This window comes from Gnatocerus cornutus, chromosome 6, assembly GCF_029298725.1.
Source record: "Gnatocerus cornutus isolate USDA-ARS CGAHR chromosome 6, icGnaCorn1.1, whole genome shotgun sequence".
Lineage (NCBI taxonomy): Eukaryota > Metazoa > Arthropoda > Insecta > Coleoptera > Tenebrionidae > Gnatocerus > Gnatocerus cornutus.
Genome location: NC_142238.1, coordinates 10,239,762 through 10,519,369, shown reverse-complemented (window position 1 = coordinate 10,519,369; position 279,608 = coordinate 10,239,762). Strand labels below are relative to the sequence as shown.

At 35.2% G+C, this 279,608-nt stretch overlaps 37 protein-coding genes, 2 long non-coding RNA genes, 1 other non-coding gene and 1 pseudogene across 51 annotated transcripts in view; 21 read left to right on the top strand and 20 right to left on the bottom strand.

Annotated features, from left to right (window-relative positions):
* Eip74EF (Ecdysone-induced protein E74) overlaps positions 1-55,166 on the bottom strand; it is a 120,876-nt gene extending 65,710 nt beyond the window's left edge. The window contains exons 1-5 of one of the 4 annotated variants that reach the window (XM_088038430.1): positions 55,148-55,166; positions 14,745-14,806; positions 12,928-13,168; positions 12,679-12,879; positions 11,866-12,100 (exon numbers count right to left, since the gene is read on the bottom strand). In XM_088038430.1, coding sequence (XP_087894556.1) covers positions 11,866-12,100; positions 12,679-12,879; positions 12,928-13,017 — 526 coding nt within the window. In that variant the 5' untranslated portion in view covers positions 13,018-13,168; positions 14,745-14,806; positions 55,148-55,166. Of the gene's footprint in view, positions 1-11,865; positions 12,101-12,678; positions 12,880-12,927; positions 13,169-14,744; positions 14,807-30,273; positions 30,362-30,906; positions 31,017-33,888; positions 33,954-55,147 lie in introns of those variants that run through there. The other 3 variants (XM_088038428.1, XM_088038429.1, XM_088038427.1) reach the window with 3 other exon arrangements.
* On the top strand, positions 17,086-28,173 carry Lsm11 (U6 snRNA-associated Sm-like protein LSm11). Its single transcript, XM_088039536.1, has 4 exons — positions 17,086-17,418; positions 25,168-25,283; positions 27,809-27,947; positions 27,992-28,173. Exons 1-4 carry the CDS (start codon positions 17,142-17,144, stop codon positions 28,168-28,170), a joined length of 711 nt encoding a protein of 236 aa, XP_087895662.1. The 5' UTR covers positions 17,086-17,141; the 3' UTR covers positions 28,171-28,173.
* Positions 39,058-39,406, top strand: LOC148172796 (uncharacterized). Its single transcript, XR_015770302.1, has 3 exons — positions 39,058-39,088; positions 39,139-39,336; positions 39,384-39,406. It is a non-coding gene; the product is annotated as an uncharacterized LOC148172796 (long non-coding RNA).
* Positions 55,167-60,679: 5,513 nt separating the features above from the next.
* LOC148172794 (organic cation transporter protein-like) lies at positions 60,680-63,169 on the top strand. Its single transcript, XM_088038197.1, has 8 exons — positions 60,680-60,847; positions 61,171-61,400; positions 61,448-61,628; positions 61,676-62,030; positions 62,078-62,299; positions 62,346-62,622; positions 62,672-62,940; positions 62,988-63,169. The coding sequence occupies exons 1-8, from the start codon at positions 60,835-60,837 to the stop codon at positions 63,067-63,069; spliced, it is 1,629 nt and encodes a 542-aa protein (XP_087894323.1). The 5' UTR covers positions 60,680-60,834; the 3' UTR covers positions 63,070-63,169.
* Positions 63,170-63,205: 36 nt separating this feature from the next.
* Positions 63,206-66,022, bottom strand: LOC148172793 (uncharacterized). The gene is made up of 6 exons (XM_088038194.1): positions 65,810-66,022; positions 64,213-65,762; positions 63,981-64,164; positions 63,791-63,933; positions 63,533-63,742; positions 63,206-63,482 (listed from the first exon to the last, which is right to left on the bottom strand). Exons 1-6 carry the CDS (start codon positions 65,901-65,903, stop codon positions 63,228-63,230), a joined length of 2,436 nt encoding a protein of 811 aa, XP_087894320.1. The 5' UTR covers positions 65,904-66,022; the 3' UTR covers positions 63,206-63,227.
* A 101-nt stretch (positions 66,023-66,123) lies between these two features.
* On the top strand, positions 66,124-67,336 carry LOC148172792 (non-homologous end-joining factor 1-like). Its single transcript, XM_088038198.1, has 4 exons — positions 66,124-66,410; positions 66,464-66,655; positions 66,699-66,979; positions 67,026-67,336. Exons 1-4 carry the CDS (start codon positions 66,270-66,272, stop codon positions 67,129-67,131), a joined length of 720 nt encoding a protein of 239 aa, XP_087894324.1. The 5' UTR covers positions 66,124-66,269; the 3' UTR covers positions 67,132-67,336.
* On the bottom strand, positions 67,119-70,020 carry niki (nimA-like kinase). 2 transcript variants are annotated; one of them, XM_088038196.1, is made up of 13 exons: positions 69,903-70,020; positions 69,702-69,858; positions 69,456-69,647; positions 69,273-69,411; positions 69,100-69,228; positions 68,862-69,052; positions 68,682-68,818; positions 68,521-68,638; positions 68,348-68,475; positions 67,821-68,302; positions 67,528-67,775; positions 67,331-67,481; positions 67,119-67,283 (listed from the first exon to the last, which is right to left on the bottom strand). In XM_088038196.1, exons 1-13 carry the CDS (start codon positions 69,997-69,999, stop codon positions 67,218-67,220), a joined length of 2,235 nt encoding a protein of 744 aa, XP_087894322.1. In that variant the 5' UTR covers positions 70,000-70,020; the 3' UTR covers positions 67,119-67,217. The 2 variants fall into 2 exon arrangements, with proteins under 2 accessions (XP_087894322.1, XP_087894321.1); XM_088038195.1 differs by having other exon boundaries at positions 67,821-68,475.
* Positions 70,021-70,046: 26 nt separating this feature from the next.
* On the bottom strand, positions 70,047-72,404 carry RabX4 (RAS oncogene family member RabX4). The gene is made up of 5 exons (XM_088038199.1): positions 72,187-72,404; positions 71,933-72,132; positions 71,801-71,887; positions 71,630-71,743; positions 70,047-71,587 (listed from the first exon to the last, which is right to left on the bottom strand). The coding sequence occupies exons 1-5, from the start codon at positions 72,308-72,310 to the stop codon at positions 71,495-71,497; spliced, it is 618 nt and encodes a 205-aa protein (XP_087894325.1). The 5' UTR covers positions 72,311-72,404; the 3' UTR covers positions 70,047-71,494.
* Positions 72,405-72,655: 251 nt separating this feature from the next.
* Positions 72,656-92,586, bottom strand: qless (decaprenyl diphosphate synthase subunit 1 qless). Its single transcript, XM_088038611.1, has 8 exons — positions 92,437-92,586; positions 80,291-80,503; positions 80,002-80,141; positions 78,950-79,091; positions 74,014-74,103; positions 73,829-73,960; positions 73,588-73,782; positions 72,656-73,541 (listed from the first exon to the last, which is right to left on the bottom strand). The coding sequence occupies exons 1-8, from the start codon at positions 92,584-92,586 to the stop codon at positions 73,320-73,322; spliced, it is 1,284 nt and encodes a 427-aa protein (XP_087894737.1). The 3' UTR covers positions 72,656-73,319.
* Positions 92,587-92,689: 103 nt separating this feature from the next.
* mRpL32 (mitochondrial ribosomal protein L32) lies at positions 92,690-93,828 on the top strand. The gene is made up of 3 exons (XM_088038613.1): positions 92,690-92,777; positions 92,847-93,092; positions 93,451-93,828. Exons 1-3 carry the CDS (start codon positions 92,690-92,692, stop codon positions 93,711-93,713), a joined length of 597 nt encoding a protein of 198 aa, XP_087894739.1. The 3' UTR covers positions 93,714-93,828.
* Positions 93,714-94,976, bottom strand: spn-F (C2H2-type zinc binding domain-containing protein spindle-F). Its single transcript, XM_088038612.1, has 2 exons — positions 94,165-94,976; positions 93,714-94,115 (listed from the first exon to the last, which is right to left on the bottom strand). The coding sequence occupies exons 1-2, from the start codon at positions 94,886-94,888 to the stop codon at positions 93,847-93,849; spliced, it is 993 nt and encodes a 330-aa protein (XP_087894738.1). The 5' UTR covers positions 94,889-94,976; the 3' UTR covers positions 93,714-93,846.
* An 8,129-nt stretch (positions 94,977-103,105) lies between these two features.
* On the top strand, positions 103,106-108,397 carry LOC148172786 (uncharacterized). Its single transcript, XM_088039264.1, has 7 exons — positions 103,106-103,333; positions 103,379-103,492; positions 103,543-103,750; positions 107,466-107,539; positions 107,754-108,025; positions 108,079-108,163; positions 108,206-108,397. Exons 1-7 carry the CDS (start codon positions 103,208-103,210, stop codon positions 108,362-108,364), a joined length of 1,038 nt encoding a protein of 345 aa, XP_087895390.1. The 5' UTR covers positions 103,106-103,207; the 3' UTR covers positions 108,365-108,397.
* A 3,029-nt stretch (positions 108,398-111,426) lies between these two features.
* On the top strand, positions 111,427-117,991 carry LOC148172785 (uncharacterized). The gene is made up of 2 exons (XM_088039263.1): positions 111,427-111,508; positions 116,306-117,991. The coding sequence occupies exons 1-2, from the start codon at positions 111,500-111,502 to the stop codon at positions 117,851-117,853; spliced, it is 1,557 nt and encodes a 518-aa protein (XP_087895389.1). The 5' UTR covers positions 111,427-111,499; the 3' UTR covers positions 117,854-117,991.
* A 54-nt stretch (positions 117,992-118,045) lies between these two features.
* On the bottom strand, positions 118,046-120,024 carry LOC148172784 (putative cytochrome P450 304a1). Its single transcript, XM_088039262.1, has 8 exons — positions 119,888-120,024; positions 119,591-119,842; positions 119,376-119,545; positions 119,064-119,330; positions 118,910-119,012; positions 118,680-118,860; positions 118,374-118,633; positions 118,046-118,327 (listed from the first exon to the last, which is right to left on the bottom strand). The coding sequence occupies exons 1-8, from the start codon at positions 119,982-119,984 to the stop codon at positions 118,149-118,151; spliced, it is 1,509 nt and encodes a 502-aa protein (XP_087895388.1). The 5' UTR covers positions 119,985-120,024; the 3' UTR covers positions 118,046-118,148.
* Positions 120,025-120,668: 644 nt separating this feature from the next.
* Positions 120,669-122,681, bottom strand: LOC148172783 (putative cytochrome P450 304a1). Its single transcript, XM_088038852.1, has 8 exons — positions 122,532-122,681; positions 122,237-122,485; positions 122,022-122,191; positions 121,708-121,974; positions 121,557-121,659; positions 121,329-121,509; positions 121,022-121,281; positions 120,669-120,975 (listed from the first exon to the last, which is right to left on the bottom strand). Exons 1-8 carry the CDS (start codon positions 122,626-122,628, stop codon positions 120,794-120,796), a joined length of 1,509 nt encoding a protein of 502 aa, XP_087894978.1. The 5' UTR covers positions 122,629-122,681; the 3' UTR covers positions 120,669-120,793.
* A 436-nt stretch (positions 122,682-123,117) lies between these two features.
* Positions 123,118-125,027, bottom strand: LOC148172782 (putative cytochrome P450 304a1). The gene is made up of 8 exons (XM_088039192.1): positions 124,926-125,027; positions 124,624-124,872; positions 124,407-124,576; positions 124,089-124,355; positions 123,941-124,043; positions 123,711-123,891; positions 123,404-123,663; positions 123,118-123,347 (listed from the first exon to the last, which is right to left on the bottom strand). The coding sequence occupies exons 1-8, from the start codon at positions 125,020-125,022 to the stop codon at positions 123,169-123,171; spliced, it is 1,506 nt and encodes a 501-aa protein (XP_087895318.1). The 5' UTR covers positions 125,023-125,027; the 3' UTR covers positions 123,118-123,168.
* Positions 125,028-126,477: 1,450 nt separating this feature from the next.
* Abi (tyrosine kinase Abl) lies at positions 126,478-128,604 on the top strand. The gene is made up of 6 exons (XM_088039299.1): positions 126,478-126,714; positions 126,767-127,243; positions 127,305-127,481; positions 127,530-127,856; positions 127,909-128,214; positions 128,260-128,604. Exons 1-6 carry the CDS (start codon positions 126,690-126,692, stop codon positions 128,421-128,423), a joined length of 1,476 nt encoding a protein of 491 aa, XP_087895425.1. The 5' UTR covers positions 126,478-126,689; the 3' UTR covers positions 128,424-128,604.
* A 1,875-nt stretch (positions 128,605-130,479) lies between these two features.
* On the top strand, positions 130,480-197,923 carry Kul (Kuzbanian-like). Its single transcript, XM_088039298.1, has 12 exons — positions 130,480-130,637; positions 143,587-143,731; positions 156,164-156,282; positions 170,455-171,039; positions 172,375-172,515; positions 190,466-190,590; positions 192,470-192,598; positions 194,274-194,442; positions 194,570-194,739; positions 195,315-195,482; positions 195,529-195,906; positions 196,093-197,923. The coding sequence occupies exons 1-12, from the start codon at positions 130,541-130,543 to the stop codon at positions 197,098-197,100; spliced, it is 3,234 nt and encodes a 1,077-aa protein (XP_087895424.1). The 5' UTR covers positions 130,480-130,540; the 3' UTR covers positions 197,101-197,923.
* On the bottom strand, positions 182,482-200,795 carry LOC148172778 (uncharacterized). The gene is made up of 8 exons (XM_088039303.1): positions 200,697-200,795; positions 184,701-184,898; positions 184,561-184,655; positions 184,376-184,513; positions 183,635-183,855; positions 183,304-183,530; positions 182,987-183,249; positions 182,482-182,932 (listed from the first exon to the last, which is right to left on the bottom strand). The coding sequence occupies exons 1-8, from the start codon at positions 200,712-200,714 to the stop codon at positions 182,704-182,706; spliced, it is 1,389 nt and encodes a 462-aa protein (XP_087895429.1). The 5' UTR covers positions 200,715-200,795; the 3' UTR covers positions 182,482-182,703.
* Positions 198,821-200,431, top strand: LOC148172779 (sorbitol dehydrogenase-like). The gene is made up of 9 exons (XM_088039300.1): positions 198,821-198,926; positions 198,975-199,008; positions 199,058-199,162; positions 199,209-199,268; positions 199,314-199,473; positions 199,521-199,705; positions 199,746-199,924; positions 199,975-200,096; positions 200,142-200,431. The coding sequence occupies exons 1-9, from the start codon at positions 198,870-198,872 to the stop codon at positions 200,317-200,319; spliced, it is 1,080 nt and encodes a 359-aa protein (XP_087895426.1). The 5' UTR covers positions 198,821-198,869; the 3' UTR covers positions 200,320-200,431.
* Positions 200,796-200,996: 201 nt separating the features above from the next.
* LOC148172777 (sorbitol dehydrogenase-like) lies at positions 200,997-202,941 on the top strand. 2 transcript variants are annotated; one of them, XM_088039301.1, is made up of 8 exons: positions 200,997-201,209; positions 201,254-201,287; positions 201,337-201,441; positions 201,493-201,552; positions 201,599-201,758; positions 202,001-202,364; positions 202,410-202,531; positions 202,583-202,941. In XM_088039301.1, the coding sequence occupies exons 1-8, from the start codon at positions 201,153-201,155 to the stop codon at positions 202,749-202,751; spliced, it is 1,071 nt and encodes a 356-aa protein (XP_087895427.1). In that variant the 5' UTR covers positions 200,997-201,152; the 3' UTR covers positions 202,752-202,941. The 2 variants fall into 2 exon arrangements, with proteins under 2 accessions (XP_087895427.1, XP_087895428.1); XM_088039302.1 differs by having other exon boundaries at positions 201,000-201,204.
* A 1,624-nt stretch (positions 202,942-204,565) lies between these two features.
* On the top strand, positions 204,566-206,147 carry LOC148172776 (sorbitol dehydrogenase-like). Its single transcript, XM_088038447.1, has 7 exons — positions 204,566-204,684; positions 204,734-204,767; positions 204,823-204,927; positions 204,974-205,033; positions 205,086-205,245; positions 205,379-205,864; positions 205,922-206,147. The coding sequence occupies exons 1-7, from the start codon at positions 204,628-204,630 to the stop codon at positions 206,088-206,090; spliced, it is 1,071 nt and encodes a 356-aa protein (XP_087894573.1). The 5' UTR covers positions 204,566-204,627; the 3' UTR covers positions 206,091-206,147.
* Positions 206,148-206,997: 850 nt separating this feature from the next.
* Positions 206,998-209,212, top strand: LOC148172775 (sorbitol dehydrogenase-like). The gene is made up of 15 exons (XM_088039797.1): positions 206,998-207,044; positions 207,163-207,229; positions 207,275-207,308; positions 207,357-207,461; positions 207,510-207,569; positions 207,616-207,775; positions 207,822-208,006; positions 208,057-208,235; positions 208,280-208,401; positions 208,448-208,614; positions 208,685-208,773; positions 208,825-208,868; positions 208,956-209,012; positions 209,055-209,109; positions 209,162-209,212. Exons 1-15 carry the CDS (start codon positions 206,998-207,000, stop codon positions 209,210-209,212), a joined length of 1,422 nt encoding a protein of 473 aa, XP_087895923.1.
* A 1,074-nt stretch (positions 209,213-210,286) lies between these two features.
* Positions 210,287-210,368, bottom strand: TRNAL-AAG (transfer RNA leucine (anticodon AAG)). The gene has a single exon. It is a non-coding gene; the product is annotated as a tRNA-Leu (tRNA).
* Positions 210,369-212,501: 2,133 nt separating this feature from the next.
* On the top strand, positions 212,502-220,822 carry LOC148172771 (muscle-specific protein 20-like). Its single transcript, XM_088040015.1, has 3 exons — positions 212,502-212,656; positions 218,208-218,419; positions 220,419-220,822. Exons 1-3 carry the CDS (start codon positions 212,627-212,629, stop codon positions 220,729-220,731), a joined length of 555 nt encoding a protein of 184 aa, XP_087896141.1. The 5' UTR covers positions 212,502-212,626; the 3' UTR covers positions 220,732-220,822.
* LOC148172773 (protein takeout-like) lies at positions 212,709-214,621 on the bottom strand. Its single transcript, XM_088040014.1, has 5 exons — positions 214,394-214,621; positions 214,197-214,345; positions 213,429-213,657; positions 213,163-213,312; positions 212,709-213,115 (listed from the first exon to the last, which is right to left on the bottom strand). Exons 1-5 carry the CDS (start codon positions 214,452-214,454, stop codon positions 212,955-212,957), a joined length of 750 nt encoding a protein of 249 aa, XP_087896140.1. The 5' UTR covers positions 214,455-214,621; the 3' UTR covers positions 212,709-212,954.
* LOC148172772 (myophilin) lies at positions 216,185-217,358 on the bottom strand. Its single transcript, XM_088040016.1, has 3 exons — positions 217,268-217,358; positions 216,731-217,018; positions 216,185-216,681 (listed from the first exon to the last, which is right to left on the bottom strand). Exons 1-3 carry the CDS (start codon positions 217,271-217,273, stop codon positions 216,466-216,468), a joined length of 510 nt encoding a protein of 169 aa, XP_087896142.1. The 5' UTR covers positions 217,274-217,358; the 3' UTR covers positions 216,185-216,465.
* A 380-nt stretch (positions 220,823-221,202) lies between the features above and the next one.
* On the bottom strand, positions 221,203-227,557 carry Ask1 (apoptotic signal-regulating kinase 1). 2 transcript variants are annotated; one of them, XM_088040012.1, is made up of 12 exons: positions 227,270-227,556; positions 226,990-227,201; positions 226,746-226,940; positions 226,186-226,325; positions 225,802-226,138; positions 225,599-225,749; positions 225,073-225,542; positions 223,960-225,019; positions 223,397-223,529; positions 223,022-223,084; positions 221,989-222,391; positions 221,203-221,938 (listed from the first exon to the last, which is right to left on the bottom strand). In XM_088040012.1, the coding sequence occupies exons 1-12, from the start codon at positions 227,310-227,312 to the stop codon at positions 221,321-221,323; spliced, it is 3,825 nt and encodes a 1,274-aa protein (XP_087896138.1). In that variant the 5' UTR covers positions 227,313-227,556; the 3' UTR covers positions 221,203-221,320. The 2 variants fall into 2 exon arrangements, with proteins under 2 accessions (XP_087896138.1, XP_087896139.1); XM_088040013.1 differs by lacking the exon at positions 223,022-223,084 and having other exon boundaries at positions 227,270-227,557.
* Positions 227,558-228,972: 1,415 nt separating this feature from the next.
* Positions 228,973-231,522, bottom strand: LOC148172769 (uncharacterized). The gene is made up of 4 exons (XM_088039796.1): positions 231,468-231,522; positions 231,280-231,348; positions 230,685-230,891; positions 228,973-230,630 (listed from the first exon to the last, which is right to left on the bottom strand). The coding sequence occupies exons 1-4, from the start codon at positions 231,520-231,522 to the stop codon at positions 228,973-228,975; spliced, it is 1,989 nt and encodes a 662-aa protein (XP_087895922.1).
* Position 231,523: 1 nt separating this feature from the next.
* Positions 231,524-234,046, bottom strand: LOC148172768 (heat shock 70 kDa protein-like). The gene is made up of 3 exons (XM_088039232.1): positions 233,987-234,046; positions 233,219-233,450; positions 231,524-233,168 (listed from the first exon to the last, which is right to left on the bottom strand). The coding sequence occupies exons 2-3, from the start codon at positions 233,421-233,423 to the stop codon at positions 231,544-231,546; spliced, it is 1,830 nt and encodes a 609-aa protein (XP_087895358.1). The 5' UTR covers positions 233,424-233,450; positions 233,987-234,046; the 3' UTR covers positions 231,524-231,543.
* Positions 234,047-234,194: 148 nt separating this feature from the next.
* Positions 234,195-236,226, bottom strand: LOC148172767 (heat shock 70 kDa protein cognate 4-like). The gene is made up of 3 exons (XM_088039305.1): positions 236,198-236,226; positions 235,921-236,134; positions 234,195-235,869 (listed from the first exon to the last, which is right to left on the bottom strand). The coding sequence occupies exons 2-3, from the start codon at positions 236,120-236,122 to the stop codon at positions 234,218-234,220; spliced, it is 1,854 nt and encodes a 617-aa protein (XP_087895431.1). The 5' UTR covers positions 236,123-236,134; positions 236,198-236,226; the 3' UTR covers positions 234,195-234,217.
* Positions 236,227-241,218: 4,992 nt separating this feature from the next.
* Positions 241,219-243,254, bottom strand: LOC148172766 (heat shock 70 kDa protein cognate 4-like). Its single transcript, XM_088039795.1, has 3 exons — positions 243,171-243,254; positions 242,912-243,123; positions 241,219-242,858 (listed from the first exon to the last, which is right to left on the bottom strand). Exons 2-3 carry the CDS (start codon positions 243,117-243,119, stop codon positions 241,219-241,221), a joined length of 1,848 nt encoding a protein of 615 aa, XP_087895921.1. The 5' UTR covers positions 243,120-243,123; positions 243,171-243,254.
* Positions 243,255-247,433: 4,179 nt separating this feature from the next.
* Positions 247,434-247,682, top strand: LOC148172765 (cytochrome c oxidase subunit FA4 pseudogene; annotated as a pseudogene).
* A 567-nt stretch (positions 247,683-248,249) lies between these two features.
* On the top strand, positions 248,250-255,255 carry LOC148172764 (uncharacterized). Of its 3 annotated transcripts, XM_088039037.1 has the most exons (4): positions 248,250-248,418; positions 253,838-254,069; positions 254,425-254,467; positions 255,027-255,255. In XM_088039037.1, exons 1-3 carry the CDS (start codon positions 248,260-248,262, stop codon positions 254,448-254,450), a joined length of 417 nt encoding a protein of 138 aa, XP_087895163.1. In that variant the 5' UTR covers positions 248,250-248,259; the 3' UTR covers positions 254,451-254,467; positions 255,027-255,255. The 3 variants fall into 3 exon arrangements, with proteins under 3 accessions (XP_087895163.1, XP_087895162.1, XP_087895161.1); XM_088039036.1 differs by lacking the exon at positions 254,425-254,467; XM_088039035.1 differs by lacking the exons at positions 254,425-254,467; positions 255,027-255,255 and having other exon boundaries at positions 253,838-254,418.
* Positions 255,256-259,165: 3,910 nt separating this feature from the next.
* Positions 259,166-262,985, top strand: Rcd1 (Reduction in Cnn dots 1). Of its 4 annotated transcripts, none has more exons than XM_088038960.1 (11): positions 259,166-259,348; positions 259,399-259,835; positions 259,897-260,158; positions 260,207-260,486; positions 260,543-260,831; positions 260,883-261,030; positions 261,077-261,269; positions 261,508-261,780; positions 261,842-261,949; positions 261,993-262,148; positions 262,194-262,985. In XM_088038960.1, exons 1-11 carry the CDS (start codon positions 259,277-259,279, stop codon positions 262,904-262,906), a joined length of 2,931 nt encoding a protein of 976 aa, XP_087895086.1. In that variant the 5' UTR covers positions 259,166-259,276; the 3' UTR covers positions 262,907-262,985. The 4 variants fall into 4 exon arrangements, with proteins under 4 accessions (XP_087895086.1, XP_087895084.1, XP_087895085.1 ...); XM_088038958.1 differs by having other exon boundaries at positions 261,077-261,290; XM_088038959.1 differs by having other exon boundaries at positions 260,534-260,831.
* Positions 262,933-264,742, bottom strand: mms4 (Methyl methanesulfonate sensitivity 4). Its single transcript, XM_088038961.1, has 6 exons — positions 264,307-264,742; positions 264,059-264,246; positions 263,842-264,012; positions 263,422-263,789; positions 263,184-263,379; positions 262,933-263,139 (listed from the first exon to the last, which is right to left on the bottom strand). Exons 1-6 carry the CDS (start codon positions 264,641-264,643, stop codon positions 262,975-262,977), a joined length of 1,425 nt encoding a protein of 474 aa, XP_087895087.1. The 5' UTR covers positions 264,644-264,742; the 3' UTR covers positions 262,933-262,974.
* A 1,117-nt stretch (positions 264,743-265,859) lies between these two features.
* On the top strand, positions 265,860-266,361 carry LOC148172761 (uncharacterized). Its single transcript, XR_015770282.1, has 3 exons — positions 265,860-265,967; positions 266,015-266,156; positions 266,208-266,361. It is a non-coding gene; the product is annotated as an uncharacterized LOC148172761 (long non-coding RNA).
* A 218-nt stretch (positions 266,362-266,579) lies between these two features.
* Positions 266,580-273,059, top strand: LOC148172760 (venom allergen 3-like). Its single transcript, XM_088039414.1, has 5 exons — positions 266,580-267,004; positions 270,274-270,423; positions 271,541-271,670; positions 271,722-271,811; positions 271,940-273,059. Exons 1-5 carry the CDS (start codon positions 266,678-266,680, stop codon positions 272,188-272,190), a joined length of 948 nt encoding a protein of 315 aa, XP_087895540.1. The 5' UTR covers positions 266,580-266,677; the 3' UTR covers positions 272,191-273,059.
* Positions 273,060-274,722: 1,663 nt separating this feature from the next.
* mRpL46 (mitochondrial ribosomal protein L46) lies at positions 274,723-275,791 on the top strand. The gene is made up of 4 exons (XM_088038968.1): positions 274,723-274,887; positions 274,938-275,124; positions 275,172-275,574; positions 275,620-275,791. The coding sequence occupies exons 1-4, from the start codon at positions 274,833-274,835 to the stop codon at positions 275,764-275,766; spliced, it is 792 nt and encodes a 263-aa protein (XP_087895094.1). The 5' UTR covers positions 274,723-274,832; the 3' UTR covers positions 275,767-275,791.
* Positions 275,792-275,989: 198 nt separating this feature from the next.
* On the top strand, positions 275,990-277,179 carry LOC148172758 (serine/threonine-protein kinase mos-like). The gene is given in 5 exon segments (XM_088040166.1): positions 275,990-276,081; positions 276,154-276,368; positions 276,414-276,799; positions 276,846-276,995; positions 277,042-277,179. Coding segments are annotated over 5 exon segments (981 nt in total).
* A 168-nt stretch (positions 277,180-277,347) lies between these two features.
* Positions 277,348-279,359, bottom strand: LOC148172757 (uncharacterized). The gene is made up of 9 exons (XM_088039794.1): positions 279,179-279,359; positions 279,076-279,118; positions 279,002-279,030; positions 278,903-278,954; positions 278,752-278,855; positions 278,083-278,140; positions 277,964-278,029; positions 277,632-277,844; positions 277,348-277,580 (listed from the first exon to the last, which is right to left on the bottom strand). Exons 1-9 carry the CDS (start codon positions 279,221-279,223, stop codon positions 277,348-277,350), a joined length of 843 nt encoding a protein of 280 aa, XP_087895920.1. The 5' UTR covers positions 279,224-279,359.
* Between the last annotated feature and the right edge of the window lie 249 nt (positions 279,360-279,608).

The window sequence follows — 279,608 nt, the reverse complement described above, 5'->3', positions numbered from 1 at the left end:
TTTGTCTCCACCAGCAGTCAGAGGGTTGTAATCTCGCCCCGTTTAAATTCACCCTGTAAAAATGTAAAAAATCGAAAATGTACCCCAACGGCATTAGACCCAAAAAATAGAGAAAAATTCACTGATAAATCTCCCATATCAAGTTTGTTTCCACCAGCCGTCAGAGGGTTGTAATCTCGCCCCATTTTAATTCACCCTCTAAAAATGTGAAAAGTCGAAAATGTACCCCAATGGCATTAGACCCAAAAAATAGAGAAAAATTCACTGATAAATCTCCCATATCAAGTTTGTCTCCACCAGCCGTCAGAGGGTTGTAATCTCGCCCCATTTATATTCACCCTCTAAAAATGTGAAAAGTCGAAAATGTACCCCAATGGCATTAGACCCAAAAAATAGAGAAAAATTCACTGATAAATCTCCCATATCAAGTTTGTCTCCACCAGCCGTCAGAGGGTTGTAATCTCGCCCCGTTTTAATTCACCCTCTAAAAATTTGAAAAGTCGAAAATGTACCCCAATGGCATTAGACCCAAAAAATAGAGAAAAATTCACTGATAAATCTCCCATATCAAGTTTGTCTCCACCAGCAGTCAGAGGGTTGTAATCTCGCCCCGTTTAAATTCACCCTGTAAAAATGTAAAAAATCGAAAATGTACCCCAACGGCATTAGACCCAAAAAATAGAGAAAAATTCACTGATAAATCTCCCATATCAAGTTTGTCTCCACCAGCCGTCAGAGGGTTGTAATCTCGCCCCGTTTTAATTCACCCTCTAAAAATTTGAAAAGTCGAAAATGTTCCCCAATGGCATTAGACCCAAAAAATAGAGAAAAATTCACTGATAAATCTCCCATATCAAGTTTGTCTCCACCAGCAGTCAGAGGGTTGTAATCTCGCCCCGTTTAAATTCACCCTGTAAAAATGTAAAAAATCGAAAATGTACCCCAACGGCATTAGACCCAAAAAATAGAGAAAAATTCACTGATAAATCTCCCATATCAAGTTTGTTTCCACCAGCCGTCAGAGGGTTGTAATCTCGCCCCATTTTAATTCACCCTCTAAAAATGTGAAAAGTCGAAAATGTACCCCAATGGCATTAGACCCAAAAAATAGAGAAAAATTCACTGATAAATCTCCCATATCAAGTTTGTCTCCACCAGCCGTCAGAGGGTTGTAATCTCGCCCCATTTATATTCACCCTCTAAAAATGTGAAAAGTCGAAAATGTACCCCAACGGCATTAGACCCAAAAAATAGAGAAAAATTCACTGATAAATCTCCCATATCAAGTTTGTCCCCACCAGCCGTCAGAGGGTTGTAATCTCGCCCCATTTATATTCACCCTCTAAAAATTTGAAAAGTCGAAAATGTACCCCAATGGCATTAGACCCAAAAAATAGAGAAAAATTCACTGATAAATCCCCCATATCAAGTTTGTCTCCACCAGCCGTCAGAGGGTTGTAATCTCGCCCCATTTATATTCACCCTCTAAAAATGTAAAAAGTCGAAAATGTACCCCAACGGCATTAGACCCAAAAAATAGAGAAAAATTCACTGATAAATCCCCCATATCAAGTTTGTCTCCACCAGCCGTCAGAGGGTTGTAATCTCGCCCCATTTATATTCACCCTCTAAAAATGTGAAAAGTCGAAAATGTACCCCAACGGCATTAGACCCAAAAAATAGAGAAAAATTCACTGATAAATCTCCCATATCAAGATTGTCTCCACCAGCCGTCAGAGGGTTGTAATCTCGCCCCATTTATATTCACCCTCTAAAAATGTGAAAAGTCGAAAATGTACCCCAATGGCATTAGACCCAAAAAATAGAGAAAAATTCACTGATAAATCTCCCATATCAAGTTTGTCCCCACCAGCCGTCAGAGGGTTGTAATCTCGCCCCATTTATATTCACCCTCTAAAAATGTGAAAGGTCGAAAATGTACCCCAACGGCATTAGACCCAAAAAATAGAGAAAAATTCACTGATAAATCTCCCATATCAAGTTTGTCTCCACCAGCCGTCAGAGGGTTGTATTCTCGCCCCGTTTAAATTCACCCTGTAAAAATGTAAAAAATCGAAAATGTACCCCAACGGCATTAGACCCAAAAAATAGAGAAAAATTCACTGATAAATCTCCCATATCAAGTTTGTCTCCACCAGCCGTCAGAGGGTTGTAATCTCGCCCCATTTTAATTCACCCTCTAAAAATGTGAAAAGTCGAAAATGTACCCCAATGGCATTAGACCCAAAAAATAGAGAAAAATTCACTGATAAAGCTCCCATATCAAGTTTCCCTCCACCAGCCGTCAGAGGATTGTAATTTCGCCCCATTTTAATTCACCCTCTAAAATTGTAAAAAATCGAAAATGTTCCCCAATGGAATTAATGTTAGAAAATAGAAAAAAAAAATCCTAATTAATTCCATTAATCACATTTGCTTCCAAAAACTATCAGATTGTAATGTTTAATTATTTTACCTTTAAAACAAAAGAGAGAGTGTTTTTCTGGCAACCCAGAATACACCTTTCTTTGTAATAAGTTGCAGTGTCATTTTTTTTAAGTTTGAATTTACCGGCAAATTGTTTTTTCTTCAGGATAGAGTAACACCAATTTATCAGAAAAATTACATATTTGGTTAAAAACTTTAAAAAAAAATCACAAATGAGGGGTTTAAAACTGAGATGAACCAAATTTATTTTAGGTGAGTCCAGTTCGAGGATCGCAAAATAAGTTTAAACTTCATAATTTTGTGTAAATTTGAGCTACAATTTCCAATTTCTGTTCAGTTTTTATTTTCAAAAAATGTATTTCAAAAATTAAATACAAAATTACGCCAGGTATGAGTTTCATGCATCACAAAACACAATCAATTAGTGATAAGTGATAAGCCATAATTTTATGCTAATGTTGTACTGGGTTTTACTGTATATTCTAAATTTTGTGTTTTTTACGTTTTCCAGTTATTTTAAAAAACACAGAGCTAAGATGACTGAAACGGCCTCCTCCGAGAAAAAAACAGAATATGTACACATTTTACTGATTCTGAATTAAAAAAAATATGCTCAGATGCCTAACTTTATCTACTTGTGAGATAATTTAAAAATTCTAAATTTAATTAATAGAAAATAACGATGTGCCGGTAAATTCAAAATTCCGAAAATCTAAATAAGCACTATACAATACACAGATAGTGTATTATGGGTTGCCAAAAAAAAAATAATTTATTTAATAAGCCTGACAACCCCCTAACGGCTGATGGAAACAAATATGATATAGGAGATTATTCGATAAATTGTTCTCTATTTTTTGGGTCTAATGCCATTAGAGTACATTTTCGATTTTTTACATTTTTACAGGGTGAATTTAAACGGGGCGAGATTACAACTCTCTCACGGTTGGTGAAAACAAACTTGATATGGGAGCTTTATCAGTGAATTTTTCTCTAATTTTTGGGTCTAATGCCATTGGGGTACATTTTCAAATTTTCACATTTTGAGAGGGTGAATTAAAATGGGGCGAGATTACAACCCTCTGACGGCTGGTGGAGACAAACTTGATATGGGAGCCTTATCAGTGAATTTTTCTCTATTTTTTGGGTCTAATGCCGTTGGGGTACATTTTCGATTTTTTACATTTTTACAGGGTGAATTTAAACGGGGCGAGATTACAACCCTCTGACTGCTGGTGGAGACAAACTTGATATGGGAGATTTATCAGTGAATTTTTCTCTATTTTTTGGGTCTAATGCCATTGGGGTACATTTTCGACTTTTCACATTTTTAGAGGGTGAATTAAAATGGGGCGAGATTACAACCCTCTGACGGCTGGTGGAGACAAACTTGATATGGGAGATTTATCAGTGAATTTTTCTCTATTTTTTGGGTCTAATGCCATTGGGGTACATTTTCGACTTTTCACATTTTTAGAGGGTGAATATAAATGGGGCGAGATTACAACCCTCTGACGGCTGGTGGGGACAAACTTGATATGGGAGATTTATCAGTGAATTTTTCTCTATTTTTTGGGTCTAATGCCATTGGGGTACATTTTCGACTTTTCACATTTTTAGAGGGTGAATATAAATGGGGCGAGATTACAACCCTCTGACGGCTGGTGGAGACAAACTTGATATGGGAGATTTATCAGTGAATTTTTCTCTATTTTTTGGGTCTAATGCCGTTGGGGTACATTTTCGACTTTTCACATTTTTAGAGGGTGAATATAAATGGGGCGAGATTACAACCCTCTGACGGCTGGTGGAGACAAACTTGATATGGGAGATTTATCAGTGAATTTTTCTCTATTTTTTGGGTCTAATGCCGTTGGGGTACATTTTCGATTTTTTACATTTTTACAGGGTGAATTTAAACGGGGCGAGAATACAACCCTCTGACGGCTGGTGGAGACAAACTTGATATGGGAGATTTATCAGTGAATTTTTCTCTATTTTTTGGGTCTAATGCCGTTGGGGTACATTTTCGATTTTTTACATTTTTACAGGGTGAATTTAAACGGGGCGAGATTACAACCCTCTGACGGCTGGTGGAGACAAACTTGATATGGGAGATTTATCAGTGAATTTTTCTCTATTTTTTGGGTCTAATGCCATTGGGGTACATTTTCGACTTTTTACATTTTTAGAGGGTGAATTAAAATGGGGCGAGATTACAACCCTCTGACGGCTGGTGGAGACAAACTTGATATGGGAGATTTATCAGTGAATTTTTCTCTATTTTTTGGGTCTAATGCCGTTGGGGTACATTTTCGACTTTTCACATTTTTAGAGGGTGAATATAAATGGGGCGAGATTACAACCCTCTGACGGCTGGTGGAGACAAACTTGATATGGGAGATTTATCAGTGAATTTTTCTCTATTTTTTGGGTCTAATGCCGTTGGGGTACATTTTCGATTTTTTACATTTTTACAGGGTGAATTTAAACGGGGCGAGATTACAACCCTCTGACGGCTGGTGGAGACAAACTTGATATGGGAGATTTATCAGTGAATTTTTCTCTATTTTTTGGGTCTAATGCCATTGGGGTACATTTTCGACTTTTTACATTTTTAGAGGGTGAATTAAAATGGGGCGAGATTACAACCCTCTGACGGCTGGTGGAGACAAACTTGATATGGGAGATTTATCAGTGAATTTTTCTCTATTTTTTGGGTCTAATGCCGTTGGGGTACATTTTCGATTTTTTACATTTTTACAGGGTGAATTTAAACGGGGCGAGATTACAACCCTCTGACGGCTGGTGGAGACAAACTTGATATGGGAGATTTATCAGTGAATTTTTCTCTATTTTTTGGGTCTAATGCCATTGGGGTACATTTTCGACTTTTCACATTTTTAGAGGGTGAATTAAAATGGGGCGAGATTACAACCCTCTGACGGCTGGTGGAGACAAACTTGATATGGGAGATTTATCAGTGAATTTTTCTCTATTTTTTGGGTCTAATGCCATTGGGGTACATTTTCGACTTTTCACATTTTTAGAGGGTGAATATAAATGGGGCGAGATTACAACCCTCTGACGGCTGGTGGAGACAAACTTGATATGGGAGATTTATCAGTGAATTTTTCTCTATTTTTTGGGTCTAATGCCATTGGGGTACATTTTCGACTTTTCACATTTTTAGAGGGTGAATATAAATGGGGCGAGATTACAACCCTCTGACGGCTGGTGGGGACAATCTTGATATGGGAGATTTATCAGTGAATTTTTCTCTATTTTTTGGGTCTAATGCCGTTGGGGTACATTTTCGACTTTTCACATTTTTAGAGGGTGAATATAAATGGGGCGAGATTACAACCCTCTGACGGCTGGTGGAGACAAACTTGATATGGGGGATTTATCAGTGAATTTTTCTCTATTTTTTGGGTCTAATGCCGTTGGGGTACATTTTCGACTTTTTACATTTTTAGAGGGTGAATATAAATGGGGCGAGATTACAACCCTCTGACGGCTGGTGGGGACAAACTTGATATGGGAGATTTATCAGTGAATTTTTCTCTATTTTTTGGGTCTAATGGCATTGGGGTACATTTTCGACTTTTCACATTTTTAGAGGGTGAATTAAAATGGGGCGAGATTACAACCCTCTGACGGCTGGTGGAGACAAACTTGATATGGGAGCCTTATCAGTGAATTTTTCTCTATTTTTTGGGTCTAATGCCGTTGGGGTACATTTTCGATATTTTACATTTTTACAGGGTGAATTTAAACGGGGCGAGATTACAACCCTCTGACGGCTGGTGGAGACAAACTTGATATGGGAGATTTATCAGTGAATTTTTCTCTATTTTTTGGGTCTAATGCCATTGGGGTACATTTTCGACTTTTCACATTTTTAGAGGGTGAATATAAATGGGGCGAGATTACAACCCTCTGACGGCTGGTGGAGACAAACTTGATATGGGAGATTTATCAGTGAATTTTTCTCTATTTTTTGGGTCTAATGCCATTGGGGTACATTTTCGACTTTTCACATTTTTAGAGGGTGAATATAAATGGGGCGAGATTACAACCCTCTGACGGCTGGTGGAGACAAACTTGATATGGGAGATTTATCAGTGAATTTTTCTCTATTTTTTGGGTCCAATGCCATTGGGGTACATTTTCGACTTTTTACATTTTTAGAGGGTGAATTAAAATGGGCCGAGATTACAACCCTCTGACGGCTGGTGGAGACAAACTTGATATGGGAGATTTATCAGTGAATTTTTCTCTATTTTTTGGGTCTAATGCCGTTGGGGTACATTTTCGACTTTTCACATTTTTAGAGGGTGAATATAAATGGGGCGAGATTACAACCCTCTGACGGCTGGTGGAGACAAACTTGATATGGGAGATTTATCAGTGAATTTTTCTCTATTTTTTGGGTCTAATGGCATTGGGGTACATTTTCGACTTTTCACATTTTTAGAGGGTGAATTAAAATGGGGCGAGATTACAACCCTCTGACGGCTGGTGGAGACAAACTTGATATGGGAGCCTTATCAGTGAATTTTTCTCTATTTTTTGGGTCTAATGCCGTTGGGGTACATTTTCGATTTTTTACATTTTTACAGGGTGAATTTAAACGGGGCGAGATTACAACCCTCTGACGGCTGGTGGAGACAAACTTGATATGGGAGATTTATCAGTGAATTTTTCTCTATTTTTTGGGTCTAATGCCATTGGGGTACATTTTCGACTTTTCACATTTTTAGAGGGTGAATTAAAATGGGGCGAGATTACAACCCTCTGACGGCTGGTGGAGACAAACTTGATATGGGAGATTTATCAGTGAATTTTTCTCTATTTTTTGGGTCTAATGCCATTGGGGTACATTTTCGACTTTTTACATTTTTAGAGGGTGAATATAAATGGGGCGAGATTACAACCCTCTGACGGCTGGTGGAGACAAACTTGATATGGGAGATTTATCAGTGAATTTTTCTCTATTTTTTGGGTCTAATGCCATTGGGGTACATTTTCGACTTTTCACATTTTTAGAGGGTGAATATAAATGGGGCGAGATTACAACCCTCTGACGGCTGGTGGGGACAATCTTGATATGGGAGATTTATCAGTGAATTTTTCTCTATTTTTTGGGTCTAATGCCGTTGGGGTACATTTTCGACTTTTCACATTTTTAGAGGGTGAATATAAATGGGGCGAGATTACAACCCTCTGACGGCTGGTGGAGACAAACTTGATATGGGGGATTTATCAGTGAATTTTTCTCTATTTTTTGGGTCTAATGCCGTTGGGGTACATTTTCGACTTTTTACATTTTTAGAGGGTGAATATAAATGGGGCGAGATTACAACCCTCTGACGGCTGGTGGGGACAAACTTGATATGGGAGATTTATCAGTGAATTTTTCTCTATTTTTTGGGATCACTGCGACCGGGGTAGATGCTGGATTTTTACGATAACGGTGATGAAAAAGGCGGCAGCACAACCCCCTTTGATTATCCCTTTTCTGTATATTTTACACCAAAGTATTAATTGTTACAATGGGAGGTTATTATTCCAAAGTCAAATTGCCATAAATTTGAAAGAAAAGTAGCGAAAACATGAAAATACCCACGAAATTCCAGAATTTGTCTGGTCTACTGTAAAAAAAGCCGAGTGCTCGTTGTGTTGCCTATGTTACGGCGCAACCAAAAAGCCAATCCCAAGCTAACTTCAACGACATAAGTATTGTGAGATTAAATTTGAGATGCTCGATTCCAATGAATGCTAATTTTATTTTTGTTTACAATTTTGAATACTCTTACGTACATATTTAGAAAATTTTAATTATAAATCTCCAAATGTTTCGGGGAATATTTCGTACTGATTTTTTTACAATTTGGGCCTTATTTCGTGCAATATAAATATCAACATTAATTAGGCTTTGTCGCAGTACAATTTTCGAAAAAAATACATTTATGTAACAAATGACCTTTGAAGTAGCAACGGTCTGAAACGCATGAATCAAAAAATTGGTCTGTCTTAAATTCGGGAAATCGTCGAACGTTCAGTACATATTAAAGCAATCTTCAAAAGGTAAGATAATCGGAATTGAATTATAATGAGTCTAATGAGAAACAAACTTGAGGATTTAGATCGTTCTAGAACAGTAGCTATACAAACCAAAGTCTTTGAAAATGTATTTTGGGTTGCATTTTCAAATTAAGCTGATATGCTTACATATGCTTTATAAATTTACATGGTAAATTTGACAAAAAATAGAAATTTTAATTGAATCGTTTATTTCAAAAACCGCATAAATCAAAATAGTTGATTTTTCAGTAAAGTTTTGAATAAAAACAGTTTTTTAAACCAAAATCATACCTAATAATTGTTTATTATAAACTATGTAATAGTTGCGACTACAACTAGTGTCAACAAAATTAATTTAAAAAATGTAATAGTTTTTTGATAAAAAACATGGTTTGACAATGACTCACGTGATTTTTGCACAGGATGAAACTTTTTTGTATTAAGAGTACATTTTAATTGGCACAAAAATCTACAATTGGAGAATTAATAAAACTAAATTATGGAACATAATCAAACTCTTTATCGTCTTTCTCGATATTTCGACCGTCACTTTTCTCTCCAGTTGGGCATTAGAAAAGGTCTTCATAAATTGAAACATGTTCTAGGACGATACTATTTTTCACCTGTTTTATATTTTCTTTTTGGCGTTTAATGGAAACATTGCCAGCTGAAAAGGCAAATTTTGTTAGTGCAACAATAGTAGAAGGTTGTTTCTTGGTCAAGTCATATGTATGTTTGGCTAAACATTATTTATCAACTCTTCAACAACCCTAATTCCTTTTCTCTAAATTTCATATTGGAAGGACATGTAGCGCGATTGTGAGAATGACTGCTGTAGTTCTTTTGGAACGTCCTTACCAAAACTTTCATCCTACATTTAGTCCGCCTTAAAATCCGCGCCGAAACAACGACTGATAAGCATAAAAATAAAAAAATGCTTTTGCTTAAATTTTTTTAGTATATACCGACTTGGGTTCATATGCATCAGTAAATACTTACTAAACAAGTATTATAGGTATGCTTACTTGGGTAGCAGTTACTTAAAAAGAATAAAGTATTTACTTAAACTACGTTTCAATTGATGTTGTTTTTCAAAGACAACTAAATGTTAAATTTTTTGAATTATATGGTACATCAATTTCTCCAATACCATGAATTATCTCAAAAATCGCCTATTTTAACCGTGTAGAAGTTGAGACAAAAAATGATGGGAATATAAAACTGAATTCATTACACTAAAAATGTACATAGTGTTCCATTTAAAAAAAAGTTTTGGCCATTTGTAAATCCTGAAAATTGAAATCGTCTATTTTTTACATTTAAGCATAAAATTAATTTAAAAGTAATTTCTGGTCAAATCAAGAAAAAAAGCATACTTTAGTTATTGAACGTGTCAAGTTTTATCTTCATATCTTGAAAGGCAATGGTGCTGTCAATTTTTAAATAAGACACTGCAAATTCAAGAATTTTCGAAAAAAATTGCTTAGTTACCGCGCCTGCTATATCAACAGTAAGTTGAGTTTACTGGTTACCAAGATAAACAAAACGGTAAGTGAAAATTGAAAAATAGTCATTTAAAAAAAAGGATTTATACAGGTGTCCCAGAACTTGTGACCCAGAAAAAAAAGGCTTATGGAGGCAGCAATTCTGAACCAAAATTTCTAATCAAAAATTTTTTAGTTGAAAAAATAATCAAGATAAGACGAAAAAACTGTAGCCAATCCTGAAGCAGAACAGAATTTGAAAATCGGTAACGATGGACACAAACTATCATTCATTGGTCAGATGAACATTACACTCTTGTTACCTAGGAAATTTTGATGGCAGTTTACTCCATCTCTAGAATTTAGCTTACGGGATTGGTTGACAATTGTTTATCCTTTCTTAAATACTATTTAAACTTAAGCAATCTTTGTTTTGAAATTTACCATCGGTATTGCTGTCGGCACCCTCCCTTGCTCTATGGGTCATGAGTTCTGGGACACCCTGTATACATTCTCATGCCGAAATTTTGACTTTTCAGGAATTATTGAAGAAATTTTTGATTTTATAAAAATAAACGAAATTTGTCTATCGTGTAAAAAATATTATAAGCATCACGAACGTCGCTTTGCTCCTCCTCCAAACAATTGTCTTCGCACGGTAAAGTGTCCTTATCGTTCTTATTACTTAATATACTATTAAGATATGCATTTTATTCATACATATACATTCATCTTTTCAAAAATATAAAGTAATTATTTATAAAAACGTCACAGAAGAAGTACGTAAGCTTGACTCACCCTGTATACATACTTAAAATTTTCAAGCAAAAGCATTTACGCATTTTTATGTGATTCTTGATTCAGCCATTGACTTATGTGGTTTTTACAGTGAATACAGAAATTACCACCGAAGTTAGAAGGTAACGAGCTACAAGGTGTTTATAAATGTTTCTAGCATCAAGGGTGGCTATGAAATGTCAAAGAAATTTGCCGCTCATTACAAATGTGGGTTTCGATTTTTCAACTGACATTTGTAGTTAACCTCAAACATGGAACACAGTAAGTTTTGAGAAATAAACTGTTCTAGTTGTGGTTTAAAACCTGAAAATCATAAACTTGGGCACAAAACTGTAACTGAAACGTCATGGACATAAGTAACGTTATAAATAATTTTCAAGATAGTTAGTTATATTCACTATGAAAACAAAGCGGCAAAATAGTGCACAGCAAGAATTCCAGAGCTACCCTTGATGCTAGAAACATTTATAAACACCTTGTATAAGACTTATATGATTTTGACAAGAAGATGTAACTACCCTTGCAGAGGCGGTTCATGAAAAAATCAGAAATTTGCAAAAAAATTACTTAAGTGGTTTTTGCAATGAACGATCAATTGTATTTTCTGTATTTTTGACTTACCGTTGAATTTAAAAACAATTTAGCAACTCTAAAAAAAGTGAAGTAACTGGAGGCTGTAAAAACGACAAAAATTAAGAATGAAAATTAAAAAAAAATACAGATATTTCATTTCTTTATTTAAATATTGTTATTAGGTTTAAAGCTATCAAAAAAGTTGTCAATCATTTAGATTGAAAAAACCTCTTTATTCAATTATCTACTTATCACAACCACAACGTTTAAAGTCATTGTGACTACAGATTAAGTTTATTAAAACCATTGTTTTATTTTAAGGCTTAACGGATATTTGAAAAATCACGCTTGTCGTTCTTAGGGGGGTATCTTGAAACATTTAGATCAAAAACTAGTATTAAAAAAAACAAATCCAAAAATATATTTAAAAAAAACAGACTTGCATCAAGATCTGCGCATGCAACCAACCTACCTTTCTCCACTTTCGGTGTCAGTGGCGCCAGCTGTGGCCTGCTTCCATTATTATTTAGTTGTGTATTAGCTTCACTAGGTGTCGCAAGTTTCTCGGCAAGAATCGGATTTGCTGCGGCGATAGTAAACTTCAAAGATCGCATTTCCAACATAACTTGCGCGCTCTTGTGGTGAGCAAGCGAGTTACCTGAAGAATCATCACCGGCACAATTTGGGATATTGTTGTTCTCTTCCTGCTGTAAAAAGTTCTGTGGTTAGATGGCGCCACATCGAGAATGAAAAAACGAATGGTCGTGCAGGTTCGATATTCTCTATGGTACGGATGACTATTTTATCATATTTTTAAAATTCTATTTTTAATTTTTGTGGAAATTGATAAAATCTCTACAAATGTATGTTTTTAGTTTTTGCTGCTATTTTAAAAAAGGAACTGAATCACTCTTTATAATCGAAATAATTTTTGCGGATAAATTCATCTAATATAAATTTAATGTTTTTATTCGAAAATAACATCTTTCCCTTGAGAATTAAACTGAAAACGTTCCACTCAATTTGAATGGTGTTTTATACTTCAATCGATTATAAAATATCGCAATTTTATAATTCAATTGATTATAAAATATCGCATCGTAAGTGACGCGTGCTTTTTTAATTAATTGCATCTTCCTACCACTGTTGTTTATTCTTCTGGGAACACCAAAATGTAAAATGGATATTTTACTGTGTTACAAGATTGTCGATTTTTTCAGTCCTCACTCTCCACCAGTATTAAAAATAGAATTTTGAAAATACAACACCCTTACTGTTTACATACTTTTATAAAAGAGGTAGAGTTAAATTCGTTGAGAAGAGTGTCTATCTCAATTGGAGTAGTATCAGATAAATGTTTAAAAATTTCATCGTCAGCAATACTAGCTTCTGGCAATGGAGGAACGAGAGAACTTAAATCAGACTGGGATAATTCTCCTAAACTCATTCCATTTGTATTTTGTTGGTTGGCAGGTACGGAGGCATCCTACAAAAAAGTTATAGTCATAAACAAATTCAAAATGTTGATACATACTTGAAGGCAAGAAGAGATATCGACCATTTTACCGTCATGATCTGAACTCCATAGCAGATCGTTGTCGATAAAGGGCATCGCCAGCGACATAGGCGACTGGGCCCCCAGTATGTGAGTCCCCGCCACGATGTGGCTGGAGGACTCCTTCTTCCCCCGATTTTTAAGTTCCTGTACTTTTTTTTGGTTTCCCAATGAGAGTTACCACTACCCTACTTGGAGGTGAAACCGTATCAAAAGAGATCTGAAACAAAGTAGAATTAATAACTGCTCCAATAACTACAGAATGTCCCAGAACTCGCGCCCTAGGGAGCTAGAAAGGGTGCCGATACCAATACAGACGATAAATTTCAAAACAAAAATTGATTAAGTTTAATAGTATTCGAGAAAAAATAAAAAAAATTCTCTCCGGGTCACGAGTTCTGGGATCCTGTATGTAATAATTTTTGATAAGTTTCGGATTTTTATTAATACTTTATTTACTACCACATTGTAGTTCATGTTTAGATTGTTATGTAAGTTAATTACATATAAAGTATATCATGATAAAAATCTACTTCTTATACTGGTTTTATGATTTTTTCTTTCATCTTTTACGTGACTGCATCTTTTGTTTTTTCATTGTGCTAATTTTTTCTGGTATCATCGTTTATTGCTTTCTCTTTAGCTTTTCTTTAATACATAATTTTTGTTTTTTCTTGAATTCGTCTCTATTTTTTTAAAGAATTTTATTTCCTTTGGTGATTTATTGTTTAATAAATACATTCTTCTTGTATATTAAAAAGAAAAAAGAGAAAACATCAGAAAATATTTAAGAATGACAGGCAAAGAGAACATCTAAAGAAGTCAAAGAAAATAAAGCAAGTTTGGTTTAAAAAATAAAGGCTGCATGCAGCAACAATAAATGTGTAAATTTTTAGAGTAGGTAAATATCACAGAGTTCAAAGTAAGAAGTGAAAATGAATAGAATTGAATAGCACTATAAACATATGGTAACACCAGAACAACAAAAATAATTTTATTTGACAATTTAAATTTTATCCCAAATCAACGTAAGTGGCAATAGAACAGAAATGGACCCAAAAAGCTACAAAAACAACAAAAGTTCAACGAGCTAATATAAACGAACTTCTGCCTCCTTTCAGTCCATTTCTTTTACCAAAAAGACCAATAAATAAAAAAGAACGTGATCAGATGTGAGAAACGGAGCAAAAAAAGCGACCTCCACTCATAATAATAAACGTTTTAGAATAATACAAGGTGTTTATAAATGTTTCTAGCATAAAGAGGGGCTCTGGAATTCCTGTCATGCACTATTTTGCCGCTTTGTTTTCATAGTGAATGTTCACAATGTGAATGTTCACAATTATTTCAATGTCACTTACGTCAACGACTTTTTTTCAGTTACGGTTTTATGTCAAAATTTTAGATTTTTAGCATTCAAACCACAACTTGAACAGTTTATTTTAAAAAATTAACTTTGTTCAATGATTGATAGGTTAACTATAAATGTCAGTTGAAAAATCTAAACCTACATTTGTAACGAGCAGCAAATTTATTTGACATTTCATACCCGCACCCTTGATGGTAAAAACATTTATAAACTCCTTGTATAAATAAATTATGAACGTTAAAAATAAAAATAAATTTAAATGAACATTTTTGTAAAAACCGATAAATTATATTATAATTAATAAATAATGATAATTATATTATAATTATTACAAAGCTGTAGTGAAGAGTGCAATTGAAGCTTCATTTGAACTGATTTGATAATAAATTAGTTTTTATAATTACTGCATTTTGTTGTTTATTATTACCTTGAAATATCACGATGAATGTCGAACCGTCTCCAACACATGAACGCTGAATTTCTTTAGATCTGAAATCAGAAATAAAATGTAATATATGTAGAAATATGTGTAATTAAATGGTAAGAAAAATGAATATAATATGTAGTTCACATCAAAACTGCAAATAATTTTGATCTGATCATTGTAAAAACAAATTAATTATAAAATATAATTTCTTATTATAGTAATTTTGTATAGGTATTGTTAATGGTGGTAGGCGTAACACCATTAAACAATGATCAAATCTCTCTTTAAAATTTAATTTAAACTGAAATAAAAAAAGGCGTTTATTTTGAGTGAGACTAATATTCCCAATAGAAACGGTATTAAAAATTCTCGTGTTTATAAATACCAAAACGAAGATTGGTTAATCCTTACCGCGAACTTTCACCAAGAGAAATGAACTTTTAATTAATCAAACAGTGAAAGTGATGTAAATCAGTGACTACTTAATTTCATTAATTGTTTTTCCCACTTTTTTATACCCAAGTCAAAAAACAAAAACTGTTTCACAAGGGGACTGACAAAATTCAAATCTTAAATGTAATTATAATTAGATCCAAAACATTGTTTCATAGAAAGTGTAGCTACATTCCGTAAAGATGAAAATTGCATCAATTTCTTTTTGTGAAAGTGAACCGGAGTGAATAACAGCGTAATGCCTACATCCACTTTTGCTTTTATTCGTTGCGCAATGTTTGCAGTATTCACAGTCGTAATTATTATAACTTTGCCGAGACGTTCATTTACCTGAAGCAGGTGAATTTAGGTGAAAAAATACGGTTATTTTTAGTTGCTTGTTCTTTCGTGTTGGAGCATTCATTTGTGGGTAGAAAATAAATTAATCAAAACCAGTTAGAAAGAAAGGCATATTCACTTTATTTTAAAAATTGAACAAAAAGTGTCTCCTCCGGATATTTCGCCCGGATTGTAAATATTCTTCTAAAAGGAAATGTTACCACAGGGTCACCTCTATGGTACGCTGTTTTTACACGTCAATCGTTTCTGATTAGAATAAAACGCGTCAAACTCTTAGTGAGCTTAAAAAGAGTCCTTATGGTATTATCTTGACTTATTCTATAACAAATCTCAATCTTATTGATGACCACTTTAATGGTTAACTTATTGACTCGATTAGTTTTATTTGCGTCTTTAATGAGTTTATCCCATAAAATGTTAAGTACGATTATAACGTAGATAACTCAACTCTTCTTTCACATCTGTATCTAATTTTTAGCTTTATAATATTCCATCGTGAGGAATTTTAATCCTTCGAACTGTTAGACTACTTCCTCGATACAAACGAACGCTCAATTATTGTCAGTTTGAATCATTATTTAGTTTTCATGAGTGTTACGCTATTTTTCACAACGGTAAGCCAGAGATCAGAGATCAGCATCCTTAGCTTACAACTTATAACTATAACATCCTGTGATTAAAAAGAACAGATACTTCAAGTACTTATTTGAAAATTCTTTTTGCCATAATGAGATTGAGGTTGAGATGAGTATTGCATCTATTATCATCTCTGAAAAATTTAAAAACATAAGAAAATTAGAAAAGTGTCAAAAGGTGGAAGAAAACTTGAATGAGAAAAATGAACAAATTTCTGAACTAAATAAATAATAAAAAACGTTGAAGAGTAGAAATTGATTCAATAAAAAATTGATAATTCTTGTAAAACAGTTATTTGCCAGAGTCATCTCAAGTAGAAATTGAGACAATTCTTGGAAGTAAAACACTTTAATAAGTTCTAAAGTGTTCTGGAGCGTTCTGGGTCAGATTTTAGTTTAGAGTCTTCAGAGCGGTACAGTTTGTCTGATTCGTTTTGTTAGTTTCACTACCAAAAAGCAGTAAAGTTTAAACATTGCTATTTTTATCCAAAACCACAAACCCTAACTTTGAATAGTCCGCAGCCGCAAATTACTTTTTGCCCCACCGAGAACATGAATTCATTCGCCCTTTTTATACTTTTTTTTTGATAGTTTTATACATTAATTTATATAGGTATAAACACATTGTAAAACTACGGTATTGAAAATAAAAGTAAAATTATTATTGTTAATTTTAAATTTCAACAATTTTCCTCTGAAATGATTAATAAACGAAATTTTGTTTGATTCTTCTTTATGTTTATCTGTACAAAAGTAAAATTTTTAAAGCATTAATTTAATTGAAACAAATTTATTTACATTTCGGCTATTCCTGCTTTCCTGCTGAAAATTATATCTCGCGATACAATGCGCATAGGGTCAAATACGACGCTCTACCGCCTTACAGATTCCTGTTCGATCGGCATGTCAATTAAATTAAACACGTACCGCTAGAGTGCCAGTTCCTCGTGCTGTCTGTTTTTGTTTCACAATGGCTGATAAAACGTCAAAAGTGGGTGATAAAGACAAACAGCTGGTTAAAACCGAAGATTATAATCCAAAATTGGACTTCTTTAGTGAACAATTTGATCCATTGTTGGCTTTACGAACTCCTAACTTAGTTACACCTGTTGCAAATGCGAGAATCTATGACAACATTCACAAATACAAAGTGGTGGTTGAAGAAAACCAGCCAGAAAAAAGGCCGAAAAAAGTGGAAGTTCCGAAAAGCACACAAGTTATAGAACGGCGGTGGTTACCTCATCAGTGTAAGTGTAATCAGCGATGAGAATCTTATTCAAATCTTTGAAAGCAAGAATGTGAGGTTAGGTACCTCCTTTGTTGACACATGTGTGCCAAGTGCATTTTAGTGCCATTATAATTGCATTTCTAAATTTATTATTTAATCGTTAGATTAGAGGTCGATGTAGAGGATGTCAAGTCGAATAGTTGAGGTTATCTTATCTAAAGGATAATTTTAGAAATTTCATAAATTACACAAATTAGCTGGTATCGCAAATGTGAAATTTAGAGCACAAGGATGTGACTATCATATAAAAAAAATAAAATTGTTTGTTTGCTTCAGATGGAAGTTATATCAGAAGATCACAGGAAGTGCAAAATTAAGAGTAAACATGTCTTAAGTTTTGCTACAACATTAAGAGTTTGTTGCAACATTTTTACGCGTAAACTTTGGGGGCAATAAACTTTTGAATAAAAATAGATAATGCAAGTGAAAGCTGTTGATTGTGTGGAGATTAGATACACATTTGCTCTAACGTGTACATAAAAAAGGGAAGGGGATGCTCCATTTCTGTGTTTTTAATGACAAAATTTCTTCAAATAGCTGACATTCGTTCATTTATTGAGTCGCGATAGTTGTAGTCATTTCAGGTCTAATAACATAAGAAGAATCAAATCTTTTTTAATGATTCATTTCTAAGGCTCGTAAGTGAAAATGAAAACATTTTATCGGTACTGCTTAACGTTTATTATAACTTATTTATTCCAACGATTTTTAAGATTCGTTTTTACTGAACATGGATTACGTCATGAAGAAATAATTATTCCACATCATAAAGTTTACAGGATATACATATTGCAGCAAACGCCCAGAGCGGTAGTTCCGTTATTTTTAATTCGATTTTAATGATTTAAAAAACCAGTTACGTATTCGTCCAGTTATTTTAATTCTACAATTTCCAAGTTTCTGGTTTAAAGGAAATGTGTTCGGAAAATTATGTAGATTGCCGACAGTGCAAAGTCAAGTTAATGGAAGATCTAAAGCAAGAAAGTTGGCAAAGTGCTAGAAATTTACGTAATTTGATATAATAAAAGAATATTTATCTTGTTATTTGTCTAGTTTTATATAAAATGAAATTTGTTGCTAATTTATTCGAAATGTCGCACGGAACTCAAAGCGACAAAAATAATTTTGATAATTATGTGGGTCAAGCATTTATACGACATTTTAAAACAGTAAATTAAATTGGATTTTAAAAATATTGAAACCTACAAGTTTGGGATATGAAATATGAAAGACAATGTAAACATTACTCGTTTGTAATCTATAAAAACTTTACTTTGCAAGGATTATTATTTTAGAGAATTTGGCGCATCCACCAATTTTGTAGACGTTTTTAAAAACACATTTTTCTTACTAATATGCATATTATATGTAAAAGTTTTTTGGTTTCACGTTTATACGTGCAAAGCTACGAGGTAATCACGACACGCATAACGGGCTAGGATTATAGACAGTTTATTTGAAATCATGAGAATTTGTCATTGTATTTTTGTTGATTCTCTGGAAGTTTAATTTTATTTTGTGTATTTAAATAACATAGTCAAAAACTAGATAAAGAATTTAACTCCAAACTGAATCATTTTGTTTTTTGGATGTCCCTTGTCCAGTTTACGCTCTGTGGCTGCTTTATATTTCTTTTGTATCTGTATTCTTTAGATTGTTTGCACATTTCCTATCTTTTCTACATTCTATAGATTTCAGATCGCTTTAATTAAAGTTTTAACTTTTTTATTCTGGGCATATTGTTTGAATTTCGTAATATGTATTTCTATATTTTTGGAAAGAAAAATCTAATTTATTTATATTTTATATTAATTTAATATTTTAAATTTTTATACATATTTGCACAAATTTGCCTAATAACATTTTTACATTTAGTAGTAGTAATTTACTTAGTCTTTTCATACTTCGAAATATTCAATGTTTCATAACGCAGAATATGTTACATATCCCGAATTTCGAAATTTCAAATTTTTCGAAAGAAATATGTTTCTAAATCTAATTCGGTCGATATTTCGCTTATTTACGAAGCAAACTTTTCACGCAGAATCCAAAACTAAATAAAGGAATTCGAAGTGATTACACTTTCGGATAATGAATTTTAGTTCCGAAATGTATAAACCTCGTTATCTACGAAGCTAAAACAGATAGAAAGATGCCGTCTTTGCATCGTTTTTGATTTGCCTAAGAATTCGGTCTTACATATCCCGAATTTGTTTTTTTTCAATTTACTCGTGTCACATTTCTCTATTTCGAAATTAAATTTTTCAAAAATTGTTGTTCTAAATCTAATTCCATCGAGATTTCTATCTTTATATTGGATACAGGTTTTTAACACTTCGGAATATTAAATTTTTCGGTCTTTTATTGATTATTAGATTTCTCCCACTTTTTATATTCACTGTTTCTTGTTCCTTCAGATTGTTTATATTTAAAAAAATATGTTGTGGGTTTCCAACTTTTTTGTAACATTTTTGCATATTATGTAATACACCGTGTTTCAAAATTATTTTCATCTAGTTGCCTTTGGAATGAAATCGAAACGTTTTAAAATCGCCAATACGGAAAGAATTTAAACAACAAACAGCAAAATTAAGCAAAGGTTGAGTCAGTTTTACCCCTCAGCGATCCAGTCGTCCTAGACCACTGTCTACCTAATAATTTTTAAAAAGTATTATAAAGTAATGTAACCAACATTTCAGTCATTATCTTCGTAAAGCGGCATTTTTTAATTTTTACGGAAAATTAAAGGTGACTAGATGAAAGTCTTTTTGAAACACGGTGTACTCGTATATTTATTGCACAACTTGTACCTGATAAATATGATTTTAATAAAAAAATGACCGCTTTACTTTCCGAAAGTCTTAAATACGATCCTTTGCACCGACGTGCGTCGATTTGTTTACGTTTAGTTTTTTGGAGGTTTGTATGTGTTGATATTTTTACTATCATTTTTGTATTACATTTGTTCATTCATGAGTCCATAACGGAAGTGGTTGTAAATTATCGTCCATTTGTATGAAGTATAAAAAACTTGTTAAATTTCATTGCCATTACGTTCCAAGTAAAAATTCTGAAATTTCTGGAGCCAATGGTGTTGTATTCTGAGAGTCTGTGAATCATTTACTACAGGGATTTATTTCCTATAAAATATAAATGTAAATTACTTTGGATAAGAATTGCGTGGTTTTAGCACCTACTGGTTCAGTCCACGAGTGTATGAACTGATCAATCTATAAAGCAACTAAATTTGTATTTAAGTGGGACATCGAGAATATGACGAAGTATTTGGAGTCATTGACAGTTTAAGTATTTATATTTAGACTTTTGTTCCCGAGTAATCCCTTGGTTTATGTAGAGAGCAATGTCCTACGCCTGACAGACTTGGCAGTCGCAAGCTATTTATTATTGTTTCTTACGTAATTAAACTATTTTTAATTGCATTCCTAAAAGTCATCAAATTAAATGTTTGAATTTTCAGATTTTATAGACCATGTGTAGAATGCCGATTGAGATCTCAATCGATATGGTCGGCTCCGGCGTTCTATCGATTGAGATCCAGGATTACAAATTAATAGGAGTTTTATTTCAAAATAGGAAGGAGTCAAGTCCCCTGCCAAGACGTCAAAACACGTCTTTTTCATTTGAAAATACGTGCAAAGCAGGAGCAATTTCTCGATCAGCTTTTAATACAGAAAATTACATAATTTGAGGTCGCAACGTCCGTATGTGGTAAGACTGATGTAACATTGACCTTCCTGGTTGGTCGGTCATGGCGGGTTACTTGGTGCAGAAGTGCTGGTGTTCAACACCCGTGAAATTGTCTACAAGCACTAACGGGTTATGGTTATCCTCGTCAATTCATGAGTTTTCTACATTTATGCCAACTCGCAGAACATTTGGTACAAAATAATATCAGATTTCGGTAATTGGGGTAACTTGGGAGTTGGGGACCGAACAGACCTAAAGAAGCTACCCTAACCCCAGTCCTGACTCTCATTACTTTTTAATTTCAAGCAGAGTTCCCACATTAAGTTTTTATCGGAACAAAATGTAATAATAGTTCATGATGAAAATTGCTGAGTAATTAAACCTGCAAAGTCGCATGCTGTGTGACGTAATAAGAAAGCAGCATTGGTCCTCCAGGAAAAAGCGCCGCCGACGTGATTGATGACTTCATCGAGTAGCAGCGTTCACTCTGCGGTGACTCCGTGCTACACTGGCATCGCACACCATCGCGTACGCGAACCTACGTCGGGTTCGTTCACCTCCTGCAGTCAATGTTGCTGTTTTATGTTTTGTTGGGTGTTGTGCAGAGAGATGGCCTTAAGTAATTATGTTACACCATCGCCGACTTTTTTCACAGTCGCTCGTACTCGCAGGAAAAATTATCGAGCGAAAAAGGCACAATGTTAGTTGAGTTTACGTTCATTCATAACGGGAGTCAAGTCGAAGAGCAAATATTTGTAACACATGGAGAGATTAATTAACAGGTGGGGGAACGTAACTGTGAAAACTACGGCGTTGCAGTACTGAATGGAAAAAGGATAAAAGAATGGAAAGTCCGGGAAATAAAAGCTAGCACAATGGAGAGGAATTCATATCTGGAAGCTTTAGTTTAGTGCTTTATTGTTTAGAAATCTGTAGCGTTTTCCTACAATAGAGTCCCTTTATGGCGAACACGCTTCTGGAAAATATTCAGTACTCTTACAATTTTAATAAAGTCGTAATATCGTAATTTCAGCTTGGCAAGTAAAATTAAATGGGAAATTAAATTCACCTAATTCTCAACTAAACGAAGTTTTCTTTTATTTTCAGTTTAAGGAAAGCTTTCTTCTTTATTGTTTAATTTTCAATAAGCTTAAGAAATGATAGGATACGTTTATCCACTTCTAAGTGTCTTTCTTTAGTTTGCAACAGGAAAATGACACCTAATTGACGAGTAATTTAAGTACTGTAAAACTGGTGGATACTAATAGCTTGTTTAGAATTAGTTCGGATTTAATGGGAAAAGTCGGAAAACTAGCTCGTCGGAAAATCCCTGCCGACAATTCATTTGTGCTCGTTTCGTAATGTGCTACCCCCTGTGTAAAAATAAGTGATTATCATGAAGATTATAAGAAAAGTGTACAAGTTTGCGTTAGATCGTTAATGCGAATTTTAGCTCTAGAAGGGTTGCAGAATAGTGGTGCATCACTTTAATTCACATTTCTGTAATTTCCTATAACAATGCTCTATTGTGTTAAAAGTTCGGTTATAGTATATTATGAAACGCGTTTCATAATGAACATTTTGCCGCACGCACGTTTTTAGGGCACGACGAGCGCAGCGAGGAGTGTCATAAAGTAGTAAGTGCGGCAAAATGCATTATGAACAAGTATCATACGCTATTTTTTCGATTTCGCCTTATTTTAAACGAAAAAACTTGATTTCGAAATCTAGGGAATTTTAGGGTGGTTGGCATTTGCAAAATATTCGGGAAAAAAAATCGAAGTAGCCAAAGCCAATTTCAGTCAGTTTGACAGGTGTGACGTTTTGAGGTTATCGGAACGCAAGGGAGCCAAGAGAGCGAAGATGTTGATCATGATCATGGTGGTTCTCTTGCATCCAAAGAGTTTTTCTCCGATGAATTATTAAGCCAAGTACAACAAGAGATAATAGTGTATTGATCGATTTATCATGGTTTATCAAAACCAAAATCTAAGTTGTCAACGTTGACGGCAGGTTGACGGTTTGTCTGCTGCAAACCTAAGAAAAATAAATGCTCCTGGAAATATTGGCACGGGATTGGTCCATTACGATACCGAAATACGCTCAAACGCGTATCGAAATATCTTCATTATGAACGCGAAAGAGAAAAAGTTTGTATCAATCGTCAATAATTTTTTAAACGCCTTTTAAAAAATTAGTAAATCGTTTTTGCGGTAATTTTGCAGGCCAGTGTATATTTATGTTTTAGGTCAATTCTTTCATTGTGCATGTAACAATTCACTGTTTAGAATGACATAAACTAGCCTATAATTCATTTATTAGTTACGGATTATTATATTATAACTAAGTAAATAAGACTATAAGCGAAATTGGAGAGATCTTCTCAGTCTAATCAAATTACTACAAACTTTCGAAGAATCCGGCTCTCAGAAAAGACTGTGGATAAAACTTTGTATCCATTTTATAGGATAAGCAATAAACAAGAGTCTGTCTTGTTATCTGAAATCCAAAAATTTCGATGGTGGACAATGAATAATAAAACCCTCAAAAGATACTTTTTGCTTTAATCCGAACTTTTTTAATCGGACGTACAATATGATCAAATAAAAACGAATCACGTTGGTGTCAGCTTATTAAAATGCCGTGTTGTTCAATTATCTGTTGTAAATTTACTTTGCCAGTAAATTAGTAATAAATTTCAATTTGCACATAAAAATTACTTAACTAGATTACTATTATACTATTGAAACATAAATTTTGATTTAATCCTGTCATTTTTGACCAGCTTTTCTAAACTTACTTTATCTTGTGCTGGGATGCTGTAACCGTGTTGACTTTCACTAGCGATACAAGATACCAACAAATATTTATACTGATAACTTAAATTGAAAATTGTGGAATTGCATTTCTTGTTTATAAAAAATGACATCGAAAGAAGTACAAAATAGAAATAACTATTATAATATAACTATGTACATCACGAGAAAATGAGCCTACGTCATCAAATTAAGAATTAAGAAAAGACATAAATGATTGCTTTGACATATACTCGACGTTGTGAATTGGAAAAGGACATTTGAAAAAAGTATGTCTAAACGTCATGAACCAGATCATTTTGATTGATGACGTGGGCGCATTCTCTCATGATTTAGAGTTTAGTTATAATTTATTATTGTATTAAATAATTTAATAATTTAACACTTTCATAACTGTATCTGCAATAATATCCAGCGAACAAGAGTACGAATTGCAAATAAAAATTATGACTTGACACGGGTTTAAAAATTCCACATTTAAATGTTTGTTTAACTATAGTAAAAAAGTCTCAGGACAATAAAGAAATTTCATTGTGGAAAATTAAAATTAATTTTTTTATTCTGTATAAAATGTATCGATCTTTGCTAATTAATTATTGTGTACTAAAATTTTTTCCCGGCGCATCGGATAAAAAACACTCATCGAGGATTGCCATCTTTAAAGATATGAAAAACCGGAAAATAAGGACTATCCTTTTAACTTATAGGACGAACAAGGAACATTTTTCTTGCAGCGGATTTGCCAATTTATTGGAGGATTGAGTTAGATCCTTGTTTATGATGCATGTCAAACATTTTAATAGATAACTGCACAAGCAACTACCATAGGATTTCAGGATTATTTAAATAAAAACCAACATTATGTAAATCGTACTGCTCACTATAATCAATCCTGCATTTTACGTTTTTTTCGTCCTTGATTCCGATCATTTGCCAACTAAACATTTCTTTTATTTTATTACATTCATAATAGTAATGATCTTATTTTCGAAAGGTGTGTTCTATCCAGAGTTGAACCTGTTTTTCAATAAATGGCTCATGGTCAACAAGTTTTTGCAATGAAAATTTGGTAACATTATGCATGGAACCAGATGGAAATTTTTAATTTGTGATAATCTAATAATGTTTCTCTCAACGTTATTTATAACACATTTAGTTTAATATAAGAGTAATTTTTGTTTTAGTGCCCATTCAAACAAAAAGAAAAACGATCGATAAAAATGTTTTCACACAAATGGAGCGCATGGTGGGTCCTTTAAAACTTCTAACGACATGTAGGGACAATCGGCGAAGGATCAAGGTACGTAGGCTAGTAATTCAATTTAGTTTTGCAATTGTTTAGGAATTAATATATTCGTTACAAATGTAATTACAACTATGCATATTAATCCTGTCGTTTCTGCGTTATTTATGTTCGGGCATTTGTGCAATCTCTCTAGTTCTGGAGTCAGAAGTAATCTATTTTAAATTCTTCTTTCTACACTTCCTATTTGAAAACCCACTTCCGATTTGATGACCCTACTATTTTGTGGCAAAAACCGCATTTGTCCCAGGCATTTAATTAGAAAGGATAACATAACACGGAATAAATTACAACGAACAAGTTGTTGGATTGAATTTGGCCATGGCGTTGACCATGGTAGCCAACCGACCAGCAGTGCGACATTCCATTACCACCAAAGCTCTCTGGTTGCTGTTTTATCTGGTCTACTATCTCATTTACTTGCAAGAAAATCTACTAACCTTCTGCCATGGTTTTCCTTGTTGAGCAATACTAATGATATACAAGAGGCCATCTATGATTTTTATTGACAGTTGTTGCCATTGACGCGGCTCTATTTGGTCATAGCTGTAATAATGCACACTTGACTTGCTACCGGAGTAGCGAAACGGCGGATTTTTGATGCCTCGAGTGTTTGAAGGAAGTGATGGTTTTTGTTTGTTTGTACGTCTTAAGATGCGATAAATGCATTCGATGCGCTCAAAATGAAATGACGGAAATGTCTAATTTATTTACTTTGCAGACATTTTGAAGTTTTCTTCTTTGGAATTATAAATGAAAGTAATTAACTAATTAACTAGATCTAATTTAGAGAAGTATTTATTGTCGGGAGAATACTAGAAAGAAAACAAAAGATAAATACCACATAATTAAGTTACATTTATAATAACATGTTATTCATTGAAAAAAATATTATATATATATGTATTTATGTTTTTACTATTGTCTTTGGCTGTTTTTTTTTTTAAATAAAAGATTCATAAACACTTTATACCGTCATTGTGTAAATTGAACTTTAAAAATACCTCGACATTATTGCACACTTAGATACTTATTAAACGTTTAAAGGTGAGAGGTGACGGTTTATTTTTCGCGGAAATTTATTAGTGTCGGACAGCTAATTTTAGTTTAGTACTGAAAATATAATTCTGTAATCTACTGCCTCATTAATTTTGTATATTTTACAATTAGTAGTTAATTTACAATTATTTTTGGCCGAAAACATTTAAAGGAAAATTCTTCTCACGTTGATCCGAAGCGTGTAGAAGCAAAATCATTGTCTATAGTAATTATGATTATCAAAGCCCTCGATCGATTTGCTTGCGGACAAGTGTCAACTAAAAATGACAGAAATACAGCTACGTAAAGTGATTAAATAAGTATGCATTATGCAAATTTTCCATATTACAGCACGAGATAATTTCTTTACCAAGTTTTTTTTTTAAAACATCTCACGCAACTTCTTGTCGTTACTACCGAGAATTCCATGAAAACTCAGTTAGGATCACAACTCCTATCTCATTTTACTTCAATAACTGATCTTTTTTGTCATTTTGTCGTAACCACGCCGCGTTAACAGTTTCAGTCACGAGGAGTGTAGTAGACTGCAATTACCCCCATGATAAATTTTTTCTCTCAATCTCGAATTAATTCGAACAATAAGCATTGCTTGTTTTCGCATCAGCATACAATTTCGTTTGATTTATAGCCCACTCATGGCTAAACATAAAATAATGATAATTGCAGCACGAATGCGGGCTCCGATATCTGCAGATGGCGGGATCACCTTTAAAACAATTACCCTACATTGCGGAATTCAGTTTTTCCAACATGGACGTTACCGGTACGACCTCTGATAATCGGCTCCGAATCTGGGCCAAGTTTATACTTTCTTTAATATTCACCTAAATGCCTACCAAATTTTGCAATCAATATTGACATTGGCACTACATTTGTTGTTTAGTGGTAAGCTCGCGAGCTTTGGATGTTTGGCGGGTTGTTTGTTAGAAATGACGCTGGGACTTTGATTGCTTGCATATTTCCGTCTTAATGCGAATTCGCAATGGAACTTCAGCATCCTTGTCGTGGCACACCTGATGACCGCGGTGTTGGTTAGGCGTGGTAACCTTGCAGTTCGGCCTCGTAGGGACCTCGTACCAAGGTCCGCGAAAGTAGCGGTTTGCGATTGCTTTGTACCTTCAGTGTTAGACCATGATTTGGTGGACAAAAAATCGCGGTATCTATCCACGCAATTTTGGTAATAGTCTAGGAATGTAAGCGCAAACATCGTGATTTTTTCTAGTTCCGTTGCGCTGTTATTATCTATTAAATCATAAGTAGCAACCAGGAAAAACAATAACTGTTATGATTGAATAATTACACAGTTCTTTAGACGCGGCAGATGTTGCTACTTTACGGTGTTGACTTGCATTTTATACGTTAAATGGTGACTTTCTCTACAGAAAGTGAATGTGTAATCAATTTTCTAATATCCGAGCAAAAAGTTTCTTCGATTCACTTTCGCTTAATGATTTTCTTCGCAGATTTGGACACGAGATTACCACAACATCCGAGGTTACTGTTTAGCGTTTGTGGTGGCGTTTGATAAGCACTGGAATCTCGCCCTCGAAGATGTCGAGGAAGTCTGGACTAGACCCAAGAAAAGAAAAGTGCCGGCCCTTGGTAAAGTTCATTTTTTTGGTGGCAAAAATTTAATGTTTTTTTAGAGGGTGCAGCAACGGTCACAGCACTGAACTCTAGCTTGCGACCACCCCCTATTACTATAGTTAAATCGACGAAAAAAACCGAGACCTGCTCCAGACGTGTCAGCCAGCTTTTACTACGAGGGGAGCACGTAGCGTATATTGTGGTTTTGTCGGAAGAAAAACAAATGGAAGTTGTATAAATGCGTGTTTGTGTTATTTTGCGTACCCTCAACTGTGTCTCCTAATCTTTATGTTACACCTCATTTTGGTGTGCTTTTATAGAAAATGACCAATTCTTACAAAGAGGTTCAGAATGTTAGCCTCACCTTTTATTTCAGCTGCATTCTGGCAGGTTCTCCATTAAGTGATTACTTTTTTATCTCTTATTTACATTTTGCCTCTCCATTTAGAAAACAAACATAGAATTATTTGCCAATAATATTTTAAATAAACAAAAATTTATACACAACTGAAGTGAACTCGCGTGGATCAGATATAGTTTTAAAAAATGGGCACTTGGATTTCCACGTGATGTGTAAAACTAAAGTATTGGCAATGATAAATATGATAATAATTATAACTGCTGGTAAGCCATCATAAAAAATGCAAATGTAGATAAAAAACAATCCACTGGACGCATAAAATAATACTAAAAACAAAATAAATTTACATTCGTTCTGCTAAACTTTGTACTTGAAAAGTGCACAATCAGAAACATCTTAGTAAAAATATTGTGAAATTGATTGTGCGTAAATTTTGCTGAAGTAAATATTTAACTGATATTTTTATAATTATGAAGCATTGTGAAAGTATCTAGTGAAAAATACGTGTGGTAAAACAAACCTTGTGTTGCCCTAATTATAATTACCCAACAGTATGTAACAAATTGCATCATCCCCACTTTGCAGACTTGCAAACTAGCTTAGTCATATTAATCGACTCTTTACCACTCAACACCTTTGAAAAACATGTGTTTTATTATATTCACCAAGTTTAATTAACTAGATATCCGATGGAGCAATATCTAAAACAAGAACTATTTTTTTCGGATTGTTTTATCGAGCGCTTCGCTATTTTTTACGTCGAGAGGTCAACGTCTCAAAATCAAAAGCCAGCGCTTGGCGATATATTTATATTTGGGAATCATCGTCGATTAATCGACGAACTGCTCTATTAAATTCTTCAACCATTCGCTTGGAAGGTGTTCTACGATTCTTACAGTTTCGAACAGTAGCGTTTAGACAGTTCAATGATCTGTGGATAATTAGCCGTTTAACGCTGTCTCCTTTTAAAATTTCACATTCGTGCAGGAGAAAAAATATAATATGTACCTACAATCAACGCTACGGTACTTCTTGGATAAAATTCTACAGCAGCAGAATAACGGGACCAGTTGAAACCGAACTGAAAACGTTTCAAGGCGAAGTCGTAAAGTCACAGTGGGATCGAATAAACCAAAAATAATTTGTTCGCTAGCATTGATTTTTGAGTCTTACGCCTCGAGCGCGAAAAGTGCCTTGAAGTTATGACGCATCTAACCCGGAGTTAATGGACGTCAAGGTCCAGAGATGAGAATACACGAGATCAACAACGAATGCATAAATAGGTATTTATTAATGCCTTGCAGATAGATCTTTGGGTGAGAAAAGGCGGAAGTGCATTGGGGAATTTAAACAGGTAATAAATCAATTAATTCTTAAGGACGTACTGATATCTTGGTTTTTATCTAAGCAAACATGGGTTTGAAGAGTTTTTCCCCCGAAATGGGTTGCTGGTTGCCGACTTGATGAATCAAAATTTTGTTTTGAAAGTAATGAATTTACTCGTAATTTACAAGCTTGAGGATTGCTATTTCAGCCGGATCTCTCGGTAATCAATTTCCATTGAACTGATAACCCCTGAAAAACCTTAACTTCTAATTTATTTATCCACCCACAAGTCCTCTGATAATCACGTTCAGCATTCCGCATCAAAAATGATAAAATGGCCACAAGGCCGGTTTGTGCTCCGTTTTTCCTCTCAACTTTCTCACAAAGAATAATTTAAATGTACCACTTTTTAATGAATCGTTTGATACCTGGTAACGAGACGTAAAAATACTCATCCAAGCATAAAATACCAGAATAAAAGAGTGGGAAATTTCGGCAATTTCTCAACTTTCGCTTGTGCGTGACTTAGAGAAAGTCTTCGAAATAAAAAATGTATTCTTGTCTGACGCTTCTTATGAGAAAAAAATCGTCGTAATTGTAATTAAATGGTTTAGATAGTTTTCGGGGTTTGAAAATCCGACCCGTGGAGCTCACCTAAAATCCATGCAAGATAGTATCCAAAAAATAATCCGATAAAAGGGACACTGAAAGAAAAGCACTTCACCGCACACCATGCACAAAGTATCAAGTTATAATGAAAATAATTCCAGGCACAAATAGGTCAGGTCATCTAATTTTAAAAGTGGTCTCCCAGCACTGGTCAAGTCAAAAGCGACTTAAGTCAGGTCACTTTTCACTCAGTTACATTATCCGAAAACACACACTCGCATATCATCAGAAACCGCACTTTGTCAAAACCGAACCGAAAGCGCGAGTCGCAAGTCGATAATACAATTTGTTTGTTTGGGTTAACGGTGAAATTCGAGTTTGGAACTGGCGCTCACCGTCAAAGAGCGTGCGCGAGTTAAAGTCGAACGCGCGCTCGCAACCTAAACACTAAGTACCCGCGATATTCGCATTGCTTAGCTAAGTCAATCTAAGCTAAGCAGTCCGAGGAATGGCGAATCGGTCCGAATGCAAGGTTGTATGCAGGCGAAACTCTTTGTTTAGAGGTTGTTGATGTTGTTAACATTTCTAATTTGACCATCGAACTGAGGTAAAGACCTTACATCAGGGTTCAATTTCGGCGATTCGCCAATCTCAACGCGGCTTAACTTAAGTGCTTACCCTTGATGGCCTGCAGGGTTACCTTCGAAGTTTCGCTGATTTTTTTTTTTTTGAAAAGGGACCACACGTGGGACTACTGTTAGACCATCGGCCCTGATTAGCGAACTGCATCAACTGAATTCGTGTTGCACTGTGGGGAGACCACTTATCAGTTAAACAGTTTTATCTTTCCTCAATATGGTTGTTACAATAATTCGTCTGTTGTATTATCAAAATTAAATTTGCTAAAATTTTGACACAAGTATAGATGGAATTAAATATTCGTAAATTCAAAGTAAATGTCCAACTTCGAATTTACGCGTTTTCTTTTTAATTTAGTTTATTTAAAGTTGTGGTAATCACTTTTTTTTATTTGTGCGATGTAATGGTTTTATTTTTTTCATTTGATATTAACTTGACGGGCAACATAGAAAGTGTCTGACACCATGATAATCGATTAGGTATCTTTCACTTCTTGATTGATATTCATCATTCTCATCAGTGGCAATAATTTTTGGTACTGTAAATTTGAAAGGATTTCTTTGTTAGAATTTTATCGTTCCAATAAACTAGAACTTGCAGTAACTACATTTTTCAAATTAATTATATTATTATTTATTCGTCTACATTTCAAGCTCAAATTTGATAACCTCAATAAATGCCTAGTAATTATTGATAATAATTGTTAATTAAGCGAAGATTCTTGTAAAAAATGTCAATTTAACGAGTGAAGTAGGAGGTTTCTTGCACAAAGTAGATACATAGTTGCAATTAAAACTAAGATTATGAAAATTGCAGTCGTTTCAAGAGAATTTTTTTTGGCAACAAAAAAGAATTTAAGGCCTTAAGGGAACTAGAAAAAAAAGCATGTAGAATTGTACGAATCTTACAAGGAAATTTGGGAAAATCCAAAAGACGTGAAAGTGCTGTTGCATATTTCTTTTAACTTGTCGCTCATTTTGCATAATTTGATGCATACATGATCTTGATCATATTACGAGACTTCGATTGTTTTTGTTTTACTGACACTGACTGAAGACATTCATTTGGCAGGCAAACTTCAACGTGGTCATCCTATTACGTGCGCCTTTTTTGTTTTATTTTTTGCGCTTGTTTGTTCCCATTCCGATAAAATCTATACCGCAACATGGAAGTTTTGAACTCTCATAAAAATCGTTTTTCTAAAGTTCACACTTTACACGCAGCACAATGTGCATGTCGCTGAAAAACCAAATCATGAAGCGTTACCACGATAGTGTCAACACACAGAAAAACGACTGTCCACAATGAAACGCAATTCTTATCTATTCCTAAACTAAAGAACCGAGACAATAAACTTCCAATTGGCTCGAACTCAGCGTGTAAGTTGTTTGTTACATATTTAAGAAGTTTCATGGTCGGTCAGATTCCTTGATCTATAATTAAATAAACAGCCAATATTCGTTTTATCTAGTCTGTGAAGTTGATTTATTATTTTTAAGTGGAGTAAAACTCATAAGAACATCACCAAAAATAATGTTGTCACTTGACTATTTTATGGAAAGACGAAATAAAAGTGCGACCTTTACATTTACTAAAATAACAACTTCCTTGCAGTGTAACCCTGAACGAGTGATTTGCAATGAAATTTTGAGAGCTATGAGTGGTTTGCAATTGGATGATTCAAAACGTGATGTCATGCTAACAAGCATTTTTTTCTTCTCAAAGCTTTTGTGGCATTATAACAACGTAGAAAGTGGACTTGTTAGTTAGATTTTTCAATTCTCTCTCTATTGAAATTGGAATTTTCAATGGATCGAAGGTGTTGACTGAGTGTAATTCACCTTCGACACGAAAATATCCAGATAATGCGGAGTAAACCATTTAGAAAGTATTTGTGATAATTCGCAATCAGAGATAACACACAATTTGTTGATTGATTGAGTGTTTATAACTTCATTTTATATTTTTCCTGTTGAGAAAGGTCGGGAGGTAAATCATATTAAATCTCATTCATAATCCAAGTTCCAGATAATAAGAATTATGACACCACAAATAGAATTTATTCCGACTGCAGTCTGTTTACACTGTAAACGCATTGTTGTATTCACATTAAATTGCAGTTGGTTTTATGCATTTTGCGTCATTTCACAAATACAATTCGTCTCAATATTTACGTTCTAGGTGAAGTTTCGTGAATTTCCGCAATGTAGACTACTGTTACAGATAAAATTGATTAATTTGACTGCATTTTTATCGAAGTGCAAAAAAATGCAACTGATAAGACTTGTTTATATTGACTGAACTTGATCTCTGATTACGTGGAATTTATTGACGTTTCGGCACTCATGCCTGATAATTGTGTTTAACTTAGGTTAGTGCCACGTTATTTTCGCTTTGAGATCACAAAAGCGATAATCGCGCAGTACGTTCAATTTCGACATTACTGGACTTTTAAACTGAAAAAATTTCGGGTCAAAGCCTTAAACCCTCTTTTGAAAAATATTGAAAATCTATCAATATAGCAATGCATTGATTTGAAAGCGGTATCTGTAAGGTCATCGCTAAGGTTATTCTATAAATATTTAATACGAAGTTTTCAGACATAACTAATAAAAGCTTGGATTTCCATTGCTCTTCAGATCGGTACAAGGAAAGTTTAATTCTGATTTGTATTGTCATATCGAATACTAACCTAGGTCACATTGAACTGTTTGTGCACTTTTTCCTCGAAATGCACATTTCCGCGTTGATTAAATGATAAACGGGTTCCCGAAATAAATTTTGCGCAACGGCGAGATTTTCCGTTTTAGATAATGTTAATTTCGACCCGACAATCTTCTTCCTTCAAGTATAAATATAATTTTGTGCCCCACCTGTTGATTCATGCAACCGAATTGAAATTTGCTCCAATTTCCGCTCCTAAATTTGTAACTAATTATGTCGGGGGCTCTAGACATTATTATTAACACAGTGACAACTGGAAGGATAATGCGAGACAGGCTTCAATGACTCAGTACTTACTATTAGACGTGTGTATAAAGTCCGGCCTGTTCCAGTGTGGGTGAATATTAATGTTTTCCGTTAATATTATGCCTACAACAAAAATAAAATTAAAGTGACAATAAAATATTGCTCGTGCTTTGAACATAATGTTTGTGGTGATTTAGTAGTTGCTTGTAATTACTATTAAAGAGACAAGTACAATAGAAGTTGCTTGAGTTGTACGTCTTAGAATTTTTTTTCTTAATTTTGAAACTTAACTTGTTTTATAAATAACTTTTCCATAATTTTTAAAGGAGTGTGTTCGTTTGTATAAATTTACTAAAAAGGTTTTACTGAATTTTATACCCTATTCTAGAAATCATTACAAAATAAAAGTGAATTTATTGGCTCATTTGAGCATGAAGCCTCCTCTAGTTTCTATTTTCTCTGCTTTCCATTGTTGGCAATCCCATGCCTTTCTTGTCCCCCGTTTTTACTTTTTCATTCCAGAAACCAACAATTTGTATTTTGTCCACTTCGTGTTTGTTGAAAGTTCTTTTAAATTTGTAAGCTCTCTGTCACTATTTCGTCCTTGATTTTAATCCCGTTTTTCTACTTTATTACTTTTTATTTTACTTTAATCCGAAGCTGGATCTTTGCCCTTTATGACTCATTACTAACTCAAAAATACGTGTGTGCTTGCAGAGATATCTGCTTATCCTCTGAGCATAGGTCTAGAAAATCAAGAAGTTTGACCTTTCAGACTTGATCCTTGAATTGACTTTTTCTACGTCCACGAGAGGTGTAATATTCGTTTTTTTGAAAGCCACAGACAACGATTTCAGATTTTGTCCATCCATTCGTTGCGTTCCCTGCGGCCCATCGAAAACTTTTTAAAACATGACCATGACAATTTATCATCGAACGAGTAGAGTCTGAACGACCTCCGTCACTCAGTAGAGCTAAGGCCGAGCAATTCCGTGCTGCTGACCGCCAAATCAGGGCCATTCCGAACGATTCTCACTATCCTTTATTCGGAATACACTCACGAAACTATAAGTTTCGATCTGATAACGATTTTTTCTGTTCAACTTTGAGATGACAAACCGGAAAAGGCGGAGAGGCACTGGTGTTAATAAATCGGTTTTTGCGAGATGCTTTACTGGATTGTAATGTACAAAGGCGCCGCCGAAGAGGAGATATGCGTTTTCTAGATTAGCAGAAAGTTCTGTGAGAGCGATTACCGACTTAGCGAGGTGTGGAAAATTAGCTGCAGTAATAATTGCGTCACAAGCAGTCAACGTCATTAGCTTGGAAGACGAGAAATAGTGACGACGAATGCACCGAGGTCGGAGCCTTGGATTTGAAGATTCTTTGTAAAAATTGACATTTGAGTTGAACGCGTAGTTACTATTTAATTTGAATTGAGAATCTCCAGTCAAACGTGAAAGTTTAAGTTACCGATGGATGATTAAAACGTGTAATGAGTTTTTGTGCGACCACCTACACGTATGAAACTGTCGTAACGTCGCCACTTTGGATGACCGAGAGGTGAAGAACCTGTGTGGTCACGTTGGCACCACTGCATTCGTTATGAAATAGGTCAACAGCAATAAACTGGATGTATTTGCAAGACTTAATTAGACAAATCAGTAGCTTATGATTTTATTGCCGCCTTTAAAGCAGAATGACTATTGTTCAGGTGCTAAAATTTTTTGACAAACGTTCAAATGTGTCCATAACCCTTACCTAATAGACTATATTTTACACGAAGCACTTTTAAATTAGTTTCAATACATAGTTATCAATTCAATTCAATGCGTGATTTCGTATTCAATCATTCATACATAATAATTAATAAAACACTGGAACCTTCCAGATCTATCTACCGAGAAATGTCAAATAAGTTTTGTCTGATTTTAAGTTTTAAACTCTCGACAATTTATATTCACACCACACATTCACAAAACCAGAAACATTCAATTAATTTCTCCTTTGTTTTTCTTTGCAAAAACGAGGAAACCGTTCAAACCATCCACCAACGGCTCATTTACCGCTCAATTAAAAACAAAATCATAATAACTGGCCAGTGTTTTAATTAAGCTTGCACTCAGACTAATTGTTTTCCACGTCAGGAGTCTATTCACCCCTGGAGAAAGTAACTAAGTCGATCACGTGGTCGCTTTTACTTTCTATGGATAATTTCATGTTATCCAATGCGCTGTTCATTAGAAATTACAACTTTTATTACAAATTCACAAAGTTACGTGTGCAAGAAGCATTTAATTGTTAATAACAGCAGAGTATTATGAGAAAGCTTGTAATATTTTTATTCAACGACGAACATTGTGCGTCAACATAACAATAAGTGTATCTATTCTGGAGGATAATGATTTAATAGGCTGAGAATGATTTGCAGTAAAAGAAAAAGAACAATCGACATTCTACATATTTATGTTTCGTCGGATGTAATTAAAATTGTACATAGTTGATATAGTTCCGGAGCAACAAAAGTGAAAAGATCGTCCAGACAATTCAAAAATGGGTCATTCCACCTTTTTGAACTTTTCAGCGTTCAATTTATTTTGACATCCTACATTACATTTGCATATTTCTTTTTTTCCCGTCTTGGAATGACTTATCTTCTGTAGAAATGTGAAATATGCCATCACCCGCTAAGAACAACTGAATGCACATTGTTATTCAGATGGCCATCATTTTTAAATTCCTCTCTCATAAATTCCGCCTCTAAATTCTTGTTCTTCGCTTTTTCTGTTATTAGTTCCTGTAGAAATGAGTATACTAGGCCCTTTTTTTGTCAACGCTTCAATTCCGCCTTTCCTCTTTTGGCGCCACTAATTGGAATCCGATATATCATGATTTTTTTTTTTAATTTCTCACCGTTTTGTTGGTTTTTACCACAATACGGAAATGCAACAGGAAACAATTTCTCTATTTACATAATTGACATTGCATGTTTCAGATCGTTGAAGCTTTTCCCCCGATAGGATTTTCCATTTTGTTCCGTATTGAGATTCGGTCCTGTCTCCAGCATCTTTGAAAGCATGTCCAATAAGTGGTGACATGAGATATTTTTTGCAACCCTCGGCGGAAAATTTCTGCTTAAAAATCGTGATGGAAAAAGGTTCAAAAATGAACGTGTAAGTTCGCAACCTCTGTGAGATTTATTAAAGGTTCGATAGCGACGTATTTGTTTTAAATTACCCGAGTTAATGAAGCAAGCAGGCATTATGATAAAGTAGGTAAATAACACCGTGATAAAATAATTATTAATTAAACTTTCGCGTCGTGCGCTTATTTATTTGCTTCACACCCACCGAACACGATAGGTTGGCTACACCTTGACAATGGTATCAATTCTCCATACAAGTTATTGTAAATTGAATACAATATTTCAAAGAGTAGAGTTCGATCTCTGAGAAAACTTGCGAGATCGAAAAACACCACGCAAAAATATCAGTTTACATTGAAATAGCGGTGTGATAATAATAGCCCAAAGTACAACGAACTTAAAGTTCCAGTTCTGCTTTAGGAGCTTTCGATAGATCGGCTTTAGCCCGTGCTGAGGGTTGCTAAGCGGCGGAAGGTCATTGGACCTCCCGGACCTTTCTCAACACCAGTTCATGCTCTAATGGACGCGGACTCTAAAGCCAGGAAAATCGTTCACTTTGCTCAAATTCGAAATCCAGTCAAGTGCAACAGGCATTCAAAGTCTATTTTTTAGATTTAGTCTAGTTTTTGTTACGGGATATCGCGTGCACGTCACTTCAAGTTCTTAAAAGCTGAAAGAGAAGCTTTGATGAGAGCTTCAAAAGATACTTTTTTACAAAGCTTTGTCAGATATATTGGTCGCAAGCGTTGTCTCCAAGGAACACTATCGTAGGTTAACTTTGCTTCATAAAATACTTCTTGCATTATTTATCAGTGATAACCTGAATAGAATAGCACAAATATTTGCTATTTGTTAGCTCCAACAACTAATATCAACTCGCAAGAATTATGCTAACTCACACATAATTCACGGGAGGTGGTCCTGTCAGATTTATTTTGCATTAATGGGTCGTAAATGTAAAATAAATTTTACAACTTTAAGGTTGCGCTTTACGTTCATTTATTTAATTTTTTGTTAATAATAAACACTGACATCTATGCATATCAAACTTAAAGTTTTCTTTGGTTTTAAAATCAAACAAGAAGAGAATTCTAAAATGGTACAAAAGAAAAAAAAAGGATTCCGAATACTGAATGGACCAAATCGTCATGAATTTTGCAGTAGATATCAATATTTATAAAGCTTCTACATTCATGACCCAGAAATGTAATATTTGATGCCAAGTTTATTATTAAAATGCAGATCTAGACCAACTTGAATTTGCTTACAGTTGTAATGGAGGCCTCCCCTGCCAAATTAATACTTCTAGACAATAGCGACCCAAACATTGCTCCCTGTGGAAGCCAGTAATAAATTATTGTAAAACCAAGTTTCTGATTTATTCAAAAACTACTTCTCCTGTTGTGTTGACTAAATAGAGCATTCAGTTGATTACGGAATCGTGCATAGAATTACGCGAAATTTTTCTAATTTAACCGATTTGAATCGCTTGTTTCGAGCTACCAACGGTGAAAATTGAAAAACGCGTCCCATGTGTAACTTTTCGGATCATTTGGTGTTCACACAGGAGCATTGTCACACTTTAACACCTCTTTACTACATCGTTGAGTTTTTATGGTCGTTTTGAAGATAGTCGCTTTACAACCGAAACGAGAAATGGTATTTTTGTTGTTTTAAAATCCAAATTAACCAAGGATTCAACGCGTTGTTAAAAAGTAGGTCAAGTCCTTGTCAATTTCGCACAATTTGGCGGATTTTCATCGGAGCTTTTCGCGCTATAGTAAAAAGACCTCATCTGGCTCGTTCGCTTCGTTTTAATACCCATTTTTAGCCCTTTTTGCGTAAATCCTCGTCTGTTTGTCGAAAGATGCGTGGGTGGAACACGCGTCAAGTTCAATGACTTCGTGGCATCGCCATCGATCCACCCCGTCAACCCACAAACCTGGCCAAGCCTTCTTATGTTCTAACCCGTACTTACATTGAGGAAAAATGAAGACCGCCCCCGCCATCGCACTCTAGGGACCTCGTAAATCAAATACAATGACTCTTTTCTATGATACGATTATACACCAGATATGACATCGATTATTTATTGTTGTAAATCGAGCAAAGACCAGATGCAACCCATGATAATGTTTATTAGATTTTTTCCCCAGAGAGTCCACCATACACCCTAGAAATAGATCCACGTAGTTCATCGAGCCTTGGAGGAGAATTTCCTCGCCGCAAATTTCTGCCCCACCTCGGTTCATGTTATTTTGGAACCACCGCCCCCGCACCATGTGCGCGTACTATGGAAATGACGCAACACTTGTGGCAGATTCTGATTTTGGATCTAGGTCAAGTCGTCAAATGTGAGATGCAAGATGTACCTACACAGGTCTAGACTATTTAATTTCAGAGCTTCGAGGAGTTCACTGCCCGGTCTGTTATTGTTTCAGGCTGAGCTAACCATTTTCTGTTTTAAATAAACTGTTTTCGCTTTGATATTTATTTTCTCGTGTCGTACACTGGTATTGATGGGCTGGTTTGTGTCCAGTTCGCATACTTTGGCAGATTGCGTAACGACAGCTTCCTTATTGCCATTCTTCGCGAAAAGCCCCACCCATCTTTTCCAAAAATATCGCACAGATTCAATTTGGACAAATACAAATAAATTTAGCAATTTTTTCCAGTGCAAAATTCTTGTGTTGATACTCGTGGATGGTCCAGTGGTGCCGTGGCAAAAGAAAATTGCGTGTTTATTTAAAAATATAGAGTATTTGCAGGAACTATTTATTTGAAGATAAAACAACAATTAATTTTTTAAGACATAATGTGTTTGCAAATGTAAACTATCGTTTCCAAAACCATTCATGACATCATTCGCTGTTACGGCCACCAGGGTAAAAATAAAAATCCGTGCACCCGCTAGAAAAGCCATCGACCTTTTTGCGCTTGTTAGAAAACAAATTTGTTAAACGTGTATTCGATATTTTCGAGCACCATCTTTTTCGTGTAAATTCTCTCCCAGCATCATCGTTCTTGTCTATTATCGGAGGAGAAAATTATATATAACATGGAGTCCACCCAGACTATTTATTTCCACATCAAAAAAATTACGCCTATTAGCGGCAAGATTAATACTTCTGACCTCTGCAGAGCGAAACAGCATAACTTAATCTGCAACATGAAAAATGCATCGTGCAAGTTCTTAGATCAAGCGCTATGTGGACTGCGAACACGTCCTGCTGGCAGAAATGTCTTTTCTGGGATTCCTGCACTAACGTAATTAAAACTCGCTGATTGATGATAAGCGCAGAACCAAGTATGGTTTATTGTGTTTCCAAAGCCAATAGTTCACCATTAAGTCATTTAAGTTACGGATTAGCCCTGTTACTTTCTCAAAGTTCTAGCAGTTCGTGCCATCTATCTCCATGCGTCAACTTTCTAATTCCTGCAGAGCTCATTCAGCAAAAGAGTGTCTTTAACTGATCAGACAACAACACGAGCTCCAGTTTTGATCACGATTTTCAAGACTTTCTCAAGAAGATGAAAAATTGCAAGCATTATCAGTCGAAAAATTAAAGGAAATCAATCATTTTTGACTTTAGTTAGTGTTGATGTTATTTTGGCACTGTAAAGTTTTGTTCGGTTACATCTCAAAGCCGATTAAAAATAAATGGGGCAACGACCTAAAATCACAACATTTTTTCATCGTTGCCAAATTTACATCCTCTCACCTCTCACCTGTTACATTTTTCCTGTATTTTTAGTTTTCCACCTCCAAAACCCGTGGATACAAAAAAAGGTTAACGACTTGAAACGCCTAAACAAATTACGTAGGAATTTTTAAATATTGGATAAGCGTTTAACGACCTTTTGGCTAAAATTTTGATCGCACAAAAGAATTGAATCTAAACGAACTGGTAATTGTATCGTGCAAATGATACGCGTCGATGCTATTATTATATTTCTTTGTTCTCAAAGATTCAATCATAGTTATTATCCATAATAATATAACAAATAAATCTAAGAGTGGAATGATCGCAAATATCTGCAAGGACTTTTTCCTGAAATTTTTATACCGTTTTGAGATTAAAACAGTCTGAAAGTCGTACAAACTGTTAGAATTGCAAATTACTAACCGTATTTTAAATTTATGAAAAAATAAGTAACACGGAAACTATTACTTATTGTCATCTAAACTCGTAAAACCCGTGGAATTAAATCATGAATAATGGATTAGACTGAAATTTCAGCATAATGTAGTTCAAAAGAAACAAATTTTCACCACAGGTCATTTACTTGCATGAGTAATGCGAAAAAGTAAAATTAGAACATAGGTACCTACGTAAGTAAATTTTGTGTATACTTTTATACGAACATTACTTTTTATCACTCGCTTGTTTATTTTGATCTTGCATAAAATTTAATGAGCAAAACTAAAAAATCAATGTTTAAGGTTTATGACCTCTCTTTTCGTTGCTATGATAGATCTAAACATTTTTCAGATGGAAACTAATTCTTTTTTAGTTTTTAACGATATTTCGCAATCTAGAAAGTTTCCTCAAACATGACATTAAAATTTGCAATTCCTTCGAATATTTTGTTTGGAACGCAAGTTCATCGAACTAATATCAATTTTTGATTAGGCGAAGTCGTTCAACTTTCCTAAAATACTTTATCATCGTACTAATTTTGTTGTTGAAGTGGACGGAGTACAGTGAGCCGTTGAAATGTTGGATATTGTTTGCACAAATTTCCAATTTGGAAAAAATATAAACAAACTGTGGGTTTAGTAATCGATAAAATTATGATAATTACCGCATAAATATTTACACTGCTAGTACTAATTGGTAGAAAAGTCAGGTTAAAATTTGAACGAGTTATGTGACATCCTTGCAAATTCCTGATTAAATGTTAAGTGCCCAGAAATCGCTTGTTCGTCCTTTGAATTATTTTTATTAAATAACATTCAACTAAACTCTTCAAGGAAACTTGCTTTGGCAGATTCAATGATCATCGATAAAAATTTAATAATAACTGTCGTAATTAGCCCAGTGAAAAATACGGATATCTCTACACGTGGCTATCAGTATCAGTTTATTGTCCTTTGTCGAGCAAAGTCTGGCAATCGCTTCCTGCCGCTCCGGAGATTCCCGCAAATGCCTGGAATATGTTCCTTACATGCTACATCCCATTGGATTTTCGTCGATTTTCAACATTGACCCGCAATGGGTCGGTTTAGTGTGTCAGAATGTAGGTGACCCACATTTGAAGTGTTTCATTGTCAAGTACCGCGATCGAATTCAGCTGGCCATGGCCATAGCCTGCTGGATTCAGAGACGTTGGCTAACATTGACTCACCCAAATTCGCAACCTTATGCAACGTAAAAACTTTCTTCGAGACGAGCGATGTTTCCCCGTAAAATGCGGAAATTTTCAAATTGTTTAGGCAGAACAATAAAAATAGGAAAAACACCAAGCGAAAGTTTTATCTTTACAAGTTCAGAAGACATTCAACCTTTGGTTTGGATTTTTACTGAAGAGAATGGATGGAAATGTCGTGGTGGTAAAAGTACCGTTGATTGGATTTCAGAAATGTTGACAAATAAAGTCATAATTAATCGAAAATAGATAAGATTTAATAAGGAAGTGTTCTCAAGGAGAACAGATTAGAGCTGCAATTTGTGCATAATAAGTAGACAAATTTGCTCATTCGCAGCAAGTTTAAAATGGCAGTGGAACCTTGATCAAAACGCTACCGAAACAAATGTTTGTGAACATTTTTTGAAGAAAAAAAACTCTCAAACTGTACAGTCAAATTTTATGCAAATTTTTTTGGCCATGACGGATCCACTTCTATTAAATTATCTCACTTAAAAAGCTACAATGCCTGTGAACGAATTTATGCAGACACTTTCCTTTTTTAATTAGAAATTAGAAACTTGTTTTTGAGTTTTTGCGAAGTATGATTTGAATAAAATGAAATTTCATAAACCTGATTTTTTAAGGCTGCTCGAATGAACTTATTTCCTTTCGCAAAGGTGCAAGTTGAATCTGACGAGCGCAGGTACTTTGTTCTGAAAATGAAACTCTCACTCATGCAATTTTCCTTGAGTATCTGCAACAGCGGCCAATTTTACTAACCTTGTAAGCAAATAAATTATCATCTATCATCTTCCAGGATAACGTGAATTCAGAATTTTACAATATGGTTATTTATTATTGTAAGCAGTCCTACTTAAGCGTAGAAAGTGAAGAAAGTACGAGGTATGGTAAAGTGTTATTAGACTTTCGCTTTCGCCGATAAACACAAAAATCAGCTACTCGAGATTGCTTAATAATTTCTTGCAGTCGCAGCTTTATAATAATGACTTATAACCGATGCAAATTGATGTATTAAATAAGATCGTTATAAAACTGCACTTTCTACTACTAGATCTACAAACTTAAAAGATTTGTATGACATGTGTGTTGATACCAATATTAGAAGTAAAATAAAATACCTAGAAAATTACTCCAACTCTATTAATTAACCTTATGAGGCGATTTCACTACGAGGTAAAATTTTCCTAATTTAGTATTGAACTCCCAAAATATGCAAAGATTTTCCCTTGAATTTTACAAAGTGGGTGCAGGCTGATAATAATTAAGTACGTGGTATTAAAGGTACAGAGATCATTTAAATAAAAGTGGTGGGTGATTTCCTTGGAATTTTTAATTAAATGCGGAATATATTAAAAGCGACGCTGTTCACGGACAGTTTTCTCAAATGAAATTGTTCGATATAAATTGAATTTTGCAATAGAAAACTACGTATTTAATGGCTCAAAAGTAAAAATAATTTTCAATAATGAGATGAACTCAGTTAATAGTCGTCCCTGAATACTAATCAACATTAAAACAGCCATAACTGCTATTGTTAAAAATTTAAATTGTATATTGCGAAACATTTATTTTAGCAATAGACTAACTGTGGTCTGTTATTGTAAATTGATTGAAACTGTCATACTGCAGCATTTGCTAGAGTTACCGAGGATTAAGACATAACTGCTCCAGTGTAGAGCCATTGATGATTAAAATTTGTTTGCGATTTGATTTATAACACAGCAGTTTGATTATATTTATGATTACAGATTCAGTGATTATTAGTTATAAAATGAAATATTCTCTGGAATATGTATGCAGTTGGCGGCAGTAATTTCTCGTAACGGAAATAGTTGCTCAAGATTCTTGTTCAAGGAAAAATACATTCGTCGTATTCACGCTCGTCGTAAAATTGATTACATGGTATGATCTAGGGATCAAAAATATCTGCAGGAGAAAAATTAATAAATTTATTTTGGGAAAGCGTGAAATGCGTTGCAGTAAAATCTATTTTCTTGATTTTCCCAAAAAAAAAAAAAAATTAAAACTCCGGACTATTTTGTGCACGATATCTCCGGAACTACGACAGGCAGAAGGATACGGTCTTCGTCATGTCATCAATTTTCTTGCGCATTTGTTGCTTTTTAATTTAAATCCACTCTCGGATGTCCAAAAAAATTTCGACTTAATAAACGATGGAAAAATTGAATTGTTGGTATTTTGACCGCCTGGTAAACTATTTGAACAAGCGATCTCAGATTTAAATTAGCCTGTTGATAGAGTTCAAGCTGCTCTTTCCATTGATGTATAACTCAAAAGTATTAAACGTCGTTTTCGCTTCGAAAAAGCTCTTTAAAAGTGACGCCTCTGGAAATCTAATTCTCGTTTATTTGTAAAGTAAATTCAAGTTACTGATGAGGCTTAACACAGAATTTCTTGCAGAATCCAAAACTGTGCGAATTTTTAACGTACGTCAAGAAATATCCAAATAAGAAGCGTTTAAAACTATGGGTCGTCACCAGGAGAAGGCAAAAATTTTGAAGCATCAGCAGATTATTTACCGTTTGATATCTACGGAACTACGACAGTTTGAAAGATGCGGTTTGCCCCATTGTTTTTTTCGTGCTTTTTATTTTCCGATGTTCCATATCGTGGATTCAAAAATTAATTTTTTTACGCTGAATCTTCACATTTTGTTATTTTTCCATATTTTTTCTTGTGTTTACCCTTTCTTTGTGCTCTGTTATCTCCAATTATTCCTTTTTTTTGATGCGAGGAACTTTAAGACAATTCAATATGTCAGATTAATTTACAATTTGATTTAATTATCTTTTTAGCTTCCTCTCTGTTTTTTCTGCAACGATCCATTCAGCATGTCATCGACCTTCCCATTTCTTCAAACTTTTTCTTATAATTGTTTATTCCAACTTCCTCTCGACTACTTTCGTTTTGAGTTGTTTTTCTTGAATTCATTTTTCGTTTTCTCCCTCCTCACCTTATAATCAATTCGATTTTAAATTTTCCCTTTGCACTTTCTGCTTTATCTTTGAAATTTTATCCTTTCCAGTTCGTTCTTTCCTAACATAAGAAGCTGTTCTTCCGTGTCGATTAATTGTTTATTTTTGCATTTATTTTACCTTTTGGATCTTTCCCGACGGCCATAGACTTATTATTATCTAATTAGTTATGAAAGTGAAATGACCATACAAAGTTACCTTAATTACTTTATGAATATTTTATTTGCAAACTTGACATTAAATGTGTGACCGTGTAAAAAGGCCACATTGTAAAAGTTTGGTACAATTCTTTCTTAAACATTTTATTTAATCTGAAAATAGCTGTACAGGCAACCAAACGGATATTTGAACCTCCTAATTGCAAACCATCTGTTTTTCTCATGAGCTTTCTAACGTCTAACTGTGGTTGATAATTGCTTGTAATGTAAATCGAAAAAGACAATGATTTTGTAGCATTCGCATGATTCATAACGGTCGTCATAGTATAAAAATACAACGGCAAGTGTCTAAAAATAAAAACATTGACAAAGCGATCGATTTAATGGACACCTGTACGTAGAGGTGCATGTCCTAGGGTGAAGAACCTAGTGAAAGTAACAAAAAGGCAACTACTGACTATTCATATTTATCTGTTTCGCAGCCAGAGGCCGATGGTTACATTAGAAATTATTATCATTAAGTTTTCAAAACAGTTTCAACTTTGCAGATGAATTGCAATCTTAATAGTTACCTAGCTCGAAGCGCTTGTTAAAGCGGGAGATAATAAACCACCCATGTATACGCCACATTTGCGTGTAAGCATTAATTTTCTCCCTAACGAAATTTTTCGCGTCAGAAATAATAAAATCCGCGCTCATTACGGCGATGTTCATTATAGAAAAAAATCTTACAACGAAGAATCTAAAACGAAAACTTTAATCTGATTTACCCGTGGTTAGCGTAAGCTTGGGAAAGTTCAACGACCGACGCCGCTGCTTCGCCGCTGCAGAAAGTTATAGTGAGATTTCCACGACACGCGGAAACTTTCACTTGCATTCTGTTTTGCCGACTCGGAAGTGCATTCACTCGATCATGCCATCGCTTTTCCGACCGCTGGTTCTAAAGGTGAGTACGCCGAAAAATTGCCAAAAGGAGTTCAGAGACACTGAACTATGGCTATTTTTATGACTTCCTTTTTTTTCAAGTTGTTGAACCTTGCTAATCTACTTTTATAGAAAATGTGTCTAATAATAAACGAAATCAAAATGATTCAGTCAAATGAATTCGGCAAGTCATCGAATCTTATAACGGAATGAATTCCACTGGTGCGAACTAGGTCGAGAGACCTCTAAAATCATTTTTAGGAACCGTACGGTGACCAGTGGCTTAATGAAAGTTTGGAACTTTCTTCGGTAAAAAGCACTTTCGCTTCTTGCTGTAGAATCACAGACACGCAATTATTAGGCTATTTTTTTAGAAACGTGGACATTAGTGTAATGATAATGGGGTCCGAAAACATATGCCACCATGGAAAAAAACGAAGAAATTTAGAGAGGACAAAAATTAATACTATTATGACGATTACAGACCGTTTTTGTCACAAGCTTTCTTTCTACAACGGGAAATACCCCACCGCCGTAGAAAAATAATTGTTCTAAAAAACATCTCAATTTTAGGACAGATGGGCTTAAAGAAAAAGAAGACATTTATTTAATTATCATTAATCATCTCTGGTATTACCAAACAAAACACATCTCAGGGTCTAATCCTTCGATATCGCCCGAAATCCGTGAATGTTTATTGAAGTTTTTTGAACTGTAAAGACGTTTGCGAAGAGAAAATATGAAAACTCATTAGTTCCAACCCGGAAGAAATAATCGGGCTGTTAAACTAATGTGTAGAAGAAAGTGTTACCAAAGAAAGATAGGCCTACAAACAAAGTAATTAATTATTTCTTCCTCTTTATTGAAAAAAAATTAAATTTATTCAAGAACGATAGAGATTTTAGTAAATTTCAAAATTAATTGGAAGTAATCACTATTTTTATGCAAGCTCTAACAGAAAATGTAAAAAAAAACTTTATAATTTTGTAATTTAGTACAGTTAATTAGCAAATTAAAGAATATATGTATAACAACACTCCTAAATTTCATTGCGATGGCATTAAATTATTAATATTAGAATTATAGATCAAACAATCAAAGTTTACAACATTTGTTTCTTCTATTTTTAAAGTTTTTATGTCTTATTTTGGAAACTTTGCACCTGTTGCATGTTTAGAACCTTGGAAACTTTGGGATGCTTGAATTAAAATTATGGATATTCCAATGTAAAGTTGCTTGTGAAATATCGAGAATTTCTACACTCTTTTATCATCTCTAGATTTTTTAAATTGCCTAGAATCTTTATAATCCTCGAAATTTTTGATTCCTCTGCTTCAGTTTTTTGAATTGGTTTCTTACTTATTGGACTTATTCATATTCTTTAAAGTGGTCAGTCCCCAGATATTCACCAAACTTTCTAAATTCGTTGGAATGTCATTTTTGCTTTAATTTTTTATAGTAACAGATGTTTTAGCAAACAGCTGAAAGTTTTAATTATAAACTAAATCACTTTGCTAATAGATAATTCTCCATTATAAAATAGGCCGTATTATAAACATGAGAAAATTTCTCCAGCCAATAGTTTTCTGTACTTTGCTTGTGAAATTTCTTGACGTCGCTGAAAACTTGCATATCGTGAACACTAAATAAAAACTCCGGCATTCTATGCAAATATTTATTCCTCTCCACTCAGGCCTCGTAACACGTAACACCCGCTCCTAGATTGATTCAGTTCATTCATTCGATAAGTTTACACTTTCCATTACAAGTTCATTGAGAACAAACTAATTTTCCATCCAACCGTTTATACCTTTAAATCATAATCTCTCGCTCCATTACCTCAGAAAACTTTTCTGTTTAGTTTCCCACAAATGCACACAAGTGCTCTCATTCCATTACATCATTCGATCAGAATCAATTCAAATCATATTCATTTATCCATTCTCAATCGTAAAAAACGTGCTTTGAATACACAGCACCGAGTTCGGAATTTATTCTTGTAAAAATATGAGCCGCCTGGAATGCCGCAACCAGCATTACTTTACCTGTTCTTTGCATAGACCGAGTGTGACGGTAACCGTAACGAAAATAATGTTGAGGCCGTGACCGATAAGGGTGGCGGTATCAGTGACGACACTAGGTCGGCCAGTGACGTTGAGAGGTCAACGTCTCCCTAGTTTACGCCACACCGCACCAACTTCGATCCGTTGGAGAAACAACGATGTGAAGAAAACTGGAATCTGAAGAGGTCGAAGATAAATTCTGAAATACTCTTGCATCTTTTTGTTTGCAGATCTGTGGTAGCAATGCAATGAAGAAGAAGTGTGAAAGGCAAAATAAATGTTGTGATCAAATGATATCACAACAAGTTCAAGCGCAAAAGTTTTTGTGGCGTACCATGACGCGAAGATTTAATAAATTCTGTCGATGTAAATTGGATCAACCGTCGTTACATGCAGAAATAATCACGAAGGAAAAAACGTAACAAGTTGATTGGTGAAATTACTTAACAACAAATAAAATCTTATTTAATCTATCAAAAGGTTTTCTTCATATACCGATCACTCAAAAAAAACTGAACATGTTGACGATAGAAATTAATAATGAAACTCTTATTTACTCTTCTCTCAAACGATAGTGACTAGCAATTTAAGCGTCTAAGCAAGATAATAACATCAAATATTGTTTACTTTATCGTACCTTTCTCACAAACAACAATTAGTCCTTCCCAGTCAATTTAAATATTCATGGTCGTTGGCAAATTTATACAACGCTCTCTAAAAAGATTTAATAACATCCAACCAAACGTATAAATATTGTTTCAAGTTATAATAGCCCAAACAGAGGAGCCAATAGTAAAACATTTTAGTAAGTTGGTATCAAGGAAATTCTAACGGAGGATCTTGCGGTGGTAACCTTAAAGTGTCGCCGCAAACATTCATCATTTGGAGGTCCTTTAATGAGTCAGTGTGAAATTAAAGGTTAAATAAAACTGGCTTGCAAAATTAAAACGAACATTAATACAGAGTGTTCAAAAAATAGCGGACCAACTGATAAGAACGTCAACCTCTAAGACGCTGTGAATTGGAAATGCTGTTTAAAATTTTTATTTGAAGCTTTGTACGGGAGCAAAATAACTTTAAATATTGCGAAAAACGGCAACAGTGTTCAATTCTTTCGGTAATTATTAGGAGTATAATTTTGAGACCAGAGCAACACTTTGGTAGTTACAATTATTAATAAATCATGTAATTAGTTACTATGGTTTGCAATTAATTCTGATAACACCTGACCAGTAAGTCACAAAGTAGATCAAGAACCATTTGTTCTCTTCTTGGTGGTGCGAATAGTCTTGGGTCCTCCATGATCCTGATAAATTTGGTTCCAATCGGCTCGTCTCACGTACCTGTTGATAAACTCGTTGAAAAGAATTCTTGAAGGGAATTTGCCAGTTAGGAAATTCACAAGCCTTACTGCCCCTTACTGCTTCTCGACTGTTTCCTTCAGGTGTCGGTATATTCAGCAAAATTATACATCTTTAGAAAAATAAACTCCTCTAGTTTGTGACACCTAAAAAATGTTTGACTTTTCTAAAAAAATGGTCATTGTCAGGCACTAGGCAACAATTAATTACTGAATTCTTGAAGTGAAATGTTGCCAGATTAATTTTGCGCTTTTGAGCTTAATTTTAAAAGTGCAAAATAACGTTTTGCATCAACATTTAAGGCATTTGAAGACTGTAAGTATGTGAATGTCACCCAAAACATGAACTCCAGCTGAATTTTGTAAACCTTGAGTTCATTATAAGGAAAAATTTGTGCCATAATTAGCGCCCCTTTAAGTGGCTGTAGATTTCCAACGAAGCACTCAATAATTGAAAAAACTTAATTTAGCTACTAGTTATCATCTGAAGATTCACGTAGTGATAGTTGGTCCGCCATTTTTTGAACACCCTGTATACAAAATCTTGTTAAAATCAATATAATAATGAACGGGGGTGCTACAACAAAAGTTGGGTCTTTAACCATGTCCAAGACTTCTTAAGGTGAGCGAGTGCTCTTATAAGTAATGAATAATTGTCCCATCTATTTTTAACTCGAGGTAATTCTGTTTGCGATGTTTGTTATCAAGTGGCTTTTTTTAAAAGGTAGAAAATCTAACATAGTTGAACTTGGTTGAACATGATTTACAGGCCACTGGATATTGCTCACGAAGCAACTATGCCCGCTTGGTTAAAAATAAATGTATCAAAGAAAAAAAAATTAACAAAAACAACCAAAACGCCTCTTTATCTGAGTCATAAGTTTTAATCGATTAAGTCATTGCATTACTAATTAGAATGAACAGGGTAAAAATGAAGAAGAATGGGCAATTAGGAGCTGATTTATTACCGCATGTGGGTGGAGATTTGATCGTATCTAGAGCCACCCTGTATGTCCAAGACTAAGACTGTGACTAATCGTTTGCACTTAGCTGCAATTAATTTCATTCGATACAATTATTAATCTTTTACATACCGTTGGTGTCATGTTATAATCGTAGTTTTAGCATCTGTTTTTTCTTTTTCCAGTCTACGGGATATCCATATTCGCGCGTAAGATTTTCCCAGCTGTTAAAAACAGCCTCGAGACGACTACTGAGGACATAATGGACAGATAAATAGCATTAAAAGTAATCCGTCTCCATCATGAAAATTTCCGTTGCTGTAAGCTGAATCTGTCGATTGTACCAGTCTTTCAATCCTTCATCAGGAAAACAAAACTACCAGTTTACACAAAAATGCTAAAATTTTATTCGCTTGTAAGCCTTCACCGTCGGCATTTTCGCGCTTTGCTTCTCCATCAAGTTGTCATCGTCGAGCAGGGATGCAATGCAGGACGACCTACCAGAGCGCGGTAGCGTAAGAAACGGAATAAGAAGTGAGTCTGGATGGCGAGGTCGAGGGAATCCTGCGAAGCTGTGTCCGGTCATTGGCCGCATTGGCGTGCATTGTGCAGGCCGTGCGGGGCCGCCATCACCTGCACAATTACTCATTATATTCAGAAGCATCGCCGTAAGCTCGCCTGCTGCATGTGCAGCAGGATCTTAAAGGCCGAGGTGATCTCATCGCTGGCCGCGCCCAGCATTTCTGGGGGACGGGCCAGAATGCATCCGATGCAAAAGTAGCAGGAGTGCAGGATGGGAAGCAGCGCGCTGTTGCATCTTGACCACTATAGTTTTTCCAAATTAGTCATATCGCAGATGCACGCCGACTTTGGGCGGTGATCGCCGTGAAAATTTCGGGCGCCAGTTACGCACTTTTTGTGCGAAGAATGGAGCACCAGCTGCACGTTTCCTCGACTTTTTATTAATACCAAATTAGAGAAAAAACGGCGACTGAAATGATAATTGTAAATAATTTGAGGACACATGTTTCAAATGATTGAACGACGTTTCTGCCCACATTTCTCAGGATTTGACGAAACTGTAACAAATGCTACGCGAAGAACACTATAAATTAATGCCCACATTACATGTTAAGCGTAAATCTAAAACTAAAATAACTAGAATTGTATATTTCACAGTGGCGTCTAACCTATTTAAAATAGGAATTGCATTCCTCTCTCAGACACGCTTTTTTCCTTTCCAGCTCCGATGGTTAAAGGGGCAAAATCAACCAAGCACCTACTTTTAGACGAGGGATTTACCCATTTAAATCTTCCAAAACGGAAATAAAGAGCGAATTGCAAATCCCACGAGACCTACCGCTTTGCATAGTTAATATTCCAAGAAATTCAAACCTCCGCATCTATTAAATACCCATTTTAGTTGTTTATATTTCACGGATATTAAATATTGTTGAGTGTTATATCGTGCATTTTATACAACTGATACTTTACAATGTTATATTAACATCTGGGAGGTTTATGGATATGTTTTTGATACGGTCTGATGGTCTCTCATATTAGGTGCGTGTATGGAAGAAAGTCTTTAAATGTTGTCATTAATTTAATTTTAATTATTAACGCAAAATTATTTTTTTAAAGTGGAAAGGATTAATACTGTTAAAAAGGTTTTAGCATCGCAGAATGTTCAACTGTACCAATTTAAATTAGTGTCCTCTGCGGTCAGCGTCTGTGTTTAGTTAAATTTAAAGTTATTTAATGCCGTAAACACAATTTACTTTTTATTTATAAAGCATGTGATGAAACAAAGATATGAAAAATAACATTGAGGGTCCAACAACAACAAAAAATTCTGATATAAAAGTTCTTGAAATGTTATAACTTGTGAATTCTTTCCACATCGCTCCCACACTTGATGTTATCATCCTCAATTCTCCTATTCATCTCCTTACATCATGTTCTTGCGTTTTAGCATAAAAGCTTGTAAGCACGCAATCCAGCAAAATGCCAATCCTTACAATGTGATGGCCACCATTATCGAGTATTAGGTTAATTAAATCGAGACCTGAAGCATAGGAAACAACAGGTTTTAGTACCTCTGGTAACGATACTTAATTTCCACCGACACTAATTCCAGTACAGCTTTGCTTCAAACTACCTATCGATAAATTTTCGCATGCCTTTCGTTGGCTAGCAGGGATTCACCTTTGGTTATGGATAATGTTTCCATCTAATAATTATTATTATCATTACTGTGGTTTAACGACCACTTTTATTTTCAATTTATTATTGGCGGTTCGCTTTATAGTGCTGTAAACCTCGATAGATAGTAGCAAAGTGCACTGATAATTAATATTCTTGCTGCTTACACTTTGGTTAATGGAATGGGTGTTGCACCAAGAAGGGCGAGAACGATTTTTCAGTTTCGTCCCTTTTTTTTTCTCCTTTCATCGTGCAACATCATCTAATAACTTCGTACTGTTTCATATTCATAAACCACTTACTAGCTAAGCAATTCCAGGTAAGCCTATTCATTTATCTTCGGTTCATTCTGATATCGTTATGCGCTTTACCCTCCGCACAGGTGCTTCAAGAAACATCGCCGTTTTCTACACTTTTATGAAGCGATAACTTCAGGGCTAATTACGTAAAGATAAAATTATAGAGCGAGTGTGTGAAATGCTTACTTTGAAAGGTGTGTGTGCATATAGCATCGCTTCTATTGAATACCGCGTGTGCAATGAAAAGAAAACTTTGATAAAAATAGGGAGAAGCGTACCAACAGAAAAACTTAATTGGATTATATCTGCGTGAGCGGTGAGCATGAACGACGACGAACCTGTAAAGGCGGCACGACGGACGTATATCTGCTCATCGGAAATTTAATTAAGATGCTTAATTAAACTGAATTTCATTAATTTAACAATTAGACATGTTGATTTTGTTGATAAAGTGGACAGGTGATTTTTGCGGTACGAAGAAAATTGTTGCAAGTCATCAAGAGTTGTCTTGTTTGTGGGTCATGGAATAATTCTCTGGTGCCAAATTGTGCAATATTTTAGATTTTCGTGGAGAGTGGGAAGTGTTCACAAAGTTCTGCCCCTCTTTGCAAACTTGCTGGAAGTTTGTATGCTCTGAAGCCCCAGATAACTCACTTTCAGAACATAGTGCTGTCTTGTTTTGGACATATAAAAAGTTGCTCGGTTATTCATTATCTTTACATTCCATTTACCCGTTATGAATTTTGTCATTAAATTTTGTTTTTATCAATGTTCGTTGGCAGGTCATCAAAACTTGAAAAAAAATTTAGTTGTAAGCTGTAAATACCATCACATGCTTAAGATCTTCTTCGTCAAAACGATCTCATTGGCAATATTTGCTAACATTGGTGCTGTTTCTTGACGACCATGTCCACAAGGTGAGATGCCAAGGTTCAGCAGATTTTTTGTGAAAGTATAATACGATACTTTCTATTTCACCTTGATATTCAAGATAAAAGAAAATGTGGAAGGTAAGATTACAGACAATATTGCAAAAATTGTGGTGAAATCTAAAAAAAACAATTGGCAAATATGAAAAAAAAAATCAGCTAAGACAATTTATGGCATCAGATAACATTTTGCGCTGAATTAGTGTATGACCAAGGGAGGGAGAATGATTGATTTTAGTACCTACTGCTGGTTTTGGAGACAAAAATTTTTTTTTTTATTTTTAAATAGAAAATGGTAAATGACAAAAACAGATTACAGTGAATTTCCGTGACTGCGGGACTGTAAACTCTGCCAACTTTTCAAACTACATCATAAATATCTTTGTCTTGAAGACAAAGCATAAAAATAAGAGAAATGAAGAAGTCAACATATATTATGTAAACTGTTAACACAAAAGGAGCAATTGTGTCAAATTCTTTTTTAATTAATAATAATAGAAGAATAAAAAAAAGCCCAAAAAACAGGGGAGAAAACGGATAAGGGCTTAGGGATAGGAACAGGCATCTCGGGACGCAACATGAAAAGAAACATGTAGTCAACAACAACAAACTTAAGTTCGCTGGTCTTATTAGAGCTAACGATTTTTTGAAACGTTTTCCAGGGTAAATACGAAGTTCAGTGTTGAAGATTTTACGATAATTATTAAAATGTGCGCATATTTTTGTTGTTGATTTCGGAATAACCGCATAAAACCGTTACTTTATTATCACGATCAGATTTAATATCAAATTTTCTAATTAAAATTGATGAGAACCGGTATCACATTACACGAGTTCTTCTTATCAGCTATGAAATTCCACGCGCTTTACGATTATCTAAAACCATGCCAAAGACCCACCTTAATCCTCCCACAACCTCTTTCTCTCTTCAGCCACCTCCAACACTTCCAAACAATTCGAATCCAAGTAAAAATTCCACAAAACCACCTCACCCGAGTAGCACGTGCCTCCGATCCCGAAAGCTCGTAAATTTCCCGTCGAATCCGAAAGAGTTGAATCGATAAAACGTTATTAAACTTCTATGCTGTTGAGGAAGGTTAGTTAAGTCGCGCAATCCGGGCAAAGCACTCAGATCCACGTGCTTCTATAGACGAAGGAGCACTGGCCTTAAGCGTGGTAAACCAAACACGGCGCAACATCATCGCGACGCACTTACATGCGGCTTCTGATAACGACGTAAGGTATCTTTCAGTTTTGTTGCTCAGGAGGTGTAAACAATGAGAGGGTGTTTATTGAGATTATAGGGAAAGCTTTCATGAAAATGTTTGGAGGCAGGAGATGACAACAACCTTTTTTGGGAGCTTCGAATTTCGAGATGAATGGGTTTCATTGATGAATGCTAGAAATGACTTGTTAAAAGCGACCACAAAACCGCAAGAGTACTGTTTGGAATTATTGTTGATATTGTTGATACTTTTTTTGTTACGGGAAAATTGCTTTTCGGTTTTTGTAATTTTACTCACATGCGATTTTTAATTAGAGCAAACCACAATTTTCGAAACTCTATTTACTTGCAACAAAAGGATTTTTAACACTTCAAAAACACGAAATTCTTACCTTTGATTTTATAAATAGTCTGAAACAAATAAAATTAATGTAAAATTTCATACAACACCTTTAACTAATATTGAAAACTGAAAAGGACTCTCGACCATTTTCCCCTTAAAACGAAATACCTTTGTTCTAATATTAATTGCAACAATAGCAGCTCATTTTCTTCCATAAATTGAAGTAGAAAATGTGATGAGATGTATAACAAGCAATATGAATAGGACAATGCACTTCTACATACAATTCTACAAAGCGACAATTACTATTCAAAATATCATTTCACCGATAAAACTTTCTATAAGTTATTTTTTTACAAATTTGTGACGTAAACCAACAATTTATAAAAATTTATTTGAAATTGGGGACTTTAAATAATTAAAAAAAGTGAATTTTAAATGCCAATGTCAGTGAAAATTGCGAAAAAGTTGGGAATAAAAACAAATGAACAAATGAACAAAAAAAAATTTTTCTTGGCGGAGTTTCCTTCAATTTAACAATTGGTAGAGAGAAATGTCGAAATTAATATTATTTTTTTATTATCTGTCAGTAGTTTCTTGAAAGGTTTTTATAAAGTTATAAAAAGTGTATTGTTCAAAGTATAGTGATATTGTGGGTTGTCTAATAAAAGGTCAATATTTGATCATTTTTTGTAATAATTTTAGGTAACTTTTTGATTTATTCGTTTTTAATTAAAATCTGGTCTGGTGGTGCAAATTGGCTCAGGGTCTTGCTTAAACGCACTAATACGAATAAGACAAGTTAAAAATGTACGATAAGAGTGTGTAATAATATAGAAAACTTTTTTGTTCAAACTGTTTTTACAATTTTTTGGGAAAGAGTAATTTTAGGCAATTTCGCCCCATGAGAATTTTGTTAATTGTTTTGCCAATTCATTATGTGCAATACGAGCTGATGCTGTGGTTAAGAGCTTTGTATTTGATTGGAACCTTGTGGAACAAATATTTTACTATTTTTTAGCGTAATATAGTGCACAGTTTTATTACATGCGTGCTGAACAGCAACACATTATATTATTAACTAGTTTGCTCAAAAAAGACTGAATCCAGTTTGAAGCTACTTTTTACTATCACTACAAGTACTTTGAATTAATATTTTGTGACTTGAACTTCAAGCACATGGTGAGTATAACTCGTTAACTTGCTAATTTCATTCTGATTTTTTTTATTGGAGGTAGCGAAATCTTATTTTTTCATATTTGTCGTCTCTGATATGTATTGCTGAAGTTTATTATTATCACTTAATTATGAATTAATGTAATCAACTTTCTGTTTTAAATCTTAAGTCCATTTAAGTTTAGTTTCCTGTCGTATAAATAGATTGAGTTACTAAACTGACTCTATTTAGTTAAGTTGAGTCTAGCTCTATTTAGTTTACTTGGTTACATTTAGACAAGTTGAAGACGATTGAGTTGGATTTAGATCGATTTATTTTACTATAACAAAGTCTAACTTTTCCTATAGATCATTTAAAACGAATTCCAATTTGATTTGATCGTCGGAATTTCATTTTATTATTTAACCATTTCGGCTAATTTTGCTGTCTTCTTTTAGTGTAAATCGTCTTTAGATCTATTTTGAACCGAAGATGTTTACTACCATCATCGATTAACTGATATGACTACTTTTAAGACAACGTCGACATTACGTTACTTCCAAATGTTATCAGCACATTTTGGTAATGAAATGACTAATGACACTAATGATAACTGAAATGAGCATAAAATTATACATCTGACCCAAAACATTTAAGCTAAATTAGAGAGCACATGAACCACAATTTCGAAACATACGAGTACCTAGGCATGTTTAGTAAGCTTTCCAGATGTCACAACGACGAACAAAAAATTCAAGAAATTTATTCAAACTTATAATTAAGTGTATACATAGTATGCACATGTTCTCTTTATCCATTTAGCATAGTTTAAATTTATTATGACAGTAAAATATGTCCAGAACCGTTGAATAAATACTTGTCCACATTTCAAATTACAGGGCATAAAATTAAAGAGACAAATTGTGATCAAGAGAGTTTTTAGTGAATGCACTTTATTACGTGTATTTGCATTGAAATGGTAATCAAAAACCACAAAGTAACTAGGTGTATCCGCACCATATCAAACTAAAATTCTATTAAAATTAAATTGGAAATAATCCGGCGCAGAAGAGCGGCGTTATAAAACGAAGTGTGTACGGTTGGCAATATACCATGATCGAAGTTTGTTTCTGAACAGCTGAGCATTGCGGACTTCAACCTTATGGGGTGAATGACTCGGAGTTTGTTCTCTCTTATATAAGCTCTTTCGCTGATTTTGTTGCGAATGCGTATCAAAAAAGAATCTGAGAAGAGATGGTTATTTTTATGAAAGTAGCGGTACACTTAACAGCGCTTGAAAAGGGATTATATTGATTGCAATTTTTTAAAAGAAAATTCAATTGACCGAGCTTTTATGGTGTTTAAGTTTTTGTAGGTTTCCTGAATTTTGCGGCAACTATATTGAACATTTCTATTATTGATATATCGATCTGTTATGAACTTATACAAATGTTATATTAAAACAAATAAAATGCATCAAAGCATTTCAAAGCAAAATAAAAACTATATCTGATTTGAGCTTAACTATTTTAGGTTTGTATACTTTATTGAGGTTACATATTTGTTTTAAAACTAAATAGAATTTGGTCGGAACGATTTTTGATTTGCTGAAAATTGCAATAACAACATTCACAGTTAAATATCAATTTATGAAAATCGAAAATCAAAATCCGTACCAATATTCTACAATGTTTTTATTACGCATTTATTAAAGCTAGTCACATTTTCTAACACAATTTTTATCCACTTTATAACTATTTTTTTTCTAATCCTAATCCCGAGATTCTTCATTGATGAATAAATAATAATACTACAGTTTTTTTTTTATTTACTACCCGAAAACTATTTTAGTTTGATAACAATCAATAAATACGAAAAAACGTTTTATTTACCGAAGACACTAGAGGGAATCAAACTAAAACTTTTTATACGGCCTGCACGATTATCTCTTGAGGCAAAATTGAGATTTTGCAAAATGAGAATTTGAGATTTATCGATTGATACATTTTTGATGCCTAAAAATAAATCATTCTTTACGTTTCGAAACTAAAATTCTTTCCTTTCCTTCACTAAAAAATAGAGCAAAGAACGTTGCAAAAGGCGGAATGTAAAATTCTTCTTATCTGTATACTTACACTGTACATCTGTAAGATTTTTCTTAAATTTTACACGTCTTTCCCGACCTTGCCTGCTGCTTTTCCATAAATATTTTTATGCATCTTTGTTGTTCATGCACATTTTTGTTATCTTTCGTTTTAGAAGTGTGATGGTTTTACGATCAGAATGCATAATGTATGGGCAAGTTCTTTTATTTTATTAGAGTAGAGGTCACAGAAGTTTGTAAATACAAATTCAGGCGTAGATAATACTTATATTAAATATTTATCTTGATATTAAATTTTAATCAGAAAGAAGGGAACATGGGTATTTATCGAATTTAAAATGATCTAAAAATATTTTTGAATAGCTTTAAATATTGTAGGCAGCCCAATATACGCAGCTGTGTCTGCAGTCAACTACAAACAATAAAACTTATAATAAATATTTCAGTTTAATTCTTGAATCCGATTTTGTTGGACAAATTTGAAAGAGCACCTTGAAATATTGATTTGATATTTTCAATAAAAAATGTATTTCACTGAATTTCCTGATATTGAATTAAAGCGCTCTGGAAGCATTCTTAAATTGAAAGTGCCTAGTATATACGTTCTTATTAATATTTTTTGACAAATTATTATTTATACTAAAAATTTATTTAATTACACAACGTAATAATCAAGTGTTTGTTTTTACATTAAAATAATTTTGACCTATGCATCGATATCAGCATATGTAGATTCGATTGCATTTTCTCTAGATAATTTATTTTGTACTTTTATTCTTTTGACTTAATTATAGATCCATTGGTATTTGAACGCTTCGGATTTTTTATTTCAATTCAACTACAAAATGCGTACAAAACTTGTTCATAATTGTGGCATTCTATAAATTAGCACATTTTCTGCGCTCATGAGTCAATTATTCGTATTTATGCTCCATCTCTTGCATTTAAAACTGGTTCCATAATATACGTACGTACTAAAATGGTTAATTATCCAGATATTTTAAATTTTATTGTAAATCAAGTTTGGTTACCTTTTACGTTAGTTACAGGATCTACCTTTTTACAAGATTGACTATTTGAATCATTTTAAATAATGACGCAATGATCATTTTATGCTAACTTAGGTACTTGAAGACTAACTAGTTTTTTTTTGAACAGCAATTTACATCATTTCTGTTCTCCTTTCGTTTTGTTTTTTCCGGCTCCACATTATTTTATAACTACTAAAGAAACTACTGCCGTTATTCCCTCGTAAAGTCGTGTGGGTGATTCTGAACAGTTAGAATTTCATCGTACTATTTTAATTCGAGTAAACCGCTACGCTCTATATGCCATTTCAAGCAAAAATTACTTCGCGCTGCACCCATATTACAACTCAAAAATTTAAGACGAAATAAAATAAGTCCGCGAATGAGTAAGGTCAGGATGTGTGCAATTTTAACTTTGTTGCCTTGACACTGGCATGAATCGATAATTTATTTAGTTCAATAATATTTATAATGATAAATTGGTAATAACACGAGCTCTAGTTCATCTCAAGAAGGTTAAAATCTAGGATTACTCCTTCCATATCCAACCACAAAAAACCAACATAAATGAATTTCAAATCTGTTTAATAACACTTAAATTTATTGCTGATCCGCACGCTGCCTGACTTTCACTTCACCGTAGAATTTCTCTTCGCTTTAATTTAAAACAGTTGATTTCCGAGTTCTTTGTATCACGTGTGTTTTTAGTTTTTGTGTTCTATTTCGAAAAATGTCTCAATTAGGTGAGTAAAAAAATCATTAATTGTTTGTTTTCACTTTTTGATTTGCGGATATCTTCATAATGGCAAAGTTTAGATATGCCACTCTCTATTTACATACGCGAAGTGTTTTCACCTGTTATAACCTCCCATTATAGTTCCTGGAGAGGATTATAATGGAATTACGTAACAATTATGGAAAAATGATTAGCACTTGACAAAGAAAAGCCCAAGAAAAAGTGCGCTTCTTTGTAAAACAACGCGCGATTTAATTATGTGAAATTATACAAATGTGAGAAACATGTAATAATGAAAGCAAAAGATTGTTACGTGTATTTATCTTTCAGAAAGATGCTCGGGCACTCCAAACAAACAAACAGATGTTATTCAATCCACAATTGGGAATTTTGGACGATGGCAGTTCCAGATTTCTGTATTAATGGCGTTACTTAAATTCCCAATAGCTTGGTTTCAACTTAGCATTGTTTTTCTTGCACCGCCGACCCAGTTTTGGTGCAAATCGGATTTGCTACCCAACACAAGTACAACTTGGACCAATCATTCTCTTCTCAAACACGTAATATTCAGATTATTTTTTGACAAAGAACTGAAAGAAAATTCCAGGAAGGACTGAACTCGGGATTTTGTCACAGCATAAGCGACAACGCCACTCTTTGTAGCAAAGGGTTCGAGTACAATCGAACTGTTTTTCATTCTAGCATCATCACAGAATGGGATTTGGTTTGCGACAAGAAGAGATTAGTGGATGTGTCTCAAATAACTCTAATGTTGGGAGTTCTCATAGGTTGAATTTGTTAATTTGTGGTCTTGTTTTGATCTGAGATCTTGTAGGGAATATATTGTTTGGAATCCTTGGTGATAAGTGGGGTAGAAAAAAAACTCTCATCATTTGTATCGTCTTTCAAACCATTTTCGGGATCGCAGCGTCAAGAATCCCGTGGTATTGGGCTTTCATAGCAACCAGATTTCTGCTGGCTATAGCAAACGGTGGTACCATCGTCATTTCTTTCGTGATGTGCATGGAAGTGGTTGGAGGCCCTTGGAGAAGTATTGTCCCAATTCTCTCTCAAATCCCATACGGTTTTGGTAATTCGATAATGGCTGGTTTAGCCTACTACTTTAGAGACTGGCGAGATCTACACTTAGCACTCTCGCTCTTATCTTCATTCTACATTCTTTATCTATGGTAGATCTTTTTTTACGCTTACCGAAAATACGTTTCATCCGTTCTAGGCTAATTCCCGAATCACCTCGCTGGTTGTTGGCCACCGGAAATAAATCAGCAGCGACCGAAATCCTCCAAAAAGCAGCAAAGTACAATAAAACCGACACGGAAAAAGTCCAAGCAGCAATCAATGAGATCTCCTCAATCAAGCCTGAAACTAAACCTTCAATTTCGGCGTTGTTTGCAACCACGGAACTCGCGAAACGAAACGTGTTATTATGTACCAACTGGTGAGCTAATTAATTCTAACTTTACTGCTCTAATTATTTCTTTTAGGTTAATTGCGGGAGTAACGTTCTATGCTTTCACCCAATACGCAGGAAAAGTAGGCAGCAATCTTTACTTCACCGCGGCTATCAGCGGCTTTGTGGCCTTCCCTGGGACTCTTCTCTGCGTCTTCGTTGTAAGACGCTTCGGAAGACGTTTAACGATAGCTTCAGCACATATTCTTACAGCTGTTTGTTTTTTCAGTATTCTTGCCGTTCCTGCTGGTGTTTACCCGCAGGACTGGCCTAGAGTGGTGATCGCAGGAGTGGGCATTGTTGGACTTTCAGTAAAAACACTCACTTGCAATCTATCGATTTCTATTGATTTTTTTACAGATTTCTATGCCGGCTCTTTATCTTTTTACCGGTGAGCTCTTTCCGACAACTGTAAGAAACGCAGGTGTTGGGACGTCTGTGATGTTTTCAAGAATGGGATCTATGGTTGCCCCACTGGTTATTTCCATGCAAGATTTAGCGCCGTGTTTGCCCTTGATAGTTTTAGGTGTCGGTGCTGTTTTAGAAACGATTCTGATTTTGTTCTTGCCCGAAACCAAGGGGGTGCCACTCCCGGAGACCATAGAAGATTTAGACTTCAAGACCAATAAGTAATGTTTTGTCGTGATTAGAGCTGAGAATAACACTCATTTTACAGAATGGAGAAGGATGAGAATCGCTGCTATATATCTTTGCCCACCATTTTGAAAGACACATCGTTGGAAATAACAAAAGTGTAGAAGTAAAATGTATTTATTTTTTTGGGATAATTTTAAGAAATAAATTTAATAAGTTTTGTTAAAGAAGAAAGGCAAATGAAGCTATGAAAGGTGTACTTTAATTCGTCGGGACCTTGAAAAGAGTTGAAAGAAAAAATTTCAACAAACTCTTTTATTATTTAATCAACACTCAAGCTTAATATTTTCTGAGTCAACATTTTACAAATATGAGACTCATGAATAGAAGCTACAAGACAAGCAAACTTTTTATCAGCTCGTAATGACTTTAGCGAAGCATCGGACAACAGGCTAGCCAAAGAAAGTCCTTCTTCACTCTTCAACTTTCCTTTTGGAATGTCTCGAAGTAGCCTACAAACGTGTTTGGTGATGGCAATATCCTCGTTTGGGTTACCAATCCGTGGCTGAAGACACTCCTAAAAGAATCCGGTAAAGAATGTTAGATGTTGCTTTAAAAAAACCTCACTTTGATGACAACTCCTAGATTCTGCAAGTAATACGCTAATCCTTGAAACATACATTTAACTTCTTCTGTTTTGGTTTCTTGACTGTTTACCACTTCGCACAGCAAAATCATAAAGTCGCACAGTAGTTCGACGGTTTTTTCAAAACCGCAATTATCGGCCAGATTTGATGAAATTAAAATCCACTCTGGGGTAACACAGAGAGGTAATATCTGGAAGTGAATATAACAAAAAAACACAAAACGAACACTCCCACTTACCTTAATTAAATGAGAGACTGTCTCAGCGTGGTTTTCAAAATTAATAGGGAAGAAGTGTGCCAAAACGTTGTTTTCAAGTTTTCGATTAAAAAGTCTACGTTTGTAAAACGAGACAAAGAAATCATCAGATTTGATTCCGTGACCTAAAACAAGCAATGAGTGTAATAAAACAACGATTTTTTCTACAAACTCTGATGAAGCGGGCTCATGTTCATCGTGGAATACTTCTCAAAGATATCCACACACAATTTGACAATTTCTTGTTTAAGTCCATCAAAGTTCATGAAATTGCAACGATGCGTCTTCATTAGATCCAACAGGAAGTTGAAGAAGCGTTCAGTGTTGTCTCTTAAATAAACAGGTCTCTGCAAATCCTACAAAATTGTCATTTATACGAAGTCAGAAAGAATTTATAGAATTACATTAAAAATCTCTAAGCAGTTCTTCACGAGATTGTCATCATGACCACTAACTCCGTTTTCAAGAAGAGGTAGGATAATCTGGAGAGTTATATTTTCTGGGGAAAATACTTCATTTCGTATGAGGGCGTTAAATAAGTGAACGTAGTTCTGGTAGTTTTGCTCGCAAGGTTTGTTTTCCGTGACATGTTCCTTCAGGATATTAATTCCCAGTTCATTGATTGTTATAATCTCTTTAACAGAAGACCAAAACATGCTCAGATTGCTAAAATAGAACGGATTCTTTGAACATTCGCTGATGGTATACGTTAATGTCTGTTTTGGGTTTTGCAACAATAATAAGTACAATTCTTTACAGTACTCCACCCCGTGTGGGGAATCTTTCATTCCATTGAACAACAGTATCAACTTTTGATTCACATTATCATTCAAATTTCTTGTTACACCATTGTGATGAAAGTGCCTCGTTCCTACCAAAACCAGTTGATCAAACGTTAATGTTGCAGCGCATTTAAGAACTACACTTCTAGCGGTAACATCAGTGATATCAACACTCATATTAAGAAGACGAGTAACATCTTCAACTGTACACAAATGTGCCCAATTTTTCACGCATTCGGTGCTCTCTTTGTTCATCAAAACTTGTGTGTTTAAAAGAGCAACGAACCAATTTTTCTGATGAGTATCAGCTTTGTTTATCATTTTTATCATCGTGGCAGCGTCAGCGGAGTGAATCTGTTCATTGACTGACTTCGGTTTTTGAGCAATACTTCCGAGCATGCTAATCAAATACTTCGCGTGAGGGTGCTTCTGGAACTTTTCTATGAAGGAGTAACTTCTCTGGGCAATGAGCCCTTGTAGGACTTCACCATCTTGCTCTAGTTCCGCCCAGGTACAAAAAACGTCGATGGTAACCGCTGTCATGATTGAGCAACACGTTTTAATGAGTTTTTCCATGAGTCTTTCTAAATTCTTATTTTTTTCGTTAATTATCAAAAGGAGATCTAATAAATTTAATAGAGAGCGTCCCATACATTCGTAAACTGAGTCAATTCGAACGTTTTCAATTTGGTCCCCATGTACACCTGTTAGGTTTAACAACATCTGTGACGCGTGGTCTGACAGTTTTTCATTTCCTGAAGAATCTGAAGATGTTGAGATTTTCACGACAACTAACTTTATGAATTCGTGGGCATTCACGACGTGAACTTTCGGTTTACATTTTTTTAAACATGGTACCACTTCTAATAAGATCTGCTCAATTACAGTGGCATCAAATTGATACAATGATTCACAAAAATATTTGCTCAGTTCTAAGCCGAGAATTACGTTCGCCAATAAACAGGTTGAAAGTTGCGGAGTTATATTAATAAGATGTTGTAAGTTTGGCTCATCTAGGGCTTCTTTAAACTGAGTGTTTAACACAAGAAACAAACAAATTTCTTTCAATTTCTGATTACATGCATCGTTGATAACGTTCTTGATAATGTATTTTTGTTGAGAGAGAAATTTGTGAAGTTCCGTTACGAGATTCACAATCACCGATTCGTTTCCTACAAGTTTTTGTTGACAGAACTGAATTTTAATAATTGGGACTTACCTCCTCTGTACTTAATTTTGTTTAGAGGGCCCGCGCGTTTTTCAGTACCGATCAGAATACCTTGTATGGCTATAAAATCTTCGTTGAGGTTCATGACTTGAAATTGTGGGCACAAAATTTGAAAAAAAAGAGACCGCTTAAAACGCACTTAACCTATAAAAACGATTGGCAAATGACAAGTAGGCAAGTCAACATATGAACAAGTTGAACTACACTTTTTCGCTGTTTTTCCAAGAAAAAGATATTATTTACAATTATGAAGTTGTTTTGTTGGTAATTAATTAGGAAATTGCAGCAAATCAGTAATTTACCCACACAAATCAACAAAATTCTTTATTATAAAATAATAGTAGTAGCTCCAGAGCGCTTACGTAGTAGGTCTAAAACCGATGTAAACACCAGTGACAGCCGCCGTCCAAGATAACCTAAGTTTGGCAGTTTGTATAATTTTTCTTTAACAATGTGGAAGACTTTTCAGCACGAAGACTCGCTTTTCATGATAAAATTAGTGCAAGATGATGATCTACACTTTTACTTAACCGACCTGCAACTTATTTGGGTCCAGACAATTTCACCAGACGCACTACTCCAACATTTTCAAGTAAGCCCCTTTGTTAGTGTATAAGCTCATTAAATTTTTACAGTGTTTTTTAGACAGCCAATCCTTTATTTGATATTAAAGCCGATGATGCTGTCAATGAGATAATCAACTTGATGAATCAAATTGCAGATGCAGAGATAACCTTAGTCAAGGGTGAAAATGGAGTAACTTTAAGCTTGAGAGGGGTGAAGTCGGAGTTTTCCATACAATACGAATTCAAGTTCAGCAAATCCAGCTCGGACGTGGTATGTTTAAAAAAGTATCATTTCTGAGTGATTTTTGGGGTAGTTTTTAAGGGAAGTCACTGTGCCTTTAGTTCAAACAGTTAAACATTTGGAGGAATGTCAGAATGTGCTTTCTAATCTCATTCAAAAAAAAGACAGGGAGTTGGAGGAGTACAAATTGGAGAAAGGATCAATTTCTAGACAAGATTTGATGACAGAAAAATTTGAAGAATCTATATTAGGCACTATTGATGATAAGTCAATGATGAACGTATTTGGACGTTCTCCAAAGTTTTGGGAGGCTTTTTCTCAAAAATACGGCCACATTAAACCGACACTGGAAGAGTGAGTTTTAATTATGAATTACACATTTTCTTAAATTCACTTTTAGTGTTACTGTGGACCCTTGGAACCACCTCAAACGCAAAAGAAAAGTGTATTCTTCCAAAACAGCACTCAAGAAGGGTAAAGGTATCAATTATAGTAAAAGTGAATGATGTTTTTATTGATTTTATATGTACATAAAACTAAACGTAAAGTACGAAATAATTACATTTTATTCTACAGTCGGTCTTGTTTCAACTTAAATCATGTTAGGTAAATGAGTCAAAGTATTTGGAGCTCTAGTAGTACCATCTATTTGTGACATCTACATTGTGATTTTTAGAAAAAGAAGTAATAAAACTGAATACTTACAAAGTCTTCATGTATCGCTTGATCTGTAAATTGTTTGATTGGTGGAGGAGCAGTGGTGTGTGCCAACAGAAACAAATTATTTCCTCTTATTTTGATACCCACGGCATAGATAATATTCCCTGATTTAACATTAGCGGGGGAGGCATACAAACTGCAAAAACCGCTCCTGAAGGAGTCAAACTTTCTTTACAACTTACGCCAAAATCGGGCGGGGAACTTTCACACTCTCTGCCTCAACTTCTTCAATATTGTCCTCAAAACCAAAATCTTTAATAACGAGAGTGTCGTCGTGAAAGTTTTTTAGTGGTAGCACCGAATTACTTCTCGTATTTTTTTGTGTGTTAGCAACACTGATGTTTTTACACGTTTTGAAAGACGATCCCCAAAACCAGACGAGGTTTTTGTTATCGACAACTACCGTGAAATTCAAACCACACGCAACCATCTAAAATATTAAATAAATTCATGGTGGATACAACTCGACTCCAACCGTTATTTTGTTCCTGAGTTTCATCGTTTGGGGGCTATTATAATTAATATAGTTTCCTTTTCCCAACTGGCCCTCTGAATTTCGTCCCATCGTAACAACGGTCCCATTTTCTGTCAACATAATCGTGTGATTGGCACCGACTGAAACTGACTTAATTTTGTCTTTTAAAAGCACTGGAGTGAACATCAAAATCTTGTCTTTATCGTGGATTCCCAGTTTCCCGTGATTATTATTACCAGTCACTAGAATTTGACCAGTGGCTGTTAGTAAAACCGTTTCTTTGTCTCCACAGAAAATTGCTTTTATTTTCGTTAAATTCAAAAGTTTGATAGCCAGAGGTGTACACCGGTGTTGTGTATGTCCTTGTCCGAGTTGACCTTGCTTGGAGGAGCCCCAAGTGAAGACTTTTCCGTCGGATGTTAACGAGACGACATGTTCGTCACCGCAGGAAACTTGAACGACTCTTGCGGTTTTTAATGAGGCTGAGTAACAGTTTTTATAGCCGTACATGTTTTGGTGGTTCTTACCAATAATTTTGGGAGTTGGGGTGGATTTCCAGTCACCGTGGCCTAGACAGCCTTGTTGTCCTTCCCCACAACTATAAACTAACCCGTCTTTGCTTAGGAAAAAACTGAAATTTCGACCAGCGGCACATCTAAAATCACTTTTTTTTATTCGATCTTGACTGAGTTGGTCTTACTTGACGATTTTTTTTCCTTCTAATGAGGAGACTAAAGTGGCGAAGGATCTGCTTCGAGAGGTATCACTGAGAGCTAGTTGTGAATGAGTGTTTTCGCCCCAAGCATATACACAGTGATCTACAAAATAACGAAATTATCAATTCGAACTCGCGTCTTCTACCTGAGGTAACGACAAGATAATGCGTCGAACTGATCGAAATATCTAAAATCGTTTTGTGGGGTAGTTCTTGTGGTACGACTCTTTGATCAACCCCAAAATCGGAAATCTTGAATACAATCGAGCGTTCTCTTGGGAGCCTAAATGATCATTACGACAAGTCCAAGTTTCCTATCGACTTACTCTATTTTAAGAGACTTTGTTGACGCCATTGAAGTCGAGGTAAAAGCTTCATTTCTCTTTATAACTTTTGGAAGTATAGAATCGTGGATATACTTTGCTCCAGGCCGTTTCGCCGGATTTCTTTGAAGAATTGAATGAACTAACTGTGATAACTCCTCTGAGTATGTATCTGGGATTTCTTTGTACTCGCACTGAAACATTAAGTTCACGGTTTGAGTTACATAACAACAGTTTTTACGTTTGTAATCTTCTGAACCAGTACTGGTAATGTCATCGCTTCAAATGGTTTTCTCAGACATGCGAGTTCGTACAAAATGCAGCCCATAGCCCAAATGTCAGACTTTTCGTTATAATCGTAGCCTTCGCACTAAAATCAGTGTTAAGACTACGTCGTGGTTTTGTCGGGTTTACCATTTCAGGACTGAGATAGTAAGGAGTCCCGACAACTGTTTGCGCCTGGGATCGTGTATTCAACATTTTAGAAATTCCAAAGTCTCCGACCTGTACGATGCCGTTCATATTCAGGAAAATGTTCGCTGATTTCAAGTCTCTTAAACTGTTATTTCAACTAACATAACAACTGAAAGAACCCACCTGTGGAGAATTTTATTCGTATGCATGTAACTGAGAGCCGCACTGATTTGTGAAATGATATTCAAGATGCTTTTTTCGGTGAAAGTCTCGTTCTTATTCCGTTTCGCGTTGACAAGTTGAGTTAGATTTCCACCGTCGGCGTATTCCATGATGATTATTAAAGATCCTTCTTTCTGGAAGCTGCCGAGGTATCTGGAACAATTTTGGTGGATGCGCCGGTTCTGCGTGTTTTTTGTTTCGTTTTACTTAATTATGTTGGGATGATTGAGTGTTGACAGAATTTCGACTTCGTTTAAGGCTGCTCTTTTCTCGTTGTTGTCCATGTCCATGAGAAAAACGTCTTTCATTACCACCTGCTTTCCGTCTTGGATGCGGCGGTATAGAGTCGCGGTACCGAACGCTCCTAATATTTATAATTAATAAGAATGTTTGGGAAGAGGATCGTACCTTGGCCAACGGTTTTGAGTTTTTCATATTCTTCATAAAACTTGTTGCTGTTCATCTTCGAGTATTTACACTTTTTGTGTACACTAGTGCGTACCATGGAAACCTAATTATAGCGATAAGGTCATGAATAATATACAACTAGTATTGACTTTTACATTTATTCTCATACATTAACTTGCTCTTGCTATACATTTATTTGTATCACAATATTTTTAAGATGCTAATTGCGCAATTCAATATGGTCCCAGCAAGCAATATTAGTAAACAAATTCCATAAATTCGATGTGCCTAACTCATAATGCACCGATAGAATTTTGTGAATATTGTATAGATTTGTATAAAGCACTTTGGAGATCAACTATAAGAAACACGCTTCATACATTTTCAGCAAGACGCATAGCTAGAAAAGCTATAAAATAGCTTCACAGCTATGCATATAACTGCACGAATTTTAGAACTACATAACAACTAATTCAATTAGCATTGCTGTAAAGTTAAGCAATATATCAGTCTTACTAAAGAAGAAACATTGATGTGAGTATCTTCATCCGTTTTACAGTTTTTGTAAAACGCGCGATTATACCCAGTGATACAGTTGCGTGATATTTTGTGCGTTTTTCTATGACGATGATTCATTACACTGTGAATATTTGTATTACGATTGGTAAAAAACGGGAAATTAAAATGGTAAAAGTCAGTTTATTGCTGAGTTCGAATGATGGAAGAAGAGGCAGTAGTGACCGACTGACTTAAATGAACGGTTTAACATAAATCCGGTCACTCTAGCGCCATTATCCGGAGATAATAAATATGTACTGTAAACTGTCATGAAAAACTGAGTTTCGAACATTGTCATGTAGGAACATTTTATAAAAAGATACATATTTAGGTTTCCAATAAAAACATCCAACACCTATTTATCTAATTCACGTAAAAGGAACCGAAGTTCCTCTAGAATAACAATAACAATGAATACCGATGATAAGCTTTACCAATTTGACATATACAGGGTGTTTAGGATATGGCTGCTAAATTTAAAATGTCCTGATATAGTGAGTCAAAATTTTTATAGGATTTTTGGTTTTGAATAGTCGTAATAAAACTAGAGGACTTTAAATTTTTGACCGCATCGCTTGTGGATTGTTTACAGTATTTAACAAATTATTCATAAATTGGTAGAGTTAAAAAAAAACGTAGTATTTTCTTGCAAAAAAAGGTCCGATTTGTTTACGTTCGGATAAGTTTTTTGCGCTTTGGGTTTGGAATTTATGTAACTACCAATAAATTCTTTGGTTAATTGCCGTATTTTCGCCGATTTCCGTGGTTTGCCTGTAGCCAAATTGCACATAAAATCGATGTTATTTATGGTGAAATGCAAGACGTGTGAGTAGACTTGTTCGCTTTGCTACTTCATTAAAGTTTGGCAGCCGAAACTCCAAACGCCATGTATTTAATCTCATATAAAATATTTTAACATTTTGAGCGGTGTATTGTTACGTACATTTTCTAAAGCTTGGCTTACAGTTTACACCACATACTTACTTATAGCTCAATAAAAAACTATTGACAGAAATATGATCGCAGTCTTTAATTTAACATGCTGAACATGCCCGAATTTGAAGCTCCGTTTTTGGTTTGAGAAGATCTGAGTTCTCCTCTTTGCTTGGTTCGTTCAGAGCATACCCCTAAAACACGTTTAAGGGAAAGAATTTTGCTTTTAAACTTACTTTTTGTTCCCGTTTTTCTCGAATTTTTCTAGCTAAGTTCATGAAAGACGCTTCGATGTTGACATTGTCCTTGCAGGAAACCTCGAAATGACTGAGATCGAAATGTTCAGCAATCTAAAATGAGTTATAATAGTAAGTTTCTGGCGCATCCACCGGTTTTATTGTATTCACCTTTTGTCCGCTATCGGAATCGACAATCCTGTCGGGAGATTCGCACTTATTTCCGGCAAGAACCGTGATGACATGTGGAGAAGCGTTCTGGAATTTAAAGATGTTAACTGGAATTTTAATAAATTTTAGTACCTCTTCTATATTTTGAAGCCAGTACGTAATGTGGTTAAACGACTCTAAATTAGTGACGTCATAGAGAAGCAGAATTCCCATCGCGCCTCTGTAATAAGCCGTGGTCAGGGTTCTAAACCGTTCTTGCCCTGCCGTGTCCCAAATTTGTAATTTAATCGGGACTCCATCGAGATTTACAATTTTTTGTTTAAAATCTATTCCTACAATTGTCATTTATTATGCAAACAGATAAAGGGGTCCGTTTTCAATCTTACCTATTGTAGATATGTAAGTGTCATAATATCTTTCATCACAGAAACGATGCACGATGCACGTTTTACCAACATTCGAATCACCTAAAACTAAGATTTTATAAGTAGCCGCGAAATCTAGCGCCATTTTTTATTATCGATTTCATATTGCTATATCTACACCTGATGCGCAACAATTGATTTTTAATCAGAGGGTACGCAAGCGCAGAGAGGGCATTTGTTCTCTTTTTTGTCTTGTAATCGATGGGGGCAGCCTACCCCAACAAATTCGGGTGGCGTGCTTGGAAACAAGGGACTTTCTAACAAGCCTTTGTTTATGCTATAATCGGATCAATTTTTGATGTTTTACTCTTAAAATGTTTGAGCGGCGTCATTTCTTTCAATTCAATTAAATGTTTTGGGGATTTCGTGAAAGTAGAAAAATGGTGGAGGCGCCAGGTCAAAAAAAAAAAAAGAAATAAAAGACAATATTAAACCCACCAGATGTACACTTTATTAATACTTTTTACATGCGAATAAATCAAAATATACATATATTTTACATAATATTTTAACAAAATTATTTACATGACCATGCTACTTTCGCAATTATTACTCCATCCAAATATAGATAATATTTGTTAAAAATCAACTTATATACATCAGAATCATCAACAACAAAATTAAAGAAACTAAATAATGTATTTAATAGCATATTTTATTATAAATATTTTTAATACTTTTATAACTATATACATCTAGTAACGTATTTAAATCTATTGAGCTCACCTACTTGTCGCTTGACTTGCTGATAGTGTACATAGAACCCGATTCATTTAATGAAATAAATAAATCACTCGTAGGTACGCTAAATAAATAGAAATAAACCTGGCATTAATTGTAAGCGTTACATATTGTCAAACTCCTATCCTACACATGACTGGGTAATTACTGACTTTCAGTACTTTTCTCATCCAGAAATCACACATACGCATACAATAACAAACTGAAAGAATAAAAAAAAGATAATATCAAAGACACTGGTCCGAAAACCGAAATTGTGTGACCAATACAAAACTATACAACCATAATTAACATAACTAGTGTCACCTAAAGTCATTTCCATAACTACAGTAGCTAATCTGAGCACTTTTCTGCTATTTCATGCGATTCAAGACATAATCGGCCGCAACAATCAGCGCTTTTTGGTAGGGACTTTCGTGTAGAAGATTAGCGAGTCGCACGGCTTCTTGACAGTGCTGTTTGGCCAAATATTGAGTTTGCTCAAGTCCTCTCGATTTGTGGACGAGGTCGAAGGCTGTTTCCACGTCCCCGGGCTCTTGGAACCGCCTCATGATCATCGGATTCAATTCCGGATACTAAAAAATAACCATAATTTTTTGTCGTCTTCACATTTCCACTCACTTTTTCGCAAGCAAATAAGACAGGCGCTGTGGCCAACCCCAGTTTCAGATCCGCCGCTGTTGGTTTTCCCATTGCTGCCGAACTCGACACGAAGTCAAGAAGATCGTCGACGAGTTGAAAGGCCAAACCCAAGTTTCGCCCGTATTGGTACGAAATGTCAGCGAGTTGTTCATCGGCACCAGCCAACATTGTCACCTTTAATGAGGTTTTTTAAACACGTTGATTCTGTAGGAGTACTTACTGATTTGACGGAGTTGGCTATCAGAGAGGCTGTCTTTCTATACGTCTTTGTTAAATAATGAGCAAATCTTTCGTTTTCTGTTTCTTTCGAGCCAAGTTGCATGAACTCTCCCTGAACTAAGTCGGTGACGACCTGAGAAAACATGCGAATGCATTTTCAAATGCAAATTAGGGTGAACAACTTACTTGACTAAGTACTAGAGTGACGTCGTTGTTTCTTAACCTGGCGATCATTATAGAAGCCACTGCTAAGATGAAGTCACCTGCCATGGTTACCTGAAAAGTTATAAAAAAGAGGTTTTACTTTGTGACATTTAAACGGATTATTGAAAACAATTCCAAGCAAAATTCCACTTTTCACAACGGCGTTGCTTTCTCCTGAGTGAGATAGATTTATCCGGTTTTTACAGCGCTGATACAAGCAACTGTATGTAAAATTATCGAAATAAAGTTTGAGCGTAGTAGAAAATGTCTGTAATAAATCTTTAAGTACGCTAATGTTAGATTTATACATATTACAATAATTTGAAATACAGTTAATATAAATAAAGGGCAACTAGGTTTACTAATGTGACAAGCTGACAACAGATCGCTGTGTGATATAAAGTTTACAGTCACTTTTAACTCTATTATCAACTTTCTCTCCACAAATATTTTACAAGTAATAAAGAGTAGCAATTTGTGTATTAAGAGTGTAAAGTTATGGATTTCTAGACGGTAGAGAAACGCAAGCGAGATTTTTAATTAAAGTTCAAATGCCAAAGGTAAAACTAGACATGGGACAGTTCAACAGGTGGGAATATGAAGTAAATGACCGTCTGCACGCCACTCAACGCAATGTCAATGTGAGCGACGAGTATTTAGTGAAAATAAAATCTGAAAACTTTCATTCTAAAAAGCATCCAGCTTCCAGGGAAAACAATTAAAGTTAATACCACACACTGACAATAGAATTAAATACTTTCAACTCGAAGGAGATCACGATTAAAGTTACGTCAGACATTTTGCGGTTTTCTCAACGTAAATCGGATTGTTACGTGAAGTATCAATGATTTATTAAGGATTCGCACGTTACGTTGTACGTTGAGAAGATCGTAAATTGTTCATTAACTCTTCCTTTTCTTGGATTCCTGAATCACCGCTTCCTGGATCAATATTTTTACTTATAAAAAAATACGTTTTTATGTCAGGAAAAAGAGCACATCTGTTGCTGTTTTACGATTTATTCGTAATTGATTAATTAAAATACCACTACCCATAACAAAACGATCCATTTTGCGGCCGTTAAAATCATTGTGCTTTCAAAGCATTATACTGTTCTAAGAGCGGCAGTTAAAACTTGTATTGGCGGTTTAGTTCCGGTAATTTGCTCCCACACATTATGTTCAACGATTTCTCTTTAAAACTTCTTGGGTTTGGGGTAGTTTGCCTCGATGTGTGAATCTGGCGCAAAGTTTAACTTTACCACGTTGCCCAATCTCTTATTCCCTTTAGCTTTATTTTTAATACTAGAGTTCACGCCGTTGCATCATTTTCGTAATCCCACTTCTTCGTATATCTGTTTACACGCTCTCAGCGATAAAAGTCCGTGTCCTCTAAAGGCATTTCAAACGTTTAATCCGATCTTTCGTCATGAAATTGATATTTACGTGTCCAGTATTGAAATTTACATTGCTCAATGCACATTTTCACGTTTCTTTGTGTCATCGCAATTAATTACTAATCGTACGATAATTATATTGTGAGAAGTGCAGAAAGTTTAGTTTCAGGGTGCGCGACAGGAAAGTTCCGAAGCCGGATATGATCTGATCAGAGTGACCGTTGTAATTAATCTGTGATTACGTTTCTCTTACATAACGGCTTCTACTTCCAGTGAAAGTATCGAGAACGACTAAAATTTTTCGAAAACTGCGCGAAAATGCGATCATTTGGCAATGGTGGTGTAGAAACATAAATACTTTTTCTCATTAACATCAAATAACCTTTCTGTGATATTAGCACGTGTGGTTCTACAAATAAGCCTCATTGACATCCATATGGGCGTGTGATAGTGATTTCTTGGTTGGTCAATGTGAGGGCATCAATGAAAGAGGCACGGCTTTTATATGCAGCCGCTAAGATTCGAAAGTGGTCTTAATAGATCCGGTTTTACTCTGATCTTCTGCAGTCCGAGACGATTTACTCCCGAATTCGAAGTGAAAACGGTTTTTCCGAATAACTTTCACTGAGCAAAAATGAAATCCACCGATAAGATACGAAATTTGAGCCGTTTTTTGCTTGCTTATGATTCATAAATATGTATAATAATTAGCTTCTAAGAAAGTTCGAAGACTGGTTTGAACCGTCTTGATAAGTTAACCTCAGGTTAGACGGTGCGGACTTCTGCGCGGAGAAAAATTGGAGTTGGCCGCCCGCTCCCAAAAAAATTTCCGACGATTTCTGAGCCTAAATTGAAGATTAACTACCAATTATCGTGTTAAGCCGCGATTCCACTTGCTTGCTCTAGCCCAGACCAGACCAGACATCCAAGATTTGAGTGACGTTTTTATAATTTCTCAGCCCCTTTCTGCGGTTGGACCGTAATAAAACATTAAGATGCAATTGCACCCCAAGTTACTGGTGGTCTGTCCGGGCTACGCCACACAGACCAAGTTGATTCAGTTCCGTGAAACAGCAAACATAAATATGATCCACTTGATTATGACTGATATTCTATTAATTACACAGAAATAATATAAATTTTGTAATGATAAACGCAAGGTGTATTAATTTTTTTGCTGGTTCTGAATTTCAACAGAACGCTCTCCGAACCAAACCAACCATGGTTGTCCGGGAATTCGCCAGACAGGGCAAGTTGGTTCGGTTCTGTGGAACAGGATGATGAATGCTATTCTATTAATTACACAAAAATCATCTAAATCAGCTTTGCCTCTGTAATAAATACCAGTCAAAATTGTTGAAAAGAAGTAAATTATTTGTAGCAATTTGATAATTGAGATTTGATTTGAACTCAACGAGACGTTGATAAATCTGACATCCAAAATTTGCAAAGTAGTTGGTATTTTTGAGAAACTGGCATCTGTGGAGTTAATTAAATTTTATTTAATGAGGGCATGATGAAAGTTTATACATATGTTATTTCACAAAATAATGTCATTTACAAATCATACTTAAGAAACGCAGTCAACAAAATATGATTGTGAAAAAATTTGCATTAAAATGTGATTTTTGTCCAATTAATAAAATACCAGTCCTCATCACCGTTCTACAAAACTCAACCAACTTCCACATGTCTGGCGAGTTCCCGGACAACCCCGGTTGGTGCGGTTCGGCGGCCGTTGTACTAAAATTCAAAACCAGCAAAAAATTAAATACACCCTTTTTTTTCCTTACAAAATTTACTGTGTAATTAATCGAATATCAGTCAATATCAGTTATCACCAAGTGCACCATATTTATGTCCGTCCTGTTCCATGAAACCGAACCAACTTGGCCTGTCTGGCGTAGCACAGACAAGCCATCAGCAATCAGGGGTGCAATTGCATCTTAATGTTTTATTACGGCCCAACCGCAGAAAGGGGCTGAAGAATTATAAAAACGTCACTCAAATCTTGGATGTCTGGTCTGGTCTGGGCTAGAGCAAGCAAGTGGAATCGCGGCTTTAGAGTTCCTGTGGCTATTCAAATATGTAATAGTAGTTTACAAAGTGAAATTGTACAGAATTGTGGCGTCCTCGAAGAAACAGGAAATCAAACTTTGAATATTGTATCGAATCAATAAATTGACCTTAAAGTGCACAAATATTGACTTTAATAAAATATAAATAAACAAATGTGCAAGGTTTTCTGTTTTAACCTTACAGTTCAGTTATTTATTTATTTAATTTGAACGTAACACAACTAACTAAATACTTATGCAGAATATCCGTGTTCCGCCCAGTGCCAAAATTTCTCTTGACATTTCTCCGCGCCTTTACACAATTGCCTCTTATCAATATTCGTAAAAAATTCGCAATCCATAAGGTCAACATTGTTAGTCGATTCCTAATCACATAAAATAATAGACGCTAAGTGTTGAGCAATCGCAAAACATTTCAGGGCTGAAATCATCGTAAAATCATAAAAAAAGGTGAAAGTAATATTTATCGGAAAATTGCGGAATTTGACAATCACGTGAAGAAGTCATGTATGCTACGCGAGCGAAACTGAAACTCATGCGTCTATAAAGACAATTCACGTGAAAAATAACCAAAATCTGTTCCACATTATAAGACTTAGCAGACTAGTGTAGAGTAGTAGGTCAGTTACTTCCGAAAGTCTTGATTCACTTCGGTTAAGAAGTAGCTCAAAACGGAGCATTTAACAAATTGTTTTCGCAATTCATAATTGGTTGCACAAGAGTGAAAAACAACGAAAAACGCCTTCGTCTCTCTCAAAACTAAATTAGTTCAAATTAGCAGTTAATTATTAATCGAACGTATTTGATTTAGAACATGGCTACTCGAAAAAGTTCGAGTCAGTAAAAGCAAAAACGTGTCGGTATTCGGCTTCGTTGGGAAACTGTGCCCGCCGTTCGTAGAAAGCGAAAGAATGAATAATTGAATACATTCAGTATTTGATATGGATGCGCATATTTTTAATAGAAAAAAAATTAAAACAAATGGTTAAAGACAGTTGCATAATCGCAGCCGTTATATACCTCACTGTTATTGCTATAAAAAAGAAGTAAATCGTGTTAGGTAAGGAGAATGCACCGCAAAAACTAAAAGCTCTAAAAAATTTCGTTTTGTATTCAATTCCCACTCATAAATAAGTGATTAACATTTGCACTACAGCACCAATTAACACTCATAAGTTATCCAATTCAATTAAAGTAGCGCTCAATTACAAGTTGAAATTGTCTTCGACCCACAAACGACTTCCATTGCTCAACACAAAGCATTTAAATTTAATTAAATTGTGCATCGCTCGGTGCATCGTGTTACTTAGATTTCTATTCTTAAATTAAACACAACGCGATAATATCTTGTGGAAGCGACAAACATTTGCGTCAAAGACGAACAATACCGACTACTAATTCAACCACGATTACTGAACTTGCATAACAATAAAGGGAGTTTTACCTTTTTGTGGTTCCACATTACGTTGACGCTTGGTTTACCACGGCGGAAATCTGATTGATCGATGACGTCGTCGTGGACAAGAGAAGCTGTGTGGATCATTTCAGAAATCATCGCTACCTCCCTTTGCGACGAGAGAAGACCACTGGAAAAGAAAATATATTAATTCTGAAGACGTGTTTATTTATGTTACCGATTTTTTTCTGTTAAATCTATGATCACATTGAAGCCACTTATTCATTTTTCGGTTCAAATTCAGTGTCTCAAACCCTTTTAAACAATTTGAATGTGTCATAAGAACAATTTTATAATAATGAATAAAACAATTTTTTTTAAATTACCACTTTTGAGACGCAAAAGATTTTTCGAAATTGAACGAAAATTGCATTCTTTAAATCTTTTGTAACATGTCATGGTGCCTCATTGTTATTACGTTGCTAAAATAATTTATTGGGTAATAAAATTAATCATAATTTTAATTTATAGTTAGTTAATTTACACTATATTATAAATAATAACGCGAAAAACAAAAAGGAAATTCAAATTGTACACAGCGATGTGTAAGTTATAATTATGATTAATTTTAAACATTAAATAAAAAGAAATTGAGAAAAAATTATTCACGTTAAAGATTTATGTCAACATTTTCCAATAATAGCAACGATAATTTTATTGAAATCCATGCTCAGTATTGAAAATAGTTTCACTTTATTGTGTGACGCAACGCTCTATTTATTATATCCTACTTCAAAAAAGGTAAACAAATTAAAACTCTTATCTCGTCTAATCATAAGGTCTGATTAGATCCACGTGAAAATGATGCACGCATCCGCTCTTAATTAGAACCTTGAACGAGAAGGATTCAAGGTCAGGCAAGATGCACCGAAGAACACCGTCCTCAAAACAAAGCCCGAAATTGTTCTTCGGCATTTCATATTTCTTGCCTAACTGCACTAATCACCCAGTTCGACCAATGCCGAAACGTTTAGAAGTAACTTTCTCAATTCTCATTGCTTAAGCCGAAAAATGGTGGCCACACACGAAGATGCGCTCACCTTTTTTCTTTATATATGTGGTAGTTTATCGCCCTGGCCATCAGAATGGCCACCATAGGTCGTATGGCTTTCCCATGTCCATCGAAATAGTACGTAGCTATCTCGTAGAGGTCGTCCTGGTAAGTACTTCTGCGTAAAGCCTGTAAAGACAAAAGACTTCAACGATAGCTCAGACAACGAACTCACACAGATATTTAACCGAGTTGGTCATCTACCTTGACTTGTTAACTACACATTTTTCAAATTTACACGGTACTTTAAATTGAGCAACATCCGATTAACTACTTACATCTCGGATGTAAACATATACGTCCTTGAGATCGTCTTCTAACAGGTGGTACGGGTCGACTTGATACTCCGGGAGAGATCCGGGTTGCTGTGTCCTCATCGTACTGAAACTACGAGTAGTACCCGCTATTTCTGGTCTACTACAAGGATGCCAACATCCTGCTGAAGCCGCACTGGCTGCTGTTGCCGCCAGAGTCTGCGATTGTCGTTCATTCTGAAAGCGAAAATAAGATCTAATTGATGATCAGTTAAAAAACGGCCTAGATACGCCGAGAAATACGAAGAAAGCGTAACCGCCAATTACGAGTTCGTTCACCGAACCAAATTCGCATATTTTGTTTGAAAATTATGGAGGATGATTGATGGGAGTTGAAGGCTAGGTGTGAGGATGATTTAGGCAATTGTGACCTTTGGAAATGCTGCGCAATGACGCTTGCGGCATCCTTTCAGTGACTTAATTCACGAGACCAAACCTTAAATTTTAATAGAAAAGACTTAACACAGAAGATTGCGTGGCTAACTGTCATAAAATAAAAAGACTTTTGGAAAAATTAGAATCGAATTTTATAGCATAATATTATGTATCTAATTGCATATACATAGTTAATTCAGTCCAGGAGAAAATATTTTTTTAAATTGTAGGAATATAGGAAAAATTGATAAAAAATATCAAATTGTACGTCAAAAAGCTTTGTACGTAATTATCTATTTTTTTTTAATTACAGTGATAGTTTTAACGTTATCATTTTATTACTTCATTTAAGTGGAGGATCGTAAAGTCCAAACATTTATTATCATTAGAGTAACAAAAAGTGACAATTATTTTAATTTTTCACATGCTCTTTTTACTTCACATGCAATTATTTTTATTGTCCAAGAAAAAGAAACTCGTCACACTAAATTATTGTTTAGAACATTACAAAAAAAATTTCTGTTATTATTAATCAAGAAACTACTAAAAATGTATTTATTATCAGACCTATTCGACAATTTTGGATTTTGCACATTTTTAATTCTATGTATAATATTCAAAAATTTTTGAAGGTCCTTTGTTTTTTTAAATAGAATTTTCCTGCCCCTACTACCATTTTCTTTTCCTCGTTTCTGTGACTATTGATAATGATTACTAAAGACATGCTATTTGCTCAGAATGAAAGTCAACAAAGTCAAAGTCAAATTAAAAGTAATTTAAATGTTTTCAATTAATTCGTAAGCACAAATTAAAAGTTTTCTGATGTCACAAAATAATGGTGGCGTATTTAGTTTTTATTTGATTTTTTTAAATCTATAATTTTGCTTGATACTATGAAATAAATTATATATCTTCCTATTTATTCTTAGATTTTTTTTTAATCGTGAGATCATTTTGTTTAACGTCATTTAATGCGTATTACCTGCACTTGCTCGTATTTTTCCTTTAATAACGTCAAAGAAGACGATTTTAAACTACAAAACTGGACTTTAATAATTTTCGAAGCAATTTTTCCTTTTAGGCAAACCCAACGAATTGAGATCCCCTTCAATTTTAACACAATTTGTCTGAAAAAAAAGAGCTCCCACCATCCACCATGCTCCACTCCAAAGATAAAGACATTTAAGTCGCCTCGTACATTTCACAACAAATCTTGCAATATTTCGCGTATCAACTAAAATTAAGATTTTGCAACGAAGAACAAGTTCTCGCCGTATGACCTCGGACCGAACATTCCATTAATCACACAACACAATCATTATTACCAAATTTAGATTAGAGGGGCTTCTCAGTCAGAAATTTCCCTAATATTCTCGTTGTGAAATGATTGCTCCACGGTTTTTTAAATATCGATTGCTTGAGATTCGTTTAATTTTCCAATATTGCGAATTTCCATGTGGAAACAACATGTCACCTGCTGTTGAAGACTTCTAACCCACATTTGGTTGGCTACCAGTGGAATGTGAAAGTGAACAGGGTTTAACTAGCTCTCTACAAGAACTGATCGTCGATTTATACGCAATATGTGTAAACAATCGAATTTTACGCGCCGGTGCGTGTTTGAACTTAAAGAGAACGTAAGTAAGAGCAGTAAATATTTGATCTTTGTCTGAGACGACACATCCTGTGTGTTAACAAAAATCGAAAATCGAGATTTCACGCACAAATAAAAAATTGGGACAGAAATAAAAATTGTCGGCGATCACGTAAGAGAGACAAATCATGTTCAAACTGACGGTCAATGTCAATGCCGTTCTTTCTATTCGCAGACAGATGAGATAATGGTGCGATCAGAATACACGGTTTCGTAATTTTTACACGGTCAATTTTAAAACATTTTTCGCGCTAGTTTTCAATGGAAGTGTTTTGGAAAAATGACACAATTTGTATAATTAATGTTTCTCAACATTGAAGGTCGTTCACTCACAAATTTCAGTGGGTATATGGTTTAAGTATTTATTTGAAAGGTGGTAAAGTTCCCACAAAAGTGGGTTAAGTTACAAAATTTAATAGGTGTAGGCTATTTTTGGAATTGTTCTAATTGGTTGCTAAGTGCGTTCTCTAATGCAACAGGAAAACAATGAAGAATAAAAATTTATATCTGCGTTGGTTATCTTTCGAATATGTTTAATTTATTGTCGTTGGTTTTAACCAGCCACTTTAATCACTTAATAGTTAATGCTGCTACAGTTTTCAGGAACAGTCTATATTTTAGAATCTATTTTATATCCTATATTGTATACCTACTATTTATCATGTTTATACAAATTACAATTTTAATTCTGCGGTAATAAAACCGCGACGCAAATATTTCCATTTCTAGCTTTGATATCTTATTGTACCTATTTGTGTATATGCCAAAATGCATTGTGCTCGAATTTTCCGCAGAGTGAACGCTCTTCGTGACTAAAACAAGCGCTCAGACTGCGACTACGATACTCAACAAAAAAAAAACTTTCTGGAAAATTTTAATATGTACGTACTTACTAATAATTTCTTTTTTATTATTTTATATGCAGGTTTTCAGGACGCTCATCTTTGAAAAAATGGCATTAAGTAGATCAAACTGGACTTAGTCCATGTAAAAACAATCTATTTCAATTATTTTCGCATTAAATGCTTACGACTTTTTTTAATAAGTGTGCCGACGATAACCAAATCAATATCATAATTTACTTTTTTAGGCTACTCATTTATTAATTTATTATACAGGTTGTTTCGAAAATAGACAGCAATCCGTTAACTGGACACTTAATGGGACAAGGAATTTTTATTCTAACGTCGTTTAAAAATTAGAAGACCCTTAAGTTGATCAATAAGCGTAGCGTACCAGTTAAAAAATAATGAATAAGTTACTTTGAATAAGCAGTTTTTCTAAAACATCAAAAGACACAGTGAAACCAGTGCAGTTCGTTGAATTTTTTTCAGCAAATAGTATCCAAGTCGCATCAAGGCTTTTACCATTAATTGGTAAATTACACATTTGCCGATATGCTTTTAATTTATGGTAAAGTGCACGAAACTTTTTTAGCAGCAAGCGATTCCAGGATATCATGAAAAAGTTCTAAATAGAGGCAAACCGCAAACATTTTGGGACAGTTTGAGGACACATTGCGAACTTGTAATGTACACATGTTGTAAGTTATTAGTTTATTACACTTTTTTACACTGTCGTTAGTTTCTTTCTTGTGCACCTACTGGCGACACTGATCCAATCCTTCAAATTTAATGTAAGTTGATAAATGTGTTTTCTAATTTGTTTTTCAAACGCATCTTCTTGGTCACCTTGCGGAAGTTTTATTTGCTTCAGGACAAAAAACTCTCTTTAGGAAGTCCAAAGACTTACCAGTTCACGGATTGGTGTCTTTATACGAAACATCCTGTATATTGAAAAGTTATTTTGAAATAATATTCGTACTCCATTTTAAGTTGACTTTATTCAAATTTTTACAATCAATGCATAAATCGACAGTCGTTATTGATGAAGTAATTTTTTGTGATCTTGACATGATGAACACGAGTAAAATGGCAATCTTTTCGATAATCACGAGTTGACAAGTAATAAGAGACTAACATCTCACTTAGAAAATATAATTCATTTACATAACACTCTAACGCAGCTACTTGACAAATACCATCTATTTGCATAATTTTATCGCTTGCAAATAAGCAACTGTGAAGAATAAAACAAAAACTTTACACTTACCGCATCGTCATTCAAAATTTCGCAAGACAAAGTGCATTGAACACCGAAATTCAAACGATTTTAGTGTTAAAACAATACAATTTTGCTTTGTTAAGATGTAAGCAAATCGAAGTTAACACTCAACAACTCGAACAAATTAATTTCTTGACGGAAAAGATAGTTACGTGAGGCTTTAAGACTTCCTTGTAGCATAATATCAAACAATGTGACGTTTCATAATAATTTCTGTTACCGAATTATGGGAAAGTCGACTGATTTGTAAGTTCACTGAGTAATTAGATTTGTTTTGGGGAGTTGACGACAAAAATTGTTGACACTGACACGGTTATGGATTGCACAGAATGTACCTAAGTGTAAAGGGTCATTACTAACGTGTCTAATATAATAATAATTACACGCCAATTTAAGTGTGGCATCATTGTTGGAAGTACTCCTGACCTTAGAACAGTAAAAATATTCTTGCACGAGAAGAGTTAACATTTTCACCTGAGCCTTGAAAATGCAGATTTATGTGGGAAATTTTCTGACTTCGAAAACTTATTGATACAACATGGCCCACTTCTGCGACAAAGAAAACTCCTTCCACTCTGCCCTTTTCACATTTTCGTGATTATACACATTTTGCTTAATTCGAAACGCAAACAAAGCTATCGCACCAAACAAGCGTTAAGCACCAAGATGCGTGAGGTAACTCTTTTCCAATCAAATTATCACTTTTGGCATTGTGCGTTATGTAAGTCAACTTGACACAGAAAGTGTGCTTTTACACAAGATTGCGTGTTTAGACAGCAAACGCACCAGAAAAAAGGACATGAAACGATGATTCAGACATAGCATTGTAATTAAAAATAGGTACACACGTGTGAGAAGTCAAAAAAGTTATTTGGGAGGTGTTAACCCTTCGCGTTCAACACCTACAATCAAAAGTCCAAAGAACAAAGAATTCGAAATATCTAATCTACCTACATAATGGATCTAAACAATTATAAAAATAGGAAGGTTTTTTTACATTACTTCTAGAAAATAGATATTTACATAACAAGTATGGAAAGTGACCAATTTCGCACGAGTGTAAAAGTAGATGCACAAGGCGCCAGCCGAGTGCAGATATTACACGAGTGCAAGAAAGATACTTTCCGACGAGTTATGGACACTATTTTTCCTACGACCTTTCATCATCAGGAAGAAACCACAAGTTTCGACAATAGCTCATTTCTTATCTATTCTAAATATCATTTTTCTACAACCTCATAAAAAAGTGACGTATTCCACGTATTTAGATGGTTCATGTTTTTGTACATCCATTTCCGAAAGTAAAAGTGTGATATGAATATATCCGCACATATTTTATATGTATATACATATATTTCATTTATATATTCATATAAACATATTTTCCTACGACCCCATATGAAAGTGACATTTTCCACATGGTTAAATGACTCCGAAAGTTGATGTTTTCGTACATCCATTTCCGAAAGTAAAAGTCACTAGTGTGATATGAATATATCCGCACAGACCTGACAAAATTGACAGTTATTTTGAAATACAAATGTAATTCTTAAATTTTTGTCTTAAATATCTAGACGATTCACTGTAAAACAACATGCATAATGGTAAAAATGAATTGGTTAGGTCGTTTCTGACAAGACAATTTTGACAGGTCTGTGCGGATATATTCATATCACACTAGTGACTTTTACTTTCGTAAATTGATGTACGTAAACATCAACCATCTAACTATGTGGAATACGTCACTTTTATTCATATAAAACCTCATGGTCGTAAAAAATGATAATTAGAATAGATAAGAAATGAACTATTGTCAAGACTTATGGTTTCTTCCTGATGATGGAAGGTCGTAGGAAAAATAGTGTACACAACTCGTCGGAAAGTGTCTTTCTTGCACTCGTGTAACATCTGCACTCGGCTGGCACCTCGTGCATCTACATTTACACTCGTGCGAAATTGATCACTTTCCGCACTTGTTATGTAAATATCTATTTTACTAAAAATGCAATTTATTGTTTTAGATCTTTGATTGTTCAAATCTCTCAGGTTATTGCTTTTTTATTTTATTACTCCTTTTTTTTTTAATTGTTTCTTGACTTTTAATGTTTTGGATTCTCTACATTATTACATATTTGAATTCTAAAAATTTTCTTCACATTTTCTGCTAACGTTCCAGATTGGCGAGTATTTCTGTTACGTAATTATTGTGTTTCCCAAAAGATTTTGAACAATTCCTTTTAAAGTTTTCTACACCCAATTTTTTTAATCCATAAGCAAGAGGAACTTAGAACTCTTCATCATAAAATTTTTTTCTAAAATATGTTATTCTGAGCTGCATTAGCTAGCATTCAAGTCATTTCAAAATATAATAAGTGCCTAGAAATTTTGTAAGCAATGCCATTGATTTTTTAATGAAAATGAATTTAAAGTCCATAAATAACAAAGTGTTAATTTTTTTAAGAACTTCTTAATGTTTTCCTCAAACCTCTTTTTTTAGAACATGAGATCAGTTTTTAAAAAATATATGTACCTAAGTACTAGAATTTCGACTTCATCATTACATTTTGATTGGGAAAAGATGTTATAAAAATAAACAGTAATTTATTAGAAAAAGAAGAATTTATTACCACACATTTGTAATTTACTTAATAATTTCTTCGCAGTACTTAATTTTTGCAAATTACTAGCAAGCTGTTCAACTGACCCTGAAGTCATTGCTGTAGATGAACAAAAGATTCTTGTATTAGCATTTAGTATTCAACTTTGTTCAATTCCTAAAGCCAGTATAAAACACAATCAGAAATGTCCTTCTGCTGTATATTGAAAGATGTCAAATCGTAACTTGGAAAGCGTAAACCTCGCTTTTAATAAGCCTCAGTAATCTTATCCCTCCTTGAAAACATGATTTTGCATATGGCGAAATCTCTACATGAAATAAAGTCACCTAACAATATAATTAAGCAATGCAAGAGTAGTAAATGAACATCATTTCTATTGTTACCGACTCCGTATCTCATTAAATCTATTTAATGGGCAATACTAGCAGATTGAAATCACGATTCTTTGAAAAGTTTTCTCCACTAATTAGATCCCACAACAATAGAATTATTTGCTTTTTATGCAATCAGAAGAACCTTTACTTCACCTCAAAGTGCAGTTTTGGTAATCTCGATTTCGTGTGTGAACTTGACTCGAAATTATGAACAATGGTGGTTTTGCAAGTGCATTTAAATCCATCCGTTGACATATAAAAGCAATAAAATTATTGCCATGATTCTGACGTATTTGTTCCGTTTACGTTTGTAATACAATTACAATGATGCAAGAAATTTTGCGCTAGATAAACTTGTCCGTAAATAACGTTTGGATTGTATTTTCTGGACTTTCGACATGCTTGATAATAATTACATATTTACCAACAACATATGTTTTATTAGCGATCTTTAGCACAAAAACATAAATAATAATAAATGCAAATTAAAATCAATAAAAGAAACAAAACTGCTGTGATTGTGAAGAAACCTCACAGTCCAATAATTTCAGAGAAAATACTTGTTGCTTGGAGATATACCCACCTCTTCGTATTTATAATTTATTGCTACATTTCAATCTATAAAAATAACTATGAATTATGAAACAGCTAATTACTTTAACCGACCCGATTATTAGACTGTGATGCTTTCTGCTCTTTAATTTACCCAAAATAATTCCTTAATTGGTCGCGACTTGACTTCAAAATTAGCTCAAATACTGGCAACATAATAGGAGAAAATCAACAATCAAAAACCAGTGCCACAACCAGTGATATAATAAATTATTTCTAAGAAACTCGGCCAACAATAAAATAAAATTTTAGCGTTTTCTGAAGAAAAATAGGTATGTTAACTATGTTGGTAGTAATTAAATGATTAGTCTAATGACCGTCAATTTAATTAACCAGCTAAATTCGATCAAAAGGATCCAACTGTCCCATTCATCTTTGTCCGTAATTAATGCATCACTCGGTTGATAACATATGCCATAGATTACCACTACTTTCTCCACTCCTTCAAACCATTCATTAAAAACATCTCATCAGTAAATCGAAAAAGAATGCAATAATATAATTCAGGTACACCGCCTGAATTAATTAACTCACCACGCAAATACTTCATAATTTATTAAAAATTCAACTCGGTGAAAGTCTTCAATTTACAATTACACACCAAATTACCAAAAATTCAATAATTCAATCGGATTGAATCCCAGACGCTCCACCTCTGTCCACGTGTATGTCGAAAGACTACAACAGGTGTTGGACGCACCTATACTTTCTCTCACCTAACGTATTGTTAACAATTAATTTATGTATAACAGATTCTAATTACTCAAAGAGGAAATCCCACGACATTGACCATCAAATCCTTTGAAAGAAAGCATCAAGACTAAAACAATACCGCTTACGAAAGTGTATTAACCTCGAGAATAACTTTCGCTGTAATTTCTGGCAAATATGAATTTTGACATCGATAATAGTCAATCGTCCTGATGAGCTCTTCTCAGCGGTCAGCGGCTGAAGAAAGCAACAACTGACCCACTTTGAAAGGAGCAAGGCCACTCTCACTTCTGCGGAGGCATTGGCCCAAGAAGACGGCATTCCGCGTTTACGACGCAATGCCAACCAAACATCAGACGAAGAGACCACGAATGTTTCCACTGATTTTGTCCCAGATCGAAAAGCCCCGCCTTTGGAATTTTGTAATTAATTTTCTAACAATAAAAACTTCTCACTTCGGGTTTTAAGGTAATAGAGGATAGACGCTCTGGTTTGATGGAGCATCACATTTTTTTCGTTTGTGGAATGATGTAACTAAATGAAAGCTTCATGCTTCTTCCATTTATAGATTCTACAAGGACGTTTTGTTCATCTTGCTAAGAAAAAATCTATTACGGTGTATAATATCTAGATTCTGGGTGGTGAAAGTAACGATGAAGAATATTAAATTAAATCGTCGGATAGCAGTTTTTTGTTACATTATAATTACGGAGTGGTTACAAAAAAAATTAATTAATCTGCACGCAGAACAAGGTAGTACTGTTTTAGTTGGTAATGACATGACTTTTTTATTTTTTTTGTTTCCTCGGAAATTTTCGGAATTTTGTAAAATTAATAAGCCGGCAAATGTCATAACTTGGTGTTACAAAACCAATTCTCTTATATTTTGGTGTAATGAGCATGAAAATAATTGGGAATTTTGACGTTTCGTTAAGTTCCACGATTTATATAACATTTATCGTTTTACTTATCATTATCATTGGATTGGAAACGAAAAATAAGTATCCCTCATTATCCAGTGTCAACGTAACTACAAAATGCCTTCGTTGATAAAAGAAAAATTCTTGAATACATATTTACCCTTCAAAGGTCCAAATTTTTGGAATTATTTGCAAAATTTTAGAATGAAAGTCATTTGGAGCATTATAGATTCATTTTGCTCCACATGAGTGGTAGCTTGGAACTATAATAATTGACCGCTAAAAAGAAATATTTCAACATACTGCTACAATTACTAAAACACCAGCAACTTAATAGTTCTTTGGATTTCTAAGCTGCGCAATAGAATTGAATGATGCCAAAGAACTATTTGTATAAAACAGAAAAAATGTATCAAAACTAATTCTCTCAAAACATAAAGCGCTCTGCCAGAAAAAAAATGCGATTTAGTCCTTTAATTAATTACAAACTATTCCAACATCATAATTGTTTATTAGAGAGAAAACCAATATGTACATTTTCATTTGAAGTTTAATTCATTACTTTCGAACGTTATAGCTGATTTCACAGTCACTTTTAAAAAACCACGTGGTATCCTTCAATAGACTCATTCAAATTCATGCAAACTTTGCAACTAGCAAGTTCACATCATTTTTAGTATGAATGAAGGTAACTAACTAATTAATAATAATAATTAAATGGCATTAAAAGCCACGGTAACTTTTAATATATTTTTATTAGCTTTCGTGAATGTGGGCGGAGTAACACTTATCGTTAGTAAACAGAACGGAACCAAAACCATGCTTTGCTTTTCAACATTAGAATTCAGAGTTCACTTAACAACAAATGTAGCTAAATCAAATACGATGCGATATCAAGAGCAAATACACTCCCAAAGTACATTTCCATAGCATTGCACGAACAGAAATAATCTTTAGATTGTCCAGAAACTGAATAAATTTTGCATCGTAGCAGACTTTAAAATTTGAAGTAAGTTGGTAGACCTGTTGCTATTTCAAATTGTCAATCATGGCAATTATGTCAATGTTATGTTTTCATATTACTCAAAGGGCACCATAATAAGCGGAGCTGCCAACGCAATTAATTTTAACATTTTAAAACATTATTAGAGATGTGCCACTAAAAAGCAAAGCCGCGAAATTTAAACCTGTGATTGATTGTGTTGTAAACCTGGAACAGCGGTACAAGGTGAAATGAAAAAAAAAAACAGGAAACTTTCAGGACTTTGTGCAATAATTAAGTATAGCAAATTAATAATAATTGAATTGCTAATTATTATCAGTACTTTCATAGCAAAAACGTACAATTTTCATTACTTTAAAATGTACACGTTCATTCTCGAAATCGTAACTTTGGCAACACACTGTAAGTTATGTCATAATCATAATGAATCAGCCTTGTCATCGAATGCGACCAATATTATGTTTATTTTGTTCAAGTGATAATAATTGATAAAACAATAGATCAAAAATAAAACATTGTTCCGAAAATATAGATCCAGTTGAAAACGTCCTGTATCATCCTGTATAACAAAATAATTATCGTTGATTACATATCCCCTGTTTTTACTTTCAAGTAGGTACATTGATTCGATTCGATTGATTTGATTAGATTTGTTTGATTAGGATTAGTAAAAAATTAGTTCAGCCATTCAATGTCAGTGTACAATCGTTATGTAGTTAAAAGTTTTTGATATAAATAGTTTCTAATATTTAATTTTGATTATCATTTATAATTTATTTTGCTCTAACGAATTAGCATCATGACAATTTTGCTATTTCAACTCTGTATGACAATTTCAAGTTAGCGACGCAACTTGCGTCGACGCGGTTTCTGGGGTGACATCAATTTGATTTGGCGAAACATTTATTTGCAGTGTCGCAATTTGTCTTGTAACCAAGTAGTAAGAGCCCTGGAAAAATAAAATTTTGCATTTTTCTCATGTTTGGAGTTTCACAGTTGATTAGCGATTTACAACACACAGTATAATATACATTTGTATAATAAATGAACATGCTTTGAGGGCGCTGGTACACATCAACTTGTAGTGGATCTTTGAAGTTCTTTAGAGGAGATTGAATATTCAAACACATGGTATAACCCTTGAATTAATACTTGACAAAAGGTCCAAAAAATTGCTAATCAGCCCTTTTAGTAATCTGAAATTTTTGGTATCGCACCGTGCCAGACACTAATAAAATGTAAAACAGGCTATTTATATTTTCTTACACCCTGTAAATAGCAAATGAATGCATACAAGTTAAAAGAAAGTTATTACAAAGATAGGAATTGAGAAAGTTGTACGAATTATACTCGCATAGAATTTTTCACGAACACGAGCTGCAGATCCGTTTAGTAGCCTACTTTTTTCACTATCAAAAATCAGCAATTTTTGAAAAAATGTTTAATTCAAAGAGATCATGGCTACCAACTTTACGTTACTTGAATTAATTGGAAAAAATCGATTATCTTATATCGAACAAATCTAGGCCGTCGTCACTATCACTAATTCGAGAGATTTAACACAACAGGCGGCTATTAACCGGAACTTTCGAATGGAGAAGCGCGCGTAAAAGTAAAAGTTATTTTCTTCGATACAAGTTGTGGAAAAAAATGTGAAAATATGAAAAGCAGACCCCGAAATTTCTGACGGGTGCTTAAATAAATTAAAAAAAATCTAACCTGTCGGTGTAGTCCTTTCCTGAAGGGTGAATCCGCCCCTATTTTCGCCCGCACACATAATCCTCTCCCGAATCGGCTATACTGTCCCCACTGACACAGTTTTTCCTGCACCCGAGCACAGAGTCTACCAGAGCCCATAGAAGCCATCATCAAGACTGTTCTGGTGAGTCGGTAGTCCCCAATCGCAAAGACTCTCCAACGCGCCTTTCCACCACTTCGTCCCACTACAGCTGATCGGAAAACGCGCTACACCATGGTCGGCTCGCTTCTAACTCGTGTTAACATCGCAATACAAAGATTTGAACTGGTCATCGCCAACATCTTCAGACGGTTTCCTCCAGGTAATTCGAGAGTTATATAACACGAGCTAGCACACACGGTTTCGATTTCATAACCTCACTTTTTGACAGATGGATACTGTCTTGCCGGTGTGGGGGTCCAGGAAACGACAGCAAAGGCAGAATCGAAGTTCTCACTCAAGGATATTATTGGGGATGGCTTTCTTTGGGGGGTTCCGACCTGCAGAAGGTCTATTGAGAAAAGAATGAAAAGGAGATTTGGAGATCCATATTACAGTTTGAAGATTCTTAGACCAAAAAGTTTTATTAAGACATGCACGGTCTGTGGAGACGACCACTTACAAGGAGTTTTGTGTCGTAAGTACAAAATTTAAAGGAAATAAGAGTGAGGTTATATGTCAAGGGCTGAACTTTGGTTGAATGGCAAGGGTCATTTAAATCAGTGTTTATAGGCCACTGTGGTCACGTGTAGCAAACTGATCGCTCGTGGAGATAATTGTTTGTTATAAGATGCCCTCATCAAACAAAAATTAATTAATTAATGGAATTGTTTTCTGGTGTTGTTATATAGGCAACCAATTTTACACGCGAATTAAAGAAATTGTAAAAAAAAAATTTAGGGTAGTAAAATGAAAATTACTAAATTTGACATTATATTACCAAGAGCGGTAATTTTAAATTGGACCAATAATTATTATTATTTCATTAATTTTAGCTACATGCTACAAGAAAGTAATGGATGAAACTAAAGAAATGCAAGATGCCATTCAACAAGAGCTCCAGTTATCACCCGTTGAAAAAGAAGTGGTAGTTTTATATCAAGGTGAAAAAGACGGCAAATCCGAAGAATTCTTCGAGGGTAAACGCATCGTGGAAGTTCCAAAAGCAAGACCTTCGTGGTTTAGTAAAAATCTTCTTCAACAAACGACCCAACAGCCGGCTACAACCACCGATGTAAAACCATCAGATCTCGGCTAATCTTCGTAAACAAGTACATTTAATTTAATAAAAATAGTTGATATATTTTATAATTATAACCTTTGCTTAAATACTTGTTAACTTAAATAAGGAATACAGAAACAATAATGGACAATGGACATTTCTCCTACTATCACAACAGTTCAAAGTTTTCGTCGGTAAAATGCTTCTCTACATGGTCGTGGAAAAGTTGGAAATCCATACTACTGCTAAACTTCTTGCAACAAACGGGACAAATCATCTCCAGAGCATCGGGAGGTTCATCACTGTTGTCATCTAGAAGAACATGGGGCGGCGTACTGACCGGAGATTCTTGTGGTAACGGAGTTGTGCATGTGGCTTTGTCCACGAGTTCGTTCTTCTTGGGCGTTTTGATATCACAGATTTTCTTGGTTTTCAGTTCTGAAAAAATTATTAATTTTCCTTGAAACGTCTTAACCAAATTAGTTACCTTGTAAATGACTGATTTTCTGTATAGTCAGTTGTAGTGTTAGCTTCTGCTTAATAACAATCTCCTTGGAAGCCTTCAGCTCCTCCAACACTGCATTGACATCGTCAATCACATTATCATAGTCCTCATAATAAAATCCACAAGATTCTGTTATAATATTATCACCCCAATGCGTGTCTCGGATCTCAGAATAGAGCGACTCCAACTCGTTTTTTTCCTGAGCAAAAGTATTGATGATCTTCAGGGAAATCTCTTCCAACTCATTAGAAATCTTGCCATTTTCTTCAATGTTCTTCTGTAACACCTTTGTGTGGGGCTCGTCCTGCGTAAAAGTCTTTGATCTGATCAAAGGCATATGCGGTTCTTTATTTTTAGCCGAATATTGCACCAACGAATCGTTAATTTTGCTCAACTGAGTCCCTAGATTATGATTCACTTGACTTAACCTACTTAATTTACTCCAAAGTTCTTGGTTTTCAGTCGTCACCATTTTTACTTTATTCAATAATTGCAATTTATTTTCAGTCAGCTCAGCCACTTGTGCTTTTAATTTGTCAAAATCTGACAATGAAACACTGTTATGTTCACCTTGGCTAAGTTTGACAGTCAAACGAAGATTTTCTTCTTCCAGTTGGCGCACTCGAGTTTCGAAAGTCTTGCAGCGGTCCTTTAGAGTGTCCAGAGCGATCTGGACTGCCACTTGAGCTCCCATAGGCTCTTCCATCTTGTATAAAGACACAATCAATCACATAACCATAAAGTAGACCAACTTTACAGTACGGAAAAGTACGATTTAGTAAGAGTTTGCTTGTGGAATAAAATCGGGGGAACACCCTAAGCAGAACAACTAATGTTTTTACAAGGCTGCAGGAGACAAAAACACCAAGATGCGATTTGACGTTTTCATTTTTGGTTGTCTTGTCAAAACTGACATTTCAGTTTCCACTAGACCTGTGAACTGTTTTTATAGTGAATTTTGTTATTGGTAGCACTGAAAGTGAGCGCGCTTTTAAAATGTGTTTTGCAAGTAAAAGTTTAATTTTTGCAACAAACAGTTCGCAGTACATTTAATATTTTTCAAAAGAGGTGAAATTCTAAAGTCAAGATTACTTAAACATTTTATTTGTTTATAAACGTTACAATTTATTTTCCATTTATACAAATATGATGACCAGACAAAATTTCGTTTGTGATCAAAAGAATACTTCTAAAGAATCAACTTGTAATAGATCCTTAAATTTGAATGTGAATACAGAAAATAATTGCAATAAAATACAAAATAATTAAAATTTACCTTTCAATGAAAACATTACTTTACTAGCTAAAAATTTACATTATCTCGCGCTCTTAAAGTACTTCGGCACTGTTTTGCGAAACTCGACTTTGAATTTTAACACTCGCGGACGAGGCGGTTTCAGAATTTACGAAGATGTATATACAAGAGAGGAAATTTTACAGTGGCGAACGACGATGAACAATTTCGGAAAACGCCCAACAATCCCACATTCTACTTTGATGGTTTCTACGACGTCGTCTTTTTCACAGAAGGATCTACTGTAATTAAAGAAATACATATTAGCATTTCGCGACACCTAAGAACTATAAGGTTCTAACTAACATTTGCATTAAATTGTTCAGTGTTCACGTTATCAGTGATATCTCTTTAATTTATTAAGCATTTATTTAAAAAAAACAGGATCTATTAAAATCATTTTAGCTTGTTAAAATATTTACTCACTTCTTTTTTATACATGATAGGAATTGCTTAAAAAAAATCGCAAAATAGACTATTTAAATTTTCACAAAAAAGCACTTAGAACCTTATAATTCTCACGTCGCGATTTATAAATTTTAGAGGAAATGAAATAACTTACCTTTTAATCCTGTCCATGCGCTGCATCGTCAGACTCGTACCTCTGCATCTTCCTCTAGGAACCATGAACCACTCACTCACATTGTTTCAAAAACGATTTTAATTTTATTACACACTACTGAAACTGAATTGACTATCTCGCGTACTAAAAATTTCGACACTCGATGGTGAATCAATCAATGGTGAAATTAAAATAAGAGATATAATAAGAAAATTAAGAGAAAAATAAGGTAGATAAAATGACTAAATTAGGACCGTTATAAAATGGTAGAATGGAAGATAACTCAACCTAACTTGACAAACTAATGTGCAGGTTACACATTGACTTTAACTAAATAACCTAGATGGTGCAAAGTACCCGCCATGATGTTCCTACTCACTAGCCCACGACCTGCTGTATATGTATTTCCCCGTATCAAGAATGATTCTATACTAGATATACTAGATTCTACTATACTAGATCTACTTATCAGTATATCTACTAGATTCTTTTTCAGGGTTTGTCTAGGAGTTTTTAATGTTCTGAATGTTACAGTACAGAGAGTAGTCAATATTGAGGTGGAGGACAGGAGTTCAACTTCCAGGTCCATCTTCAAGAGTGAGAGGATTCAACGCCCCGGCCAGAAAGCAAGTTTCATTTTATTTATACTAGATTCCTTTTCAGGGCTAACCTAGAAGTTTTTAATGTTCTGAATGTTACAGAGAGAAGCCAACATCGAGGTGGACGACAGGACTTCGACTCCAGGACCGGCTTCATGAGACTTTGTTTTCGTCAACAATTTTCTTGTCATTAATGTATTTTGTTCTTCATTTCAGAGCTCTAGTATAGTTAGTTTAAGTTAGCAAATAAGTTTAGAAAGTAAATTATGCAATAAAGTTTTAGAATAAGTTATGGTGTAAGCTAGAATGCATGTAACAAAACGGGATAAAAAGTAAACATAAATAACATTGGGTTCTTAACAAGATCTAACTGAACTATTTAACTGAGAAACTAACGGGACTAACGCCAATATGTGATTTAATACGTTTCAGATTTTACAATCCACCAATTCGGGCTGTCAGCGTAGAAGATATCGGTTTGAAAATGTTGAGTGCTAGCCCCGGTTTGTATCTTTTTTTTTAATTATTGTTGTTTTGTGTTGTGTTTTTTGTTTCAGATAGCAGAGTTCTGCAGAGTTCCCTTGGTCACTTGTGGAGCGCTTGCGCCCACTACACCAGGGCCGGCCGGTCGAAAGGTCGGCCGGTCTTACTAAAAGAAGCTGTTTTCAGAGCAGAAACTGCAGGAGTCCGAGGATCTCTCAGGCGGTTCTTGGATTCGGAAGTTGCCGGAGATGTTTCCACAAAAGCGATGAGTTTCTAACTTTTTTCTCTTTTAGGAAAATGTTGAGTGCGAGCATCCATTGGGTAACTTTTGTTTATTTTGTTCTTTTGCATTTGCTTTTGTTTGTGTTTGTCTCCTATTTTCCAGATATCTAGGGTTCTCGAGGTCACCAGACCAGAAGATGGGAATTGAAAGACGTCTCCAAAAGGTTAACAGATGACAACAGTGCGAGCCCTCATCGTCTACAACTAGGGGGTGGATCCAATTCTGGAAGACCCAATCAGGCGGATTAGACGATCCTTCTTCTTACTCTTATATTCGAAATTTGGTTCAAGGGCGACAGTGTTTAACATTTAAACTGTAGATTGTAAAATGTATTAGGAGTATCTTAATTAAGTAATTTTTGAATTATATTATGAATGTATTCTGTTCGAGTTAATAAAATGTGAACGCAAATTTATAAATTTTGATTTATTTCCCTGAAGTTAAAATTAAAATTAATTTTAAATTTAAATATTTTTTATCGAAACATGAACATTAAGATGTATCTAATACCTTTGTATGCTTACGTGTAAAGTACATCATAATAGTGATGATACAAATAATTCATAATAACATAGTTACTGTTTCATAATAGCATAGTTACCGTCTCATAATAGCACAGTTGCCATTAATCCATAATATTTAACGTTTTTAAGCAAACGAAAGCAACTCCAAAGACCAAAATTAAAAAGATTCTGAAGATCTGCATTTATTTATATTAATTCTAACATAAAATATCTTGGAAAATGCTTTTCTCGCTATTTCATCGCGTTCAAAACTTCCGTCAAAAATTGGAAATTTGCAGAACTGTTGAGTGGTAACATTGCCACCTTCGTACATGTTTCGATAAAGCTTTGTATTTACTACGGATATTAAGTAATTCATAAAAAACTCGGACGTTAACAAGTAACGTCCTCGTTCATTATGAATTACTTAATATCCTTCTCAAATAAATAGCTATAATTATAAAAATAATTTTTTAAACTTCATACTTTTTTTCGCGCTTTTTTACATAAGCTGCTGAAAAATTGTGATGTGTGTATTCCTGAAAAATTGCTTTGGCGACAAAATTGCCTAATAACAAACTATTTCTACAATTTTGTTTGAGAGGTAAATTGTATTATTACTTATGAAAAATGGTGAATGCGCCGGTGATCAATCTTACGTATTTAATTATTTTTATCGAACATGAACATTAAGATGTATCTAATACCTTTGTATGCTTACGTGTAAAGTACATCATTATAGTGATGATACAAATAATTCATAATAACATAGTTACTGTTTCATAACAGCATAGTTACCCTCTCATAATAGCACAGTTGCCATTAATCCATAATATTCAACGTTTTTATGCAAACGAAAGCAACTCCAAAGACCAAAATTAAAAAGATTCTGAAGATCTGCATTTATTTATATTAATTCTAACATAAAATATCTTGGAAAATGCTTTTCTCGCTGTTTCATCGCGTTCAAAAATTGGAAATTTGCAGAACTGTTGAGTGGTAACATTGCCACCTTCGTACATGTTTCGATAAAGCTTTGTATTTACTACGGATATTAAGTTTTTCATAAAAAACTCGGACGTTAACAAGTAACGTCCTCGTTCATTATGAATTACTTAATATCCTTCTCAAATAAATAGCTATTATACATTATAAAAACTACAGACCATTTAGCATTTACACTTATTATTATTGCATTACGATAAAGTAGGAACTAGTTTATCAAAAATCACTGAGAATTCTACGACAGCAAAGAAAAGAAAACAGACTACCATTGACTTCTTCCAAATACATACATTTTTATTACCATTATTTTAATAAATAACGATGCATGTCAACTTGTTTTAATGACATCGTTTGAAAAACATCTTAGAAAAATTATAATAACATCTTTTTTGTCTTTCAAAATGTAAAACGGATTTTGCAAAACAGGCAACATTTGATACGCCGGTGCAACAGATTTATGTCATTGCATACACAAATGCTATTTCCAAGATAGCCCATGCTAGGAACACAGATTTCTACTCCCACCACCAGCTTTTCACCGTCTAGATCTTAGATGAAAAAATATATAGATAGCCCACTCTACAGTAAATGTTCGGAAATCCGCCTACCTCAACATAAGGTAGCGACCTCTATAAAAATGTCACACAAGCTTTGCACAAAAGTTTAGACCCAAACCAGCGCTTTAGTGAAGACACATACCGTTATAGGCATTTTTTTTACTGGTTTATAAATTTGAATTTTAATAAAAACAATTTTCGTTAAAACATTTTTATTAAGACATGTTCCATACATGTAACAAAAATAGTCAAAGAATAAAAGAAATTGCATACTTTTTTAGAATGCGGATGTTCATTTTTGACGATTGCAGACGCAAAATTAACTTCTTCACTTGGAAAGAACTGACTTTTGACTCTCCTCACTGTAATCGTGTAGTAAATTCTTTCAGAAGTTTAAATTGTGTTTAAATGTCAGCTGATGATAATTCTGGCTGTTGAATTTTCATAGTCCATCTATAACAATTTAAAACATGAAATACTGCCAATTTGGTGTGAAATGGTAACTTACCAAGTAATTTCTCTGAAGAATTGCAAGTTGGAGCATCTCTGGTGAAATGTTAGAACAGCTAGTCTCTTTATTAGACCCCAGTGTAGATAATTCTACAAATAAATAAATAAATACATATAACTTTTATAAGCAGAAGATTAATGGAACTCACCAGTTTCAGCTTGGTAATGAATATCGTCATTGCTGAACCAACTATTTAATAAATCCAAACAAGAAGAACAATGTAACTTCAAGCTTTTTCATAAAACTCAACACTACAATTGATTACAATTGAAGAAAACTCAAAGTTCAACGCAACACGTGTTAAACTTTCGGTTGACCAAACATAAACATTGTATTTGTTTCTCTCTTGGAATTACGTGTTTCCTCGTCAATTTAATTCGATTAGGAATCTGTATTTCTTCAGTATCAAAGCTTCACAACTTATGTGACAAAAACACAGAGTCCGCCACCATCGACCAATGCCAACAAGGGCCTATGAAGTGACCGCCCCGTGGTCTAGATCATATTCTTTTATCTAAGGTCTAGATATATTATAACGTGTCACTGAGGCTACCGATGTTTCCGTAGGCGCACGCAAAATGTACCTACATATGTGGATGAACGTGATTCCCCATTGATTGTGTTAATTTAGCAAAAAACTAATTCGTTGGAGCTATTGCCATTAGTTTCCAGAAGGACGAGTGCCGGCGTTTTAAAAATAAATTTGAATATTACAGTGTTCCAACGATTTGTGAACAAAACTGATTTTACAGTTATCCAAGTATAGTCTCTAGAATTTAACATTATTTTCACAAATACAAGGTGATAATAAAAGTTGTGACATTTTTCGTAATTCTGAAAGTTTTTTTTTTATAAAACTGAAAGTCAGAACACATTTTAGAGACTTCTTCTCTCTCTGATATCGTGCTTTTCTCTTTTAATCTTCCTCAGCCAAATAATTTCGATAATAAAGCGAGCAAAAGCATTCTATAAAACGTATTAGCAAGAGCCGGTATTTTGGGAGTCTCACTTCTCCGGAAGTAACACAAATATAGAGAATTCGGTCTCACCTCGGTTTTGGCCATGCAGTCGTGGAAAATCTATTTTTTAAATTTTTACCTGCATCTCGTAAAACTACGATTTTAGATTTGGTCAATTTATAGATTTTGAATTGTTTTTTTGATTGATTTAGCATACGAAGGCATCGTTTTCGTTCTTAAAAGAGTTCAAACAAGTCCGATACAACAATAACAGAATACAGTATGTCCCCGGATTGAGTTCACAAGAGGGAAAAAAACTTTATTTTTCATTTTACAGAAAAATGACAAAGGAATAATATTTTTTGCTTAATTTAAAATAAATAAATATTTAATTAAAACTTTAATATTATCAAGCTGTGTTCTGGAAATCGAAAAAAACAAAAAGTAACGACGAACTTTTTTATTTTAATTTAGCAAAAAATGTCAAAGGAATGAAATTTGTTTCTTAACTCAAACCAATTTCTACTATTAGCACATAGTTCAATTCTAACTCGTAATTTTTTCGACTGTTTCGAATTTTCTCAATTATTGTTAAGGATGCAATTGCATTTTTTTTCCAATTTTTTAATACTTATACATTATTAGGAAAATTTTTCTTTAATCTTTAACGCACTATTTGATTTTGTGAATCTACAGCCTGCTATTATTTGAATACGATTACAAAATTTAATAAATAAAAATAATGAAAAAATTAATTTTAAGAGTACAAACTAATAATTTTGAAATTTTAATCGCAGATTTATCTGTTTTGAAATAAGCAAAAAATGTTATTCCTTTGTCATTTTTTTGTAAAATGAAAAATAAACTTTTTTTCCCTCTTGTGAACTCAATCCGGGGACATACTGTATATGGAATCACTTAAAATAAAGTACAAAGTCGCATTACACTCAACGGAAAAAGCTGAAACGAAATCGGACAGCGAGAACTATGAATGATTGCAAGATCAAAACCCAAGTAAATTCATAAATCCTGCCAGAAATGGAAAACATCACATGTTGCGTAGAAAATATGATAAAATCTTTAGTTTCAGATTTCTATTTTACCAACTGTGTTGTTACATCTGATTAAAAGAGAGCGCCACTTTCTCATAATATCGCGGCCTTTCTCATCATTTCTCTCCCCGGATCTGCACTAGATGGTGGAGGATCTGAATTGAAAATTCGAGCGGATATTAACGACTAGAGAATCACTGTTGTTTCAACAGACTAAAAATTGAAGCGCGTTGTACAGTCAAAATTAAAACTATTCTACATGAGTCTGAAGAAATTGGGCACTTAGGACTTCAATTCGTAGTAATAGAAAGTTCAAACAGTTTGTTGATAATTAGGTAAATATGGTAAACTTCCCATTATTAAAATAATATAATTTATTAAATGAACTGTAGGTGCTGATTTACACTGCAAAAACGTATTGTTAAAATTACTTTATTACTGTTGGTATTTAATCAATAAATACCTAACAGAAAAAAAAAACAAACATCAATCATTTTTATCACATTTATTTGTTTAAGTGTAGTTTGATAATTTAACATTTAATTTAGTTCTTTAAGATATTCATTTTAAAGGTAAATTTTGGGGTCACAAATAGTTCGTTTGCTTTTAGAAACAATTCTGTTGCATTTTTATCCGAGAACAGTTTATGTGTTTTTGCTTAATCTCAATTATTCACTACTATAAAATTTGCTTTTCAGGTAAACACGATTTCTTCAATAAATCATAAATTCCGAACGCTTTGACTAAAAAACCGATAAATATAACTTAATCGTGACTTCAAACAGACAATTTGCGACTGAAATTTATTTCATTCTATGTTTAGTTTCGTTTTTATCTACGAAGAACACTTCGTGTCCTATCAAGCTTTCAATCTCAACCAAAAAAAAGAAGTTCTCATAACTCATAACGTTTTGGTAAATACCCGGAATTTACCTGCCATATCAAATTTTTGTGTAATTTATTGCGAACTATTTTTACTTTGAAGTCCGATTAGAATCGTCTGTCCTCACGAACAGTTCCAATATTTGAATGACTGTCTGCAAGGGGTTGTGGGGTTAAAATTCCGCCACATGAAATCGGTGCCCGTCACGAATAGATCGTATTTTCATCTTCTCGAAGCGGATTTCCTTTGTTACTTTCATTAACAATTTTGCGACGATAGAGCACGCTGATTTCACGCACGGCATTATCATAATTGTACCGGAAAATTATAGAATATGTTAGTTGATGGATCGGAGTTGCACAAGAAAACTCTAGGCGAGAGGATCTACCGGGAAGGTGTTGAGATATGGAAAAGAAAACAAGAATTGGGCAGATTAAAGAAACTGAAAGAACAACAAGAAGTAAGTCATTCAAATTAGTTAGTCAAAATGAAACGATTATTGTAGGTCCGAGAGATGTTGGAAAAATATTATCCTTTTGGACAGGGAACAGATGGGAAGCCAAGAGGACTAAGAAATTTACGACTGGAAGGGTTGTTTCCAAACAAAGACTATTTAAATGTAGGTCGATTTTAATCTCCCGCTGGTTGTTTTATAATGAATGATTGTAGGCGAAACGCTTTGTTGGTACTCTTGATTTGGGACGCCCAGGTGGTGGCGCCCCCATGATTTCTGAAACAGGACGGAAAGTTACAAGAACTCGCGAAGATCCTCTTCTGCGCTTCCAGTTCGGTAGCAACGATTTGCGTCGATGCGTGGACAACACACTGAGATACAAAACCAACAAAAAAGCACAAGAAGACTACAAAAGAGATCTAGGTCAGAATAGATTCCCATTCTCATTATAATTTTACGAGGAATGAGTAAGCGACAAACCTGAACTCATTTCTCAAAAATTCGTTTTCGTGGCTCTTAACGACCGCTGCCCAAAGGTGCAGGAAATATTATGTACTCCCACACCCATAACATAAATTCTCTAGAAACGTGACTCTAAAAATCCTGGGGGCACTGAGAATAGCTTAATTATTTTAATTTCGTATTGTATTATTTTAAAGGAAATCATTCTGCGATCATATCGTAATTTGACCACGAAATGTTGTTGGGCAACTACCGTTTTAATTGAGATCACAACAATGATTTTGAAACTTACACGTAATAGATTTATCGTTGTAAAAATGATTTTGAGGGAATTGTATGCAAAACATGCGAATGTATGTCAAGAAGTACCATTTTCAGTTTATTTAATAAGGAAAAGAAAATCAACAAAGTTGACGGGACTATCGTGAATCGTGTACATTTTAATCTCAAACTTTACCTTTTATTTTTAATAAATAAAATATCGCGAGGTTTAGCAACGTAAATATTGATTTTCGGATCAATAATATTGTGCGCATAGAATCTTATTTAATAAAATACGAAACTCTGACATTCGATAAAAGTTTTTTAATTAATTGAGTTTCTAAGCGAAAAAGAAATAGAAGTTAAATTCACTTATAGACTCCCAGTTTTTCTTACTATTAATAGAAAACGGGAAGTCAAGCAATGTGCAGAACGAGGGTTAGAAAAATCTTTATTTTTACTTCTTTACCATTTTGGGGAGTGAATCTATTTAAAACTAAAATTTGAAGTTTGCTAACACTGATAATTCATCAAACTTAAACTGTAGAGTCAAAGAAATTGTAGTTTCCTCGTTATTGCCAGGTATTGATTTAACAGTCTTTGTTAGTATTAGGTAATTCTATTGTTTTGATTCATTCTGGTGTCATAGAATATTTAATTGTTCTTCGACGATAATTTCAACAAAGAAGAAGTCGTTAATCTACGCTTTCGGTTTTTTGATTGACGTACGTTAATAAATACAAAAACAATACAAACTAATACTTTCTGATCTGAATTTAGTACAAGGTTTCAAAGAAAAATCTACGAAGATTTGAGTGATTGTTTCAAGATATACCTATCCTGTATACCAATTAGTGCGAGATACCTGCATGCTTCCATTTGATGCGTCCTTTGCTTTGGAAGGAATTCTCACCACTTGTTTCAAATTCATTTATTTGCATATTAGTTTTTTCTAAATTAAATTGCTAGCATAATTTTAGAAACGTACATAACCGTACATTTTTAACTCAGTAAAAATCTATCTAAAGCAAGATTTTGTAATTAACATGAAATTAAATATTAATTAAATCTCTTTTTGTGTCCGAAAATTTTCTACAAATCATCATCATCATCATTATCATCATCTTCATTTTCCCGTTGACCCATTTCTGCTGCATTGGTTGTTTACCTATTGCTTTTTTTGTCATCTGTTTTTATCTTTGATACTGTTATCATTTCTCTCTTCTTCTTCATTCTTATTAAATTTTCCTACTGTTTAAGCTGTTGTGTTTCTATTTTCTGAATTACACTTTCTATCGCAAGTCTTTTTCCAACCTTGTTTCTATGTTTATTTAAGTTTCTCACTAAATCTTTCAATTTTTGTACCTTCTTCTACGTTACTTTGGGGTTTATTTTTTACTCCGAAATTAGCGCCTGTGATTCTCATTTTTCTTGTCAGATATTTCGGAGTATTATTCAATTTTGCTTCTTTGTATTCAGTAAAACTCCAATAAATTGTCGAATTTGCAGTTCTCAAATGTGGATAAAAAAGACCGTTTTTTGGCTGCTAGGGTTACGGCATCTATCGTTAATTTTTTAAACTGTGAAGTTACACAGGCCGAAATTGCAAATGTAAATAGTAAAGAAAATATAAACTTATCAGAAGGATTCATAAATATTTACAATTATTCACTTGTTATAAATGATTAGATCAATAAATTATAAATAAAAATTAATTAATTTGTAAATTTAATAATTTCGCCTAAAAAATCTTGCGTGTATCATGGCCAAAAAGTGCCATTATGCCCTCGCTTTTTTTGTAGCCTCGGCCACTAAAAGAAGGCTCGGCAAAAAAAGAAACACTTTTTGGTCTTGATAAACAAAAAACTATTTTTGGCTCGCTATGTCTTTATCAAAGTAGTTTTTATAACAAAACGCATCCAAACAACCAACTTGAACCCAACTTTTCTTTTATTAGATAGATGTTCAAAAGCTAAATCACTACTAATGCACAAAAGATTAATTCATTGGACGTTGGAAATAAAAAACGACGTCACAACAACGATCGAGCTCTGGATTTGTGGCGTACCTTTTTGTTATCTTTTGTTTATTCGATGGGGAAGACAAAAATGTGCTCAATTACAAAATTCAGCGAAAAAAAATTGATCATCCACATTTTTGTTTCCATAAAAAAATGCAAATTTTTGATTAATATCTATTGATTTGCATTACATCTTTACAAAATCTATTATCGTTTTCACAAAAGAACTAAAACAAATAAGGAAAATTCTAATAAATCCTGACACTACAAGAAAGAACTCTTCAACCTCATAATTTGTTGTTTGTAAATGTTATAAAATTTAAAATGCTTGACGCAACAGCGTTTTCATGTCTGTTTCTTTTATTCATACAAAAGAAAGATTAATGATTTGCTGTATTACCAAAACTTAATGTCAACTAACGAGGCAAACCTGCCCACACTTGTAATTCATTATTATTAATTATTTAAAATTAGCATCACTTTTACGACTTTTTGTTTTGTCCTTTACTAATTGATCAAGACGCTCTATATTTCATACATTTTGGTTCTCGATCATAAAATTTTTACAATAAATTAATTTGTCGCTCATTGCTTCACAATAAAACTAACAAGCTTCAAATTATTTCTCATTAAGTAATAGCGAAAGTCAGTCCTAAGATTTAGTACCTGCCTGATTCATTTTAAAAAACCTCCACGCATCATCGTAAAATTAATTTTATAGCTTCTTTTGTTTGTTCTAACATCACACTATTTGGAAATCACTTGCTATTGTAATTGTACCTGAATAAATCCAAAACCAATAAACTTAGAAAGTTTGTTTTTTCTCCCAAAAATAGTAATAAGCTTAAACAAAACGTAAAAAAATAGATGTCAATTTACTTTAACACGTGAATTTAAAAAAATATTTGTTTTAAAGAAAGTTGCATGAAATTTCACGCGATGACATTACGCACTTTTTCATTCATATATCACGTTCGTATTCAAATAAAGCGATTCGAATTCTTGGAGAAAGTTAATCTCACAATACTTGTAAACAAACGATGACAATTCTTATTGTTGAGTGAATCGTGAATAAAATTCGCAATATATCTTTTGATATTTTAATTAAAAACGCTTTGATAAGATGGAGATAAGACTATTTTGACTGATGTAATACTTTAGAATTTCATGATCAATTAGTTATGGTTAAAGTGTCAGCCTCCTGCGTGCACACACACTATGTACCTGTCATCTATTCTTCACGTTTCATTGCGATAAAAGTATTACCAAAAATTACACAACATGAAACTACTAATCAGAATGATACCTCTTTGTTGATCCGTCATTTAACACCGACACGCGTTTAATTGACTCTAAACTTTCTAATCAATTCTTTATCAATTTTTTTCCTTGAAGATAAACTCGTGGAGGAAAAGAAACTGAATCAACAGAAACAAAGACTCCAAGAGCAGGAATCTTTTAACAGACAAGTGAGTACTTTTTTCGTCCGGAGCAATTTTTGACAATTTTTGAAGTTTTCAAAAACACCTCCTTGGGGAAAAAAAGGACCAGGTGGTTTTGCTTGGAGAAAACCCAGTGCAATCGGACTGAATTTTTTCAAATCATTGGTAAGCTACACGGAGTGTAGCTTGCTAAATTTGGAGGAGAATTTAACTTGTTTTGAGCAGTGTATCGACTTTTCAGGGTTGGTCCTCTGAAAACACTCTCAAGCAGCTAAACGAAAACAAACACAAAGATGGAGAAAAGAAGAAAAACGAAGCCGATAAAGTAAGAAAGTATGATCCTGTTTTCTACCCTTGTAAAAATGTATATGCGGGTTCAAGAAACAGAAAACTCTCTCCCTTACCAAACGGTAAGGACTATGGAATTGAGTTGGTGCCACTTTTAGCCAAGCAAAGAAGGTTTCCTTTGAAGGTGCCTCTAGACACGACGGACGTTACCAACCAGAAGAAAATGTAACAGTGAAGTCCAAAGCATCGACTCTCAGATTGATTGTTTTTTTTTACAGATTATCATCTCTGTGGAATCGTCAAGGCTCTGCATATCTTCGGGAGTTAACCCAACAAATGGCCTACAAGCAACAGAAACAAAAAGTAAGTTTTTTTGTACAAAACTTGAATTAACGTGGTTGTTAGGAAATGAAAGCCGCCGACGAAGAAACCGTCCGCCACCATTTTACCACTTGGGATAACTTTTGGGGACGACCCGGACACGGCGCACCCAAGTCCGCCGTCAAGAAACAAAGATTGGATCGACTGCTTTATCCACAAATGGTTCCCATCAGCGTGCACTAACAAGGTATCTCCAAATCTCATATGTACACCCATCACTCAGTCCAGAATTACGACACATTTCTACTCGTTTTCAGATTTTTCCGGCGATAATTCGTCGCGTTAAAGTGGTAACGTTAAACCGATTTGAGCAGTTCTTTGCATGATAATTTTCGCCACACAGTTGGTTAAATTTCACTCTTGACCTTAATGCACTAGGAGAATAATAAAATTGAAGCAAAATTTTACTTTGTCACTTTTTTATATTTTTACAATGTGTGGTTACGTGAGTTGGGATATTTGAGTGTATTTTTGAGAGAAATTTTAGGTGAGAAGATTAACACACTAGTAAACTCACAGTTATGTGTGTGTTTTAACTAACAGCTGCGTAATGATGAGTTAATAAGTTGCTCAATTTGTCAAAAATGATGTCTTGACAAGACAAAGCGTCGGCTTAAATGCTGTAAATAAAAGATTGTTAACTTAATTCCCATGTGGTTTTAGAAATTAAACTATCAAATAATATTAATTTTCATCTTAAATATTTATGAGGATCTTAGTTTGAAATTAATATTTAGGAAGTCGGTTATTATTTTGAAATAATTCTGGAACAGGCGTATTTTTATTTTGTGAAATTAGTGAAATATAAAGGCACTTATTATAGGCACTTATTAAATCTGCAAAATATCGTCACCATTAAAATTTATTCCTATAATCAGTTTATAACACGGCATTTAATGAGATCAGTTTAAAGTAGTTTTACTATTAATTACTATTTTGTGGTTGATTCTTATCTGTACAGCTAGTTCTGCAAAGGTGAGATCTTCGGATTATGTTTTCTTTTTTGTATCAAATAAGGACAACAATGAATACCTATGACGTATATATTTTTTATACACATGAAATTAACGATGATTAATGTTTCGAGATAACATCAAAAAGATTTAAAATTAAATTGCGCAAGAACAATATGAAACAATGTCAGAAAGTATTTAATCAGTTGCAAAAACAACTTTAGCAGTCAGGTTCATTAGATATTTAATTAGCGTGATGGGTTCTTTGGTTTTTGATAGATGATTTGCTCCTCATGGGCTTATAAACAAATATATAAATAGTCTTACCGTTAATCTCGTGAATGAAGAATTTCAAACACCATTTTGTCATTTATTAGACGTTCTAAATTCATCAAATACTTCTCATTTTTTATTCCTTCGATTTTTTGGATTTTTGGACTTTAAGGTATATACCTATCTAACTTGGATCTTTGATTTTTTAGATGATTTGGTTTTTCAATTTTTAAGAAATCAGCTCATACTGAGCATATAAAATTTTGTTCCAAAAAAATAAAATTTGGTATTCTGGGAAATGGAAGTAAAAAAATAAGTGATTTTCAATTTAATGAATTGAGATTTTCAGACTTCTTAAACTTAAAAATTGGAAGCTTAATTTAGTTGACTTTTAATAATTCAGTCATCGATAGTTCGAATTTTCTCATTATTCGAACTAAACGCTTGGTTCCTTGGATAATCCGAACAAAATCTGTACTAGTCTTTAAAACGAATTTGCCTTGTAAATCGATGGAGACATAGACAAATATATTGATGATGAGAATGTTATGAGAATATGTAATTCGAATTTGTCCAAAAAGCAGTAAAACTAACAAAAAAATTGTTGTATTTTGCCAGTCTTTGGAGAATCGCATTTATGATTGTCTTATGTTTATATTTGAAAAATAAATTTTTTTAACGAAAACTTATAACTTTTTCTCTTTTTCGGTGTCCGGCCTCTTAAAATTCGAATTATGTACATATTAAAAGTGGACTCTATCATAAAAAAACGAATTTAACAAAAACATAAAGGCAACATTTTTAAAATTGGAAGATTTAGCATTTTAAATATTTTACACTCAAATTTTTTAATAGGTAGAGTCGATTGTCGATAATTTAAATTTTCAGTCCATAAACCTAAATGCTCGCTCTCTTGAATAATTGAAAAAACTTTATAAACTTACTACATGTTAAAACGAATTTTTCTTGTAACTGCAAGTACATTAGATAATCAAAACGGAAACATTTTCACGGCTTTATAATTCGAATTTTTCTAATTGTAAGTAGTTTAAAATATTTTGCCATGAGAGTATTCAGCGAATTATTTTAATGCTTGATGCCAATTTTTATTTTTTTTCTCGTTCAAACTTTTAAGAAAAAAAAAAGAAAAAACTCATAACTTTCGCTAAATCAAACTACATACTTCGAACTCGGTGATTAGTCTCTTTGAATTCGAATTATCAAGAGTCGACTGTATTTATATGAAAGCAACGGTAGTTCATGTCCCAACAAGAGATATTAAAAAAAGAAATTATAATTCTGAGATATCCTGAGAGGTACCTCGTTTCCCATCTATAGACTGACCTTTTCACTAGAATTTTATGACATTTGAGTCTTAGTATTCATCACCATATATATCTCATAAATCAATTTGTCCGTTGTAAATAAAGAAACGAGAATAACTAATCTGCGCACCACATCAATTTTTGCCAACCTCTTGTCAATATATTTTAATAACGCAATTATAAACGATTGAGAAAAATTAATAATAGGTTGAAAAACAATAAGCAATAGACCAGTAAAAATTCAGGTCGACGCTGCGTAGGCTGAAACAAATATTGAAACATTTCACGATTTTTCAGCTTAACACACTTTCTAATAACGAAATGACTTTTTGAAAAATTGATATTAATTCCGCGCAATTGCATACACCACACAAGCAAATTGAAATTGAGGAAAATTAATTTTATAACGAGTGAGAAAGTTTTAATTTTCCTTTGTGTGTCTGTGGAGTTCTGCAATAAATTAGATCACACTAAACTACATCGAAAAGCTTTTGGAAAATTGCTCAAAATTTTACATCAGACATTATCCAACGGACATCGATTTCTCTCCACCGATAAGTGAAAATCTCATTAACGCAATTTGAGATGCATTAACTTCGAAGACAAGGTGTGTCTATCACTTTTGAAATAATAAGAAGGTGAGATGTGTACTCCAGTACGGTACTGATCTTGGCGTCTTGGTGAAATCACTTCTTCAGTCTTCGACTGGCAGTGTTGGTGGGTGCTCCTCAGTGTCTTCCTTGGATCGTTTCATTCGCCGCACGAAAATGCGTTGGGTAATTATGTTCCCTAATCGACATCGAAAGTGTTAATTGAGTGCTAGTCAACTAATCAACCTGTAATCGATTGTTTAGTTTTAATTACAGAGGACGCTGTGTTGATTCGCGCTTAATCGGAAATTTTGATGGGAAAAGTTGAGTTTACACAGGGGTAAATTGATTTTCTCGGAATAGTAGAAATTAGTTTTCTCATAATATCGGCCCCAAGCACGAATTTTGACCTTAGAAATTTAGTTGCCATTGTAGTCAATCATGTGAAAGCACCACATTTTATCATTATTATTATTCTCGTTTCCCATGACCGGTGTCTAATTATCCCATTATCTGCAAATCTCAACCCTTAAGTTGCACCGGTGCATAATAGCATTGTCTTGTCAGTCAGTGGCACGAATAATTTAGTGTTGCAATAGAGAATCCGACGTTTTACCTTAATTACTTTAAGGCAATAAGGTTTTCTTTCATTGCTGCTACCGATCAAAGAAAGTGTTACTTAATCTTTTATTAGTGCTACCACACACCAAGCGTGATAAATACGTTAAACGTGCGGCATTCTTACGACTGTCTCTGTCAAAACAAAGAGATAAATCTATAAACATTGCTAAAACCGTATCTTGGTCCACAATTCAAAGATGAGCGCGGAGAAAGTGGTTACACATTTAAATGCATTTATTTAGTTTCTCTTGAGCACACATGTCATTTAGCGTTTCGAATTATTTTCACGAAAAATTGCGGTTTCTACAGGAATCATTCGTAGAAATTCTTACTACACTTTTTGCCACAAGTAGATAGGATCATGCAAATGAACTCAGATAAGAATTTTCCAGTTGTTTCATCATGAACTCACGTTTTTTTAATGGGGGCCAAGAGGCTTAATTTAAATTTGAAAACAGGTAATACTGTGGTATGCAACGACACTTAAAAATCCAAAATGTTAATTTTGTTATTCTACATCTGTGATCGGAATTTTCTCGTTAGAGAAACGTTGTGTTATGGAAATACCGATGATACTCAGAGGTTACCGAGGTCAAACGTGATTCGAATGAGAGTGAAAAGAAATAAGTAGGTACTGAGTAGCGAAATGGGCGAGCTTGAGTTTTCACTGGTAATGACACCTGTTAAGAAAAGTGTTTACACGCACATGTAGCTTTTAGAAAATTCCAAGTGCTGGTCTCTACTTTACTCCTTTTAAGTGGTTAGAAAATTTATCGATTTTTTAGACTATTGGAACTTATTATTATCATAATTCGATCTGGTGGGTGTGAGAACTGTTAATTTCTTCCACGACCCATACCTTACTTGTTTTCTCAAGCGAAATTCTTTCTCTTTTTGATTTTTTTTTCTCAAGGTCTTGATTTGTATCTAGAGCTTCAATAGATTAAATGTAGTGCGTGCGTTCCTGGGAAACCATTAATTTGGCTGACTATGACGTCTCATTTGTTTGAAAGTGCAGAGTTCCTGCAGCTGCATAAATATCTGTTGGACTAGACGGCGATCGATGATGGGACGAGCTCGCTTTTAGTATTTAATCTAGAATATTGGAAAATTTTAGTTCCTCCCAAAATTTATATTTTTTTAATTTGTTTATGGTTCTTGAATTTTGGAATTTGACAGAGTTAATAAGCGTGTCAAAAGTAGTGATGCCTCTAAATTTTATTGTTGTATTCCTAAAATTAGTGAAAACACGGAACTTAATTTAGGATCGCCTGAAATATTAGAAATTTTTTGTTTGTGTCAAAATTAAAAATTTCTAAAACATCAGTTTTTGGTCTTAAAATTTTGAAAATTGGGAGAGTTAATAATCGTGTTAAAAGTACCTCCAAATTTTATTGTTGTTTTCCTGAAATTAGTAAAAATACGGAATTTAATTTAAAATATTGAAAATTTTTAATTCGTCCTGTGTTCCTTCTTAAAATTTCTAAAAAATTTGTTTCTGGCTTTAAAATTTTGACCAAACCAACTAAGGGTCATTTTTTAAGTTGTTAAACTATTAGAAATTTAATTTAGATATTTTCTCAACTGTGTACTTTTCGCATTTCATTTTAAATCGTCTAGACTCCTGTCGTATGTTTTGTATGACCGACTAACTAAAACTTTCCTGAAAACTCACAAAAAATATTTTTATCAATTTTAGCAGTTTTTGAATCTTTAAATTACTATTTTAAATAACATAGGAAACTAACTATTTCATCGTATTACAAATCGAAATGATATTAAGGATTTATTTTTTATATTTCCTTTTTAGTTTATGTACCTTCAATTATTTGAACTTGTTGGCAGCAATGTCATAAAAATCAATAGCATATGAATTTTAAACTATGAGAAAAGTCTAAGCTAACAGACACAATTTATTTTATTATTATAAATAATTCATTGTTTTTTAATATTTGGATTTTAATCAAGCGTTTCACTGTTTACTTGAATTTTTTAGAAAGTTTTTTCGTGGAAACTATTGTTGATCATTTTAAATTTAAAATTCAATAAAACCATTTTTTTCTCTAATATGGCGTGGAATGTACTTTGCTAGAATACTAACTCCAGACAAACTGTTTGTTTAAATAAAAATTAAAATTTTTATTACCTCATTTTTCTAATGAATCTGAAAGAACTTTTACAGTTTTTATGATTGCATAACAATAATTTTAATGCACTGAACTTGACTTCATTTTGCCGCGACCTTTTCCAATCTTGATTTTTGCAAAGTGTTTCACGTTCTACATTCATTTAGATTTTGGTGCAATACCAGATTTTAGCATTTCCGTTTATAAAATGGCACAATCTACAACAATACAATCTCAGAAAATCTTGAGTAACATGAACTTAAAACTTGCATAATTTAAAATGACAAACTTTGAATGCAAGCAATCACGTTTTTTGCACCTAATTTCAGTTCGCATGTTCGCGATTAGCATGTGTTTAAACTCAAAAGTAAAAGTAACTTTTCACCAACATCTGCAGCATTTTTTATAAAACGAGATCATTTCTTCTTCTCTTTAGACTAACAGATCCTCGAAAAATTAATGTAATTAAACTAAACTTAATTGTTAGAAATCGACGTCGCATCTTGACTTTTCTTGGCTTCTGAATTTCTATTAATCAATGATTTATTTAGCAACTTTCTATTATTAACAGTTGTTTTATGGAATTTTCTTTAGATTTTCTCTGGCCACTCTCCTTTCCGAAAAACTAAAATGTACTTCCACCTACCTTGCAACATTTGATAATTAATGAGGCTCGACGGACGAACTGAACCGTTGCAATGTAAGAAAGGGTGCATTAACTCTACGCTAACGTCTTTATGTCTTTAGAAACTACTTTTGCTCACACCCATGCATAAAAAACTCAGTTTGCTAAAAATGCGGAATATTGAACAAGACGCATCACTTTCTCGAGTGCAACAATAAAAAACTTTTCTTTTTTGAACTTTGAACTTTGAATATGTAGTCATACACTTGTCGGAAAAGTGGTTTTATTGCAAGGAAAAGTTAGTAATTATCCGAGCAATGCTTCAAATTATAGAATGTATAGAATACTGTTATTATTTTTTATTTCAATTCAGATGGATGCTTTAATTATTGTAATTTGCTGCGAGTTAACACAGTTCGTGGTTAGAAATAAACACTCGGTTTTATAGTAGAGATCTAATAGTTAACGCGAGAATGGACGAGTACACTAGTTTACGATTCCATTATGAAAGATTTTAATGAGCGATTATGTTAAAATTACCACCATTTGTTACGCTTGATGTCTAAAGTTTTTATCCTTTTGTGAAATAACCAAAGAAATATTTGCAGCCTATTTTCCTTTTCAATATTGTATAAGTGTTATACTACTTATAGAGAGTAGTGTGATATTCTTTCATTTTAGTATTCAAGTCAAAAATATTTTGTTTGGTTTTATTTCCCATCGAATAGAATAGATTATCTCAGAATTTTAATTAACCGTATAAAGAGAGGTAACCTTCAGTTAAATTTCTAACGAAAGTCTCGTTGATAAAACTTCATTTCTCAAACTAGAACTTATCTAAAACATAATTTGAGTGGAAGTTGTGTAACGAATAGAATAAATTGAGCATTTCTCATCAGTGTCATCACACTTTCCCGTTATTAATTTTAGTTAATAAACTCGTTGGCCCGCTGCGTATTTCCAATGTAAATTTCATCTTCATCGTTTGTCATAATAATATTGTTGTTAATAAAAGAGCCGCTAATCTTATAGGATTGAGAAACTTTCTTCGGTTTCATTACCAACAATACAAAGGTTGCTGCCAGCACCTCGACCCTGAGAACTCTTCTCTCAACACAACAACCTCTGGATTTCTAACGTTCATAAAGAAATTAATTATAAAGAAACACCTACATAGTCATAAGATGTCAATTCGGCGGAAATACCTTACTGATGACACTCGTCAGGTTTCCGGATGTAGGTCAATGGGCCCCCAGAGCGTTGTTATGCAGTAGCAAGTGCGTTATGGGGCTTTTATAGGAGGATCGCTTTCACTCGGAAACTCTGATATATAGATATTTTCCATTTCAGTCTTGGACTTTCTTCACGATTTCTGCGACGCTTTATATAACGAATTGTCGAAAATTTGTAACATTTAATGAAACTGAGCTGAAGAAGTTTTCTCAAGTTCTTTTATAACGTTGTTATCTAACAAAGTATATCCATTTATTGCGATTTTTTCCAGTCGTAACTTTCTCACATTGTCACTCGCTTTCTTTCAAATCTATGATTCTTGTCACGAATTGGTAATTGAACGGAGACAATTTTCACTTAGCTGTTTGTTATTTGCAGGCATATTTCCTCGTTCTCGTCTTGGCTACAACGCATGCGAAAGAAGACGAAGACAACGAAGTCAATTTATTTCGAAAGCCTGCAGCTTCCTTAGATGCAAATCTCAGAAGAGCACTCCTTAAAGCTTTAACCGAATTAGAAAACGAAGAAAATGAAAAGAACAGTTCTCCTTCATACTTGGAAACAACAGACAAAATTGTGGAAAAGGCTTCCGCTTCAGCACTGTCTTTCTTCGCAAGCACCACAGAAAAGAAAGAAGAAGAGGAAGTGACACCTAAACCGATTGTAGTCATTCAGAAAAGTCACGGTTTGCAACACAAACCCACAACAAGCATAGAAAAACACGAGCATTTTCTCACTAGTGCTACCAGTAGTTTTACTTCTAACAAGTTTTCGCCTAAAAGCGAAACAAAAAGCCCGAATTTAGTCTCAACCGACGTGAAACAAACAACCAAGTTCGTAAAGTTGCCGAAAGTTGAAACAACAACACTGACGCCTACCTCTTCAACAGAGGAAAGTGAAGCTAAAGTTGAAGACGTGCAATTTTTCTCTGCTCCGTTGGTCGCAGCGTTTACTGTGCATCAGGATGAAAGAGGGTTACCGAAGAGCGTCGAACCGATATACAGGTCCATTCAAAAAGTTGAGAAACTTAAAGAGCCGATCACCACACAACAAACGTTTACACAGCACCATCAAGATCAAATAAGAACACAACTCGCTCTGCAAGAAAAACAGAAAGCGCTAGAAGCAGAAATACAACGACTCAAACACCAACAGCAGCAACAGAATTACTTAATTCGCCAGCAACAAATTCTGCATCAGCAACAGTTGCAACTTCAAAAACAGAAGATTTTGGATGAACAGACTCGTTTTCATCAGCCCCAACAAACGTTTGTTCCCACAGTGACGACGAGTTTTCAACCAACAACGCAAAGAAGTGATTTCAGTAGAGGATCTTTGGTTTCGTTTCAACCTAGCATAAGTTTTACCTCGCATCAACACCCAACTAGCGTGCTTCCACTCAACGCTCAACAACTCCCAGTGAAGAATTCTATAGATTTTCGCTCTTCATTTTCCCCGGACAACAACCTCCAACAGTTTAATTACTTAAGGCACCAGCAGCCTCCATTGGAAAACAGCGTGTCTACTTTTAACTTTGCACCAACGATCGAACCCCAGTTCACCACTCCTCGACATCACCGGGTATTCAGACAGGAAAGCAATACCGGAAATTTCTTCAACAACAATTTTAATAGATTCAATGTGCCACTGCAAAACAATAACAGTAATCGGTTCTTTAGATCGAATGTTGAGACACTTAGATCGGTACCTTTTAATGGTGGTTTGACGCAGGTTCAACCCCCAGTCGTGAATCAACAGTTGAACCATTTGTTGTATAATTCAGGGTTAATACGGGGGAAGCAACAGGAAGATTTAAATATTGTTTCCAAGGTTCTTGCGTTGAACCATTATGGGGGTGACTATAGATTTGCGGGGTCCTCTGTTAGCGAGCAGAGGGTTCCCGCACCAGTGATAAAGAAAGTTTGAACTTCTTTAGTATTATAAGGAGAGTTTATAGTCATAAAACAGTATCAGATTCCGATTTTAGTCGGTAAAGTACAATATAATGATAACTTATTATGTAAATATTGTTGACGACTGATTGACAGTTGAAGAGATTCCGGTTTTGCCAATGTACTTATATCTTGTTCTTATTATTTATAAACTATACAATAACTGTTTAATAGTTAAAATGTATACTTTTTATTTGTACCTACTAATAAAAACAAAAAGGTTAAGTTTGTTTTTATTGCAATTTTTAATGAAAACGGTCTTGCGTTTTTTATCTTGGTACTGCCATAATCCACGTCTCTTTCAACGAAAGCGTAATCCCTGGCAAAAATTCCTGTAAATTCACAACTTTGGCGTTCGGAGACTTAAAGGAAAAGTTCTGTAAAAGAGCTGACATGATCAAAAACATCGTGTTCCTAGCGTATGTCTCGCCAGCACACAGTCTTTTCCCTAAAAACGTATTTTCAAATTTTTTATTTAATAAAGCTTCAAATACCTGCTCCAAACCCAAACGTTGTATCTTTCTTCATCAAACTGCCATCGATCTCCAAAAACCGTTCTGGTTGAAATTCTTCAGGATTTTGGTACACTCTCTTGTCTCTATGAGCTGTCCAAAGATTAGCCAAAACGAAACAATCTTTAGGAATGAAATATCCGCCCAATGTTGTATCTTCTACGCATCTTCGTGGTAAACCGAGCGGTGTGACGGGAATGATTCTCAAGAGTTCTCTAATGCTTGCATCAAAATATGGTAAGCTAAAAGTACGAAGTTAATTCTCAAAAGTTTGTTTTGAAAAAGTACTTTTTTCGGTCATCTAAAGTTGGGAGGCGTTGACGCCCGATGACTTTGTCGAGCTCTTCCTGGATTTTAATTTGAACTTTTGGGTTGTTGATCAGTAATGCAAAATAGAAACTTAAAGTGTGCCCAACTCCTACTGGTGATGGAAACATGTAGTCAAGTACCACCAACATGAGCTGAGTGTCTGCAAAAAGTCTTGCAATGATGTAGTCAATAAATCAGTTTTTAATTACAATCCAATTCCGTTCCCTGCTTGATATTCTCACTAATATAATCATCTATGAAATCCCGGTGATGGTCATCAGAAAAAGTCTTTAGGTGCTCATCTACCAGTTCCTGTAACAACACACTATTTGCTTCTAAACTGCGCGATATTCATTTACCTACTTTCATAAACTCTAACAAGAAACCATTATCTTTCTCCGCAGAAGCGTATCCAAAATAATCCGGAGCGATAAACCTCAACCACGGAGTAATGCAAATCGCATTTCCGGTCGCATCTCCACTTTTCATAAAACGAAGCGCAGCTCTCGCGTATTTCCGAACTTTATGGTGATCAAACTGGGTTGACGACAACACTAACATTATAATATTAATCAAAGAACCGTAGAGGAAGTCAGGAGCGCGAACATGACCTTTTCCTTTACACACATCCTAAGATAAATAGTAATTGAAATTAGTTTCAAGTAGGATAATTACCATGTCTTCTTTCTTTGGTTCGCTGTTTAAGAAATTTATGAGATATTTAATTTCGTCGGCTACATAGTTTTCCATAACATCTGAACGACGACCAAAACCATAATCCCGTAAATGTCGGAGTGAAAACCGACGATGACCTCTCCAAAGTAGACCATCAGCGAAAAATATTCCTAAAAAATTATTTTATTCAGTTGAACTTTTTAAGATCGTTTAACCTTTTGGTTCTCCTCCACGACTTCTTGTTCTTGCAATAAACGTGTCTGTTCGTCCCATAAATTCATCTCTTGTTAACATTTCTTTAGACAGTTCATGACTTAAAGCAACCACAGTTGGAGTGTCTCCCAAAAACAACCCCAAAATATCCGTTTTATACTGTTTTCCTAACTTCTCAGTAGATAAATGGAGTAAATTAAAATTTTCTTTTAAAAGAAACCAGTAGCTTCCCCAGATTGGTAGTTTCGGAGGACCTGAAGATCAATTTAATTATTACTTTCCAAATTAATTGAACGTACCTGGAGGAAAGTTCTCGGGTCTTTTTTTTGCTGATTTATGGAGGTACAAAACAAATAAAATTAAGAGAACTATACACAGTGTTGTGAATCCCAACATGATCGCGAACTGGTTAATAAAGACTGTCCAAAAGTCGTTCCAATTTTCCATTTGTATTGATTAGTAAGTGACCGGATCAGTACACAAATTATGAACTTGTTATCATCAGAAGATAAACAGTGGGACGTTTGCATCATGTTGTTTTTTGTAAGTTCGTAGAAAATACGAATAAAATTTGTAAAATCTTAATTATTATTTCGTATTACATTGGCATGACTGTAATCTGGTCTTTGATGATAATAAAGTAGTACGTCTCGATGGGTTATTGCCCGAACACGCTAGATAACCACAATGGTCTTTGTTTTTCTTAAGCTAACAAGTGATTATAATTAAATTTGGCACACTTATTCTAATTTTACATTTGATTTTTATATTTTTTTTTTTGTTATCAATAACTTTCGTTCAGTCGAATTGTGGCGAGAATTGTAAAACCGCTTCCTTTCCTTCGTTTGTTGCTTTCAACTTTATACCTGAATTTCCAGTGTTAATTTCATTATCTCACCATCTTTTCCGGGATCTTTCTTTTTAATTCGTTAATCAATAGTAGCTATTAAATTGGGCAAATGGTAATCTTAAAAAAACTTCTTTAATAAGCATTTTATTATTTAGTAGTAGTCTTAATAACTGCTTGAACTTTGACATTTTATCTTAAGAAGTGTTAAAACTAAAATAAAAAGCCAAACATATGTCAAACAACACAATAATTGTTTTTCATTTAATGAACGTTGCAACATCGTCTTTGCGTTTTACATTTTTGAGGATCATGTCCTCAAATATTATTATGAGTGACATTATTGACAATATTATTATTAATATTCTCTTGGTACAAACGTAATCCAATTATCCGGTAACGATAAATTAATTCCAGGAGCTAGATTAAATTCTATGGGTCTATCAGTTGCTGATTTTAAAGTAAAATTCTGGAGCAAACTGGCAACGATGAGGAACATAGTGTGACGTGCGAAAGTTTGGCCCGCACAGAGTCGTTTACCTACAAATTTAATAAAAAATTTCACTTAATAAATCAATAAATCTACCTTCTCCAAATCCTATTGTGTTATCTTTCTTAAGGAGTTTCCCATCGCTATCTAAAAATCTTTTAGGATCAAAAAATTCAGGATTTTCCCAAACGCGTTCATCCTTGTGTGCTGTCCAAATACACGGCAACATTATCGTATCCTTTGGTACGAAATATCCTCCCAAGTACGTGTCTTCCATGCAACGTCTAGGTATTCCTAGAGGATTAAGAGGTAATATTCTAATTCCTTCTTTGAGACTCGCTTCCACATATGGCATACTTCAAAATAAGAATAAATATAAAATAATCCAAAAGAAAATGTTTACCGTTCTCGATCATCTAAATGTGGTAAACGCGATTGTCCGACAACTCTATCAATTTCTTCTTGCATTGCGATCTGAACTTGGGGATTATTTATTAAAAATGCGAAATAAATACTCAAAGTATGTCCTATAGCGTTTGCAGCCGGAAACATGTAATCCAGAACTATCATAATAAGTTGACGACCTAAAAATCCGCAGTGAAAAAAAACTACGAAATTATAGTCATCTTACAATCAATGCTCCCCCCATTTCTGTAACTCTCGCTAATAAAAGCGTCAATAAAATCGCGATGATGTTCATCAGAAAACGTTTTCAAGTGCTCATTTGTAATTTCCTACAAAAGAAATTGCTCATTGACATACTAAATAAAGTATTGTCTTACTTCTACGAAATCGAATAAATTTTTACATTCATCGACCACAGCGGTGTACCCAAAAAACGTGGGAGCGAAGAACCGCAGCCAAGGCGTCATACTCAAAGCTGATCCTGTCGCATCTCCACTTTGCTGAAATCTCAAAGCCGATCTTCCAATTTCTCGCAACTTTTTGTAGTCAAATCGAGTTGATGCAATAATAGAAAATATTATATTGAAAAGAGGTCCGAAGAGAAGATCTGGGATCAAAACTTGACCTTTTCGCTTACAAATGTCCTTAAATTGTATCTTAATGTGATTGAAAACGATTTTTAATTACTTACTAAATCTTCAGTGCCGGGTTCTTTGTTGAGAAAATCGATAATGTATTTAATTTCATCAATGGTGAAACTTTCAACGTCTTTAGAACGGCGGCCAAAACCAAAGTCGCGCAGATGACGTAAAGAAAAGCGGCGTTGGGCCTTCCAAAAGGGACCATCGACGAAGAATACTCCTAACAATGCTCATATTAAATTGTAGTAAAGAAATCTCAAAATACCTCTAGGTTCGCCCATGCTCCTTTCTCTGATGACAATCCCATCATTTCTTCCAATAAACTCGTCTCGTGTTAAAAGCTCCTTACATAACTCATGACTGAAAGTTACCACAGCAGGATAATCTCCCAGAAAAAGACCCAAAATGTCGCTCTGGTACTGCCTACTTAAATTTTCAAGAGCCACATGTGAAAAATTGTAGTTCTCTTTTAACAAAAACCAATAGCTACCCCACAGTGGTAGTCTCGGTGGTCCTAAATTTATCACAATTATTTGAAGGCGGTGAAAAGGATTACACACCTGGTGGAAAATTTTTCGGTTTTTTCTTTGCGTACTGACATAGGTAAATGATGACAGACACGGAAAATATAAGAAATAATAGTACTGAACACCACATGCTGAAAATGTGATTATGCGCAGATGATTTTGAAAGAACTACGTTATCGCAAGTGTTCGATTGAGTATTTATCGTGACAGAATTAATTTGTCACTGTCCTATTTGTATAAACATAATCTATTTGCCCCGGTACTTCAATGTTATTATTGGGAAAAGTTTAATAAATACATATCATTAATCAAAGATTATTATATCTTTTTGTTCGTCTTTTCTTTTGATGAGTGTGGTCCATAAATGCAAAATCATCCATGTATATTGAAGGATCATATTTTATTTATAGTTTTGATAAGAGTGTTCATAAAAATTATAGTTATTACTAGTAATAGATTTTAGATCCCGAATATTCTAATAAAGTAATCAATTACACACTCATTTGTAATTACTCAATTGGGATAAAAAAGGTTTTAATCGATAATAAAGTCAACATTGTCAATTCTGCTAATTCTTTTATTGTCAAATTGCAATTAACAACATCTTGCATATTACATTTAAGTGTTATGGTAAGTAAAATAACATTCTTATTACACATAAAAAAAACATTTATTCTCTTGGCACAAACGTAACCCAATTTTCTCTTAATGACAAAGTAATTCCAGGAACTATATCGATATCTACTGGACCACCCGTTGCTGATTTTAAAGTAAAATTCTGGAGCAAACCGGCAACGATAAGGAACATAGTTTGACGTGTGAAAGTTTGGCCTGCACAAAGTCTCTTCCCTATAAATTAAACAACAAATTACTTCAATAAACCCTCGATAAATCAGTGAAACTACCATCTCCAAATCCTAGGGTGTTATCTTTCCTAAGCAGTTTTCCATCGTTATCTAAAAATCTCTTGGGATCAAAAATTTCTGGATTTTCCCAAACGCGATCGTCCCTGTGTGCTGTCCAAACATCCGTAAACATTATTGTATTTTTTGGGATAAAGTATCCCCCTAAATACGTGTCCTCTAAACAACGTCTAGCTACTCCCAGAGGATTGATGGGAACAATCCTAACTCCTTCTTTAAGACTCGCTTCTACATATGGCATGCTATAAAAGATGATTGAATAAAAATTATTAAAAGAGGACAAATTTACTGTTCTCTGTCATCCAAATGTGGAAAACGCGATTGTCCTACAACTCTATCAATTTCTTTTTGGATTTCGATTTGAACGTGCGGATTATTTATTAAAAATGCAAAATAAACGCTCAAAGTATGGCCGATAGCATTTGCAACCGGAAACATGTAGTCTATTACTAACATAACAAGCTGACGATCTGAAAATATGCAATGAAGAAAAATCCTGCGATATTACACTCAACTTACGGTCGATGTTTCCTCCATTTCTGTAACTCTCGCTAATAAAAACGTCAATAAAATCCCGATGGTGTTCATCGGAAAACGTTTTCAAGTGCTCGTTCGTAATCTCCTACAAAAAACTGTCCATTAACACATAACAAAATTATCGTCTTACTTCTGCAAAATCGAATATTTTTTTACTTTCATCGGCCACTGCGGTGTACCCAAAATACGAAGGAGCAAAAAACCTAAGCCAAGGTGTTATACTTAACGCTGATCCGGTGGAATCGCCACTTCGCTGGAACCTCAAAGCCGATCTTCCAATCTCTCGCAACTTTCGGTAGTCAAAGTGAGTTGACGCAAGAATTGAAAATATTATGTTGAGAAGAGGTCCATAGAGAAGATCTGGGATCAAAACTTGGCCTTTTTGCTTAAAAATGTCCTGGAATTGTTTCTCGACGTGATGGAAACCGTTTTTATTTTGGTTACTTACCAAGTCTTCAGCGTCAGGGTCTTTGTTCAGTAAGTCAATCATGTATTTAACTTCGTCAGAGGTGAAGTTCTCAACTTCTTTAGAACGGCGCGCAAAACCAAAATCGCGCAGATAACGTAAGGAGAAACGGCGTTGGTCTTTCCAGAAGGGACCATCAACGAAGAGAACTCCTACCAATGGTTATTTAACATTGCGTTTACAACATATTTAAAAATACCTTTAGGTTCGCCCATACTCCTTTCTCTAACTAGTATCCCATCATTTCTTCCATTAAACTCATCCCGTGTTAAAAGTTCTTTGCTTAATTCATGACTTGTTGTTACCACAGCAGGATCATTTCCCAAAAAAAATCCCACAATATCGGTTTTGTACCGTTTGCTCAAATTTCCAAAAGCCAAATGAGAAAATTTGTAGTTCTCTTTTAATAAAAACCAGTAACTACCCCATATTGGTAATCTCGGTGGTCCTAAATTTGATAAAATTCGAAAACCAAACCAAAATAAGAAAAATTCAACATACCTGGAGGAAAGTTTTTTGGTCTTTTCTTTGCGTACTGATATAGATAGGCAATAAAAGACACAGAAAGTACAAGGAATAACAGTATAGAACTCCACATGATGAAAAATTTGGAACAACTGCGCTATTGGAAGTGTCGGACCGAATATTTATGTAAACAGAATCCATTTGTCATGGTGTTTAAGATAGATTATCGGAAGTGTGCAAGAAAGTTAATGATTTGCTGAGTGTTATCTGGTTAAATCAGAATATAAAAATATCGAAGAAGCTTCATCCGGGTTAAGCAAGAGGTATATAATTAAAAATGATGCAATTTCGGATACCAGCCCTTAAAACAGAGGTTTCTGACTCATGAAGATTCAAGTTTTTTACTTAGGATAAGTAGGTAACTGATGAAAACTTAGATTCAGGTTTATGACTATTTTTTATTTTACTGATGTATATTGTAATCGCTATGTCATCTTTGACTTTGTTAAAAGATCACTTATTGGTCGACGTAAGAACTGAGTTCATGAACTTTTTTGAGTTCAACAGGAAAAAATATGGTTGTGCAACTTTTTGAAATAATCATCATTAAAGGGGTAGGTAATTGAAACAATTCTAGAAGTTCTGATTTGTAACATTTTTATCACCACTTTATTGAAGTTCAATTCTCTAGTGGATGTCATGTTTTATAATAACAAAAAAATAGAAAAAGAAAATGGAGGAATACAGAGAAGATCAAGAACAGATTTTTTTTTTGAGGATAATATGGTGATTTGCTTATCTAGGATAAATATAAGTTTTCAATATTGGGAATATACAGGATGTTTTTAAAAAATTGACAAAAAATGCTTTATTTAAAATTCTTTTCGTTTTTGAGATAAAATTAATCGAATATTTGATTAAAATTTCTAGTTTGCCACTGGATTCTAATCATACATGCTTAGCAACAATCTAAGGTTTTTGTTTGAGGTGGATATTTTCATCAGTGGTGTTCTAAGTACGTGGTAAAAAGTGTTTTTTTTTATTGTTAGAATTTTATTTAGAATAGTAATTCGATTCTTTTAGGCTGCCAATGACCGTGTTTAATTTTTGGTAGTGTATTTGACAAGCACCTGTATTTTCTGACAAAACCTGCTGCTCCCAAACTGTCGGTCAAATAAAAACAAATAAGAATTCAAAAACAGTCTGTATAAAATTCTGCGTAAGGCAATTTGCGTCATGTCATGATAATTCAGAGCTAAGTTACAGTAGTTCCGAAGTGAAATGTAATAATCGCTTGGCAAGCCTCGCTGAAAATAAATTTTTGTCTGAAAAGGACTGAAGCGCTCGCTATTGAAATGAAAAACTTTGAAGTTCTTATTCTAGATGAACACACGAACATCTTTTCGTATTTTTTTTCTTTATTGCTACATGCTTATTTCTGTGGACTATTAATTTAAATGAAACAATTTCTTATATTAATTACATTTTTTTTTTAATTTTTATTACAGATTTTTTTGTGAAATTCTTGAAATCTTTTTTATACTTCACTATCTATTATGACTCCTGCGAATTCTATCTCACAACGCAAAGCTTCATTGCTCATGCGCTGAAAACTCCTTGATTTGCGGGTTGCGGCATCCATTTTATGATGCTGTCAAACTAGTTGTCAACTTTAGTTTATTCTAAGTTTTCGCGATTTTTGTTAAATTCGTCGGTGTTTTTATCGCCAATAGCCCCATTTCTCCCTTATCCCGAGTTGTGGTGTACTATGTTTGATAGCGTGTTAACATCCTGTCTGTTATGAGTGTTGGATACTACGCCCACGGTAATGATAATAACCCTACATTAAATTAACACCCCAATTAACGGTATTTTAGGGAGCCCCAGTAGAGAGTCTGGAGTCGTAAGTGACTGCGACGCTATGGCGGAACTTGCTGCTTTGCTGCGCTCTGAAATTCCAGAGGGGCGCAGCAATTTGACTGATAACCACACGAATTTAGAACGAGTGGCTGAGTACTGTGAAGCGAATTATTTTCAATCAAACAATAAGCGAGTGGCGTTGGAAGAAACGAAGAATTATACCACGCAGTCGTTAGCTAGTGTTGCTTATCAGATTAACACACTTGCTTATAATTTCTTGCAATTGTTGGAGTTGCAAACTGCTCAACTGGCGGAAATGGAGAGTCAGATGAATCATATCTCACAGACTGTTATGATACACAAGGAGAAGGTAGCCAGGAGGGAAATTGGTGTTTTGACAGCAAATAAATCAACAAATAGACAGTACAAGATAATTGCACCTGCAAATCCTGAGAAGCCAATCAAATACTTGAGGAAACCCATTGATTATAACAGTAAGTGCACTAGATCACCTTGGAGGAGTTTGTGTCTTATGGAACATTATCTTCTTTGCAGTTTATGATGATATTGGCCATGGGATACGCAGCAGTGGGACCCCCCGCCAAAAGCAACGTGGCTCCAGTCAGGGCAGCATTCAGTCAATAGCCGCACTCGCCGCAAATCCCATGGTGGGACCTGCACCAACCACCAAGCCTCCAACTCCTCCACAAGTTTCACGAACATCCAGCAAAGGTAACCAATTAACTTTGTTAGTTAACACTTCTTCAATTTTTGTTTTAGTTTCAGTGTCAGGGGGTACTCTAAGCAAAGGCAGTCGGGAATATCGTACCCCTCCTGCTGTGGCTCCTCCTCAAGTACCTAGTCATTATGCTCCCAATTACCCTATTGGTCATGCACGGCGTTCAACCGAACGGGGGCCGGGTTATAGTACTCTCCCGATGGCCCCTAATCAGCATCAAATGACTTCTCCTCCACAAGTGGGGATGGTACATCCCATGACTATTAACCAACAGCAGATACAAAGTCATCCTCAGACTCCGCCTCCACCGCCGCCTCCTGGAAATGTTTCAAGTTATCTTACTTCAGAACATCATCTTAGCATGCCGCGTATGTGTACCAGAGATTGTTAATTTGTAATGAACTATCGAAAATTTTGTAGCGCCTCCTTCGCCTCTTATTAATACTCAAGAAATCCAGTTGTCTAATCAACATCAGCACCATCCTATGATGATGACCCAGCACGGGCCTGTCCCCCATGGAAGCTTGGGAATGCATACTTTATCCCATGCTCATGGACAAAGATTAGCTAGAAGTAGTGGCGCTCATTCGCCCCCATTGCCGCCACCACCACCACCAGAAGATGAACATGAATCATTTGGAAGACCTCACAGCAGTGGTGTTATGCCCATTGTTCCAGATGAAGAGGATCTACCGGGATGGGTACCCAAGAACTATATAGAAAAAGGTACGAGACGATTTTGAGATTGCGTTTTCTAACTTATTGTTTTAGTCGTGGCGATTTATGATTATTACGCTGATAAAGATGACGAATTGAGTTTCCAAGAAAGTGCAGTAATCTACGTTCTGAAGAAAAACGACGATGGGTGGTGGGAGGGCGTGATGGATGGAATCACCGGATTGTTTCCTGGAAATTATGTTGAACCGTGCGTTTAATTATAAGATGTATTAAAATATATCAAAAAACAGTGGTTATATTGTCTAGAATCAACTTTAGAGCAATTTGTTTATGTCTTGTAGGCGTAAGGTAGATATTTTTGCGTTAATTCAATTTTATTTATCATCTATTGTGTTTATGCATTTGTAATACATTTATAAATAATAAAAATATATTCCAGAGACCTTTTTCCATTATTTAATAGCATCCATTTTCAACACAATCTGGTGGCAGAAGCCAGAAAAAAATAACTACCTAATTCGGATTTATTATGGCTGTTTATAAATTCACAACGAGAATAATTAACGAAGTTGTTTTACAATTAGATTTGTTTATTTTAAAAACGTAGCGATGCGTGGAACTTGCAAATGAATTTTGCATAATGAGATCATTAAACCGAGTATTTTACAGCGACAAGTAAATTTTGATTACAATTACTGGTAACTGACCAGCAGATGATTCATTTTCACACCCACAGTGTTGTTTGTTGCTTTAAACCAAAAAAAAATGCTTTTTTTAAAACTGTCAAATTTTTGTCGTACTTTGTATTATGCGTACGAGTTGCACAAATTCGTGTTATTTGTTCGTTGATTGAAAGCTTTGTCTTGAGGTCATTGTTATATACGATTTTGTATGACAACACAAATATTAAACAAAAAAGAAATTGTGGGTTGACACCGTTTTATTTGCAAGTTCCTTCCTGAAAAAAAGGACAAAAAATAAGTTTCGTTCGTGAACTTTATGGAAATTGTTTTCAATCAATTGGTTCTTTGAGTATGCTCTGCATGCGGACGAAACAAAGAATGTACGTACATCAAAAGAAACCTATAACTTTTTATAAGCTTACTTCACTTTGATATACTTGTAATGGAATTTTACATTCTACTAAATTTAGGCAGTTTTCGAAGACATTCATCTGGCAAAATTAATTTCTATTAACGTGATAAATAATATTCTAATTTTAGCTTTACTATAATTCCACTTGGGCACAACGAAGCTGAAATTTAACTTATTAAGCTTATTTCATCTTTTATTTTGTAAGCATGCAGAAAACCAATAACTTACTGCATGTACGAGTTTCCAACTTCAACTTAAGATAAATAAGTAAAACAGATTGGAGTATGTTTGAAATGTTATGTTTACTTGCTTCAACGTTTCTTAGCTTTAGTTCTCTGTAACTTTTTAAAGTTTTATAATACGCAATTCTGTTTCTGTTGCAAATATTCATAAATGATCACTTTTTAATCATTTGTTAACAGAACATTGTTAAAAGATTTCAACAAATCCTGTTATAAACTTGCTATTGTTGTTTATTATTATAATTGCTTGTGTGCCGCTAGTTAGTGCGCCAATTTTCACACTCTTCATTCCTCATTAATTCAGTCGGAAACGGATCTTTCTGGGAATTGTAACAATCATTCCAAAAGTTCAATAACATTGCCTTTATTTGAAAAACTTGATTCCAAAAGAACGATTTTAAAATTCTAATTGACCCAAGCTAAACGGTTGTGCTAGAAGCCGTAAACGATAATGTTTTTGTCTTTAGATTAGCGCTCCCGTTCACGTTGCCGACGCTGACACGGGATTATCTAGGAGATAACAACTTGCGGAAACAAGAAAATGTGTTAAAAAACACCCCATAACCGGAGAAATTAGCGTCCAGATTTTTGCTCCGGAACAAGTGAAGACAAGGTGCGCTCCCTCTTCTTAATTTCCTCTCCGTTCATACTTCTAATTGTCGCGTAATAGCAAACGCAATTACCGCCACTTTCCAAAAGTAACCGCCAAACTTTTATGCAGACTAACAAAGAAACAAAGTGAAAGAATTTCTTTGGATTTCCTCAAAGCTTGCGCAAGTACAAACAATCGTCCTGTTTCGTGTGGATCCGCCGGCTCCGCATGCTACCCGTTAAACATCCATGCAACGTGAAACCAGAAATCAGTCGTTGGTGAGTGGTGCAGTGTCGTGGAGGAGTGTTCTTGTGCAATGTTCGCCAACTCGCGTCGACACTATTGGATGTCGATGCGAAACTTGGTCCGTGATAACATCCAAAAATTCTAAAATGCCGTTGACGGATAAAGAATTCCATGAATCCTGTCCGCGGTGGCCCTTACAATGTTGATACAAGAAGTAGTGTGCGGTGTTGTGCTCGTGGTGTCTTCTATTGTATACCTGTCTGCTTCACCGTTAGATCCCGTGCGGCGCATGAAAGGTGAGTACAGCAGAGAATACACGTGGATGTAGCAGGAAGCAGGAATTGCCGAAATGAACACTTATTATTCCTCTTATTCTATTATTGTTTTCCTCGCAGGAATGTTTTTTGTTTGAAAGGACCTCTTTTGAAGGATAGCGAGTTTACAGTTATGGACTTTACCTTATTTAAATTTAGATGAGTGGGATGTTTGGTAAAAATTCTTGTTTCTTTATTACTCATGCTTGCCACTTCTAGGTAACGCGTACAGTCTGCACGAAATTTACAGAGTGGTGCCATTATTACGTTATTAATTAATCCAGGCGTTCTCACGTGCTGTTCTCATTATTAAGAATGAGACGAGATACTTATAATTATTGTAATTATTTTAGTTCCTCGCTTTTCTGGCTGACATTAAGAATCAGTTATTCAGAGGATACGTTAAATTTCAGAAGCAGCAGGTAGACTGTAAATACAGTGGAGACCCATTATAACGCTACTCGAGGAGGCGGCTTGATCTCAATTTGTGAATATACATAATAGTATAACAAACTACATTCTCATTTTGTAACGCGAGGGTTTTTTACATTAGCTCGTTATATCGTACTTGAACTTATACCTCGAATTTCAATTAGTCTCAAACTCCCGTAACAAGGATGTACTGAATTGCGTGAAGTTTTCTATACTGAAGCGAATATCTTAGTTTAAGTTTTCAAATTGGAGTTGCGGTAATTGACGTACTTAGTCCTTGTGTGGCTCAACTTAGCGAAATACTGGGATATTAGTATAATCTCCAAAACTGATTTTTTGTCATTTCAGAGTGGCATTTACGCAACTCGCCTTCATAAGATTTTCCGATAGAAAATACTTTCAAATTGGGTTGCATGAAAGTTGATACCTGCAGCTATATACATTATTACTCTTTTTGTTTTTTATTGCTTTTAAGGTTTACTTACGGTCATTAGATACCCGCCCAGACGTAACCCTTATTTAATTGTCTGTTACGAAATTGCTAATTTATTTGAAATAATTGAATAAATATTCGAACGATTAATTTCATTGCACTAATAATCAAATTGCAAGACTTACACCCATTACCCATTCAAAACTTTGTTTATTGGAGTTAAGTTTGAGAATTCATAGCTGTTAAGCTTAATTCAACCAATATTCCAATCCCTTCACTACTCGGGAACAATTTTTGCAGATTTTTTTTCGTCGGCATAATACTAAATCTATTTGTAAGAAATTACTGTGTTTATGAAAATGTGCAAGTAGGTGTTGAAACTCAGTTTTAATTACTGCCTGAAGAGGTAATAATAAGCTTAGCAAACAAGTTGTAAAATCTGGTATTCTTGAGAAATAAATTTTTCAAAGGATTTGCGGTGGTAACTACTGTCAATTTCAGTGTTGATATTTTCGGGCTATCAAAATGTAGATGACCACATTTACAGAACTGCAGTGTTGTCTTGGGTTTGATTTTGCCACGTTTTTCCTGCTTTACATTCTACAAATTGAATCCCTGAGTTCCAAACTAAATCGTTTCAATTTCAGTTCAATTATTTGTCAAACGATCTAATAAGATTTGTTGGAACAAATTTCACTGGAGAGAATTGGGTTACATTATTTGATGCAACATTGTTTTAGGAATCTAATAAGACTTTTCACAGGCATTTTATCTGTTGTAATTTGATTGTGTTTGTGTCGCTTTTTGATGTTACATCCAGGATAAACACGATAATTACTGTTAACGTGCGTGTCTACCACGTCATTATCACCGTAATTTTCCCCTAGAAGATGCATTTTCTAAAGGTTTAGTGCATGAATACACATTTTAATCTAAATGTTTATGACCTGGAAGCAACACGATACAAGAATCCTGAAAAGTGCACATTGCGGACTAGTTTACTTATACAGCAACTTGATTTAAAGAACCACAGAATCAAGAAAGTCGCGTATTTTGTTGGATAATAAAGAAATTGTCATTATGGTTTTCGGTCAAATAAATCCGCAACGGTTCAAGAAATTCAAGTCTTTTCCAATGATCGAATGGTGTCATTAGGCTCAAATTATCCAGCAACAAGTCTCAACATTTTTCATTCGTACGACACGGCTTAACCAATGCTTCCTTGAATCGTTTTCCGGTGTAATAAAATTTTCCGCTTTTACGGCCCAATAATATCAGTTTGTAACACGTGAGATATCGGAGAGTATCCGAAATTATTATATTTAACAGCGTGGATTTTCTGCATGACTTGAAGAATCCGCCTATGGGTAATTATAGTCCAAGGGTAATTTACGATCCGGTGAATAATTCACGGATTGTAACTGCGAACAGTGTCAAATTTCGATTAAGCAATGCCTCAATAAGATAAGGGTTAATTGTATAAGATGGAGGTATTAACCGTCGTAAGATGTTCGGAACCAGCAGGATAAGATCCTTTGAATAAACGCTTTCCGGATTTCCGGTACGTTACATCGCGATTTTACGAAACGTTTCTTATCTATGAAAACAAACGTCTTAATTTCAGTAAAAAAATTAATTATGTTTACTCACGGGTTTATAGCCGTGATTCAATGAATTAGGAATTGAACTGAATTTTAATTAAACTCGTTACTACGAAAAGAGAATTAAAGCTTTCTGAAATTTATTCCATGTGGATTTTTAAACTGCGCTAAGGACTTCAAAGCAGAAATTTAGTCAATACAGTAAAAGCTGCTCTGCAATTGAGGTATTCTCCTACTTTAAACTTCTTTAATGAAACCAAAGTTCGTAGTTGGAAATAAGTTCCTCAAAGAAATTAATAACGTGGGCAATTAAACTGTGAAAAATAATTCGAGTCCAGGAAATGTGCAAAGAGTAAAAGCGAACGTAATGCTTAAAAAATTTAGTTGATGTCATCACATTTGTAATCTGCAAGGCCGCTTTTGTAGTATCCGGCACTTCTTCGTCCTTAGCCTTAATTTTTTTTATTTTGCTTGGATTTATAGATGATTGATACGCGTTTGTGAATTCGTTCTATGCTGATTCTGCGTTACTTCATCGTGTTTTGTAATTTCACCTTGTGTTCTAGTAATCTCTTACCAAAACAAACTACTTTCTCTTTTGCGGTGACGTACAAAACGGTTTTAGTAGTTTCTGCTTGCGTTTTTCGTTGTTATTGTGGTTTTTAATAAACGGAGTTTTACGCGGCGGGATGAATTTTTCCGGGTACGAGTTTGTGGAAACTTTGAGGTTTTTTCCTCATTGTTCTTATGAAATGACACGTTCATAACATGGGAGGTGTGCTTAGTGGAACAAAGTTTTCGATGTTCTTATTCTATTTTGCTGTAGGCGCTTGAAATGACGTAATTAATTTTCCATGCTAAAGTCCAGGTTGAACTTATAGAGCAATTTCCGGTTTTAATCGCCATCCAATTTTTTCGAAATATAAAAATTCACGAATTATGGACCTATTAACACAAATTGTCGTGGCGGAAAGTGAATTACATTATATTAGAGTACCTACTTCTGAAAATGCGAACAGATTCTGAGACAGGGAAATGAAGATTTAGAAATTTTCGTGACCTTTAAAACAAAGCAAGTTGTGCTAAGATGAAGTTAACTGACAAAGGTTGCAACTCACTTCAGTTAAGAATTTTAATTAGTTTACTTTCCGTGCATATTTGATCAAATTGTTGTTGCACTGCCAAGTTTTTCGTGGAAAATTCAATTTACGGCGAGTACACAGATATGCAACATTTTTATCATAATTCATCTTTTTAGCGTGTTCTTGCTGTTTCTTTTATTGTCTTAATCTCATTAACTCCCTAGCTAAACTTTTGTAACTTTGTACGTAAATAATTAATTGCAGATGACGCCTTTCCCCCATTTCCAGCAGTTCACCCCCTCGTGTAAATTTATGTAATAGAAAATGTTTTCACCACCACAACCATAATCCGTCAGATTTGCTCAGAATGCAATTCGATTCAAGATAAAATAAATGTATGTCTGTTCTACTCCACGAGAAACTACACTCTTGTAATATGTAATATGGCGAATAAAGCTGAGCAAGCTATAAATTTTTGTAAATGTTTGTCGGACCCTTTTGGATCGAAATTGCAACGTATACAGTTTTGGAATTCAATTCGTACCAATGTTAATTAATCTAAGCGAATGGGACCGTTTTGGTTATAATGTTATTTGATGCTTTTTGTTGGGTATTTTCCCTCTTGAAATTGCAACATGCAACGGTTTGTTTAGTAGATGAATCGAACGAAGCGTTGGTGAAGTTTTTTTTATTTTAGTTGGGCTGCCATAATTGCGGGAGCTGATATGAATGCTGACAGCAAACGACCTTCCAGTTAATTGAGCTGTGTTAGTTACCATTACGGCTCACTTTTACCTGACAATTAATCTAATTTGCAATTGGGAACGTTGAAGAATTTAAAGTTCGGACTGAATCTTGTTTTTACCTCAAAGTTATGACTGATCGGCTAGTGGAGACGAGAAGGACAGCCCAGCAAATCATGACTTCCTTCCTGTTGTGTATCAGGAAGGGAAAAGAGCAAAGTCAACATCACGCAATCAATAACTTGGAGGAAGATGCCGCTTTTTCAAAATAGCACTGTCTGAAATCGGTCATAAATACAGTGGATTTGGAAAACGCATTATGAAAGTTATGAACCCTCCGTGTTTGCGTGTTAAAGCAAATGACATTACTAAATTATTATTTACAACGGTGGGGGATTCTGACTAAACGTTAATAGATTTCGACTGCGTCGATCTGTTCTGAACTTTTCGGAATTAATTTGGAAATATATATCGGATGGCATTCTCTAGTTTACCATAAATACAAATACGTTTTTGCAGAATCCCCTCGCGTCTAAAGCTAATTAGTTTTTGAGCGACACGTGCTGCTGACACTTCAAGTAAGAGCGAAACACCGCAATCAGAAGAGAATAAGAGGGACAAGCTGTTTGTAATCAAGTCTAGCGACATCCTCCTCCCCGATGAATTGAAATGAATGGGCTTGATGAAAAGCTTTGACGAAATGCCTATTCTTTGGAGAAACCTAATTTGCACTTGAAAAGAAAAAACCGCCTTATCCTACTAATCTGTTTACTCACAGTTTAATTACGATAGATTGCTAGCTCATTCATTAACATAAAACAACATTTAGATTAACATCAAAAAAAGCCCCAGAATCTCATTGTTTCAGTTAAAATCTGAGATTAAAAGCCATTCAATAAGAAGTCTCGAAAAGGACTTTTTTAACAAACACTTACTGACGTTCTGATGGCTGAATTGGAGCTTATAAAGAAGAGTATTTAACATCTTGGACAAAAGATGATAAAAGTTGAGAGTGACAGATTAAAAGCGTTGAAAGAGCTGTCCAAGTACGGCGAAAACAAGTTAAAACTGGGTAGTTTATGATGTTTGTAATAAGGATTTAATCGAGGGAATGTCACATCAAATATTAAAGTTTTGGGGTTAATATCAATAATGACATGTCCTCGAAATTTTCTAATTAAATCCCATCGCATGGCACAAAAGAATCTTCAATCACTTTCAATCATCCATCATTTATCCCACTAATCCAGAAATGAATGGATCTGATTCCGCACATATGACTGATCCTTTTGATAAAAATAGACGACGCGCCGTTCAATCAATATCCATAGAACATGTCTCAAGGATTTTTCACAGTTTTGTTTTCACAGTAATGATGTCCGAAATTTACGATGCGGGACTACATATGACAGCAAACGTGATTCTCCTTAAAATTGCGAAATAGGGCAGAACTTCTGCAACCCTCGTACATAGTCTAATTGTCTAATAAACAAGCTCGATTTCCTCTCGGATTGCTTCGAAACTTAAGTGGATTATTTTTGTGGTTGGCAACTATAGTCAGGGTCTGATTAAAATCGAGGAAATTTTCTTGGTAATTACGTTAATAACGTCTTGAGATTTATTGTATTTGTGATTTTCGTAGCAACAGTGCGTAGTTACTGGGTCGTTTAATTTTTAAACTTGCTCCTTTAGAACAATTAATTGGGTTGGAGGGTCACCTAAAGAAACGGTTGTGATTCTCATTAAACACTGATGCAGACATATACAACTCCCGGCGGTAATTGGGGCGAATTTTGGAGTGACATGACCCGAAATAATTCCTGAGATAACTAAGTTAACTTTAAAAGTAGGTACAGTTGGAATGAGAATTAATGTCCACTTAGGGTCGTTACGTGTACTTATATTTGAACAACCTTCTTAGGGCCAAGTTACGACGTAAGAGGACAAGTGCTCAACGATGATTAATTGTTTTTAGAGAAGAGAAGCAGAGGTCGCAGAGGGTGTTTGATAATTCCAAAAACTGAACATTTTCCTTCTAATTTAATTAACCGAATGTTAAGCGATGCGATTAATTGTGGCAATTCCATTAAAAACGAACGTCGTAAATTCCGCATCGATAATAAAAACTCACGTCTACTCTTGTTATGTAAGGGGGATGTCTAAAGCACTCACGAGGCGATATGAACCCAATAAAATTTTATTACAATAATAACTTTAAATGTGAAATTATTTGTTCGATGGACCACCCTCCGGAAACCGCTAGCGAAGACCGCTTTCCGGAAAATATTCTCCACTAAATCCATTAACAGGATTTGTTGCTTCGCCCCAAACTTTTATTCTAAACTTCTCTTGTTTGCAATTATTTTTCGTTATGTTGAATTCGTATTATCCACATCCAACACGCTAAAACTTACACCTCCTAATTTCCTGCACGCGAGTCTCTGTTGATTAATTCCCGTAATTACTTCATTTGCGTTCTGCATTCGTCGAAAAGTCGAGTTTGTTTTTTTACGGTTTTGAAAAATTTATAGCTCTGCTCAATCGTGTTTTTCCAGGTTTGAGTGGGTACTTAAATAATACGTTTGTTCCGCTCAGTTTTAATAGATGAGATCTAACTTTACTACTGCTAATACCGCAGATTCGTTGTCTTTGTTTTGCAGGAGCCAGCCATTAACCATGGTGACCCACTTCACGTAAATAATTCAAAATTCTCCTTAACTCGGACTGGGTCGAGGACAGCCAGAAAATTCTCTAAATTAGAAACGAACGGTTTTCGGATTTTTCAAGAAAGGCTTGTGATACGGAAGCCACTTCATTACTAAGATCCAATTCTATTAAAGCTGATTAAGCGCAGCACTTATTCTTCATGATTATCAGACCGCATAGCAATTAGTTATTACTTTTTGCTAAGTGGACATCGGTTCCGGTGGAAGTTCAAAAACGTTTAAAAGCAGTGCATTTGTCGAAGGTTTACAAAATAATCTCTTTTTTTTGCGAGAGTGGTTGTGTTGAGATGCACTAAGAAAACGAGCTCTGCTGCTGGAACGAAACACTTCTTTTATGAGCAAATGTGTAATAAAGGAACATCTCAGCAAATATTTAGTAGCGTTTTCAGTTGTACGTTCTACACGGAAACACGTGTTGGTGATTTTTTGAAATAACAGTAATATCACTGCCGAGTATCACAATGGATAATTTGATCTCCAATGGGGTGGAATATGAAGAATATGAAGTGTTGATATTACGTGGCCACACGCATATAGGAATTTTGTAATTTGTCAGGAAGAAGTAGAGGTCCCAAATTGAATCCTCGTGGCACACCACAATCTGCATGCATATTTCTGGCGCCCCAGCCCACATCTGAACGATCTTCCATCAAAATCAATATTAACAAAAGCCGTCTTAAAATATTTACACTCCCCGTCTCATCATAAATTCAATAAAATCGAACTGCACTACTGTATTCCATTTCGGATCAATTTATTTGTAATGTACTTCCTAGATAAAGTTATTTCGCTTCTTTCTCGAGTCGCTAGAGGATGTTTCGGTTTTATAAAAGAGAACAAGCAGAGATTTGAAACATTGATTGACAGAGTCCCTTAGGAAATCGTGAGCACTACTCTAGTGAGGCATTAAATTCAATTTTCATACACACCACCTTGAGGCGGGGATGATATGATAACATACTGTTTTGCATATTCTGTTCAGATTAACTTGTTTTCGTGGGTTTTGAACTAGGCGAGCAACTATTTCACCTGCGATTCTTACATGCTTTGAAGTTCACGTAGATTCTGAAATTAAGTCCGTCGCGACGTCGTGCGTCGTAGACACGATTATGGAAATCTAAGGACGGCGTAATGAGTAACAGGATATCCTCCTTATTTGCCTTATTTTAAAAATGAACTCAACAAACCTCATTTGTTTCAAAGTGGGACAAGATAAAGTACTTACTGCTGTAATTTGTTTCCGTAAAGTGTATTTTCTGCGAGTTAGGGATTTATAAACAGCGTTTTATCTCCATGAAATCTTTATGAAAGTTTACCACATTGCCTCTGAATTCGGTTTTCTCTTAATTGCAGTCTGACAAAAACCTCATTCTAATTTTTATCTACATACTGGCTCCATTAAGAGTGATTTTGATCCATGAATAAAAGAAGTTGAAGGGTGGAAACTGTGATAAAGCGAAATTTGCTAAATCTGCGTCATCCTTCTTTTCAGCGGCGTTAAAAAAGAGTGAAACATTTACACCATCAACAGAATGAGAGATACCGTTGGCAGTAATTAAAATTTCTTTTTGTACAAGAATGTTTGACCTGTTAATTATTAAAAAATGCGAAGATAAAATAGAATGGATTTTACAAATTATAGGGAAAGACAGTTTTTCCAATTCGTGTTTGTAGCGTTTACGTGCGTACGATTGAAACTGACAGTTCCCCTAGAGATTCTTCGACGACTTTTTTTACCTAATATGAATCTTTTTGGCGCCAGGGAAAAACCTCGCAAATTATGCGATACAAATGAGCGCATTGAGATGCGTCTCGCGTTCTCAGGTGGCTCATTAATCATGGTAAAACTTAACCTTTACTTTTAAGCCGTTCCTTTTCACCATCTTTTATCTTCCCTTAAGGCAGTTCATCTTTCAGCTGAAGCGTGAACTGGCGAACAAAACATAGCGGGCGTCCATTATTCCAGACGACCTCAGCACACCCTCTCATGCTTTCGATCAATGCATATTTTATGCTGACAACTTGCAATCAGTTTCGCACTTGATGGATAAACTCCATTGATCTTTCTCAGCTCGTGTTCGACAAAATCGATTTAATTAAGAAATTACTTTCGTTGAGAAATTAATTAGAAAACCGCAGCAAACAAGAAGCTAGAGAAGTTATGTGTGGGTGTAATGAAGTGGTTGGAACAGTTTGCATGATTATAATTAGGGAGGCGGTTCATGGGTGGCTGTACTGACTAATTTGATAAAAAATAGAACTTCAGACCCGAGCTCCGACTTATTCAAATCGGCTGAAAGGAAATTGGCGTCTGAATCATATAGAATTAAATTTACACGTTTGATATAAATTTGTTATAGTTTCTACATCGCCATTGTTCATTTGAACTACTATCATCCGAGTTGATCGATTGTCAATTAAAGGATAATTTAATTTCTTGAACATAATGACGCATATTGATGCTCCAATGATCGATGCGAACTAAAATATTTTTGTCATAAATTCAGACTGCTAACTTCCACATCACTTCTCATAATTTGCCTAATTTGTCGCTATGTTTTGTTCATCCAGTTTAGCCAACTTCTAGTTTTGCTCCACCTTCATTGTCTGTTAAAGCGTTGTTGCCGCTAGCAACTTCAAAGACAATAATAATGTAGTAATAAAGCAAGATGCAAATTTACAACTTCAACTAACTAACATCTTGTGAGATATCAAATTTTGTTATTGTGGATGAAAAAGTCTTTAATTTTTCTGTATTAGCTAGCTTTTCTGACAAGGAAGAACAGGAGAATTACAAGATAAATTTTTCATAAGTTTAATATAATTCTTTTTTGATTTAATTTCGTGCAAATGAAGTCGGCATTTTCACTTTTAAGCAAGGCGAGTTTGTATGAGTTGCTTTATGACTTGGTACAGTGTTTTAATGTCGTAAATTATGTCAACGATTCATGTTTGGTTGCTGGAACTGCAAACAGTGGCGCTTTAATGGTTACGCTTCTTGCTATGGTAAATCATTGTAGGTAGCGTTGTTTTTGGAGTTGCTTTTGTGGAAGTACAGCAGTTAATCGTTGCATTACCCGAGCGTACATTTTTTGTTTTGTGAGTAGGTGGCAAGATCTGTGGTCCTAAACCTCATTTTTCCTGCAGAGAGTATTCCTAAGCGCTAAATTTAAAATGCGGCTCTGGGATTGGTTCAATAGAGCGGGTTTTACATAATGTGTTGCCTGCGGAATGTCAATAAACAACTGTCACGTTTGTCAAATTGTCAGCAATAAATTTGTTTTTGTTTTTCATTGCAGATTGGTATAAATATATTTCATTATAACTTTATGTTTTTCATTATTTCACATCTTTTGCGATTACTAAAAAACTTGTTACAATTGCTTGTGCAACCATCTATTAATCGAAATTGATATGTATCCAATGGCCTTTTCAAATCCTGAATTCTTTACAGGAAAAGTGACGCATGGTACATAAATATTAATATTTCCGAGGAGGCGTTTTTTGTTGTCATGAATGCAAGCAGAAGATGTATAAAACTCTCTGATTGCGCTAGGTTTAATATGTTCTTTGTGTTCAATTAAAGTTTCTAGTACTGAAAAATTAGTTTTATGAAGACAGCGTCGGCGTCGGAGTGCTGCTGCAAAAGCGACAATGTCACTTGATGACGTTTGATTCTTGCTTTCCTTTTTCTAAAATGTTGCGCTAATGAGAACTTTAGAGATGTTGAATTTAATTTAATGTTATCTCACCTGGAAATACTGAGAATATTTAAAATTGAATTTGATCCATCGACTAAGTAGATAACTAAAACTATTTTCTGCAACTTTGTGTAGTTTTAATGAAACGTATTTCAATGACGGGACTTTGCAAATTTTTATGACAACTAAACCCGCTTTGTCTTCTGCAGTGACATATTTATTTGCAACCCTTTGTTCCTTTCAAATTGCCAGCTCATGGTCTGTGCTTATTAACTAGAAATAGAGCGTAAGAAAACTGCCTTGGGACACAAAATTTATCTTTGATAAACCGCAAAGGCAACCACCAAGAGCACCGTTTATTTCATTCCAAGTGTGAGTTTGACCCCATATGGACCCGAGGGTACAAATCCAAATATCGAACTGTTGATTTCTCGTGCCTACCTACTTCGAAGATAGTGGAGGTACGGTAGCTATGGCAACCCTTGAGAGGGGTGAAATATACTGCACAATCTTGGGGAAGTTGAGTTTCCGCCGACGGCGTTTTCCATATATTAAATACTAATTGACATTAATTGTAATGTGACGCGTACACGTCGTGGCGGCGCCGCTCTTGGTATATGTGTTCATGGGGGCGGGAAACATCCTTCGTGCAAATAGCTCACGCAAAATATCGAAATATAAATTGTCATCTCTGGCACGAAATACTTTTTTTTACTCGTTTAATGTTTCTGCACTTCATCCTTGCGTGTTTTTTGTTATTGACCAGTTTGTTTTGTGTGGTGACTTGTCAAATATTTCCGAATTACTCTTAAAAGAGACACGCGTGTACATTGTACATTATTGACGAAGAGAATAAATTAATTGTCAATTTTTATAAGGACTTGGGGATGCGCCACCACAACTAAGAATGTATGTCAAACTAGCTCTTGTTTGTGTACACGCTTGTTGAATTTTTTAGTTTCCCGGAAAAGGAAACTTTCCCTATATCTCTCTAATCGAATTTACGTGCAGACATGGATGCACCGTTCATTTTTCCTCTGTTGAAGCTTCAGTTTCTCGTTTTTTTATATCAACCCAATTATTTCGGTTCACCATTTCATCAATTCACTTGCATTAGGTAAAATCTAGTTTCGTCGGGCCTGTCTGGTTATTGATTTCTCGTCCGTGGGATATACTCGTACAGGAATATGTCTGTTAAAATGTAGTAACGGAAGTGACAAGCGAGATAAAACGTGTCATCCATTTTACAAAATAAAACTGTCGGGTCATAAGAGTAACCAACGTTTATTTCAGTTTGTAAACCAATAGAATGACAGGAATGTAATGGGAAAGCTTAATTTAGCGAAATTAATTATGCTGGCACTTGAAAAGTGATTACCTGAATGGTGTCCGTGGGGTTAATGTGACAGTGTACTGATGGAGTTTTTTGTTTATTTGGTATTAGAGACGCTATTTTAAATTATTTAGTAGAAAACTATTCAGCATAGTGTGCCAATTCTGTTTTTGTGCTCCCATGTCCAGTGTAATCAATATTTAATTAATATTATAATAGTATGTTAATAAACAGTTATTTAACTTCATCCACACAGTTTGAAATTACTAATTATGTAGTAGCATACCGAGTGCTCAAAAAATGTAACCAAACGCTCCTACTGTAAAAATAGAGCTTGGTCGTCAATTTGCGCGGGATTTGTTGATAAAACGGGGTGTTGAAAATTTATGGTAAATTGATTACCTCCTTTCCAGTATAATTTACGTGTTTCACAGATTTGACAGTAAATTATTACATTCGAGGTTATTAGGGGTAGTTAATTTTTGCTGGACACTTCTCTGTATTAATATCAAAGTAATGTAAACTTGTTAACTGGGCATTATTGTTTAAACGCCTGCTTATTATGTATAATCTGTTACAGAACGAGGTAGTAATAACAAACAATTCAAACAGGAAAAATAGTAAAATTGGAACACATTATTCAATGCAGTTCAAAGAAAACATTTTTATTTTTGTCTGGAAATGGAACCAGACTATTTATTTATTATTCTCTACATATTTATAAATATTACACAATTTTCCGGTCCGTCGAAAGAGAAATTCACCTTGACATTTCGTTAATATGTCAGGAGCAAATCCTCTCATGTTTACATATTTTCACTTTTTATTTTTTGCAGACATAAACAATAGGACTTGACGCTGACAGTTTTCTTTGTTTCAGATTTCGATTTAAACTCGTGGATAAAATATTACGAGCCAGCGCATTATGATCCTGGTTCTTTGGTCGTCCAACACAACCGTATTCGCAGAAGTGTCGGTCACCAACGGCCCCACCACGTCCAATTAGACATTAAGGGACACGACCGGTAAGTCCTAAGCTCTGAGAAAACCAATAATGAACATGTGTCACCAAGTCGTAGCAGCTGGGACACCCTGAAATGCTATGTAACGATTTTAATTGGCGATGGTCTGATCTGATTGTTACCACAATCCGTAAAAGTGAAAGTTTGTCTGAAAGGGTAGAAAATCATTTGCTACGAAACTGATGGAGCGAGACACTTTTATTAAGTAAAATGGAAGTTTTTCTGTTTGCGTGCTTATTTTGCTTTAATAAATTGCTCTTTTCACGATTGTTTCCATTTGTTTACCATTTACGCCATAATTATAATTAATTGCATACCTAACAAGATCCATTGAGCATGTTCCTCAGCGGCACGAAAAAACCCACCCTGAACAAAGATGGATGTTTATTTTCGGGCTTAATTATGATCGTTTTTCGAAGAAACTTTTTGTGACAGCTTAAAATACGCGTTTCATTGACCGAATCATACTCTACGTGGATGGCTTAAATCAATTGAAAACGTCGGAGGATAATTACAAAGTTTTTTCGTTCCAACTTAATTTGCTCGAAGGAACTGAAAAGTTGATCCGATTAACGGAAGCTCGGTCTTATGAGAAAACAAGTTGTTGGTAATGATACGCAAAGAATGACTCTTAAATTGATAATCAATAAACATTGTCTTAATTTTGACATGCACTTAAATAATATCAACAAATCGTTTATATTTTACTGAAGCTCGTATTAAGTTCACTCTTTTTATTAGCGGAGAAGAGATATTTGACGGCTTTTCCTTTTAGACCTGTTCAATAATTCACAGCGTAATTGATTGATCATGTAGGTGATGAATGCGGCGTTTTTACATTTACATTTACGTATTGAAACTCGTGTTTGTCATAAATAACTTACAGGGGAATTTTTGTTTAAAATATGAACCTCGTGTCTGCTTTTAAATACGAAAATCAATGTTTCATCGTTTCTAGGTGTATTTTATTTATTTTGAGAGTTGTCTCATCAGCGCAATTTCCCATTCCTTATCTTTATTCTGTCTCGTTTATCAGCCACCACTCTTTCGAGATCTCGCTGATCAACTATTTTTAGTGAAGTGGAGCGTAAATACAAAGTCGCAGACACTAAATCCGACATCAAACCGGCGCATCCACCAATTTAATCATGGCCTTATTACAACAAACAAGGGTACGTAACTAAAAACGTAATGAAAACGAGCTCGCAGCAGTTTATTAATCTCGAACAAACAAAACGTGACCTTCTCAACAAAAAATGTGAACACCAAAATTAAAAGATGGAGCCATTAGCAGCGACAAAATAAATGTTTCACGGGAAATTTGTGGCGGTTTTAATTTTTATGTGTTGTGATAATAGTGTTGGTAGAGTTTGCATGTTTGGGCGGTGTTATCTGGGGAAACACTAGTTTCTGGGATGTCTGGCTTTAAAATGAAAATATTCATGAAGGGAAATTCTACACTGTCTTGTTGATTTAGGGTGAGTGAAGTCGCACGTTTGATAGAAATACACGCTGATACGAAAGTGTGCAGAGATAGTTTCATTAAAAATTCGAATAGTTTCAACACAACATAATTTACTAAAGTAGCTATTGTTTCATGTGAAAATAGCTGTTTTGGGGGCATTGTATGACACTAATAATGAAATATTAATTGGATAAATAACACGCAATGTTTTCATATCGAAAATACTTGTTAAACTGACAACTAAATTCAAAGGAAAAATTGTTGTTAAAATTGCCTTATTCGGTGACTGAACGCTAATTTTATTATTTTACTATTGCTCCAGTGAATTTAATCAACAGTTTAACAACAAGCTTTAAAATTACAGTTTTTTAAGTGGACAGCTAAATCAGTGAGTTTGATTTAAAATATTCATTATGAAATTTAGTGAATTTACGAATATATTTTTACCGAGCATTAATTAGTTGCAGGCGTGCTCTTCATGTTTATTTTATAAGATTTTTTGCGACGTGTGAATAAAACAGAAGTTATTCAATGAAATTACTGACCAAAATAATAATTTAAAAATTGGTGTTTGCATCGTGAAATTTTTAAGAGAATATTAATGATCACATTTAAACCACTGATGCATTAAAAGATTGTTAATTTTTTAGTCTTTATTTTTGTCAATGATTCGAGAGCTTCAGCCTGAGATGTATTTATGAAGATGTAAAGTACAGAATGTTCTTCTTTTTCTTTATGAAACTTAATTCGTTTTTCAATAATTCCAGTCTCATTCTTTTAATACCTGTTCTGGTAAAATGAATCTGGCTTCGGATTTAGAATCAGAGATTAATTTTATTATTCAAATTACTGCCCACTCTCTAGAGCTTTTTTAAATCGAATAAATTTTGTCTGTCTACATTAGCTTATTAAATCGACAAATTAGACTAACAAAAAATTGGTTGTTCCAAAAATAGCGTTAATTTACGACCATCCAATAATTCGCTTTTAGACAAATAATGATGGTCATAATTAGATCCTATGCAATAATGAAATTCGTCGGCTTTGATTAGATAAAATCCATTTGATATGACCATAGTTAAATGATATTAAAAAGGACGAAGTGAGCCATGAAATTTTGACAATCATTTCATTTAGTTAATTTTTGTGTAATTACTTTAACATACCTTCTGACCAATCCACATATTAAAATTTCGTAAGCAAACAAGTTGAAAATGTTTGCACATGTTCTGCGCTCTAAAAATGAAATTAGCAAATGAAACACATTTTTAAAGGAAAAATACTTTTTTGACAGCACTTGACAATACTTTCTTTAAAATGGCGTCTAAATAATAATTTTTCTAAAAGTATAATACTTTTTTAATTTAGTGTCAAAATAAAACTGTCTTTTCTAGCGACAATGGTACATTTATTAAACTTTAGTTTGACACAAAATTTAAGAAAAAAGTGTCATACATTTAGAAAGATTAAAATTGGTTTTTGGTCGTTATTTTGAAGTCGTGTTATAGGAGTATTTTTTCTAAAAACGATATTTTTGCCTGTTATGTCCCACCAATACCAAAGTTTGTTGGATTTGGACAAAAAAATCTGGGTGGCCTGGATTTACTAATTTAAGGGAATTATTTTTAATTGAAGCATATACTATAAATATCAAACCGATGACATTAAATGACATTAAATGGAGGATATCAATACCAACATAAAATTACTAATTAAAAAATACTTAAATGCTTAAATGCCATCAGATCTTAATAATAATTTTTCTGTTATTTTCATGCAGAGAAAACGCTCGGATTCACATTGCCTAACGTGAATAAACTTCAGCATGATGTGTTCTGTTACATTACCTTAATATCATAGTCATGCGATATCAAGGTATCTCCTTACCATCTTAAAAACGAGACAAATTTCACATTTATTGTTTAATATAAACCCGCCTACACAAAATTACGTAGGCCTCCATTTGCGAGCCCCGCACATTTTGAACTTTTTTCCCTTGATTAAATTGTTTTTTTTTCGGGGTTGACGCTTTCAATGCGGGATTAAGTTTGAGTGGCACCGTACGAAATTTCCAAGTAACATTTACGCTGTTGAAATCCGGTCTAGTGCAACTTTATGGTAAATGAATCACTGCTTCAACCTTCACATGACCGCTTGTACCGGTGACTGACTCCCGAGGGCCTTCACACTTGATGCGAAATAATCCGGAGCGCTTAGTTCCAGCAGTTCGCCGACTCTTCACCAACTTCCTACACATAGTGTTGGAAAATTTCAATTCATTAGTGTCAATGTCACCTTTGCGGTCATTTTACAAACATGGAATGCAAAAAATGAGGCTGCTCTGGAGCTAAAAGTGGAACATTTTGTTTGCTTACTAATTTAATTATTGTCAGAGTAGGATAGTAGGGTGCGATTTTTCGTGCGGTATTGTCGCCAATAATTGTGTTAATTGGAATTGACGGGTCGTTAGCTCAATCCATTATGGTCTGGTGGATTAATTTATGCTAATTTCATTAGTTGATAAAATGGCGATTACCAAAAGTTCGGAGAAGTTACACGCCAACGCAAAGTCTTTGTAATTTTCCTAATCGGATATGCACATAATTTTATTATTAATGTTTTCAAAGACATAGTAAACAGAGTTAAATGACCTGAAACACACATGTACATATCGGTCGAAGCAAGGCCCCAACAACTTTTATATTTTTACATTTCCTGACATAAAGACAACAGAACTACATGTTCTGTCTACATTAATGAAAAATAGCGGAAATTGTTGATAGTTACATTTCCTAACCGTTGCACGTCAAGGTTCCATCCATCAGAGCATAAAGTAAATACGTTGTCTTGTACTCTTTTTTTCATATTTTCAAGGTGGAGACAGCATTATATCATTACTTCCGCCTTATCTAGACTTTATAAACGTCTTTTTACAAAAATTTATAGCGCTATGCTACGAATTTCATTATTACCTCTTTTCACGTTTTCGTAGAAACTCGTTTCTTCCTTAATTAATTTCAAAACGTCTTGAAAAGTTAACGATGTTAACTATAGTTGACACAATGTCATTGTTTACTTCTCTCAACTACTCCCGAGAATATTACTATTAAATTTGAAGTGATACAATGAATTATTCTTGACTTCACGTCGGCGTTTATACGAAGTTGAGCGCAGTATGTTCCTCTCGATTGTTCGAAAGTTGCGTAATTTCTATTGATGGAAATAATTATTGTTATCTTAGAAATAAGTAAATTATTATGTTTTCGAGTCTTTTCTTTTGAAGTCTTTTGTTCGTCATTTCACAATAAGTCCAAACTGCCTAAGAACTCGAGAATATCAGAATCCCATTATGTAGAATCTCTCGAACTCCAAAAATGTTTGCATATAAAACGACGAACCTAATTTGAAGTATAGCAGGAAATTTCTAGTAATTATTTCGTATGAACTCTAGGATTGCCAGGATTCTCTTAAGTAACTGCCTCAAGTGCTCCATATTCTGGAAGCCCTGGGACATCGGTGTGAAATTTGTACGCATTAAAATCTTAGACGAAGTTGTTTGACGAGCTTTCTTGAAAATTAGTTGCCTGAGTTCCACACAAAAACTGTGTGTGAAATGGCAGCAAAAATTTCCAGTCCCAATTCAGATTACAATAGCATTCCGAATAAAATTGAACTCCATTACGCGTTTTTCGGGTAGTTAAAATTACCACAGTTGCGCATTCATGTTAGAATTAACGGTTTTTTTATTCTTTAATTGAATAGCACCGAAGAACAGGGAAACAGCGTCTATTTGGGTAGGAAAGAGATTGTCATTTCCTCTTAGAACATGTAGGAAATGACGGCTCATTTCTCAAATATTGCGTAAAAACACACAGTTTTCTACTGTTTGGTGTTTCTGTTAAAAATAGGACTTTGAACGGTATTTTACAATGAACGTGAGTTCCTTAGCCGCAAGCACGTGCAAAAATTATAATTTCGTTACTACCAGTGAGTTTAAGTATAAAATAAAATTAGTCTGTGTAAAACAACATTTCTAAAATTAGTTTTTCTTCTAAAGCAAATCCATATTTCGATGAGAAAACCCAAAAAATAATTCGTAATACCAAGCAGAAGTTTCTGTTCTAATAATGAAAATCGAAGGTCTCTGGAACTTCAGATTACATCAAGATAAGTAATTTCTCTAGAACAATACAGTTTTTTCCACAAAATGTCCATTGATCTTTTTGTATTTTTAACATCGCCATTACCATAAATAAATTATTCTCAAACAAAAGAAAATTTGAAAAAGCTCTTAATTAAATTTTCTACCCTCACATGCGGAAATGAAGCTGTCCAAATTAGAATTTAACGTAGGCAGCTGCACCCCTCTGTCCACATAATCTAACGATTTGTTTAGGAGTGAAAGCGCTTCATTGCATTTTTATCTGATTTTCTTTGTGGTAAGTTTTCCCAGTGGTTTCAGGTGTATGCAACCAGTCATACTTTCGCGATCATTATTCCCCAAATTAGGCGGCTCTAATGTTTGGTTTAAGTGCAGTTTAGTGATAAGAGCGAAGGGGCATCAACGTTATTTTGATATCAGATTATGTCATGTAAGGTTATTGAAAAGTCATTACGTGTGGGATGTTCCTCGATCGATTTTGTATCTAATCCGCATGGAGTATTGGAGATTTCTACGCTTCTACGCTCTACTGCAGAATATCTGAATGCTCATATCTATATTCAGCTATAATGATGTAGTCCCTTGTTTACGATTTTTCTATAAAATTGGAGGCCGTCGTGCAAACAACAAAATATAACTTCTTGCACTGCTGCCAACATGACTAATTGTCTCCTTCGACAGATCGTTTAATCTTGAACAAATTTTGGATTGCTAACAAGGAAAACATTTTACTTTTCCGATTCAATTTTCCTTGTCGTAAATCATACTTTCCGCAATGTGGTTAAATCTTCTGTATTCACATTCAAATCCTTAAAATAAATCCGTTCGTAACTTTAAAAGCTTATGAAAGTTTAAAGTGAGACAAGTATTTCTTCGGGAGTGAAAAATTTTCCAACAAATGTTCTTCGGGAACTTAAAGTCTGCCGGGAAATACGCCGCTTGTGTGATGTTTGAATATGATATCGCGTTGTGGGAATCTATGAATAATGTCGGCATTATTTTCGAGGCGGATGTAATTTTATTAATTCAATAACAAGCAAGGGTAAAAGCATTGCAATTATATTTTTTAGAATTTCTCTATACTATGTTCATTTGGGAATCAAAAGCAAAACCACGGCAGCGATTTTTGCTTTAACAGGATTAATTGTTTCAACTAAAGGATGATAATGCTGAATATTTCCATTGTTATGCTGAACAACATTTTTTTTTAAAGTTGGCCGTAAATCGATTTTTGCTCCGGTGTTAAACTATACTAATTGCTGTAATGAAGGGATCAAAATTGAAAATAATGCTGGAATGCATGCGAACAATTCTATTGTTACGAGGAATAACACTAAACAGTGAAATTTGTTGGGAGCATCGAAAATAATTTTGTTTGTTCCAGAGGTGTTGTTTTTAAAAATAAATACGGAAAAAATACTATTCACAGGACCAGTTGACAAAATATAAAATTAAACTCTATGGTGGGTGATTCGCAATTTTATTGATTGCTTCCTGAGGCCAGCGCTCAAATTGAGTTTTTAAAATTATAATGTATTTTTAGATGAACGTTTTAACTACTCCAAATAAATAATTTTGAGTAATTGGGTCTATTTGTTAGTGACACGCTTTTACTGTAATTAACTAAATGCATTAATTTCCTAAAGCGATCGAGATAGAAAAATGACAAAGAAAAAACGGAAAAACCCACCGCCTGTTCCTTTTCCTCCATCTTACTTTATTACGGAGATTTATATTTTCTCTTTTTAGATCCTTGTCTCATCCTCCCTAAGAATTTATTTGATGTTCAAATACGTAGCTGTGTATACAAAAAAGATTGTGACTTTTTATAATTCCTTATTTAGTTGAATGTCGACACTGTAAAAGACTAATGCAATAAAAGAATTCTAACAAGAGAGATAAAAGTAAGCAGTATTGATTTAATTGATTGGGTCTCCTTTCGTGCTTTAATTCGCAGTTCATTTAATCTTTAGGATTGCGATTGAGGAGATATCCGGTATTTTTAAAAGGATAAATGATAGATGGTACAATCCGTATTGATGGATAATATAATCTTCAAGGAAGGAACGATCGCGATTTCGATGAAAACTGGTCTCTAAAATAATTTTTATCTTTGTTGGAACTTCGCGGTGTCTGTGAAGCAGAACGATTTTAAGATGAAGAAGCCACACCTCAATAAATACAGGATGAACCCAAATAAAATGTTTAGTATTTATATTATACATTTATGAGTCGTTTTAGGCAACACTGTTTAAAAATTGGACATTTCTAGTAATTAAGGGCTCTCTAAAGGACAAATGTTTATCTCATCATATTATATTGACCATAGGTTCGTAAGTTAACAATTTTAATTTCCTAGGTGAACCAGATGTGAATTAAATCGAAATAATCCAAAAGTTACATGAAGTTATTACGGAAAGTGATGAAATGTTGCCATCCAATAGACAATCCACAATGTCATTACGCGTAAATTCAGTTCCGCTTTTGATTACACGCTTTTTATAACTTTAGGTTCATTACAACATCTAAAGAAACCACTGGCAAATCGTTTCTCTACTACGATTATATTTTAAACTGAAACTGAAACAATAAAGTAATTTTTTGCAACTTGTTTAACATCGTTTTGAATCACAACAAATTTGGTCAGTACTTTAAAATCATTGTAAACCATTACACCGTTTCAGCTTTGTATTTCTTTCTGATTCACCCTCTATAATTTCTTAAAAAATTCAAACAACCGGATTTCTAAAACAACACTGACATAATTTCACGATCTTGACGCATCTGAAATTCATTCCAATATAAAATTTTCAAAACTAAATTTTTCACATTTTTTTTAACAAGTTAAACATGAATACTGGTAGCTAAAATTCGACAGGGTCGGAAAACTAAGTGAATCACACTGTACATGGCATAATAGATTTGTTAATAAAGATCGATCTAGATGCTTCCAAGAGTCTCGGGTTCACTTCGTATAGCTTCCACCCAATATTTCGATAACTTGTGGAATTTAACAGTGCGCTCTCAGAGCAATCTAGAAGCGAATGAGGTTAATGGAGTTGTGGAATAAAATCTATATGAGGAATATTAATAACTAATAACGGAATTCTGCCATCAAAGTGTAAATTTATTGCGTACTACTTCCCTATAAAGATGTAAAATTGCGATCTGAATGTAATATTGTTTTTATGCCTCACTCAATGATATATTAAACTATTAATAAAATTTCGTTATAATATTAATTTTAAACCGCAAATTAGAACAAGTGTTTATTTATCTCGCAGGATTGCACTGTACTACTACCGCCTCATGGTTTGGAGCAGTAGACAAATTTATTATTAACCCAGTCAGGTGGATCCAGCTAATACGAAATAATAAACGTTCTCTACGCCCGTATTATCCGCATTAAATGCGTTAGCCGGGATAAAGATAACCTTCGCTCCTAGACATAGAATAAGCACAAAGAGAACCCGACCGTCCTCTTGGCTTTTATGCCATTGCTTTCGCTTTCTCGACATATTGAGCCTTTTTTGTTGTACGTCTACGTAGATATATCATTCGATATAAATCACAAAACGCCGAATGTTAATACCACTTTGATTTCGTCGTGTTTACACACTCAAGTCAGTTTTCAAACATTGATTCTCCGCAACTTTAGATGTCTTAATTTACCGGAGGATAACAGCGGAAAAGGAGGTCGGGATCTCCGCTCTTTCTCACGATATTTCACTGCAGTGCTGTAATAAGGCTGTGGCAACACTCACGTTATCGACTTTGTAACGTTTGTATACAAAACGGTTGTAGACTTGTAAATATTTTGGGTTTCGTTGTATACAAAGGCAGTGATGGAATGCTGTTCCTTGGTGGATAAATTTTTATTCATTCAATTAAATAAATAAAGAAGAACAAATTGCTTTATTTCCGCAGTTTAAAGCATGGTCTCTTTTTTTATTGGCTTTCTCGTTCCGTTCCCTTTATGGCCGGAATTTATTTTATTTTTCAGTTGTTAACAGCTTTATCTCAAAATACGAGCGTTATTATGTTCCAGATTAATATTCCCTGTCCGTTTTTTCGCGGCTATTTCGGTATCGGCAATGGCTAATTTGTTTTGGGGAAAAATATAAGTGTGCAGTAAAAATTGGCCTTTCCAGGGCGTGCATCGTGAATACGAAATGACTCGGATCGGGTAATTTAGCTGCCGCAAATGCTCGTCTACTCCGCCAATTTATATAACGGCCAGTACGGTTGGTAATTATTTAACTGACTGTACCAATCAATTTCCCATTTTATGATGTTACTATCCTTTCTTAAATCTCAAAGCTTTCAGTTTTATACTATTTTAGGAAGGGTGTGTTTTATTTGCTCTTATCCAACGAAAACTTAGTTTTTCCAGGAGCAGGTGTAAGCATAAAACGCGACTACTTTATGGAATATTATATTAATATTACATCTTTGGGTGTTGGTGATTTTCAACGGGGTGTTGATGGGTCTGGCAACCTTCTTTTTTTAATTTCTCTGTTGCGAGTCTCTTCTCGGCGTAATCATGTTTTATTCATTGTCCCAGTGGCGTAGCATTTAAAATGGAAAATTAATCTTGACGGAACGTCAATATCGAACACTGCACTAGGAAAATTAAATTTCTCCCAATTATTTAAATCTATCACCGCTGGTAACGGATAAATGAAGTTACCATGGTGAGCAGAAAATGACATTCTTTTGACACGGAACATTTTTAAAATGTGCCTCTTCTACTCTTTTGTAATTGGCACAGTTTTAAGCCAGTCAGAAATTGTATTCGTCCCAAATTTAATTGTTAAAAATTTAAATTGAAATATTGAAAGTCTTAGGTTTAATTTTAAACATAAAAATCGGCCTTTCTCTGAATTACACTATTCTATACGCCATTTTTTCTGCAATGAGTTATATAGGTATCTGTAATGGATATACTTAAATTTTGATTAATAGATGGCTCCGCAAACAAGACAAATGTAACGCGCTCGCTGCGGGAAAAATAAGGTTTAGCAGAATAACAGGTTCTAATAAAATGTTTAGAAAGTTTTAATTTTGTGTTATTTTTGGTTTTTGTTCTGATTCTTTATTTGTCTGTGTTTGTCTCTTTTCTTCTCTTTTCTTTTTATTGGATGAATTTCTGACTTTGCACTAGTGGCCGCCGTCACTGGTTGAGTCCGTCCCTAATAATTTACGCTCCGGCATTAAAATATGCAAATATTCGTAAAAATATGCAAAGCAAGCGGCGCGAGCAAATTTTAATACACGAAATACAGCCGGAAAGTATTTGGTATAAAGAATAGCGTTCGCTATTTAGGCGCGTAAAAGGGCGTCGAGATGGAAGCATATCCGAGCTGTCAGCAGTCCCACATGCGAATTCTCGTTTATGACGTCACGCCGCATGACAATGGCTTTCCAGAGGCTTCTGAAATAAGAAGCCGCACAATGGAGAGCTATACAGGTTAGCGTCTCTGTGCGGTCTTTCCGGGGTCAACGAGGACACCTTATCAGTAAATTGTTTTGCGCAATATGATCTCAAAACACGACGCGTTTTCTGTGCGGCGTCGCGACGCTGCTTTTCTTGTCATTTATATTACAGACGCGATACATGATATGACAACGGAGGCATGAAGCACGAACTATTCAAGCAAGCTATGTTCCTGTGTACATAGAAAATGGATTAGCGGTTGTGACAGTTACACTGATTACCTGTGTCTAATCAGCCGCTATTGTCGTTACAAATATAACTGAATTGGCAGTTGACATTAATATTGTTTCTAATATCAAACAGATTGAACATTGTTTCGAAAGCTCGATCAATGCAGTTCGAAACAATGGATATAAATGTTTCACTCGACTGTTAAACGTTTTGGGCAAAATTGTCACTTCCAGGAAGTTTTTGCAAAGAGCAGTTTACATTTACCGCATTAATCAAGCAAATTGCCCCAACGTCCATCTAAAAAATGCCCCTGTTCCTGAATAAAATTTCGTACCAAACAAGAACCTTCCATCGTGACGAGATAACACCAGTAAAAACTCGAGACCATTCTCACGTTCAGGATAATCTAACTAAAAACTTGAGGCCATTACATTTCTGTTTTCTACTCACACGAAAAAGGTTTTTAGCTTAATTTTTGTCGAGTTCAATTATTTTAACAGCCCCGTTTCAGGAATAAAATAACGAAGACTCTTGAATTAATTATGGAAAATGAGCGTTTTCTACAGTTACACCGTTACGAGTTGGGGATCTTTCAGACGCTGTGATTTATTCACCTGGAGTAGAAGTGAGACTTTTATTTCGTAAGCTTTTTCGACAGCAAAAGCTGCTTCTGACTGAAACAATACGTGGCGATTTTTCCTAATGACTCGTCCAAAATGATGTAAATCAAAAGTTAAGAAAATTCTGTACAAAAGTTTCAAAACTTCCGCTATCTTTCGGCGAGTGCTTTTTCACTTTCTTTGTCTATAATGTTTAGTTGATAAAACATCTTCAATAAGTCTGGAGAGTAATAAACGCAGGCGACGCACTCGCAACTTTATGAATAGGTAAAATATTCTGACTTGGAGATAAACAAAGCGCGAAACATGAGGCTTAATTGTGCCCCGAGCTTTCGTAGATCACCGACGTTTTGTTAACTTTTTTTCATCTCAATCTCGTTAAAAGCTCTCGTATTTTTTCAATACGCTCGATTAAGCTTAGTGTCTTTTTTATTGTCGATATCTAATCTTACGTCTGTAATCATTCCAGATTGACTTTTAAAAACCAATCTACATCGACCTTTTACTTTTCTTTTTTCAGGTTGTTCAAGATACGACTGATTCCGGATAAGGACGTGTTCGCTGAAGACGTAACGTTTGAATCCACGAGGGGCCCGATTCATTTCGATTCGAATTTCGTTTATTCTGGGACTTTAGAAGGTAAAATTCTTATTTTTTGTTGCTGTTTTTTGCGTAACTATTGTTGATATAATTTGAAGAGTTTGGCCAAGTTTATAATGTAATGTTGCTCTTGGGGACCAGCAAACTTCCCAATCGGACTTTTTCCAATGGACACTGCAGCAATTACAAAGTTTTGGGAGCACTTAGCTTGAGACCATTTAATTGTTTTGGTGTTTGCAACTTAGGGCCGATTTCAAATATAAGTCGGTACGTGTTAATATGCCGCTCCCGCATCCAGTGGAATAAATTTTTCGGCTGGTAACGTCCGTCGGTTTATGTTATTTATCAACTTCATGCGATGTAAGTAAAATAGGTTCGTTTTCCGTCATCATGATGAAAAATGAAAGCATGTTGATACCATTTGTCGTCCGTTTCGCCATAAAATCCCTATTCATCGTCCGACAGTTCCTGCATTTTTCTCAAGGCTGGAAAAGCCAATTAAACCATTTTTAAATTTAATGGTGCGTTGCGAGAATCCCGCAGACACGAACCGATAAATCAAAACGCCCTTTCAGAGCGCTCATCACTGACGTAAGCGAAAATTTTCAGCTGATTATTCTGTTACGTGAATAATTAAGCATTATAATGATAGTCCGTCCGGACCGTGTTGGTAATTCCGTCGTCGTTCTTTTAATGAAAATGTTTTTCGCTCCGTTAAAACCGGTCCGATACAAAAGCCGAAATAAAATATTCATCTCAGAAACGGAATCGTTCACGGGAAGCAACTTAACCTGCAGAATTTCCACCAATTTCCCAATAATGAAGTTTCGACCAACTTCATCAAAAATCCTCATGTGACCTAGGTAAATAAAATTAGAAGGAAGAGAAATTTGTTTTAATTGTAAAAGGGTTGTGGAACAGGTCAAATCGATTTTCGCAGTATATGTTCAGTCGGTTTCTTTCTTCTTCTTAAGCTCACCATAATGCTATTCTTTTTTGCTGACGGTAAATTATCTTTGAAAGTTTCGTAAGCGAAACATGAAAATTTAAGGAGTTGAGGATCGTTCCCAAGACGATTCGCATAAAGCACAGTTTTATTTATTTTGTTTTAAGGAGCTGCACCAAGTAATTTGAAAAGCAAAAATCAAACTTCGTTAGCATTCCAGAACTAGAAGAAACCGAATTTGAACTTACCGCATGAATATTTAAATCCTATTTAGTTTAATCTGGTTGCAGTGCACTTCAGATATGAATAAAGTAAGCGTAAAGTAAATTTAGTATGTAAACAAAACGCTGTAATCTGAATATTATGCACTTTCCCGCAATGGTGGTTGAGTTAACCGAAGAAAATGACGTGTGCATTAAATTAAAACGAGACAAAGGTTTAATGTTTTCACTGAAATAACAACATGTAACAGCATGTAACAGCATGTAAGTCATTTCCCGGATCGTTCTAAGCCCATAAGAGATTACTCGTGCAATATTCCCTCCGCTTGGTGGCAGGAATTCCAAACATCTATACAACGGCGCCAGGAATGCGAAAGGACGACATAACAACAAAAACACGCCGATTCGATATGTTTCGCGCAGTAAAGGAGGCACGATATTGGATTGAAAATTTCAGCGTTTTTGAGGAAGAGAGCGGATTTGACGCTACTGAGACATCGACGATGAGAAACAACAAGGAAGTCTTAATCTAACCAACAACAGAAAGTGGGAGATACAAGCGCGGCGGGACGCTTCAGAAATATTTTCTAGGACGATAAATATATTTTAGTCTCAACAACAGACATTCTAGGTTGGTTTAAGGCATGCTTTGAAGAAACAAGAAGAAAGTGTTCGGTTAAGTTCTTAATTTAGTGGATCTTTGTTTTTGCACGAACACATTTGGTGGAGGCGCCAGGTTACCGTTTAAGTGAAAAATATTTTTTGTACTTTGTATTAAGTTACTTTTATAAGTTAGCATTTGACTGACACGTTGATGTGAGAATTTATGAATAACTTACTTTCTCAACTTTTTGAAGTCGCTTACATTATTTAGCAGCAGTTCTTAAACATTGTATTCGAATGACTCAAAAACTGTCTCTTTCAAATAAGATTAGGAAAATTTTGTACAATTAAGATGTCACGCACACGTCAAGATCTGATTATAAATTTAGCGCTGTTTTTTCTGGGCTAATATTTTATAAAATTCAACGTATTATTTGGTACGTTATTATTTAAGCAATGAATACAAATTGTAATACATATGAAGTAACTAAAACAGCGCTGAATACAAAGGAATGAGCATAATCAACACCAGTGTAAATACACATGACACGTAATTTAAACCCATGACATGCAAACGCAGCCGTCGCTTTATTATCGCCGCCACCGGCAGTTTAATAACACCGCCCTTCGAATCAAGGGTTTAAATTCTCTCCCCTTCTTCACCGAATTAAATATTCCAGACGTTGTAGACGAGCCTCGAATTTCAATCGTTCGGATTGTTACGTTATTTTAAAAAAATTCTTTTGTCATTAATTAGTATTTTATATCGAATTTCTGTTTACTTATTCTGTTTAATTTTCTGTTAACCCCATTGATGTTTGAGAGAGCTGCAGGCTTGTTTTGGTGGTGGAATCTACATAATAGGGTCGGACCGTGGAAATTATTGATATACTCGGAATGTGGATGGACATTTAACAGAGATTGGCAGGTTGTTGATTTGGGCTTTTTGCGCCACTGTAATGTATTTAAAGTACGAGGTATTACACTAAATAAACTAATCAATTTTCAATCCTCTAATTCTTTCCTGTTGGATAGAGTTTGTGATTCGATTTATCAAATATCACAATAAGAGTATTTCAAACTGTTTCATTCCATTGATGCAGAAACACATGAAGCATTTCGTTTGTGCATTGGTATTTATCAAAACAATTTCAATCCGCACTATTCACTCGCTTCATGTGCTATTTCTGATAGCCTGGTGAATAGAAATATTTCCATTGCTGTCTCCGGATGTACATTGTTCTATTTGAATGTCCGATTCGATAAACTGGATTAAGCATGACGCGACAAAAAGATTTGCCGTTTTAACATTTCGACTGTCGGTTTAAAAACTAAGCTTCCCGCTTGTTTAGGGAAAACGGGTCAAAAGTTAATGTCAACGCTACAGAGTCAGATAAATCAAACAGCTCCTGGCGATAGCTCCCAATGGTCTTAGTTTTTGCAAGTCGTCCGTAAGACCCCGGCAGTGTTTCTATATTAGCCGTGTCAGAACACTTACAAAAGTACACAAGGGTAACCTCATTGCACCCTCGGGTAAAACTTACATCAAACTCCACACTGTAGGAATATTTGCTAGCGTAAGTCAAACAAACGGACTGCAAATGTAACTACGATTACCATAATAATGTAAAGCTCAAGAAGTCACCAGGACTCTGGCAAAGTCTACACATTATTCATTTAAAAAGGCATTAGTTATGACATGACCTTTAGATGGTGTCAGAGTCAAAGTCATTCCTTATAATGCAACTGTGTTAGTATTGATTTTATCGGTTATTGGAAATTTTATTTATTGACTGTGCATCTGCATTACAATGCGTCTAAACTAAATTCCCAAGAACTAAGAGCGTGGACGGCGAAAGCTCTCTAATATTGGAAAGTTTTAAAAATGGAGACAGCGCCAGGAAGTGATATTTGGTCCTGTCTCCGAAACAATCAGTCGTTTATCCTCTTTACCTTTTTCTTTTCTTATTTTAACTGTACAAAACCTTAAAATATCCATATAAAAGTCCTGTTGAAACCCATCACAGTCGGTTTAATCCACATACCAAAATTCATTTTATTCAACCACGAAAATAAAACCAACTTTTTTGAGCAACGTCAGGTTTTTGTCTGGCTCGCAATTTTCTGAAGTTTTAAAAATAGCACGACTACAGAATGATGTAGCGTATTTGCAGAACGTCACCAATTCGTCAAGGAAAATGCATTGTGAGCTTTTAAAGTGGAAAAGCGGCGCGAAAAAAACAACTTTACATGTTAAGCAAGTGTTCTTTCTATACCCGAAAGCATTCTGCATTTATTACCAAACTTCCACCAACAAAGAGCAGGTACATAATTGGTTTTACATGGCTAGTATTTATTGTTCGACCAAGCAAGACCCATAATATGTTGCTATTAAATTCTGCGGATAATGTTATTTTCGGATCACTCAATTTAATGCTATTTACGAGCTTGGTTAAAAGCCACACTTCAAAGGGGCAAGGGTTATTATTGATGGAACTATGTGCAAACAATACTCTGAGCCGAAATTTACATTTTTCTCGTTTGAGGGCTTTAATCAGATATTTTGGAAAGATAAAAGTGACGGTGAATCGAGTAACGACGATTTAATAAAAACCGGCAATTTTTCATTCCATTCTTTTAAAATAAGGATACCAGCATTATGCAAACGGTGAAAGGCAATCGTAATTGAAGGTATTCTCCAGATAGGGGAAACGCGGCATTAAAATACAAGTGAATTTGAATATAAATGGGAACGTAATTTAAATTAAGTTTCTCATCATTTTGTAACGTATGTGAGCATATTCAAGGGACGAGAGAACACTCAACTAATCAAACTATGCTCGAGGATTTTTGATGGATAGCATAGAAAATTGAAGCAACTCAAAGCAAATAATAAAAATGTTTAGTCTGGCGCATCCACCAATTTTAAACTCTGCAGTTTTAAAAGATACTAATTTAATTGTATCTCTATCACGGAAGTTACCTGATAAAACATAAAAAGAGGATCAAATTGATTTTACTTCAGATTTTAGTGCAGCAGCAATGGGATTTAATCGTAATGTTGCAGTTTCATTTCCTGGAAATTGTCCAATATTTACGCTATGATAAAACCCATACAACCGGAAGCGTCGGTTCATTAGACTGCACGGTACCAGTAAAAATGTTACTATCTTAAACCGACCGTCTTCTCTACAATTAATTCCTCAAAATAAAGCTGAACATCACGCAAACACATTTCTTTTGGAGTAAAATTACAGATTACAATATCCTTCGAAATAAATTACGCTCCTGACGGCTTAATTCGAACTTTTCAAATAAATGCAAACATTTTCTCCGCAATTTTTTGCGCCAGTGACACGCAGTTTGACAAATAATGAAGCAATTCTTTCTGACAAAAAATTCTCGTTAAAGCTTTTTACGGGCAACTTTTTCCCCACAGGATCCTCCCGCTTTATACATGAATAATCGTCGGATCAATCAAGAGACTTATAGTAATTGAAAACTCGTGGAAGCAAATTGACAAATGCGGAATGTGGGGTTGTAAAACGCCACAAGCGGCTTTTTCTGGTAAAATAACGTTTTTTCCCAGATCTCAAACGCGGTTCTCTCATTAGTTTAAAGCGGGGAATTGATTTTTTGAGCTGCTCTTTAATAATGTACCGAAAACAGAAGAGTACTGGAGTGCACTCTCTGATGGAATTACCCACCGTTTTTGGGGTGGCATCAATTTTTAATGGAGTGACACAGGACGCAACAACGGTCGGGCAGAAGTTCAACATTTGTTTTGGGTTCCTATCAGTTTAGTTACAGGCAGAGATTGATTTGATTTGAATGGGATGTGGAATTGGTACTAATTTTATTTCGATAACACAATTCAGGCTTTTAATTAATTAAATTTGTCCCAAAATGATGTAACTTGGTACTGTGTGTTTTCTTTACATCGAATTTTTATGTTATCTGAGTAATTATTTAGGAAGGTCCCCTCGTGAATGCAAAACGACTTCAAGTGAACAAAGTGCGCTGAAACTTTCCCCCCTTATCCATTGTCACCGTTTTCCCTTTAGCCCCAGCATACCATTCAACCCTTCTAGATAAGTACAGATACACTTGTGCTGGAGAGCATTTAAATGGGGATAAATATTTCAATTTTGTTGTATTAGCAAAATCGGCTTAAGACTGATAAATAAACACACTTTTAAATTGCTTTTATCGGATCCTATCTTCTTTGCTTTTCTATCCATCTTTAATACATTTGCGCAATCCAAATTTGAATTTGAAGCCTCACCTCCGCACTTTGATAAATCGAATCGCCACCAGCGGAAGCGGATCTCCAACGGAAGTAAGGGATTCCGCTTGCGGTCCCTAAAGGACTTCATCCACTAAGGCCAGGACAAACTGATAGCTAATGCTTTATACAGAGAGTTTTTGCCGACGGTTATTTAGGCACTTTCCAAAATTGCTACGTTAATCGATTTCTGCATCAAAAGATTGGCTTCTGAATCGGTTGGTTTTTTTGCTTTAATTATCTATGATCTTTGATATATCCGAAGGAGACTGGAAATTGGATCTACTGAACCGAATAACTCGTGTAACATTCGAATTACGTGTGCATGTTTAGATGTAATTAGTAAAGGCTTGTACTTAGTTATGCGGGCTGTTAATATGTTACTGGAGTTCGTGACTTCTCTTTTTATCAATACGATTAATTAAGACGTTGAGTAAATTAGTGTTGGTTTGTTGTAATTGGCAGTTTTCTGCTCTTTAATGAAAACTCGAGCTTGATTTATTTGTGATAAGGCAAGTATAGACATTCACTGCAAACTTATGTAAAAGTCAAGCACGTTCACGAATAGATAAACCGTGGAAGTAGTTATTTATAAAATTAAATTAACATTGAACAATTGGAGTTGCCACCTTTCTTGGCGAATTATCAAAACGCAAAAGGACACGAACGTAAGACTTTATTTTACAGTTTTGTTGCTCGTTTTGGTGGAATAGGTTACCGTTTTATTATCATTGCTAAAGCCGCTGTTGCAGTCTGATAGCTTAATTACTTCAGCACTACGTGTTCTTTATTTTAGATAACGAAGACACTTATGTTTATGCATGTTTTTAGAGTCTCATTTTCTCGGAAATTCGGTTTATAGTCTTCGTAAAAACAATTTTACCTTTTTACGGTTAAGGTATTTTGATGGGTCTATTTACTACCCACAAATTTTAATCCCATCCCCTATTACCTGTTGTTGAAATTGCCAACACGCGTTCTGGAAACTACAACCCTCAAACTATATCTACTAGTTTATGTTTGTACTGATAAGACTTTATTGGTGGTAGTTTATAAATTAACCTTCGCTACAACAACGGACGCATTACATAAACTTCGCACATTAAACCCGAATTAACCCAGTCGTATGATAATTCGTCGACGTGGATTTATTTGTCTTCGTTGTTGTCTGAAGAAACACGACTAGAAAAAGAATCTAAATTAACGTTTCCGACTAATTGGAAAATGTTTTACATTCCCGGATTCATCCTGTTAGAAAATTGGTACGTTTGTACCCTGCTTTTTGCCGCTTGTTTTGATGGAACCCTTTGAACTTACCTTGTCTAATCAAGTCTTTTTGTTTGGGTGCTGTTGCGGTCTGAGTAATCCTTGTTTTGGGGGTTTATTCCGGATTCTGTAGCAACGCCCTTGCAATTGCTGAATCGCATCGAATTACGAGGTTTTGTTTACAGGGTGTCTCAAACATTTAATTTATGATTGCCGGGCGGATCAAGAACTTTAATTACACAAACAATTTTTTCCGAAGGACGCAATATTTAAACGCAAAAGTAGAAGCTTTAGAAGTACTAAAATGTGTACGTGTCGGCTGAATTTCGTAATGCTTCCTGATATTTCCGTTTTATGTTCGATATTATTACTGTTGTGCTTTTATCAGTGTTCATAAACTATTATGTTTTCATTTAATGCTGAAAGCACGTACAAAAGTATTAAAAGATCATATATATTAGTCTTTGTACACGTGCGATGAAGCCGTTAGACCCTTTAATACCGACGTAAATACTCGAGAACGTAATTCTGATTTAATGGAAACTTGCGCACTTGGGTGAACGTGAAAAACACGACATAAATTTAAACTAGCCTAATGAACATCAGTTATACTTTTTTCTTCTAAATAATAATCTCCTGGGAAATTTAAAGTTTGGACCATTGAGATTACGTCGTCGTTTAATTAAGTCGTACAACCTAAGGTTCCATTAAATATAAATTTCTTCTCGACTTTAAGACGTGTTACAACACCAATTCGCAAATATGCAGCTTTTCTTTCCTGAATAAAAGCTCCTCAAAGAACTGTCAGAAACGGAAAGAGTCATAACGTCCAACTTCTCCGAAAAAGCGAAATGAATGATTGTTTCAAAGTTTCACGACAAAAAGTAATAACACAGAAAATTGCTTTTTCGCCGACACCACAATTAATGAATGTAATTAATTTCTCTTCAGACGAAATCGCGACGACGAGATGCTCTTCCGGAATCTAATTAAAATCGCTTCTTTCTACGAAATACACTTAAAGTTTATCATACGATCCGATTTTACGAGGAGAGGAATAACGCAATATCTTCTTTGTATTTTTCTGAATTATTACCTTTGTTCTTTGGGTGGAGGATTCTGTCGTCTTTTTTCGGGCGAATTTCTGGTTGTGTTCCCCGAATTGCGATTCCGACATTGTAATATGTTCACTCAGGAATAGATCAGGACGTATTTGAAAAAATGGTGGTGTCGGAGAGGCCGGGATTTACATTTAAAGGTGCGTGGTCTTCCAGAAAATTTATTTCAAAGGGGGGATATCGAAAAAACGTTCTCAGACAGGAAATTTGTAAACCTAAAATATCAATTAAATTTTAAAGGGAGGGTAGGGAAACAGTCTATCGAAGAAAGGAATTCACAATTTGTTCCTAATATTTTGCATTTATCGCATGAAATGCAACAGATGTCAGCTTTTTGTGACTGAATACTGAAACAGAAATGCAGAAGTTTAGAATGTAAAGATCACCTCCGATTAATTCGTTTGGCAGCTTGGCCACTGCTCCGCGTTCTAGAACGATAAATTAAAAGTATTAAATGCTTTATTTGGAAATTTCGGACGGTTACAAAGTGCCCAACGTCAGAAGAGATGATAACAGATGGGCAGAAGGAAGATGCTTTAAATCTACTCTGACAATTTTCCTACGAAAATCCAAATTAAGAGAGTTGGAAGAGTTTAATTATCGTCTCACATTTATGCTTTATCAGATACCTAAGTTTCCTAATAAAATCACCAACAAATGATTCGGGCCTCGTTTTTTAATTAAAAGTCTCTTTGTTTCAATGGTATTAAATTATGAAGAGCTTCGCGAGTAAAATTCATGTATCTCCAACATGGGTTGCATGCAATTCGGTACACAAAGCAGAAAAAGAACAAAGCGAAGAAACACACCAAACATAATAATTTTAAGCACGTTCTTTCGTATAAGCGGAAATACAAAATTATGTACCTTATGTAGAGAATATTTATCCAGAGAATGCTTTTCCGAACAAATTAAAAACGCAATGTTTACAAGGAACCGTAAAGCGGATTACGTTCGAGTTTCCGTTCTGCAAGGATTTGCTTTAATTTTCTATTTCAGAGAGATTCAAAGTTTCAACATTGTAACTGCTTCTTAATTCTTGTGATTCCCTTTACTACTCACTAATTCCTTTCTAGTTACGTGGCTCACGGGTCTCGAGATTCCATAAACACGGTAATTCGTCTCTAATGCAAATTTATTTATTGCTTTATGTTCTTGACGTGTCTCAGAAATACACAGCAGACGTCTTTCGCGATGAACCTTCCCTCGAATTTAACGATCCAAAACATCTGACGAAATGCTCGACATAAATATAAGGACGGGTTTATGGTGATCGAAAAATGTTTAAATCATTGATGGAACAGCGTCTGGAAATTGTAAAAGATAAATACGCTATGTAGAACGACGAAATTTCGAACAATTTTTTAGGCACTGGCCATCTTGAGTACTCTCGTTCTCGAGTAGCCTCTCATATCGTAAACTCCGCGATATGAGAAAATGACTGAAAGAAAAAAAAAAGAAAAATAAAAATGGTTCAGCGTTCTTTCATCTTACCTTTGCTTTAGATCTGAACAGCCTTTCGGTGCAATTAATTGTTCGCAAATTCCGCTCTTGGAATAATAAAAATTTAATTCTTTATCCCTCGTGGTTAAATTAGAATTTCAAATTTCGATAAAATTGTTGGCGCATTTCAATTCAACATAGTGCCTTCCGGAAAATCCGTCATTTTCAATCGATTTTTCGCACCGCTTTCGTAAGACCGCGCTCTTAAAATCCGCCCTAAGAGCTATCCCAAAATCCTCTTAACATTCAAATGAAAATTGAGTATTGTTCATCAAAACATTACCGCCTTAACTTTTGTCGAGTTAAACGGGTGAAGTAACTGTTTTGTTTTATTGTTAGCTTTAGAAGATTGAGATTCGCTTAACTCCGGGAGCTTTTAATTACCAAAATTTTGCATAAAACGAATATCAATTTGCTATAAAAGCTCTCATTTACATACACAGTCGTGTTTATCTATTGATTTCAGAATAGATTCGTGTTTTTAACTCCATTAAGAGAGTACAAAGACGGAATTTATTAAATGAGAAGTCTGAGAGCGTCGCGCATCTAATTGCGTATTGTATGCACTCTCGGATTATTGCGAGAATACGTCACGGGATGCTTAATCGCACAAAGGGCGAACAAGCATTCCTGAAATTGAATTTTTTCATCTCGAATTTTTGATACGCCGCCGCGACGCTCCATCCGCAGCGTCGTCGCAGTTTTTTAAAATTCCGCATTTCCATAGGAGGTGTCGGTCGAGATGTTATTTATGCAAAACTTGGAGAAACTTTTTCGATTATACATAGCCATTATAAATATCAGACGATCGAACCTGTGGGAAAGATAATGTTAAAAACTTTTAAGTTGGCGCTAAGTGGCCGTGACTGCCGCCTTCAGGAGGTGGCTTAAATGATCCAGGATGGGAGGAAATTGCCTGAGTTTTGCTGTTGGGCCCAATTTCGGGAATAATTGTGCGAGATAAAGGTAGTTTCGGGCTTAAAACCGGTGAAATTTAAGAGAAAGATTTTATTTTTTCGAATACCAAATCACTAAAATGGAAGTTTGGAGCTGGAGAAGACAGGGGAAAATAACGTGGCAGGTTCGAACTTAATTAAAAGTTTCTAAGCGGGAATTTTTTCAATAGGTGAAGCGACCTATGTTTCAACTTTCGGAGGAAATGAAATGGAGTTGTTGCCCACTGAAATGAAGTTTCACTTAACACTGTCTAAGTTTTGGTGTCTTCAGTCTGGGAATTTCATACATTATTAGTGAATTTATCACAATTTGCTGGTATCGCAAATTCTGCAGTGCTGCTGCTGTATTTCTAAAGAGAGTGCCGAATAACCATATCTCACGTCTATGACGTACAGAAGTTTCAGAACTTCAGCGACACAGAATTACAGCTTTAATATTTAAGTAGCAAATAACTCCTCCTCATACTTCTATCAAGTTGAAACGAATGTTGGCTCCGGAAATCGCGAACCTCCCTCGACTTTTGTTCAACTTTATTCAAACACATTCACTGTATGTAAGATGCTGCAGGAAGAAACCTTTACTGCAAAGTTTTCGAATCCTAGTTTATTCACTGTCGCTTAATTGAGAATTAAATGAGAAGCTTTGAAACCTAGAAAGTCTCATTATCTTGAGATTCCCGACTACTTCGCCGTGATGCCGTTTAAAATATCAAGATCATTACGTCGGTGATTAATTTCTCTTCAAACGGTCTCCTCATGTGCTCTTGAATTTATATATATAAACATTCAGCGGCGTAAACGGCGTCCTAGTTTCAGATAAGGGACGCTGAAATACCGTGGAGATCCATTTGGAACTAAGATTCCACCTTAACAACTGCGCTGCAATTGTGTTTTTACTTCCGCCATTTACTCCTTTGGAAGGTTTGTCTTGTCGTTAAGGACCGAAGAGGGTCCGAGCAGAAATTGACCAAAAAGCAAACTAAATTTTAATTGCTTGCCGTTACAAACAATAAATCATTTCAAATTCAGCTCGTCAGAAAGTGAACCCAAAGGCGCGGTCTATAAATCTGCCCCAACTGTCGGTTTTGCGTAAAGTGCTTGTGTTTAATCGGATGTAAAGGTGCGTTGATGCTCTCTGGATCTTCACGATAAAAGCCCGAAGCTTCGGGTCTAGAGTCCAATGTTAGATATTAAAAAGGCTCCCGAACATTACTCACTATTTATGTAACTTTTCGTTTATATTCTATATTCCCAGAGGAGGTCATTGCATACAAATCCGGTTTTAATACAGAATTAACATCTCTCTTGTTAGTTTTTAAAGTCAAGTAGAGTGTATTCGCGCACATCATAGCCCAACTATTCCGATTTAATAACCACCATAAACCAACAGGCTGTAGATGCACGCTCTAAAATACCAAATGAAACATTTTACGAGTGCTACGAAGCAAAAGCACGTCCAATGCCGAGATTGAATGTTGGGGTTTATGCTCTATTAAAACCACACCGCGACATTTATATTCGGTAGTTTATATTCAGGATTGAGCTGCTTCCTGACAATTTAAAAAAAATTACAATCCTTGGAATTCATAATTTTTAGGCACATTGAAGCGTGTCGAGAAATGTTAAGATTCACGTCACACGGTGGTATCATGCTGACATGAGCTATTGTATTACTTCGTCTTGCTTTATGCTAACTTCATGTTTAATAACATGGAATTAGTAATGTGACGGAAAGCTGCGAGTGATGTGGCGGTTGCCTCTTGGATTTTTTGTGGAGAAATAAGCTCGGGTTTATTCAGGCTCATTTTCAAGGACTACGTAAAAGCGGTTTTGTTTAAAATTGCGCTGTGTGTGCAAACAATCCTGTTTTGAACTGTTCCAGTTTGAATGTTTAAAGTGGAACGAGTTTGTGAGGAAAGCCAAGGTTCTGAAAAAGGGTGGAACACACTTAATTTTATTTGCCGTTTTGTATTTTTGTAACAGTTTTTATTATAGCAATATGGTGGATGCGCCGGGTTACGTTTTTGTATCTGCACTAATAACGTCGGTCAATACTCTGAAATTGTATCATAAAACACATCTTCGTTAGTGCTTCGATTAAATTTTTTACTGTTTTTTGTTTCTCTCTGTGTGCAATACTTTCGCGCTAGTGTAACCGACGCAAAAACGACAATAAATTATGGAAGCACATTTTCCGGCGACGGCTGAAACTATAATATGTTAAGATTTCAGCAGGAATGATAACTAGTGGAAAAGTTAGAGCAGGAACGTATGTCTTGGAAGTAATTCGGAGTCAGGAAGCGTACGCAATGCACGGATTTTGTTGAGCGCACATTCCATTTATTAGGAAATCGAAACGAAGCAATTAATGCAATTTTGGAATAAACTGTACACTCAAACAAGTTTTAATGTTCAGTTTAATTGGTTTTAAAAAAGATTTAATTGTTTGTTGGCAAGTTAACGATGCTCTTGAAAGCGGTTTAAAATTATTAGAAAATGTGATCCACAAAATGACATTTATGCAAAGTTTAATTAAACGAAACGAATGTTGCAAGGGACGGATTTAATTTATTGGATGGACTTCTACTCGGATATAATTTAATTATGAAATCTGAAAGTGAAACATCGCCACAACCAGTTTCTTTATTACAAGTAAATCATTAATTTTGTTCTATCGTTTAAAAACTTATAAGCAACTTTGAGATTTCTGGTCCAGACTCAACCGGAAACCGCCGGAGCAGTCCTGTCGCGGTCGTAAATTACGGCTTAGCTCATTTCCGGCGCCGAGATCCGAACCAAAATGGTCATCAACGCCCTTCACAATTGTTACACTAAAAGCTTATTTTTGTACGGGCAGTCGTGCCGCTTCAGATTCTTTTATTTTATTAGATTAGAAATTGCGAGTGTTTTATTGTTTCAGTGTCACGTTTCGAACAACATATCTTTTCCGTGTCAGCAGATTAATCTTTATTACGTTTATTTCTACTTTCCAACGAATTTTCAAATGCAGATAAATTGCCAGCGGCGACTAGACAACTTTGAACGGATCATATTTTACCACGACCTTATCTTTGTATTCCTAATAACCGCTAGGAACGACTGTAAAACGGAAACTGCCACATGAACGTGGCATAAAGCGCAGCTGACACCTCCATTTTTTTCTTCCGGCAATGGGAAGGCTAATTCCGGAAGCATGATTTGAAAGTTGACAAGCCGACAAAAAACAGGAAAGGTAGAACTCGCACAAGGGGTGCTGGAATTACATGAAATTGAGGGTGTAGAATCACATATTTAACGCTTATTTTTTTTACAGATGACGACTCCGCGTCTGTCCACGGCATCATCACGCAAGACGGCCTTTTTGAAGGAACTATCTCCACCCCTGTCGAAGACTTCCACGTTGAACCTATCAGTCGCTACCTGTCTCCGAACCAAATCTCCTCATTTCATTCCATTGTGTACAAAACGTCCGACGTTCGCGACCCCCGAAAAGGCACTCCTTGCGCTTCCCAAAGTTTACATTTGAACACTTTAAAAGAAAACGAGCGGCGACGTCGCAAGAGATGGTTGCTTGAAGCCGAAGCCAAACTTCCTTACGATGATGCCACTTTTTGGCATCCCAATAGGACGAAACATTCATTTTCGCCACCATTCGATATCAGTCAGCCGATTGACGAGGAGCTCGATCTTATTACAGCCAATCGAACTAATGTAGACGTGTCAGGGTTGATTTTTCGAAATGTGAATAAGAGGGCAACTATTGATCCGAAGAAGACGACCTGCATGTTATATTTGCAGGCGGATCATCAATTTTTTCAGAAGTATGGGACGGAGGAGTCGTGTATTGAAGTTATGACGAGGCATGTGCAGAGGGTGAATGCCATCTATAAAGCCACAGGTAAGCCACATATGAAACAGTACACCCAAAATTTGGTATAGAAATATTTCAAAATTGAATTTGAACCAGCTACATCATAAAATTATGATTAAAAAAAAGTGGCGGGATAAAAATCTGGCATCCGTGTTTCTGAAAAACCTGTATTTCCCACAGGAAGCGTTATGGGAACTTTCAAAGTTTACAGTTTGAATTATACAAGAGGTTTTTGTCAAGGCATTAATAAACACTCTTAAAAAATTTATATTGAAATTTTCTGGAGCAAAAAGCAACCAATTTATGTGACATAATTTTATGTTTGGATTGGGACTCTCAATTTAGAGACGGACACACCTGCCCTATCAAAGTTAATTATTGCTTATGTGACAAAACAAAGTAATAACCTGAAATTTCCATTTAAATCTTTTCGCACGAGCCGCTTTTCCGCGCTGCCATTCAGACCGAATTTCCTTAATGTCTCCATATAAAAGCTAAAAATACAACCGTATAAATCATCCCACCGAATAAAACACAAAAACTCTGTATGCAAATGGAATTAGAGTAATTTTTGAGAGTAACATTTTTTGCACAGACATAGCTGTCATTTTTATTCAATTTTGGCCGTGCTTAACTGAGATAAAATCATTTAGTTAATACCTTTTTTTAACTTATTTCAAGATAAAATATTCGCTTACTACTCCGAACACGGCTCTGCTTTCAAGCCAACACTGGCCTGAAGTTAATATTGTTTGTTTCATACTGCACCGCAAACGACGCTTTTCTCGTCTCTTACTGGGCGTTGTATTATTTTTATTAAATTTTCTCGCGGTGCTTTAAAATCTTTCTTTGAACGAAAGCTCCGTTTTATTGTCACTTTAGTGAAGAGTAAATTGGTTCTCTATAAATTTTTATTTTGTCCTAACGAGGGGAAAAGCATCCTTGTCATTTGCATATTCATAAATTATGGTTTTAATTCACAAAGGGTGGTATAATTTATCAACTGTAGCGGATATTTTACGATTTACAAGAGATGGCCCGAATCGAAACGTGGAGATGATTCATGCCATGCATGAATGAAACAGAGTCCTCGTTGTATTATTATGCATAAGCTCCACTGGTATCCAAGGATAAGATAAATCGGACAACATTTCGTAAAATACAGACAATTCTTCCTCCCGTTCTAAATGGCTAGATCGAGCGACTTGCTTAAAATTTCACGTAACTTAACGGCAATAAATTCCGAGCTTTCGGTTCTCATATTGGGGCAAACGAATCCTATATTGATGCAAGTAGTAATACAAGAAGTCCACTCGTTGCGGTTTTATTGCACTGCAAGCTGTACTTTGTTTTTGGTTGCAGATTTCAACCAGGACGGGAAATCCGATAATATAACTTTTATGGTGAAACGGATTAAAGTGCACACAACTGACGCTCTAAGGGATCCCCTCTACAGATTTCCCAACAATTATGGCGTCGAAAAATTTCTCGAGTTGTTCTCAGGTAAGTGTTTTCCTTTAATACGTGGAAAAATAAATAGATAAAAAGTAATAGCTCGGTTTGAAAAGGTAAGCAATGTTGAGATGAAAGCCGGAATATAGGACGAAGCACTTCAATTTTGCTTCTTCGACAATTGCTATTGGGAAATTCTGAGGATTCCACAAGAAGGACTATTTTTCCGAGAAATTACTTTAAATAAATGTCGTATTGACAAATAAGAGGACAGTGAAGCAATAAACTAGTTTCTGTGTTAAATTATGTTTTGTCGTTCCAAGCGCTTTGGACAGTTTACGTAATATTTCGTTTATTGTTCCATAAATATCCTCAGGCGTTACACGAAACTACCAAGTGCATTAGTTAACACCGTAATTAGCGACTAGATTTAATTTAACATTGTAACATGGGTAAGCTATTATAACGCCCGAAAATGCTTACTGAACAATAAACGAAATATCGCATGAAGCAATGTTTTATTCCCAACGTGATTCGCGAGCAACGCAACGAAGTAATGAAACTTTCCAATTGGGTTCTTAAATTGTTGTCTCATTTGGGATTCTCTATCCCAATAATATAAATTCTGGATCAGTTATTTTTATTTTGTGTTCAATAAAATTAATTGTATTTTTAGTAGCTGATACTGTTTTTAAAATTATTATAATAAATTTATAAAAACAGTTACACTGCTCGTGTTCAGATGGGGAATGGATAGGTGGTCGGGCAGAGTGACAGCGTAACGACTTGATTATTAATACTGTCTATTTTTCTAAATTTACACAAATATATACATGATAATACTTAATAACTAACCAGTGACTCTAAAAATTGGTAAATCTAACGCTAAAGCTAACACGCTATTGATGATTGCTGACGGTTTGATTGTTTGGTTGTCGCTGACGGCTTTGGAGAATTTGCTGATTCTTTTCCTGTTGACGCCTTTGATTCTTGATAACTTGCAATTTCATTAAGTGATTGAACTTCTTAACAGGAAATGTCGTAATAGAATCTTTTTACATTGACTTGTTTCAGATAAAAAATAAATTTACGTTAACATTGACTTTCACAACAAATTTAAATTATTGAAAAATTATAAATTATACTATTGTTCATCGAAGATTGAACATCTTGCCGGCGACGAACAAGGCGTGCGTTGAATGATGACCCATTTCTTTTTCGCGATGCTTGCTGATTCCTTTGGCTTGGCGATGACCGTCCTTGCAATCAAGCTACGTCTGTAAAGTAAATAATGTAGTATACTATTAAAAAACTTAGTACGATATGATATCTTCCGAGAAGTCTCGTGACGTTGTCCCAAGCGGTTGCAACTCTATGCTCTGGACTGCTTCTTGTTCTTTGTCTTCTTTCTTGCTTTTCTTCTTTCGAATGGCTTGAATCCATTTGATACTTGCAACTATCAACGAGCATGTACCAATTAAGACAGCCGAAGTTGCTAGGCTGGTGAAGATGGAATGATGTGCGATTTTCTTCCAGGGAGTGCTTTCAAAGTCTTCCAATATTGATTCTTCTTCTTCCTTCAGATTGCTGATACCCTCGAATGGTTTGATCACTTGTTCTTCTGTACCTTTGATTGCCCTCAACTTTTGTTTTGACAGAGTCAAATTTGCCACCACGAACTTGGAGAATCCTTGGATTACTGTGACATTTTCTATCTTCTTTGGAGTTAATGTGATCTGTTTTGTGGAAAGTATGCAATTTGAATTAATAGTTATAATTCCAGTGTTATTTAGCACTTTTTCATCTCTTATCCCATTGCATATGATCGCGATCTTTGTTGGAGTTGGCGTTATGTACAACCACGAGTTTGTGGTGTACAGCTGTTTCCATACAATTGAAGTAAAGTGCACTGCTGTTGTCTCACATGTGTTATCTGCCCTTTGGTAAATTTGATCGATGACACAATTGGGATTGTTGTCTATGTTTTTTATTATTGACGGGGCACAAATGTATTTGTGTGCTCTGATCAGAATGCTGTTCCTGAACTCCTCCTCGTTTAATTCAAAGTAATGTTGTGTGTTGTAATCAACAGCTATGAGGTCGTTGGAAATTTCTAAGACCCAGTAAGTTTGATTTTTTACGTCTAGTGGAATCGGTGTTGTCTTGATGAGTTCGAATTCTGTGATACCGACTAATAAGAAGTATCCGTAGATGTGGATAAATTGCGAACTGTGATCTACTTCAACCTTTTGAATTGGATAGGGCAGGATTTCCACGTTGGGAGGTAGCTTGCGAGATGCTGTAACTATCAATTCTTCAATGTGGACTGGAGAAATAAATTCGTAAAAGTGTCCTTTGTCGAAATGTATGTCCAACAATCTTCTGTAGTATTGAAGAACTTCTTCGATGTAACCGTTCGCTAGTTGATAAATGCTTATGATGTGAATGCTGAGTTTGTTTGCGTCTACGCTTCTGTACCACTTTTGTTGATCCTCGATGACTTTTAAACCTTCATTTAATTTTTCTTGAAATTGTTGTAGATGATTGTTGATCCGAACTTCCGTGTCGTTGAAAGATGATAGGGTTTGTAACATGAATTTAGATTGATGATGCGAAGTGCGAATCAGTTCTCTTTGGTTTTTGTCCAGTTCGTCGATGTCACTATACACTTCATCGTTTACTCCAAATATTGATGTGAGGAAGTTACCCAGTATACCTCTTTCTTTTCTTTTGGTGATTAATTTATTGAAACCTTTTTTGATCCAATCCACTTCGCTCTGTTTTTCTTTAAGATGGTTGATGAGTGCTGTGCATTGAATAGTCTCTGATAGTTCAATTGAGCTGTGGCAAAATACGGCAGTTTGTTTAACGATGTGACCCACAGTGTTGATCTGTTCTTCAATTTGGCTTTTATTAAACTTCAATTCAATCCTAAACGATCCCTTGTCGATTTTTGCTTGTCCGATGTGTTCTATGTAGAGACCTGGACTGGGATGTGTGACTGAATATGATGCTGCAGCTGATTGATTGACTTGTAGTAGAAACATGATGGCGATTAATGCAACTTTCCAAAGTGATCTTGGAGTTTGTTTTTTCGGGCGATGAGTGTTGTTTTCCTTATCGCTCTTCGTTTTGTCAGATGAGTCTTTACAAAGGGGTATTAATTTGTGAATGGGTCTATCCATGTTGCTTCCATTGGATCGACGAAGTGTTACCACTCTAACCAAATCGTTTTTGTCCTTGTGAACGGTTTCGATTTTTGCTATTGGCCAATGACTTGGATCAATGTTGTCTTCTTTGATGATTACTATCTGTCCTGGCTGTAGATTTTCGTGTTGGAGTTTCCATTTATTTCGTTGTTGAAGTTGATGTAGATAATCGTTTGACCATAATTTCCAAAATTCTTTCTTCATTTTTTGTAGCATTTTCCAGCTTCCCGTTAAACTTACACTAATGTCCGATGCTATAGGATTTGGTGGTGATAGAGGCTCTCTACCGATGAGAAAGTGTCCTGGAGTTAAAATGTCGATATCGTTGGCGTCTTCAGTGATTGCACAAAGTGGTCTTGAGTTCAGACATGCTTCGATCTGTTGCGTCAGTGTCGCAAGCTCTTCGTACGTAAGTTTCGAATCCCCGATGACTCTTCTTAGGTGATATTTCATAGATTTCACTCCCGCTTCCCACAAACCACCAAAATGTGGGGCAGATGGAGGAATGAAATGCCATTGAACTCCCATAATGGAACATTTATCTTCTATGTCTGAGGTTTTTACCATTGCGTTTACTTCTTTTTGTAGATTGCTGTCTGCTCCAACGAACGTAGTACCGTTATCGCTGTAAAAATTCGAGCAAATACCTCTCCTTGCTGTAAATCGTTTTAAAGCTGCCAAAAACGATTCCGATGACATATCACTTACGACCTCTAGGTGAATGGCTTTTGTTGAAAGACACACGAATATGGCTATGTATCCTTTGTGAGATTTGTGACCTCTCCCTTTCGTGGTTCTCACTTGAATTGGCCCTGCATAATCTATACCCGTATGCGTAAATGGGTTAGATGGGGTTACTCTGGCTTCCGGTAGTTGTCCCATTAGTTGTTTTGACGTCTCTGCTTTATATCTTAAACATCTTGTACATTTGTTAATCACTGCTTTTACCGCCTTTTTTCCATTGCATATCCAGTATTTTTGCCGAATGTATGCGAGGGTTAACTGGTTTCCACCATGAAGTGTTGTTGCATGAGCATTTCCAATCAGTGTCTTCGCCAGATGTGTTTGAGCGCTGATAATAATGGGATGTTTCCTGTTGTGATTTAAAGCTGAGTTCTGTAATCGTCCACCAACTCTGAGAATACCTTCATTGTCCAAAAATGGATGCAAGTTTAGAATTTTGCTTGTTTTTCTGACCTGATTTTTGATTTTGAGACATAGTATTTCTTCTGAGAAATGTTCCTCTTGATGTTGTTTAATTATCTGCATTGTTGCTTCATCTAATTCGGCTACAGATAAAGGACCAGAAATTTTGCTACCTTTACAATTTTTGATGAATCGTTTGCAGTAAGCCATTACTCTTATCATCCGCGTGTACGATGAGAATTGTTTATAAATGTGATCCTCAGTTGTTGCACCCACGACCTTGCTTACAAAGCATTTCTTAAGTTCAATGTTTGCGTTAGTCGTTTGACATGACGGAGTTTGAGGATAAGTTTTCGTTTTCAACCAGGTGGGCCCTTGCCACCAAAGTTTGTGACTGAGTAGCTTGTCAGGGTCTACTCCTCTTGAGATCGAATCTGCTGGGTTGTCTTCCGAGTTAACATGATTCCACTTCGCTGACGGAAGTAGTTGTTGAATTTCGGACACTCTATTTGAGACGAAGGTCTTCCATCTTTGCGGATCTCCTCTGATCCATGCTAAGACAATCATTGAATCCGTCCAGGCATACAATGTTGTACTTTCAAAATTTAACGCTGACGTGACTCTGTTCATCAGTTTAGCGAGAAGCTGAGCAGCACATAGTTCGAGTCGTGGTAAAGAAGTTTTTGTTTTTACTGGAGCGACTTTTGATTTTGCTGTCAGTAATGTAACTGTTTCATTTCCCGATTCGTTCATTACTTTCACGTAGATTACTGCTCCGTAGGCTTTTTCGGAAGCGTCGGAAAAGCCATGAATTTCTGTTGTTTTCCCTGCTTCAGTTTTTATCCACCTCGGTATTACAATGTTTTCCACTGACTTGAGTTTGTCGTAGAATTGGTTCCATTTTTCTTCACTGGTGGTGGGTATTGGTTCATCCCACGCTAGTTGCTGTATCCAGAGATCTTGTATGATGAGTTTAGCTTTTATGACAACGGGTGACAACCATCCTATTGGATCAAATAGTTTTGCAACTGTTGCTAAAATATTTCTCTTTGTTGTTCGATTGTGAGGTTCAATGTTCACCTTGAACTTGAATGAATCATCGAAAGGCGCCCAATAAATGCCCAACGTCTTCTTGACATCTTCTGGGGATATTTCCATGGCGTTTTCATCTCGCAGATCTTCTGGCAAAGTTTCTATGACCGATTGGTTGTTACTGGACCATTTTCGTAGAATAAATCCACCTCTCTTGAACATTTCGATGAGTTCTTTCTGCACATTCAATGCTTCTTCTTCAGAATTGGCTCCAGAAAGCAGATCATCCACATAAAAATCTCTCTTGGCCATTATGGATGCTAATGGATAGTTGTGTTTCTCGTCTTCGGCTAATTGCTGTATTGTTCTGATTGATAGATATGGAGCAGACGCTGTTCCATATGTCACAGTTTTCAGTTTGAATTCGCTGATTGGTTCAGATTGTGAAAATCTCCATACAATTCGCTGATAATCTTGATCTGTGTCGGCTATTTTTATCTGCCGGTACATTTTCTCTATGTCGGCTTTAAACACTACAGGATGTATTCTCCATCTTAATACGATATCGAATAATTCATGTTGAATTCTGGGTCCTACATGCATTATTTCGTTGAGACTGATGCCATTGCTGCTTTTACAGGATGCGTCAAAAACTACTCTTAATTTTGTGGTTGTGCTGGATTCTCGGACCACCGCCTGATGAGGAATGTAGTATTTTCCGGACTTTTCTTGCTTAATTGGCACTTTTTCCATGTGACCTAATTTTAGATATTCAAGCATAAATTGTTTGTACTCACTCGCAAGTTTCTGGTCCTTGGCTAATCGCTTTTCGAGTTGTATTTGCCTGGCCATTGCCCTGGAGCGAGATTCTCCAATTTCAATATGCGTTTTAAATGGAATCTGAACTGTGTATCTTCCGTCTTCCTCTCGTGACACAGTTTCTTCATAAAAAGTTTCGCAAGCAGTTTCTTCTTCAGTCATTTTTCGCTTTGTTGTAATCTCTTCTAACTCCCAAAATTTAGAGATGTCTTGCTGTTCTGACCTGGACACCATACTGACGATTTTGATGTTAGAATTTCCTTCGGTTTTACAGGTGCCTGAGATGATCCAACCTAGTTTAGTATCTTGACCCATAAGACCGTCATCGGTTTTTCTTAGCCCTTGGAGAATTATTTGACGGTATTCATTCACTCCCAATAGAATATCTATGGGACCTGTCTTGTGAAATGTCGGATCGGCTAGCATATAGTTGTTCCAGTTTTCGATGTTAATGTTCAAAGCTTCTTCTGGGAGAGCTGTTGTAATTTTTGGTGCCACATGTGCTTCCACGGTGAGTTGAAATTCGTTCGTCCATCTTGGATTACAGTATAGCACAACGGTATGTTTTAAATTCTGTTCTTTTCCACCCAATCCTGAAACTTGGGCTAAATTTTTTCGAAGAGGCAATCTTAATAGATCAGCGGCTTGACTCGTAATAAATGAACTTTGCGAGCATGAATCTATCAATGCACGAAGATATTCATAAGATCCAGCAGCGGTTTGCACTTTTAATAAAGCTGTAGCAATAACTGTGGTGTTGTTGCTTATTCCTACATGTGCATTGATTTTGGTTACATTTTCTGGAATGGTTTTTTCGGTGTTTTGACGATTTGGCGTTGCTTCTTTATGGAGCAGAGTATGGTGATTCTGTTTGCACAACCTGCATCTGTTTTGCGAAGTGCACTTTTTGTTTGAGCTGTGTGTCAAACAGTTGAAACAAAGCTGCTTGTTTCGAGCATGTTGGTACTTTTGGCCAACAGTTAAAGATTTGAATTTGTTGCATTCATAAATTTGATGCGCTGGATTGTTGCAGTAGTTGCATGGCGATTTTGCCCGAGTATAAGCTGAATATGAATTCGAGGAATTAATGGTTCTTTTCTGCGATTCGTGAGTCGCTTCTAGACTCTGGAATCTTGTTCGCAAAAATGCTAGCATGTCCGCTAACGTTTGAAGCTCCGTAGGATTCTTGATCGAGGTTTCGTACAACTCCTTAGTTCTTGAATCCCACTTTTTTGTTGTTAGATGAATTATTATTGGGTCCCAAGAGTTAGTGTCGATACCCAATAATTTAATTGCTTCTAAACATTCTTTGATTGTGTTGTAGAACGTTTTCAATTTTTCGGCGGATTCGTTGTTTAAGACGGGAAGATCTATCATCTTGTCTAACAATTTCCCTACAATCAGTCTCTCGTTGTCGTAAAATTCTTTTAATTGTTTCCAAGCTGCCAAGTAGTTCGACTCGCTTATTTGAAAGTGCTGAATCGTCTTGCTAGCTTCTCCTTTTACATATGTTTTTAAGTACTGCATTTTTTCAGCGTTTGTGAGCGTCGCGTTTTTGTTGATGACTTTGGTGAATATGTCTTGGAAGGTGATCCAGTCTTCGTATTTTCCATCGAAAATTGGAATTTTAATGCTCGGTAATTTGACGTTCGGCGATTGAAGTTGACTACTTAAGGCTTTGTGCATGTTGTTGGAAAGTTTTTCTGCAATGTTGGTGTACTTACGTCTTATTTCGAGGAAGCGATTGTTTTGGAAATATTCGTCTGTAAATTTGCTTTCATTTACCTTCAAATTGATGTTGTTGCTGCTGATTACTTCCCATTGTTTTTCAATTTCTTTCGCATACCATTCGCTTTTTGCTGGTGATGCAGATTCTACTTGCTCGATCTCTTCAATCAGGTCGTTAAGTTCGTAAATGCGAATTTTTTGCTCCTTCAAGAGTTGCTGTTGTTCAAAATTTATTATTTCCTCAGTTTCCTCATTATTTACGATCTTTTCTCTGCATTCTTCAATATATTTAATAGCTTCTGTATAAACTAGTTTGATTTGTTGGAAATATTTTGATGAAAAATATGTGTGTTCTTTGATGCCTGTATTCCCTATTTTTCTATTATTTTCCTCCACTGTCTTCCAAATTTGATGTAGCTGCTTTTCTCGATCGTTGAGATATTTTGCTGTTTTTCGCTGTGCACCATCTTTCTTCATGTTTGACAGGATGCGCTGCAATTCGAGTCCCGCCTCTTGTTGCAATTTGGCTAATTCGTTCAATTCCTCCATCTTCTTGTTTTATGCACAGGAGTATGTTAATCTTAGTCGAAGTCACTCACGCACTTGCACAATTTCGATTCACGACGTCGCGCGTCGGCGTTTCGTCGGTACCACGCGAAGCGTCGCGGGTGATAGAGATGCAAAGATTCGCGATTTTGTTACCGATTTTTGGCAACAAATTGCGGTACGATCGGCGTCGTCGTCTCTTGATCCGACGCGTTTGATCGGTACGATTTGCTGAGATGCTAGATTCGCGAGCTTACTTCCGTCGCGAGTTTATTACCGATTTTGGTAACGAATTACGCTATGATGTTTAGGATTAGGATTAGGATGTGTCGCCGAAGTGCAGCCTCACACTCCAAAATAATGGCTTGGAAAACGACACAGGATTGTGCTACTGGGATGCAGCCTCACACCCCAAAAAAGTGGCTTGGACCGTAGCACTGGTTAAAAGGCTCGAAGGACCATGTTCAGATGGGGAATGGATAGGTGGTCGGGCAGAGTGACAGCGTAACGACTTGATTATTAATACTGTCTATTTTTCTAAATTTACACAAATATATACATGATAATACTTAATAACTAACCAGTGACTCTAAAAATTGGTAAATCTAACGCTAAAGCTAACACGCTATTGATGATTGCTGACGGTTTGATTGTTTGGTTGTCGCTGACGGCTTTGGAGAATTTGCTGATTCTTTTCCTGTTGACGCCTTTGATTCTTGATAACTTGCAATTTCATTAAGTGATTGAACTTCTTAACAGGAAATGTCGTAATAGAATCTTTTTACATTGACTTGTTTCAGATAAAAAATAAATTTACGTTAACATTGACTTTCACAACAAATTTAAATTATTGAAAAATTATAAATTATACTATTGTTCATCGAAGATTGAACAGCTCGGTAAAATTAACACAACAGAGACAGTTGATTGGATTTTCTATTTTTAACATTACTTCCGATTAATTGAAAAAATTGTCAATAATATTTTATTCAATAAGTAAAATTTGTATCGTTTAAATTTAACACTTCTATTTACTGGAAAAATTAGTAAGTTTCCTTTTACACGCCACTAGACAGGTAAACAAACAACAAAGAGAAATTCGAATGCTGCGCCAGTCAGGCAGTATCGGGTTGTTTCTAGCAGTCAAAGCAATTAATAAAAGCATTTGCTCTTTAATTAATTAGTTGCTCACGTGCGTTGATGTCAAGATCCGACAACTTCAGTGCAACTCAAAAAATATGCAAATTGTATTCAGTTTATATTCCACTTATCGAAATTTGGTTCATAGTAATGAATTTTTTGTGGAAACGAAGAATAAACCTTCCATAAAAAAAATTAAGTAAAAAGGTAAATTAAAAGCAAATAAAACCATGTCGTCGAGTTTTTTCTGTTTGTCTGTTACATATTTCTTTTATTATACTTTTTTTGTTCGTTTATTTTATTTCAGAAGAATCCGAACATGTTGGCGATTAGTTTTTGTGTCTGTCTGTAAATTCCAGATTACATAGACAAACAATAACAAAACCAACACATACCGATCTGTTTACTATCTACATTCATACATCAAGCAAACCCGCCTACATTTATACAAACACGAATGTTGATAATTCTAACATTACTTTATGCATAAAGAAAGCAGATGGTAATACATCGCTCCACCTGAAAAATTAAACAGAATCTTATGCCTAAAAACTGTGATAATTTTTAGCAATATTACCGGTACAAGCCATAAAACTACAATGCGCATTGATAAAAAATCTTAATTCAAAAACGTGTAGAATGCGTTTTCATATCTGAAATGGTAAATCTCAATCACAAGAATCACCAGGCTTGCCAAAATCATAACAAAATACATGACTAAAATCCCTCCGATGTGGTCTAAAGTGACTTGTGGCGTTTGCGGCTGGCTAATTTGAAAGTTTTTTTCTTTCCGTATCCAAATGAATTCCAGCCTCTGAAGAATACCGGTGTCGCGCACTCTGAGTATCCTAGAACGTGAACAAAAGTCGTAAAATATTGTCTGCTCTTGTTAAGCCAGTTACATGTTGTTTATGATCCTCTTGTACTCAAAACTCTGCATCAACAAGAATGAATTTCCCGTCGTGTACATTCTCTCCTGATTGTTCATTATCTCACAAGGTATATCATAATTTTTCAATATCATATCCATCACCGCTCGATTCTCCAGAATTACGACTTCGTCCTTACACAAAATTGAAGCTAAATTCTCCTGAGAGGTAATATCCTTGCAGTTGCGACCGTTCAATACGTCGCGCCATCGAGGCAATACTTCTTTATTTTTGTCCTGTAAACGAACGAGGAGTAGTCAAATTTGTTGCAGTCGTTTCCGAGTTTATACTTCTTGCATAGTGAAATTATTGTAAACGAAACTGTTCGATCGCAGACAAAGCGAATGTGTGCGCTTGTTGGCGATGTCATCAAGTGATTCGAATGGAAAGGGAATGTCAAAAACAGCTAGTTGAGCAACTAGAACGGCATTCATAGCAGAGTATAGCACCACCCCTAGGATTAAAGCAAACATCACTTGCATTCGCCCTGAATAGCTTGACAATTTTAGGTCGAAACCTGAAACGCATATTAATTATCGCGAATACGCTTTCCATCAAATGTCTGGAGATTTTTTGCACGGAGAACTTAAATTTCTTTCAGAAGCTTGTCTTGTTACCCACCTTGGTTTATTAATCCCGAAACCATCCCTAAGAAGCATGAGGGCGCTGAAACTGCCCGCTCGATCGAACCAACGGAGTTTAAAAACTTTGTACTCAGCCACACAGCCATGGTCAGAATAGTAAATACGATGAGAGTTACAAACCAAAGTTGGACATCAAAGGTCTTCAAATAGGACAATGATGATGCTCTAGCTTCGGGTGTTTTTATGAACACGTGGTACCTACGACATTACCATATTAAAATTTTAAGCCAACCCGAAAGTGTCTTCGTAAAAACGGATAATAAAATTATGAAGATAAGCGAAATTAAAGAATTAGGTTAATGGCTTTATTCCCGCGTGGCGACTAAATCAATAACATTAATTTGGCGAAAATTGTGAAATATTGGGTCCTAGGGAAAGTTCTAGAAAAGTTTTCAGAGGCAACGAGATGTAGCGTTGTAGCAAGAAGATGACGCTATTATTTACGAGTTTTTGTGCTTGTAATAGCTGCTTCCACGGTATTAACATGTTGCTAAAAGGCGAAAATACTGCAACTTTGTTGGCGTTAATTATTAACGACTTGCAGATAGTTTAACTTGACGGAATAACAAATTTCCCACTTAATGAGAACTTGGAAAATAACACGTTTTGATGGGTAATTTCGCATGAAACTTGCAGCTAAACCGGTTCTAATTTTTTTATTTTTATACAATCCGACTTTGTTGCTAAAAAATTGTTTGTGCTCAAATTCGGCAATTACCAGTTATAAAAATAAGGCTGTGAATATTTAATGTTTAAAAGTCCCTGCTTGCTAACGCCCGCCGCCAACATAACATCCGCTTTTCCCGCTGTCATAATTTCCAATCCAGTATCATAATAAACGGATGAAACGTTGCTCCTAAAACCCACCTGTCATCCCCAAAAAACTTCTCTTTAAAAACTCACGTAAATCCGAAAGTACTCTCCATCATTTGCCATACTTCCCCCAGAAACCCCCCCAACTTCTGCGAATAATTGCTGGATGTAATGTACGGTAACATCTGCAATCAAAATACAATAATAATCTTTCCAACTCTTGCACTCACATTATCCGCAATAACTCGAATACTTTTCCCACGAATCGAGTTTAAATTATGAGTGTAATTACTCAACAGCGTCACGTTGAACAAAGACATAAAGTTGCTCCGATTTTCGTTCCACACAAAAATACTCTCGCAGTTGGGGTGCACGTATTTCTCGCCCTTTTTACAGATGTTGTAAGGTAGCTCTTTGCTTTGACTCATCTAAAATATCAAACTTTATTCAAAGAAAAAGTTGAACTTTGTTGAGAGACAGGTACTAGTGCGAGTAAAACTTGGGCATAAAGAAGCATTTTGGAACTAGAAGAACCGAAAACTGACGCGTAAATGCGCCACAAAATTTTTCGTTGTGATTAATAATAAACAGGTGGAGGAGTTCCCACGAAGCGAATGGGGCGCTATTTGATTGACATCTCGTTGTAAATGATTTATGGATGGGAAATTACTGTTTTCGAGGCGCCTTATTTAATAGTTGAGATTCGTAATAAGGAATTACAAAAACTCATTTTCTATATTAATTTTTTCACTGGAAACCAATCGACGGAACTAAACTTTGCTTTATTTTTCATCTGAACATTGAAGTTAATGATGGCAATACATTCGAGCGAGTTTTTGATTCGTAATTGCATTATTATCGTAGAATATCTGATAACAAGTGTGAAATTATGAATATGTTTGTAGATTAATTACATTTGTTGATTTGCGTTTCGGTCGATTTACCGGACAAGCTTTAATTTACGTGAATATTGGATCATTAACGTTAACTAACAACGAAATCGAGCTTAGATAAGAATAACAGCATGTTCGCGCAATGACCGAGTAATGAGATTGACGGCGATGCCAAACGAGGATAATAATGCGAATGGGACTGTTTCAGTTGTACTGACTTTCACATGAATGTATGATGCTGTTTATGTACAAAAGGATAATACTCAGAGTTGTGTTGTATTGACAATGGAAAGTTTTTTTAGTTTTAACCGCAACAAAGTAGTCATAAAGCTCTCTATTCTAGTTTGAGAACGAAATTAAAAACAACAGTTTTTTTATTACTCAAACTTCTAATATCGCATTTTCGTCTAAATTTTGCGGTGAGTGAAGTTTATATTCATAGCCCAAATAAAATAACATGATGATGCACAATCAATAGACAACACTAGAGAGATTTGAGAAACTTTTTATAATTGTCCCCATAAAATAAATATCGCAGTTTTGAACCTTTAATTCGAGTCTAATCGGCTAAATTCTATTACTGGAAGACTAATAAATGCTTGGAGCTACCATTAAAGATAATTAAATTTAAAATTGATTAAGTATGTTGCCATTTGTTGGTTTTAACCCGATTTTAAATCGGATTAATTGTGTTGATTTATGCCTCTCATTAAAAATCGCACTTTGGTTTTATAGCATTGACAGCAGCGAATGCGAATTTAATGGTGATGAAGTCAACATTTTTATCGAAAAAACTGTTTGAAACACATGAATTAATATGTTCGCAAACTGAAAACATCATTTGATTGGAACCGAGTTATTTTGCACTACGTTAATTGGAAAATTATTAGTATTGAGTTTTAAATATTTATATTTCAATGGCGCGAAATAAACGTTAGTTAAGTAGACAGTTTTTAAAAGCTTTCAATCTAGTTTTTATCGAATAATTCCAAGCCAACGATTTTATAAAATACATACTTTTATCACTTTTTACATAGAAGTACTCAACTGTTCTCTTGTTAAAAGCTCACATAACTTTTGATTTAAACATCTTGAAAGCAAAAACTTCTCCGCTGTCTGTGTGTGGATTTTCTGATAATTGAAAATAGCAAGCTAGTGAAAATCCGCTTACTTCTTATTTGCAAATTTCTCGCAAGAATATTGTAAGGGGGTAAGCTTATTTACTTTGTTCGAACACAGAGAATAATTTAACTGATTTTTTTTACAAGACTGTCTGAATTCTCTAAACAAATAAAGTCTCTAGATTTATTTGTTGTAGAATGTTGCAGGGGCAATTATTCCAGATTTACTTTGACAACCACTAATTAGTTTCCTCAGCATATTTTTACACAATATTTAATTACCGAGGGGCTTTGGCGCTTTTGCAAAATTAATTTTTATAAACTGAATAATAGGAGATCAATATCAGTATCAAATTACCGTTTAAGCTTTTTCAAAATAAAACGTTGTTCCACAATGCTTTTCCTTGCATATCTAAATGGTTCTTGAAGTAAATCAACGAGTATCAGAGCTTCGCATCGCTGATTTGTGTGTTGGAACGTAGAAAGCTTAAGTTTGATATTGGAAAATGATGACTTTTATTTTGCTCTCTTGATCGTTTTGGCTTCGCTACCTCTGAGTCTGGGGCTCCAATACAATTTGAAATTTGCCAGACAAGCTTATTATTCACAGGTATAAAATGTCCATCTAGTGGAAATGACGTAATATCCTCTGGAGTAATGTCGGTCATAAATTGATCCGAGTATCTGTCCATGGCACGGCCTGCACCTGTCACCTCTCGTGTTGTAATGTGTCCGGTCGGCATTAACCTCTGTTATACACGTCGGCTGAATTATGGCCGTTAGGCCCTATGCGTTATAGGGGATTGAATATTAAATGGGGGCGCTTTCGCCGTGTTAGCGCGAGATAACGGTCTCCAAGTTACTCCCTAATAGCTTTATGCATTCACGGAAACGTCTGAATACGTGATAAATACACCGACTGTATCATTCTCTACGTGAATATTTAAACATAGGTTTGCACAGCTTGATGAAGGGATGATAAGACACAATGTGACGCCGTTTTATGGAAATGGACGCAGGGATTTCGGAGCCGTGATTCATTGACGTGTATCGATTTGTTGAGGGGTTTATAGGTGCATTAGAACGCATTGGGGCGACCTCGAGCTGGTTTAATCACAATACAACGGAGCATCTGGAATAACAGCACAATCTGACCAGTGCAAATTCTCAATTTTGCGCAATATTGGTGGATGCGCCGGGAGAAACTTATTCAAATGCAATACATCAACCTGAAGCTACCAACATATTTTCACAGTTTTATTTCGTAGCGTTAAGTTTCGTTAACATCTCAAGCAATAAGTTTATCTCAATTTATTGCTCTTTGCGTTGGTGCCACGATTATATATATGGAGAGAACTATAAATTATGTTAGAGATTTAGAAGTTAAGAAAAGCGAAATTCAGCTGATAACTTTTGATTTACTTAGTTTGTCGAGATGCTGAAGCAATTAAGGTAATAATTAGCTTCTCTGACAAATTATTTTTTGATATTTCTCGTGACTAACTCAACTGTCATCTTCAATCTATTCAGTTGAAGTTATGATTCGTTCGCAACACTTTTTGATTGCGTGGTATTAGCAGATCTATCAGCCGCAAGAGCGTTATAAACTAAAGAACAAAAGTAGTATTTTACGTCAGTAGGTACTGTGCACTTGTAATTTCTCGCTTCAATAAAATAGTAAGTAGACAACATAAATAACATTATTTTTCGACAGGAAACTATGTAGACCAGCAGTTCTTTCAAATAGAAATTCAAACAAATAAACCCCTTTAAGTTATTTGATCCGAGTGAAATAAGTTTGTACATTCTGGCCAAAGCACAAGCTGCAGCAAATAAAGTCCTAATTCTGATATGATTACAGGAAAAGCGGGTTTTTTAACTTTTCAAAGAGCAAACTTTACCATATAGACATTCTTTCTCGTTTTATCAGAACATGCTACCTCTGATATTTACATTTGAATTTATGAAAGCGAGCCATTCCGTGTATTGAGAAAGATAAAAGAGTGCATTTCAGCCCGTGCTTTGATACAACATGATCCATTTTCTTCTACCACAGTTCACTCGTACATTAGCGCTCTGAAGATGGAAAATCTGTTCTTTTTAGATAAGTCGTTTTGAGTTTAACACCTTTGTCTTGACTGCACCACTGTATAATTTATATTTTTAACAGAACAGCCCTCGACATTTAAAAGCTCTCTGAGGTAATTTAAATCCTCTTTATTCCTTCACTTCCTCGGTTCGCACTGCGCTGAGGACTCTTCTCGTTGTCCCACGTATGGAGGACCAATTACAGTATTTCAAATCCTAATCTCTAATGAGCTCGTTAATTCGCTGGCAAACTTAATTTGTCATAGACCGTGGAACTCGCGTTAATCCTGATCTGTTAATATATAACCAGAACAGGTCGATTAATCACTTCTGGATATAGTTGCTGGGCTAAATACAGGATTACCAACTTTCCTCCTGGAAAACGAAGGTCGCTGAAGAGTATTACTATGTTCATTACGATAGTCTTCATTTTCAATGTTGTATTGGTTCGAATAATTGTGTAATTTCCCTCGGGAGTCCCTCCAAACAAAGTCTTACATCCACTGGTTTCTATTAGTTTATTGGACGTTGCGAAATCATGACAGGTAGAATTTATCCTGCTGAAGCTAGGGTGTTTGAACAGGTTCGAGATACCGCGCCGAAGTTTACTCACAAGACGAATATTTCACCGCGACCGGATTTTCCTGCCAAACCGCAAGTTCGCAGTTTCGTGCAGACATTGTGAAATTTGCTCATAGAATCACTAGACGGGGTAATTGTTGACGATAACATCCCATCGATCTTCGATCAAAATTGCCAAACTCATCACGAGTTGCGTTAATGACACTTATGCTCAACAGTTTATCGGAGGGGGCTCCAGGTCGCTAAAGTAGCAATGATTTACGTGTTTCAGTTTGGTAGGAGAACAAGCGTTTGCTCTTTATTAATCTTGATTATATTCGAAGGTCCATATTGTTAGAAAGAAATGGCGCATTCACCATTTATGGAGCGAAATTACGGACAAATTCGTTAATCTCTGCTTCGAATTTTGTTAATCAGCGAGGCGTTATTAAGGCTGGGGGAAATGTTCCAAATTTGATTACAAGGGACTTAAATATTAAGCGAAGGTATTTATTAGGGTGACAAATCTGTACATTTAAGATTATTAGGGAGACGAGATTTTATCAGTCACAGCGGACCCAATTTAGTAAAGATTCGTAAAAAACGAGGTAGTTACCTGTGCTCGACTTTAATTAAGCCCATGTCTGAGTAATTGTCGCAAAGTTCGCTTGAACAACTTTAAATCCTGCAATTTATAAAAGTTTCTCCGTAATAAACTTAAACATCTCTTATTACAATATAAAAACATCTCCCCAGAAAAGTTTGCGTAGTTAAACAACATCATTTTTGGGGTATTTCGGCTACTTCTACTTCTCCCGACAGCAGATAGATTGCGACCGGAATAATAAGTAGCTGCATAAATCCGGGAATTACTCTGCGTGTGGCTTTCCGTATATGAATCGCTTGTAACAAGGCGGTGTCTCTGAATGTCAGCTCAAGAACAAATGCCGAAGGGGAAAGATCATCCATTTCAAGTAATTGATTTAAGTTATTTGAAGAGTCCCCCTGAAAGAATCACGCACTCGTAAATGCACTTCTGCCAGTTCTTGTAAAATAAATAGAGGCGACGCCACTCTGCCGCAGGAAATCGCCACTTTTACTTTTTGAATAAAACATTCGACTTACACATTAACGTCCTACCGCAGAAATATATTTTTAAAAATTCAACGGGTTTGGAGCTTTGGAGCGGGCTTTTAATAAATTAGTCGGAAAACGTTGTTTATACATCCCCGACCTCTTAATCAAGGTTGTGTTTATTGTTAGCTGATAGTTATGCATTCAATAACATCATCAATGATAATATTTACTTTACAAATACCGTTCTTGTTCCAGAGGAGGACTACGATGCCTTCTGTTTAGCCTACATGTTTACTTATCGAGATTTTGAGATGGGAACTTTGGGATTGGCTTGGACCGGTGATTTGAAGAACGCAGGAGGAGTGTGTGAAAAAAACGGGGTAAGTTTTTGCGAAACGTTTAAATTGTATGTAGTCGAATTAATTTAATCCTATTACGGCGGGGATTATGCTAAGAGTATTATAGCAACGTTGGACCTTTTATGGGTTAATATGGTTAAATACTAGTCTAACAATGTTGCGACTACTTCAAAAAACTTAAATTTATGTCAGTTTAACTCAGACTCAGGAAAGGAATAATCCCGACACTTTAATGGATCGATCGACTTTAAGTCTCATTAAATTTTCACAAGTTCTGCATCCCCACATGTGAAGATTGCGCAGTAAATTACTGCAGTAATACATTGCACCCTATTTTGCATCGTGTATGTACAAGATTATTCCATTATAAGATTATTAGTTGAAGCCACAACAGAACAAGAGTGTAATTTCCAATAACATGTTTGGAAGCATCCTGTACCTCATGTAGGTACACGACAAAAGGGTCGACACGCTTGTAATTAGTAACTTTGTTTATTTAACACTGATCATTCATTATTCTGTACCAACTTTGATGTGGTTAGGCCTTTGTCACTGCCACTTTTGCCCGATTGGAATTAGATAAGGGTTCCAACACTAAATTTTCATTAAAGAGGGTGATTGATGTAGCTAATTTTTACATTCTGATCGTAAATTTATTCCCATCTTTTTAAAAGCGATTCAATAAACCAAATTTATGGACGCTTAGTATTAATCCGTGCACAGAGAGTAATGAAATTTATATTACCAGCTAATATTTACATATTCATAGAGAATGCAGTTGCAAATTTCCGAAATTAATAATTTACATGACCTGGGATGTCCTAATTAATTTTTATTTATGATTTCGCTCTTCCAATGCATTCAAGTATTATCACGAATTAATTCAATTTTATTGATGAGTATTTTGGTGCGATATTAATGAAAATCAATATTGTCTGTTTCTATTTCGAGCACTCCTATCCACGTCAATTTCTTCTTCTCCAGCCCCAGTTTAATAAACGCTGGCCATAAATACTCATCTTTTTTATATGTCACTTGCACTGGACGATGACAGTGCTGATACCACTTTCTGCAGCTTTCAACTTGGAAGTTACAGTAATAGTTAGGTACAACTAGTACACTGAGAAATATTAAACGTATTTCGAAACAGAGGATAATAATTATGATTGACTGAATCAACCTAAAAGAGCTTTATGTCGAAAATCCTAAATGAAATGTTGTCATTGGAAATGGTTTAGAGTGGTTGATTTAGGAGTGGATTAAAAGAATTAAAATCGATGTGCAGGATTTTTGTTGGAATTTTACGAACAAAGAGTTTTTTGTTTAGTTGGTACATACAATTGTCTAAATATTTCCTGGTTTACTGTTTTTGATCGAAAAACTGAACACTATTAGAATTCCTGGATTAATGAAGAGGCTTGAAACTTTGAAGTTGTCCGTCATAATCAAACGTGGAGAATTTTAATGGAGATCAAGGATTTTCTGAGATAGTTTTTTCCAAAACCTTTTTTCTTCTTTAGTTTTTCAAACTTCTTTCTTATCCAGCTAAAAACCTGACAAGCCAGGAAATTTTCAAGCTAATTATACCTGTCGAAAAAAGAAAAACTTTAGAAAATACATGAAAAGATTCTGAAACTACCACATAAATTCATGTCACAACAAACTTCCTAAACAAAGATATGCGTCACCTCCGACATGAATATTTATTTTGTTTTGAATAGTAGTAAACAGACAGTTTTCTTTCTCTTTTATAAAAACCTTGAATTTTTGAATACCTAATTTAATTATCCAAGGATTTGCACCTTTCATGTTTGTCAAGCATCCCATTATATGTATAAAAATCATATTGTCACAATACCATAAATCACTAATAATTACTTCTCAATTTCCTCAATTCCAGCACTACAGAGGCAGCATGAAATCGTTAAATACAGGAATTGTCACTTTACTGAATTACGGAAAACACGTACCGCCTGCGGTGTCTCATGTTACATTAGCTCACGAGATCGGACATAATTTTGGATCACCGGTAAGTTCTTATGTTTCTTTTACCTCAAACTGAATTAAAGTCGACAAGATCAAAATTCCATAAACTGTTTTCGCAGATCTGAGATCTATTTTGAAATTAAGATTTAACAAGTCACTGAATGTTGAAATATGAGCTGTGCAAATGAAGAGATTTTCAAACGAATTGTCGGTTTCTATTTACAGTTTCCGATTTCTGCATTTTTAATTAAATTCACGAAATGATGAGAAGAATTCCTGTTGAGTTTTTATTAACATTGTTCTGCAAGTGCAGATCGATTTAATACGGAACTTGAAGTTTTCGGAAGCGAAGTGTGTGAATTGCAGTTTGTAATTAGCTTTAGGAAATGTCAATGAAATGAATTAACAGCCCGTTGCTTGTAATCACACTTTATCGGTACATTTATTCGTACTACCTTACGATACTCCTGTTTGTTTTTATTTCCAATTATCAAATTATTTGTACATTTAACATATGGAGCTGAAAACCAATATATTGTTTGAGTAAACAAACATTCATCTTTCAGGAGGAGTTCCTTGTATTGTTAATAACATTTTACATAAATGAATACTACTAGTAACAAAACACTTTGTTTTTTTAATCATTTTGCTCTGTTTTTAAAAGTCTATTTAAAAGCAGGATTCTGTTCTGTTTTTATAAGGTAGAAGGCATCTATAAGTACAAACTCATGTAGATGGGTCAGATCAGCACAACAGTTCAAATTTAATGATTCTAGAAATCAACCCATTGAACAAAATTCGGGCGAAGCCCTCATGAACGAAGCGAATTTTAATAAAACATATAGGCCCTTCAGAACACTTTTGACTATTTTACATTTTTAATGTTAAAAATAAAAGAACAAAGTGTTCAGAAGGGGGCTTACTAGTAGTATAAATAAATATATACAACAATGACTGAATTTGAGGTATTAGCAGCCGAGTTTATTCAAACAACAAAATAAACACCAAATATCCAATTTATAGGCAAAAACATCATTTTGTATTCTCTTCACATTTTACTGAAAGCAATCAATCTTTAGTCGCATTTTGCATAAACTTCGTCACGCATTTCTGTGTTACGTAACAAGTGGAAAATTAACAGATTCTGACTCATTTTTGTGTGCATTTTAGACTCCCAAATCTCACTTCGTGTTTCGCTCATAAATTCCGTCCATCACACCAACCTCCGTCTAGAGTTCACATAAATTCGTAAATTTAAATATCAATGCAACAACTCATGTAAAATTGACAGCTCTGATAAATCTGCTAAAACATTTATCACTCTTCCTCGTATCTACATGCATGGAATATTTCAGTTTCGCCAGGGAAAAATATTGTCGATTATAATACAAACATTGGAAACTCAATTCCTTGATTGCCAACAGCAATAAGCCGATTTAATTTTTTCTATTAAAATGGTTCATTTCTTCGACAACTCATCTAAAGATATAAATCAATCGCACGTCAGCATCGTACTCTCTTGGAAATTTCCACTTTTCTGTCAGTCGAAATTCGTTTTTTATTCGTCTATAAAAAACCACATCGTAAAGTCGTCGAATTTCAAAAGAGTGGTGTTGTTAATTGCGCGGATTTATCATAGGAACAAGTTTACAGCTTCAAATAAAATAAATTTTACACGAGCAGTATGTGAAAAGTGTTATTAACATTCTTGGTTGCAGCACGATCCAGAACAATGCACTCCCGGAGGTGAAGATGGTAACTTTATTATGTTCGCGAGGGCGACGTCTGGTGACAAGAAAAACAATAATCAGTTTTCCCCTTGCAGCTTGAAAAGCATTAACCCGGTGCTTAATTTTAAAGCTCGCTCGCCGAAAGGATGTTTCACAGGTAAATCTCAACGCTTCTTGAAAACCTGGTTTCATTAAAAGTTTTCGTTTCCAATTTAAACTTCAGCTCTTGATACATATTTCCACATACACAATGTCACTCTCATGTTTTGATCGAATATTTACAGAGCCTCAAGCCTCTTTATGTGGAAACGGAGTAGTAGAAGAAGGAGAAGAATGTGACTGTGGGTGGGAGGAAGACTGCAGAGACCAATGCTGCTTCCCGCAAACGAGGTATCCGCCGATAGACGAGCCGCCGTGTCGCCTCACTCCGAGGAGCATCTGCAGTCCTTCACAGGTATAAATTTTTTAATTTTTAATACAAATGGCGTCTCGAGGGTCACAACTACCGTCGCTTTGATTTACTTCGAGCCAAAAGTATAAATTGCTGAATTTAGTTCTCTCTGAGCGCGCTGCTTGGGTAAACAAAGTGGCTTAATTAAAAAGTCCCATTAGACTGAAAATTTGGGGTTCATCTCGACATGAATTTTATTAAAATATAATTCGAGTTTTTTTAAGGGGAAATTGTTGAATTAACAGCAAAAAGAGCTCACAAAAAGAAGCTTATGCTTTAAATCAAAAACGTGAAAATAGTTATTTACAAAGACTTTTCCAAGGAAAATTTGGTTTTATTTACTCAAATAGAATGGGAGCTATTTCAGTATGTTTATTTAACTCAGCTGTAATACAGATTTCAATGAAATGATTTTGCCTTGATGCTCTCGAGATTTCAAGCTTGCGATTATGTTACCACCATAAAGAACTTTAATTACAAAACAGTATGGTAATAATAACCCGGCGCCGCCACCATTTTTCATTAATCAATTTTGAGTCAACAAATTGCTCTTTGTAATGAATCTAATCTGTTTCCAGGGCCCATGCTGCACCTCCGACTGTCAAGTCAAATTCGGCGACAAATGCAGAGATGACAACGGTTGCAGAGATGAAAGCTTTTGTAACGGCCGCAATCCTCAGTGTCCGCCATCAGTGAACAAACCCAATAAGACCATTTGTAATAAAGAGTTTGTTTGTTTCATGGGAGTAAGTCCTCACCCCACCGATTTCCCATTTTAATGCAATATTTCAGGAATGTACCGGTTCCATTTGTTTAGCGTACGGCCTGGAATCCTGCCAATGTATTCCGAAGAAGGGTGACCCAAAAACGAAAGCATGCGAGTTATGTTGCAAACTTCCTGGAGATAATCAACCGTGTCTTTCTTCGTTCGATTGGAATGATATGCCCTATGACATTCCTGATATGTATTCTAAACCAGGGACACCCTGTAATGACTACAGTGGATACTGCGATGTTTTCCAAATGTGCAGAGAAGTCGATCCTTCAGGACCTTTGGCCACTTTGAGGAAACTCCTGTTGAGCGAGGAAAGCTTTGCGAGCTTCAAGAAATGGATGATGGACTACTGGTATGCAGTAGCAGTGATCATCCTCTTAGTCATCGCATTGTTGGTGAGTATTTAAAAGGAATTTTATGCATGGTTTAATTAAACTCATTTCTAAGACAAAAGTCAGTTTTTGTAAAGGACGTGAGTACAGTAGAGCTCGGAAAATATTAGGCTACAAACTATCTTTGTTCAAACGCTTAACTGCTTACTTATTCGTTGGACAATTTTCTAATTATTTATTTTTTCTTAGGTGTTAAGCACGAAGTACCTTAGCAAGCGTCCGAATTTGAAACTCAAGTCGGTCACAATCCTCCACGGTTCTCCAACTGAAGCTGTCCGCCTTCCACCTGAAGGAGATAACGGCCAAGTGACTGTACACCCTGCAGTTAGATCAAAACTGCCACTAAAACGCAAGGTTCGCAATGGTAAAATCAAGCGAAAACGCAAAGTAAAGGAATCCAACAACAACCTGAATAGTCCCAGTCGAAGTAAAAACTCGCCTAAGAAGAAGAAACGTGTGTCGGCGCCTGTAGTGGCTGAAGAACGAAAGAAACCAGTCGACGCTACCGTTATTGAGATACCGCACAGTAAAGTGAAGAAATCTCCGGCCACATCAAACAACAAAAAGAAGAAAAAGAAGAAGGAAACTATTGATTATAGTAGCGCTCAAGCGGATGTTGATGGTAAAAAGGGACTAATCAACGCTGAGGTGTTGCATAATCCGTTAACGCCTGAAGCCGATTCTGTGGGAAAAGTGCAAAATTGGCTGTTGAAGTCTCAGTATGCACTACCCAAGTCCAAGTCCACTCCCGCGGGATTGACGGATAAATCCCGAAGGAGTCCTCACAAACGTCCCACGATCCGACCGCGTACCGACAAGAGCAAATCGCATAGCGTGGGCAATATTCCGAACGAAAAAGAGAAAGTTCGACTGCAAGTAGTGTACAAACCGCCGTTTAAATTTAGTGTAAAGTTACGCAAACCAGAAAAAACTAGTGTTATTATCGAACGTAACACTGAAACGCATAGAAAGACTGAAAAACCGAAAGTTCCAAGGACAGGTGTGCTTGTGCGTACTGTGAAGCAGCCGAAAACGAAGACGAGTGTTGATAATCCCGCGGTAGATGTAACTACTTCGTTACCGGTTGTTGATGCTCCCGCTACTAAACCTGATGATATTGATTCCAATATTCATACCGTCCAGTCTGATTTAGAAGTATTGTTGTCTGAAAGCGAATTTCTATTTTCAGATGACTGATATAACTTTTTGCAATGACCCAAACTGACTTGTTTAAGGCTGTGGAAACAAACATTCCGCACTCTCAGAGCTGCTTTAAGTTAAGTTTAAGTTTATTCAGATTGACGCCGCTGAGACGAAACTTCCTTAAAAACCAAAAGTTTTCCACGAATCAAAACACGAAACTCATTTTTCTTTGAAGTTTCGTCTTCACGGCGTTGGATTTAACAGTGATGAATTAATTTTAAAGTAATTTTAATCTCTTACCCGAGTGTAAAGTTAAGAGAAACTATATTTATTTACAAGACTCCGTAACATAACCGCTGCTTGTATGGTATTTTTACAGTGCCATTTTGTACTGTGGAATCGCGTGGTACAAATAGGACGTAGTTCACGTCGCATCATTTGATGCGACTACATTTTGTAAGATACTATTGTGTCAAGCAAAACTTTCAAAATTCAAATAATTTAGCGTGCCAAATATTGCTTTCGTATTAACATAGATGACGATTTATACACACGCTGAAAGTGTTCTAAACATACTATTTTGTGTACCCTTGTTGATAAAGAATGTTTCATTGTACAAACATGGTGCTTTCACACTAATTTCATAAAAATGAATAATGTGGAAGCAACTTTACTTTGTGTTATGTTGGTTAGAAATTTTATTCGAATTCATCGGAAAAGTATGGATTCTGTGTTTGTACAGATTTTTGCATTTGGTTTTTATGTTAAGATGTAATTTTTTTTTACTCATACGTACTTATTTAGCACTAAATTATTTACTAATTTACGTATAATTCTGTAAATTACATTTTTATACAAATAAATTTCTAAAAACTTTTTTCCACCGCTTTTATTTCTCTGGAAATACAATGTTTTTATTACAGGCAAAAGGACACGTGCCAGACGTTAAACTTCATCGCCCTGGTTCTCTTTTTCTGTGTAAAAATTATCTTGTGCAGCCACTGAACATAAAGTTGAAACTTTTAATTACAGTTTCTTAATTGATAATTTTTACCTACCTCCATTCCTATACAAAAACCAGACGATGTAACATTCTGTGAACTTTCTTTGAAGGGAAATTTCTAGACAAGTAATCCCGAAAGCACATTCTAAAGTTTAAAGTTTTAACGTAAGTGACGTCGACACATACGTTGTAAAATTTGCAAACTTCGCTTGTAACGATAGACGCAAACTTAATTAACAAGAAAAAACACTAGCAAAGACAACAGACCTTTATTTTCAGTTGTAAAAAGAGTTTATTGCAACAATTCTGAGATACTGTAAATTCCAATTGTTGGCTTCTGCTGTATTAGAGTCTTACCGGAATTGTGAACTGGATAAAAACTGGATAATCCGTAATTAATTTCTGTTACCCTTGACGTAAACATTTTATTGTTATTAAATTGCGTAACAGCAATTTTTGTCGATAAAAAGATTAATACTGAAAGTGTTCAAGTTTTCCATAATTTATAAACAGAAACATTTTAGATAATGGAAAGTTATCTGAACAAGCCAAATGTTATCAATGGGTAAAAATAGATTCGTATATTTTTATTATGTTATTTTTTTAGCGTATTACATGAAAATTCGATAAACAAAAGCTACTGTTTTGTTTATTTTTTAATAATTTATAAAAAATGTTTTCGCATTTTCATACCAATCAATATTCTGTTTCGAATTGTTTCCTCTCTTATACTAGATTATTATTTTTATTCGAATGAGTATAAAAGAAGTGGAATTATCACAACCGAAGCATTTACATTCTGTACACTCGACGAAGAACCATGGCATCAAAAGACAACCTCACCGCCGTCTTGCATGGCATCAACGATATGCGTCTGGTAAAATCATCTTCAAAGATCCAACCAATTTTTCTGTGATTTTTGTAGGAACAACGACCAATTCCCGTACCCAAACCAAATCGTAAGTTAGCCGCAATCATTTTCACTTAATTAAGTTCCTAAATTTGCAGAAGTTCTTCTAAGAATGGAAGTCGTTGGAATATGCGGTTCCGACGTTCACTACTTAGTCAGTGGTAGAATTGGCCCATTCGTAGTTAACGGTCCCATGGTCATTGGTTCGCATCACTCAAATAACTACAGTGGTTACTTACATTGTTTTAGGGCACGAGGCTTCTGGAACTGTTATTGAAGTTGGTCAAGACGTGAAGACCTTAAAACCAGGTAAAACCAACATCGGATTACTTCTGTTCTTACTGTTTACTTTAGGTGACCGCGTGGCAATAGAACCGGGCATAACATGTCGAACATGTCTGGACTGTAGAAGTGGAAACTATCATCTTTGTCGAGATATGATATTTTGTGCGACACCTCCAGTTGATGGGAATCTAACACGATACTATGTTCACGATGCTGATTTTTGCCACAAGTAAGAGTAGTTAAAACAGTAGAAAAACTTGTTTGATTGATTGACAGGCTTCCTGACAACATGGACTTTGAAGAAGGAGCACTAATGGAACCACTTTCTGTGGGTGTACACGCTTGTAAAAGAGCAGGAGTGCGCGTCGGTTCCATCGTCTTAGTTCTAGGAGCTGGACCTATCGGACTCGTCTCTATGTTAACTGCTAAGGCTATGGGGGCTTCAAAAGTTATAATTACAGGTTATAGAAAACCTGTCAGTGCCATTAACTTGTCTTGTAGATCTTGTAGAGCATCGCCTGCAAAAAGCCCGCGAACTTGGAGCTGATTTCACTCTAAACATCACTAAAAATATGACGGAAGAACAGATTATCGAAACTGTTACTAGAATTCTAGGGGAGCAACCTACAGTAACTCTTGAATGTACTGGAGCAGAGCAATGCGTCAGGGTTGCTTTACAAGTAGCTATCTTCTCTAACAACAAGGTAGATTTTTCTTGTTATAATTTTAGGTGACTAGGTCAGCAGGAGTGGTCATTTTGGTTGGTTTGGGAAAATTTGAGATGACAGTGCCTCTTGCAGGAGCTCTTGTTCGCGAAGTTAATATTCGCGGTGTTTTCAGATATAACAATGAGTATGTCTCACAAGCTTTGAAAACTAAATTATTTTTGATTTGTAGCTACCCTATTGCGATCGAATTGGTCAAAACTGGGAAAGTAAACGTGAAGCCTTTGATTACTCATCACTACACTATTGAGGACACTTTGAAAGCTTTTGAAACGGCCAAGACTGGCGAAGGGAACCCGATAAAAGTGCTCATACACGCCAATGCTGATTGGAAGTCTTCCAGAAAATGAAACGGACAATAATTTCATTAATTGTAATTATTTATAAGTGTAATTATTTAGTTAGAACAATCAAGTGAATTGAAATGAAATTAAATAAAGGCAATTTTGAGTCACAGAATAACTTTTTCTTGTCCTAGTGATCTCCCAATCGCAACTTTATGAAACGACTTTTTGCAGATAACTTTTCATACATACATCTTAACTTGAACTTACCAAGGCATGACGAGTCATTAAAAATTTATTATTATTGCAATAATTATTGTTTTCTACATTGTACCAGCCGACAGCAATAAATTTTGAATTTTCTTTCTGCTACTTACTTACAGAGTTTACATAAATTTGAATATCTATCCAACACTTCAAATTCGTTACACGTAAACACTCACATTCTTTATACTCTGCATGTTTTATCGGTAATGTTGTTGCTTACTACATTTTCCAGACAAGTGCATTTTAACGGCGATTATTTACACAAAATAAAGGTATAAACAAACATCGTAAAGATAACATAAATGTCAGCTATTAAAACAGAATTTTTCAAGAAAATAAGAGCATAATTGAATTTTATTCTCCCCTATATTTTTGATTTAAAGATACAACTTTTAAGTGACGGTGGATTAGTAACAATAGCACCACTTATCAGTCAGTAATACCCAATTAATCTCAATAAAGTCGCCAAAGAAGGGGAAATGGTACACCTATAAACACATGCTGTCTCCCTTCAGTTTATTCCAAACCTTTTACTTTAATAACAACCTTTCTACGTCAGTAGCGTTATTATAAAAGTAGCAACCAGCATAAACAATTATTATTCGCAACGTGTAGTCTTTTAGTGTATCCACATGGCAAGTAAAGATAATTTAACAGCCGTGTTATACGGTATTGAGGACATCCGTTTGGTAAGTCAACAAACCTGTGAGCAAGTAAAAAACGTTTTTTTCAGGAACAAAGAGCAGTCCCAGTTCCTAAAGACCACCGTAAGTACATTAAAAAATGTTCGAACAAAGATAAATTTACAAATTACAGAGGTTTTGCTTCGGATGGAATCTGTGGGTATTTGTGGCTCCGATGTCCATTATCTGGTCAGTGGTAGAATCGGACCTTTTGTTGTAGAAAAACCAATGATAATCGGTAAAAAATAGCCATGACTTTGTTTACAGAAAGATAAAAACCCTTTTCTAGGTCATGAGGCTTCGGGAACAGTGGTACAAGTCGGGAAAAACGTCACAAACCTCAAACCTGGTAAATTTCGTAAATTCATAACTCTTTTTTATTGAAAAATTATTAGGTGATCGAGTAGCGATTGAACCTGGAGTTGGTTGCAGGACCTGCTCTTATTGCAAAGAAGGGAATTACCATCTCTGTGCCGATATGGTTTTCTGTGCGACACCACCTGTTGATGGAAATTTATCAAGATTCTACGTCCACGATGCTGATTTTTGTTACAAGTGAGTAAGCCGTTTTAATGGTTTTTATTGCGATAAATAGAACCAAGGTCGAATTAATAAAACGCAATACAATGGAAATGCAAATACGGCATATTTGTTAAAGTTAATTATTTTTATTATTAATGTATTCTTTAATGCAAATTAGAGCGTGTGGGTAAAAACATATTTGTTTAAAGTATAAATACATATAACACAAACAAACAACTGCAAACATTTTACTTAGATCTGTTCATTCTTTCCAGGCTCCCTAACAATGTCAGCCTTGATGAAGGCGCCCTAATGGAACCTCTCGCCGTAGGTGTGCACGCTTGCAAACGCGCGAACGTCCGCTTCGGCGATGTGGTTCTTATCTTAGGTGCTGGTCCTATTGGTCTCGTTACGCTGCTCTCTGCAAAAGCTATGGGTGCCACAAAAACCATAATAACCGATATAGTTGCTGGTCGCCTAACCAAAGCCAAAGAATTAGGTGCGGACCATACCGTCCTCATTGAAAAAAACATGTCAGAACAAGACATTATTACAAAAATAAAACAACTTCTAGGAGAAGAACCCAACATTAGTCTTGATTGTACTGGAGCAGAACAATGCGTTAGAGTGGCTGTGCAGGTTGGGACTCACTAAATTTTGAACTGCTCTTAGAGAAGTTTACAGGTTACGAAAAGTGGAGGAGTAGTTACTTTGGTTGGTTTGGGGAAATTTGAGATGAATTTGCCTCTAACTAGTGCTCTTATTCGCGAAGTTGATGTTAGAGGAGTGTTTCGCTACAACAACGAGTAAGATAGTTTACGCTTCTTGAACTTTTTCTTACAGTTTGGCATTTGCAGCTATCCCACGGCTATTGAAATGGTGAAGAGTGGGAAAGCAAATGTTAAATCATTGATTACTCATCATTATAAGATCGAAGACACTGTTAAAGCTTTCGAAACGGCCAAATCTGGCGAAGGGAACCCAATCAAGATTTTGATCCATGCCAATCGTGAGTGGAAGTGTTGAGAGTTTTGTGAAAATAATTTTATTAGGAATAAAATGTATTATTTGTAGTTTTATCTAATTATTATTATTATTATTGTTCTATTTTTGAAGCTCAGATTTGCTTATTTTCAATTGCGAGCTGAACTAAAATAGACCCAAACTATGACACTACAAGTTTGTGTATTTTATTAAAAAATGTAAAGAAGCCAAACTAATGTTTTTATTTAAATAAGGTGATAAAATTTGATGGCTTCATTTGTTAAGTAACCTTGAAGATTTGTATTTTTATCACAGTTGTCCCAACAAACGTAAAATTTGTATTTGTATTAACTTGATTAGTTAGATGCATGCAAATTGATTAGAAAGTCAAAAACCGTGACCTTACTTAAGCGCATAATTTGTCTTCTCAAAACTACGAGTCTAAAATTTTATAATTTCGTAAAATTTTCCCTAATCAATTAAATTTTGTCAAAGGTCGACTTTTACTTCTTCATTTAACCCGAACACGTAGCATTTAAGTGGAGATGTTGAATTATACAAATTGATAAAATCTACACAGACCTTACACGTGATTTGTTTTTTCGGAGAGATGGTGAGATTTTCTTTTATCTTTTTCTTTCTCTAATAAAGGAACTGGAATTAAAAAGTAACAAAAAATAGCAATGAATGTCTTCGTCAACTCGATGGATGCCTACAATTTACAAACAATTTCAGTACCTTGAATTATTATCAAGGATCAATACTTCAGATTTAATAAACTTACTAAAATGAGAAAAAAAATACAATTCTTGCTTTGACTCACGTCTGAATTTTTTTATTCGTCCTGAAAAATATATTTTTTTTAATTTGCAACAAACCGTTTAAAGCAGTAACCTACTCAATTTTTTTATTTAAATGAATCACAATAAAACGTCTTTCTTTCTAGAATTTTCATATTTGGCTCAATTAATAAACAAATCTAAATCTCATTATTGTAGAATTAAAACCACCGGAATTTTTCGTGATTCTGTAATATTGTTTTGATACACATAGGTACGCGTAGAGTGAAAATGTTGCGCCCTACAAGAGCATCTCAATCATGATAACATAACATTGATAACTTTGTGGTGTTAATCAAAATCACGTTCTCTTCCATCTGTATCATTTTTTTCATTAATGACTGAGCTACTTATAATCTTTATTATTATTTACATTAGAAAATTTTTAGGTACCGATATTTATTACATAAAAATTTTATTTAATCGTTGGTGATAAAAAGATCTAAGCTGTAGAATGTGTCACAAACTTTCCACAATTTATAAACATTTGTTAGATAACATAGTCATATTGTTCACAAAATGGATGCTATTAACGCAAGCAAGAAACGTTATCGCTTAACATTATGCGCACAATTGGAGGACACTCAAATGAGACAAAAATTTAATAACATTGACTAGATGCAATATAATAAAAGATAGTTAGATAACTGGCGCCTAAATTACTCGTCACTATGTAAATTTTAGTAAACATGATAAAGACAATATTGTTTATATTTATGTATAAAACAGACTTTTCCTAAGACTGCGTGAATATGTGAATTAATTAATACGGTAAACGGCTTAAATCTATCATAATTTTGTCAAGATAATAGAAAAATCTTTTATTTCATTCATAAATTGAAGATAAAACATTGAGAAACGTTTAAATAAGTGTTTATCCAATTTTTGATAGAAAATTAATAGTTAATGCCCATCAATTAATCCGAATAATCTCCCTCCACTTCGAAGTACATTTTACTCTGTCAACAGCTCATATTACGTCAATACTATTTTGTTATAAAATAAGCATATCCCTATCAAAACATTTATAATTTAAGAAGTGTTTGTTTGGTGTGCTTCGAGGTGTATTCAGTGTTTAGATGGCGAGCAAAGATAACTTAACAGCCGTTTTGTACGGTATTGAGGACATTCGTTTGGTAAGTTAAAAAACTTATTGGTAGAACCAAAACCAAGAATATTTTTTAGGAACAACGACCAATTCCCGTGCCCAAAGACAATCGTAAGTACTGAAAGACATACAAAGGAATGAGAACATTTTTTTTTTTTCATTGTAGAGGTCTTACTCCGAATGGAATCGGTGGGCATTTGTGGCTCCGATGTACATTATCTAGTCCGTGGCAGAATTGGGCCTTTCATTGTACAAAAACCCATGATTATCGGTAAAGATATCAATGACCTTGTTCGTATAAAAAAATTCTTTTATAGGCCACGAAGCTTCAGGGACTGTAGTACAAGTCGGGAAAAACGTCACTGATCTTAAACCCGGTAATGAACACAACGAACAGAAAATACTTATTAAATAAGACATTTGTAATAGGTGATCGGGTTGCAATCGAACCTGGAGTTGGCTGTCGGACTTGCTCTTTTTGTAAAGATGGAAACTATCATCTTTGCGCTGATATGATCTTCTGTGCGACTCCTCCTATTGACGGAAATCTCTCCAGGTTCTACGTTCACGACGCCGACTTTTGTTTCAAGTAAGATAATATTTACTTTTTTTATGTAAATTGTGATTGTGATACGCAAAAAGAACCAAGGTCGACGAATAACTGAAAATGCAAATAATATAGTCACTTGTAAATTACTGTATTAAATGATTGTTTATGCCAGGCTTCCGGACAACGTTAGCTTGGACGAAGGAGCCCTAATGGAGCCTTTATCTGTCGGTGTCCACGCTTGCAAACGCGCCAACGTCCGCTTCGGAGATGTGGTCCTCATCCTCGGCGCTGGCCCTATCGGTCTCGTCACTTTGCTCGCTGCAAAAGCTATGGGAGCTACAAAGGCTATCATAACTGACATAGTCGCTAGTCGTCTTACCAAAGCCAAAGAATTAGGCGCCGATTACACACTACATATTCAAAACAGTATGTCAGAGGAAGACATCATTTCAAAAATTAAACAACTCCTGGGAGAAGAACCCAACATTAGTTTGGACTGTACTGGAGCTGAACAGTGTGTTCGAGTAGCTGTCCAGGTTACGAAAAGTGGAGGAGTCGTTACTTTGGTTGGCTTAGGAAAATTTGAAATGAATTTACCTTTAACTAGCGCTCTTATTCGGGAAGTTGATGTCAGGGGAGTCTTTCGGTACAATAATGAGTAAGATTTTTTTCTGTTGGTGGGGGGGGGGCTAAATTCATGATCATGTTATTTCAGTTATCCTACAGCTATTGAGATGGTTAAGACTGGTAAAGCAAATGTTAAGGAACTGATTACGCATCACTACAAAATTGAAGATACTGTGAAAGCCTTCGAGAGGGCGAAAAGTGGTGAAGGCAACCCTATCAAGATCATAATTCATGCCAATCCGAACTGGAAACCGTGATCACTGTCAAAAATGTGTATTTTCCACAATAAAAACTATTCTAGTACTTACATGCAATTGTTGAAAACCTTTTATTCACTATATCAAACATTTTAACCAAGACTTGACGAATGCCATAATCGACCAAGACCGAGAAAGCAGAATCGTAACTGCTGCCGCGCCGCAAGAAGGACCGTTTTTTCACTTTATTATCTCCAAAAATACCTTATAAGCACCTTAATTAGTCAGATAAAGTGACGTTTATATAACAATAACAAATAACAAATTTTATCGAAACATGATGATTAAGATGTATCTAATACCTTTGTATGCTTACGTGTAAAGTACATCATAATAGTGATGATACAAATAATTCATAATAACATAGTTACTGTTTCATAATAGCATAGTTACCATCTCATAATAGCACAGTTGCCATTAATCCATAATATTCAACGTTTTTATGCAAACGAAAGCAACTCCAAAGACCAAAATTAAAGACATTCTGAAGATCTGCATTTATTTATATTAATTCTAACATAAAATATCTTGGAAAATGCTTTTCTCGCTGTTTCATCGCGTTCAAAACTTCCGTCAAAAATTGGAAATTTGCAGAACTGTTGAGTGGTAACATTGCCACCTTCGTCCATGTTTCGATAAAGCTTTGTATTTACTACGGATATTAAGTAATTCATAAAAAACTCGGACGTTAACAAGTAACGTCCTCGTTCATTATGAATTACTTAATATCCTTCTCAAATAAATAGCTATAATTTCGTAATTTTATTAGGAACACTTTTTTATTCAAAATAATTGTTAAGGATTGAAAACAGATGAAATCATGGTTACACAGTAAATGGCAAAATATGTCAATTTGTGCGAATGCCAGTGTCAAAATTTTGTAGTTCTTTAAAAAAAATACCAAAAGATGTTTTTTATACGCCTTGGACGTGGTATCAGAAATTTCTCATCAAAGTAAGCGTCAGACTTTTGCCATTTTCTATTAATTAAATAATATCAGTAAAAAGGGCAGAATATTCAACCCAGAGCTTTTCTATTTTTAATAAATATATAATACGACTAATATTTTTAGATGTTCTTCTAAGAGCAAATCTGAAAACTTATCCGCCGTTATCTACGCTAAAAACGAGCTCAAATTAGTGAGTACAAATTTTTTTCAACTTTTACACCGTGTTAACTTTTAGGAAACTAGACCAATTTCTAAACCCCAAGACCATCGTAAGTAGAAATAAAAACAATAAGATTGTGTAATTGCGTATCTTATAGAAGTACTGTTGCAAATGGAATCTGTAGGCATATGTGGTTCCGACGTGCACTTTTTATATGACGGGCAACTCGGCCCATACAAAATAGAAAAACCAATGGTGACCGGTATGTACAAACTCCACATTAACAATCTGTCATAGTAAAAATCTGCAGGTCACGAAGCAGCCGGTACCGTGCTTGAAATAGGAAAAAACGTGAAAACTCTGAAACCCGGTAAAATTCTAAAATTCTAACAATATCATAATGGTAAAACCAACAGGCGATCGCGTGGCTATAGAACCTGGAAAAGGCTGCAGAATGTGCAACTATTGTAAAGAAGGAAGATATCACTTATGCCCAGATATGATTTTTTGTGCAAATCCTCCTTACGATGGCAATTTATCCAGATACTTTGTCCACGATGCAGACTTTTGCTTCAAGTAATAAAATCAGCTAGTTTTGTTACTTTTATTAACGCAATCGCAGATTACCAGATCATTTGAGCCTCGATGAAGGTGCTCTTATGGAACCACTAGCTGTGGGTGTACATTCTTGCAAAAAAGGAAATATTAAAGTTGGTGACGTTGTGTTAGTTATGGGTGCTGGTCCCATTGGGCTCGTGAGCATGTTAGCTGCGAAAGCAATGGGCGCCTCGACTGTTCTAATGACAGGTAAACACGAAAATCCGCCACAATTTTTTTTTATGTTGGGCCGTTTATAGACATCTTGGATTTCCGATTAGAAAAAGCTAAATTGTTGGGAGCAGACTGTGTCTACAAAATGAGTAAAGATGTTCCAGACAACCAAACTGTTGATGATATCAAAAAAATGTTGGGCGAAGATCCTCATGTTTCTATAGACTGTACAGGGCTACTACACCCAACCAGAATTTCACTTCAAGTAAAAATTTTTGTTAGTTAACACGATTATAATGATTTTTTAAGGTTACTAGAACTGGAGGTATTGTGGTCTTAACAGGAATGGCAGAAAATGAGATGAATTTACCAATAGTCGATTCGGTTTTCCGGGAAGTCGATATCAAAGGCGTTTTTAGATATAATAACGAGTACATTAAAAAAACAGCATACGGAATTTTAATGTTTTATTTTTAGTTACCCTACTGCTATTGCAATGGTTGAAACTGGAAGAGCTAAGGTAAAACCTTTAATTACGCACCATTTTAAGATTGAGGATGCAAAAACGGCTTTCGAAACGGCAAAGACAAGAAAGGGAAATCCTATCAAAATTATGATTCATCCTAACCCACAATGGAGTGAGAGTAATCAATAAAAATTTTTATTTAGAACGACAATTTTTTGTTTTGGTTTACTACAAACAATTTACATAAGCTGTAAAGAGAATTCTTTCAGTTTCTTTCATCTATCCTTTTCGTAACATTGCTGAACAACCTTTTGTCTTCATAGTGTCCTATTTCCACGTTATCTAATATAATCGTAATGTCAAGCAAATCACATTCGTTTTCTTGTAGTTTATAGTGATTCAACAGAAATCAGAAAATTTGACGCTGACTAGGTAAAGGAAAAAACAAATCAATTAATATAAAAAACACTCAAAACCATTTATAAAATTGTTCATCATTCATATTTGCAATCGTTGTAGAGAGTTCTACTCGCAACTACACCACCGCTTCTTCCACCGGATCCTCAACTGGTTCAGGTATACAGTGAAATTGGTGTCTAATTCTCACGTTTTTAATAGGAAGGGCTTTTACTTGCCTCTACACAAAAACAAGTTCTACAAGAAGTGGGGCACGGTAATAATAAATTAGTTATAATGCTTCTTCCGTTTAGCGTACATTCCATCAGGCAGCTGGTACTACTACGACGAGTACGATGCAAGAGGTGAGTAATGAATGACAGGAGCTTGGTATAGTAAATATAAAAATGAATCGAATCAGACAGTTTGCATTTATCCCAAAAATTTTGAGGTGTTCCTGTAGTTACCGGACATTGTAGGAGTATTTTTTTCTGCCCCTTAGTCGCTTCTGCCAATTTTTTATTAATCAATGAGCCAACAAATTACAAGTAAAAATTCCCTTTCATCATCACACACACTAAAAAGGCGTTTGAGTACAACTATAAATTTAGACCTTTTCACCACGTGAAGTAAAACCACTTGTTATCTCTTTATCAACAAATTTCCGTGTTCAACATGCGCGTCCTGAGAGAGACAGGCAGTTTTCCTATCGTTCGTCGACAGAGTTGAATTTCCAATCGGATCAATGGCCGATGACCGATCAGAGGCTAAATAACATCTGATTTGGTCCATCAGGAGAACATGAACGGCTAGAGGTAACCTTTAAGCCGCCAATATTTCCGATAACTTCGCATCAATTGATTCAACGCGCATTCTGTCAGAAATGTATTGTTTATTGAAATTGGCACCGATTCAGATTAATTTTAGCATGTAAACTGAACGGGGATTCGTGATTATGTTACTGAGACTTCATTTCACTCTCTCGCACATGGAAAATACAAATGAATGTGTTACTTTATTTCAAATAACTTTTGTCGAGAGATAGAGAATGCTATTTGCAGTACTCTTTAGCTTTCTGCTGTCCTGATATTAGGCGGGCCAAGCGAGGAGCTCGCATTCCGTTTCTCGCATTCTTCACGTTATTTTGGTGTGGTAGAATCTACGTAGATGGCGCAAGAAGGGCAATTTTCAAATTTTCCTTGAGCTCCTTATTTTCACACTTTTATGTATTTAAATATAAATTATTTCTCGTTTCATAGTGATTTTTGGAACAGATCAGAATATTCTATTTACACTTGTTTTTTATTGAAATTTGTATCATTATTAAGATTCACAACGTTCGCAAGTAAACAGTTATTTATTTATTATTACAATTTTTGCAGTTTAGCATTTATTATTGCACTCCTTTGTAATAAAAATTAAATAAAGGAATAGATAACAAAAACAAAAAAAATTGGCAGCGGTGGGATTCGAACCCACGCCCCCGAAGAGACTGGTGCCTTAAACCAGCGCCTTAGACCGCTCGGCCACGCTACCTCATGTCTCCGGATTGGTGCATATCAGTGAAAAATGATTAAAGGACTCTTAAAATTGAGATCTAAAAATATCAATTATTTTACTTTTTAAATAAAATCCACTAATGTTCTTTAAATTTTAAATGTCTTAACTAACATTTTTAAATTATTTATGGTACATGTGTACTTTCAAAAATTAATGTTTGTTATAAATAATCCTTCGGACAAAAAACGTTTATTACCGTCACTTTTATCACATTTTTTTTACTTTCACAGATAAGTACGTGTTTGGGCAGACACATTTCAAAAATTGAGTCTCGAGATCTTGAGAATAGTCAATTTCTTTGAAATAAATGGACCCCTCAAAAATGGGGCTGTTTATCTCGTCTGAGTTTGTAAATTGACTTTTTTGATTGGCTCCATGGACAAGATTTTAAAGAGAAACAAAATAATCAAAAAGTTATCTGAAATTATTACGAAAAATGATCAGAAAATCCTCAATGTCACTAGTCGTAAATTCAGTTTTACTTTCGGACAATGCTCTTTTATAACTTTACCTTCATTTATTAGATACCTACACTTGAATAAATCACTTGCAAAGAATCGAAAACGTCCCCAGCCAATATCATCCAAATTTGAACAATTCAGCGCTCTTACTTTACCCCGATTATTGTTAAATTGACAGAAACTCCTTTAACAAGTTTTTTGCTACTTGTTTTCATTGTTTTCTCAACTTTCCGATGATTTTCACTGACATTGACAATTAATTGGCTCAACGAGATTTCTGAATATTTTAGTTCTGGCTACCGCTCCAAACTCATTGAAAACTATTATCCCCTGTTACTTTTGTATTTAATTCGGATCCTTGCTGTATAAATCAAATTTAAAGAGACTTGTGTTTTTGATAAGTTGCTTGTAGTTAACTGTGCCAACTTACAAAGTTGCAAGGCGGCAGTTAACATAAAATGAAATTTTAAGAGTACCTACCTATACCAAAATACAATTATTGTACAAGAAAACTCAAATCTTTTAAATTTTCAAAGGTTTGTAGCGTTGGTAATTACTGTAGTCAGATAACAATAGCATGACATTCGAGAGATTTTCTGTTTTTGACATGAATATTATTAACTCTGCTCAGTTACAAGAACTATTTAAAGCCGAGTTTGTTCATGTTTCTTAAAATTGAAATTTTAATTACATTCCGAAAATGTTGTTTCAAAAACAAGCGTAACTACATCGACCCACATGTCTTGGATTCGAAAAACATAAACACATAACATCATATAATTGCGGTAAAATTATTCATATTATGCTTATTGTTATTACACGTTAAAGTCCAAGTCAAGAATAGTTGTATGAGTAAACACATTTTGAGAAGGCACGTCTGTGCTTTGAAACCATTTTATAAATAGATAATCTGCCTACAACAAAAAAAGAAACCGTCATAGAATTAAAATAACATTTTGTAACTATTTTGGAGTGTCACATTAGTGATTAATAGTCACAACACTAAGCAGAAAATAATTTATAATTTTGAGTAGGCAAACGGACATAGGTGGGCAAGATTATTGACTCGCCGGCAAATAAAAAAAATGAAAAATTAGAAAAGCATTAGAAGAAAAATTAGAAGAGCACAAGTTTTATTGTTTATTTTAAATGATATTTGCTATTTAACACAAGCTTTAGCAAGTTTGGCTTGTTTGTTTGACCTCAATTTTCTTTATATAATTGTTCTAGATTTCATAATTGCGATCAAAATAAGAATGCCAAAAAATAAAAATTATTGTTATTACTAAATTGTTAATTAATAATAATTGAATCGTTTTGTAACGGAAGTGTGTTAGCCATAACTGTGCCTCAACAGTAGGTGACTTGTCATAATTTCTACGTTTTATTCTGAAAATGGACATAGAGATTGCATCTTTGTTTTTCTGGGCGCATTACAAAAAGGACACTTTCGGACTTTCTAATATAACCATTTGGCCACGAATATTATTATTCTGTGCATATTTTGGCCCCAAATCAATAAATCAAGCGTTGAAAATCCACAAATGCCAAGTCACACTCACAAATTTTCGAAAATTTCGTCACAGACCTACGACCACGATGACTAAGGGATCTAAGTTTTGTTTGATTGGGCAGTGTGGGCGTACTTTCCGCGACGCCACTGTAAATGGATCACTATAAGAACGGTCCGGTTCAAAATATACGTAGTTAACCTGCAAACCTCTGATCTTCACAGTGTTAAGGTGATAATATCAGTGAACAGTTTTTAGAAACATGCCTGGACCATCGAGACCTTTGTGGCAGGTATGTTTAAATAAATTTGCAAAGTTTCAACAATTTATTTCAATGTCAAGAAACGTGTTTACTTTTACTTTTTATTAACAAAATTGTACAATTTCTAGTCACTAATAAATAAAACTAAAATGAAACATGTAATGAGGGGTGATTTTTGTAAAAAATGTGATAAACTTCTGAACCGTGTGAATCATCGCGTTCTAAGTTTAAATTTTGTTTATGATTGGTGGAATGGTGGAAATATTTCAGGAGCGCAGGAAAGTGTGTCGATTTTCTAAATTTAATCTACCGAACACGAAACGAAATCTCAATTTTCTATATCTCCGATAAAATAATCGGCTGGAATGTTATCAAAGACTTTTCGTAAAATATCAATCATTATGTCTTCTATCGTTTTCGAAAGAATGGGATTGAGAGAATCCGCCACAGGGCGCCAATTCGCGTTCAGATACGCGTTTGTTGAATCCTCTGCAAACAAGAATTAACTTTTGTGTTACAAATTTTCCCAAAATTACCTAAAGCTTTAATTCCGTCGAACAAATTGTGCATGTACAACCTCAGACCTCCGATACTGAATTTCACGTGGACAGCAGTGACGTTGAAGAAGTGGAAGCCTTCCCGCTTCTCGAGAATGACGTCGCTTTTAGCAACAATGTCGATATTTTCTGCAAAAAACAACTCATAATCTACATTGGCAGCTTTCCTGGTATATTTCTTGCCCAAATAAACAATACACGGAGAGTAATATCTCCCACACCCATTTTCTCCCGAAAATACTCACTGGCATCGAACCAACAATTTCCTTTCCCCCGAAGCGGGATGACCAAGATACGTCCTAAAAGCTCGTACAAACCATCTATGCGCAACTTCTCGAGTCTCAATTTCGTGAGGAAGTCGTACGTAACGGGATCCACGCTGTTGTACAAAACTTGAGTTTTTCCAAATCCCAGGACGGTGACGTTAGTCAAAGATGCGTTTACTGTGACAGGTCCTCCACCTCCTTGGAGGATCTTTAAAGAAACTACTGTAGTTTGGTTGGATAATTTTCAGGTGATTACGTAATGAAAACTTTCGAATTGAGTTTTGATGAGTTGTGATTAGTTGGTTTTTATCGGCTTTGTTTGCGGGGAAATTTGCGAAATTTGTTACGTGGCAAGGGAATCAATCTTAATTGCAAAAAAAATGGTGTTATGGTGGTTTACACCAAAAACCATTCACTGTTGTCAAATTCTTATTACACAAATCTTGTTGCTCCCTAACATAGACTAAATCGAGTTGTCATGTAATTAATGCTACAAGCTGTGAAAGTGAACACGCAAGTTTGGTAAAAACTCAGCCAAACCAATAACTTAAATTATTTTGAGTATGAACGTTCTATTTTCGTGAAGCGCGAAGAAAAATTAGAGCACAACTGCTGCAAACGAAAGTATAAAAAAGCTCATTTATAAATTGTTTCGTGTTGCTCTTGGCAGTGACCTGCTGGGTCTTACAATCGTAAACATTTATAAAAATTTGGCTTAAAGTAGCCGTTTCTTCCAAAATCTCTTACCTTAATTCTGGGCACTTTCAAGGGATCCAGCGGGTCCAACCCTATCGCGGGCTCCCCATTAGGAATGGCATCAAACAACGACTGAACAGCATGAGTGGAACAATTAATAAATCCCGGTTCGCTTTTCAAGCACGTTTTCACATATCCAGCTGAAAAATCACGTTTTTTTCATATTTTTAACAATTTGAAATACTCACGTTGTTCGATAACTCCCTGCACTATTTGTAAGAAGCACACGATCAAGATACTTCGCAACATGTTGACTTATCTTGAGCTCAGAATCGACTCATATTCAGATAAACTTTCACTAAGTTTCTGCTTTATGAGTCTTTTCTTACATAATTGTCGCAACTAGCACAGAACAGGTAGTGTATGCCATTTTTGTTGGTTTTCCATTTTATGTCTGGACGGTTAAGTGGGGGCCAAAGGAAATCAATAATACTTAATTTTCTTTTGAGTACGTCTCGGCGACACGCGATGCTTGTTATTAAATTATTATTGTAATTTATGTTTAGTTAACTTCCTTCGAGGTTGTCAAATGATTGCTAAACAAGATTGAGTTAAGACTGTTTTAATTACTCCTTAAATTATTATTTAGTTGCGAAATGTCAAAAAAAGGCCTATTCCACCCTTCGATAAATCAAACGTGTGCTCATCTTCCGGGTTATTCGATTTTGAAAAGATTTTCATGTTATTTGATAAGGTAATTTCCGGTTCGTTCGCGATCTGATTTTTACACTTACGTAATACATATTATCTTTGAAGTGTGAAGATACTTTGACCTGCTTTCTCTGTATTTATCATAAATTAACAGACTGTTTTATAGAAAGGAAAGGATTAAAAGGACATGAAAAATGCAGTGAGGTCATTTGGCGGAGGACTATTAGACAAAGCAAAATGTTAATTAAATAATTTTTCTACAGTTTACTTTTAATGAACATGCTCGTAAATTAGTCTATTGTTTTCTCATTGTTTTATGTCGTAAGTACTTTTTGTCACCATGAAATAGTTATCTAAGTACCACATTGCCTCACTATTTTTAATTATGTTACATGTCAACATTTTTTGATTGTATTAGTAAAACGCGATTTCGATAGATTTTTGCCATTCAAGGGTAATAAAAATAACAGAACTATTAACTCACATTCCTACTTAAATTCATTGGGTATTTTGAATACTTTCTGCTTCTATGCATTCTTAAAAATCTTCAGATTAAATCATTTGCAATTTTTTTTAGAATTTCCAGATGCTATAAACTTATGCTTGACTTATGTCATTTGTTTCCTGCAACAATTTTTTTTCCTTATTTACTTTGCTTAAAATAGTTCTATCATAGATTTCGTGGATGCAGATTCTAATTTCTTTTTATTTTGATCTACTAATTAAATATATTATCCTGATCATATTTATCATCTTCTAGGAAATCATCTGGTATAAATTTCTCAATACAAATCACAATTATTTCTTGTTTCCTATAGATTCAAACATCTACTTTCATAATAATCGATAAATTATAATTATCATTAATTTTATAATCGTGAATCCATGTTTTCTCATTGTGTTTACGTAAATAAAAAAATGTAATAAAAAATTAACTGCATTCCTGTTCATTCCAGAAATCTCTTGTGAATCTAAAAAAAGCACCTCGTCTAAATATAAAACTTTACACCTGATGTTCCATTAATTGGCAAAAACTGCTCGGAAATTGCATAAGACGTGGTCTATACCTTCAGTCAATTTAAATTGTAAAATATCAATAAATCAGTACTCATCAAAGTTGTTTTGACTACTTCATGAAGAAAATATAAACAAAAGCATTAATTGTGTAACAAGTTACCAATATTTTCAACCCGAAAGTTCAAGTTCAAGTATTTTTCCTGCTTGAGTGAAAGCTGAGAGCAGAATTCCACATCTTAGAGCAGTTACGTCATTGTAAGAATTCCCATTTAACTACAACTGAGTGAAAATGAAAAAAAATGAAACACAAAACGTAGTAACAATGTATTTTTATAACAGACATTAGTGAAACATAAATAAATTTCATACAATCACATCTTCCTCACTTGATGTATTTCTGCATTAGTGGTTTCGTAGACAAACTATTTTAGTATGCAGCTGTTTGATCTAAAAATACTAAATTTCGGTAGTTGCGCTATGTCAATAGGCAAAGTTATAAAATTAAAGATTACAAAATTTATTTACTCTACTTATAGCCTATGAAGATATAAAAAATAAAAAAAGCTTTGAAGGAGAAAGGAAAAACGACAATTTACATGTGACGAGTGTTGCCAAAACCACCGTGGCCAGATTGAGAAGCGCCCTTATTGTAACCCATTTGTAGGTTCAATTCACCTTCATGGGCTCTCAGTTGCTCCTCTGTAAAGGTTCTTTCGTTCTTATCAGCCATTTTAGGGCCTAGTGAAGGACCCGTGAACTCAGGATGCTTTTGGGTGATGCGACCAAGGGCAAAAAGAGACAAGCAAACCTGAAAAAAATAGTTTAAGGGGGATTCTTACGAAAATAATTAATTATACTTGTGCGACGTTTCGTCGTTCGAACAAGTCCGCAGTTTGGAAAATTTCCTCTTGCGGTAGTCCGTAGTTCTTAGCCGCCGCTTGAAACCGTTGAATGTTTTCCATCAACTGGAAATTCGTTCCTTTGGATTGGATTTTCTTAACACTTCCAGGCGCTAGTTTGTTCATTAAATTGCAAAGAACGACTCCATCGCGGAGGATATCCTCGAATTCCCCTTTTGGAGCGGGTTCGCCGATCACAGCGAAAATCCATTCCAAGACTTGTTTTTCTAAATCTTTATCGCGTTTCTGCAATACAAAATGATGTATTTCCACCGCAACCAACACTTCCAAAAATACACGCCACGGAGTTATTTTTGTGTATGGTGTCATTTCGGAAAATAACGGATATTGAGCCAAGATTGACACCTGTGCGGAGGCTAGTTTTGATAAAGTTTATTCAAAAAGTTGAAAATTGGAAATCGTTTTTCAATCAACAAGTGGGCTGTTTTTACTGACTTTATTGTTAGTAAATTAAAAGTGAGAGGAACAACTTACAGACATGTTGTGGAGTGTATGAATTGGGCGTCGCGACGATACTGACTGAGGCGTCTGTTGCCAGCTGATGGTCTTTATGGGAGGCCCACGCGGGGGCGTCGCACACACACGCTTACGCTTGTTTTTTTCAAATCATTCAGATCTTTACTACCAAGAATTTTGAGCTTTTTTTGACGTTTACAAAGTTGATCGAAAGTGTAGATCCCCACTTTTTCTAGAAGTTTATTACAAGAAAAAGTCTTCAATGTGGATAATGGTCGTAAAACTCTCATTATGTCCAGATTTTACAATTGTGCAGTAAACTTAACATTATGTGATAAATGTCTATTAAGCAACATTAAGCTGTCATCTTCCATAATTATAAATTCAAAATGCAATGGCTTCAACCACAAAAGAGCAGCTCTATTGGAATGCAATTACGACAATAACGAGGAAAATAACAGAAAGTTTCATGCTGCTTTCCAATTTTCTAGTTTTGTTCAGGAAGAAGAGAAAAATGAGCGAACTTTTTTCCTATTGTTTTCTCCGTGGTGAAAAGTGCAATTGACTCGTTTTTCGTACTTGTTATAATTAAAGCAGATATGCAACCAACACTAGCCGCAACTCATTTCTTTCTGCATTTGTATGCATTCTCCCACTCAAAAAAATTCTCGCTAAATAAACGTAGATTCTCGGAACAATATTGAGTAAGACAGTCATGATAACAACATAATTATTAAGATAATGTATGGCGCCTTTTATCTTTTTGACCGCAAACTAATTTCGCAAGGCGCTCAGAATTATACGCGCTCACGACCGTAAAATTAAATTGAAATGTGGTCGATTATACTGACCTAAAAATAATTTTGCACCCAATAACGCTTTCCAAATATTTCCACCAGATGTTGACTTTAATGAAGCTACTAAATTAAAATTAAGTCTGTTCTTTTTCATTTTGTAGGTTGCCGGTAAAAGAGACCCCGAGCAAGAAAAAGAAGCCCAAGCTTGGGTGGAGGCCGTAATTGGCGAAAGATTTCCTCCAGGTGTTCCTTACGAATACGCTCTTCGCGATGGGATCATCCTTTGCAGGTTGATGAATCGCTTAGCTCCTGGTATTATCACGAAAATTAACACATCCGGTGGAGACTACAAGATGATGGACAATCTGAGCCAGTAAGTGTTTGTTTACGATGACTCGGGTGAAGGAGTCTTGGCGAAAACGCAACAACAAAGCGAGCGGTGTGAATGAATTTTTTTAAATTTATGTCCTCCACCTGATTCCATTCATTCTCTTTCAACCGTAGATAAATATCTTAAGTTTAAAGTGTGAAGAAGGGGTATTTTTACATTTATATCAATTTTCTGAAAAATATCTCAATTTAAGCTGGCAGGTTTATATTCAACATTTTATGAGCCAAATCGATTTCCTCTGTTGTTTTGAACTCAATGTGGGGTCCGATGAAGTGACAATAAAATGTAGAATCTTAAAACTGGCTGTTTTAAATTCTAAAAATAAGTCTGTTTTGGCGATTGGGCAATATCCGGATAAGCGCGACCACAAATAACATTGAGTTAAGTGGATTTAAGATTGAAAAGGGTCATTTGTTCAATTCAAGTCTGTGATTTTTCTTTCTACTGTAAAATATTACAGTTAAATTTAACAAGAGAAAAAATATTTTCATTAATCTGTGTCAAGATTTTACAAACGAACGAAATTTTTAAGAGAGTTTTGACTTGAAATATTGTTTTTTGTGCTCAAAGTAGTAAATTTTTGTTTTTTGAACCTCTTACGTAAAGGCAAGGTAAAATCTACCTGAACTGAACATTTATGCAATGACACTGGGAGAGGGCAGTGGTAGGCGTACATATCCCCCATTTTTGAAAGGATTTGCCAAGGATTATTTCGAAAGACCAGCTCAATCAAGTGAGACATTAAATGAAAATTCCTCCTCAACGTTGACGGGTGTTTATATTTCTTGGTGTTATTATCCAAAATATTTTAGACACACCAAAAATATCTTTTTGTATTTATTAATTTGTCGAAAATTAGTTTATTTATTATTGTTTGTTCTTTATTAATTCACAAATAAAGTCAAATAAAAACGTGAAGAAAAAAATGGCCCCCAAATTCGTAGCGTCCACAGAGGAATTAAATTTTAACGTTCATTTGAACAAGGCGACAGCAACAGAAGGATATCTGGTCATGGCACAAGCATATGAGCTTTAAAGTGCTAACCAAAAACCGTCAGAATTTTGTTACAGCACAAATTTAAATCAAGAAATGTCTGTCGAATAAGACCGATAAAATTGTATTTGAAGTTTAGCAGTTCAATTACAGTTATAAATAAGAATTGCATAAATAGTTCATCAGCATAAAAGAGATTTTTTATTTGTTGGACACACGATTTTCATAATCTTATTGATTCCATTCGCCATCAAAAAATGCTTTACTACGGACGAAGTAAATTTTAACTTCTTGTTTAACAGTACGGCAGAAAGACGGAGATATGGCAGTACAACTAATAAACAAACAATTCCAATAATTATTTTAATTGCGTTCTGCTAATCAGAATAAAAATAGAAGTTATAGTACCTAACAATAGAACTGTATTTCTAGAACTACAACTTTTTGCATTATTTTTGAAGCAGCAGGTTTTAGAATTTCGAATTTTGCTCGCTTTCTCTCTGTAAAAATCCTCGTCGGTACTCTCTTCGCAGTTCTGTTTGCCTGATAGTACGAGGAAGCACAGGTATTGTCCTTGGTGCTTAAATTGTCCGTCCCACTTTAAACGGGATCCGTTTGTTCCAATTGTAAATATTTAAAGAAAATGGCCCGTTTGACGATAAGGAACTCGACCAATTGGTACCGTCTACCCATTATAATTTGATCGAATTAGCCGGATTACGCGATTAAATTTTACTTGCTCTACATAAATCATCCAGTATGAAATTGTGCCAGTAGGGTCACAGAAACGCGAAGAGATCTCAACGAAACCAGACTTTCCTGGCGCTGTGGCGCAAACAGGAACAGACTTTTAATGAAAATCGGATAACTAATTAACACAACAAAGGAATCAGTATCATCAACTAGTGCAATCAGTAAATCTAGCATTAGGACTACAGAAAAGCGAACAAGTAACAGAGTTTTGTCTAACTGGTTGCATACTTTCAGGTTTCAGAAGGCTTGCGTGAAATACGGAGTTCCCGATGTCGATCTCTTCCAGAGCACCGATTTGTGGGATCAAAAGAACATTGCTGCCGTGACCATCACTATTTTTGCTATTGGGCGCACGGCTTACAAGCACCCCGAATGGAGAGGACCCTGGTTAGGGCCCAGACCATCTGAAGAAAATAAGAGAGAATTCACAGAGCAGCAGTTGAGAGCTGGAGAGGCTATAATTGGCTTGCAAGCTGGAACAAATAAGGGGGCCTCTCAAGCTGGTCAAAACTTTGGTGCCTCAAGAAAGATTATTTTAGGAAAGTAATTTTTGTACTTAATTTTATGCTATTTATGTACCTTGTGTCCTTGTCGTGTCTAAATGTTCTGGAAGATTAAAATAAAGGAATATTTTTGAATTGGGTCGCCCTAAATCAAACACTTGTAACTTTAGTAAATTTATTGCATGGCTTGTACAGGATTAAACAGCAATAATTACCATGTGGCGAAGTAAAAACATCTCAAAAATAAAATCAGTAAAATTAAAACTTGAACTAAAACGTGATGCATTAGTGTAAAGGCACTTGATAACTTTAGAACATTAGTATTACAATCATTACAACTAACGATTAGAATTTTAGTACTTTACCAAGTAAATACACAGATTAAACTTTTAATATAAAAGAATAAAGTTAAATCTTGCAACCAATTAAAACGCAAAAATTAAAAACAAATTTGATTAAAAACCTAGAAATAAAATTGTTTTTTTCTTTGTACTAACTAGGAAAATTAATAAATATTCAAACAATAAATATAATTGCACTTCAAATGAAACAAGATTCTACAGAAAAAAAAAACAAAAAATCACAGTCTGGTGAAGGCTGCCGCCGCTAAAAAGCCAGGCGACTAAAATTATTTTAGACAGTACTAGTGTCTTCTGACAATCCGTTACAAATGAAAACCGTTGTACTCTGGCGGTGTTGCTCTATTGCTCGCCATATACGGAACTCCACAGCGCCGCGGAGCCCGATTCTTTGTAAATCCTCCCGAGAAATATTATATAAAACTTCGTCCAAAGTAAATCCTTCCGCTAGTATTTTCCTTCGTCCAAATTCGTTGATTCCCAGGCCTTGTAGCCAACTTGCTAATCTCGGATCTTCTTCAAAGTCATCTTTCATGTGAACTTCACGCCGTGAACAGAGTTCCTTGATCGCGTCAGATTGTTGTTGGAAGCTCTCAATTAATTGCTTAACCAACATGTGGTACTGCTTCTGCGATTCCAAAAGCTCTTGAAGTAATCGCGAGTTTTCAGAACGAAACTGGACAACTTGATCCCGTAAGTCGAAGTTTTCGGAGCTTTTTGTCGACTTGGCTGAATTTACCGTGCTGGGGGAACTATGATTGGCCAAGTTTTCTCCAAGTTCTGGAGAGAGGACCGTGATTGTCGCTTGAACACCTGAACGGACCAAATTATCCAAAGCGAACATCCAATGCGGCTTGATAGGATGCAATCTTAGCACGTCATTTACAGATTCCTGAAATGGTACATTTTAGACAGTCCCCGATAGAGAAAACAACCTGTAACCTGATAGAGATAAATCGCAAATTGCAACTGATTTATAGCCGTCACATCAAAATCCAACTCTTCCTTCAATTGTCTCACGGCACTTTCAACGACGGATAACGACGGTTCGGTTAGATAATCCTTCAGACCATCCATTAGTCTCCCGAGATGTTTCTGAGTTAGCACTGTTTCCCCCATGTATTTGTCACGGATTTTTTGCATCCACACATCACAGATTTTTGCGCCGTCTTGGGCGAGGACTTTGGCAAGCGTGGTGCGTCGTTGCGAATCTTTCTTTAGGAGGTAAAAGCCGTCGGTTTCGGCGCTGGCGTCCACCTCCGGCGATAAAAGAGTCCCTGAAGAATTCCTGCGTTCCGTGCCGTCTTGACATGACTCGATTTCCAAAGACGGGGTTGAGGCTAGACTAAAAACGACAAGAGAATCAGAGAAAACTTCAACGAAGTTGGTTTTGAAGCGCGTCTAAAGGAAGACATCGGAAACTTAAGAAAGAAGAGACATTTTTAGGGGGTTTCTGCAGACTGCCATTAATAGATAGATTTTTGGTACGAAGCAATTAGAAAGGACGCCCACAGGAGAAGGTTTAGCTACGGTTGCTTTATCGTTAGATTTAACTAAAATTAGCTGAACTAAAAAGGTACAAAATTTGCAGTTAAGGTACGTTTTATTTGTACACGACTTTAAAACAATTGAAGATCTGACTAGGACTTCAAGTATGTGTGTCTTCACGCAATAAATCAATGAACCGTCAATAACTGCAAATAGCGATTCTAATTTAATTGAATCTAATCAAAGCAGCAAGAGCAACTTCTTCAAATAAAGATGGATCGGACTGAAACTACTTAGCTTTAATTTGACGATGCGCGATCTGTATCGACCTTTAGTTAACACCTCTAATTAAAATAATAAAGTGAAGGTTAAAATAATCAAATAAAAGCCACTTGCGCTAACAAGTTAGGTGGTTAGACACAGAAATGGTGCAACACAAATTAACATCAATCTACTTCTCTACTTCCTAGTTGTTTAACAGGATTACCTGTTGAATGTGAGTGATGTAGGCATTTGTATGGGCGGTAGTAGAGAGCCTCTGCTTTGGGAGCTGTAAGTCAATTACGATTACCACCACAAGCATTAAAGCACAACGTTAAGTGTTAATAAAAGACTTAACCTCACTAAAACATCACAAGACAAACCAAAAAGACATTACCATGAATATTTGAAATACCAGTCGTCCGTGTTGATGATGAGAAAATTTGAAACTATCATCTTCACACGCACACATTCACAGTCATACAAAACAAAACAAACTTTTTATTAAACAAAAGGTTAAAGTTTTTATCTTGGTTTTTGCTGACATCCTGTAACTATGATTAAGAAGCATGCAAACCACCGGCGAGATTATCAAACTTACTCCGATTCTGGCGTCGTGGGAGTTTGATTGGGAGCACTGCAGCCTGGAAGTCGAGGAACCACTTTGTCCACGGGGACAGAAACGCTGCGGTTAAATTCGGTGTTCAACCGAACACTCTTTTTCCTTTCAGAACCTGGAAGTAATTCAGACGATTTAAATAAGAAAAACGAAAGGGATGTTGAAATCTTATAAAGAACGGGGACAAAAAAGTACCTGTGCGCGACAAAAAACGGAAAATCTTCCCCATATCTAAAGAGAACTCTCGCGACAAGAGGTTGAAATCATTCTCCAAACATAATAAATACTTAACCTCCAAGTTGACGTCCCGATATGCTACGTCAAGAAATCAAACATTTTTATTATACTCAACTTTGAACAGTCTCAACAATTTTAAACTCCCATATTAAAACAGATAAATAAATATTTGCTTCCAGTTCTTGACAGAACGATCGTATTTTTTATTTAATGAACAAAGATCCCTGAGCTAATTTTCCGCTCGTAAATTAAACATTTCATGATACGACCTACATTTCCTCCGCAATTAAAAAACTCAAACTTCCTACCTATAAACGGATCCTCCAAAAGTTGTGCTGCTGACGCCCTCTGATCTGGATCTGGCTCAAAGCACCTCAAGATAAAATGTTTCGCTCTATCGGACAACTCCTCAGGGACCTGTGGATGTGCCTTATAATACCCCACTTTAAAAACAGCCGCTTGTGGAGACCCGAGTTCGATAAATGGGGGCTTTCCCGTCGCCATTTCCACAACTGTACACCCCAAGGACCATATATCGGCCGGAGCACCGTACCCTCGTTGTCCCTTATCGATAACTTCCGGTGCCATGTACTGCAAAGTTCCCGTGAAAGTCTCAGTGCTGGGACACAATCCCGCTAATCTCTTTGATGTTCCAAAATCAGAAATCTTGATAACGCCACTGTACGTGTTAACCAATACATTATCTCCTTTAATGTCTCGATGAACGATCTTTTGATCGTGGAGGTATTTCAAACCTTCAAGAATCTGTTGAGTGTAATGTACCATTGTGCGTTCATTTGATTTAAGCGGTCCCCACTTTAGTCTCAGTAAAGCACTTAACGAGCCTCCAGGCACTTGTTCCATAAAAATTTTAAAGTAGTTATCCTCTGACAATGACCCCAAGTATTGTACAATATTTCTGTGTCGCAACTGAGAGTGTAAGCGAATTTCTTCGTGAAGAGGCTGCACAGCGCCTAGGTTCTTTTCAGGGACTTCTTTCACTGCAATTCTTACTTGCGTGTTTAGATCTCGAGCGGCATACACCACGCCGTAGGTTCCTTTGCCTAAAACTATTCTTTTGCCTTGTTCATCGCGCTCGTATTCGTAACGGATATCGCGTGGGGGTTCAGGCTCTACGAGGCCTTCCTGGTGGTCGGTCAACTCTAAAATTAGCTCGTAGAAAAACTGTCGGCAGTTTTCTGAAGGGAAGAAGATCTGGAAGTCGTCGGAGTTGTGGTGGACGTAAAGGAAGAGACAACGCTCGTCACGTTTGTAAATGCTAACACTGCGGATGTTGTTTGCGGTAAACTCCCAGTCATGGATTTGCGTACAGTTGTTCTTCAGACTCTTGACGCAGAGATTCGTCACCTGTAATAAGCAACATAAGAATGCTAGATCGTCATTTTGACAATACAACGTACTTGTAAAGTTTGGGGATCCGCCCCCAGATTCACACAGACATAACTCGGCATGAACTCTTTGCTCGGTTCCAGAATCAGCGCCGGGAATCTGAAACTCTCTTTCGCAGGTGGTTTTGTCGCTTCCAGGAAAAACTCCATCCAGAAATGAAAGATTTTTTCTTCAGGAGGACCCTCTTCGTCCCGCTTTTTCCGGAAGCGATCAATCAATTGGATGTTACCAATGGTCGATTTTAAGTACCAATCTGGTGGTTTTAGTTTGAACATGCATTCAGCGGCTTGGACGGCATTTGAGTAGTGTTGGAAGAGAACCGAAATTTCAAAAAATGTAGCGACGTCCCAGTAGTCTTGGAGAGATGCTAAACTTCCTTTTTTTCCGATAAGATTGTTGAGGACCATGCCGATGCGTTGAAGCTCTTCGTTGCCGGTAATATCAGCACCACCAATGACCAGTAGCGTGGCCAGATTTATTCCTATTGAGACCATACAGTTATTAATACTGTTCTTCCTGTTTCGAAATTTTAAGTACCTGCATATTCGTTGGGTTGTACCTCGAACCCTTTTCGGTACCAATAGATCGCTTGGCCTAAACTAACTTGGTCCTTGTGATCCGACTCGGTAAATTTATCCTTGTAAATGCGCCCACACAAACAAATCATGTCGGGAAAATGGTTTTCACGCTAAAATCGCATTGATTTAATTAATTCCGACGAGGAGTTTTCTCCGAATTACCTTTTCCAAAGCGTCAATGCAAACCTTCAAGGCCTTTTCTCTGTCCCCTTTTTGTTTTCGTCGATTTAAAGCAAAAGCATACAAATACAAAATGTAAGAATTCAAAAACTTTCTAGTTGCCGGCAGAGACCTCAAGTCATCAACCAAATGGACCATAGCATCATAATCTTGAATATCGCGAAAACAAAACAACATATTTAGTACAACATCGCCTGACAAAACGTTAGGATCGTCCAAACGTTTCCTGATGTTGTGCAAAGACTGTTGGAGCTCTTCACCACTTTTGTTTTCTTTAAGTTTTTTTAAATCGGCCAAAAATTTCTCCTTCATGTGAGCCCTTAAAAAAAGGTACAAAAACCGAACAGGACATAAATGTACTCTTACTTGCTCTGAATTTCGACTTCTTGTAATGAGCGCTTTAACCGTTGATGGAGAATTTCGCCGCTGTCGTTGGAGCGTCCTGTTGTTACGCACATGCTGTCTTCTGATAAGATGTAGGAAATGCAAGGGTATTGGGTTGAGCACTAAAAAGTTAAGTTTATGATCGCTTTTTGCCATATTCTGTGGTATTAATTTTGGGATGCTAAATATGACGTCACATGTAATTCATCTTAATAAAAAGTAGAAATTAAAGGTTCTACGTCTTAAGATAGCAAATTATTTAAACTATTACTAAGAACATGTGACGTCAAGAAAGTTGAACTGAAGGACTTGCTTCACTTTGTTTCAATAATTAATTTAGCGTAATTAGAAAATCGAAGTTTTAATTCCCCCGCAAATTTTTGTGGTGATAAACCACAAATTACTAAAATTGAGAGCTTTGATTTAATGTCAAATGGCCTCATTGAGGTTAACACATGACACCACAGGAAGAAAAATTCTTATTATACCAAAATCATATTCAGAGAAGATCAGAATAAAACCTTATTTTGCTATAACCTTACTTTCAATCTCTCAGTGACCTCAGCATCAGTATCATTGTAAATCAAAATGTTGTGCTTCATGTTGAAACTCTCCCTCACTCCCAAGTGATAAGACAAAGTGCTTTTCTGCACTGGCAATGAAAAATCCACAATGACCATATCAGCATTGTAGAAGCTGCTCACAACATTAGCCTCCCCAAAATCCAACTTTTCAAACTGAAAATCAAAACTTAATAATATGTACTTTACTTAGAGTTAAACTAACCTGAATGTGATTCAAAGTGGCCCCCACTTGAAGACATGCTTGGTTTACTTCATCCAGAGCTTTCTTTCTGTGAGCTAAATTCCCTGACTGGCAGATATCAATCACACAAACGACATCCATGTGGGGCCTTGTCATCGTAGCATTCGCTGCTTGTAACGTGTGCCCCGAAATGTCCGAATGTGAGCCCACACTGTCTGTGACACTCCGACATTCTGTGAAAACAAAAAACGTTGTATTTGCTCAAGACTAAGTTTGTTTTCGTAATGATTCAAAAGTTTACCTGCGTCAGGCTCAATGACTGTGGGAATTGGAGGAGCAGGCATGTTTTATACCACAACATAAACTTCTTGTGTCTTCTCAAAACAAACTAAATGGAGGGTTTTTCATCTGTGGCTAATTGACTTCACATCACTTTGTCTCACGTTGCATTTATGATCGTTTCAGCTCATAAATAACAATAAAAATAAATTGCTTGCATAATTGAATGCTACACAAATATTACAAATGACATCTGTCAAAAATAGTTTTATTACGACCTTGAAAGTTGTACGCCTCCGTAAATTCCAGAGAGAATTCCGAGAATTACATGTAACATTTGGTTGGAAAAATCGATCAGACAGATTGTATTGTATCTAATCATATATTTATTGGACAGATAAGTTCTTTTATTGAAGTAAACAATCAGAATTACTCATATTTTGTGATTTAAAAAAAAAAAAAAAGTTGTATATGCAACCAACATTGCGTCAGTGTGATAAAATCACCTAATTAAAGTATGCTTACTGTGTCACAAATAAAATGTCTTTCAATACTAATAAACCTGTAACCTGTAATTCTTATTAATCCTCGAATAAAATGGTTATGAAAATTAGGATCTTTGGCTTGTAGCTATCTACGGTCTTTACAACATTTTTGGTTTTCAAGTCGTAAATGCTGAGGACACACAGAAATTACTAGAGATAAGAAAATTCGCATTCTTGCATCAACATTTTGTTGCAAAAAGGGGTCTTCTTTTACTTACGTTCAGAAATTTTTTTTGCGCTTTGTTTTGACAATTTACATAACTTTTTATTTATGGCGAAAAGCTAGGAATGTGTGAGCCGACTTGTTCGGATTTACCAACGCTTCCCTAATCGGTGGGTTCTTTCTTAAGAAATATTTCTTGCACCATATCATCAATTAAGAGATTTTTTTACGCTCCAGACTAATGTGGTCCACAACGTTCTGATTAAATTCTGAATCTGGAAGAACTGAACGCTACTTTGAGCGTTTCTTAACTACAATTACAGATTGCATAAATTAATAACATTAATATTGATTTTGTATAAATGCACAATAATTAGGTACATTGTGGTTTCATAATTTAATAATTTGATTGCAAAAAAAAATAATCGATACGTTGTCCACCTTTTTTGAAAGCTGTTATTTGATTTCTTCAATTTTAATATTCTACTCGTGATTACCCGTAATTACCTATTAAATGAATGTTTCTACCTACCTACAGTTGTAGAACATTACATGTTTCTATCGTATCTTCAGCAAAGTTATAAAATGTTATTTAGGTAGGTACATTAAAAAAACATAAAATCAAATCTGAAATAATATAATAACATTTTTGAACAGATTTATATTTTTCCATAAGACGTAAAAAATTGTTTCAGGTTTATTCCAAAAGTTGGCAAAAACTTCCGTGCATTTTATAAAAAACTTGGAAATTTTAATGAAATTTTGTAGATGTCTAGTACTCAAGCGTTTCAAACGCGGAACAATGACTGATTGGATACGCAGCTGCCAAAATCTGTCTTTAGACCTTTAATGTTGTTACGGTTAAAATGCTGCGGTCTAGAAGTATGGAAAATACAATCAAAATAAGTAAAATTAGTTCAATCATATATATTTAAAAGTGATATGTATAATTAATGCAATTAAGGTTTTAAAATAAGATTTTTAGTTTTCATTAAACCCGCAAAGTTAAACCCCCAACTAGACGTTTATCTTCTGCGGCATTAACTCAAATTCAAATAACTGCACAATAGGTCCACATTGACTTTCTATGATTTCTAGATAATTTCTAATGTTGCTCTCGTCAGCATCTATTTCCACCAACAGTTGTGTGTTCTTGCACAATTCGTAAATGTCCTTATACATGTGAATCAAATTCTTTTTTTCAAAATTGTGAATTGCGCTAACACAATAGTCTAAAATGTACGATTTTAGTTCTGCCAATTTTAGAAATTCTTCATCTTCGTCTTTATGAGTCTCCGCGTCTTGTAATGCACTGTTGATTTCACTGTCATTTCTGTGACCTCTTGTATAACTGACTTTTAACTCTTTAACATTGTTTTTATACTTCTCTTTCGCAGAACACGTCAAAATCCCGTTTTTATCAATAGTCATCGTGAATGCAACTTTACATTTACGCGGTGGTGCGGGAGTCAAGTCTGTTATTTCCAGATTTCCTAAATAATTATTTTTCGCGGCGTTCTTCCTTTCACCTTCGAAGATTCTAAAACTCATGGCGGTTTGTTTGTCGTAAACATTGGAATATTTTTTTGAGACACTCACAGGGATGGGCGTGTTGCGTGGTATCATAACACTCATTATATCGCCTATTTTTTTGACGCCGACAGACAAAGAAGTGACGTCGGTTATTTTCAAGTTGGGGAGTTTTTGAGAAGGATTGTTTGATAACATAGCGGCATGCAGAGCAGCACCTTCGGCGACACATTCATCAGGATTTATTTCGTGACTTAAAATATTCCTACCGAAATACTCGACAAGAAGTTGTGGTATTTTAGGAATACGAGTGGAACCTCCCGCTAGTATCACCTTATCAATATCTTCTTTCGATAAGTTGCATCGTTTTAAGCAGCGGTCGATGATTCGAATCGTCTTTTGAAATAAATGATCGGCCATTTCTTCAAATTGTGTTTTTTTCAACTGTATGGTGATCATATCGTAATCTTGGTCTTTGACAAATATTTCAATTATGATAGACGTTTCATCAGTTACAGAAATTTCTTTTTTTGCTTCTTCGCACATGTTACGGAGTCTTCTTATGGTTATTGTTTTATCACGTTGTTCATCAAAATTGTAGTGTTTTCTCAGTTCATTGCAGACATAATCAATTATTATGTTGTCAAAGTCTTGTCCTCCCAAGTGACTGTCTCCATCGACGCCAATAATGACAATGTTGGGTGATTGTAACTTAAGAATAGCAACATCAAAAGTTCCACCTCCTAAATCATAGACTAGCGAATATTTTCCATTGTTACTATCACCGATTTTTCCGGAATAATACGTCAAAGCCGCAGCCGTCGGTTCATTCAATAACTTTAGAACTGTAAAACCAGCGTCTTTTGCAGCACCAAGCGTCACTTCTCTTTGTTTAACATTAAAATAAGCTGGCACTGTAATGACAGCTTTTTCAATAGAAAATCCAAGTTTTTGTTCTATGTCAGCTTTGAGTGCTTTTAAGATCACAGCACTAATTTCCAAAGGAGTTCTCTTTATTGAATGATCTGAATGTTGTATTAATATAGTAGTTTCTTCAGAAGATTCATCAATTTTAAACGGGTAATATTTTAAATTATTCTGTACATAAGGATCACTGTTTTCGCGACCAACAAGACGTTTGATTTCTGAAAGTTGATTTTATTAACTATTGTGTAACAGTGTCAATGTGATAGTCTTACCAAAAACCGCAGTCTTTGGATTTCCACGACCCATTTTTTTGGCAATTTCACCAACAATTACTTGATTTTTGTCTGTGAAGTAAACCACGGAAGGTGTGGTTCTACCACCGACTGCATTTTCCAGAATTTTTGTTGACCCGTTGCGGTAACATGCAGCACACGAATTTGTTGTACCTAGGTCGATGCCGACCACTATGTCTTCCATTTCTAGAGAAAAACGTCATTTTATTTGTTTAGATGTGGCGCATCCACCAATTTGCAAATATAAAAAAAAAGTGTCTTGATTTTTTAGATGCTATAAGATGCACTGCCCAGCAAAATTAAAGCTAACTTTCAAATTTTTTTTTTATTTATTTAATTTTAATTTTTGTTCTAAACTGGTCCTTTATGCATGTTTATTGAAAAAAAAAACCACAACAAAAATTGCAAACAAACACAACTGAATTTCACTGCCTTGAAACTGATAACGTGATAACAGAGCTAGAATTCTTTAAATTTTAGATTTCGTTAGCAATTTTTTGCCACATCGGTTAATGCAACTGTTAGCTCTGGAAGGATTGCATAACAAGAATAAAAAATAACGAATTTAACTTACTTTTGTAACGAAAATGTTTTGGGTTGGAACTACGAGACTTACTAAGCACGCAATTTAAACTTAGGTAAACTTTATCAGACAATTAAACTTAAAATTTGAAGTAGGGCTTAATATTTTTTAAATTTCTGTTATCACTTTATCAGTTGTGAATAACACAAATATTTCATTTTTCACAATTAGCAAGTTACAATTTTTAACAAATTTTTCGACGCCATAAAGGTCATAAATAAATGAAAAATTCATATTTTACAGTAATCATTTATTTTAAACAAAATTATATTTTTTGATAATAGGGTCGGTTTGCTTTTTTAAATTGTCAATGTTACTTTTCAACCGCTCTTTCTGGGTTATATCCAATGTAGCTGCTTCGCGTTGTACTGCCTTACACAAGTCATAGATATTGTTCTCAGAACGAGTTAAATTGTGTGTATTAAAATTGAAAATAAGCCAAATACAGTACCGTATTAAATAGGCTTTTAACTCTGCAAATTTCAAAAACTCTTCATCTTCTTCTTTATTGTCTTCTGCATCTTTTACGCTATTTTTTACTTCGCTGTCGCTGATGTGACCTTTCACGTATGTAATTTTCAAATCTTTAACGTTGCCTGCGAATTTTTCTGTCGCAGAAACATGTAAAATTCCATTAATGTCGATCGACATCTTCACAATTATTTGGCAACTGTTTGGAGGAGCCGGTGAAAGATCGGTTATTTCCAGTTCACCCAAAAATCGGTTTTTTAAGACATTTACACGTTCACCTTCATATATTTTTAAAGAAATGGCTTCCTGACCATCATTAACATTAGTCCATATTTCGGTAACACTTGTGGGGATGGGAGTATTTCGCTTGATTAGAACTTTCATCACGTCAGCGACTTGTCCAATTCCAAGAGACAAAGAAGTGACATCGGTAATTTTCATATTTGCAATTTGTTGTGAAGGGTGTGTGGAAAGTAGGGCTGCTTGAATAGCTGCTCCTTCGGCGACACATTCGTCTTGGTTTACTTGATGATTTAATGTTTTACTGTCAAAATATTCCGAAAGAAGTTGCTGGATTTTTGGAATACGAGTAGAGCCTCCCGCAAGAATAACTTCTTTAATATGTGTTTTAGACAAGTTGTGAATTTTTAAGCAGTTCTTCACAATCTCAATGGTTTTGTCAAATAATTTACTAGCCATTTGTTCAAAGTCTGTTCTCTTAAGAGTTATTTCAATAGAGTCATTATCTGGCACAAAACCTTCTAGCTCCATGGTGGCTTCTTCTGTTACAGATATCTCTTTTTTTGCGTCTTCACAAATTTTATGTAATCGTCTCATAACTCTTCGATCTTTTTTAGCGTCAAAATTATATCTGTTCTTCAGCTCTGTGCAAACATAATCAATGATAAGATTATCAAAGTCTTGTCCTCCCAGATGACTGTCCCCCGCGACACCAATAATTTCAATGTTGTCTAATTTTCGTTTTAAAATAGCAACATCGAAAGTTCCGCCACCTAAGTCAAACACCAAAGAACAATCTTCATTTTCACAAGGTTTTTCTGAGTAAAAAGACAAAGCAGCGGCTGTTGGTTCATTCAACAATTTGAGTACTGTAAAACCAGCAAGTTTTGCAGCTTCAAGTGTAACTTCTCTTTGCTTAACGTTGAAATAAGCAGGTACTGTTATAACCGCTTTTTGAACAGGTTGTTCAAGTCTAAATTCAACGTCTGTTTTGATTTTTTTCAATATTTTTGCGCAAACTTCCGAAGGACTTTTTTTGGATTCTTTTTCAGAATCTTCGATTACAACAAGGGGATCTTCAGAGGTAGAATCGACTTTAAAAGGAAAGAACTCCAAATTTTTCTGAACGTAAGGATCGTCAATTTGTCGACCTACAAGGCGTTTGATTTCTAAAAATTTGAAAATTAAGTTAGTGGATAATTACAGTACTATTTATTACCAAAGACCGCATATTTAGGATGAGCTATTGCCATGTTTTTAGCATGCTTGCCCACGATTGGGCCTTTTTTCGGGTCATAGTACACCACAGATGGTGTAATTCTGTCACCTTCTTTATTTTGAAGAATTTGTGTATGGCCATCTATGTAATAAGCGGCACAAGAGTTTGTGGTGCCCAAATCAATTCCGACTACTATGTCGCCCATAATTCTTACAATGGAGCCGAATTGTACCTGCAAAAGTAAATAAGATAAAAATAAAAATAGAGCAAAAAGGAAAATGTTCTTTTAAAGTAGTTTGTTGTATTGTTATCTATTGATAAGTTTGGAATGTAGTAATAACAATAGCGAAGTAAATATTTCAATAAAAGTACCTATAGAGTATAGACGTTGTTTTGAAATTTCTTCCAAAAGAGTCTTGAATGCCTTTAAATTTGTGGTTTTAAAAATAGAATAAGTACAGTAATATCTCGGTGATCGGAACCACAATAATCCAATTATAGAAAAACTCAAATCACAGGATTTTTAAAAACAAACTAAAAATTTTTTGTATTGTAATTAATTTTCAGTTGCTTAGTCTTTTACAAGTATTTTTTATATAGAAAATAAAATAGTATAAATTATTAGGAGTATTATTATAGTTTTGAGTTGCTTACTGCGTTTACGTAGGCATATTTTTATAGAAAATTAAATTAAATTAAAAAAAAAACATTTCGTAATACGGATTTTTGATGAGTTAACTGATTATCGAGACATTTTACGAAACTTACACTATTTAGCTATGGTTCACTTCATGCAACACTGACATAATAAAGAAAACTGTGATAAGTGGAACCTTATCAAATGTTTAAAAAATTTTTTTATCTGCGATATAATCGAATGAAAAGTGAAAATATATCCTTGAAGTGAACACACTTTTCCGTTTTTTATTGTTTCATGTTCTGTAAAGAGCAAAAAATAATGCCTAACATAAAAACATCTCTTCAATAATAATTTATTTATTAATCCAAGTCTGACATTTCAGGCATATATTTAAACTTATACTTATTGGCGATAGGATCACACCGGATTTTCAAATTCTTCATATGACTCTCTAGTCTAACTTTTTTCGTCACATCCATATCTTCGACTTCCTTTTTTATGTTCGTGCATAATTCAAAAATATCTTTGTACCCACTAGTCAACTTTTGATTTTCCAAATTGTGAATAGCCCCAATACAATACTCCAGCAAATATTTTTTCTGCTTTGCAAAACGAATATATCGTTCGTCTTCCTCTTTGTGCTCTTGTGCATCTTTCAGAGTATTTTTAACTTCACTGTCACTTCGATGGCCTCTTGTGTAAGTTACTTTCAAATCTTTAACGTTGTTCTTGTATTTTTCTTTAGCAGAAACGGTCAAAATCCCGTTGTTATCTATGCTCATGGTCAAAGTAACTTTGCATTGATCTGGAGGCGCTGGTGTTAAATTCGTAATATCCAGTTTACCAAGGAAATGGTTTTTTAGAGCATTCAAGCGTTCACCTTCGTATATTTTGAATGATATAGTATGTTGACCATCATAGACATTTGACCATACTTCTGATACACTCACAGGAATTGAAGTGTTGCGTTTGATAACGACGTTCATTATGTCAGCCAAACCTTTAATCCCGAGGGACAAGGGAGTAACGTCGCTAATTTTAATGTTTGTTATTTTTTGTGACGGATGGTTTGATAACATGGCAGCTTGAATGGCAGCCCCTTCTGCAACACATTCGTCTTGATTGAGTCCAATATTTAGAGTTTCCCTCGAAAAGTATTCTAAAAGAAGTTGTTGAATTTTCGGAATGCGAGAAGAACCACCGGCAAGGATTACTTCTTTTATCATCTCTTTTTTTAAATTAGAACTTTTTAAGCATCCGTCGACGACTGCGATGGTTTTTTTAAAAATGCCGTTTGCTATGATTTCAAACTGTGCGCGGGTAAGATTGATTTCAACCACATCTTCACCTTTTACAAAACCGGCGAGTACGATGCTAGTATCATTTGATACAGAAAGTGTTTTTTTTGCCTCTTCGCAAAAATCTTGTAATCTTCTCATACTTCTCCTGTCAGTTGTTGGATCGAAATTGTATTGCTCTAACAACTTTTTACAAACGTAATCGATGATTAGATTATCCAAATCTTGTCCTCCTAAGTGACTGTCACCGTCCACGCATATAATGTCAATTTGGTCAGAACTTCTTTTCAGAATAGCAACATCAAAGGTTCCTCCACCCATATCATAAACCAAGGAGTATTCATCGTATTTGTATTCCTTATCTAAGTAAAAAGTCAAAGCTGCTGCTGTTGGTTCGTTTAACAACTTTAAAACTGTAAATCCTGCTAGTTTTGCACCGTCAAGAGTCACTTCTCTTTGCTCCAAATTGAAATATGCCGGTACTGTTATCACCGCTTTGTTAACAGGATGTCCAAGTTTAGTTTCAACGTCGTTCTTAATTTTTCTCAGGATATAAGAACAAATTTCTGCAGGAGTTTTTTTGACATCTTGTTTCCCATCTTTAACTACAAGTGTAGTATTTTCGCATGTTTCGTCTAGTTTGAAAGGATAATAACGCAAACTGGTTTGAACAAATGGATCATCAGATTGTCGACCAATAAGACGTTTAATTTCTGAAAATAAAATAATTAGTCTTTTAATATATGCTATTGAAGAGTTTTTACCAAAGACCGTTGCTTCTGGGTAAATAACTGCTTTTTTTTTAGCGTAGTGTCCCACAATCAACCCTGCTTTATCAAAGTGTACAACAGAAGGTGTAATCCTTCCACCTTCTTTATTTTCCAATATCTTTATTCTTCCGCCCGTATAACAGGCTACACAAGAGTTTGTTGTGCCAAGATCAATACCAACTACTATATCAGCCATTGTTTGGTGAAACTAAAAAGAACAACATCCAGTGCGTTTTATTAATATTTATAAAGACACAATTTAGGTACTTACTTGTCTAACTTTTACGGATGATCTTGTTATCGCACGAAAACTGAGTAAATATCTTTTTACGAAATCCGTTATCGCTTCAAATATTTTATTATCAATAATTGTTCTATCATTAGGTAATATTTCTAGTGTTATGTAGACGTTATAACTATTGATAGATCTTATCAAACAGACTCTTGGCTTCTATTGTTTATAGTTGGTAACACTAGAAATTTTGTTTTGTAACGAAAATAGTGTCAATGCGCTCCGCCCCACCCTCTGCCTAGGCACCACCGTCGCCTTCTCGGACATAACGGCCAAAGACCCCACTCCACCACCCTCACGATTCATTGGTCCAGCTCAGCGCTGTATTGTAACGGTCACCCGCAACCCTCTATAAGATGCACCGCCACCAACAACGAGCACTTGTTTCTTGATCTTTCAATAAGACTTTTCTTTGAGAGCGGTGCACCGGCAGCGGTCCCAATCCCAAAAGAACAAGCGAGAAAGACTCCTGCGGAGACAGAGCACCGGCTAGCGGTCCTGACCCCAAAGGCAATTTACTGTAATAATTATATTCCTTGTAAATAAAGACATTTAAAACTTAACAGAGTTTAGTTGTTAAAACTGACGCCCAACGTAGCGGCCCGAATCCCGCCAAGAGATTTCAATATTGCGCCCACGACGCCGATTACAGTTCGAAGAAGTCTTCGCTTGAACCCCGACATGGCACTGCAGATGTCGAATGAGCAGTTTCAGCAACTGATCGACCACCTGCGAAGAGCGACTCCACAAGCACCTGAAGCACCGCAGGTCCAGGTGTCCAAGCATTTTAGCCAGTGCTCGGCACGCTTCGACGGTACCAGAAACGCCGCGGTTGTCGATGAATTCATCATCGCTTCGACTCTCTACAAAAAGGTGGAGAAGATCGCTGATGCAGATGCCATCGAAACGCTACCACTGCTTCTCAGGGGAGAAGCTCTGCAGTGGTGGAACGGCGTAAAGGCAAACGCCACAACCTGGGAGGAAACCGTAAAGCTAATACGGGGTGCCTTCGCACCAACGGTTCCGAATCATCGCCTCTTCGTCGATATCTTCAACCAACCCCAACCAGATGACATGACAACAGATAGATACGTCACCATCCAGCGGGAGAAGATGTCCAGAATGTCTAGAGAGTTGGATGAAGAATGGCAGATAGACATTCTTTATGGCCTCCTCCGTCACAAAATTCGTGACCGTGTCACGCGCACCAGCGTTACGAGCTTTGCTGATCTCCTAAACAAAGCTCGCGCTGTTGAAGACGGCGAACAAGAAAGGAAGGGAAGTAAGAAGACGGTAGTCGAACCTGCAGGCCACAAAAAGACTGAACACGGTACTCGCGCTTCCAGACCGAAATGCGACTACTGTCGATGTTTCGGTCATCAAGAGCAAGAATGCCGTAAGAAAAAGCGAGAAATGCCACCTTCATCGAGCTCCACCCCACAGAACCCGGCTGAGGGAATTAAATGTTACGGTTGCAATCGTCCTGGGGTGTTCCGACGCAACTGTCCTAACTGCAACCCCAAGCCAACATCAAATGGGCCGAGTACAGAACCCATGGCATTCTGTGCCGTGGAAGCGACCACACTGATACCACGGTCGCGTCCAGCGATCCAAGTCAACATCGCCGGCTCAGAGGGAACCGGTTACCTAGATACCGCCGCCTGCAACAGTGTAGCCAGCGCGTCACTGTACCACCACCTGCTGAAAACGGGGCACACGGCCAAGACAGAACCCGTGCTAGCTACCCTCGCTGATGGTACAACTCGGCACCTGGTGGTTCCTTCTATAACCACTAACGTCGCGGTCATGGGCAGGATTGTGAAAACCACTTTCATAGTCCTGTCAACCAACAACAACACACGTACTCTGCTGGGAGCAGACTTCTTGGAAGACGCCCAGGTGGTCCCTGACCTGTGTGGCAAATATTTCTACTTCCGGGATCGTCCCGATCGGCGTCATCCGTTTGTAGATATGGACAAACATAAGACGCCCACGAAAGAACAGGTCCAAGCGGTGTTCCAAGAAATGAATTTGGACGCAATGATCGAACCCATGGAAGATGATGACATCTACGAAGGGTATGGTCCGGCACCACCTGTCCCACAGATACAACAGACCGGTATTATTACTCCACACGGGGTATGGAACGTGTATCAAGCTCGGCACGCAGATCAATTTATGTGGGGAGACGCTAACGTCGCCATCGCCGACGCTTATGAAGAGATGCCGCAAATGGATCTTTTCCCCGGCGGCCCACGCAAAATATTTATCTCATCGTTGCACTTACGACCCGAAGAAGGCACGATGTACCAAGGCAAAGATCGCAACATATTCAACGAGACTATCGACGAGTACGCAGACGTCTTCAAAGAAAATGGACCTCCAACTCCATATGCTGAACACAAAATTGAAACCGGCAGTCATGCACCAATTTCGGTACCCCCATACCGACTTACGGCCGCCAAACGAGAACTACTTCAAGCAGAGATCGAGAAGATGCTGCGAGCCCAGGTCATTGAAGAATGCGATAGCGCATGGTCAGCACCCGTAGTGCTGGTACCCAAACCCAATGGCACCGTTCGACCATGCATCGACTACCGTCGACTCAACGCTATCACGCAGCCAGATGCGTACCCCTTGCCACGATTAGACGACCTTCTGCAGTCAGTTGGGCAAATTGGGTGTATAAGCACACTTGACCTCCAGGCCGGATACTGGCAAATCCAGGTGCGACCGGAAGATCGAGATAAGACAGCCTTTATATGTCCCTTCGGCCTCTTTCGATTCTTGCGACTTCCGTTTGGGCTACGAAACGCGCCCGCATCATTCCAAAGACTAATGGATCGATTTCGCACTGGACTCCCAGAGCTCTCTCTACTTGCATACCTGGACGACTGGGTCGTCATCTCGCCTGATAAAGACACCCATCTACAACATTTGCGGTTGGTATTCGAGCGAATGCGTGAATTCCGATTACGAATCAACCGAGCTAAATGCAAGTTTGGATGCCAAGAAGTGCAGTACCTCGGCCATATAATATCACCGGCCGGCATCGCAACAAATTCCGAAAAAGTCCGCGCCGTCACACAAATACCTTCTCCAAAGAACGTAAAACAACTACAGTCGTTCTTACAAACTTGCTCCTGGTTTAGACGCTTCATCAACGGTTTCGCGGCTATTTCGAAACCTCTGTGCACCCTACTAAAAAAGAATGCCCTTTGGGAATGGGGTCCAACTCACCAGGAAGCATTTGAACAACTGAAGAGTCATCTTGTCGCCGCCCCTATCTTAAGACAAGCAGATCCAAACATTCCATTCATACTAAGGACTGATGCTAGTTCTTACGCCATCGGTGCGGCGCTCCTCCAGGGGGAGGGTCCTGAAGAGAAACCGCTCGAATATGCAAGCCGACTCTTAACCACCCCAGAGAAAAACTATTCTACTACTGAAAGAGAAGCCCTCGCCATCGTTTGGGCTGTGAGAAAGTTTCGTGGATATCTTGAAGAATCATCCACTATTGTCATCACTGACCACCAACCTCTTAAGTGGTTGATGACATTAAAAACCCATCCACTCAGCAACGCCTCCAAAGGTTACACCTCGAAGTTTGCCCCTAAGCAAGATGGCCCCTATGTAATCCTCCAACAGAAAGGAGCCACTAGCTTTGAAGTTGCCAGTCCCTCGCAACCAGACCTGGTGTTGGGAGTATACCACGCATCCGATCTAATACCATTTAGAGGACCTCTAGACGCAGCGACCAACCCCATCGCTCCCCTACGAAAACGAGGTCGACCATGCAAGATTCAGGCCCACTAGCCGAGTCGTCTTCATGGGCCTGAGGGGGAGATTGTAACGAAAATAGTGTCAATGCGCTCCGCCCCACCCTCTGCCTAGGCACCACCGTCGCCTTCTCGGACATAACGGCCAAAGACCCCACTCCACCACCCTCACGATTCATTGGTCCAGCTCAGCGCTGTATTGTAACGGTCACCCGCAACCCTCTATAAGATGCACCGCCACCAACAACGAGCACTTGTTTCTTGATCTTTCAATAAGACTTTTCTTTGAGAGCGGTGCACCGGCAGCGGTCCCAATCCCAAAAGAACAAGCGAGAAAGACTCCTGCGGAGACAGAGCACCGGCTAGCGGTCCTGACCCCAAAGGCAATTTACTGTAATAATTATATTCCTTGTAAATAAAGACATTTAAAACTTAACAGAGTTTAGTTGTTATAGTTTTATTTTAATTTTAATGTTCAACTACTCAATTTTCTATTGCTCGTTTTTGTTAGAGCATCTTCAAAAGTTTTTCAACACATTTTACGATTAGATGTACTCAAAACTAACATATGTATTTGTGGATACTTTTAGAGTAAATGTATTGAGACAATAATAGTAATTATACAGGGTAGAGCAACAAAAACAAAACAGAGGCATTTTGAGGCACTTACCCGTAGATTTTCAAAAAAGCTGAGACAAGTCAATTTTAGTTGGAAGGGACATACAACATGAGTAATTATACCATTTGACATTCAACCTTCTCTGAGGGGCGAAATTAATTCCAATTATTTTTAAAGATACATATAGGACATGGCACCTTTTTTGAAAGGCCTATTGAAGAGCTTTACGGTAGTAGGTATACGATTTTTTTTTGTTTCTAGTCCAGAAAAGACTTTTTCTCATAGCTTTGGTACTTTTTTTACTACTTGATGACTATTAAATGCGTTTTTAATTTCATAAAAAAAACAAAAAGTTATATGATACGGTTTGGTGATCTCGGTTAAAAAAATTCAAAATAGAACAGCAATTTCACAACTTAAGCCGACAATATGTGAGTTTATTTTTCACACATAAATCACTGTTTTTCTATTTAATGCAGATTTTATGTGAGTAAAAATATACTGCTGTATTTTGAAGGAAAATTCAGGTAATGTAGAAAAGCTTCAAAGTACAAATATAGTGTCTACGTTTATTTCCACGACAAAAACAAAAATTAAAACATTTAATTTTCATAAACTGGAATGAACTGAAATTTATGCTTTGTAATAATACCATCACATTGCTCTCTTACAATCGTCACGTATCTTCTTATCTTTTCGATATCTTCTACATGTGCTTTTTCAGCTTCTTCTTTTATTTGTTTACACAATTTGTACACATTTTGGTACGAACTTTTTAATTTCTTGTTTTCAAGATTGTGTATGACGCCCACGCAGTAATGCACTAGATATTTGTTTTCTTTAACAAAACGCAAGAAGGTCACATCCTCCTTTTCATGATCTTGTGCATCTTTCAAGGTATTTCTCACTTCACTATCACTAGCATGACCTCTTGTGTATGTTACCTTTAAATCTTTGACATTATTTTTATACTTTTCTTGAGCCGAAACTATCAAAATTCCGTTGATATCCACGCTCATAGTCAAAGAAACTTGACATTGGCGCGGGGGTGCTGGTGTTAAGTTTGTAATATCTAATTTTCCCAGAAAACGATTTTTTCGAGCGTTTAGTCTCTCCCCTTCGTAAATTTTAAAGGCAATATTTTTTTGCTTGTCGTACACTGTAGTGCGGATTTCGGAAACTTTCACAGGTATTGGCGTATTGCGTCGGATTAAAAAATTCATTATGCCTCCCAATGTTGAAATTCCTAATGATAAGGGAACGACGTCGGTTACTTTTATGTTCAGAATTTTTTGTGAAGGGTGCGCGGAAAGCATGGCGGCTTGAAGAGCAGCGCCTTCAGCAACACACTCATCTTGATTTATTTGTTTCTTTAGATTGTTCCGCCCAAAGTATTCAATAAGAAGTTTTTCAATTCTCGGAATGCGAGTGGAGCCTCCTGCTATGATGACTTCTTGAATTTGATTCTTATTAACGTTACAACTTCGTAAACAATCATCAACTATACTTATAGTTTTGTTAAGAAGGTCATTAGCCATATCTTCAAATTGAGACCTTGTTAAACTTATGTGAACTTCATCGTGATCTCTGACAAAGCCATTGAGTATGATTGATGTTTCTTCCGTAACTGAGAGTATTTTTTTTGCTTCCTCACACAGTGTTGCTAGACGTCTCATTTTTCTTCGATCATTTCTAACATTAAATTGTTGTTTTAATTGCTTCCAAACGTAGTCAATGATTAAGTTGTCAAGGTCTTGGCCTCCTAAGTGGCTGTCACCATCAACACTTATAATTTCAAAATTTTCCGATCTTCGTTTAAGAACCGCGACATCAAATGTGCCTCCTCCTAGATCGTACACCAAGGAGTAAAGTTCAGTTTCATCTTTTTTCTCAAAATAGTAAGTTAAAGCTGCAGCAGTCGGTTCGTTCAGAAGCTTCAAGACGACAAAACCAGCTTTCTCCGCTGCAGTCAGAGTCACTTCTCTTTGCTTAACATTAAAGTAAGCTGGTACTGTAATCACCGCTCGTTGTACAGAGTGTCCAAGTTTATCTTCAACATCGGCTTTAATTTTTGACAGTATTGCAGCACAAATCTCGGTACAATTCTTTTTAACAGTTTTTCCTGAGTTTTCGATTATAATAACACTGTCTTGGGACGCGTCATCCAGTTTGTATGGATAAAATCTCAGATTCTTTTGAACGTGTGGATCATCCAAGTGACGTCCGACAAGTCTTTTGATTTCTGTAAGATTATTTACTAGATAAGTACCTACATACAATCTAATAAAACATTACCGAACACCGCAGCTTCTGGTCTGACAATAGCAAGTTTTTTAGCATATTCTCCAACAATCACTTGATTTTCCTCGGAGAAGAACACCACAGATGGTGTGGTTCTTTGATTTTCTTTGTTGGTTATAATACGAGTTTTTCCATGGATATGGTACGCTGCACAAGAGTTTGTTGTGCCAAGGTCGATTCCGATTACAATATCGTCGTCCATATTTCTGGAAGATGGTAGCGATGGACTTTAATAAGTTGAAAAAGTACTTACAATAAGCCAAATAGAAGCAAAAAAATGTGTACAACACAATTATTGAGTCACTTGTGAAATTTTTATTTCATTGTATTCGTAAAGAGATATCAGATATCGCCATTTGTTACACTTTTGAATTTGTATCAGCTCATATCAGATAAATTTAATAAATAGTTTAATCAGAATGATTTTAAATACATATTTATTATAAATGACCATAAAAGGAATTTTACATTTTAGCTGTGCGAAGCTAAGCCAGTGCGTAAGGATATGTCAAACGTTAATTAATTTATGAGGGATTAATTACAAATCCATCTTTAATGACATTTCAACAAGTTGATTGAGTCTTGGAATGTGGATAAAGACTCTAATATAATAGAGCTATTTGAAGAATTTTTGCTTGCGTGTAGGTAGGATTTCAGTGCGATAACTTTATCTTTAAAAAGATTATTATTTTTCACTTTTTTTACTTACTAAAAAAAATTAGAAAATTTTATTTTTAGAGCCTGTTAAAATTTTTATCATCATTTCTAATACAGCTTGTTTCGATGCTATAGCAGTATAGTTTAGGCATACAGTACAACTTCGATTATCTGTGCTTCTCGAAACCGGAATCTGAACGGATAAATAAAAAACACAGATAATCGAGTTGTTCAATAAACATACGTTTTAAGGCAACAGAATTATTTGGACCTGTATTTTTAGTTCAAAATATATAAAAACTTTAACAAAATTTATCAACAATAACAATTTTTAATATTGAAAGAAATTAAAACAAGTAGTAAGTAGTAGAAATTAAAACAAGTAATTTTGTAGTAAAAAAAATCTGGTACTTGCATTTTTTTCTTTTTTGGTCCCAAAATTTTCTCTGCTACTTAAGTTTTCTGTTTCCTTAACTATAAAGAGTTTCATTGCAAAAAAATTTATGTCAAACATTTTGCCTAATTTTTGCCAACACTACTATTTTAACTAATTTTGTTTTTGCTCCCTGCACTGACTTAAATCTCAATAATCAACACCAACTGTTACTTGTGAAATTCCAAATTTTAAATTTTCATTTAAACATTTAACATTGAAAGTAAAAATACGAAGAAGTTGGTCTTCGATTTGTGTGTTTTTGGTAATGCACGGATAATCGGGGCTCGAATAATCGAACGAGCATCCTTGCCCGGATAATCGAGGTTCTACTGTACTTTTGACTTAATGGCTGTGCTAAATTACAAAATCAGAGCAGCAGGAGTTCAAATTATTTTATTAAAACCGAAAATTCTGTTACTTTTAATTTGGAGAGTTTAATACCCCAAATTCAAAATCCTTACGCACAGAATCTCTTTATTAGCCACCAGACAATGAAACGAAAAACTGATAATTTAATAATGATAACACAGTGATAACACAGACCTTGTATTTTTATCTTATTGAACAGAAAGGCTTGTTACAAACATTATCAAATAGTGAAGTGCTCTGACGACATTTTTTATAAAATTTGGATTATATTTGTTAAGTCAATAAAAATATAAAATCAATCTGGTAGACATTTACACTAATTTCTTTTATTGGAATTCCCATGGCATTCGTTAAGGGACGAATATAATAAATTTCGAAACTTTTTAAAATCACCCGAAAAGTAAAAATTTTCCAAACTTCAACTAGTTGAACATGACCTGAATGTTTAGTACTTTTTGAGCTATTCCATTCAATGTCACAACAAAAACACTTCCGCAAAAGTCCTCTCATTTATCAAACTTGAGACTATCTAGTTCTCCGAAATTACAGCAAACCCTCAACCATTCGCTTTCAATGTCTTGTAATTGCAAAACGAGACAAGAATACATTGTCGCTGTCATTAGTGAGTCATTTTCATCCAATTAATCCAGATCAATGTTGCGTTGTTTATACCAGGATGAAATGCTCTCGTCCTTAAATCTGCTTCCTTCACTTCGAATTGTGTTCGACCTCGAACTTGATTCACATGGACAAGGTTTCACATATCTCCTAATGTGGGCTAGTGATATGTACTTATTGTTTATTAATTAATTAGATTATTTCAATTTTTTCCGTCAGGAATTCAGAGAAGGCAAGGTCAAAAGTAGATAATTTTGCATATTGGGTTAATTCTAATTACGCAGCACATGCGTTTGATTGGGTTTTAAAGTAAATCTTAATTATAAGAAGCAAAAAGTATAACAAAGTTACATAAGAAAAAAATAGTGGGGGCTTTATAGCAGAAAGTGCAGAGAAAATTATTGGGACAGAACCACAGTTAAAATTTTAATTACCTTTATTGACACAGCAAGTGTTGCACAACGAGCCCACGAAAGGGATCGAACACCCTCTTAAACAGGAATTTAACCTTAATCCATTTCACCAACCGTGAAAATCGGGCAAGTGAAAGTGTAGGAGGTTGGAGATGGTGAGTAATGAGTAAACCGTGAGACAATTAATTGAAAAATGATTGGAACCGATTAAAAGACGGAAATGCCATTTTGTATCTGTCCAGGTGATTGAGACGACGGCATTAATTATTAATTTTCTGCGTGAAATAATACCCAATTGAGAAAACCGCAGTGTTTTAATCGATTATTGAAAAACGTCTCCAAGCAGTTTCGTAATGTCAACATTGACTTCTTTGTGAGGTTTACCATAAAAGCTTGCTCACCCACAAACTTATGTTAATTACTACTCAATTAATTCTATTTAAATTATGGTTGTCTCACTGAAGCGGCAACTGGGTAAATATGCCGTTTTTGGCAAATAGGAAGAAGAGGCTTTCGTAATAATAAGAATTCATATTTGAAGAAAGTTGTCTAGAAATCGCAAGTTTGCGAATAAAAGGATTATTTACATAAACGTATCATCTGATACAATCTAAGTGTAAAATAAGCTCGTAATAAGAGAAATTCAATTAAAATTTAAACAACAGTCTCCGGTAGTGACAGTTTGTTGGAAGCTTGAAGGATATTTCCAAACAATTTATGAAATACTATACTGAATATAATATTATTTAAGTAACAAAAATGTGAAAAACGAAAGTGTGGTCAATACGAGTATTGTACAATTTTATGCGTCTGGAATTGAAATTAACACCTTGAATTGAAATGAAAAATGTGAATGTGAACTGCGTTCACCAAAATCTCATTATGACATAAAATTCTGATGGACTAAATTGTCAAAATTTATCATTTTGCGCTTTGTTGAACACGAATTTCCTAAAAAATATTCTGCTGTAATGTTGCAGTCTAGACTAGCTGAATTTTATGGTGTTTTTTAGGTCAGCATTTATAGGTTTATAGGTGGATGGAATCAAAGGTTTTGCAGGTCTAGGCCGCGAAATTTGACGATTAAGATGGGGGTTTTCTAGAATTCCAATTGTTAACCAATTAATTAACAGAGTGATCAAACACAATTTCAAGCATGTGATTAGAATTTTTTGTGATATGTTTTTTAAGCTTTAACTCCTGTTCAATAATTACAGTGATTAATGCTTGTGATACGTTTGAAAGTAAAATGAGGTGGTCTTTGCGTGGAAGTATAAATGGATTATTATTTATCATTGAAGAGCGGATATGAAAATTTTATGTATAATGTACCTCTTTACTTTTAATTTTCACGCCAATCACTTTATTTGAATGTGTAAAAACTATAGTAGACATAGTTAATGTTTTACATGTTTTGCAATACTTTGTAAATTTAGAAAACCCTTTTTAGAATTCAGAAATACAAAAATCCGACTTCAAACCACTTAATAAATGACATCTTCAGAATGCTAATTTAACACAAAACAATGAACATTAATTAGCAGCTTATACATAGTAATCTAAACAGAGTCAAGGTGTATTTGTAATGAGAAAATCGCCACTTAAATTACCACTCGCATTACCGTAAACATAGAAAAAACTCGAGATTCACCTATAGAATTTCCTCAATGACTAGCAGCACATAATATAGAAAACGTGAACGTGACGATGGCAATGAGCTAATGAATATCTATAAATATTAATTGACTACCATTTCTGAGATCTCCCAGATTCAGCAATCAACGCTGCAATAAAATCAGCATTTGAACAAATCAACCTCGACTGGATCAATTAGCAGGAACTGACAATAATTGCTTCTAATTCTTAAACCTTATTGTCATTATTACACACAGGGTCGCACGCAACAGTTCTTAACCATAATTACATGTTTAAATAAAAGAAACTAATATTTACTCATTTTTTATCATCAAGGTAACTGCATTTCCTGTCATTGTACAAAACAAGTGTCAAATTTTTGCGAAAAATGTCTCGACCTTTGTGGACACGACTCAGAAGACACGTTCCTCTCGTACCTTTGTACTTAATTTCAGCTGCCGGAGCTTTTGGCGGATTGGCTTTTGCTATAAGAACAGCATTACACAATCCGGATGTTCAATGGGACAGACGGAAGAATCAAATTTCTAACGAAGAGTACAGGGCGAAGCAATTTAAGTTTTATTCTTCATCGACGGATTACTCGCAGATGGAAAGCCCCGCGCCAAAATATCAGTAGTGGTGGCATGTAATACGTTCGATAAATGTTCAATAAATGCGCACTGTTTGCAGTTTTACTTTTTATAACGCTAAAATGCCAATAAGTTTACAATTTATATTCATGCATGATATTTGAAATAAATCTAAGAACGGTACTTTGAAGACATTCCAATTGAGAAATTTTAAAAAGGCACTAATGGCCAAGGACAGTATCTACAATACTTCGTCTGTCTCTGTTCTTTTAAATTTTTGGAATTTTTTACAGAAGTTTTGTGAATTCCATGCGCATTTTTTAAATTTAAATTATTCAATTTAATTTTCCAAAATTTTTTTGATTTTTTAATTCTAGAATTTTTTTACCAACATTTTTTAATACGCAGGACGTAGCCTTTGGTCACCATTTGATTTCTCATAAAATTGTACAAAGCGGTGCAAAAAAAGATCCAGTCCTTGCCCGGAGATGATTGTTCTGATGGCACGTAGCCAGCCCCAGCATTGAACTCTCCAGTCATTTCCCTCTTCTGCAGCATCTTCTACCAACACGGTGACTGGCCATCTGGGTGGGCAAGCACGTGGGGACCTTCATCTGCCGGTCAATGCAAGCTCGCTCTTCCGCGGCTTGGCCTCGCGTTCCGAGGCTGTACTTACATATAAAACTCGGTGCGGGCCACACGCCCCTCATCCGTCTTTCAACCACACCGCCACTAGTGTTAAATTTTCCCGGGGACGCCCAAACCGCACTCATCATGAAATTTGTAAGTGATCAGTGACCATTAATTAAGAGTGTAGTGAAAAGTGCCTTTTTCATTGCTAGTGAATTCGTATAATTTTTACCATTACTACGTGATTGATTTAGTTTATGACAATGACTATTAATTGGGTTAGTGGTAGCGTTTCACCTTAGGAGTTTTATTGGAAACGAGCATCTTCGACAGTTTCGCAAGAGAAAACTAACAGCTTCTGGTTAATGTAAATACTTTTTACATGTCGAGATGATCATGTTATTATGAGTGTAAATAAGTGTTCACGGGTTGTTACAACGATGGAAAGATAACGCATATTTTGAATATTTTGTAAAGATTAGTGATCTACTGATAAAGATTAATTACTTTCTCTGCGCTCGTAAAAGTGGAATGATTTGACGGTTTCTAATGAAATTATAAACATACGCATCACTCTTGATTTTCGTTTGCTCCATCACTACAAATTCAACTTACATAAGTTTTGTAAGAAAAAATTGAAGACAATAATAGTAAAGTCGGTTTTACGATTCCTTATTTATCGATTTTAATTACATTTCAAACTTTCTTATTCAAGCATTATGATATGACCATCAAGTATTCTTGACTCAATAGTTGTGGAAGATTTGAAACGATTTTTTTTTGTAAAAGTGAAAATACTCTGGTAACCTACAAACGTCTTTTTCTATGTTAGATAAAATTCATGGATATGATAAGATAAACACTTTGATTATATAATTGTTATTTCAAATAATTAATTGTTAGATATAACTTTTATGTATATTAATTACAAAGAGGTGTATTCGAAACAAGATATTTAATTCAAGAAAGTATTTTAGATGGGTGTAATGAAACGAGTGTAAAAACATTCTTTGCTAGAAATTATAATTTTTAAGTTAAAACACTCCGGAGGCGGAGGTAATTTACAAAAAAGAAATTAAATCTAATTACTGCTGAAATAAACAAAATATTTTTAATCTGCTTTTAAAACTTTCGACTGGAGATACAATTTTCTTCGTAAGTTTATTTAGTTTTCTGCTTTTTACAAAATAAATAAATAAAGAAAAATTAAGAAAATTGTAGCTTTAAAAATGATTTTGTCACGTTTTTTTTAAGAAGTCTTGATTTCGATATCTTCGTGCTAATAACAATAATTTGCTGTAATTGTGAGATTACAAAAAAGTGGGTAAAATGGATACAATTTCCTAATTAAACGGAGCAATATTTACCTTTCTGTGGGATAATTTAAAGTTCACTAATGGCAGACATTGACAAATTTAAAAATAAGATTGCAAAGCACTAATGAGTAACAAGGTCATATCAGTTTTTATTTACAAATTTTTTTAAAACAATCACCTCATTATTTATTCCAAGCAAGCGATTTTGACATACCTTTGTATGTAATCTTCGAACCCCACTATTCGTAACCGGCTGTCTGCATATTATTTCCTGTCCATAAATCTCTAACTACTCCACAATTACACTGAGTAATATCTAATAACAGACTTCCATTAAGTCAATAACACAATTTCGAAAAAACGACCAATTTATGACAGCAAATGAGGCATTATTAGTCGAAAAGGTTGAATACCTGGAAGCCACTGTTCTGAAATAATTGTAGTAAATCTATCACGAGTTCAATAACAATCATGGACCGTGAAGACAAAAATTTCTAGAGTACCTTGAAAGTCCTGATAACGAAATGGTGTTAAAAAGTGTAATTTTCGAGCGATCAAGGCTTTAAACAATGAAAGCGAAGAAAGTTTGTTTATATTGACGAGTAAATTACAATGAGCATTGTTTGTATTTTGCTGATTTGATAAGCACGCGGCAACATGAAGCGTTTAATTCTCGCTTTTTGCGCGAGCTCTTCCTAATTAACAAAGTTATTACATTTCTCCGGTTTTCCGACCATCATGCTCCGATGCACTAATTGACAACTTACTTTCTCTGCGTCGGGCGGGAAGAAAATTCGAGTTGGGTGTTAAACAATAACGGATTAAAAACGGACAGCCTCAGGTTTCATTCTTAACAGATAATTAACGGTAAGAAACGATAAATTAACTTGATTAGAATAATCTGCATTTAAATTACGGGCGTATATGCTCTATTTAACTCAGAAAACTGTCAAAAGTTGTCATTGACACTCGGACTTAATTATGGAAAAATGGCGTTGGTGCAAACTTGAGTAATTCGAAAGCAGCCGTTTCGGAGTGAATTCTACTGTAACGAAAACGTTTTTTCTATTTTCAACATGTCCACATGCTACTACTTATTACATAAACGAGATAATACGTGGTAATTTTGTATGGGTAGAACAAACGCAAGAAATAACTCTTGTTTCTCAAGATTTAAATAACCCCCTCAGCAAGGATTTTATCTCAAGGTTCCCATCAATAGACTTACATAGGTGCATACTATTCTTTCAGTCTTAAAATATTTTGCTTTGTTTGTACACTTGACCATGTACCTATAGATACTTATTAACTTATTACCACACAATTTACCCAATAAAACGTTAAATTTGTGGAGTCATCGTCGCGAGCTCATCCACATTTTAATTTACTTTGAAATACGAATCGATAAAATTTTCCATTAAAACAATGAAACCTATCCACGTGAATCAATTAACTTTCATAGTTGACACACAATTTCGTCATCTGCCGAAATCCGTGAAAACCTGACAGATGGCCGAAGAAAGTGATGATGGGACTACTGAAATCTTATCGCGATTGAACTCGTTTGATAAACTGGTCCGTTTAGGTCATCGATTTTCACCTATCTTCGCAAATTATCAGTGTTAGCAAACAATGTCTTACGTAAATCTCCTCTTTGAAAGACTGTTATTGGACATGCGATCAAGCTTATCTCCGTTTTCTTGTCTTTTAATGAACATTTAGTACAGTTAGTGTGGTTGGAATTGCATAAGGATAACAAGGATCATTAAATACGTTTAAAAGTGTAATGGATTGTTGAATCGTCTTAGTTTTTTTAGTCTCTCGAGTGGTTATTGTATAAGAAGTGACAATTAGCGGCTGCCAACATTTAATTTAATTAATGAAAAATTGCAGACAATGCGAAGAAAGGCCGGATTCGGACAAGGAAACGGAAACGGAATGTCCCAGTCAAGGTGCTTTCATTGCGAAATCGGATACGTGTATACGCATACGACAGATGTATTTTTGCAGATTTGCAGCATCTCTAACAAAATTGAAATAAAACTCATTTATTGATTCTATTTATCGTATTGTAAAAACAGGACATGAACCATTGCGAGTCCTCGAACAATCAGTTCCGGGCAATTTGTCCTCGAAACTCTTACTCTCCAGACATAATATTTCATACATTCATGCTTTCAACTGGACGTTCTTTCCTTTCTTTTAAGGCGTCTGTTAAACAGAGGATAATACAAATTTAAGCAATCATTCTTAATTTAAATTGTCTGATGTCTATACATTATTTCACAGCCGAGTGGCTATTGTTTGCAGTTAATTTAATAAAGTGTCTATTTAATTTTTTATGTTGACCGCAGAAATACTAGTGCCAACACTTTATTTATTAATGTTTAAACAAGAATTATTTTTATACGATGTTAAGAGCGTTCAGCGAACTGTTAAAAGTGGAATTTTGCATTATAGAAGCACAGTTTTATGTAATTTACAGAAAGAAATCACACACTTAATTTGAATTGAGAGGGTTTTGTTTCACACAATTTTGAAATATATTTTATTTTTTATTTTATGAAAAAGCAATTTAAGTTTAACTTTGTTGTGGGAAAGCTTTTAGAATCAATTTCTAAAAGGTCATTTATTAAAAACGAAATGTATTCATAAATCTAGACAGCATTTTGTAATTTCATGCCAATATGCTATTTCGTTGTTCCCGATTTTTTCTCAAAATAATTAAATTCAAATTCTGGCAGTGTCTAGCATAAATCGGTCGTAAAATCGATTATTCCGCCACTGTTCCGTATCATAAGCTTTTTCCTCACATCACATGTCTCGATTCAATTCTTCGTCTACTTCAGTCTCAGGTATGCAAATTCCAAGCTCGAAAAAAATGCAGTGTATAGTGGCCAATTCGCTACGAAAGCTGCGATTTTTTTAGCAAATTGCTATATCATAATTTTCTATATGAGTAAACCGTTACATCACTCGTTACCTCACTAATCTGATTGATATTTAATTGATAGATTAATTAAAATAATTGAGGGTACTCATAATCCTGCAAGGCCGCGTCTCTTCACGCAATTCCTGCTTTGTGTACAAAATGCTGCCAAGATTCGAACCGGTTAAGTGATGTAAACAGACGTAATCCTGTGTCCTGGCGAAAGCTCGCCTTGAAAGTCAAGGTCGTGGAAAAGGACGCGCACTGCATTTGGCAACACGGATTAAAATTTCATCGTTTAATCGTGAATTCTGATCGGAGTTTGCAATTTAATAGGAATGCGTGTGGAGTAAACAGAGCGTATCTCGCACGAAATCCATTGCTACACAACGTTTTTCACGACTCCTATTGGGCAGGATTTTTTCTAAACTAGGAAATAATTCAAATCCAAATTGTTAGGTAATTTTAATTAAAAACAATGCTTAATTTTGGCACGTAGGCCAGTGCGAACTTCGATTCATACGAATGAGTTTCACTTTTAAAACTTGCATAATGACAATGTTGGTAAATGCTGATAATGCAGCGTATGCAGGTGTTGCGATGCATTTCATCTGGGTCAGGGGGAGACAAAAATGTGCATCAGTGTGTTTCGTGTGGCGCATCCACCACTTCGAAATTTGAAAGTAGACCAGACTAACAGACTAAGGTTGTCTGATGAGGTTAAATGTTAACTGTCATTAAAGGCTAATATTTATGGCAGCACGTAATGGCTGAAAAGTTTTCCGGTATTTAATTATTGGAGCTGGGAGTGTCTTCGACACCTCCGCCCTTTTTACACGTCGCTGAACACAATAAGATTGACCAATTTTTATAAGATAATTATACGGTGCACATTTTTCCAAATTATTGTTTTTCTTAAGTATGTGGCCCAGATTTATGCCTACTAATAATCCACCCACTGTTATTATTAGATCATGATTTAGATATTAGGCACTCAACCAACAAATTAATGGTTTAAACTTGAGTAAATACGCTTACTTTTTCGTTAGGCAAGACATTAATTTTATCGTATTTGATTACCGTACATTATAACAGGTTTATTGTGCTAAATTATGCATATAATTCTAAAAGGAGCGTCTATTCTTTGTCTCCTGAAATACACTTTCCTATTAATAGAATTGTTCTCAATTTTCCGATCCTAGCAATTAAAAGTGCACTTTAGCTCCTCGCCTTACAAATATTTGCGCTATGTAGGCCTTTCTATGGTGTAACAAATGTATCATACATCTCGCACATTTCCCTCACGATTTTTCTCCAACTCTTTTAGACCATAGCCGTTGTATCCTTGTGCTGCCTAGTCGTCGTCAAAGGACAATTCTTCGACGGACTTGACTCTTTTCGTAGCTTCGGTGGTGGTCTGGACTCTCCTCTGCAAGCAGCGAGAGATCCCAGACAGAATCCAGGTCCAGTTGTCTTCCCGCCAGCTCCCCCAGACAACGGTGAAACTAGTGGCGTCGTCGTTGGAGCATCTGGATACGGTTTTGTTCCACCAGGACACAGTAAGAATCGTGCTTTTATCGTATGCCCCATTTAGCAGACAGTAACATGCAAAGTCGTTATAATGCCTCATTTAGGATATTTAGAGTGATCACGAGCATTTTTCGCCGGCTTTCTCATTGTTTCTCATTCGTAAACGACAATGAAGAGTTGATGGTTTTAGGTGTTTAATAAGATTCAAGCTGCCATAAACAAAGTTTCATTTCATGAAAGTAGATCATTTTCAGTAGTTTTGTCTCCACAACCAAACATTTTCGCAGGTCCATATCCATTGTAATGATCCGTTACCATCCATTCCATTGTACTAAACTATCAATCCCTTAATAAAAAATACGCGACACTGTCCCTTTCTTTCAGACACAGGTCCCCGCAGATCTTTCTAGTTGGTATATAAATTAAGGTACGTACTTGCGCTCTTAATTAGCCCTTGAGAAGACACTACTTTTAAAACAGGTCTTTTTATGTCAATTAAATATTTATAATATGCATTTCCTTTACCACGACCTCTCTCCAAAGGACGTCGGACGCAAGGTTACGGTCGAACATGTCTACCAAATTTGTGGCAACAATTTTCTTACATAACACGATCTTAAATCGATAATTAGAAATCGAACTGATTTATGGCAGGTGTAAGAACAACATTCTGAGTATTGTTGAAATGCGATCCACAACTTTCAGTTTCGACTTTGAATTTCTCTTTGAACAATTATCAAATCAAGCCATCCTCGTGAGACTATTGTTTATACGTTTACCATATGCTCTTAGAAAATCAGATACTCGTAAAAACTTTCAAGGTTACATACCTTAATTCACTTTTAATTGTAGTGAAGACAGTTTTTATTGAGGAAATCAAATGATGATTTTGCAAAAAGGCGCGAAAGTCTGTATTATAATCTTGTCAAGGTTGCGGATTCTTTTTCTAGGTGTTATTTCTGATTACTTTTCAACATTTTTTGCAGGATTTAGTTCGCAGTATTTCACCTTCTTCTGATCTCCGTTTTTCCTCGTGAGAACTGCCATTGTAAAATAATCCCCGGATACGTTTCTTTTGTGTAAATATGTCTAGACAATTGTACAACTTTTTCTATTTAATGTTAGCTAATTGTAATTATTTAAGTATTTAATTTGTAGTTAGTTTTTCGCATCTGTCGACATGTGCAATGTTATTTATTAAATTTGTTAAACGAATCATTTTTGTTTTTCACTTTCCTATCCATTTTTGTAAGACGCGATTTGGTAACAACGATTGTAGAAGCAGTGACCTATTTCTAATTTTGTCCTAACAAGCAAGAATTGACTAACTCGTCCAAGATACCATCTTTTCTACGACCTTCCAAAGACTTTAATGGCTCCCATCTTTCTTCCGGAATTTACGTTGCAAACGCAGAGAAACTTTTCTTCTAACGAGGTTAATGTTTCTCAAATGTATATCAAGTACACTGCCTAAGTAAAACTTATGTAATTTCACATCTCGTTCGTCACCCATTTTAATTAAAGAAATTATAAATTACACGCGTTATTATTCGTAAAAGTTGTAAACATGTCAGGAATTGAAGAAAAGCGATGCCAGACCTGACAATTAAATTCAAGATCAACAACTTTCTTCATCTGTTGTGATGCCATATTTCAATATCGTTAATATTTGTTGTAAATATCGAAACACCATCAATGTGAAAATATCCAACAAGGTCAATAGCGTTGGTATTTTCCATTGAAATTATTTCTAAAACTTACCGATAAACAAAATCATTGATTTAATTAATATTAAGTGGTGAATTAAGGTTAATTAAGTTACCATTGAATTTTTGTTAATGCAACTCGCTTGAAAAGCAAACACACAACTTGCGGTTGCAATAAAACGTAATTTTCTGTTTGAAACCGAAATGAAAACTCTCTAGTCTCTAGTCTGCGCCTTAACTCTTGTCAGTGCTAGTAAGACTTTACATAATGAGGCAATTAATAACACCTTTAATTAACGAAATGTGTAAAATCGTGCAGCAAGCTTCTTACAACAATTCAGACAAGACACGCAGGACATAAATTTCAGTTTCAACGTTTCAGTGGTTTCAGCAATAGTACGCGATTTGAGTTTCGATACTGATCGCAAAGTTTTAGCGCCATCTATTATGCTTTCTCGTTTCAGGCCAATGAGCACACCATTTATTATGTTAAATGCAGACATTCACTGTTACCTTACAAATGATTCGAGCTTTATCATCTCATTTTATCTATCTCCGTGTCTGTTATGACGTATAAAATCCAACAATGTAAATGTACTAAGTATGCAAGAAATCCATGAAAAAATGCCCTCCAAGTCAAAGCACGAAATGAGACATTGAAACAATCACGAGAAGTGAATAGCAGGATTATATGCTCCAGTAACGAGGATCGTAAAATAAACAAAATAAACCCAATTATTTCGGTAATTGCATTAAAATTATACACTGAATAACAAAAATGAAAGTTCTTAAATGTATCATTGCAAAAATGTAGACAAATGGAAACTAATAATTTAAACAAATTTCTCTGAAATTATCCAACACGAGAAGCGGATTTAAAAGCACAGTCACCCACTTTTTTGCAGGATAGAAATGTGAGGGTCGATTTAGTCCGGGTTGTGTTGTTACGGATCAAGGTTTTTCGTTACTATTACCGTCGTCGTTGAACTGTCTCATTGTTTGTTCAAGAGGTGGTAATAACAAAATAACGTGGAAAAAATCACACCTGCCGTCCTTAAAGGTCGAAACTATTGAGCAACACAGATTGTACTTTTTTTGAATTTTCCGAATGACTGGTCGTGCGTTGAAGAATTAAAGAGTGCACGTGCGTTTTAACTTTATTAGTAATGGTCACAGCAATAAATCGCATGCAATATGAGTTAATTGTGGGAAAGTTCAAATGTCGTTCACTAATATTTTAATAGCTGAAGATACATTTTTGTCGTCCCTTAAAAAATATTATTGATTAGTAGCAATTTGTCGAGTTTCTGGTCTATCAGTTTCGATGACATGACATGTATTTGATGCAATATTATTAATTGGTAAACGCGTTGCATCTATGCATTGCCACGTAGGTTTCTCGGTCCAAAGAATATATGATACATACAAATAAACCTGACATTGATTATGTTTTGCCATTTTACTTTCAATCTTTCTTAAGCGTACCTAATATTACTGTGAAAGTTCTCACTACTAAGGCTAGACAGAGAGTCAATAATTTAGAGAAAACTAAAAAACTACTGCTCAAAATGATGGAACTCAAAATCTCCGAACCTTAATTGTAATATCCCCGGAAGTAATAAAGCCATTGGATATTAACTATCCGGAAAACTTCGCATAAATGTTTATTAATAATTTAATTTAATATCAATAATGACCAATAAAATATAATTGCTATAAGGAAGGAGAATTTTCACCACACTGGAAAACCTCGCTTTTAATACTAATCGAGAAAACCAAAAAGAATAAGTCACTCATAAGTATACCTATTTATAATTATGTCTGATAACCACGTAGTTAAATAGATAGTAAGAAAAAGCACTTTAATACTAAATGCCGGCTAGACGTGGAACTTGAAAATAAAAAGAGCTCTCAATGGAACACTACCTGTATTTGTTAAGAAAGATAAATATCCCAAGGAAGAAAAACTTGGAAATAAAGTAAAATCACCTCTTAAAAATGTGAGCGGAAAATGCAATTACCTAACACCTGTAATTAAAACTTTTATTCAATTCAATTAAATTTAATGTCAAGGAGGCTCTAAACATGCGAGCTTGTTGCATTAACATCTTACCTACTCAACAAAAAAAGTAATAAATAGAAACTTTTAGAAGATACAGAAGCTATTAAACATTTTTTTTAAATCAAAAGTTTGCTAAAACGCATTATAAGTATAAAATGTTCTTTATACTTTTATGATTAGTGATTTATTAGACTTGGGACAAAATATTCAGCCTAATTCGGTTCTGGGCACATCACAGCGCGATCGAACCCCCACCTTATCAATACCTAATTACTTATGATAGGGAGATCTTGGCGGAGCAAGACAATAGTGGGAAAGAGTGAGGGTGATCTTAGCGATAACCGAATATTTTGTCCGAAGTCTAGTGATTATAATGTGTTAATTTACAAAAACTAAAAAACTCTGTTTTTTCAAAAAGGAGTCACTTACCTAAAATCTCATTTTAGAATTGATTCATAAAAAAATACAAGCCAGTTTGAAATGTTCTTTAGGTACATAATTTTTTTATCCAATAAACACGCCAATGAGTAATTACTAGAGTTCGGACAAAATATTCGGTTATCGCTTAGATCACCCTCACTCTTTCCCACTATTGTCTTGCATCGCCTAGATCTCCCTATCATAATAAAGTATTGATAAGGTGGGGGTCCGATCGCGCTGTGATGTGCCCAGGACCGAATTAGGCTGAATATTTTGTCCGAACTCTAGTAATTACTAATTAAATTACGTTCGTTTTTTTTGAGCGGTTCTGTAAACCGTTTATTTAGAAATGAACTTATAACTTAAAACGTAATAATCTGTTCAGTACAATTCTGAATCTGTTCTTGTTTGTTAACAATAACAATGTGTGATTATGATTACTAATTATAGTGTCACCTAAAAATAAAGACACAAAAACGTTAACATTTTTGTAACACAACTACAAAAAAAAAACGCATAGGATTAATTAATTTATTTTCCTTGACGATTACAGTAATATAAATTTATTCTAATTGCATCACAAAACATGATGCAACATGATGATGAGACAGTGTAAAATCAATTAAAGAATAAATAATATTTTTTAAGTGCTTACAAATTTGTATGCCCGCCATTTCGTACTATCGCGGAATCAAAATTTCGAACATCACTTTTTGGCATGACAATGTGAAGCAAGCTTTATTGTCATTGTGACTGACATACAAAGTAAATTTCTGACACTTGCTTTGTCGTTTATAAATTTTAAGGTTATAAAGATAAAGGACAATTTACAATTTTTAAACATCAATCAATTTGATGTTTGAAATTTTGATTCCGCGATAGTACGTCACCATCACGTGACCACACTTTTAAATTCCGTTTAGGGATTTTTCAGTCGTTGGGTTGTTATTGTAGTTTCAAATGTCAAACAAAGAATCGAGCGTATACAAGCGTAATTATCTTTTCCCAAAGTTGTAATTTAGTCAGTTCTGTGATAATTGTGCAAGGAATGACTGAACGACTTATTTTCAACAAGAATCAACCACAAGTAGACAATTTACTCGACGGTTCGCATAAGCTGGTATATTTGAGGTTATTTCTTGTCTCTAAATTGAACTGTCTCTAATTTAGTTGCAAATTCTTACAACTGAAAATCCAATTAGTGATTTTAACGAGTTTGTGGCACCAGTAAGCAACATGGGAATTGGAAGTGATGGCCGTTTTGGTTTCTCAAGCCAGATTCTCAACCCATATGAAAGAGAAAATTGGTGGATACCAATGGATCATTGTTACGCAAGACCGTGGAATTGGAGACCCGAAAGCACGTTTTTACGACCGACAAAAACGTTGTTTGTACCAAAGTCGATAGTAAATAAAAGAAAATCGACAAATCCGTTAGCACCAGTTCAAAATTATGATGAGTTGATTGATGTTGAGAAGGAAAGTGAGGAACCCTCAGTTATTTATGATAAAGTGAAAGCAAAACATTTGATGGAAGAATGTGAGAGGCATGCAACTTTGGCTAGAGTGGATGAGGCTGACGAGGATTGGGAAGAAAAGATTGTGAGGTATTATTTATACTTCAGTTCTCAAACTCGTATTTAAAAATCAGTTTTTATTCTTTTACAGAACCGCATGGACGGCCACCCAAAACCGCCTTTTTAATGGCATGGTTAACATCCTCAACACAGACAATTTAGCGCGTTTAGCTTATACAGACTCTCGTAATGAGCCAGTAGCTCGTCGCGTCACAATTGATAAGTCTGTAGAAAGAGTACGACGCTTGATGGCGACAGTTTCATGGGACCCTCAGTACACCCAGTGGCTCCACCAACTTCTCATTGACAACCTTAGCACTCAGTACCTCGCCTCTTACCTTGATATTCTTCAAGTAAGCTTGTTGTAACTTGTAATATTGTTTTTTTAATTGTATGTTCAGACTCTCAGATCCAAACTCCCTACTTTCGTTGATAAAATGATGATTGGCGTGAATTCCAGTAGACTCAGTCTATTAGGCTATGAGAATCTTTTCCCCTTAATGAAACGGGCATGGGACCCAATAGCTCTAAGTTTAATGCAAGAAAAGCCAAAGAAATTACCTGGGAGCCCTGTGATTGTCGTCGTGCCATCAACACCAATTTCATCAAAAAGGATGTTAAAGTGGATTAATTTGTTGTCAAATTTAGCAACTGTAATCACAATTCCGTCAAATTATGGAGGTGAGTTTCATATGTTCACGTGTGCGCATTCTGTCAACAATTTGCAGGTGGTTCAGGGCACAAAAATGCAATGATGTACTGTGTAGATCAAATGTTTGTAATGACCAGAAATAGACTTCAAGACATTCGACTTGATTATCCAGGCCGCAACATTGTCTTGGTGGGTTTTGGTTTTGGAGCGACTTTAGCCTTGCAAGTTGCTCAAGTTGAACAAGTTTTGTGTGTTGTAAGCATTGGATTTTCACTGATAACAGCTGAAGGGAAGCGAGGCGAATCTGACGACAACTTATTAGAACTGCAATGCCCTGTCCTTTTCGTAATAGGACAGTGCTCAAACACTTCATTGTAAGCATTGAAAATACTGTTTGAAACCTCAAAAACATGTTAAATTTGTAGACAAGAAGATATGGAAGATTTAAGGGAGAGAATGAGGGTGGAAACGGGTCTGATCATCGTAGGCTCGGCTGACGATAATTTGCGAATGAGCAAGAAAAAGAAAAAAGCAGAGGGAATCACCCAAAGCGTTGTTGATCGATGTGTTGCTGTAAGTTTTCGCAGAAAACTGTCTTGGAGTTAATTACAAGTTGCAGGATGAAATTGGGGAGTTTATTAGTGGTGTTATTTTATCTCCATACCCCCCACAAATTCGACAGTCGCCCACTAACTTGACAACTGATGGGGCTCTCCCTAAGAAGCTGAAGACGGAAAGAAAGCGGTACAACTCTAATACGAGCTCCGTAGACAGTGAACCTCCTTCGCCAACGCCTAGGATTACTAGACCAGGTCTAAATCAATCGCCTAATTGTAAGTGCGCTTTTAATGTTTTTGGTGGAGGTCCTAGAAGGTAGTTTTATTTTATTTTTCTTACGTAACTTTGATTGGAATATTGTAAACAAGGTTGTTACACAGCACGTTATTTCCTATTTTTATTTGCTCACGATATTATTGCAATTTCAAAAACATTAAAAGTTTGAGCTGAATTTTGTTTTACTGAGGAATGTAATTGTCTTTCTCTCTACAGTGGGGCGTCCGCCAGGATCAAAGAGCAAATCCAAGCTTGAAGCAAAATGGGCAGCCCAAGGTACTCCTTCATCTCCCAGTAATAGTCCTGCTCACCCTTCCACACTCCATACACCTGATACCTCCTCAAATGACAGTAATATTACTGAAAAATTCCTAAATACCGATACCTATCCCGTTAAAAAAATTAAAACCTTAAAACCAACTTTGGTTTCACCTGACAAATCTACAATTTCAACCACTCCACACATTTCATCATCAACATCTAGTTCAGGTTGGTATAAACAGTTAGAAATGTTATAAAAATGATGGTGTAATGATCACAATTTGTTTAGCCAAAGCATTGGGTCTGCAAAATCGCTCTTTGTCAGGTTTACTTCAGACCGACATTCAGACTTTAATTCAGCCCTCGTTAATAAAATCTGGACCCTCAGGTATCAAAGGTTTGTTCAAAACTCAGTTGAGTCAATTTTACTCTTCTTTTAGTTCTAGAAAACGTAAAGTTGTCAGGAAACTTCTCCCCAAAAGTGTTCGGTAATACCTCAAAAATGCTAGATATGTCCAAAATGTCCACCGGAAGTTCCTTGGTTCTATTACCAGACGGTAAGATAAAAAATTTTGGACAAAACGTGAAAATACAAGGTAAGACTGTCAACTACTCTTCCCGAGTTATAAGGTTTAATGCAGGTGGTAGATACATCACGTCCAAGCGACAACTCCTGGGAAATAAACCGCCAAGACCCGTCAAAAAACTATCTTACATGCCCCAACAGATGCCTTTACAAACGACCAGCATGTCTCCACCTGCAAATTTAACAACTCAGGATATCATGGATTTGCCTATTATTTTCGCAGATGATAACCAAATACTGGATAATGCAATCCCACAAACCGAAATTAAATCCGTACCGCAAATAATCACCTCCTCTCCATCATCTAAATTAATCCCCGGGAGTGCTGCTAATAAATTTATGGTGATTAACAAACCCCAAAATTTCATAATAACGCCAAATTCGAAAGCAATTAATGCTTCCCAAGTACATAAATTACAACCAAAATTCACCAAGATAATTTTGTCATCGAAAAAAGCACCGGAACAAACTACCACTGTCAACCTGACGAAAAAAACACAAGAAAGAAGCGGTAGAAAAATCCCATCTGAGACAGATATTGCTGAAATTCCCGCGGACTTAGATCTGGAGAATGAAATTGCGGCTAGTACCTTATACAAAAGAAAGGTCGATGGGAGCGACACTGAGTGTCTAGAAATTTTGACCGGAAAACCAGAGGAAAGTGTGGAAGTGAATCCTTCCAAGAGATCAGCGGAAGTCTCTGAAATTGTAGAACCGGAAACAGATGGTGGACCTACAAAGATAATAAAACTTGAAACTTCAATGTAATTTTGTACATAGTTAAGAGCCTTGAATTTGTTAAATCTCGTTTATTTATTTTAATAAAATGTTTGAATTTAAAGTAAAACGTCTCCATCAAATGCAGTAAAGAAATTATAAATTTTTTTACTAAGCTCAGGTCCAATTTTCCGCGAAGAAGACAAGGGTCCAGCAGCTCTCCGAATCGGAATGTCTTGTAGCAGCGATTCTCCTTCTTTTTTGGACGAGCATTGCTCATAAGCCTTCCAATCAATAAAAAATATTCTTCAAACAAATAATTACTTACCATCATCAATGCAGAAACCGTTGGATACACTGAAGATATCGCTTCGGCTGTTTCTAATCTCGCAAGAGGGAACGTGGTCAACATTTGTTTCCAGAGCCTGTTTAAACCATTTCCTGTCTTATCGACTTTAACACAGTCGCGATTGTCCCCTGCTACAAACCAATCGGCTTTTTGAAACTTCTCGTAACGCTGAAGTCTAAGAAAAATGTAAATAAAGCCCCATTGTGATCACACTTACTTGAAAGGAACTTCGGCTACTGCTTTTGTGAACTGTGTTATAAACAGCCCTAAATCTGAAGGCGTTTCGCAAAGTCGGTGGGAACAGGAACATGTTAATTCGAGCTCTGTGAGGCTGTAGTTAATTTTCGTTTTGTTAATATTGGGAAATTCGTTGCTTCCGGAAGCTTTGTCGTTCTTCTTCCTAAATTGAGCTAGAAGTTTGTTTAAACTGTAAATCGCCAAAGTAATTTTTTTGTTGGTGAAGACTGTCTTTATTGACTGGACGTAGCCACAAAGAGTATTTTGATTTAAATGAGTTAAAAAATTTCTCGCGTTCATTACGAGAAGTATGTGATCAGTATCTTGTTCTTCTGAGTTTAGAACCAGCTGGAGATAAAGACAACTTTATTACTAGTGCAAAAATGATTAAATTTCATACTTTTCCATCTTCGTTAACTGAGTGAGATTCCACTTTCCGAGTCCACGTTATCGTCCACGGAAAGATCTGGGAGTGAGTTTTGTATTCCATATCCGCCTCTTCAAGAAATTTACCAATTTCGTTTCCGTATTCTTCACTCATTATCTCGTTATCGATACATGCAGTTATAAACTAAACAAAAATAATGTTCAAAGATTAATGAGTTAGTTAAACATACCTTTAAACATTCTGTTGGTTTTACATTTTTGCCTGCAGCAGCCACAGCTTGTTTTAGATATTTCTCCCGCTCCAATTCTGTTTTCTTTTGTTGCTTTTCCGCAAGTTTTTTTTGCTTCTGGATTTCTTTTTCTTGTTTCTTTAATTGTTTAGTATCTAATTTTTTTACGTTGTCTTTTGGAAGGTAATCTGGAAAAAATGGATTTGAAAATTATCAACAACATATAAAATAGCAACAAAAACTCTCACCTGACTTCTTTGTGTTATACTTCTGCATTAAAATTTGTAGAATTTCATCTTCATGGTCACTCTCTCCGCTTTCTAAAATCTCTTCGCGGCGCAAACCGTGATCTAACTTTTTCACCTTTTTGAGTTCTGGCTCATCTATTTGTTGATGATTTAAACTTCTTGGATTAAACTCCAAGTCTTTTGACTCAAATGAGGCATTTGCCGAAATATACTTGTTTACCAGTTCTTCAATTTCCTTGTTAGAATTATCCATTTCTTGTTCCTTCCTTGACTTCTCCGGTGGTGTTAATATAACAGTATCGCTGGAATCGCTGGAAATCTCTAAAACTGCCGCCATTTCAATATTCAATGAACTGACGTAAATTAAAACCGATTTAAACTGAGTAACTGAGTTGTCGAAAAAGATTTATTGATTGAGGTTAGATTAATTTGAATTGTTTAGGGAATTTTAATGTTTCGGTAAATTTCTGATAACTTACCGGCGCGAAATACAAATTAATTCATTATTTTTATAATAATTTGTTCTTGTTTTTTTGTTGTATCCAGACGAAAAAAATTGCATTAGATTTCTAAATTTTAGAAAATAATTTGTGGCAGTTTTGACCAATTATCTACTAATCCGGGAACATTTTTCATTTTCATCGCTTTAGATTTCTTTAAAAATTCTCTTTATGTTAATCTTCATTGGTAAAAAATTATAACAATGCTAAGCCTAACAAAGAGTTGCAATTTATAGGTGTGTAAAACAGTTTTTGCATCACTAGCAAATGTAAGTTATTACCTAATAAGTATAAAGGGCAAAAATGACTTAAAGTAGGTAAAAGTGGAGTAAACAATAACTCTATTTATTTTATATAAACAAGACCACATTTGGCAGTTTAGTTGCGTAATTAAACTGCAAAAATATTGTCCAGTTACCTGTTATTATGCTTATGGAAAATGATAATAAAATGACGAAACACCGAAACAGATACTTTTGCCGCATATTTATGTAGCACTAACCAGGATCTTTTTCCCGGATTACTTTCCTCACTTTATACATTATTTAGTGAGGGTTTTTAAAGTCTGCTCAACAGACGAAAAGCGCATTTAAATTTGCGGAGTATTCGTCAAGAATCAGTAATTTTTTGTACGATTTTCGTTACAAAGATGCGCCAGAATAAAGTATTAATTTTAAAAATTGTTTGTAATCAAATAATTTAATAACACCAAATTTACATTTTCGAAACCCGGAAGCTAATTCATAACTAGTTTCTCTCAATAATTGTCATTCGTATTCCAAATAAATCTCAGATTTCAAGGCGACTGCTTCATTTTTAGACTCAATTTATTTTAGCGGTTAATTGTTGCTCACCACTTATTAAGAACTACAATGATCACCAAAATAAGAATTAAGTATTAATCTGACGACGATCTATACTCATCAGGATACAATGAAAAGAATGCCATTGTCAACATATTACATCACGTGAAATGTGCTTTACATACCCAAAGACTTTTATGGGTCTAATAACGACTGGAAAATACGTACCTACATCAAAATCTTTGACGGAAAAATTATCTAGCTATAAATAAAAATAGCGGTGAGTGAAAAATTCAGTTGGGTTCTTCACTGCCATCAAATAACATTGAACTTAAACAAAATGAAGTTTGTACTTTCGGTGAGTTTTGGTTTTGATTTGGCTATTTCTAATGTGAGTTGTTTTAGATTTTACTTCTTGTGATTTGTGCAAGCGTCTGCTGGGGTGCTCCAGCTCCAGCACCTAATCCACAATGGGCTTATCCTTATTCATACGGATATGTCCCTTATTATTCCAGTAGCTACTATTCGGCACCACTTTATTCCTACGGTTGAAAGCAGAGGTTCTTTTGAATTCTTGTTCACATTCTTTTGATTTTAGGCTACGCGTATGCTTCTCCCTACGTCTACACATATTAAAACAGCCGAAGAGAAAACGTTTTGAACTGGAGCACTACAAGAAAGTATTTATTATTAATTACAACGACATGTGGTTTCAATGTTTATTTTTATAAAATAAACGAATCATTTAGAAATGGTGTAATTATTGAACACTTCTTAGTAGGTATGTAGAAACTTTACTCAAATGCGGGTACTTGAAAAAGTCATCCTCTCGCCTTCAAGTGTCTTGTTCTCGATCGATGCAAGGAAGCAATGATATATCACCTCGTCTTCGTGCTTTCTCTTAATAAGTTTGCAAATCGAAGTGGTATTGCGCATCTTCGTAGGCGGGCGTTCCTCGTGCTACCGGCGTCGCGGCGTTGAGCGTATCGACCTGACGCATGCACTGCGTCAGTAGTGTGTCTTCGACTCTTGCAAGCTCTAGCAGCGGGATGCTGTGCTCTAAGCAGCATGGAGCTGCCTCGTATCGCTTCTCAGACTTCTATCTGTCCTCCCAGCATCCAGATGTTGACGGAGTACAGCAAACCGCGTACGCCCGTCAGCAAGAGATTACTTACCATCCAACCAGCTGAACCGCAATTCGCCGTTCTTCCTTCCGCACCAGCCTATCAACCCAGCCGCAAGCGCGAAGAAGCACGTGCTCTGCAAAACTTGAGGAGAAGACTGCAAGCGGTGCGAGTCCTGCAGGCTAATAAGCCCGAGCCAATTGAAGCGAGTTGTGCCAATAATAATGTTAGTCCTGCCGATTTAGATAATAGATCGTATCTTCTGCAAAAGGTGAGTTCGACGAATAAGAAAAAACGATTTCAGTCAATTTTATTTTTGATAAGAATAGGGTAAAGGAGAAACTTCAGCAACAAATCATATACGAAAACGATTTTCGTTAAAACAAAATTTATTGTAGATGTTAAGGCACCAAAAAGTCTCCAATACCATGAAAATCTCTGCAGGGTTTTACAGCTAGTACCAATAAATTGCAATTGCTGTCCGAACTTTACTGCTGTTGTTAATGAGTTGCTCGACATCCGTAAATGTGTCTTTATAGACTCTTATTATAACTAAAGCACTTATGTTAGTAAGTAATTACTTACATAATAATAAGACTTTGAAAATGTTCGCAAAATGGAAGAAGCAGCGCGAAATTAACTCTCAGAGAGGCTAATTGTAAATTTCCTCATGGGTAACGTGCGGTAGAGATCTAATAAATGCGTGCGTTTTGTTAATTTGTTTATTATTTAATCACCACTTTGGTCCCAATTAATGTAAATAAACAACGTTACATTGTAGATAATAGGTAAAGCAAAAAACTCAATTTCCAACTTCAATAATACGTTCAAAAATAAAAGTTTGTTGGGAAACTTTATGTTTCGCTAATAAATGTTAAAGTTATGGCCATAATTCATTTCAATTACCAAATTTTATTTCCACATTTTCCAAACCGTGCCCTAGTTGCAAAGCAGGAAAACAAAGTTCAACGAAAGAATGGGTTTATAACCCCAATTCAGACGACGACAAATACGTTTGCCCTAAGGTTGGAGTGAGATTTTATCGCAAAAATAAAAGAATTAATATTATTCGAGTTTGGAGAAATTTATTAGGTTTTTACTGAAATATGAAACAAACATGAGTGCAGTATTCGCCTGATTTTTTTTGGAAAATTAAATGCGAAATTTATTCTCAGTATTATTTTTGTGGGTTTTATATGCACAATATCTGTTCTGTATCTAGGTTATTATCTTTTGCGAGCTAATTTGCTGATGAGGCTATGGCGAAACCAACTATTAAAAAGATTTGAATCATAACAAATGCGCTTACCATTATTTCTCAGAACTTCTGGACAAATTCTTGTTTCATTTTTGCATCTCTTAAATTCTATTAATTTCTGGATGCTATTTTGTATTGTCTATATTCTCTGTATGTACTTATTTATGCAAGACTTTACTTTTACTGTTTTAATTTTTTATGTAAAAATTAAAAAATATAATTAAATCATTGCAAAACGAAACAAGAAGTGTTATCTACGTAAAGGCTTCCTGTTCTTGCAATGATAAATGCGTTCATCCATTGTGCTTATATAAATGCTCACTATGCGATTTGCGATTTGCGATTTGCTGTGTATTGGAACCTGTCCAAAAAATGTTCAGATAAAATATTTGCAACCACCAGAAACATAATAACAACGCTCTGTGCATTCAACTGTGGCACCTCCTTCTTAGACTGTAGGATGTCCAATTTAACAAAACCGCAACAATGAAATAAAACCCCATTCGCCTTAAAAAAATCATATAATCTCCATACTTGAGGCGTAAATTGGCTAGATATCAAAAATATGACTGAAGACTCTTATCAGAACAACATTGAAAATTGGAAATCAATATTTTCCATCTCTAAAATTCAAACTCGCTTAAAATATTAAAATGTATGCTCAACGAACCATTAGAAAAGAATTTATTTAAAAATTCAAACAGGGTTTGTGTTGCATGAAAGAATTTAGTTGCGAGCATTTGTGCAGTACTGTGCAATATAAAAACCTCAACAGATCAACGATTAAGATTTATCTACAATGAAACGACTAAAAAAGAGGTGACGGCTCTAAAAAGCTACAGTTTTTGCAATCATTAAAATGAATAATTGCTTTCAAGGCTCCATTGTCAGTGACACAGCAATGCAAACATGCATAATAAATCAATTTTTAACAACAAACCGTTAAATTAAAATTATTGATTTTTTACCACGTACTTATCTACTACGTATTTTACATTCCTTGTTGAGGCATATTCATATTATATGCATTTAGGAAACGCAGCTGTATCTGACTATTTAATTTCGTAAATAAACTTATAACAACGGTGACTTTTTTATTAATTAAGTAATTATGTATCTCTGCATCAATCTGTAACTGTATTTTTTGGCGGTATCAAATCCAAATCGGTCTAAAAATATTAAATTTATGTACACTTTAAAATAACAAATGTATCGATGGTATCTCAACCTAAAGGTCACGGGGGTTTAGTGAGCTTACTTTTCAATTAATTCAGTCTATTGTAGTCCAATTTGTAAAATCTTCAGTTTGAGGAAGTCCTAATAGTACAACAAACCCGATTCATTTATTTGGTATTAGATCAATTTGCATATCTTTATATGCAAATAACGGGGATTTCCTCACGCTATAGTGCGATTAAATGAAATTCGTGACTTCGTTTTAGTTGCATTTAATGCAGCCATTTAAATTTAACTAACCCCTCACTAACCTTTGAATCAGAGATGTGTTAGATAAAGTGTCGCGAGGCTTTAAATTATACTGTTAGGCTGCTTGAGTGATACAAATCGAAATGCATTTTTTATGCTTGAAATAAAACGTTTCTATTTAAATATTTCCGTTTTGTTTAAGAATTAAGATGGCACGACGCTGTACTGACTTAATTTTAGATGTCGGATGGTTGAATAGTTTTGTCCTTTCAATGAGTCGACAGATTTTATGTTTGAATTATACGAAAGAAAGGATATTTATTAAGCGGAAAATATTTAGGACAGGATTTCCAGTTGAACGCGACTTGCTATAAATTATACATTGTTCGCGTACGAAGTGAAGTGTCTTAGGGGTAGGAGAACTTATTAGTGATTTATACATAATAAACACGCACTTTTGACGGTTCTCATTTGGTGTTCTTTATATAACTCTAAAAGTTCACAATTTATATTAGTGCAGTTTGAACTAAAGAAGCTCATTCATAAGACTTTGACGTTTCCTTTTCCATTAGTGCTTTTAGCTGTTCAAAGACAAATTACCCCCTAATTGGGTGAACAGAACTCCATTCAATTGGTAATAATCTCGAAGCCAATCAGCAATTTTCGCTTCGCCTTTAATTTGCCTATAGATGCGTATCTAAAAGCTCGAAGTTCGAGGAGCGTCGTAATCATGCAAATGCAATGCAATTTGTTTACGTAAATGTCAAGGTCAGGACCACTCTTCGGTATTATTGATGGCCAAAATAAATCGCGTGTTGTGATGATCGAAACTAATCGAAAACTAATTCATTTTCCAGATTTTAAGCAACAGACCTGTGAGCATGGTTCTGGATATTTCTGACCTAACGACTGCTTGGAAAGACAGCGATTTTATAACTGACTGTCTTTGCTGGCACAATGTGTATAGACAAAGACATGGGTCGCCAGGTTTATCAATGTCTTCAGAGGTAAAGTATTTGCGACAATGTTCAGTTTATATCTTTGTTTTATTGTGGGACCCGACGAAATAAAAAGATACGTTTTAATAAAACGTCGATATAAATGGGTATAGGCTATAACGGAAAACCATAGTATTTGGGTCTCTACTTTATTTGGAATTTAATATCGGACTTTTTGAAGATCCAACCAGAGTTTATGGCAGATAACTGTATTTTATTTGATACTTAAATTTGATTTTTTTTCGCGAGTGTACAACAACACATTAAAATTGATTTTATATATTACTAAAGTTATTCACACCCTCAGACATAAAAAACTGACAATGCGTTTATAAAGTTTTATAGTTTGTTTTTTACGCAAAGCAAAACGTCTGCCTAAATTTTCTACGCGAAGGACGTCGATTAACTTGCAAACTTGCAAAGTCATCTTGTTGATGCAATCGTTTGTAGCATAAAGGAGCCAGCATTTGAAAGAAAATGTAACTGTTTTGATAAAAGAATGACGAACCTTAATAATAACAGAAACCTCTAACAATGCAATGTATTATAAACCCACACCACTATTTTTGTTTAGTTTTTTTGTACTGACAGTCGAAACAGAACTGCTTTTAGATTATTAAATTGTTCATTTAGAAACACATTTTACTGAAAAAAAAAAATAATTTAAAAACATGTTTACAGACGGGTTTACAAACGGTCTTTACCGTACAAATGGTGGATGCGCCGGGTAATTTTTTTACTCCGCAAATTTAACTGTATTTTGTACATTTCATTTTTAATTTGCAAGTATTCATAGCTTGACAAATTATTTTTAAGCACTTTGTAGCTTTTTATTGGAGATTCTCCTTGTACTTACTTTATTGTTTTCCTTCATTAATGCATAATGATCAACACGCTTTACAGTTTACACCCATAAAACTCGCATAAAATATCTGCATAAAAATTACCAGTGCCGCACAGCTCCGTGCCACGATGTTATTGGATTTTCATAAAATCTTACCATGCGTGTTAGGAAATGCTTTAATTATAATTGAAATTAAAGTAATTAGTTGGTTAAGAAATGTTAGCAAATAATTCATGTTTTTAATCGTTTGTGTAACTGCAGTTTTGTAATGATTTTTTTTAGTTATGCTACTTTGCACAAACTTGGGCCAACCATCTCGCTCACACCAATCGTTTTTACTACCGCAACGACAAAGACATCGGCCAAAATTTATTTTGTCGTCCTTCGAACGTCTTGGTGACTGACGTCACAGGTAACATCTACACGTGAATTGAATTTTCATATAGTTTGTCTTCGTTCTTAGGACAAGAAGTAGCTACTTATTGGTATCGTGCTGTTCGTCAGTACGACTTCAATAAAGAGCCGGACATTCTACATGTAAATGTTAATGCAGGTACGTGTTAAAATGTTGCGTGCAGATTTAACAATGGGAATATTCAGTAGCGTGGAGTGATGAACACCCGGAGCAGGATTTAAAATTGAAGGTCTTGCTCCACCTGTAGTTATATTTTTGTGTTTAAGGTCACTTCACGCAGTTAGTATGGGCCGCTTCACGTCATTGTGGCATCGGGAAAGCTCGATCCAGATCCGGGAAGATTGTCGTCGTTGCTCATTACGCTCCTGCAGGAAATATATCTGGAGCTTACCTTGAAAACGTGCTTCCACCTTCAGCCGAATATTTCACTTTGCCTACGATTCCACAAAATCGCTACATGTTGCCCAGTGAAAGCTCCACTCTGGATTCCGCCCGGAGTATTTCCGAAAGTACTTAATGAGATCGAACCTAAACTTAAGGATTCATTTTTGCGGTGACAAGCGAGTTGTAATCAGAAAATGCCATGGATTTCACTCGGTTGAATAACGACTTACTATTCTTTCGAGCGAAATCCATGGTGGTTTCTGATTACCGGATTTGCTCACGAGTGCCTATTTTCGTAATTGGAACATTTAGACAGTTGATAGCAATGGTGCCATCAACAACACACGTTAATTTAGTTTAAGAGATGTCATTGACGATTTGACAATCACTGATTTTATTTGTCCCAAAACAATCAATAATTTCGGAAAGAGTCGAAGAATCATTTTAATACAATCTAAGAAAGGAAACTTTAAATACGTATTTAACAAGTAAAGCTTTGGAAGCTTTAGACTGTTTTATGCTTATGAGTAATCGTAATAAAGACAATTTAGTGAAATCTTTACGAGTATGAGCAGAATAGATAAATTAGATCAACTATGGACTCTACTTTGTTCTTGGCAGTTAAGGTTTAAAATAAACAACGTAAAATATAAACGGTACTAAATGAATTTTGCCAAACTTGTTCTAAGCTAATTTTGCAATTTTCATGTTTTGTAGTTATTGTTTAATTTTCTGGAGATTTGAAAAACGTTACAATTTTCCGCCATTCATAAAAACAGTACATCATTCGTTTCATTGATAAGAAATTAATTATTTATCTTTTTTTAATTTTAATCTCCAGAAATAAATTTGCTCATTTCGGACGACACCTTAATAAAAAAGTAATAACGCCATACATTGTTATCATTTTTAGGTTTCAATTTTTTGTGAAAATTTTATATTGTCGATCCAAAGCCTAAGTCTTGTGCCGATACCTGACAGGTGCCAAATACACGTTGAAGATGACATTTTTAACTGGTTTTCGATTAAATTAAACCCCAGTCATTATCTTAAAATAAGAATTTTTAAAGAAAAGCTCAAAGCTCTATTGCTGTGCATAATCAAATATAATCAAAGAAAACAATCTGAAATTCTTATCGATTGAGAACAATCAGAGCTAATTGAATACGTCCATATTCTAGAACTGCTATCGTAGTGGTAGGTTTTACAACTTTTGCACTTTACTGTATCTATCTATAACTATTGCACGCGATTGCACTTATTGATATGCAAAGCACTAATCGATATGAAAAAAATCGACTTCTACGCATACACTGATTGCTTTAACTTTCGTCTTTCCCGTATTTCAATTGAGCACAATAAAGTAGTGTTAGATTTCAACTGGTTTTAAGTTGGTGACGCAAAATTGACGCAAGCGAACTTGAAATTAGTTGATTCGTAAGAAGTTTTGTGTTGAGCAATCAATGTTGCTCTAATCAGAGAAATCCCCTCCCAAAAGCATGTGCCTAAAACTATTGCTTTGCTGTAAAAATACGGTTGTGAAAATAGCTTTAGATGTGATACAGCATTCACATATAGGGCAAAATTTAAAATAGATTTAATATTATAGTAATCAGACATATAAAAAAAATTGTAGCTTGCATAAGATGTCAATATGTTATCCGTTTAAAATAAAGCATAGATTGCCTTTTATGTGAATCTGATAACAATATACATGAATGTTAAGTATTTGGTTAATTAAAAAACAAGTAGTACATTGTATCAAATTGTAGGCTGTGAATGATTGTAAAATGTTGTTATTCGCTACAGATAAAAATATGTTGTAAGTAAATGTAGACAGCATAATTTTGTAAAAGTAGAAAAAATACCCATAGTATTGTAAATGTTGTTAATTACAAACGTGCAGGTTGTGATAGATGAATTTAATCAAAAATCATTATGCACTTTTTTAAGTTTGAATATTTCTTATCACTTTTTTTATATTTTTGCCAAAGTTAATTTAAAATTACATTTTTACGATTTGTGTTTAAGTTACTCTGTCACAACCTGCATGGTACTAATGTACTATTTTTAACACCAACATTATTAATACGTTGATTATAATGTAACTGTTGGCGTTGTTAATGTAATTAATGCTGTGTTTATTGTTAATAAACGAAACTGGGACGTTAAATAGGGCTTTTAAAGCATTTTTCTAGAATGAGCTAAAAAATAAAGATTATAAAACTCTGCAAATTAAATTCGGTCAAAATCTGGTTTATTTGCGAAGCAAACTCAAATTATTGATGTTCATTTAACGCAGAAGAATTCAAAATTAGAATCGTTTGAAATTTTGGGTTGTCGTCAGAGAGCAAAAATTTTATAGGTTCGGAATATTTATTATTCGATAACTTCCACAGATAAAAAGATGCGATTTACGCCATCATTTTTCTCGTATTTTTTTGCAAAAAATTGGTTTTACCTACATATCCTAAATTCAAAAATGTTTTTTTTATTTTACCTACGAAATGTTCTATGTATTTTGGTGTCATTTTTTCATACATGTATAATGCAATTTGTTTTGCTTTAGACGGTGGTAAGTAATTTTAAAAGAAGTAAAAGTTATACTCCACAATTTAGATGGACAAGGTAAGCCAAAATCACCGTTCACACAAAATTAAACATTGCCGGCATTTTAACTTCAACCGAGCAGGCAAACTATTGCGGTGCTTTATCCACTGCCATATAACCTCACTTTTTGCGTACCAAAAATCGAATCAATTTTGGGCTACCCAAATGTTTAAATACAATAAATTGTTACTTGGACCACATTTCCGTCGGCTTTTATCATGTAAGAACATCTTTTTATAAAATAACCAAAAACTCTCACGATCCTTTCAGGTGAATTTAGCAGTTCTTCTGCCTGTAAAGAAAAATGGGATCTGTTTACAGCCGTCTGCCTCGAACGAAAACCTGTCATAACTCAGCCTTTTACGAAAATAGAAGAAGAGTACAAAAAACATTTAAAACAAATCGAATTTGAGCGCAGTCTGAAATCTGACCATGAAATGCGGCATGAAAAAGAAATGTAATAATCATCTCTATTAAACTCTTGTATGATGAATATTGTTTTAGAAAACAGTTGGAACAGCTCAAGAAAGGTGACGATGTTGAAGTACACTTAAAAGAAACAGCTCAAGACTTTGTAGATGCCAGTATTGAGGAGTTGACTAAATTTAAATTTGCTAGTCGAACTACAGAAGAAGATAAGAAAAATAATGATAAATCTTTGAATAGGAAGTTGGATAAACATTTAGTTTTAGTTGTAAAGCAAAAAATTGGGAATGATAATTTGTACTTATTACCACAGGCGTTGAGAGAGGATGGTGAAACATTGAGACAAACAGCTGAAAGAATTTTGAATGAAACCTGTGGGAAAGATTTAAAAGCAATGATTTATGGAAATGCACCGTTTGGGTTTTATAAATACAAGTATCCTACTACTGTAAGAAAAGAGAATGATGTAACAGGCGCTAAGGTTTTTATTGTTTTTAATTGAATGAAATTATATTGCTGTTTTTAGGTTTTCATTTATTTCGCAAGATATGAGAAAGGACAAATAAAAGAAGAAAAAACAGATTACAAGTGGTTGGATAGAAATGAACTTGATAAGATTTTCCCAAAGGATTATGGGCGCAATGTATCGCAAATGCTAATAGAGGAAAACTGATTTAAATAAATTTATATTAGAATAACTTGTTATTGTTTTTTGCCCTACAAAAACGTAGCTTGTGATTAAGCGGCTTCAACATCACTAGTTTTTTTAAGCAAAAACTGTTAACCCGTTTCTTGTGAAATAATAAATTGGGATGGTAGAACTGCAAATTTTGTCTATTTGTAATTGTGCTGTGAATGAGTGTAGTCAGTGTGTTTTTGAATGTTTATAATTCCCAATGGCATCTCCATTTAAATCAGCGACTCGTTTAACTTCAAAATGGATATCGCCAAGAATCGCTCGGTATGAAAGGGCCTTGACACCAGTGAAGTACGTATTCTATGAATTTTTTAAGTCAGTTCTTCAAGGAAAAAATGTTTGAATTTTTAAAACAATTTTTAGAAGTACACTCTAACAACATTTAACTCCTAACAGATCACAAAATATAAATATCGTCAAGAGTCCTTCAAAAAGAATCAACTTAGCCCCTGAAGACTGTTTAACATTAGATTCTCCACACACAAAAAGTTTATTAAATAATGGTTTAGATCAACAGGATTTGTTGTATTTTATTGGAAAAGGAACCTTTGGGACGGTCCTTAAAAGCAAATACAAAGGTACGACTGGTAAAGCAATTTTAATACGTTCACAAAGTTTTTTAGGGACCACTGTTGCTGCTAAATTAATAAAATTACAAGATTCGTCAGATCCAGTTAATGAAAAAAACGTTTATCATTTAGTTCACGAAAATATCATTAATATTTTGGACATTATAGTTAGTAGAAAATACGGTCTTATCATAATGGAGTATCATGAAGATTCTAAAAATTTGCAACAAGTTTTAGATGAAAGTACCGTTCTAAATGAGACCACAATACTCAATTACAGTAGAAACATAGCTCGTGGAATAAAATTTTGTCATACTAACGGAGTCATGCATTTAGATATCAAACCAAAAAATATTTTAGTTTGTGGTACTGTTTGCAAAATCTGTGACTTTGGTAACTCGCTGGCGATAAGTCACAGCGATCAGAATTTTAAATATCAGGTATTGTTAAACGCATTTGATCTCCATATTTAAATTTAATTTGCAGGGAACTGTGGCTTACACAGCACCTGAACTTCTGAAGGGTCATAAACCAACTCCTAAATGCGACATATACTCTTTAGGAATGCTCATGTGGCAGTTAATTTCGGGGCAAAATCCTTATGAATTTTTAGAGAGCGAGGTCATCATATACAAGGTGAAAGTGTGTTTTTCTATTTCAGACCTTATTCAAGTGATTTTAGGTGGTTAAATTCGATTTCCGACCGGTCTTTACCAGCGGAAACCAAAATTTGTGTTCTTTGTGCAAAAACTGTTGGGAAAGGAATCCGGAGAGTCGGCCGAGCGCTGCACAAATTTGTGATGTATTGGAGAGCATGTAGTTTCTTTAATTGTAAACTTTGTGAGGTTTTAATGAAATAATCGCCTGAAATAATACAAATAAATAAAAAAAGTCTTGTTGTTTTCAGTTTATTATGCAATTTAAATTTGGTTTTGTCAGAAATGTATATTTTATTTTTTCACAATCTTATAAGACAAGTAACAATGCCTTAACACCTGCAAGATCTAAAAACGGAAGGTGCAAAAACACGGAGAAGGAGCAAGTGCAACAACATTTTTGGAAACTGCAGTAAGAGCAGTTTAAGTATCCGCATAATAATACCGCCTTTAAATAAAGAGGGAAAACCTCCCATGGACGGATAGCTTTTAGTAGGGCTCAGAAAAGATGTTGCCAGAGTGGGTGCTTGAGTTGGCGGCGTTAATGTGGACCATGGAGTAGTACCTAAAAAGTAGTAATTTTTTTCTGTTGAAATTTTTTTGTCATCTTACTTACCACCACTCCTAAACATTGGCCCTCCAAACAGTGGACTGGTACTGTCAGAACCCCATGGTGTTGTTAATCCCATCAGAGTACTCCTAGGCAAAGATGATCCAAAGGGAGGAGTTGAACTTCCTAAACCAAAAGGCGTTGATGATGCACCAAGTAGCGTACTCAAACTTCCGACGGTTGAGCCAGGATCAAGTAGTGTTGACCACGGACTGGTATCTAAACAGTAGAAAGCAAGATTTTGAAAGATTCTACGAACAACAGCACCAAAGCATATTGAAAATCTATCTACAAACTAATTTTTTTTAATACGTTTTTAATACTTAATTAACACTCACCTGTCTGCATCGATGACATAGAGCTACTATCTCCTTCATCATCACCAAATCTCCTCGTGTTAACATCTAAAAAGAAAATGTTAGTGGCAAAGATTTACACAGACTTCTGTCGTTTTTACCTTCAGCGTCTCCATACAACGAGTCTTTGCAACTAGGTTTAGAGGAAACCATCCTAGGCTAAGAAAAATTAGAAAATGATGAAATGAATGATTAAGATCCTTTTTTTATCATTAATTGAGAAGAATTTGTTATCTGTGTTTCTTTTAGACAAAACAACATTATTTGGCTTCTCCATTAAATATATTAGCAATTCAATTTCAATTAGAGTATTCGATTTATTTCTTAAAATGCAGAGCCTTTAATTACGCGTAAAATATAGTATAATTTTTTTAAACCAAAATACAAATGACTGAAATATCATTTTTGTAACATTTTTTGGAAATTAACGACAAAAGAAAACAAACTTCTTAGAGCTTTTTTAAAATTATTGTAAGGAAATAAAAAATTCCATTGAGGTTACAAGTTAAAGTTGGTGCTTTATGTTCCGCCGGCGCCGCGGAGAAATTTAATAGTTTGAAATAAAATTGTTTTACCTTGCTATTACTCCTTTTTAGTTTTGACTAAATTGACCATTTTTCAAATATACTTTGATTTGCCTATTAAAAGAAAAAAAAGCAACAAACTCCTTTGTAGTCAGAATTTGAGGATCGGCGTTGTGGAACATTTCATATTTTTTTCTATATTATAAGACTACTTGCGAATACTAAAATATGTCATAAAATAGTTACCGCAGCGTTGTCTGTTTCTGTTGTAACTGCAGCTGCTCCAAAATCAGGTTCTGTCGGCTGTGTATCCAATGCTTTCCGAAAAAGTGGATTCACTGTACTTGAACCTAAATCTTTTTACATTTTTTAAGTGATTTTTAAATTAAATTTTTACCCGGCGTGTTTGTTGAAGGAAGCAATGTTTCGGCCGCCGTGGGAGCATCTGCCTAAAATACGAATAAAAGGATGCTCGTGTAATAAATTTGTAACTTACACTAAATGGCAAACTTGTTTCTTTCAGTTCTGAAAAAAAAATTGCTTATTTCTAGAATGAAACTGGAATCTTACCTTCACTGTCACTATCACAACGACAATCCACGCAATACACAAACTACAAAAAAGTTTACAAACAACAATAAACTCATTTATAATGCCGAATTTTGTTACCTACCAATGCAAAAAGTGACACAATCAATTTCATGCTTGGAATGATCATTTAATACAAAGAGTAGATGCTGGACTGGTTAAAATCGAAACTAAACTCAAACAATACTGAAACGTTTTGCTGTATTTATTAATTAAGTTGATGTTCCGATACTATGCCGGTACTTTAAATTAATGTCAGTGTAGGATTCATGAGGATTTTCTAAATAGATCCGTAATAATGAGAAATTGTTTTAGCATGTTCTTAGTCAAACAACAATGATATTTGGTTACGGTTACGCTATCTTAATTCAACTCGAATATGAGCATGACATTGAACCGATTTCGGAGTATCTATTACAGTTTTAATTTTATCTGTGGGCTGGTGGGACAGTGATAGCTTGGAAACAGTCTTATCTTGGATGCGACGATCAGGGAAAGTTGTAAAAATTCGAAAT

Excerpts from the sequence above, each read along its gene's own strand:
- Lsm11 (XM_088039536.1), top strand. The coding sequence starts at position 17,142 with ATGGCTGATAAAACGTCAAAAGTGGGTGATAAAGACAAACAGCTGGTT. Across the intron at positions 25,284-27,808 it reads ACAATCGGCGAAGGATCAAG|ATTTGGACACGAGATTACCA; the intron begins GTACGTAGGCTA and ends TTTTCTTCGCAG. Across the intron at positions 27,948-27,991 it reads AAGAAAAGTGCCGGCCCTTG|AGGGTGCAGCAACGGTCACA; the intron begins GTAAAGTTCATT and ends ATGTTTTTTTAG.
- LOC148172794 (XM_088038197.1), top strand. Across the intron at positions 61,401-61,447 it reads ATCATTCTCTTCTCAAACAC|GAAGGACTGAACTCGGGATT; the intron begins GTAATATTCAGA and ends AGAAAATTCCAG. Across the intron at positions 62,623-62,671 it reads TGGGCATTGTTGGACTTTCA|ATTTCTATGCCGGCTCTTTA; the intron begins GTAAAAACACTC and ends ATTTTTTTACAG.
- LOC148172793 (XM_088038194.1), bottom strand. The coding sequence starts at position 65,903 with ATGAACCTCAACGAAGATTTTATAGCCATACAAGGTATTCTGATCGGT. Across the intron at positions 65,763-65,809 it reads CAAAATTAAGTACAGAGGAG|GAAACGAATCGGTGATTGTG; the intron begins GTAAGTCCCAAT and ends AAAAACTTGTAG. Across the intron at positions 64,165-64,212 it reads ACTGCTTAGAGATTTTTAAT|GATTTGCAGAGACCTGTTTA; the intron begins GTAATTCTATAA and ends ACAATTTTGTAG.
- LOC148172792 (XM_088038198.1), top strand. The coding sequence starts at position 66,270 with ATGTGGAAGACTTTTCAGCACGAAGACTCGCTTTTCATGATAAAATTA. Across the intron at positions 66,411-66,463 it reads CACTACTCCAACATTTTCAA|ACAGCCAATCCTTTATTTGA; the intron begins GTAAGCCCCTTT and ends AGTGTTTTTTAG. Across the intron at positions 66,980-67,025 it reads ATTAAACCGACACTGGAAGA|TGTTACTGTGGACCCTTGGA; the intron begins GTGAGTTTTAAT and ends ATTCACTTTTAG.
- niki (XM_088038195.1), bottom strand. The coding sequence starts at position 69,999 with ATGGTACGCACTAGTGTACACAAAAAGTGTAAATACTCGAAGATGAAC. Across the intron at positions 69,229-69,272 it reads ACTATCTCAGTCCTGAAATG|TGCGAAGGCTACGATTATAA; the intron begins GTAAACCCGACA and ends CACTGATTTTAG. Across the intron at positions 69,053-69,099 it reads TGGTTCAGAAGATTACAAAC|TGCGAGTACAAAGAAATCCC; the intron begins GTAAAAACTGTT and ends TTAATGTTTCAG.
- RabX4 (XM_088038199.1), bottom strand. The coding sequence starts at position 72,310 with ATGGCGCTAGATTTCGCGGCTACTTATAAAATCTTAGTTTTAGGTGAT. Across the intron at positions 71,744-71,800 it reads ATTCCGATAGCGGACAAAAG|ATTGCTGAACATTTCGATCT; the intron begins GTGAATACAATA and ends AACTCATTTTAG. Across the intron at positions 71,588-71,629 it reads GAGAAAAACGGGAACAAAAA|GGGTATGCTCTGAACGAACC; the intron begins GTAAGTTTAAAA and ends AACGTGTTTTAG.
- qless (XM_088038611.1), bottom strand. The coding sequence starts at position 92,586 with ATGATGGCTTCTATGGGCTCTGGTAGACTCTGTGCTCGGGTGCAGGAA. Across the intron at positions 80,504-92,436 it reads GGAAAGGACTACACCGACAG|AATGAACGACAATCGCAGAC; the intron begins GTTAGATTTTTT and ends TTTCGCTTTCAG. Across the intron at positions 79,092-80,001 it reads CACATATATAAAGAAAAAAG|TGGTCTTCTCTCGTCGCAAA; the intron begins GTGAGCGCATCT and ends TTTCTTTTCCAG.
- mRpL32 (XM_088038613.1), top strand. The coding sequence starts at position 92,690 with ATGGTCGGCTCGCTTCTAACTCGTGTTAACATCGCAATACAAAGATTT. Across the intron at positions 92,778-92,846 it reads CTTCAGACGGTTTCCTCCAG|ATGGATACTGTCTTGCCGGT; the intron begins GTAATTCGAGAG and ends ACTTTTTGACAG. Across the intron at positions 93,093-93,450 it reads CTTACAAGGAGTTTTGTGTC|CTACATGCTACAAGAAAGTA; the intron begins GTAAGTACAAAA and ends CATTAATTTTAG.
- spn-F (XM_088038612.1), bottom strand. The coding sequence starts at position 94,888 with ATGGAAGAGCCTATGGGAGCTCAAGTGGCAGTCCAGATCGCTCTGGAC. Across the intron at positions 94,116-94,164 it reads GAAAATCAGTCATTTACAAG|AACTGAAAACCAAGAAAATC; the intron begins GTAACTAATTTG and ends TAATTTTTTCAG.
- LOC148172786 (XM_088039264.1), top strand. The coding sequence starts at position 103,208 with ATGTTAGTTGATGGATCGGAGTTGCACAAGAAAACTCTAGGCGAGAGG. Across the intron at positions 103,334-103,378 it reads AACTGAAAGAACAACAAGAA|GTCCGAGAGATGTTGGAAAA; the intron begins GTAAGTCATTCA and ends CGATTATTGTAG. Across the intron at positions 103,751-107,465 it reads AGACTACAAAAGAGATCTAG|ATAAACTCGTGGAGGAAAAG; the intron begins GTCAGAATAGAT and ends TTTTCCTTGAAG.
- LOC148172784 (XM_088039262.1), bottom strand. The coding sequence starts at position 119,984 with ATGTTGGGATTCACAACACTGTGTATAGTTCTCTTAATTTTATTTGTT. Across the intron at positions 119,843-119,887 it reads ACCCGAGAACTTTCCTCCAG|GTCCTCCGAAACTACCAATC; the intron begins GTACGTTCAATT and ends ATTGATCTTCAG. Across the intron at positions 118,328-118,373 it reads AACGTTTGGGTTTGGAGCAG|GGAAAAGACTGTGTGCTGGC; the intron begins GTATTTGAAGCT and ends ATACGTTTTTAG.
- LOC148172783 (XM_088038852.1), bottom strand. The coding sequence starts at position 122,628 with ATGTGGTGTTCAGTACTATTATTTCTTATATTTTCCGTGTCTGTCATC. Across the intron at positions 122,486-122,531 it reads ACCGAAAAATTTTCCACCAG|GACCACCGAGACTACCACTG; the intron begins GTGTGTAATCCT and ends TGATAAATTTAG. Across the intron at positions 121,282-121,328 it reads CATTTAGATGATCGAGAACG|TATGCCATATGTGGAAGCGA; the intron begins GTAAACATTTTC and ends CTTATTTTGAAG.
- LOC148172782 (XM_088039192.1), bottom strand. The coding sequence starts at position 125,022 with ATGTGGAGTTCTATACTGTTATTCCTTGTACTTTCTGTGTCTTTTATT. Across the intron at positions 124,356-124,406 it reads ACCCTGACGCTGAAGACTTG|GACATTTTTAAGCAAAAAGG; the intron begins GTAAGTAACCAA and ends AAACAATTCCAG. Across the intron at positions 123,348-123,403 it reads CACCCTAGGATTTGGAGATG|GGAAGAGACTTTGTGCAGGC; the intron begins GTAGTTTCACTG and ends TTTAATTTATAG.
- Abi (XM_088039299.1), top strand. The coding sequence starts at position 126,690 with ATGAGTGTTGGATACTACGCCCACG. Across the intron at positions 127,244-127,304 it reads GAAACCCATTGATTATAACA|TTTATGATGATATTGGCCAT; the intron begins GTAAGTGCACTA and ends TCTTCTTTGCAG. Across the intron at positions 127,857-127,908 it reads ACATCATCTTAGCATGCCGC|CGCCTCCTTCGCCTCTTATT; the intron begins GTATGTGTACCA and ends AAAATTTTGTAG.
- Kul (XM_088039298.1), top strand. The coding sequence starts at position 130,541 with ATGTTGATACAAGAAGTAGTGTGCGGTGTTGTGCTCGTGGTGTCTTCT. Across the intron at positions 130,638-143,586 it reads TCCCGTGCGGCGCATGAAAG|ATTTCGATTTAAACTCGTGG; the intron begins GTGAGTACAGCA and ends TCTTTGTTTCAG. Across the intron at positions 195,483-195,528 it reads AGTTTGTTTGTTTCATGGGA|GAATGTACCGGTTCCATTTG; the intron begins GTAAGTCCTCAC and ends GCAATATTTCAG.
- LOC148172779 (XM_088039300.1), top strand. The coding sequence starts at position 198,870 with ATGGCATCAAAAGACAACCTCACCGCCGTCTTGCATGGCATCAACGAT. Across the intron at positions 199,009-199,057 it reads TCCCGTACCCAAACCAAATC|AAGTTCTTCTAAGAATGGAA; the intron begins GTAAGTTAGCCG and ends CTAAATTTGCAG. Across the intron at positions 199,706-199,745 it reads TTCAAAAGTTATAATTACAG|ATCTTGTAGAGCATCGCCTG; the intron begins GTTATAGAAAAC and ends CTTGTCTTGTAG.
- LOC148172778 (XM_088039303.1), bottom strand. Across the intron at positions 184,656-184,700 it reads TTCGAGTTATTGCGGATAAT|ATGTTACCGTACATTACATC; the intron begins GTGAGTGCAAGA and ends TTTTGATTGCAG. Across the intron at positions 183,531-183,634 it reads TTCGGGATTAATAAACCAAG|GTTTCGACCTAAAATTGTCA; the intron begins GTGGGTAACAAG and ends TATGCGTTTCAG.
- LOC148172777 (XM_088039301.1), top strand. The coding sequence starts at position 201,153 with ATGGCAAGTAAAGATAATTTAACAGCCGTGTTATACGGTATTGAGGAC. Across the intron at positions 201,210-201,253 it reads GTATTGAGGACATCCGTTTG|GAACAAAGAGCAGTCCCAGT; the intron begins GTAAGTCAACAA and ends CGTTTTTTTCAG. Across the intron at positions 202,532-202,582 it reads GTGTTTCGCTACAACAACGA|CTATCCCACGGCTATTGAAA; the intron begins GTAAGATAGTTT and ends TGGCATTTGCAG.
- LOC148172776 (XM_088038447.1), top strand. The coding sequence starts at position 204,628 with ATGGCGAGCAAAGATAACTTAACAGCCGTTTTGTACGGTATTGAGGAC. Across the intron at positions 205,034-205,085 it reads CGTCACTGATCTTAAACCCG|GTGATCGGGTTGCAATCGAA; the intron begins GTAATGAACACA and ends CATTTGTAATAG. Across the intron at positions 205,865-205,921 it reads GTCTTTCGGTACAATAATGA|TTATCCTACAGCTATTGAGA; the intron begins GTAAGATTTTTT and ends ATGTTATTTCAG.
- LOC148172775 (XM_088039797.1), top strand. The coding sequence starts at position 206,998 with ATGTTTTTTATACGCCTTGGACGTGGTATCAGAAATTTCTCATCAAA. Across the intron at positions 208,236-208,279 it reads CAACCAGAATTTCACTTCAA|GTTACTAGAACTGGAGGTAT; the intron begins GTAAAAATTTTT and ends TGATTTTTTAAG. Across the intron at positions 208,615-208,684 it reads TAACCCACAATGGAGTGAGA|CTGTAAAGAGAATTCTTTCA; the intron begins GTAATCAATAAA and ends AATTTACATAAG.
- LOC148172771 (XM_088040015.1), top strand. The coding sequence starts at position 212,627 with ATGCCTGGACCATCGAGACCTTTGTGGCAG. Across the intron at positions 212,657-218,207 it reads CATCGAGACCTTTGTGGCAG|GTTGCCGGTAAAAGAGACCC; the intron begins GTATGTTTAAAT and ends TTCATTTTGTAG. Across the intron at positions 218,420-220,418 it reads ATGATGGACAATCTGAGCCA|GTTTCAGAAGGCTTGCGTGA; the intron begins GTAAGTGTTTGT and ends GCATACTTTCAG.
- LOC148172773 (XM_088040014.1), bottom strand. The coding sequence starts at position 214,454 with ATGTTGCGAAGTATCTTGATCGTGTGCTTCTTACAAATAGTGCAGGGA. Across the intron at positions 213,313-213,428 it reads AAATTGTTGGTTCGATGCCA|AAAATATCGACATTGTTGCT; the intron begins GTGAGTATTTTC and ends TGTTTTTTGCAG. Across the intron at positions 213,116-213,162 it reads CGACGGAATTAAAGCTTTAG|AGGATTCAACAAACGCGTAT; the intron begins GTAATTTTGGGA and ends TCTTGTTTGCAG.
- LOC148172772 (XM_088040016.1), bottom strand. Across the intron at positions 216,682-216,730 it reads AACGACGAAACGTCGCACAA|GTTTGCTTGTCTCTTTTTGC; the intron begins GTATAATTAATT and ends TATTTTTTTCAG.
- Ask1 (XM_088040012.1), bottom strand. The coding sequence starts at position 227,312 with ATGCCTGCTCCTCCAATTCCCACAGTCATTGAGCCTGACGCAG. Across the intron at positions 226,326-226,745 it reads AGGTCACTGAGAGATTGAAA|TGCTCAACCCAATACCCTTG; the intron begins GTAAGGTTATAG and ends TTAACTTTTTAG. Across the intron at positions 225,020-225,072 it reads CGGATCCCCAAACTTTACAA|GTGACGAATCTCTGCGTCAA; the intron begins GTACGTTGTATT and ends TGCTTATTACAG.
- LOC148172769 (XM_088039796.1), bottom strand. The coding sequence starts at position 231,522 with ATGAATTTTTCATTTATTTATGACCTTTATGGCGTCGAAAAATTTGTT. Across the intron at positions 231,349-231,467 it reads CGAAAAATTTGTTAAAAATT|TTTACCTAAGTTTAAATTGC; the intron begins GTAACTTGCTAA and ends TGTCTGATAAAG. Across the intron at positions 230,631-230,684 it reads TCCAAAGACTGCGGTTTTTG|AAATCAAACGTCTTGTTGGT; the intron begins GTAAGACTATCA and ends ATCAACTTTCAG.
- LOC148172768 (XM_088039232.1), bottom strand. The coding sequence starts at position 233,423 with ATGGGCGACATAGTAGTCGGAATTGATTTGGGCACCACAAACTCTTGT. Across the intron at positions 233,169-233,218 it reads TCCTAAATATGCGGTCTTTG|AAATCAAACGCCTTGTAGGT; the intron begins GTAATAAATAGT and ends TCAAATTTTTAG.
- LOC148172767 (XM_088039305.1), bottom strand. The coding sequence starts at position 236,122 with ATGGCTGATATAGTAGTTGGTATTGATCTTGGCACAACAAACTCTTGT. Across the intron at positions 235,870-235,920 it reads CCCAGAAGCAACGGTCTTTG|AAATTAAACGTCTTATTGGT; the intron begins GTAAAAACTCTT and ends TTTTATTTTCAG.
- LOC148172766 (XM_088039795.1), bottom strand. The coding sequence starts at position 243,119 with ATGGACGACGATATTGTAATCGGAATCGACCTTGGCACAACAAACTCT. Across the intron at positions 242,859-242,911 it reads ACCAGAAGCTGCGGTGTTCG|AAATCAAAAGACTTGTCGGA; the intron begins GTAATGTTTTAT and ends ATAATCTTACAG.
- LOC148172764 (XM_088039035.1), top strand. The coding sequence starts at position 248,260 with ATGCAAGCTCGCTCTTCCGCGGCTTGGCCTCGCGTTCCGAGGCTGTAC. Across the intron at positions 248,419-253,837 it reads CCGCACTCATCATGAAATTT|ACCATAGCCGTTGTATCCTT; the intron begins GTAAGTGATCAG and ends CAACTCTTTTAG.
- Rcd1 (XM_088038957.1), top strand. The coding sequence starts at position 259,277 with ATGACTGAACGACTTATTTTCAACAAGAATCAACCACAAGTAGACAAT. Across the intron at positions 261,781-261,841 it reads ATCATCAACATCTAGTTCAG|CCAAAGCATTGGGTCTGCAA; the intron begins GTTGGTATAAAC and ends CAATTTGTTTAG. Across the intron at positions 261,950-261,992 it reads TGGACCCTCAGGTATCAAAG|TTCTAGAAAACGTAAAGTTG; the intron begins GTTTGTTCAAAA and ends CTCTTCTTTTAG.
- mms4 (XM_088038961.1), bottom strand. The coding sequence starts at position 264,643 with ATGGCGGCAGTTTTAGAGATTTCCAGCGATTCCAGCGATACTGTTATA. Across the intron at positions 264,247-264,306 it reads GTATAACACAAAGAAGTCAG|ATTACCTTCCAAAAGACAAC; the intron begins GTGAGAGTTTTT and ends CATTTTTTCCAG. Across the intron at positions 263,790-263,841 it reads CAGTTAACGAAGATGGAAAA|CTGGTTCTAAACTCAGAAGA; the intron begins GTATGAAATTTA and ends CTTTATCTCCAG.
- LOC148172760 (XM_088039414.1), top strand. The coding sequence starts at position 266,678 with ATGGAGCTGCCTCGTATCGCTTCTCAGACTTCTATCTGTCCTCCCAGC. Across the intron at positions 267,005-270,273 it reads GATCGTATCTTCTGCAAAAG|ATTTTAAGCAACAGACCTGT; the intron begins GTGAGTTCGACG and ends TTCATTTTCCAG. Across the intron at positions 271,671-271,721 it reads CTTGGTGACTGACGTCACAG|GACAAGAAGTAGCTACTTAT; the intron begins GTAACATCTACA and ends CTTCGTTCTTAG.
- mRpL46 (XM_088038968.1), top strand. The coding sequence starts at position 274,833 with ATGTTTAAATACAATAAATTGTTACTTGGACCACATTTCCGTCGGCTT. Across the intron at positions 275,125-275,171 it reads ATGCGGCATGAAAAAGAAAT|AAAACAGTTGGAACAGCTCA; the intron begins GTAATAATCATC and ends ATATTGTTTTAG. Across the intron at positions 275,575-275,619 it reads ATGATGTAACAGGCGCTAAG|GTTTTCATTTATTTCGCAAG; the intron begins GTTTTTATTGTT and ends TGCTGTTTTTAG.
- LOC148172757 (XM_088039794.1), bottom strand. The coding sequence starts at position 279,223 with ATGATCATTCCAAGCATGAAATTGATTGTGTCACTTTTTGCATTG. Across the intron at positions 278,141-278,751 it reads CAGAAACAGACAACGCTGCG|CCTAGGATGGTTTCCTCTAA; the intron begins GTAACTATTTTA and ends AATTTTTCTTAG. Across the intron at positions 277,845-277,963 it reads TATGTCATCGATGCAGACAG|ATACCAGTCCGTGGTCAACA; the intron begins GTGAGTGTTAAT and ends TCTACTGTTTAG.